Source organism: Sitophilus oryzae, unplaced genomic scaffold (assembly GCF_002938485.1).
Source record: "Sitophilus oryzae breed Bouriz unplaced genomic scaffold, Soryzae_2.0 scaffold_1181_pilon_pilon, whole genome shotgun sequence".
NCBI lineage: Eukaryota > Metazoa > Arthropoda > Insecta > Coleoptera > Curculionidae > Sitophilus > Sitophilus oryzae.
This window is the reverse complement of record NW_022145817.1, coordinates 1427264-1688197: the sequence shown is the minus strand read 5'-3', so window position 1 is coordinate 1688197 and position 260934 is coordinate 1427264. Positions and strand designations below refer to the sequence as shown.

Genomic DNA, 260934 nt, shown 5'->3' with positions numbered 1-260934 from the left:
ATTGACTTTACTTCAGAAATTATTTGGAAAAAATCGAAATAAAAATGGAACTTCTACACCCTGTATCTCCGAAACTAAGCATTTTTGAACATTCATTTATACGAACTTTTTTACTTATTTTTATCTGCAGAATATGCTGCCGAAGTTTCCGGAATACAGTTCGGACCACCCTGTATATTTTAATGAAGGTTGATAAATAGGAAATCCAGACCATAATATAATTCAATAGTTCTTATCCAGGACACCATGTATACTTTTTATTTAGTTATTTGTCGAGTGAATTTAAATAAATTTTTATTAATAGGTAAATATAGATATTCAATTTAGATTTTTTTAGTTACAAACTTTTTAGACTGTAGTGATATGTGCAATACACAATAGTTTTTTAATATGTTTAATATACGTAATCTAACCTCAATAATTTGTAGAATATTCATTTCTAATTGAGAGAGAAAATAGTAATGTAATATAACTAACTAAAAAAACTAACCCCATTATTATGTTTTCTCTGACTGTCTATTAAATATGCCATTGTATTTTGTTATTCAGATTTTATATTTTTCTGTATTATATGTATAAATTGGTCTTTCTCTTCATTTCTAATAATTACGTTCTAGAATAGATCATCTAAATTTTTCGATTGTTTTAGCAACTAGGTTTACTGATTTCCGTCATCTACATTTGACATCAGAAATGCGCTGGTTATCCGGTGATGATATACATAGAAACCGTCTCTGGGCCGACTCGTGTGAAAGCTCCCATAAGATTCTATGTACTTCATTAGCAAGCAAATGTGCAACTGCTGTAAATGTGCAAAAATTCAGGTGATTTCCTATTTCAAAAATAAACTGTTATTTACATATTAAATTTTTATTAAATTTTTCGATTTGGTGTTTCCCTACAAAGTTGTTTGGTTTCTCATATAGAACCTATATACCGGGTGCGTCTCAAAAGTGGCTCACCCCTATAACTTTTTTATTTTTTCAGATAAAATAATGAGATTTGTTATATTAGTATATGACATAAATTACGATTGATTGACGTATTCAGTTTTCGGTCACTTCCTGTTTCACCGGAAATGACTACAACTTTTGATTTTTAAATGGCACCCTCGGTATTTTTTGACTTTATTTGAAAGAATATAACACTCTGAGTAGAATGACATATCATATGTCAACTTTTGACATTTTCGCATATGGTTTATTTGAAATTATAATTTGCAGTTCGTAACGAAAATTTGACTCGAAATACCAAGTGTGTGGTATCAAATTATTCGTAAAAAAATGCTTTTTCCGAATATGCAATGAGCCACCCGTGTTCCATTTGAAAAAATTGAGATATGATTAAAAATACGATTTGAGCATTTTCTAACTGGCCAGGACAAAATACTAAAAACATTAGACAATCAAATCTATTTTTCCAAGGCTCCTTGATTAACAATTAGTGTTTTTAACATAGTCATGGCACTCTAGATTGAATTTTAAAATACGATTTTTTATTAAGCGAGAATGTCAAAAGTTGACACATATGTCATTCTATTCAGAATCTCATTTTCTAGCGAATAAAGTAAAAAAATACCGAGGGTGCCATTTAAAAATCAAGTTGTAGTCATTTCCGGTGAAACACAGAAGTGACAAAAACAATTGAATGCGTCAATCAATTTTTTGAATCAATCCTAATTTATGTCATATACTAACATACCAAATCTCATTTTTTTATCTGAAGAAATAAAAAAAGTTATAGGGGTGAGCCACTTTTGAGACGCACCCGGTATACTGTTCGGTATTAATGAAATTGCATTTTTAGCTGGAAGATGGAATTGTTATTCGGGTATGTCGTGTGACTGTGATTTCAGTTCATCTCGTATAAATAACTTAGTAGTGTAACGCCAAAATTTTATGTGGAAATTCATGTTTTTCTTTGCTCTTATTCATAGAGCCTGTCTGTATATCTAGAGATATCTATTATTTTCTAAATTTTGTATTTGTCCCCAATATTTTCCTATATACAGGGTGTTCCTTAATGGCATGCTATTATTTAAGGAGGGGATTCTTGGACCTATTCTAAGAAAAAAACTTCATATGAATATATGTCCTAAACATCTTAACTTTTTAGATACAGGGTGGTAAAATTTTCTCATTTTTTTTTAAATATCACTGATGGTATATTTGATACAAGTCTTCCATGCATCAAAATGTTTATTTTGATATACAAAAAAATTGTTTCATTTCTTAATTTCCTTCCAGACGATGCAGAAATGATTTCCGCATTCTGCAAATGATTGCAACAGTCGCCGCATCATATTTTCAGCGATTTGATCCTGAAATAAGATCTGTAATAAAATCATAGTTATTATAAAAAGGTTTTTTTTTAGAAAAAATTACGACCTTGTATCTCAGAAATTAAGATGTTTAGGATTCATGCATTCATATGAAGTTTTGCTCTCCTTAAATATTAGCATGCCAGAACACCCTGTATTTTTCGTTAAAAAGTCGTTAATTTAGAAACAAAATAACCCCTCTTCTTTCAATTTGGTTTCGCCTTAGGGGGTCCATCATTTTGAGAGGTTTTTCAGTACAGACTTTTACCACAGATTAGGTATCCTATAAGTATACAGATAAAAATCTTGTCTCTAATTCGTGGTACGAAAATTGTTTTTTATGACGATGTGCAAACGAGTAAAATTTCCTGTGCGCAAAAATAAACTCGCGTAAAATAACAATAAACAACGTAATAGAGAGATATCGCTAAACCGAATAATGGACGTTAATAAGGCCAGGAGTTATTTCCTTTACGTGAGGTGGTATTAACTCTCTTCATTTATAGTTATCGGATCGAAAAGAATTCTGTTCGCGTCGCGTCCACTATTTAAACTTAACCTAACTTTGAATTAAAAACTTTGAAATTGTTTTGTTTACTATGTATTTTAAAACTAAAGGGCTAAAGTGCTTATTTCCAGTGCTTTATTGTTCAACGTCTGCCAGTGGGTTTACGGCAACAAATTCTCTTAGAAGGGCTAAGTCGTCATCTGCTGTAAACCTAAACATCTTTATAGGTTCTTTAATATTGGAAGAGGTGGAATCCATATTTTTGGCCATATTTATTTAATTAAAACTAATCCCAGCTACTTAAATATCAAATTACCTAATAAAACTAAATTAATAATTCAAAACTATTCAAATATAACCTGAAATAAAAGATCTCGTCGGCCGGGCCCCTGTTGTCAAATACCCGCACATGCCCATTTAAGCAATTTTTAAACGTTATTTAGAAATAGCGCTTGGTTGGATCCGCAAATTACGTCAGACGGTAACGTTATTAGCGGGTGTTGCGTTAAAAATTGACTCGCGCATATCGTAACCATGATATGGTACGCGTAAATACTGCATGACGCTATTCGGTTTTCCGATATCTCTCTAATAACATGCTAATAACTGTGCCGGTCAGGCGCTGTGCACAATTTTAGAGGCCATAAGTGGGCGTGCTATGTGCGCAAACTAGTAACCTAACTAGTGCCCGATTCCGAAAATTGGAACCACGTAAAACAATAAAGAAAAAACAAAGTTTATAATCTGTATAATCTGTGCTTTTACACTATTTTTTGCACGAAAAAAATTAAATGATATTTGACAAGACCCTATGTCTCTCCACGTGAGATTTAGAGAGATTCAGCTTGACCAATATCATTGAGCTCGACTTCTTGATTCCCTCACTTAATTTATGGATGCCCCATTAATTGTAACAATATTATTTTAATTTAAAAACGTAAGAATTTAACGGTTTTGATCGAAAAGGAAATGTAATTATTTATTGTAAATATATATTTTTAGCGTGTTCTTTATCTGCCTTCATTTTTAATCTAATTGTACAAATAAAGAAGTGATTCCTATATTTAAATTTGGTTTAAAATTTTTTAATATACACAGGGTGTTTCAAAAATTATGTGCCATCTCTCGTGGAGACTCCTCATGTAAAAATAACTTTTACTTTTCATATCAACATAGGTCCGATTCTGCTTTGTTTCGTAGCTATAAGGGGTTAAAATCTTCATTTTTTTTCGATTTATTATAATTTTCTTCCAATGGCTTTTAGTGATTCGAATGAAATTTTGAGGGTGAAAGTTACTATATGTGTTACATATTTTAGTATTAAAAAGTTTCAACAGATTCACCAGGGTCGTGCATATGGGTTATCACAAAAAAAAACATGTGCGCCACCGACTTTTTTCTTTTGATAGCAAAATTATATAGGCAGTTTAATGCCAATTAAAAATTATTTCTTGATATTTTGTCGATTTCGATCTTCTTGATGAGATAAACGTAATTTTATTAATCACAATTAATAAAATTAAAATAAAAATGAAATTAATAGATAATTTATTTTCCCCCAATTTATTACTAAATATTATTACTATTGGCTCAACCTACAGCAAATTCAAATAAAAATATAATGGTATTTAAGATAATTATTAGTAGATAAGTTTTAATATCCTGTAACTTTAAAACTATGCATTTGCATACCCATGTTAATAGGAACTTTTTTTCATATTTTTTGATTTACTATTTAACACTTTCGCAAGTTAATGATATTAAAAATTCGCTATAGGTCGCTATTAGACTTGGATCAAGGTAAATTAATAAAGTGGCATTTAACTCATTAAGGAGGCCGAAATGGACAAAGTATCAAGAGATAACTTTTAATCGCTATTAAACGGCTTAAGCCTAGTTCATGCACTTGCGAATTGCGTCCTGTTTGCGTTCTGATTGGCTACCTTCAAGGAAGACCTTGAAAGCGACTAATTGCAAGGCAAAAAGAACGCATTTCGCAATTCGTAAATCGCATTTCGCAAGTGTATGAACTGGGCTTTACACTATTCTGCTAACGTCTACTAGTCAGTGGCGTACATGCTAAAGGCTTTAGCTAAAGGCCATGCTACAATATGGTTTATCTATGGTTTACCCATAGATAAAAGAAAATAATCTACTATTAAGATAGATATGAAACTTAATAGTAAAATTTTGGGTCAAAGCGCCCCTCCGTGTTTTTAGTGGAGACTACGTTTAACCCAGCGCCTTCGCCTTTTCTGCTGTAAATGTTTTTTATGTTTATATTTGAATTCAAAGGATTTATTTTTAAAGTTACACTGATATATTAGTATATTAGAGTAACTTTAATAAAACATAAGAATATATATATATATATATTTTACAATTTATTTTACAGAGTTTCATGTAAATGATCGTAAGTCGACTGGCTATCTAATGAATAGACCGAGATTTATAGATTTTGAAGCGTACGAAGAAAAATCAAACAACGAATACATACCACATATTTTTCTTTTATCTAAGATACATACCTTATCGTCTTTTGGAAACACGTACATTTTTGCAGTTTTGTTAGTTTCTTTGCAAGATGCAACACAACAAGAAAACACCATTTTTACAGTTAATAAATAATAAAACTATTTCTGACTATGATATTTAAAATTTAGATAGATACAAAATTAAAAAACAAACGAGTATTTGCAAACGCAGGCCCATAATTCAATAAAAATCAAAATTTTTCCTGCGAAAATCAGGCTTTTTTCACTGAAAAGGTATTTTTTGATTTATCAGCAGTCATTGTCAAGTTGACAATATACAGGGTGTTTTCGAATTAGTCTAAAAAAACTATGGTGTGATTCCTCATGTGTTCTTAAAACAATTTTTATATAACCATTAGGTCTAAAGTACTTCCTTTCTGATCTACAGGGTGTTAAAAATTAAAAAAATCGATTTTTTGCTTAACATAAATGGTACACCACTGCTTTTTAAAGGAAATATATTTTTTTTCTTGGCAGGCCATCCTTTTTCAACAAAATTAGTCTTTTGAGTTTTTCTTGTTCATCAAAGGGTTGTCGAGAAAAAAAAAAATATACTTATTAAGAGCCCGCCTTAATTCGTTTTCTAACGATTTTTTATTTTTTAGATTAATTAGGAAGCACCCTGTATATGCATATCACAGGCAACCAAATAAACTAGTAACCTCTAAAAATTATTTTTCCTACCACTAGCGACATACCGTGTTTTTAGTGTGTACTAAATTATTTTGTCAAAATTTCACCATATAAGTTTCCAGGCAATGGGTTTACCATAGAATGCCCTAGTTAAGCACTGTTGTAGCAAGCGTCCCAATAATCCTATTATAATTAGGATCTAAAAAGTTCATATGAATGAATATAGGAAATTTTTCTAATATTCTAAGCAAGTTAAAAAAATTACGTCAATTTAAAACAAACTTTTACTGAGCAAAAATAAAATTGGGGAATATCATCACAATAAAATAGTAAACATTATTTCTTGTATTTTTCTAGTACTTCTAGCAGTTGGTCTGCTTCTTCTGCAGATTTAACTTTAATAAGCAGCGGTACTGGTGGTGGTTTAACGTCGGGAGTCGGAACGGCAACCAGCATTACATTCTGTTTGCCCATTCTTTGGGTGGGTACGTTTTTAGAGAGTATAAAATTTAATAACAGGTTTCCTAAAGTGGTTTCCGCTCTAACTATAAGCTAAAAAATGATAATAAAAAATAGATATTATAATGTGTATAATGTGTGATATACCTACCTGAACTTTCTCACTATTCTCAATAGGCTTTAAAAACAAATTTCCTATACCTCTGTCACTATACTCTTTACCCTTTTTAACAAAAACCTTGCATCTAGTTGTATATAGAGAATCTTTTTCTATTACTGGCTGAATTTCCACTTTTGGGGGTTCATTTTCTTCGTCATCCTCATTGTTATCTTTATTTTGGTTGGATTTCTCTAAAAAAAGCAATTATTGTTATAAAATTATAATAGTAAATTAATAGCCCAGAATATCTTAACTATACAGAAACAACATGGTTTTTTTATGTTTAAGTAATATGCTATGAAAAACAAAAAAACTATTACTAACATATCCATTATTAATAGTATATTTTATACTAACCCTGTTGATTGTTAACATTGCTAAAACTAAATCCTGTGGATGCAGGCGGTGGCAAATCATTTGATTTAGGATTTCCAAATGAAAATGTTGGAATTGAACTTGTATTTGAAGTAGCTGTATTAATATAATTAAAAACATTTTATGTAATTAAAACTATATCAAACAATATATAATTTAAGTTACTTACTCAAAGATGGAAATGGTTTGATTGCGGTAGAATCATTGTTAGGTTTGACTGTACCCGAGTCATTATTAGTTAGTCCTAGTCCAAGACCAAATGTGGGCTTTGGAGCACTTGAACTTGTAGGTATACCAAACTTAAATGTTGGAACTGTACTTGAGTCTTTATCAGTACTTTTTTCTGTTGTACTATCGGGAATTGCAATATTATTCTTAGCAGGAGATGGAGTAAAATTAAATGTTGGAATTGTCTGTTTATCAGGCTTATTCGCCTCTTTGTTATCTTCCTTTTCAATTTCATCTAAATATTTTTCATAGTCTTTAAATATTGGTTGAAGACTGACTAATGGATTTTCAGTAACTTTCATTGAAATCCATTTCGAAACACTTTCATTCAAGCCTTTTAACTTAGAACAGAACTTTTCTGATTTGTTTGAAATTGTTGAAGAGCTAGGAACTATGGGGTTGATTGGATTTGTACTATTTGCAGTTGATCCAAAGATATTTGAACTACCACCTAATGCAGTTGGAGCACCGAATATACTACTAGAGTTCCCTTTAGGATTCAAATTAAAAAGCCCACCTTCTTTAGATGCTTTAGAATCAATTCCATTTGTTTTAGGGCTACTGTCAGATTTAGATGTACCTGATAAAAAGGAAAAATCTCCACCTAAAGGCTTGTTTGTAAAGCCTGTAAAACTAGCAAATGCACTCTTTTTCTCATCACCTTCTGCCTAAAATCAATAAGAAATTATAAGATTGATGTAAAACGTTTGTTATAAACCTAATGTGGGATGTAATATATTAAATTAGCATCGCAAACTAACCCGAATAGGATTACGTCTTTTAGCGGTTTTTATAATTCTCTTTTTCAGAATGTCGTTGGTTGCTTTTTGGAACGTTCCTTGAACTTCTACATCGTCTTCTTCATCCCAATTATCTTGACTTAGTTCAGTCGATGCACCTCTTTTCCCCGCCATATAAAATTTATGGTTTTTATCTACTGAAAAGTGTTTAAAAAGATCGTCGCCGTGTAGGTTAGGTTATATTATCGCCAAAAATTATAAAAAACCGTTAGTTTTTTGTGCACCTGTGTTTAAATAAATACATTGGTAAATAATAAACATGTAAATAGTAAGTAAAACAGAAAAAAATTATACTATAACGCCGCAATTCCAATTTAACAATATTATAAAACACTGTAAAATACCCAGCTCTCAGTGTTTAGGTGTTTGCAGCGCTGCCAGATTGATTCGAGAAAAATTCCTGAGATTGGTCGTCAAAAATCATGAGAAATCGTGAGTCAAAAACGCCAGTTTAAAGGAATATATGGGAATAATAGCAAAATATATACAGGGTGAGTCTTAAATAAGTGCAAATATTTTTAGGGGTATCTATATTATAGTATATTTTGACTCCAGAATAACGTCTGCGTTTTTCCGCGAAAAAAAATTGAAAATTTAGAGTTGTTGAAAATTTTAGTTAAGAAACATAATATCGTGATAATATGGCGACATAGGTAATAGAAAGAACACACAGAAAAGTTCCACTGATTCTCAAAATTTAAGAAAAGAATATATATTTCTTAAATTTTCAAAGGTAAATAACTCGGTTATTTTAGACTTATTTTAATAAATAATAAGAATATGTCTTAGAACATTTAATAAGCTCATGAATGGGAACTTCAACCCTCGTAAAATGTAAAAAATCGTGACATCCTGCGCAAGTATTGTGAGATCCTGAAAGTTGATACAAAATCGTGAAATCTCGCGATAAATCGTGAGATCTGGCAGCTCCGGATGTTTTAGTGTTTGGAACCACAGAACATTTTGGAACTCTTTTAAATAATCTTGCCATAGAGTAATGAATGTAATGAATCTTTATAACACGGCATCAAGGATGAGTAGTAAAAAACATTCACCTGTAAAAAAGTACATTTCTTCAGGCGGTCGGATGTTCTTATTTAAAAAAAAAACTCTCCTTTAAAAAAAACTCCAGACGTTAGTTCAAGTATTCAAGGGATAGAAGTATGGAGGAAAAGTTTTTTTAGCCTCCATAGATAGAAGCAAGATAGAAGTACTGTCATATATGGCGGGAAAATATAGATTTCTTTTTAATGATTCACTAGTGCGTCTATTAGATGGTGCCTTTACATAAAAAATGTTGGTAATATTTTTTCATAGATGGTGCCGCGACTAATTTTTATTTTAATTTTTTATTGGCCCATGACTGTTATTTGCTAGTTGCATACCTATCTCCATCCCAAAGCTCCATATATTTGATCATTTGATCAAATCCTGATCCTATCTCATTTAAATTCAAAGGTCGGGTTTAAATAAAATCTTGTTGTATATTTTTGAAATGCATTTATTTAATTCATTATAATTTTATATTATAGATAAACGTAATGTAGCTTTTCCTGTAATAAGTTTTAAATTTGTTATTTATATTAGTATGCTAATAAAGTATATTAACATATTTTTTCCATACAAATTTTTATATTTGTATTTTTTCGTATTATGTGCAATCGTCGTCTGTTGGTATATACTGTTCTACCAGGCTGTAAAAATCGTCATAGGGGCAGAATTCGTCGCAACCAGATAAGGAAAAGGAAACTGGATCATCTTCTTCATAGAATTGGTAGAATAACTGAAAAAATACAGATAATTTTTATAATATGCAATTGTTTAAAGTTTATTTATTTATTTACAGTTGACAGTTGATAGTATACAGTACACCTCTTAAGCTTCAGTCGAGTAAAACATCGACTTGCCGTACAAATATTTATAAAAATGGTTTTCACATAGGTATACATAATACGGGGTGGTCCGAATTGTAATCGGGAAAATTTCGGGACACCATATTCTGCAGATAAAAATAAGTAAAAAAGTTATCGAAGTTTTCCGAATACAATTTGGACAACTCTCCATATTATTTTTTTAGATTATATCTAAAATTATACCGTATGATCGAAAAAAAACGGCGTCAGCGATGACTATGAAATGAAGATCGTTGGCATTTCATATGTAAATTTATATGGGAAATGTCATAGATATCAGTCATTTCCCAGCCAACTGGACGCCGTTTTTTTTCGATCATGCGGTACTACCGAGCATACTACCTAATAATACGACCAAAAAGATTTTTGATCAAGTGTGCTTTGGCCGATGACAGAAAAACAAACTTATAGAGAAATTACGGAAATTACATTTGAATATTTTATTGTTACTGTCAAAGTGTGAGCCAGCTAAATGATAAATATTTTTGATTATACGGTATATTTTACCTTTATTCCATATACACCGTCAATGAGATGGAGTTCGAAGAGCACGTACGATCCGTATGGAGGGGCCATATGGATTTCAACACCCAGTGTTAGTAACATGTTTGCGACGTTCATTTCATGGGCGGAATATATAAACATTTTTCTGGTCGAAGGATCTATGGATCCGTTAATTTTTTCTTCGGTATCCGAGAGAATTTTTTTCAATAGATTACCTAAAAATTATAAAAACAACTAATATTTATTTATTCTATATTTAAACGTATTTGTATTCAATAAATAGTATGATATGAAGATGAAGGTAGGTAAAGTTTTATTCTTTATTATTTTGTTGCTCCCAGGGTGCATCCACAGCATCCTAGAAAAAGCGGAACGGCGCGACGCGGCGCGGCGTATCGGCGTAACGACCTTGAATCGATTTTCAGCCATTCTATTGGCTGAAATTTTTCGAAAATTCATCTGTCAACAATTTCAGCCAATAAACTTTCTGGAAATCGATACATGGTCGTTACGCCGCGCCGTTCCGCTTTTTCTAGGTTGGTATGGATGCACTCTCAAGTGCAACGATCGGTTACGATACCAATCGAGAGTCTAAACTGATGGTTTTGTGTAAGAATTTAATTTTAAAAGTTTCAACTTTACACACAAGCCCAAAATTTGTATCCATAGGCCAAGACCCCAGGCAAAATCTTCTTGTATACAGGGAATACAAGGTGCTACAAATTCGGGGTCCGAGAATTGGTATGTCGATAACCGTAATAGATACGAACATGTTTAAATTGGGGCAAAGTTGCGCTTTGGATGTTCACCAAGATGCCATCAAAAAAGTTTTAAAAATTTCAAGGATTGCTGAGTTTTTTGGAAAAAACGGATTTTTTTGAAAATCAGTAACACGATAACTCAAAAACCGTTGAACCGATCTTAACCAAATTTGGCACAAAAATACTGTGGCACCCGAGAATCTGGCCATTAGTTTTTGGTGGGGGTGGGGGTTGGTAAGGGGGTATGGGAGGGCGTTAAAAATATTAAAAAATCGTAACTCCAAAATTTCAGTAGCTAGCGAAACGCGGTTTTCAAATTAAGATTAGGAATAATATTTGCAACAAAATTTGTAATAACATCAAAATCAGTGAAAGTCGCAGTCTTCGAGATATTAACATATTTCAGTATGGGTGGCTATACGTGCCTCCCGGCTCCAATTTTTTTTTTCTTGTCGTTACTTTTTAGAAAATCAAAAAACAAAGGGTTACCACCCTCCCTATTGCATAAATTTATTTTCACTTTTACAAAGTAAAATTAACTAAAAAATATGTTTGGCCCCTTTTTCCGCTACTCGTATTTTTGTTCATTTATTAAAAAATATTTACCTGCTACAATTTTTCGCAGGGCTGTTGTATTGGTATATACGTAATAGAGGTCCATGGTGGCCGATAGCAAAGGATCAGGATAGATGAGAGATGTCCATTCCTCCAATTCATAACCAACATCTTCCTATAAATAAAATAACAATAATATGAAACAAACTGCCAGCAATTCTTTTAAATATCTACAACTATTCGTTACTTACTTGGGCAAATAATCCAAAATACAATGAAAAAGCTGTCGTTAAACTCCCGGTTTGGTTTGTGTAAGTTTTGATATTAGTAAACAGGTCTTCGTATCTCGTTTCTAAGTATTCTGTCATCCAATCGCTGTCCATTACTTCGTTGTACAGAGTTTTGAAGTTTGAACAAACACTTTGGCCTTCCAGTAACTATAAAATAATAGTAAAAACTAGGTATTATAATATTTTGTTGGTTCATATCATTTTTTTTCTCAATCCGTTCATTTAACACAGAAATTTAACAAAAGTAATTCCACATATGTGAGGCTATAGCCAGAGCTATAGCTCTCGGCTTATAACTAATAACATTGCTTCAAGTTCAAAATAGTTAAATATGACGAATAGTTACCTTATCTGAACTGTAGTAATTGTAGGGAATGGGTAGCCAAAACAAATTAGACCAAATTTGACTTCCTCTAGCTGGATACAAACCTGCCAACATTAGTTCGGCAGACATTTTCGTTCTATTAACGTTGGTACTTCTGACGTCCAAATAATTGATGTTCCAAGTTGAGTTTAGGAAATCGTCGAATCTTTTACGTAGTTCGCCCCCCATTTTGAACTCTGTCAGTTTACCGGCCTATAGGTTAAATAGCAATAAAATTAAATATAATAATAAATACGCTCACCCTGTATGGTAGCGTTTCGGTACCGCTCCATATCAGATTTTCTATTTGAGATTTTGAGTATATAATTTTTTTGTTACTTATTAATAAACATTAAAAATATAATAACATAAAATAATGGGTTTTACAGGCAGCTTAAGAATACCACAGCTTATTCCAGAACCAGCTAGTCATATGTCTATTCTCGTACACATGCTAGCAGTCAAAGCACTGGTCTTGATCTTTTTTTAAACTGATACTTCAATGGAGCTAATAGTTCACTTCCATGCAAATCGTAATTCGACAGGCTGACTATGAATAGGCTGTGATAATACTAAATAAAAATCGTTAGTTCAAGTTTGTTTCTAGTGACTGGTTAGAAATTAATCATTTTTACAGTAGAAGATCTAGGTGACATGAATTCTAGAGATTCTGATATTGACCTGTTTTAGACATATCATTTTACTGCAAATACATACATTTGTTAGTTGACCATATCCTTCTGGATAGTAACTTTCATCGTAGTAGGGGTTGCTGTCGTAGGTTCCCGATGTTGGGTTTCTGTTTCCATGCCTAAAAAGCTGTAGAAAAATGATATTACTTATATGAGTAGGAATATATTTTTTTATTTCTTGTGTGGTCCAAAATAAGAGGGTAACCAATGGAATCTCGGAAATCATAAAAGCTACGAAGAAGGTCAAATTACTAAAAGTTACACAACACTTCCAGATATTATATTCGAAAAAAAAAATTGTAAAATCATTTTTATTTTTTTTACGTGTATTTGAAAATATACAAATATCTTAGCCCAATAAATAATAGTGATGGCTAAAGTACCTTCTAAGAGCAGAACAAATGAAGGAAGAATTGTAACTAGACAGCTAAATTTAGTTGTTGAAGCAAAAAAATAAAAGATACTACTAAAATTAGAGTATATAAAACTACAATAGAAAGTATAGTGGCATATTTATGAGGTAGAGGTTCGGGAGACGACAATAAATAAAATAGATAAGTATGGCTTATAGTATATTGGAACCCTATAGAACATCAAAGAGGAAGACTAAGGGCAAGTTGGCGAGGTGGTGTAGAATCTGTAATGGGAGGCAAACATGTAAATGTGAAAAACAGACGAGATAGAAGGTGATGGAAACTAGGATGTGAACTATACAAAAAATCACTATATTAAAGACAGTATAACAATTGTTTCGATACACATCGCAGCGCCTTTGGTAAATATTAAAATATCGCATGATCGAAAAAAACGGGGTTTAGTTGGTTTGAAAATGATGATCGATGACATTGTCTATATAATTTAACATATAAAATGACAGCGATCTTCATTTCATAGCTACAGCAGACGTTGTTTTTTTTCGATCATATTGTACCGTGTGATCGAATATAAACGGTGTCCAGTTGCCTTGGAAATGACGCTGTGATAACGATCGATGGCATTGTCTATATAAGTTTACTTATAAAATGAAATTGATCTTCCCTTCATAGCCACCTCTGGCGCCGTTTTTTTTATCATACTGTACTTTATACAAAAGTATTTTAGTATTTGCAGAAATAACACATGTGTATCCAAATAATTTTTATACAGTCTTTAGTGAAAATGTTTTATACAGTATGTCCCGGATTGTCTTTACAAGAGGAAAAACTTTTTTATTATTGATATTTTGAGAAAAATGCATTCTTCATTAAAATTTTTGCTTGTTCTAAAACGGTTAATCCCGTTTATACTTCACAAAATTTGCATACCGTTTTAGAGAAAATAAAAAAAAAACATGAAAATATGTCCAAAAAAATCCTTTTTGGGTATTTCGCCACTGCACTGCAAGAAAATCTACAAAATAAAATAGTTGTTTTTTGTAAACACTTCTGCGTTAAACCTAAACCGACACTGCTTATCAGAAGTTATGTTTACAGTTATATAAATTTGCCTAACAAAGAAAAAATGCTTAACGTTTCGGAAAGTTAGTCTCTTTCCGTCGTCTGTGAAGTAGCGAAATACTCATAAAGGATTTTTTTGGAGAGATGAATTCGCCACATAGCTATAGACATTTTTTATGAAAATATGGTTGATTTTTTCATTTCAAGTCATAAAAATCAAAACGCGTTTCTATGGTAAAAAAAAATCAACCATATTTTCATGTTTTTTTTTAATTTTCTCTAAAACGGTATGGAAATTTTGAAAACTATAAACGGGATTAACCATTTTAGAACAAGCAAAACATTTTGCGAAGAATGGATTTTTCTCAAAATATCAATAATAAAAAAGTTTTTCCTCTTGTAAAGACAATCCGGGGACATACTGTATAATTCAATATTTTTGTTGTTATTTTATGTGACAGAAACTAATCGTTTACACTCAAAACTTACCACGTGGGCTAGTTGTAGAGTAGTTGTATTATAAGACACCCTAGGTGGCTTGGGTGGTGGAAAAGCCTCTACCAACAATCCCAACGAGACTAGACAAACTATGAAAGCAAAAACCCTGGAACTGAACATCTTGCTGAATGTTAAGGTCTCCCCAAAATTCGAGTTCTTTTATACCAACATTTTGATTATGGAATTTGATTGATTATTAACGGTAATAAAAGGACCAAATAAAATTTTATTGGATTTTGATCTGCACATTCCGGAAGGATTTAGTACACATTTTTGAAAACGTGATGTTTTTGAAATCCGCACGTGATCTCTATCACACTTAATAAAATATTTATTGCCTTACATATTTGGAATTACTCATAAAATTAGTTACAGAAAGTTAATCGATATTTATTAAGCAATATTTATTTTTAATACTGTCATAAAATCGTCAGTGGAACGTATTGGGCAGTCATAAAGCAGCTTTAATTTTTTTATTCATTAGCATACTATTTTCAATATATCGATTTGATATTAAATTTTAACCTAATAATATTGGTCAGCAAATTAACGTCAGATTTTTATTCATAAAATATCAAATTTCTCTATTTGTTACCCTGACGAAAAACGCATTTGAAAAATTGATAGTAAAATTTTCATCATTTGTATTTTAAACTGAATATATTTTAAATACGATGACAAACAAAATTTGGGCGAGTTTGAAACACTCTGTGAAATGGTTTAGATTTGATTTTTTTTGAGGTGGCTATCGGCATCGGCCCACTTCGACGTGTTCAAATCTATTGTGGTCCTCTTCGAATAAGTTTACCAAGGTAGACCTAGAGGTTACTCCAGTGATGACGAACCTATGACACGCGTGTCAGTGCTGATACGCGAGCTCATTTTTGGTGAGACGCAAAGATAAATATTTCATAATTCAAATATTTGTCTCTCATAACGGCCAGAGTTGGTTATTTAATAATAATATTATTACAATAGAACTTCACTAAAGGTTGATTCTCACTATACCTACCGTATCAGCTATTTTCCGTTTCCCCTTCCGTTAACATATAATATTATATGATGTAAATCCGTTCTGTTTCCCTTCCGTTCCATATCCTTTCCTTCCATACATTTTTTTGGCGGAAGGACTGCAGCGTATCGGAAACAGCGTTGTCAAGTTCTTACATTTGCACCAGCTCTGCTAACATTTTGCTGATATTTATTTATATTATTTCACTTCTTAATTAAATCTATGACGGAAAAACCAGAATGGTGGTCTGAAAACTTAAAAAAAAATTATAGAAGAAAAAAAGCGATCCTACCAGAAATGGCTTAGTACCCACAGCGACCACGACAGAGAAGAATATTTTAAGATTAAATTTCAAGATTAAATAGAATGGTTAAACGCGAAGTATCTAAAAGCAAAAACAAAATGTGGGAAACCAAATGTGAGAGAGTGGAAAGATATATTAGAGGTACAAGAGTGTCAGAAGCGTGGAAGACAATAAGGAACCTTAGAAGAGACGAAAAGCAAAACAGTAAACTAGAACTTATAAGCATGGAAAAGTGGGAAGACCATTACAAACAGTTACTGAGAGAAAACAGGACAGAATTCAAACTAGAAGTGCCAGATTTGAAAAACGCAAAAGATATAGATGTAAATGAAATAAGTGTAAACGAGATAAAGAAAGCATTGAAGAACTCAAAAAATGGAAAAGCTGCGGGGCAGGGAAACATTTTCATTGAGCTAATAAAGCAGGGACCCGATATATTATTGGAAATACTAGCTGATATCTTCAACAGATGCCTGATAAAAAACGAAAACATTCCTGAAGACTGGAACCTGGCGTACATCAGTTCTATCTTTAAGAAAGGAGACAAAAAAAGATGTAGCAACTACCGAGGCATTAGTTTAACAAGCTCAATGGGAAGGTTGTATGGCAGGATATTAAAAGAGAGAGTAGAAGAGAGCTTTGAAGAAATAGAAGAAAATTATTTGAAATCTTGGTTGAAGCAAATGTTAGTAAGACATATATCAATGCAATCTGGAATATGTACAAAAATCCAAAAAGTATGATTAGACAGGGGAAGTTCCTATCGGAATCCTTCCTGACATCTAAAGGACTTAGACAGGGGTGCAGTTTATCACCTACCTTATTTAAAATATATATCCAGGAGGCATTGAAAAACTGGAGAAGGAAGTGTAGAGCTATGGGAATAGAGATTGACAACCACTGTCAATTGACCTTGTTCTTTGCAGACGACCAAGTTATTGTTGCAGGTTGTGAGGAGGATGCCGACTATATGTTCAGGAAACTTGAGGAAGAATACGACAGATGGGGACTCAATATCAACCTCACAAAAACCGAATACCTGAAAGTAGGAGAATAACAAACTGAAGATCCTGAACTACACATACATGAAATTAAAAAGTGTAGCGAATATAAATATTTAGGAAGTATTATATCTGAAGAAGGGAACTCCAAGAAAGATATACATAGTAGAGTTCAACAAGGTAAGAAAGTAATCGGTCTTTTAAACCCTCTCCTGTGGTCAAATAAAACATCCATCCAAACAAAGATAAGGATTTACAAAGCAATGGTAGAGCCAATTTTAACATACGGTGCCGAATGCTGGCAATTTACAGCAAAAGAAAGAAGGATGGTCGAGTCAGTGAAGATGGACTTTCTCAGAAGAGCATGTCGCATATCAAGAATGGAACACATTAGAAATGAGGAGATCAGGCAAAGAACAAGGCGAATATATACCAGCACCGACAACATCGAATCGAGACAGCTACTATGGTATGGGCACGTAAAAAGAATGGGAGAGGAAAGATGGCCAAAAAGGGCAATGGAGTATCGTCCCCAAAGCAGAAGGAAAAGAGGAAGACCTACAACTACGTGGTTAGATAGAAGTATATGAGAGACAGAGCTATTAACCAGGAAGAATGGCAAAATCGAGCAATATGCAGGTCGAAATGCGGGATGCGGTAGAAGCTGTAGGACCCCCGCTTTAAATATAAATAATTAAATCTATTACATTTTTCGAAAGATACAAATTTTTAAAATAAAACTTTCGTTATGATATAAATTGTAAAATACAAAGTATGGAACTGATACGGAACGGAACCTTACGTATAGCGTCAATACAATAAAAATTCGGAACAGATATGGAATGGATATGGAATGGAAACGGAAGGTATAGTGAGAAACAACCTTATTCGGACACGGCGCCAAATCTGACACTCCAGTAGTTAGGCGTCTCTTAAAAACCGGACAATGTTGATAGTTATACGTTTTAATTCCGGATGCCAACAAAATTTAAAGGCAAATGAATGAAAGTCCGCATTTTTCTTGGACGGTGGACGATTAGATGCAGTATGTAGTCTTTTCTTTGTAGTACAGGAGTCAGGAGTATCGTACATTGTTAAAAAATAGAGCCAACTAAACGACTCTTGCTGAAGAAATGCCAGATTGGATTGCATTGACAAAGAAGGAAGGATACGTAACTTTTCTGTTCCATACATAATACTCCATTTTTTATGGAAGGAAAAAAAAGGAGAAAAGGAATTTGTTTCTGGGTTGACTGAAGAGAATAATAGGGGAGAGACAAATTGAGGAAAAAATACTAGGTAGGTATTAGAAACAAAGAAAACAAATGACGCTTTAAGTGAAACAGAGGATAACAATGTTGTATTGAAAATGAAACTTAACAATGCTGTAAATTTTTTATCAAAAAGTATTTACTGGGTAGAAGAAGACGACGTTTCTATGCAAGACTTTTTTTTGAAAGCAGTAAAAGAGAAGCCTGGTTGAGGCAGCAAAATCGACAAGTATGTAGGGCAGATAAAAATCGATTCATTTTTTTAAACCAATTAATTCAAATCAAGTGAACATTAATTTCATATTTGTTGAAATTTTTATGTAAGACTTTAAAGTGTATTAAGGTGAGTAGTTACTTAATACTTCACTTGGTAACTGTCATAAAACTGACGTTAATTGTAAAACTGGCATTGGCTTTATTCCAAGTCTTTTATCTATGGCTTTATTTCTTTGAAAAACAAGTTTAATCGGGTTTGGGTTGGTTTAATTGTGGCCAGCCGTAGCTCCAGCAGTAGTGTGTAGATGTGAGGAAAACACACCACAGTGGCAACAAATACCCTGATATTTAAAAAAAAATACAGTTCCTATTTAATGTTAAAATATAAGTATAGGGTTTACTCTTTGAGTTTGAAGTACTAGAAAAAAATAATGTTTATTTTTTTGTAAATATCAACGCCCAGTATTTTAAAAACGAAGCAATTATTCTCCTATATTGATCAATAATTGGAACAGAATCTCTCAATATTATCTGTGTTATCGATATCAATAAAATATTTGAGTCATAATTGAGAAGTTAATATAAAATAACATTTGAATTAAAATATGTTTCCATTTGCAAAATTCTTTTTAGTTGCAATGTCTGATATTATTTCATTTCTCTTTTTATTGTTAATGCTATAATTTTCTTTTGGTATAAACACCCTAAAGCTAGCATGTGTGGTAAGTACACACTTTACAACAAGTTGTTAATGTTCAACACATAATAACTTTTGGTAACACATAATAACTTCGCCTCCACTTTGAGTTAAGAGTTAATATTATATTTTATACTCTTCAAGTTTAACTGAAGGTTATTTCATACTTTCTTAACCCATTATAGATTTATGGGGCGAGGGAGGGGGGGGGTTAATTACAGCGATCGTGTAGATTTATTGTGTCTCCATTTATTGAGTTATAACTCAGGATAGTCTCAGGGCTTTGACAAAAATCAGTATCTAGGACGGTTTTACAGAGGTTAGTTTTCCATCCATTTTATAAATTATCTTGATAGTTTGCCTTTTATATTATTAAATATTTAAAACTATATACAGTATGTCCCCGGATTGTCTTTACAAGAGGAAAAACTTTTTTATTATTGATACTACATTTACTTATTTTTTTTAACTACATTTTCATATTCTTTTTTAATTTTCTCTAAAGCGGTATGGGTATTTGGAAAAGTATAAACGGGATTAACCATTTTAGAACAAGGAAATTTTTTATGAAGAATGCATTTTTGTCAAAATGTCATTAATAAAAAAGTTTTTCCACTTGTAAAGACAATCCGGGGACATACTGTAAATTTGAACTTCTAAACATTAATACAGTTGGAAACTATGGCGTTACAATAACAAAATAAAACAGTTAACTCTAACAACAATCTACCAGAACACAAATACTCTGCTGATGATGTTAACATAGTTACCAAAATGCACGTCCAGTGTTCAAGGTGGAGTGTTCTGGTATAAATTGTGAGGTGAACTAGTGTTTTATTTTGCCTTTCTAAGCCTTGATTTATATACATACAGGGTGTTTCAAGAAACGATTCTTCTTTGTTTCGTAGCTAAGGGGGGATGAAGTCGATTTTACGATTAGATATAGATATTTTTTACGATTTATTATAATTTTCTTCCAAGTGTTTTTAGCGATTGGAATGAAATTTTGAGGACAAAAGTTACTATAAGCACTATTCTGTGCTATAAGTGTTTAAAAAAAAACATATTTTAGTATTAAAAAAGCGTCGACAGATTCACCAGGGAAGTGTTTTGTATCACTGGAATATTTTTCTATATAAACTTGTGCACCACTGACTTTTATTCTCTTGTTAGCAAAATTGTGTGGGCTGTTTAATGTCAATTAAAATAACTTTTATCTCGATATTTTGTCAATTTTGATCTCCTTAAAAAAATATAAATTATTTATTTAATCCATTTTATTATTAAATTTTAGTAAAATTTATACCTGATGTATCCCATCAGGGTGTCTCATTTTAGTTGAAATCATACGGTATCTTCGTTATTCGCGAAGATAAAAGGGTGCGGTTTGCACAAACCTGTGCCATTTTTTTGTCAAACGGAAGATGCCGTAATCAAAATGTTCATAGCCTTCTTCGTTTTTTAGCTACAGGGTCTTATCGAAAATTTTGCAATTTGGGACAGCACCCGTATCTCCGTTATTATGGATGATATCAAGAAGGTAAAAACTGATTCTTGTAGAACTTTTTACGTAGAATACAGTGGCTAGTCTGTTTTTCTACGAAAAAAAAATATTTTTGAAAATATGAACTAAAGTTTTGTTTTTTCAAATGGAACACCCTGTATATTTATAAATCATATTATGCCTTGCTATGAGCTTCTCAAATATATATATCACTCTATATTTATTTTCACTATTTACTGCAATATTTAAAATATATCATTTTCTTATTAGTAGGCCTTGATAAATAACAAAATCAAAATTGTATTTACTAAAATAGACATACACATATTAAAATTTTATTTGGAATTAATTATATTTTACTTTTGAACTATTACCACTGAACCTCTGAATATATTTTTCTCCTTTTTATAACGGAATTTATTATAATGGGATGGGGTTTGCAAATATCTAAAAGCTTGCATTATTAAAGCATTTTCCAGGTGTTCGACATCGTATTAGTTGCCACGATATATTTCATATTTCAAAAATCCCCAAAATCAGAAATCGAGAGCGGACAAATCCGGGAATCAGGGAGGCCATCATATGGGTACATTGTTTCCAATTCATTGATTTGAGAAATAATCATTTAACAAAATTCTAATATTTTCGTTGTAAGTTAAGTTGTGAGAGGGAGCCCCATCTTGCTGAAAGTATATTTCACGTAAATTAGCTAAAGGGATATCTAAAAGTTCCGGTACGATAGATTCCAAGATTTACAAATAGCGGTAGAGATTTAAGTTTCCCTAATATACAAAGATTTAATTAGTGGCTCTCAAAATAAAACAAGAAACAGATAGCAGTATTACTTTTAAGAATTCTTTAGTTTCTTTTATTATCAATCATGGTCTACTAATAAATATATGATCTTTTAATATATTTTTTTAAATATTGCATTAAATAATGAAAATAAATATAGAGTGTTATATATTTTTGAGAAGCTTATGGCAAGCCAGATCATATAATTTATAAATATACAGGGAGTTCCATTTAAGAAAACATAACTTTAGTTCATATCTTTAAAAACATTATTTTTGTAGAATAACAAACTACGCCACTGTATTCTACGTAAAAAGTTCTACAATAAACAGTTTTCACCGTCTCAATGCCTTTAACAATAACAGAGATACAGGGGGTGTCCCAAATTGCAAAATTTTCAAAAAGAACCTGTAGCTCAGAAACGAAAAGGGCTATGAAAATTTTGTTTACGGCATCTTTCGTTTGACAAAAAAGTGGCACAGGTTTGTGCAAACCGCACCCTTTTATCTTCGCGAATAACGAAGATACCGTATGATTTCAACTAAAATGAACTTTCAACTCCCTGAACATCAGGTATAAATTTTACTAAAATTTAATAATAAAATAGATTAAATAAATAATTTATATTTTTTTAAGGAGATCAAAATCGACAAAATATCGAGATAAAAGTTATTTTAATTGACATTAAACAGCCCACACAATTTTGCTAACAAGAGAATAAAAGCCAGTGGTGCACAAGTTTATATAGAAAAATATTCCAGTGATACAAAACACTTCCCTGGTGAATCTGTCGACACTTTTTTAATACTATAATATGTAACACTTATAGCACAGAATAGTGCTTATAGTAACATCTTCACGAATAACGGAGATACCGTATGATTTCAACTAAAATGGGACACTCTGTTCAGTGCTAGCTACAGTATATTCAAGAAAAAAATTATGGTATTATATACATAAGAACTATTTTTTTTAAGTTTTAACACCCCCCTGTAATTTTAAAGCTATACATTTCCGTTTTTATAGGAACTTTTTTTAATTTTTTTCTTGATGAGAAATCAATTAAGTACTTACTTAGGTACTTAATATTTTTGCCAGTTAATGACATAAAAAAAGATTGCGCTATTAAACTTGAATTAAGGCAAATTAATATAATTGTGTTTATCTCATGAAGGAGACCGAAATCTACATAATATCAAGAGGCAACTTTTAATCGGCATTAAACGGCCTACACAACTGTGCTAACAAGGAAAAAAAGTCAATGGCGCACATGCTTTTTTTTTGAAAAATATTCCAGTGATAAATCATATGCCCGGGCGAATCTGTCGAAACTTTTTTAGCATTAAAATATATAGCACTTATAGTAACTTTAACGCTCAAATTTTCATTCCAATCACTAAAAGCATTTGGTAGAGAAAAAAATTAATACTTTAACCCTCTGTAGATACGAGTCAAAACACATGTTTTTTGAAACACTCTGTATAGATTGAAATTAGTTTTACCGACTAATTAATCTGAATCCTAAATTTAGGAAACCATATTTTTATCACAACTTGCTATTTTTGTGAGTATTTCAGAGTCAAAGACACGCTGTTAAATTAGAGAGCCAAACTGTCTAGGCCTTGTGAATGATGCACATATGTATGCGTGTATTTCTAAACGAATCCAAGAATAAATCCCGATTCAGTGTCATCCGAAGTCGCAAAACAGCCAAATTGCGAACGCTAAACACCTGCGGTCCTTGTCCAATGAGTTCCAAGTACGAGAGAATTAATTCTCTACAAAAAAAAATAATTAGTACAAATAAAAATAGACCTTAAGTAAGTATATTAATATTGTAGTGTTGTATGTGGTTACGTGGTAACATTATATACCGGGTGCATCACAAAAGTGGCTCACCCCTTTTTTATTTTTTTAGATGAAAAGACGAGATTTGGTATGTTAGAATATGACATAAATTAAATAACTACAACTTTTGATTTTGAAATGTCACTCTCAGTATTTTTTTACTTTATTCGATAGAAAATAACGCTCGAAATGACGAATTTTTTACGTAAAAAAGGTCTCTTGGTAAAAATCGCTACGAGTAACCGTTCTCATGATATTTGAAGTGGAAATTATGAATACAGTCAAAATTGACAAAAATTAAACATGTTGATTAAATAGTTATTTGACTGAAATGATAAATTTGGATTTTTTTTATTTTTTAATTATCAATTTTTCTATAAAAAAAGCTAGACAAAACAGTTTTTGTTGAAATTTTACACAAAAACATTTCCAAAATTATTTCCAATCTTTTTTTTCTATCTAATAACTATCTAGAGTCAACAGTTATAATTTTTCTCAATGATGACATTTATTTATTATTTCGATTTGAAATATCTTGAGAAATATTACGTGTAGCGCTTTTTACTAAGAGACTTTTTACGAAAAAAAAACGGCGGATATGTATATTATATTAATAAAGGTACGGATGAAAAGTTATTAATCTTTAAAACAGTTAATAAATATGTAAGTGACAAGTAGGAGTCATACTGACATCGAAATCAAATTTATTATGTCAAAAAAACACCCAGACACCAATTTTCATCCAAATATCAAGGTTAGTTCAGAAATTAATTGGGAAACATTGATTTAAAAATTAAACTTATACACTCTGTATCTCCTAAACGAAGTATTTTAGGACATACATTTATAAGACTTTTTTTACTTATTGTTATCTGCGGAATAATACAATTCAGAGCACCCTGTATACAGGGTGTTTTTTGGTGTCTCTTAATAACATGTTAACGTTTAAGGGGGTGATTCTGGACCTATTTAAAAAAATCATATGAATGTCAGCCCTAAACATTTCAACTTTTGAGATACAGGGTGGTAAAATTTTCTAAAATATCACTTTTTTTCATAACTCTGAGGTTATTATAATTATCTTTACGAAATTTCTACATGTCTTCTATGCATAAAACTGTTTTTTTGGAGTACAATTTTTTTTATTGTGTCTCTTAATTTCCATCCAGCCGATGCAAAAAAGATTTCTACACAACAGTCACTGCCTCAGATTTTTAGTGATTTGACCCTGTAGTAAAATGACTTTTATTTTTTTAACAAAAACTATGCTTCTGACGAAAAGAAATCAGGAAATGAAAATTGTTTAGAAATTAATGAGGATTTTGAACATAATTTTTATTCTAAAAGAAGTACCATTTTTTCCTTAAAAAATATTCAATTGAAAATCCAGGTATGGACGCCACTGGTAGAAACAATAAAATTGTTTGTACATCAACCAAATTTCTTAAACATATCTATAATAATATCGGAGTTTATCCATGGAAAAAAAATTCTTTAGAAAAATGTACCACCCTTTATCTCAAAAGTTGGGACGTTAAGGACACACAGTCATATGAAGTTTTTTCTTAGAATATGTTCAGGAATCATCCCCGTAAATATTACCATGTCATTAAAGAACACCCGTATGAATGTAGGTATTGTCAAAAATACTATGTTTTACTGTCCTACAGCTCTTTTAGGTTGACAAACATGTAGACTGCAAAAATTAGTTAGTTAGTTTTTCTTTTTTTTATATAGGGTGGCGCAGATTCAAATGCTCTTTCAAACTATATTAGGGTTTCCTATACCTATCTAGCTCAGATTTTTAATAAAGAGCAATTTTTCAATAAAATGACAGTAGCTATTTTCAAAATTGAAATTAGTTTATGGACTAATTTAAATTTATACCAGTTTACTTTTATTTAATTTACACCTACAATAATTTAACAAATAATATTTATTAAATAGCCATGGCACTCTAGATTGAAATTTAAAATACGATTTTTTTTCCGGCGAAAATATCAAAAGTTTACTATTTTCTATTGAATAAAGTAAAAATATACAGAGGGTGCCATTTAAAAATCAAAAGTTGTAGTTATTTTCGGCGAAACAGGTAGTGACCGAAACCAATTGAATATGTCAATCAATCCTAATTTATGTCATATACTAACATACCAAATCTCGTTTTTTTATCTCAAAAAAATAAAAAAGTTATAGGGGTGAGCCACTTTTGAGACGCACCCGGTATCTATAAATTAAAACCATACTACCAGCTCTGCGAAATAGGACAAGTAGTTTTTCAAACGAACGCTTATCAGGAAGATTCCTATTTGGATATCTTTGAGCATAAGCCCTTGAAACCAAGAAGCAATTTTCCGCACAATATAAAATCATCATTAGTAACATATCCATTCGTTCTGCCAGCAGATACTGCTTTATATTTCTTAATAAAATAATGAATACTTACTCATTAACCTATTGTGGGTAAATTTAAGTAACCTAACCTAACCTAACTGTTATTAATCAAAATAATAATGTCCATAAACTAATGTCGATTTTGAAGATAGTTACTGTTACTAGAAAATTGTCATGGCGACACCAGACACCAGACATTTATTTAAAAATCGCTTTTTATTCAAAATCTGAGCTAGATAAGTATAGGAAACCCTAATATAGTTGGAAAGAGCATTTGAATCTGCTTCGATTTATTTAAAAAATACGGGGTGTTGCCTTTGAAATAACGAAGTTTTTATATAAAATAAACTATTAAAATAGATCAGAAATTCTTGGCACCCCTGTATAAATTTAAGGAAGCAATAACATTTTTCAGAAAGTTTATTTCTCTATATACCTTTAAACTCAGCACAAAAATTAATTCTGAAAAGTAAAGTACAGGGTGGTAATAATCTATTCTATTGTAGCATGCATATTTAAATATCTTTAAGTAGGTATCTCAAAACCAAAGATTTTAAACATATTTTTTCCTTATAGTAAATGCTTTTTTTTGGGCCCAAGAACCCAAAAATTAAATAAAATAATTAACACTAATTTTTAATCAAGGAGCCTTGGAAAATAGATTTGATCGTCTAACGTTTTTAGTGTCTTGTCCGGACCGGTTAAAAGATGCCTAAATCGCGTATTTTTAATCATATCTCAATTTTTTCAAATGGGACGAGGGTCATTAGCATATTTGGAAAAAACATTTTTTTACGAATAATTTGATACCACATACTTGATATTTGAGTTATCTTTGCATTATGAATCGCATGTTATAATTTCAAATAAACCATATGTGCAAATGTCAAAAGGTGACATATGATATGTCATTCTATTCAGAGTGTTTTTTCTATCGAATAAAGCAAAAAAATACCGAGGGTGCCATTTAAAAAACAGGAATTGACCGAAAACAATTGAATACGTGAATCAGTCCTAATTTATGTCATATACTAATATACCAAATCTCGTTTTTTAAACTGAAAAAGTAAAAAAGTTATAGGGGTGAGCCACTTTTGAGACGCACCCGGTATACAGCGTGACTTATATGTAAGATAACACACTAGTACCATAAATAACTATTTTTATTTTGCTTTAACATATTTGTCAAAATCCAGAAATCCCCTCTCTATATACCCATCGAACAAACGTTATGTTCACATGGTACCTCACCAACTTCCACATCGGTAGTACGGACCGGACATTAATATTCATACTCAGTCAGAATCGAATACTTAATTAGAATACTTAAGGTCAGAAACGGAAGTAGCAGCCGAAGTACCTAAGCCGCACCACCGACCGTATGTGGCTTTCCACACAAACCGATAGTCTTTTTTGACCGGTCGATGGTTACGAAACGTACCGTCGCCGTAGTAGCGTAAACATTCTGCGGTTTCCATCGTAGAAAACAATACAACGACGATTAAACACACTCGGTTAATCGATTAAAGCGAATTTCCGCGAATGCTTTTTATTTTCACGACGCGATAGAAAGTTATTTTGGCGGCAAAAAACTTCCCTCGTTTCCCGAGCGTCGTCCGGATGCTGGACGCGGTCGGTGTGCGCAATCGCGAGCGCGTCTCCGAAGCCGACTTTGATGTAATTTGAAAAGCGAATGGGCCGTTAGTCGCGTGTTGCGCGCTTTTGCGGGAGCTTTAAATCTAGCGGAAGTTGGGCAGCGCAAAGTTCTGTCTCGACGGACTTCTCGTCCGAGGTATTATGTGGCGAAAGTTCGTTTCCGTTTTTTCCAGTTTGGTTCTACTTTTGGGATAGATCGGCTTGGATATATATTTACACGCATGGCGGAACTTAAGGCGTTAGGGGTAAGTTTTAACCCTCTTCAAAATATACACGCGCGCGGATGTTATGATTTACGTATTCTCTGTATTCGTATTCGGCAGTTATGTTAATTATAGTTTTGTAATGTTCTGTATGTAATATATAATTTTAGCAAAGCAAACCTACAAAAATATTAAAGCTTTATTCGAAATTAGTGGTTGAAATTATACTTTATACTTAGGTTTACGATCATTCACAGAAAAATACAATTATAATCAATAGAAAACCCTAGCAACAGCTTGCGGCAGACAGTTGTATCCATAGAGAAAACCTAATAATTAGCTTATATAAAACAATAAACTCTTTTCATTTCTAACCATATTTTTTCTTGATGGATGGCGATCAAAGGCCAGGATCAGTGGCGGATACAGAGGGGGGGAGGCGGTCATTCAGAACATCAAAATTAGTGGTGGTAATTTTCAATTAGTAGAACAAGTTGAGTTGACAAACTCTCAAATTTTTCCATTGACGATAATTCAAAATTTGCGAATAATGTAATAAAAGAAAGAGTTTCTAAAACCTCTTTATTATTCACTCTGCAGGTATAGTAAATTTTAAAACAATTAGGTTGTTATTGTTAGCTACTAGAATTCTGATAAATATTATGTGTAAAAGCAATTAAGTAGAGTAATATGAAACTAAATGTTATGTTTATTTCATATACAGGGTGAGTTTCCTACGATGTTCTCTCGGAAACTACTGGAGATAGAGAGTCGGTTAAATGGGGAAAGAATTGCAGTTTGTGGGGTCATAAACATGCGCCTTTCAGATTTTTGAAAAAGTTTATGACTTACTAGATATTTTGAAAAAAACAAATTTCGGCTATTTTAAAAATTGTCCCTAATACCATTATAATCTATTTTAGAGAAAAAGTTTTCAGATAAAAGTTGTAGATAATCACATCCTTAATGAGATTGTGTCCTCCGTTTTTTTTCTAAAGCCTGTCATTTTTGACATATGACACAAACATATGTTTTTTTAAATGGAAACCATAGTTGGCGCCATTTTTTAAGCTTTTTAGCGATACAAGCTATAATATGTTTCTTTCGAAAAATTACTAAGTTATAGCCAATTCTTATAATTTTTAAACAATTTCACTTAGTTAGCCATGGAAACAAGTTCAATCGTCGTTGCTTTCAGAAATGTGAAACTGTCACATCCAAACTTTATGAGAATTAAGAGAGGCACTTGAAGAGGCGGTACGGGAGAAGTTTAATAAAGTCGACCGGCCGTAGTCAACCGTTCGTTCTATAGAAATTCATAAGTTCTTTTGTGACCCTTATTGTTAACCATACCGCCTAAAAAAATCTAAAATGGATAGGTCAGGTGATCGAGGAGGTCCATGCAATTGGTCCACCTCTTCCTATCCATGAGTTTGCATAATTATGATATAAATAATTTTTAACATTTCTTTTATTATTATGGGGAGTGTCATAATGAAAGTCATGTTGGAACCATTCTATTGAAGCGCAAGTATCTAAATTTAACTTTTTTAAAAAACGTAAGTAACGTTCACCGGTCAACGTATCCTCGAAAATGTATGGCCAAGAAAAGTTGAACCAATAATCCTACACACTTTTCTTCATTTTAAAAATTCATATTTACAATTTTTGTTTATTTTAATTTATAAAGTTTGGATGTGACAGTTTCACATTTCTGAGAGCAACGACGATTGAACTTGTTTCCATGGCTAACTAAGTGAAATTGTTTAAAAATTACAAGAATTGTCTATAATTCAGTAATTTTTCGAAAGAAACATATTATAGTTTATATCTCCAAAAAGCTTAAAAAATGGCGCTTTTTATGAAGTCATGGCCAACTATGGTTTCCATTTAAAAAAAAACATATGTTTGTGTCATATGTCAAAAATGACAGGCTTTAGAAAAAAACGGAGGACATAATCTCATTAAGAATGTGATTATCTACAACTTTTATCTGAAAACTTTTTGTCTAAAATAGATTATAATGGAATTAGGGACAATTTTTAAAATAGCCGTAAAATTTGTTTTTTTCAAAATATCTAGTAAGCCATAAACTTTTTCATAAATCTGAAAGGCGCATGTTTATGACCCCACAAAACTGCAATTCTTTCCCTATTTAACCGACTCTATATCTCCAGTAGTTTCCGTGATACCTATAGAGAACATCGTAGGAAACGCACCCTGTATTTACATAAAACATAAGATGATGAAAAAAGAAAAAAATATAAAACATAAATCTGTATATCCATTTCGTGGAACACTATAAAATCGAACATGTTGTGGACCAATGCTCATTTGATTAATTGACTAGCCTGTAAAATTAATGCGCTCGTCAAAATTTTTGAGTGATTGACGTTTATGTTTATTTTTTATTTACTTTAAAATAAAAAAAGGATTTTTCATCAAGATTAATTATTCATCTGTCGGGTTAAAAATATTAGGAAACTGAATAGGTTCAGAAAGATAATATGTGATAATTTTGAAAAAGACATAAGATGAAATGAAATAATCCAGTGAGAAATAACATTGGAATATGTTTAATTCCTAACGTCTAAGTTCAAAGTCTGTTTGATAGCAGAGTTTTTTGATTTTAAGGTAGGTACATAATTATAGTATGATCGAAAAACAGGCACCAAATTGGCTAGGAGATGAGGATCGACGACAACCTCCATATAATTTTACACATAAAATGACAGCGATCTTCATATTCAAACCATATTTGTCAATATTTTTTTTTATCGCATGGTGGATAGAAATGGTAATGATGTCCTTTACTGCTGAAAATTGAATATGGGTAAATGTTATGAATATTAAACAAAAGAAAATTAATTATACATATAATAAGCAGATATCATACCGTTTGATTTATAAAAAAAAAGTTTTTTACATTTCATGTTTCAGAACAAACAATGTCGAAACTAGCGATATACAGGGTGGTCCGAACTGTATTCCGGAAACTTCCGAAGCAGATTCTGCAGATGAAAATAAGTAAAAAATTTCGTATAAATATATGTCTTAAAATGCTTAGTTTCAGAGATACAGGGTGTAGAAGTTTCATTTTTATTTCGATTTTTTGCAAATAATTTCTGAAGTAACGTCAATATTTGGATGAAAATTGGTGTTTGGGAGTTTTTTGATATGAGAAATTTGATTTTGATGTCAATATGACTCCTACTACCGAGAAAAAAAATATACATCTCTGTGACTTTTCAAGCAAAAAATATCTCTTTGTAAAAATCGCTACGAGCAACCGTTCTCAAGATATTTAGAATGGAAATAGTCAATACATGTTATTATTACGAAAAATAAACACGTTGAGTAGGTAGTATTTCATTGAAATAATAAATTTGAGAAATTTTTATTTTTTTTAATTAATAACAATGTTAAAACAGTTTCTATTGACTTTTGGCACAAAAAAAATTTCAAATTTATGATTTCAGTCTAATAACTATTTAGTCGACATGTTTAATTTATGTCAATTATGATAGGTATTGATAATTTTGATTCCAAATATCTTGAAAACTATTACTCGTAGCGATTTTTACCAAGAGACCTTTTTTACATAAAAAACGTCATGAATGTATATTTTTTTACTCAGTAGTTTTATACAGGTACGGACATAAAGTTATTACTCTTCAGCCAGTTAAAAAATAAGTAGGTGGCGCCCTCTACTAGTAGGAGTCATATTGACATCAAAATCGAATTTTTCATGTCAAAAAACTTCCAGACACCGATTTTCAGCCAAATATTGACGTTACTTCAGAAATTATTTGGAAAAAGTTAAAATAAAAATGAAACTTCTACACCCTGTATCTCCGAAACCTAGCATTTTAGGACATACATTTATACGAGCTTTTTTACTTATTTTTATCTGCAGAATATGCTGCCGAAGTTTCCGGAATACAGTTCGGACCACCCTGTATAATACATATTTAATACATTAGGAAAGCATATCGGGAAGCATTAAGAGTTAACATCAAATATTTTCTTTAATACAACGATATAGAGTTAATCTCGGAGTTAATAAAACTTCTTGTAAGTGTTATTATACGATTAATTTACTCACTGTGGAAGCTCAAGTTGTGTATATCTATATATGCATGTGGGTTATGTAAAGGACAAATAGCTTAACATCATTTATTTATGACCCCCAGAATAAGTTGAAAACAGTTTAAATTTATTCGTTATAACTCATCATACAACCGAGGCATTCAGGCCACAAAAGCCGGTATCTCAGACGGTTTTCCATCTCCGATATCAGTCGTATCAATGTTTATCGCACGAATGGTTGTGGTCTCAGCGCACTCAGTAATCAATTTACTGAGTTGTTCATTGAGTAGATAGTGTCCTGTTAAAAACCCCGCGATAATCCAATGATTGTTCTTACTTAAATGAAGAAAAACCTTTGATCGTCTCAGACCTGAGAAATGTCTGCGAGTGACATAGACAATTGGAGCATTCACATTCCAGGTGGAGTCTTCCAGGTTCTTGAGTTCTACTTTAAGTTGGTTTCCACTTGGGAAGCGTAACTGTTCTGATCCATTTAGTGGAGCGTTTTTTAGCCAGATATATGTATATAAACGGGATTTGGTTTAAGTATTTAATACTCATTTCCAACTACAGCCTATTGCTGCCTTCCCGTTACCCTACGCCACACATCTCGATTTAGAGCGTCATCAGCTTCTAGGTTTCGAGCTTCCATTGCTTCCTTAACTGTTCTGTTCCAGGATTTTCTAGGTCTACCTCTCTTTCTTCTGCCCTGGGGAGCCCATTGAAAAACTTTTTTTGCTCACCTGTTCTCCGGCATACGCAGAACACGTCCAAACCACTTTAAGCTGGATTTTTCGATTCGATCTAGTACTGTTTCCTCCGATGCATTCATGATACGCCTGACCTCGATGTTTGTCTTTTTTTCATCCTAGATATACCTGCGCTTCTTCTAAGGTAGTCCATTTCAACAACTTGGATTTTGCGCTTCGTGTCTGCACTCAGAGTCCCAAGCTCTGAACCATAGCAAAGAACTGACTCCACCAATGGTCTTCCAAGTCTCTTTTTAGTTGTTGCAGACAAGTTTTTAGCTAGACCGTTTGCTTATTTATTACCTTCTATCCTTTGGTGGACTGGCAGTACTGGCACCCAGAATTTCTTTGCCTAATTTGTTCAGCTTCCCTAGTATAGGCATTCTGTGACCAACTTCGAATTGATGGGTACTGATTTGATCGCCTCTTAAGGCTGCTTGACTATACATATATACTAATATATAAAATCCTTAAGTGACTGACATACTGATTAATCACGATCCTGCTCAAACCACTCAACGTAAGAAGCTCAATTTTGGCATACAGGTTGATTTTAGAGTGTAGAGGTTCGATAAGAAGGGATTTTTCGAAATTCCAGTTCCAAGAGGGTGAAACCACCCCTCAAATATTACAATATTTTTTATTTAAAAAACGGTCAAGTTTCCGAAAAAACGCTTAAACACGTATGTTTTATTTTGTTTTTTACATATTTTAAGATTTTTTAAAAATGTATACAGGGTGTTTCGAAAAATCTGGTCATTGATTAATCACGATCCTGTTTAAAGCGCTTGACGTAAAAAGCTGATTTTTGGAAAACAGATTGACTTTAGGGTGTAGAGGTTAGATAAGAAGGGGTTTTTCGAAACTCGAATTCTAAGGGGGTGAACTATCCCTCAAATATTAAAATATTTTTTATTTAAAAACCGGTGAGTTTTTCGGAAAAACACGTATATTTTATTTAGTTGTTTTACATATTTTAAAATTTTTATAAATTTATACAGGGTGTTTCATAAAATATGACCATGGAGTAATCACGATTCTGCTTAAACTGCTTGACGTTTAAAGCTGATTTTTGGCAAACGGATTGACTGTGGGGTGTAGAGGTTCGATAAGGAGGAATTTCTCGAATCTCAAATTCCAGGGGGTGAAAACGCCCCTAAATATTACAATATTTGTTATTTAAAAACGGTTAGTCTTTCGGGGAAAACGTTTGGACAAGCATTATTTATTTGTTTTTTTACATATTTAGAAATTTTTAAAAAATCATACAGGGTGTTCCAAAAAGATGGGTAATTTCTAACCACGATTCTGCTTAAACTGCTTGACGTAAAAAACTTATTTTTGGCAAACGGATTTTTCGAAAGTCAAATTCCAAAGAGATGAAACTACCCCTCAAATATTACCAAGTTATATAATAATATCGCCATATTGTTTTTTCTCATGCTGACATAAATATGAGAAAATGTTATCCAGTTTGTATATTAATGGCAATTTTTGCTTTGCTTTATCATCACCATTACAAATGATTAATTTGACGCGAACGAAGTCGCTGGTACACGCTAGTAAACTATAAGATACAACCTCCTAACAAAAATTCCTGTATACGCCCCGTGTGGTAATCGTATACCGATTAAAATATTCAACAAAGTTAAATTCTTTTTCCAATTAGTATACCAAATTCCGGGCGAACCGTCCCTGATACATCCAAAAAATCCGGGTAAATCCAAACGTCTAAACAAGATTATGGTTTTAATCGTCAGTTGATGATACTAACATGATTAGCAAAACTTGCATCCACATTCCAAAATAAAGTGTTTTACTGTGTTGTATTGTGGTAAACTAAAACTAGTGTTCTTTGGTCGTCGTGTATTTTTAAATTTTTAACTAAAGTAAAACAAATTAGTGTATGAGAAATGTCCAGTAATGAGCACTGGATGAATGAACCCAAGCCAAAAAATATTTTAAACCTCTATTTTAAATACATAGTTGTTCCAAAAATATATCGATATGGCCAGATGTTATTGCCAAAGGTAATCTTTCCTAACGCTTTTAAAAACAATTTCTGGTATTGGTTGTACAGGGTGAGTCAACGATAGAGTAAAGTCCATTATCTCATTTGTTTCGAGCTTTACAAAAAAAATTAAATATAAAAGTTATAGGGAAGGTTAAGATACATATTTTAAAATTATTATAGAGTATACAAAGTATACAAACATATGTTTTTTTAAATGCAACACTATATTTTTTATTTTTAGATTCTGCGTAAAATTTTATAATTTTTTTGTATATAATGTTATATACCTAAAATTAATAGTTTTTGTAATATTTCAATTTGTTTAAACAAATGTTAAATTGCAGTGTGATAAAAAATTGTCAGTGGTACCATTGTTTCTGAAGTTAGAGTACCAAAATTTGGTAGGAGAGTTTTATAGAGATGAAAAAAAAGATATATGTAAAGATATTTTAGTTAAATGATACAGGGTGTTCAAAATATACTACTTAAAATTAAAAAATCTCTAATTTTTTAAATGGGACACCCTATATATTATCATTTTTTCTGGTAGATTTTAAAAAACTCTTTAACTTTTATTAAGTATGTCATATACCTATTTTTAATAGTTTGCGATTTATTCCAATTCTTTCTATTTTTACCCATATTTTTAATACATTTACCCTATAAAATCATAGTTGCCACGACAAAACAAACTATTTATTACTTATCTTTAACAAGTAGCTTAATAATTAGTTACAATTGTTGGTATTAGTCAAAATTAATTAACTTTACTCAAATAAACTAAAATCGCAGTCGTGAATTTCTTGGTGTACCTATTTCTATATTATGATAGATAACACTTGGATTATTCGTAGGGACGAATAGCCACAGATTAAAGTAATACTAGATTACCTAATAATAAATTGTTGAAGACTACTGATATAGGATTTTTTTTGGACATACAGTAAATATTTTTCTCGCAGTAATTCTGGTTCATAATTCATTTGGTAAAGCCAATATTACTACTGCCGCGAAACCGTCCTATTACACACTGAAGATGTTTTCTAGATAATCTACATCTATTATACTTATATTAATACTACTTAGTAAAGTACTATATAACATATTGTACTGAAATAAAAAATATGTTTTTCTTGGCTTGTTCGTGTAGATCAGTCACACTGACTATATAATTCATTTCAGGAAAATCTGTAACTATTATCTCTACCATTTATACTTATTACAACAAATTACTAAAATTCAAATTTTGTTCTTAACTTGCTTAAAAAACCGGAAACTTTTATAATTATTACTTTTTGTCATGGTAACTATGATGTTAGAGCGTAATTGTATTAAAAATATGGGTAAAAATAGAAAAAATTGGAATAAATCGCAAACTATTAAAAATAGCTATATGATATACTTAATAAAAGTTGAAGAGTTTTGTAGAATCTATCAGAAAAAATGATAATATATAGGATGTACCATTTAAAAAATTTGAAATTTCTTAATTTTATGTAGTTGAAATTCATAAATATATTTTGAACACCCTGTAGCATCTAACGAAAATATCTTTACATAGGTCTTTTTCTATGTCTCTATAAAATTCTTCTTCCAAATTTTAGTTGTCCAACTTCAGAAACAATGCCATCACTGACAATTTTTTACCACACTGCAATCTAACATTTGTTTAAACAAATTTAAATATTACTAAAACTATTAGTTTTAGGTATATAACATTATATATAAAAGTTATGGAATTTTATGCAGAATCTAAAAATAAAATAAAAAATAGGGTATTGCATTTAAAAAAACATATGTTATAGTCGCTACACTTTTTTGAAGCCCCCTGTATACTCTATAATAATTTTAAAATGTGTATCTTAACCGTCCCTATAACTTTTATATTTAATATTTTTTTGTAAACCTCGAAACAAATGAGATAATGGACTTTACTCTATTGTTGACTCACCCTGTACAATCATAAATAATAACGAATCGATTGAATATTATATATTGCAGACTTTATTGTTGGCAGTTTAATTTAAATAAAATATACAGTATGTCTCCGGATTGTCTTTACACGAGGAAAAACTTTTTTATTAATGACATTTTGAGAAAAAAGCATTATTCATAAAAATATTTACTTGTTCTAAAATGGTTAATTTGTTTGACGGTTGATTTTTTTTTGAAGTCTTATGCTTTGAAGTCTTTTTGAAAGGCTATGAATAGCATTTCGATTTCATTCTTTGATACATGATTAGTAAAACTAGCCATTTGTAATTTAAATAATTGTTTTACTGAATTGTGGTTGGCTCGTTTTACGTTTTACTCTAAAAGGTATTTTTTCTTTTCCCTAAAATAGGTAGGTGAAAATTTTAGTGAATTACCATGATTGAAAAATAAATATAATAAAAATTGACATATACAATAATTATACTAATATCGCATTCAGTTGGCATGGAAATGACGATCGATGGCATTCCCCATATATTTTACATATAAAATGACATTGATCTCCATTTAATAGCCTTCGCTGACGCCGTTTTTTCGATTATATTGTACTATATATCCAAGGAATGTTTCAGTATATTGCTGTTTATTCTTTATTATCAGGAAGAAAATGTGTAAGAATACTTTGTAGTCAGATGGTGTACTACTCTTTGTCTTTTATTTCGCGAGGTTTGAGCTTTTAAACATTTTTATTGCTTTTAAACAGGCTTGCAACCCATTTTATCTTCACCAATGCCGAAGTACAAAAAGCATCTATTATTAGGTACAAATATGTTTTACTATTTTAACAGCTAAAAGTAGAAATTAAGGTATAAACAGATTTTTTGCAGTAGAATATACTTTAGAATATAATCCAGAAAAAAGACGAAGAAAATGGAGTTTCATGGAGGGCATTCAAGAGCTGTTAAATATTAAAAATCGCTTCTTTCTACCTGAAGGGAGTAACAAATACAGACGACCAGTGAGGCATTCTTCATAAAATATTAAAATGTGTACACACCGCAAGTGAGTTCCATCTGGTGTAGTATAGATAACACGGCTCCTAAAATATACCCTAGTCACTCGAGTCAGTTCTCCGTCTCCGTATTCTTTCGCATGGGTCGTTTCGAATAAATGACGTACTATCAACGTCTTTTTGAATATATTGACTGCAAACTCTTTTCAAGTTTGACGTTGCAGATATCGATGCCGCTACAACGATTTTTCAAATATATTTATTACAGTAATTTCCTACTATAAATTCGATACAAATTAAACATTTAGTTACGTAATCGATGGCGCGATTTTTAAATTCATTGTTGCCAAACCATGGACATATTCGGCGCCGGGTTGACTAACTGGAATTTAAATTTCCCGCTGGGGATTTTGGTGGTAGGAGTTTTTGGTTTAAATGAATTATGTTTTGATACTTTAAGCTTAAAAATTTTCTACTACAGACTTTGCAATCGAACATTGTTCTTTTTAGAACCTCTTTTAGTGCGAAGTGTACCGGGTGTCCCACTAAGAATAGCTCTCGGCTGTATCTCGGAAAGTATTAGCCGTAGGAGCTGCGGGAAAAAATATTTATTACTAAAGAGGCTATGAGAAATTGCTGGAAATTATTTTCAAGTTTGTAGAACGACCACTAGGGGGCGCAAATGCAACAAAAAATAAGAAAATGGAGTTTTTACGCAATTTTGCTTAGATAAGGTGTACTATAAGTAATAGATTTATAATCTTTAGTAAATTTTGAATATTTTTTGTTAAAGCCATTTTCCTCTATCTACCAAAATAAAGTGGTGGGGGAAGGTTAGATCTGTTTTTATTTAAACATTAATAACTCTGGACTGGATGATCGGAATCCAACAAGCGAGGGTTCGTTTAAAAGAGCGTTTCTTACTCTATATTATACCACAAAAATAATAATAATAAGGTTTTGAACGTAGACGCTAGGGGGCGCTTTCTTACAATTTAACAAACATTGCGCGTTTTTTCAAAAAAATTAAATGCAATAGTATATGTAATTTGTAAACTGTAATGTAAATATTAATAACTCTGGACTGGATGATCGGAATCCAACAAGCGTGGGCTCCTTTAAAAGAGCATTTCTTACTCTATATTATACCATATAAACAATAATAATAAACTTTTGAACATAGACGCTAGGGGGCGTTGTCTTACAATTTAACAAACATTGCGCGATTTTTCAAAAAAATTAAATGCAATAGTATATGTAATTTTAGCTGATCGGAAAGAGTAGTAAGAGAAAGAAAGAGATCGGAAAGCTTAAAAAGTCCGCGAAAACCGCATTTTGATATCTTCTTTCAAACCGAAAATATTAGCAAAATTATAATAAATACCAAAAAATAAGCTCTTAATTATATTTATTATCAGTAGCCCTCTTGATTATGCCCATTCTAACAAAAAATAAGATAAAAACAGTTAGTTTATTTTAAAATCGACGAAATACCAGAATATCATATAATACCAGATGTATTAATATCTAATAGTTAAGATATTAATAACAGTGAACAAGAAACGATGATTCAGTGAAATCATGGTAGGCTTTGAAAAAAAGTTGCTTTTGATGTGATAGTATAAACGTCAAATTGTTATTAGATCAACATTTTGATAGCCTTAGCAGCGTTTTTTATTGCTTTTATTATTTGAAGTAGTTGAAGTTGTTGGCATTTTGAAAAAGCAATCAAAAGATAAAAAACGCTGCTCAGACTATCAAAATGTTGATCTAATAACAATTTGACGTTTATACTATTACGTCAAAAGCAACTTTTTTCCAAAGCCTAACTGAATCATCGTTTCTTGTCCACTGTTATTAATATCTTAATTATTAGATATTAATACTTCTGGTATTATGGTATTCTGGTATTTCGTCGATTTTAAAATAAACTAACTGTTTCTATCATATTTTTTGTTAGAATGGGCATAATCAAGAGGGTTACTGATACCGTGTTGTAAAAATAAGGTAATTAAAGGCTTATTTTTTGGTATTTATTATAATTATATATTATATTATTTGTTAATATCTTCGGTTTGAAAGAAGATATCAAGATGCGGTTTTCGCTGACTTTTTAAGCTTTTACTACTCTTTACGATCAGATAAAATTACATACACTATTGCATTTTATTTTTTTGAATAAAACGCGCAATGTTTGTTAAATTGTAAGACAACGCCCCCTTGTGTCTACGTTCAAAAGCTTATTATTATTGTTTATACGGTATAATATAGAGTAAGAAATGCTCTTTTAAATGAGCCCCCTTCCGATCATCCAGTCCAGAGTTATTAATTTTCAAATAAAAACAGATCTAACCTTCCCCCACCACTTTATTTTGGTAGATAGGGGAAAATGGCTCTAATAAAAAATATTCAAAATTTACTGAAGATTATGAAGCTGTTACTTATAGTACACCTTATCTAGGCAAAATTGTGTAAAAACTCCATTTTCTTATTTTTTGTTGCAGTTGCGCCCCCTAGCGGTCGTCCTACAAACTTGAAAATAATTTCTAGCAATTTCTCATAGCCTCTTTAGTTATAAATATTTTTTTCCGCAGCTCCTACGGCTAATACTTTCCGAGATACAGCCGAGAGCTATTCTTAGTGGGACACCCTGTACAAGATAGATTAATAGCCGTTGCAAACAAAATTATCGCAACCTTATTAGAATATTTTGAACGGGAAAGCGGTAGTAATGGCCCTTTATGTCCCTTAAGTGCTGTTAAAGAGGTGAGTTTTGTTGATGTAAATATAATAACTGTTTATACAGGGTGAGTTTTCTACGATGTTCTCTATGGGTGTCTCGGAAACTACTGGAGATAGAGAGTCGGTTAAATTGGGAAAGAATTGCAGTTTTGTGGAGCCATAAATATGCGCCTTTCAGATTTTTGAAAAAGTTCATGGCTTACTAGATATTTCGAAAAAAACAAATTTCGGCTATTTTAAAAATGTTCCCTAATTCCATTATAATTTATTTTTGACAAAAAGTTTTCATATAGAAGTTGGATATAATCACATCATCCTTAATGAGATTTACGACCCTACAAAACTGCAATTCTTTCCCAATTTAACGAACTCTCTATCTCCAGTAGTTTCCGAGATACCCATAGAGAAAATCGTAGAAAACTCACCCTGCATATTTATAATTAATTTATTTTTGTTTCCTAAAATATTTTGTCTAAAAGAAAATATGTAAAAATGGGCAACGCTGTGCCGGTCAAGCTTAATCACGTGACTAAAAGTTTATTTGGTTTGATTTATATCTATATATCACTCATAAATATGTAATATTAATTTGCTAATATAATTTCTCTTAGTTCCATACTGCCAAATGAAAACCAGAAGTAAAATATCTCAAACAACAAAAAAAAAGAGAAAATAAAAGAGAGACTAAAAAAACACGTTGCACTAAATCTGGCGTGTAAGCGTGCCGATGTATGACTTATCCCAAGGATATCTATCTCTTCTGTCTGGCCATGGTCTCGACTCGAGAGAAGTTTCATTCGGATTTCTCCAGGTCTATTTTTGGGATGGCATTGGTCCGTTTATTTCGCATGCAATTTAGTAGAAGAGCAAATGTATTACCAAAGAAATTTGAACATTCATCGAATAAAATTTCTTTGAAGATTTTCTTAATTTTATGTACTCGGTGGCAATTTCATTTTGCAAAAGGCACAGAATTAGGAGAGCCTCAAGAACATTCTGGCATGACTTGAGCTCAAAAATGAAACTTGCGGTGTACTGAGCAATAATAATCCCTATCATGTTATATGGAAGCGAAACATGGGTGAATACATGGGTGAAGTAGCGTAGATATATACGAACGCATTAAATAAGTTGCAACAGGGACACCTTAGACAACTGTTAAGAATCAAATGGTACCACCACGTCTCAAACGTATCGGTCCTTGAACAAGCTAGCTACAAGAGCGCTGAAGTCATGATTTCTTAAGTCCTGTTTAAGATAGGCTGGTTACATATGCAGAATGCAAGAAAACCGCCTACCGAAATCTCGTCTTTACGGTGAGCTAGACGGTAAGGGGAAGGTATAAGGATATTTTCCATGATAACTTAAAGGAGATAAGCATGCAGGATATAGAATAGAACGCAATGGAGAAGAATTGTTCACTGCAACTCAGTTAACAAAGACAACTCAAAGAGGCAACAAAGTAATGAGGAAGAGAGATAACATCACGTATCGGGACTTCTTAGTCACAGAGAAGCTCATGAAAGAAAACGCTTTGCGTAACTATCTTTTGATCGTCAGCGAGTTATTGCAATAATACGTACCCGGATCGTTTTTACAAGAGGAAAGCTTTTTTGTTATTAACACTTTTAGAAAAATGCATTGTTTTTAAACATTTTTGCTTGTTTTGAAACAGCTAATTCCATTTTTTACTTTCCCAAATTTTCTTACCGTTTTTGAGAAAAATATAAAATATGAAAATTTGTATGGTCCTTAGTAACTCTGGATCAGGGAAAACAGGATGTCTACTGGAGAAACAGACAGGGACACAATGTTTTGTCGTTTGGAATAGGTAAAAGAAGGAAAATTGCCATTTTTCAAATGTCCATATTTCAAATACCATTAGAAATAGACCCAGAGGATTTGTTATATCAAGTGTATTTGGAATTGGCAAAAGAATCCCAATATGCAGGGCGTTCCGTTTAAAAAAATCCGTCCCAGTGGCTAGCAGTTTTCTGAGACACCCTGTTTAAGTGACATATTTTTCCATACAGGGTGTCCCAGAAATAAGTGCAAGTATTTTAAGGAGTGGTAGATCTCGATAAAAGAAACATATTTTCTCTTTATTGTTTTTCAAATAAGTCCAAAATAACGGAATTATTTTACTTTGAAAATTTCCAAAAAAAGAACAATTATTTTTTGCTAAAATTTTGAGTTTGTAAATTTAATCTATTACCTATGTTGCTATATTATCAAGAAATTATGTTTTTAACTAAAAACTAACAAAATTTCCATACATTCCGAATTTTCAATTTTTTTTTCGCGAAACAAACCTCATAGGAGTGTTTCTGGGGTTGAACTATACTACTAGTTAAAATACTTGCACTTATATTTATATCTATGGATGCCTGACGCACTATTGCATGCAAGATCCTGTATATTCTTAATGAGAATATTTCATTAGATCAAAGACTTTTGTGTAATACTGCATCCAGTTTAATTAAGCCACCACTAGTTCCGTTCATTAACTACAGTAATTATTAAATTAAATCAAATACCGCGTTCAACATATTTCTACAGTATGTGCTCAATTAAATCAAACATAACTCTTCCACCAAATAATGCTTAAATATTACGTTTAATTAAATACCAGATAATCCGGCTACATTTGTACCGCCTAACAGTGAAGCTAAACAAAGTGAGATTTTTAGAAAGAAAGATAATCTAAGGTATATCTAATATACAGGGTGGTCCGAATCAAAGTAAAAGTTTTAGGACATACATTTATACGAACTTGTTTAGCTATTTTTATCTGCAGAATATGCTCCAGAAGTTTTCATTCCATTCGACCAATGTGTATAAGTCATGACCTATTCATGCGAAACCTGGACACTTAAAACGGACATTATAAGGACACTACAGGTCGCACAACGCTCAATGGAACGAAATATGCTGGGAATATCCAAGAAACCGTAAAAGAATGGAGTGGATACATAAAAGACTCAGGTAATAGATGTCATTCACAGAGTCAAATCCCAAAAATGGCAATGGGCAGTAGTCATGGCCGGAACAGCGATTTTTCAATAACAGGTACAAGCTGTTCCAGTTGCAAAAGATACCTGTTCCAAGAAACCTGTTCCAGTTCCAAACTGTTCCAAAACGAAAATTAATACCGTACTTGCGTCATTCTGATTCGGTTGCTATTTTTCTTTTTAAATTTATATAAAAGAATATTTTTTGCTTAAATAATGAGAACTACTGGGGATTTTTCTGTTTTCTCTAAATTTAATCTACTATCTATGTTGCTATATTACCAAGATATAATGTTTTTTAACTAAAAATTAAAAAAAAAACTATCAAATTTTCGAAAAATATAAACTTTTCAAACGCATGTTTTCCCGAAAAAAACTCATGAGAATCGAAATATACAACCCCTAAAAATATGTGCACTTATTTAAGATCCACCCTGTATAAGCACTAATGAATAAATATGGATTTATAATTTTGTTATATACTTAAAAAGTAAATTCTTGGAAGAGTTTAATTTTTTTAATATCTACTATATTTATAATACAAAACAATAACCGACTGTTCTTACAGTGTATTTTTCAAAAAAAACTATAATGCGATAATTATATTGCATTTGGCAACATCGCAAGCTTACCTATTTTGTTTCTGTTTACATTAAAAAAATAAAATATTTAAAAAAATTATTATAAATTTATAATAAGAATTTAGTTGAATTTTAATTAAATATTTTAAATAACGGCAACAGCCACACTTATTTTTTATGCCCCTGTATCCCGATAACAGATAACACCTGAACGGTCGCGTGCGCTAGACTTGGCTAGACTAGCGAAACCGATATACGACCTCGATTATCAACTCAAACCAGTTCTTTTTACTTAACTGTTTCAAACAGTTCCAAGCCCTAAACTGTTCCAGGGCGCAAACTGTTCCAAGTCTCAAACTGTTCCAAGTCCCACTGTTCAGGTTGGGACTTGAAACAGTTTAGGGCTTGGAACAGTTTAGCGCTTGGAACAGTTAGGGACTTGGAACAGTTAAGTAAAAAGAACTAGTTTCAGTTGAGAAACGAGGTAGTACAGTACATCTGCTGGATCTGTGTTTATGAAAGGAATGCGGACAAAAAACATTTAAATAAACAGCAATATATTTTATACGTCGATTTGACGAGTACGTCACCGCAAATCGCTCCGCCCACTCATTTTATTGGCTACTTGCAAATTTGTCGATTTTTTATTGATGGGACGCGTAATCTAATTTTTTACGAAAAACATCGAGAGAATATCGTTTCCCCTCTCACGGATACCCCGTAGCTACAGCACGGACAGGCGTACTGTATATCGCTTTAGCGACGCGGTCGCTTGGCGTTATATTATCGAGATTGAGTGCGAGTGCACTAATATAGTGCATAGATGTAAAAAAAACAAGGGTGGCGGTTTTCGCAGCGTTGCCGATATTTGATATATTTAATTAAAATTCAACTAAATTTTTATTATAAATTTTAAATAGGAAATCAATATTTAAAAATACAGAATGAAAAGAATATCTAATATTTACTATTTTATATATGTAAAATAGTAAAATACATATATAAAATAAAAACAACTTACATTCCTAGATAATAAAAACAAGCGGTTCCTTTGTCGGTATGTATACATTTTTTACGCCGAGTTTTTTAATGTAAACAGAATAGGCGAAGAGAATTTCTTACCATCAAAAAAACGTACTGGCAATGTTGCCAAATGCAATATAATATATAATTATCTAATTTTGAAAAATACACTATTAAGAATCTAGTATCACAAATATAGTAGATAACATAATTTAAACAATTCCAAGAATTTATTTCTTTAAGTATTTAATTTAAGTTGTAGTGTTTTGAAACAGCTGGAACAGTTGGAACTGGAACTGGTATAGGATAGCACATAAACCTGTTCCAAGCCAGTTCCAAAACAAACCTGTTTCGAAAATAACAGATCCTGTTCCAAAGCGTCATCACTAATGAGCAGGACACCTGGCGAGAAGAACGGACAATAGATGGACCACAAAAATTACAGCATGGTACCCACGAGGAATTAAGAGACCTAGAAGAAGACCGAACCTGAGATGGGATTATGATATTAGGAAATTAGCAGGGATAACTTGGGCTTGCATAGCCAACAATGGGTCCAACTAAAAAGAGAGTATCTAAACATGTGAGGGAGGCTACACCATAATTGGAAATGGTTGAATAAAGCTTTATTCAGAACCCCGCAATTAGTGGAATAAATTAGTGGTTTCAATTAGCCCAGAAGTTTGTTCCTAGCATTCAGAAGGTCAAAATTACTGTTAGTGTTTTTCAATTAGTAGAAAAAGTTAACAAACTTTTGATTTTTCCACTAATTATACTTCAAAATTTGCGAGGAATGTCATTTTGGCCTTTGATTATCATCCGTCAAGAGAAATTGTGGTTAAAAATTAAAAGATGTTTTTTGAGTTGATTGTTTTCTAAACTAAATATTAGTTTCTCTCTATGGATATAACTGACTACCGCAAGCTATTGCTAGGATATTCTATTAATTTTAATTGTGTTTTTTAGACATTGTGGTTGACAGACAGTTTGTTGAAATAAACGAATCGTAAGAGTCGATTCATTGTGTGAAATTGAATAGAGTGATAAAGAATCGTAATGTTCATCACTAATAGTAGATAATTAACTAATCAAATACCGGTTCGGCCTATTGGTATAACTTCCTGAATGAAATAAAACCTTCAAGTGTAGTCATCAAATCTGAAAAATGACAATATTGCAGGAAACTGCAGCTTGTGGCTTTATTTTTTCACTGCCATAGTGGTGTAAGTCAATTGTGCCTAAATAAAGTACTAAATGACGCCACTATGTCTATGCTGTGAAAAACAAATTAAACTTCCTTCCACTAAAAAGAATGCTTAAAAAATAAAACTCTGTATTATACATATATTCCAAAAATATCGTCGACTTTTATTGGAGTTTATTTAATTTACGATTAATTACGCTTTTAGCTCAGTCAGTTAGCGCGTACCGATTTAGCCTCGTGCCTTCACTCTCATCCAGCAAAGAAAATAGAAATATGACAGGAGGAGTAATGCCATTGGCGTAACCCGACGATGGTGTTGAGAAATAATCCACAAAATACATAACTTTTTTTCCCAATATTTAATAACAAAACTCCAGAAACAATTTTTTTAAATTAATCACTGCGACCGATCTATTGTGTGTTATTGAGTTATAAATTTCCGATGCACGTGATCAACTTGGAGTGACAAGCGACAGCGCTGCCAGATTGTGATGGATTTATGGGACGAATCTTAATGTAAAATTGGGAAACAATATATTTATTAGATCATTTTTTAAAGATTTTTACGTTTTATTTTTAATTTAATAATTAATATTTTAGCAATTGATTTATTTGTTTTATAGCTTATTTTACGTATTACATATTGGCAAAAACTACTCTATCATATAGTTTATTCTAAGCGTTATTATTGGTTATTTATTTATTTTTATTGATGTACCTACAACTTACACACCACAAGTGGTAATAAAGAGGGTAACATTAATGCACAAACTAATAATCACATAATTTACCAGTAACTTACTAAAAACTAACGTAGAAATAACATGAAAGTGGTGTAATGTACTGCTTACCAATCAAACTTATTTCTCTGATTGCAATCAAGGGTTATAAAGCACCTTTATTATCACTTCTCGTTCAAAATAGTTTATCAGGGAAGCTACAAGCTCTTTGCTTCGATTGTTTAAATGCTTCGGCATATCTTCAACACACAATTTCAAGAAATGCAATACATAAACTCGAAAATTTAGGTCTTAAAAGAACCATTTTTAAAAAAAGACTATGAAAATTGGCAAAAACGAGTATTACTCACAAAGATTCAACAACAACACAAATTATTAATAAGACATTATACAAAATAATGACTGACATTATGAAAATTGTCAAATAATAAACAACAACGTTGCTGACCACGGCGAAATGTGACCAACATAGCGATAATAAAATTCGGTGTAAACTAATTTTAAAATTAAACTTGCTGTCAACTTCCGCTACTTCCGGAAATGCCGCCATATTGAAAATATTTTTAATCGATATATCTCATTGTGAAACAATGATGTGCCAAAAATTTTCGATCTAGATTTTGTAGTTTATCTAAAAAGCTTGTTAAGTTGATCTAAAAACTTGTAATGCATGCTTAGCCTGGGACACCCTGTATATGATGACAAAAATACCGATTATAATAACAGGAAGTAATTTTGCAACGATGCCGATGCTTTACTAATGCTGCAAAATGGAATAAGGTTCTTTGTCATATTTCTCAGGTACGCCAATGAATAACAGTGTTCGGGCAACTAGATTTAATTTGTTTGTTATCGGGTGCAAACAATTTGGGTTATTTAAGAGTGGCACATGTTAGGGGGCGTAGAAGACATACTGTAGCAGCAAAAATAAACAGAAATACCGATGCAGATTTACATTGGTTGGTATATTGCTGCAAGGTTTACGTAGATGATGGTGATATCTATGTACACTGCACAGGTTTTATTCTGTTCTGAAATAAACAAATTTATAGGTATATTATTATACAGGGTGGTTTGAAAGATGAAAATAAGTAAAAAAGTTCGTATAAATGTCCTAAAATGCTTAGCTTCGGAGACACTGGTGTAGAAGTTTCATTTTTATTTCGAGTTTTTTCCGAAATAATTTCTGAAGTAACGTCAATATTTGGATTTAAATTGGTGTCTGGAAGTTTTTTGACATGAGAAATTTGGATTTTGATGTCAATATGACTCCTATTTGTAGGGGCGCCACCTACATGTGTTTTAACTGTTTTGAAGAGTAATAACTTTTTGTCCGTACCTGTATAAAACTACCGAGTGAAAAAATATACTTTTCCGTGATTTTCTACCTAAAAAATGTCTCCTAGTATAAATCGCTACGAGCAACGGTTTTCAAGATATTTAGAATGGAAATAGCCAATACATGTCATTATTGACAAAAAAAAAATAAACATGTTGAGTAGATATAGTTACCTATTTGACTGAAACAATAAATTCGGGAAATTTTTATTTTCTAAATTAGTCATAAATTTTGCGAAATGATGATGATAAAAAAGTTTCTGTTGAACTTTTCGCACAAAAATATTTCAAATGTATGATTGTCAATGATGACAGATATTGATAATTTCGATTCCAAATATCTAGAGAACCATCGTAGCGATTTTTACCAAGAGACCTTTTTTGCGTAAAAAACGTCCTAAATGTATATTTTTTCACTCTGTAGTTTTATACAGGTACGGACAATAAATTATTACTCTTGAGCGATCATTGATTGAAATTCATATACATATTATATTATTTAATTTTTGATATATTTTGACGCTAGTGATAACAGTTGATAAGTTGATAAGCATTGTTAATCGCTATATTCCTAACATCGATAGCCATTACAAAGACTACTGTGCCACTGTTTTTTCTCGATCGTACACTACATTAATTATTCTTCTTTCATCAGTTCAACAAAACGTCTATCAGGCATTTCAACAAAACGTCTATCTACATGTTCAATTTTATTATTAAGCAAAATTATTACAAGTCTGTCCAACGACAAAATCCTTGACAGTGATAGTTAGTTTATTTTATTTTACAAAGAAATGTTGGTACAATTGGAACGCATAATTAATATATTTAAATTTTGAGTGACAAGTGATTACTTCAAAATATTGTGAAAAAAAACTGTATAAAACTGAAAAATCTAATCTTGGTTAATTAACTTTAATCTTAATTTTTTCTGCTAGTACTTAAATGTATTATTTACCTATCGTGTGATGTTATTTTACAGGTACTCCAGTTTTTGGTACCATATACAAGATGGTATACAACTTTATTTGTGGCTAATACAACTCTCTGGCCATAGTGTCTGGCAAACTGTGTTTCTGGCGGTCTCTGGGCACCGAATATTAACTGTAAATTATGGTTTGGGTCAACACTTAATTTTCTCTCGAGTTTTCCTCCACTTAATTTTAAAAAACACGAAACACAAGTAACAACACCGTCCAAAATGCAAAATGCAAAATATTTATCATTTCTATTTGATATAATTTGACACAAAATTATGACCTATAATTTGGTAAGAGATTGACAATGAAGTATTTACTGATAAACCCATCAATAGTTAACTTAAAAAATATTAGAAACTTTGTTTAGTGAAATAAATAGATTGGTATGGAAGTCATCTGCTTTTTCTGTCACCGTCTGCGTCTGTCGAAATCTTACCTGAGAAAAAAACAGAGTATATACCTGTACAAGAACTAATAAAATTTTATTCGAGAAAATATATTAAGAAAGTTATAATATATTTTTCAGAAAATTGCAACTTTCTCAATACTCTCATCCAACTTGCTTCGCTATTTTTCTACATCTAGACGCATCCGTCAAGTCTGACGTCTTCGAAATTAAATTTTCGTAAAACTTACCAACCAAGAATAGATTTCTCTACCCTATAAAAGTTCCAGGATGACATATGGTCGGTTTTAAGCCGGTGACAAGGTATCACACCCATATCATGTAACGTTTTGGGTTGATGAAACCGACAGAAGACAAACACCGAAAATAATTAATATTAATTTAAAAGAAAACGGATGTTTTTCAACTCTTGATTCTTTTCTCAATTAACAAAAAATAATTTTGATTTACTGTTTTACACATTTCATTTTAATTATACACTATGTCCCCGGATTGTCTTTACAAAACATTTTTATTATTGATTGGTTGCAGTTAACCCCGTTTATACGTTTCGAAATTTCTATACCGTTTTAGAGAAAAACAACATGAAAATGTAAAAAAAATGCTTTTATTGTCAAAAAATTTTACAATTTGTAGACAAAGGTAAAGTAAACAAACAAGGTACACAAACAAACAAATAAAAGATAATACAAAACATTATACAAATAATATTGTCAGTTTTATTGTTTAAAATAAACATTTATAAATGTTTACAATGTCAAAGAGTAAAAAAAATAAAAATAATATTCAAAAATATTTAGTTAGTTTATAGTAAATATCAATGACCTCTAAATAAATTTATTTCGGTGTCATTTGTAAATATAGCAATAGCAAACATTAGACCAGTGTTTACAAGATCAAATTCGATTATCAAAATATAATTCATTTACGGCGTAGAAAGCCTTGTCTAGTAAATAAGAGTTCAATGCTTTGCGAAATGAAGATATTGATGTTATGGATTTGATTTCAAATGGCAGGTGATTGTGCATTTTTTTCGAGTTGTATAATATTGAACTTTTAACTAACTCTGAGCGTGGGGTAGGTAGATAAAGATCTTGCTCCGCGTTCCTGAGTGGATAAGTGTGAGATGGCCTTTCTTCAGAAGCTGTTACATGTTTACGTATTAAGCAAACGGATTCAAATATAAATAAGGAAAGAAGAGTTAATATTTTTAATTTTTTAAAAAAGTCCTGGCAATGAGTTTTGCTGTTTAGTCCCAGTGAATATCGAACGGCTCTCTTCTGGAGCTTGAAAATGAGGTCAAATTGAGTCGCACAACACGTACCCCAGAATGGAAAGGCATACCTGAGGTGCGACTCAAAAAGTGCATAATAAACAGTTCTAGCCACTAACAAGTTAAGCTCCTTAGAAACAGATCTTAATGCAAAACAAGCAGAACTCAATTTTTCGACAAAGCTTCGATATGCATGTCCCATTTCAGAGAATTGTCTACAACAAGCCCTAAGAATTTTACAGATTTTACGACGTCAATGGTGGTGTTGTAAAGTACAAAAGGCTGCAGCGAGTTTTTATACGACAAAGCTTTAGTTTCATAAATGTTGAGACTCAGGAGGTTCGAATCGCACCAAGATTTAATGGTGATTAAGTCATTTGATATAATCCTATGAAGTGCCGTGACGTCCTTGTTGCTCCAAGTGAAGCTAGTGTCGTCCACAAAAAGACATATTTTGCCACTGATGTTTATCTTAGCAATGTCGTTAATAAAAAGAAGAAACAAAATAGGGCCTAGTACTGAGCCTTGTGGTACTCCACATTCTATTGGCTTGCTAGAAGACAACGTGGTATCCACCCTCACAAGTTGACTTCTGTTGGTCAGATACGACTTAAACCATTCGAGAGATGTTCCCCTGAACCCATAGTGCTGCAGTTTATTAATTAGGATCTTATGATTTACATAGTCGAACGCCTTAGAAAAATCGTAGTTGAATTTTTTCTAAATTAGTGGAATAAATTAGTGGTTTCAATTAGTGTAGAAGTTTGTTCCTTTAATTTAAATGTAAATATTCAGAACGTCAAAATTTGCAAGAAATGTCACTTTGACCTTTGATTATCATCCGTCAAGAGAAATTGTGTTTAAAAGTTTGTTGGCTTCCAACCGGATTTACTGTCGGTTAGTAAATCACTTGTTTTCTGTTCCATCTTAAATTGAAAACTGGCAGAATGGTTTGCAAAATTTTCTCCTATCATTTATCCGACGCATGCGTATTACCGTTATAACCACGCCATAACTAATAAAATAATAGCAAATTTGATTATACTCGTATCTGTTTGAATAATTTAAACATGCTGTTCAACTAATTAAAGACTTGTGAATAGATGTCATAATTAAATCGCAATGAGTGAGGAAGAGTATAGATTAGTGACGTGTCGTCCATGGAAAGTAGTGATGAGGAGGATTTAGAATTGCTACTAGATGAGCACAGAATTAATAATGAAAATTGTTTAGGTAAAATCGACATTTTTGCACATAAATTTATCTGATATTTTATTGTGTTAATATTTTCAGAGGAAACCGTGCCTCAATATGCCAATGAAGTATTCTTTGAACATTTTAGGCTTACAAGACAAAGTGCTAATCACGTAGCTGAAAGGTTTGAAACAAGCCAGCATTTTAATAGCCAAGTTGGCCAATATGGCAATATTCATGCTTTGCATCAATAAAATATAAAATAATCATTTGCTGAAATTGGTATTTTCTTTAAAGATAATTACCTTGTTCAGCCATTTTCCTCGTTCTTTCAGAGACAACAACCTTGTTTACTCAATGTTGCCTTAGACGAATTTTAGGTTATGTTATTCTATTTAAAATTGACACTTGACAGGTAAAATATTAAGCAGGTGTTCCAAACGTAGTTTCAAATTGGTCAGAAAACAATTCATTTTGCAGACATGCGCACTGGACAAGATTTGCAAATTGTTGCAAATCTGTTTATGATTAATGGTTGGAACGAATCTCATGAGTTTATATGAACAATTTCACATGGGTCGCGTATGCTCCGTCCGAATGATTTCGTCCGATGGCTATCTTGAAAAAACACACGGATGAACAGCGCGGTCGCTCCCCTCCGTCTTAAAGCGCTGTTATTCACAAAGTTATTGCACATAGTGTCTTAAAATTAGGACTGAATAAGAAGCCAAATACTGAATTTTATAATAAACTGAGTTTACGAGTTAAAGTTGATATATTTCTATACAGTTTTTTCTAAAAACAAAAAAGAAAATAGGGCTAAAAATAAAAAATATAACACTTTAAATTTGACGTAAACATTTTCCGTTGCTTTTTTTTTGTATCTGAGTGTACCTTCAGGTCATAATTCCTAGCCATCGAAGCAATTGGTTGTGAGAAACAAATAAAATTGTTACGGCTCTCTAAATCTGAACTGTGCGTCACTCGTTCGCCTACCTCCACCGTATATTTTCTCAAGAAAACTCATTTCCTCGATCGGGTAGCTTCGATGGTCTGCGACCGATTTATTTGCCGTAGTATAATCTTTCATTTTCCGGAAATGTATCCGTCAGCCGTCCTATTTTATCTCGGAAGTCGGATGGGCTGGTTGCAGACGTTTGTGTTTCCTGTGTTTTACTTTGGAGGGTTCGAACACTTGTCAATATAGATATTTTTTGTTTATTCTATTACGTGTCAAATCTGCACGCACAAAAATTGTTTAGTAGAGTCCAATACAGCTCAATACAGAAGCTAACATTTTATTGTCAAGAACAAGTTCAAAGAATATCTTATAGACCGAGAGCGGGCTACATAATAAACCTTATCATCGTTACATGGCTAATTTTTTGTGTGAAGTATCCTTTTGTGTATCCATTGTGAAATATTCATGTCTGCCAGCGCGATCCCGGGGCTTAAAGCGGGGGCGGCCAATCGAAAGGGTGAAATTTTGACACGAAAAATATTATAAGGTACACGAGTTATAATTGCCAAATAGCTTTTATTTATTATTAGGAAACGTGTAAAATTGTTGACAGACATTTTTCTCGTGGCTGAAATGCCGGCAAAGAACGCGAAAGAGGTATAGAATTTTGACAAAAGAAAATCATCGCATACATGTATGTCGGTTGGTGGAATGTCATGTTTATTGTTAATTAATTTAAAAAGCCGTATGCAAAAGGGCAGACAAAAAATCGTTATTGAAATAATAAAAAATTATATTTATAATATAATCGTATATTATATGATTTATCTATACTTAAATGGATGAGGCGGCCAGCGTTCCCTGAATAAAGCGCTAGAGTAATATCGCGCTTTTGATAACTGTCTGCAGCTGATTGAGCCACGATCTTTTTGTCTGCCCTTTTGCATACGGCTTTTAAAATAAATAAATATGACATTTCACCAATCGGCATGCAAATATGCCATAATTTTTTTCATTCTTTAAATTTCATATTTTGATAATTTTTAAAATTTCATGCCTCTTTCGCGTTGTCTGCCAACAATTTTCCACGTTTCCACATTCCTAATATATGCTGAATATATGCGAATATAGCTGAGTGTAATGGATATTCTCCTTCACTAGTTGATAAATTAATTAGAAAACGTAGGTATAGGTTAATGATTTCTGAAAATTCGACTTTTCAAGTGGAGAAAGATACGTCTAAATATTTTTCGATACCGTTTGATAGAGAGTTATCCCGTGGTCTAAAAGGAATTTTGAAGAATGTAAATTATAAACTTGTGTATAGTGCTAATAATAAATTACAACAATTATTAGGTAATCCAAAGGATAAAACACCTCCACTGGAAAGGTCGGGTATTTATGAAATTTCTTGTAAAGATTGTAATCAGAAATATGTTGGGCAAACTAGAAAATCAATATTAACTAGATTTAAAGAACATTTAGCTCAGATAAGATATGGTAAACCGGATAAATCTTGCGTTGCCGAACATATTGTTCATAAAGACCATTGTATAGATCTTAATAATTTAAAATTAATTAAACAAGTCCCAAATTACAGGCAATTAGATGCATATGAAAGCATCAGAATTAATAAATGTAAAGACAGTATGAACAGAGACAACGGTCCAATTCCTTCAAGTTCTTTGTTCCTACTACTCTAGTGGCGGAAATTTAACTGTTACGCTCAGTGGGCTCTGACTCGGTTGGCTAGATTTTGCCACGCCCACTCGGTACCCACTGGGCGAGTATATAAACACTCAACTTGTAGATTGTACTTTAGTTTATAATCATCTGCTGATGATGCTAACATGGTTAGCGAAACGCGCGTCCAGTGTAAAAGTAAAAGTGTTTTGGTGTATTGTGGTGATTTAGTGTTTTTATTTTGCTGTGTAACACCAAAGGTTCCAACCCTCAACTGTAATCTATCTAATAGTATAAAATTTCAAAATGGCGGCCATAAGAAAACAAAAACTTGACTGTTGTGCGAAAAGGGCGAAATCTAGAAGGCTTAGACATTTTCTGAAAACGGCATTTAATTGGCCGAGGTCAAAAATATAAAACTACCTACTCACGTTGCAATAGATACAACAGTTCTGAAGATATTCTCATTTAAAATAAACGTATTATTTTCATTTTTTTGACATAAATCCGAAAATAATCTCTTGATACCGGGGTTCTCTTCAAACTTCTAGTGTTTGTCAAACTTCTAATTACGCAACTTTTGTCCCATTTAACCGAATTCGTATCTCTCGTACTTTCTGGGATGCCAATGTTGAGCATATGAGCATCGAAATTGTCACCACCCTATATACCTACTTAATATAGCTTTAAAGTTTCATATATCTATTAGGATTTCATTAATACGCCTAAATGGTTTCTTCGCAAATTTGAACATCGTGATGTAAATCTACTTCGAAGTCGATAACAAGCACCATTAAACAGGAGCTAGATGGAACGACACTCAGGTAATTGCTGTTTAATCATGCTTACTTTACGAAATTTCTTGTGATTGAATAATAACTACGCCACAGAATGCCTAAAATGCATAAAAGATATTAAAGTTACAATATAGAGATACAAATTTTTGGTGAATTAATGTTTTATTTTGCTGTTGTAACACCAAAAAAGGTCCCAACCTCTATTTTCTGTAATGTTCAACAAGTACAATGCTTTAAAGTGTCAAGAACTTAAGTAATTACCAAGTGGTGAACCAGAGTACGCAAACCGACGAATAGCGACAGAAACCGTCGGCTCTTTTGATGTGGTGGGACCAAATTTTCTTTCTCTTTCTTTTGACGTGTTTGACCTTAGACAAGGAAAGAGAGGGGACAGGTAACACGGCAGCTGAAAGTGAGGCCATTTGTCACCACGCGAAATTCTCCAATGGCGTAGCATCAGCAATTAGCTTGTACCTAGACGATAAACAATATTTATTAAAACGTTAACTAATATATCGTTTTTTTATTATTTATATTAATGCATATACAATTTTGTATTTTATAGTCTCACCTTTATAATATTAGAATATCTAAGCCGATAATGCAAAATTTATTTAACAGTCACAGTGAACTGATCATCAAGACAATTATTTATTTGTTAACGTCTGTATAATGTATAATTAAATAAAAAATAATGTAAATATATAAGTTTTAAACGTGTAATTTTATTTATTCATTTCTAAATTTTTATTAATTACTCATTGAAACTATTATTACACACCTAAACTAGCAAATTTTTTAAAAGGACATTTAAAAAAATATTGTAACAAGTAGCCCACCACAAGTTTGTCCACCTCCAGCAAATCTTGGCAGGTAAATTTAAGTTTTATGTAACAACTATACATATAGATTTTTTATAACCCAAATTTTTCATGTTTTTTTATAGTTCACAATTATTATTTCACATATTTGATAACAATACTTTATACATTTTTATTACATGTAAAATATATAAAAAAATGTTTATTGCAGAAATTGTATTTCTCTGATTATAACACCCTACGCCACTGGAGAAATCTTGTCTGAGTAGCATTATTTATAGTTTCAAACATTAATTATAATATAGGATATTGAAAATACTACTTGGAATTAATAAAAATAGTGGATGATTTCCTCGCATCCTGATTCCATTAATAAAAATAGTGGATGCTTTGGATGTGGTACAAGACATATTAGAAGCGTTTTACATATTTTTACTGCTATAATGAAAAAAATGTACATTTTATGACTATATAGCACAAGTTGTGTATCAACTTTTACCTGTAAAATGTAATTAAGGTCATTTTTTTCTCGCTTCAGCCTTTGCAGCCATACGCCGAACATCTCACCATACTAAACAACACAGTTTATAAATTTAAAACAAAACAATATTCACAAAAAACATAAAAATTCGCTTGGTGTCACCTCGAAATCTTGTCACCAAAGTATGGCCGCCGATCAAATTTTGGCCTCAAAAATTTTTCACTGGAGAATATGCGTGTTAGCTGTCCCCTCTCTTTCCTTGTCTAAGTGTTTGACAGATAGACTATCTAAATAACTGGTCAAATTATGAAGCGGTCCTATATAAACATGGTATACACCGCACATAATTTGAAGTGGAATTAATTATAAAGTTTTATACATATTTTTTTTTGTTTTGTTTAATCCCTATTTCTAAATTTGAATGTATAAAATATCTTACGGCTAATAAATAATTAAAAAAATGATGCGTTGCCTGAGGCATACTTGAAATAGAGTATATAGAGATTATTTGATAAATGGCAACAGTGGCAACTTCGCTTCTTCATATGACAGATAGACTATCTATTTCCATATACGTATTACTTTTTACAAATATACTCAGCCTAATCTCCAAAAAGTGAAGCCCAAACAGTGAAAGAACAATATGGAATTCTGCATAAGTCTATTTCACCCGGATATTCATTTAACTGAGCATGCCTCACCTGAAGAAGTTTTCATTGGTCGATGTTTTTAAAGGGAAGTGGTTGACTGACATTTCCCCTAACCTTCAATTTTATTTATATTTTTATTATTTATAACACATTATCATGGAGTTGGGAACTATTGAATCGTGAAATAAAATCAAAAATTCACGTTAAAAAGTTTAAGCCAGACCAGATGGTCTTGCCACTATGATGCTGTCAAAGCCTTAAAAAATAATTATGATGACATTATGAAAATTTTCGAAAGTTTCACCGAAAATGATGTTGAGAAAGTTGATTTCCGGAAAGAGGCACGAAATTTATTCAATAAAATGGCGAAACTCGAGGCTGCAATTTTGATTATATTTTGTTAATAATAAAAATACAGAGCCCTGGTTTAGACATTTGTAAAGGCAACAAGTTAATTGTGTCATTAAAAGACTTTTAGAACAACATACGACACCAATCAGATCAAAAGCTAAAGGAATACGAAGAGAAAGCTAAAAAATTAAGTACTAGTGTGGGAATAGACTACAATGACATAAACAAGAGACGCATTACTCCAAAATGTGCAGATAAGTCTACAGGTGAATTCTCAGTATACGGCGCAGAAAGATTTAAAAGAGACACGTTAAACGTTGCGTTGGATAAGCTGATTATGGATTTAAATAAAAGGAGCCAAGTCTATATGAGACTTATAGCAACAAATTCAAATTTTTAATGGATTTGCAAGACAAAAATATCAAAAACATAGATTTAGAAATTGCTCGTCATATTATTGAATACTATCCCCATGACGTAGACGAGCATTTAGTGAATGAGTGCATTCAATTAAAATCGTACTTACTCCAATCTAAGCCAGAGTCTTACACCTCTTGCAGTGACATTTTATGTTCATGTATGAAAATAAACTTATTGACGTGTTCCCTAACTGCTATACCATTTTAAAGATTTTTTAAACACGCCAATCACTAGCTGTGAAGCAGAACGCTCCTTTTCCAAGATGTCCTATGTAAAAAATAAATATAGGACAACAATATCAAACCATCGACTAAATAATTTATCACTTCTTTCCATAAATTGTGATCTAACAAAAGACTTGCAATGTGATGACCAAATAACTATCAATTTCTGTGACTGCAACCTATCAATTTCTTTTACTAATTCATAATAAATAAATAAAATTGTTTTATTTTTTTTTATTCTTATTATAATATCACTCTATTTCGGTTTCTCTCTCACCCAAAGGTTGCCTGGAAGAGATTGCTACCACAGCAATAAGGTCGCCTTTTGTACAACTAATACTTGCGTAGATTTAAGTAACATTTATGTTTTTTTTGTGTAATAAAGAATATATAATAATAATATATCATTATAGAAACAGTTTTTTGACATGGCTATTAGTTGAGCACTTAGGTAGGCCTCTAAGTAGTTTCAGCCCAGGGCCCCACAAATTCACGATCCGCCCCTGTTCATATCAAATAAACTTTTAGTCACGTGATTAAGCTTGACCGAGCGTTGCCAACTTTTACATATTTTCTTTTATTCAAAATATTTTAGGAAACAAAAATAAACTAAGTAATTATAAATATATAAACAGTTATTATTTACATCAACAAAACTCACCTTAACAGCACTTAAGGGACATAAAGGACCATTCCTACCGCTTTCCCGTTCAAAATATTCTAATAATGTTGCGATGAGTTTTTTAGGGCTATTAAGGTACCTTAAAGTATCACATCACAATTCATTTAAACCAAAAATTTGTAATACAAAACTGAGGTATCAAAATGATTGACAATGTCAGGAAATAAATAAATAAATATAGCAACTTGACACTTTTTATAACAGAGCTACCACCTGAATCCCCAGCGCGAAATTTAAATTCCAGGTAGTCAGCCCGGTGCCCAATATGTTCATTGTTGGGCAACAACTAATTTAAAAATCGCGCCCTCGATTACGTAACTAAAAGTTTAATTGGTATCGAATAAAGGAAAGGTGGATTTGAAACTAATAGAAATTATACGAATATCTTATACCGGTTTGATAAGCATATTGTAGAAAAGTTCCCCTCATCTTTAACATCATCACGATCTCATAAATTATTTATGACAATAAACCATTGTTCAATCATAACATACTAATTACTTGTTGACCGCAATCAATTAAAACTATGAATTGCGAATAATGATAAATAATAATAAAATTAGTATACTCGTTTTTGTTTTTCATAAATCAGTTTCAATTTGGAGAATATTCTACGTTTATAGTAAAAACTATCTTTCATTGTATAGCAAAACAAATCATAACCTTCATAAGCGCTATTACACAGATGAAAAATTGCACCAATTTTCATTATTTGCCCATTAAAGTAATATATAATTAAGTAATTTGTACGGAACATAGAGATGTTTTAAGTAGCAAATTGTTTAATATGTTTGCGTGTATTTATGATAAAAATATGTGTTTATTTAATTTTTGTTGCTTTTTAATTTCGATGTTGTATTTATTATACAAGATATATTTTTTTATGTAACTAAGAAATTATATACAGTATATCTCCGGATTGTCTTTGCAAGACGAAAAACTTTTTTATTATTGACATTTTGGGAAAAATGAATTTTTCATTAAAATCTTTGCTTGTTCTAAAATGGTTAATCCCGTGTATATGTTTTCAAATTTAAATTCAATCAAATTTTCATACCGTTTTAGAGAAAATTCAGAAAAAAACATGAAAATATGCAGCATCAAAACATGACAGCAACTTTTGATTTTTAAATGGCTCCCTCGGTATATTTCTATTTTATTCGATCGAAAATGACACTCTGAATAGAATGACATATCATATCATATATTATCAACTTTTGACATTTTTGCATAATATGGTTTATTTGAAATTGTAATATGTGGTTCATAACAACAATTTGACTCGAAATACGAAGTGTGTGATATCAAAGCATTCGTAAAAAAATGCTTTTGAGTGAAATATGCTAATGAGCCACCTTTGTTCCATTTGAAATAATTGAGATATTATTAAAAATACGATATGTTCATCTGTTAACTGGCCAGGATAAGGCACGAAAAACATTTAGACGATCAAATCTATTTTTCCAAGATCCTCCTTAGAAAAATAGTCTCTTGATTAAAAATTAGTGTTTTCAACACAGTCAAAAATGTGAAAAGTTGACATATGATATGTCATTCTACTCAGAGTGTCATTTTCTATCGAAAGTAGAAATATACCGAGGGTGCCATTTAAATATCACAAGTTGTAGTCATTTCCGGTGAAACAGGAAATGACCAAAATCAAATGAATAAGCCAATCAATCCAAATTTACGTCATATACTAACTAGTATATTTATATTAGACCCAAAAAAAGCCGAATAGAAGAAAAAAATTGTAAAGTTTTGATATATTGAGATTAGACGCACCAAAAGGAGACTTTTCAAAATCAAAAGAGTTCTTAACTTTAAAGTGTTCACCCCAAAAAACCACCCTCAATACGCCCTTCGATGGCTTTTCGTTTTTTTCTCAGAACCACAAAAAAATGTATACTTACCGAAAATATTCCTTATAAAATTTGCTACAAAAAAGGTTCTATTCACTATTTATATTTATCCAATGCATTTCGAGTAATAACCGTTTGAAAAATGGAGTACAAAAAAATATAGGTCGCCTTTCAAATTATAGTCTCCCAAGGTATTTTAACGTGCTAAATATACACGCAACAGATATAATACTGTATTATATAAACAAAAATATTGCCTATTCCACTAAACTAACATTCATACTTTCATCTACATATTATCATCGTCTATAGTTTCTAGAATGTGCTCATTCGAACAACTTTGCCCACGACAGGTTCCGCACATAGTTGTACATTTCCTGCCGGCTTTAATGCAACTGCATCGTTTTACACAATCTTGTTTGCAGTTGCACGTTATTAATGACATAATTGAAGCAGGGGTGGGCGATTCTGTTGTATATAAACGTGACAGGGTGTTGTTGATTTTCTTCCAGCCCTACTGGTCGGGTTTTATAGGTTGTTCTTACCATATTTGTACTTGAAGATATGTTCTCCGTGAATGTTATCTAGCTGCAGCAGATGTGGGAGGCAATTTTGATAAAAGTACCGTGCTGTTTGCTTGACCAACTAACTTATTGAAACAAGCGTATCTTTGCTCACCAAGGCTTCCTTCAGATGATTGAAGTTTGTATAGTTTCAGTATAAACGTCTCTCCAGCTTTTTCAATTTCTTCAGGTGTTGACTTTGCGTAGTTAAAAATATCGACGATACTATCAAGGTCTTTTTCTTTATTAAATATTTGTATGTGTTGTTGTTTTCCTTTTCCAAAAAATCCTGATGTTGTATCACGCTCGCTAATAGCGTGAATAAATAAAATTGATTTTTTTAAATATACGTATAGTACAATTCTTTTAAAAGTTCCTCAATATGGCCGACCTAGTTAGGAAAATTGGTAATTTTTTTTTAATGAAAAATAAGTTGGCTTTAGCGAATTAAGAAATTGTTAGTCTTTGGTTAACAATAACATTTTTCAGGATTGTCAAGTTGACGTTAAAGTTAGGTTATTAGGTGGTAGTCAAAAATAAAACATAGATTATTGAAATTATTTAATAAGAATAAAGGTATTTTACAGCAGATTCGAAGAGATTTTACTTAAAGGTATTTTATAAACTTTCTCAGTGAGAATATTAACTCCCCTGTTTCTTATATTTCAGTTAAAGGGACGTAAGAACTATAGGAAGTGAATTTTTGTTTTCATGTTTTGACGATATCTGAGAGTTCCTAGAATTATCAAGATTATTGAATAATTATAGCTGTTTAATAAGTGAAATTAATAGAAGACTTGGAAATAGGATGATTCGTTTCATGTTATAGTTTATAGATTACCTCATTTCTCTTAATTTGTTTTTATTTCAGTACAGTTAATCACAAATTGAATTGATGTGTGCAAAAACAGCTAAGTATATATTTTCAAACATCTTATTTAAATAGTTTTTTATATATACTGTTAAACTGTTTCAACTACAAAGTCTTTAGCAAAAAGTTATAAGGTAATAAATTTTGTAGATATAATTTATGAAAATTTATATATAAAGTTTAGAACACAATCCTCTGAGGGAAAAAGACATACTCAAAAACTCATTAAATATACTTTATTAAAAATAACAACATACAAAAACAGCCATGCAAACTGTAATAATCAGAACATTATCCACATACCTTTATTAAATATGTTATGACACTCCTGTCAAGAGAAAGCCAGAAATGTTTGTTTAAATATTAACTTATTTTAAATTGCCAGAAACACATCAGAATATGTCACAACCACAACTATAGGTTTGGAATCAGTACTAAATTTTATACCTAGTAAGTAATGTGTGAACTAACAAGTATAGGATAAAAAAGAATTATTAATATAGGGTGTACTATACAATGTCCTGCTTATTTATGAAATTACTTTTTCCTTTCAAATGCGAGGAATACCAGTAAAATAAAACATAATTTTTGATTTGGTTTGGTGTTTGATATTCTAACTACATCTATTACAAACCTTAAGTGCTTTTAGTGAGTAACTGTATTTTTTATTATTCTTTGTGCATCCTGTAAAGTAAAAAATATATATATTTCAAGAAATATATAAAAACAATGCAATAGATATTAGCATATCTTTCAACAGATTCATAAAAACTACTTACAATTATTGTACATTATATATTTCAAGTGTTATTTGATCTTTGGTCCCATTACCAACATTACCTTATTTAAGTCTTCTCTACTAACTCAACTTTTTAAACCTGTTTTAAACCTTCTTTATATTTTAAAATTGATTTACAACAATCTGTAATGCCCGCGCTGTTTCCTGAAATATAAGTTTTAATCTATTTATTATCATATACATATTACAAACCTGAAAATTACTGATACGAGGAAACTTCTCAAAATAATTAGAGAGCTTTTTACAAACATCTGGACTAATTTATTTTCACGAATTTGTGGACGAGTCAACATTTTCTAATACGTTTTTAAGCGTTTTACACATTTTGAATATCTTCCAGCCTATTCCTCAGTTCTTGATCGGTGAAAAGATTATTTATAACTTATAACTATATAATTAGTACTGCAGGCTGCACAAAGAACAAAATCAAGTAGAAATTGTGAATAAAATCTCAAAAAATAATGAAAATATTTAGAAAAAGGAACCGTAAACGTCAGTGTCTGTCAATGTCAGCCAAGTGTCAGAGTTCAATTGGATTTACCACAGATTATCAATTTGAACGATTTGAACTACAGTCGATTCCAGTCTAGAGATTTTCGTTTTTTAAGCCTCCCATACTGAAGTCCGCCATATTGGGAAGTTTTAAATGAATACAAGTATATAATACTGGATGATTGCAAGTCTCTCGAATTATACATTCGTTGTTTCACATTACCTATGTCTTGCTTCTTTCAGAAAAAGAATGTCTTTTTCATCGGGGGAAAGTGCTGCTAATAAAACAACAAGATCGGCATCTTGTCCAACGACTAGAACTTGTTCATTTTTCTCAGATATTTTGATGGCAGTACAAATAATTTGAACATCAGCAAACAAGATTGTGTAAAAAGATGCAGTTGCATTAAAGCCGGTATGAAATGTACAACTATGTGCGGAACCTGTCGTGGGCAAAGTTGTTCGAATACTGAGCACATTCTAGAAACTATAGACGATGACAATATGTAGTTTAAAGTATGAATGTTAGTTTAGTGGAATAGGCAATGTTTTTGTTTATATTATACAGTATTTATATCTGTTGCGTGTATATTTAGCACGTTAAAATACCTGGGGAGTCTATAATTTGAAAGGCGACCTGTATTTTTTTGTACCCATTTTTCAAACGGTTATTGCTCGAAATGCATTGGATTAATATAAATAATGAATAGAACGTTTTTTGTAGAAAATTTTATAAGGAATATTTTTGACAAGAATAAAATTTTCTGTGCGACTAATGGTTTTCGAGAAAAACCACCGCAGTGCCTGTTGGGGGTGGTTTTTGGGGGTGAAGCTCACACTTTACAGTTAGGAACTCTTTTGATTTTAAAAAGTCTCTTTTTAGTACGTATAACCTCAACATATCAAAACTTTATATTTTTTTTTTCTAAATATGCTAATATCAACGCACTAAACATACCAAATCTCGTTTTTTTATCTGAAAAATAAAAAAAGTAATAAGGGTGAGCCATTTTAGAGATGCACCCGGTGTTAAATATTTGTTACTAAATAGGTTTACCGTTAGAATATTTTTTTCTGTTAATTAGAATATAAAATGACATATATGGGTTTTAAAATAAATGAAAATGAAATATCAAACAAACATTCCACAGATATAGACAGTAGGTATTATATGTAGTTGAAAGTTATGCTAGTGTTCTTTACACATCGTGACACAAAAGCAATATTCAAATTTATATCATACAAAAGCCGCTTTATCCATTGTGGCAAAAATTCAGAGCCAGAAAAACTTTCTTCCATACAATAGTGCGATTGTATGTTTCTCTTATTTGCCACGACGCGCGACGATGGCTTGACGTTCGGATTTTTATTGTACGAAAAAGGGGATTCTCGATAATAAATCAAACTCAAACTGCAATATACGGATCCCTGTAATTGTCGCTTGAGTGTAATACAAACACAAAAGGGTGTATGCTAGGGCTCCGAAAATAGCCACAATGGAAAATGTCACCTTTTTTTCTACCGACAGGTTCATTTTTAATTTGATACAGGATGTTAATGAATGAAAGCCAAAAATAGGAAGGTATTTGTTTTGTTTTTGAAAAGTTTCTGTGTAAAATATTATTTGACAAGCGTTAGCGATCTCATAATGCAAAATTGCCTTGCTGAGCGTCAATAGCGAGCATAACGATATTAAAAATTCAACAAAACGTACAAAAACAAAAAAAGGGCATGTTAGGGATCTGAAACAATAGAAAATGCACCCCATTTTTTTCCTACATACGTGTTCACATTTTAATTTAGTTAGGTACTATTTTAAGTGAAACGAAAAAAAAATAGGGTTTTGTATTGAAATGAACGGTATTCTTTATTTTTAGACATAGTACTTTGTTAAACATTTTGATATTAATTATTATACGCTTGGTGTATTTTAGTTGATTTAAAAAATTCCGACCGCAGCGCTCGATGTGGCAGAAATCAAAAGTTTTCTACTGTATTTTACGCAGGGTTGTTAAACTACACGTAGTAATTAACAAACTACATTTACGTAATCAAGGGCAAAAGAAAATAGGCAAAAGACTGTTATTTTTTATATACGAGTACTGTTTATTTTTAAAGATATACCTACCTATATTATATTCTCCTGGAGAATGTCTATGGAGAATTTCTCCATAAGTATTTATAGTTTATTTTGTGTTCAATGTTACTTTATATTTCATAAAAAATACACATTTGTTAAAAAAATTATTTTTTTCTGATGTTGTCTAACTTATACAAATATAATATAACTTCATACTTGATAAGAACTTGGCTTGATTTTTGTTTAAAATCTAAATTGTTTATGTTTTACTATATTTTTGTAGGTAGTTTTTAATGTAGTTTTTGTGTAGTTTTTGAAGGTAGTTTTTAAAATTTTAAAACGTAGTTAATACAAAAAACTACGCGTAGTTTTTGGCGTAGTTTGTTGCTTCATAAACTACTTAACAACCCTGATTTTACGTAGTTTCGATTCTGATCGTATTAAAATCATATTAAAATCCTGGCTTTGTCATAATATTTAAGTATTTTAGTTAGCAGTGCAATTATCGAAAGAATAAAATACTCGGATACCAGGTCTGTGTGATGTATCGCTGTTTCGGGTAGTAAAAACTAAGTGAAAAAGATCTCCAACTGGGCGTCCTTTTGTGTTGTGACAATTTCAAATGTTAATAAAATCGTCGAAAGAATGTTAACACGTAACGAAGTGCGTAATTACGTGGTTGTAGGGTCAATAACATTCAATAACTCAAGTTTCCCGGATAGTTAACTCTCCCGAAAAAATATTATATATTTATAGCTTAACAACTTCTCACACTGATTTGATCAAAAGCAAAAATGGATTCAAGCAGCTCGACGAAACAAGTGAGTAAACAAAGTGACCAAACATAATAAAAAAAATAAATATTCAGAAATATGAAATATACACTTAATTTTCGCTCGATTCTTCCTTCACTTAACTTAAAAAACACAAACACATATGATGCTAATAGCTTTTAACAGCAGTTTTAAATCATCAGCAGATGATTAAAAACTCTGTATCAACTGCTAATGATGCTAACATTGTTAGCGAAACGCGCGTCCAGTGTAAAAGTAAAAGTGTTTTGGTGTATTGTGGTGATTTAGTGTTTTATTTTGCTGTGTAACATCAAAGGTTCCAATCTCCAACTGTATTCACACGTAATAACACGAACAAAATGCAAAAGCAATGCGCAAATGTTTAGATTTTCCAGACCGCAAGATATTTGACATAATATGACAAAAATTATAACCTATAATTTGGCCAGAGTTTAAAAAGGCTCAAAAATTTTAAGTTCATGCGCATCTGCGTCCGTCGTTCATCGTTTCGTCACTCCAATTATGTTGAATATAATCTGTTGTTTTTGAAATAAACCAATAAGACTGGTTAAAAGCAACAAGAGACGTCACATGACGGATTTATCCATAGTTAACTTAAGAAATATTAGAAACTTTTTTTAGTGAAATAAATGGATTGGTATGGACGTCATCGGCCACTTTTCTGTCATCGTCTGTCGAAATCTTACCTGAGTTGTTAAACAGAGTATACCTCGATTATAATGAAAATAGTTTTATTAAAAAATAATGCTTGAATTTCTAATTTAATAGTGTAGAGATTCATCAATCTTTTAGTAACAATGCCTAACAAAGTTACTGTACTCTAATGTCTTGGATATTGGATTTATGTATTAAAATTGATGATAGATAACCCTCATTATGCAGCCATTAGTTGTATTTCAGTAGATCGTAATTTGACATTTATTTGGCGCATAATATCTCAGGACAGTAAAGAACGATGAAGCTAAACGTTTCTAATAATAAGCAAAATAATAAGTAATGTTTTATCAGAATTAAATTTAATATTACTTTAGATTTATATGTGATATTATTTTTGCAAAATTACAAAGAATCTGAATATGAATCAAGACATTCAAGTGAATCAAGACTTTCAAGTACAACGAGTTAGGGAAAAATTTCGACACACAAAATATGACAGAAAGGACAATTTGCAAACCTGTGAATCATTAAAATTACAGATACATATTATATCTCTAGATAATCCTCGATACAGATCATGTGCAGCAGTAAAAATTAGGGTGATCCAATTAGAAAAAAAATTGTGTGCGCACTATGTGTTCATATTTGAAGTGAAACTTCTTACTAACAGCTATTAAATTGAAGGATTTGAAGGACATGTTTGAAAAAGTGTAGTTTGAAATGTTGAGAAAAATAAATATAAATTTAAAAAAATAAATAATTATTATAAATTAAATATTAATAAATAATTCACTTTCACAAAATTTGTATTAAAATGCCCGTCTGTTCGTTTGAGAACTCTATTTGGGTACCTTTATCCACCTACCAAGTTTGGTTCCAATCGACCTATAATTAAGAAAAATACTGATAATTTCGTCCATTTAGAGGCATCGCATGGGTTCGAAACGTCGAGAGCGCTATCCTGTAGCCCGTCTCCAATTATTCCGAAATCGACCCACATGTTGCTTCAATATTAGATCCTTAGTACCACCCTGATGAAGATGTAAACAAAACGTCGTATCCAATTTGTAGGGTGGGACCGTATGCACCGTCGCGCACATAGCCTACACACCAAATATGGACGACACACCAACTTTTGACGTTTCTTACGTCAAAACTAACGTCACGATGACACGTATCGTAAACGGTCAAGTTGGCCTTTTGTTGTTGTTGTTGTTAAATCGGACGATTTTTTCTAAGCCTTAAGTGTCTTTCCAATTTTTTCTCTCGCCTGTCGTGTCGCGTGTTGTCTCGCGTGTCGTGTCACGGCCCCGAATTGTTACTCCCAGCGCGCGTAAAGAAGCTCCACTTAAAAAAAAATGTTCTATGTGAACCTCATGATAGTATGTAGTACATAAAAAAATTGGCGCCGGGAGGCACGTATAGCCGCCCATACTAAAATATGTTAATAAAAAGTTTAAGTAACCTTAAAGTTTAAGTTTTTCCTTATTTCGTAATATGTTGTAGTCCTGAAAGTGCACTTCACAAAACCGTTTCGTTTTTGAGATTTACACTTTTTGTTCCAGAGAAATTCGTTGTTAAATATTTCGGAAAAGTGAAAAAAATATTTCTTTTGTATATTTTCTCAAATAACTCAAGATCTGTTCCAGATATCGAAAAACGGTTTGCGGCAGTCAATTCTACGTAAAATGAACTATCAGTAAGCATATTTTAGTTGAAATCGGAGACATTTTGGTTTATGACAAAATCGACAGGGGGGTGCCGAGGAATTTTTTTGAAAATTTCACACCTCTACTTTTCAACCAATAACATGCTTTAATGTTGACTAGTTACCATGGCAACTGAAAAAATTTCCGGAAATTTTTTCGAGGCGCCACGAAACTTTAGTGGAAATTTTTTGACAGTTGAAAAGGTAAACATAAGATCTACAATCATAATGTGAATGAACTACAATGTCTATATATTGAAATATTACCCATTTGAGTTTTAGCATTTGATGTAACTAAGGTTGGAAATATTTTTTATTTAAGGAAATATGTTAGATATACCTACATATGAATTTCTTCGAAATTGCCATGTTCTAAAAAATATAGTTCTGCCGCCTTTATTTAACTAAAGCTGGTATTTTTCTATTTAACGAAATATGATGGATATACACTTGATTTTGATTTTCGGGTGTTATCTGGTTTTATATTTTCAATTTCTTCTTTAATGACTTGGTTTACTTTTCCAAATCGCGACATTTCGTGGTTTACTTTTTCCAAATCGCGACATTTCGTTATACACTTCTTACTCTACGTACAGACGTTTTAAAACTAGTAATAGCTTAATGACAGAATCGCAAACAAAAATGACAAAACACATAATATGTCAAAAACATCAATACCTTGGCCAACTTAACAAATTGAAATTATTTTAAAATGTCATGTTGGATTAATATTTTTTTTTTCAAATTTAGGTGTGAAATTTTCTTACCGAATACCACGCAAGCTTAAATTATTCCTGGAAATTTTCTTTCGGGCACGAATATTTTAGGAAAATAATTTAAGCTCTTGTGATATTATAAGTGAAAAAATTTTGAAAAATTGTTTTTGCTTGTTTCGTAATATCCTTGTTTATATATTAATAGTTAGTCAATGAGCCTGTATAAGTCGATGCTGCCAACTGGTGGCAGAAATTAAAACGTAAAAAGGGGCGGAGACTATTGAATTTGGCAAAGAAGTAGGGACTAGGAATTCTTCGAATTTAATTCTCGGTAAAGAATAAAAATATCTTATCTGATTCGAACCGAATTTATACCTCAAAGCGTTATTTACATTTTTATTTTGGACATGGATTTATATTTATTTTGATTTTCATAGCCACTTGTTGGATACTAAAGTATTATATTAGGTATATAAATATTTTATTTTTAGATGGATAATTAAAGAATATAATATGAAACTATACCTACCTACGTCTGTAACTTTGTAAAAAGTGTGGCGAATTTAACATAATGTTTTTTTTACATGTAACATCCTATTTTATTTTAGATTCTGCGTAAAATTCTATTACTTTTTTTACGTATATTTCTTGAATAATGGTGTAACCTAAAACTAGTTTTGTAATATTTCAATTTGTTGATGAAGAAAAAATATTAGATATTTATATGTAGATATTTAAGGTAGAGCTACAGGGTGTTTAATATATGTTTTTGAAATTCGACTACGTATTTAAAATAGAAAAATATCTGCAGATTCTTTCAATGACGCAGCCTATACTGAGTGTTTTTTCAAAAGCGATTCACCTCCTATAACTTTTTATTTTTTCAGATAAAAAAATTAAATTCAGGGTTTACCAAATTCGGAATGTTAGTAGGTAAGTATATGACATAAATCGAGATTGATTCGTATTCCGTTAGTTTCGGTCACTTCCTGTTTCACCGGAAATGTATACGAGTACAACATTTGATTTTTAAATGGTACCCTCGGTATTTTTTATACTTTATTTGATAGAAAATGACATTCTGAATAGAATGACATATATCATATGTCAACTTTTGACATTTTCAATTAAAAAAAATAGCATTTTAAAATTCAATCTAGTGTCATGGCTGTGTTAAAACCATTAATTTTTAATCAAGGAGCTTCGGAAAAATTGATTTGATCGTCTAATATTTTTTGTCTTTTCCTTTTTGGTACCTGGTAAATAGGTAATTTGGTACCACACACTTCGTATATCGAGTCAAACTGTCGTTACCTTTACGACCGGTTACATGTTGTTTTTTATCATGGCACTCTAGATTGTAATTTAAAATACAATTTTTTAAGTAAATATGTCAAAAGTTGACATTAAATTATTCTATTCACAATGCCATATTCTGTCAAATAAAGTAAAAAAATACCGACGGTACCATTTAAAAACCAAGTTGTAGTCATTTCCGGTGAAACAAGAAATAACCGAAACTAATTGAATACGTCAATCAAGCCACTTTTGAAAAACACCCGGTATATTATATTTTTTTCTGATAGATTTTACAAAATTCTTCAATTTCTATTAATAATGTCATATAACTATATAAATTACTTTAATGCTTAATAATAAATAATTTTTGTTTTGTCATGGCAAAACTTGTTATAGTGTAAATGAAGTAAAAGAAGGATAAAAATTGAAAAACTCAGAACAAATTGCAAGCTGTATAGAGTATAGATGTACTTAATATACTTTCTTAACAAATGTTGAAAGGTTTTGTAAAAGCACTAGAAAAAATAATAATATATAGGATCAGCCAAAAAAATCTGTTTGAACACAGTGTAGTATCTAACTCCAAGTATTTTTACATATATCTTTTTCTTCACCTCTGTAAAACACTCCTACCAAATTTGGGTAGCCCAATTTCGGAAACAACTGACAATTATGTAACATAGGAATAATTTTTTTTGCAAATACTAACGTTATTTATAAAAAAAAGTTATAGAATTTTAGGCAGAATCGAAAATAAAATAAAAGTTATAAATTTTTTTGAAGCACCCATTTTACTCAAAAATAATATTTGAACTGTGTCTCTTAAGATTCTCTATACCCTTTTTTTTGAATTCCCAAAACAAACGAGATAAGTAACTTTATTTATTTCCTGATATCTCATTTTATAATATTTCGGAAGAATCAATCAGGTATCTTATTTTTATAATTATTAGAAATAAATCGGATTTAAAGGATAAGGGATATGTAAGTGTATACCATACGATAAAAAAAACGGCGTCAGAGGTGGCTTGGAAATGAATATCGATGTCATATATTTGTACGTAAACAAATAGACGCCGTTTTTTTTCGCTCATACCGTATAAGAAAACAAATTTAATAAAACAAACGCATTTATTAATATATGTATATAGATTTACATGGTATGAAAAATTCGCATTATATCTCTGAAGGTCCTACCATGGTCCCACCAATGGTTGGTTAAAGTGGCGAGTACGACCACTTAGCAGTCACACCTATAATAATTTAATAAAATATGAATATAATAAACAAACTTATTTCTTTTAGATTTTTTAAAAGCGAGTTATATGTGTTAAGTGGTTTTTGATTATTTTAGACTAAATTTTTTAGACATATGATTATTTTAGACCAAATTGTCTGCCCACTCAAACGTCTTTCAAAATTATAATGTAGGAAATTCTTAATATGTTTTAATTGGGAATACTTTTAGAAAGTTTCATTTTCACCAAACAAAACTACGTATGTATAATAAATTGCAGTATAATGAACTATAATGCATGATATATACTGGTGGCGTCAAAACTAGATGTTGGGTTTTTCTCGATTATTTCAAAGAGAACTCCACATTTTATGACATAAACGTAGTTTTTTCCAACTTTGTTTTGAAAAATAATTTTTAAATCCAAATAATCGATATTTATACAGTAATGTCCTCTTTTGGAATACATAATTATTTTCAGCTGCAGCGATAAAATAAATAATATTTACTGATACGCTAAGTAAAAAAATAATTAGGAAATTATTTTAGACATCTAATTCTTAATTTTTGTCGCTGATAAATATGTAGATACATCACTTTTAACGACAAACCTACTAATAAAAATTGCGAAAAACAAATCATGTTTATTCTCAAAGAGACAATTATTGAGAACAATCCAATAACTATTAATCTGGGATATAGATCTTAACAAAACAAAAGTTGGATAAAAGATTTGTTGATTTATGATATAAAATACAGTGTTCCATTTGAAATAGCAAAGAAAAATATAATATATAGTTTTGACTCATCCTGTATATAATACAAAAAAAATAATATAAAGAAAATTTAATCATATAAATAATTTAGGAATTTAGCATATTTTTATATAATTATATGAAGAGAACATTACCTTAAATTAGTTCCAGTAAAAAACTTCCATATTACTTATTTTTAACTTAGAAAGGGCTTTAAATATATATTTTATTATATAAACAAAAAAATTTAATCCAAAAATGGTCAAAATGAACTCTATACGATTACGACATTATAGTATTTTCTGGAATGACAATTTTTTGACAAATTCACCAAGAAAAAATAAAAAATATAGCTTTTCTTTTGACAAACTATACAACTCTAAAGTAAATATGTATTTAAATCTACGAATCATCCTGTATATCTATAAAAATACCTCCCTGTCAAATTTACGCTACTTTTGCATGCAAGCATACCTATTTTACAAAAATATGATTTGAGTGAAAATATAAAATAGGAAATCTGATATGAAGCTTTATCTAAACACAGGGTTGAGTGTAGATAAACAATATTTTACGTTATTAATTAAGAAAAATTATAAAATACACAATATATCTGACAGTTCCAAAAAAGCAAAGTAAGAAATGAAACATAATTTATAGCATAAAATCAGTATTTTTTAAATTTTTAAGTCAACTGGCCATTATCGTTTAATCTATCTATCAATCTATCAAATTTAATGTTTATTATTAAACTTATCTCAGACTCTCTATGAGGTAAAAACTCTAAGATAAAAACTCTAAAAACCAAGAGTGATTTAAAACAAATTTATATGAATTTAGAAATAAATATGAACAGTATTTACTCACCTGTAATACAGATGCTTTTGTTTAATTAAATATGTTTCAAAATATTATCCAGCAGGTACAAAATACACATTACACATCACGTAAACACAACACATAAAACTCATAAAATAATAGTTTGTAATCCAAATATTCAAAAATACTGTTTCGTTTCTTCGCGAGGGACGAAAAAATTTATTTTTTTAATTATTTAGATATGCATTAAGGTATATTTCAACTCAAAAGCTTATAAATAATTATTTTTTTAAGACATAACCTAAACGAACCGAAATCAGAAGTCGAGAAAGATAAACAAAACTGGCGAATTTAGAAACGAATATGACTTTTTTTCCTTTTTTCTTGTCACAGTTGAAACAAACAAGGATAAAGCTATTTTCGTAAAACATGCGTGAAACGTGCTAATAAGTAGCCCAATAGATGTGACCTCACACCCTTCCATTTTTGAACGATGGGCGGGTTTAACGGATTCCCCTCAAAGAAAATCGTAGGGGAATACAAAAATGCAGAGCGGGCAAGGCGCCATCTACAAGACAGGATTTTACTAAGCCCTCATTGTATATCTATTTATACATAATCAAGGGTAATATGTTGTAGTCCTGAAAATGCACTTTACAAAACCGTTTCGTTTTTGAGATTTACACTTTTTGTTCCAGAGAAATTCGTTGTTAAATATTGCCGAAAACAGAAAAAAATATTTCTTTTGTACATCTTCTCAAATAACCCAAGATCTGTTACAGATATTGAAAAACGCTTTGCGGCAGTCAATTCTAAGTAAAATGAACTATCAGTAAGCATATTTTAGTTGAAATGGGAGACATTTTGGTTTTTGACAAAATCGACTGGGGGGTGCCGAGGAATTTTTTCAAAAAATTTTGAAAAATTGTTTTTCCTTATTTTGTAATATGTTGTAGTCCTGAAAGTGTACTTTACAAAACCGTTTCGTTTTTGAGATTTACACTTTTTATTCCAGAGAAATTCGTTGTTAAATATTTCGGAAAAGTGAACATTTTTTTTCTTTTCTACATTTTCTCAAATAACCCAAGATCTGTTACTTTAGGTAGGCAGATCTTTTAGTTTCAAAGTAAAGGCATTTTTCCAATTTTTTTAAACAACATTTTATTTTTTATCTCAAAAACTGCGACTTTTACTGATTTTGATGTTATTAGAAATTTTGTTGCAAATATTATTCCTAATCTTAAATTGAAAACCGCGTTTCGCTAGGTACTGTAATTTTGGAGTTACGATTTTTTAAAATTTTTAACCCCCTCCCATACCCCCTTACCAACTCCCCACCCCCACCAAAAACTAATGGCCAGATTGTCGGGTGCCACAGTATTTTTGTGCCAAATTTGGTTAAAATCGGTTTAGCGGTTTTTGAGTTATCGTGTTAAGCTGAATTTACATTTACGAGTTCTCGGATCCGAGTTTTGTTATGACTTGGATTGTTCCTGTTTACACTCTATACTAATAGTTAGTTCTCAGATTTCATACTTTTAAGATGGCTGCCTCTAAAAAAAGCGAGCGGCAGTAGCTTTAATAATATTAATGCTGTTAAAAAAGAAGCAATTTAACACGAATAAAATTAGTAGGTTTAGAAATATTTTGGTAAAACCACATTTGCAAGTGCGAAACTCATTTGGCATTGTCGGCTAAAAAGATTCACTTTATTTAGGAAAAGGAGAAGTTAAATAGACTTTGATATTATTTGAGAAATTGTTATTCCTTGATTGAATAGTTCCTACATAAATTATTGTGATACTTGATGCAACTATTTTAGTCTAATATCTAATAACAAAATTGAAAAGTCTATGAAGTCTATAAATACATATTTCGTTATTAGGTTCTGCATTGTTATGGAAAAACATAATTATACTGGCAGCCTTTCTTATTTCTGATTTAGCTGTAATTAGGAGAATAGCTTCATCAATCTTGGAATTTATTAATAACGTTAACAAAATATCCAATCTTCGACGCCTAACGAAAATTAATCGTTTTTGTATTATTTTGAAAATTCATAACAATCTTAACGAGAATTTATTCTTGTTCAACATTAATTTGAAATTTCCAAGATGTAAGACATGTTATGAATGCTTTAAAGATGAATTTTATTATTTTTTTATATAAAAAATAACTTTTTGTTCTAAACTAGCTGACCCGGCTAACTTCGTATTGCCCTGACAGGGAAGTGAAGTTTTTTTTGTAGGGAAAAATCTGCAAACCAGAGACTGTATGTGGTACTGTCGGGGTGGTTGAGGTACCTTACCGACTAAAAGACCTCCACAAGCCGCTTTGAATATCTCCCCGAGGAACTACCTTTCGGCATTACTTCTCGAGAAGGCGGTTTTACTGCGATGTTTTAGTTACTTCGTCTAGCTTCTTTCTTTTTTGCATCTATTAGTGTCTCCATAAAAGTGTGAACACTATTCCAATTTTCTGGGGATCGATCGGAAATCTTAATTTTTAGGACTCTTAGTTTTTCGTATAGAACTCTTCGTTCAGCTGTCCATCGGTTACATTCCAAAAGGGTATGCTCCACCGTATCAGCATCGGAGTCGCCATAGAGACATCTCGGGCTATCAGCTAACTTTATTTTATGTAGGTAATACCTGAAACAACCGTGGTCAGAAAGGAATTGACTCATGGCATAGCTCATTTCTCCATATTCTCTATTTATCCAACACTCTAGGTTCTTTATAAGTATTCTAGTCCATTTACCTTTCCCATTTCTGTTTTGACTCCATCTTTTACACCATATTTCCAGAACTCTTTTATTTTTCTTTCTTCTATTTATTTCTACTTTCTTCCGCTGTTCTTCCTGAATGTTCTTGCCTTTCCATTCTTTCTTCTGTACTCATTACTATGTCTATCGGGGCCATTGAGCTCAGAACTTGTGCAGCCTCCGCAGATTTTGTCCGACGACATACTCTTAAGGCCAATCTTCGTTGCACTGCAAGAAGTTTCTCTCTATGACTCCGAACCTTGCAGGTTTCTCCCCAAATTTCGGATCCACTCAAAATTGTAGATGCTTGTACAGCAGCTATAGCACTCGGGGTTTCGTTTGATCCAAGGTAGTCCAGTTTGGCATAGGGGAGTGAAGTGCAGTGAAAAATTCTTGTAGTACGGATCACTGATTGACCGATTGATCTGGAATGATTTAGGCCAATCGATTTTACTTTTGTTGTCATTTGTTTTCTGTATTTTTTTTACATTTTGATTCAAGTCATCATAATTTTTTTTTAAATCTCGCTTTGTGCGTTTGGTATTGAGGAGTATAACCGGGTTTTATTTACTAAGGTTATTAATCCTTTACTAAATATCTTCTAATTATATGACAGGTGCCCAGAATAGCTGCCTTTTGTGCAATTCCTACTAATGAGTTCTTTAGATTCAGCGTTTGTAAGTTGTTCATAAATCTTCTTTCAATGAGTCCGTTGCACGATATGATGAACGGTAATATTTGAACTTTCTTCAGTTTGTACATGCGTTTTAATTCGTAGCTTAAGACGGGTTCTCACTTGTCAATTTCGCTGACGCAGTCTGACTGATTCATTATCAATGAAAAATAAAAAACAACGATTGTATTCACACGTTTCATGTTTTGCTACATTCAGTATTCAGTTGGTCCAAACATTTTAACGTGGTGATTACGTAGACATGAAAATGGTCAAACAAAATTGAAACCAGGTGTTCGCGAAGTTTGTTTACAATATTAGCAAATGACACCGATTCCTATTAGAACATCGAAGTTAAGCGACGTAAGGCGATACTAGTGGATGGACGGGTGACCGGTTCGAAACTCTGTATCGTGCTGTTGTCCAAAAAAAGGCAAAAGTGTAAAATCTATCTAGACACACACTGCTCAACCACGCCGGTTCCATGCCGGATGAGATCGGATATCTCGTGAGTAAGAGCGTAACCACCGTAGTAACAAGGCCGGACAGCTGTGACGTAAAAATCTCGTGACGTCACCAACTGGAGGCTCAACTCTATTTAGCAGCATTGATAATTACCCGATATAAGTTCAAATTGTGGATCTTTGTTCACTCACCAGATATATTTCGAAGTTTTAAAATGTCTTTTTCCGTGTTTTTAAAAATATTATAGTATATAAAAATAGTTTTAATAGAATACGGAAAAAATCATATCAGTCAATAAATGTTTATCTCTTACTTTTTATCAATCAAATTTAATAAAGGAATATTTTAAGTTCACAATAGTGTAGAATATGAGAAAAAAAAAATAGATGAATGATAGAACGCTTCATGAGAGGTCTAAATAATAAGATGTGAATATTATATTTAAAGCTATATTTCTTCTGTTTTCTCAAATATATTTACATTGTATTCTAAAGCTCTTACTTATATTTTACCTCATCTCAAACCTTTCATATTTGAAAGTTACATAAACTACACCCTAAACTACATTAACTACATATAATGTAGTTTATGTGGTTTTTAAGAGAGTAACATGTAGTTTTTTGAATCCTGATAGTAATACTGATCAAATTATTAGTTATGCTTGTTATTTACTAAATTCTTTAAAATGCGATTAAAATAATAAAAAATTTCTAACTTTTATCTGTGATCAATATTAAAGTTATTAACATGAGTTGAGTAACAGGTTGAGCTTGAAGTAATAAAATATTGTTTTAATAAGTAAAATATGAGGTATGTTTTACTAGAGAACTGGCAAACTGATCCTCTTGAAAGTAGGTTTTGAAAATATAGACAGTTAGCTGGGAGTCAGTACAGGATTTGTGTTCGACATTTATATGAAGGCGAAAAGAAACTTAAGATTCAGTCATTAATGTCCCTAAAAATAATTTAACATTTTCAGACAACACTGATATTGAAAAAAATTCACTTATAAAAAACCTTACTAAAGGCAGTCTTGGGTTTCCAAAAGATAAAATAACTAATATAGTTTTATTTGAATATATAATTTTTAACAAAGTTTTGCAAAGCCATTAGGAGTTTCTCAAAATTCACAATAAAAAAATATTTTTATCAACAATATCTTTGGATTACATTAAAAGTAATAACACCATTATTAAAATTTCCGCAATGTACTATTTATAATGCTAAGTTATTGTAAAAATTGTCATAAATTCTATTAGAAATACACGTCTGAAAAACTACTGTTGTTAAAAAATAATGATAGACTTGGAAAAGGAAATAAAAGAAACTTAGACACACTTACAGCATAAATAAATACAATGACGATGGATAATGTGAAATGGGTTATCAATCTGATGTTTTTAAAATTTTATATTTAATTATTATTTATTAAAAATTCGGTGCAATTAAAGTTTATATCCATTATATACGTATAAAGTGTATCAAATGCAATCAAAGTTTAGGCCTCCAGTTGATGACGTCACGAATAAGCTGTCCGGCCTTGTTATTACGGTGGTTACGGTAAGAGTCGATTTAGACACTTGCCAAGTTGGTAGGCCATTGACCATGATATGGCCGAGGATCGCGGTTCGGATTCCGCGTAAACAAAGTAGGTCCCCTCCAGATTCGCCCTGGCAGCAAAAAGGAGACGGTAACTGAAATCTTTACTTTTAATTCCATTTAAAGGTTGATTCTCACTATATCTTCCATATCAGCTCCCTTCCGTTTACATAAAATATTATATCATGTAAATGAATAGGATAATGCACACTATCCGCGTTCCGTTTCCCTTCCGTTCCATATCCTTTCCTTCCATACATTTTTTTGGCGGACGGACTGAAGCGTATCGGAAACAGCGTTGTCATGTTCTTAATTTGTACCAGCTCTGTTAAAATTTTGCTGATATTTATTTATTCTTTCACCTCTTAATTAAATCTATTACCTTTTTTTAAAGATACACATTTTTAAAATAAAACTTTCGTAATGATATAAATTGTACAATAAAAAGTATGGAACTGATAGGGAACGGAACGTATAGCGTCAATACAATAAAAAATACGGAACGGATATGGAATGGAGATGGAAGGTATAGTGAGAATCAACCTTAATGCATACACATGTTATGTAATATAATTCTCATTTGAGCTAAATAAGGAAGAGCTTTAGCACAGAATATCACAACAGGAAAATAAGCTATATGCTTTAGTTAATACTAGTTAAATAATGAGGAAACATTTACTTTACCTTTGATAACATTCTTTGTCACAAAACTTACAAACCAAAATAACATCAGTGCAGTGAGCTATTACCTAACACCTATCATCTCTGATTTCCCCCTCCCTAGTTCTGCGAGTAATATTTTAAAAATCAATAATTATTTATGTATATGTTATGGTTAAGGTCGGATGTCTATAGGCGGCTAATAGGCGGTTCATCTCAATAGTTAAACATGATTGGACTGACGGAACGACTGACGACGCATGACGGATGCATATAAACTCACCTTAATTCTGTTGACTGAACGTGTACTGGATTGTAGCTTTATTTATGGAGTATAAAAAATAGCATTATCCCAAAGACATTATAACAGATATCACATTAGACATTTTAACCCGATCAAACAATCGGAGGTTGACTACGTGCTGTAAAAACCAACTGAGATAGAGAAGGCGACATTGCCACATCTCAAATTTGCGCCTATCTACTCAGTTTGATTTGCAGAAAAGTTGACTTTAAAACCTTTACCGGATATCAATAAATCTCAATTTCTTAATTAAATTAATAGTGTATTTTTAAAGAAGCATGCGTAATAATATGTTATTAACCAGAGGATATATGCGTTACTATTAAAGGACATGTTTACTGTTTAATGTGCTGAAACGTCTAGAACTATTGGCAACGTCGCTGCTAGTCTTCCAGAATGAAATGAGCCGTCCGTCCCACCACCCCTCGCGACGGCCGTTGGTCCGTTATAGCGTACTACGTTTAGCTTGCGGTGTGTTTGAAGTCGGAATCAAGACGAAAGTGAACTTTCAGTGTTTTTCGGTGGTTTTTGTTTTTGTTTAACGTACTTTTCAATCTGCGAATTCAGTATGGTACGAGAGTGTCAAGTGTGTGGAAAAATAAACTCAAATTACCCGAATTTGTCTTTTCACAGGTGGGTATTGTTTTCGTCATTGTACATAGGCGTCCCGCAAGGGAGCCTCTCACAATCAAAATAATTTCTAATTATATTTGCAATTAATCTATTAAAACAAGAACGTAGTAGCCAGTAATTGGATTATAATTCGTCTCTCAATGACTACCTAACTGTTGTAGATCATAACAAATTTGAATATAAACGTTGCATTTGAAATTTTATTATAAGCCAGAAAGTGACATTTTTTTCTTAAAGTTGCGTAATTTCTGGTCATTATAAATATTCTAAAGGAATTTTGCTCAACAAATAAACAAAGGTGTTACCCGACCTTATTTACATTTTATTGCTTTATTATATCCCTTCGGCCATGTTTAGACAATTTTTTACCACTGTACAAATACCTATTCCTAGAGTTATTTGTACGGTGTGTTTACCTTTTTTTTTGGAATGGCACGAACTGTAAATAATTCTTAGGCTACTAGTTTTATACATACCTATATACAGAGTGACCCAGGCCTCCAAAAAAGCTTTTTACCTATTACTACTAGCTGCTCTTGCCATCTAGCACTCGCCATAGTAGTACGTTTTGTACTCAAATGCTATTTTCTGCTTTTATGCTTTTCGTTTGTCGGATTGAGCGTTACAGCAAAGTCGGCCTGACGATGGAGATAAATCTCCGAAACCGGTCGTCGAATGGCTGATCCCTTCAGTCTGATGAACTTAATGCAGAGAATAAGCATATATGTAGGGACTAGGCCTTAATAATTTTTTGCTTCTTGTATTTTGTTTATTTATACAAACCCTACCAAGCCTTGAGCTCCATTTACGGTAACGTAGATGAAGCAAACGTAATTCATTATTATGCGACAAAAATCCCATACTCTAGCACACAGGTTTGATACTTTTAATGAATCAATTTTCAATTTTCTCATTAAATATTGATTTTAGGTATAGGAAAAGTTACAACTATTACACAGTACTTCACAGGAAGCTATCGATTGCGAACTAACTCAATCGTTACTAGTTACTAATTTTGAAGTTCTTTTTAAGATCAAAAATGGTAAAACTAAAACCTAAACTATCATTTCAGTTTAAACGGGAAGTTCTAAACAATGTTGCCTATTCTAAACAAGAAAAATGTATTTATAAGTTTTATAACATCTCTAATTAAATTTGGACGAAAAGAATATTTCTGTTTGCTGTAGGTAATTTTCTGAGGGAAGATACGAAAATAAAAATGACTTTTTAAGTCAAAAAAATTCAAAAGGACAGGTGGCAACCCTAGGTATTTCTGGAATGGAAATTTAATGGCAAATCTACAACTTTAGTTTGAAAATATGTCCCGGCCACCTATGTTAAAAAAATGTCTAAAATGTGCTTTACCATTGCCTCCATATTCTGAAAAAAAATTGACAGAAAAGTCACCAACCACAAACCTAATATAGAACTGTTTCGGAAGCCTGAGTCGTCCTGTGAATATTCAAAAGTAACTGAAAGTTTAAATTGAAAATCGACGTTGGAGCGATTTTCGAAAACCACCTACTAACGTTTCAACATAGGTATATGTGGGATATTAATTATATTATTATATTAGACCTTATAACAAAACTCATCTGACGAAAAAGTGTTAATGTAGTATATTAATATGGAGTACAAATTTTACTAATTAATTTACTTTTACTTTACTAATTAAATGCTTTCCAAAAAACGATACGCCACTGGCCATTAGAACAATCGAAATGGGCCTAGTTGCCGGGGTCGGAAATTTTAGACTTCTCTGTCTCTTCTGTCCTTGTTTGACACATTGGAATGTTTGATACACTATCAACGAGTATTTATGAATGAGATGTTCGGTATCCATTATCCTGATTTCTAGTCTATTTAGTCTACAATTTTTAATTAAAATGGTAATTAGCTCTCTCTGAAACTTATTTTCTCAACTTAATTGGAGATCTATATTTTTCTTCATTTAGAAAAAGGTTTTATTGGATTGTTTTACGATTTTCCAGATAAATATCGTTCTAGAAATCCTCCCGGCAATTTGGACCGGATAATTACGACCAGATTCTCGAAATTTTTGAAACCATCTGTCTGTGCTTCGGTCTGGTCTATTAAAAGAGAGGCCTCCGATCGGAAACGTCCGATTTTAGATTTCCGGAACCGATTTTTAAAATAAAAAATGTCGCCCGTGTAAGTTTTTTTGAGATGCCTTATTTAAAAATACTCCTTTATATTTTTTGGCTTGGAGTTATGTGATATTGTTGCCAAATTCGACCAGCCGAAATCATATAGTATTTTTCGAAACAGACAGAGTAAAAATAGATAATATTTGCTAAAATTGTAGAGTAGATTTATATGTTTTGTTGTTCAACTATTAATACAAGATTAACATTTGAGACAACAATACAGGGTGGTCCGAAATGTATTCCGGAAACTTCGGCAGCATATTTAGCAAATAAAAATAAGTAAAAAACATCGTATAAATGTATGTCCTAAAATCTTAGTTTTAGAGATACAGGGTGTAGAAATTTCAGTTTTATTTAGATTTTTTTCCAAATAATTTCTGAACTAATGTCAATATTTGGATGAAAATTGGAGTTTTTTGACATGAGAAATTTGATTTTGATGTCAATATGACTCCTACTTGTAAAGGGCGCCTCCTACATATTTTTTAAATGGTTTGAAGAGTAATAACTTTTCGTCCGTACGAAAAAAAAAACATATTATACCTATATCGCTGAAAAGCTTAAAGAATGGCGCTTTTTATGAAGTCATGGCCAACTAGGACTTCCATTTAAAAAAAAAACATAATGTTTGTGTCATATGTCAAAAATGACAGGCTTTAGAAAAAAAAAACAGAAAACACAAACTCATTAGGTATGTAATTATCTACAACTTTTATCTGAAAACTTTTTGTCTAAAATACCATATGATCAAATAAAAACGGCGTCAGCGATGGCTACGAAATGACGATCGATGATATTTTCAATATAATTTTATATATAAAATGACAACGATCTTCATTTCATAGCCATCGTTGACGCCGTTTTTATTCGATCATACGGTAGATTATAATGGAATTAGAGACAAGTTTTAAAATAGCCAAAAATTGTGTTTTTCGAAATATCTAGTAAGCCTTGAACTTGTCCGAAAAATCCGAAAGGCGCATATTTATGACCCCACAAAACTGCAATTCTTTCCCCATTTAACCGACTCTCTATCTCCAGTAGTTTCCGAGATACCCATAGAGAACATCGTAGGAAACTATTATTTTTATTTGACTAGATTAATTTGATTAATAAGACTCGATTAATTTAATTTAAAATAAATTTGATCAGATTTTTTTTTCGTATATTCTACTACCAGAAAACCAAAATTATATGATAACGCACTTTTTGAAATATCTTGAAGGAATATATAGCGCGTATCAGCGTATCTATCACAATACTTAATAGAATTACTACAATTAGAAGAAAAACAAAAAGAAAAAATACCCAAATACCTTCACCTACTACTCATCTACAAAATAAACGAATATAATCTCTTATAAAAACACTACACAACTACTTCTTGTATTTTACACTGAAAAAATTATAAACTTACTAATTAATCAAACAAAAAGAAAAAATAACCAAATTATCCCTTCACCTACTACTTAACTACAAAATAAATAAACTATAAAAACACTACTAAACTATTTCTGGTATTCTACACTAAACATTATAATGAAACTTAATAAAATTAATCTAATTTTACACTACAACCACTACAACTATAAAGAAATAAGAACATTTTTTAAAACTAGAAGAAACAGAACTTCGATACGTGCGACCAGTATAGTAGACCAAGCGGACAAAGAATATAAAATACTTTAAAAATGTGCATTCAGAAAGAAAAAATATCTCGAAAATTATCTAAACAAACATTTTTTTTTCTTATCAGTGAAAAGCGTCGGCCTCGTCGGCTTTGCGGAATTTGTCGGGTATTTACAATGGTCGAATTGTATAATTACCAGCTTTTATAGCATATCTAATAAATAAAAAGTATCTGGTCAATTAGTAACCAATTGGCACGGTCCGAAAATTATCGACTTTTATTTTCTCTGTTTTTATTGGTCGCTTCAAAATTCAGAGTAACAAAAAATATTTTTCTGTAGTAAAAGACTGTGAAATACGCCCCGCCATCTGGTGTTTTACATCCATAAACGTCTTAGGTTGAGCTACTTTAAAAATTCATATACAAGGATATAACTTAGATAACTGAAACAGGTGTCTTTATATAAAAATTCAAATTAATAAAATCCTATCAACAGTTTTCCATAAACGTCCAGCCTACATCATTGTGAATCACCCTGTATAACCCTTCACGATTTCGAACGTGGACAGATATAGAGAGACAAACTGGTTGATATGTCGTAACAAAGAGGCACTTGACCTCCGAAGTACATCACAGAGATTAATCCTATTATGGGGACCATCTGCTGTCATTTCTTTAATTTAAAGAGTCTATACGGAGATTTAAACTAAACGGTAAATAAGGCCATTATCTAATTCCGCTTGATAGAAGAATGTGCGTAAATTTAGTCTCTTGAGCTTGTTATGTAAGTGTAATGCCACTGATTTGTTGTTCTATCTACTTGATTGTTTGAGTTGTATTTATTCAAAGTGTTATTTGAAATAGTTAGTCTTTATATTATATTAAATTGTTATTTGTATGTTGGTAAGCATAACACTAGAAAATGGCAAGATCTATTCTGTCAATTGTTACACTCGTACTTGCACTCAGGGTTGTTATATTTTTAGCTATTTTTATAGAAGACGATAAAATGGTATTTTATATACGATAATGCAGTTTTATCGTCGTGTATAAAACAATATTTTTTTCTATAGCGAGCTACGTTTTAAAAAATATTCAAAAATTATTATTTCAAGGAGTTTATTACGAGTGGAAAAAATATTGTGCTGGGTTGGCGTTAGTTTCTATGTAATTTGACAAATAAATAAGCTGTCTCTTTAGTTGTCAGTTTTGAGTCAGTATTTTTTAATTCTCTTTTGTGTCGATTGCTGATTGAATTGGAGCCAGAAATGGCTCAAAACCAAATAAGAATAAGTAAATTACCAACAGATATTCAGGCTGAGGCGACAAACGCCATATCCAAACTACTTCCATTTAAATCCCGAATAACTTAAAAAGTACTATTTTATCTACTATTTTTGATAGATAAAAGATAAAAAAATAACTTGTTTAAAATCAGTTATTTTAAACGTGCTTGAAAACACTAGAGTACTTACCTACTTGTTTTCAATATTTTTTTATAACTGTTTTAAGCATTTAAAATTTTGTTTTAAACATGTAAACATAAACAACTGTTTTGAACAATAAAAAGATAGGTACATGTTTTGTTTAAAAATAAAGAGAACGTGTTTTTTTTTCATCCGTGCTTGCGCCTTCGGTTATGAGTTATAATTGTTGAAGAATACAATAACCATTTCTAGAAACCAAACAAAATGTTCCAATAACTTTGCTCTTTTACACAGTTTAAAAAAAATAATTTTTAGTCAATATAAAAATAAATCACAACCTTCGTAAGGCCAATTGGTAGTAAGCGTCATTAAAAAATAAAGAAGAGGGCCAAGCAATGACGTGGCTTGACCTCGCCAAAACCATTATTGATTGTTATTCTCCAGCCGTCTTTGACGCCGTTTTTTTTTCGATCGTATGGTATTATACATTTTAAAAATTAAATTAATAGTAGGTAAAGGAGTTGTAATCAGAAATAGCCTCACATATAGCTAAAATTATCTAACTAGAGTATAATTTGATTTCAGTTTATAAAGTGTCGTACATATTATTCTTTGTGAAGAGCATGTTTTTTAAAAATTCTAAGTTTTATCTTTCTGACTGAATTAAAAAACCTGACTATAATTATTATAGCTAAACTAAATGAATAAAACCCACTTAAACCGTACTGGAATCATTCCATATGCTTATGAATAACTGATCTTTAACTAGAAATAGATATTGTTGATTATGGGAAGTACCAAGAAAATAATTGTTTTCAGAAAAAATTACCTACTATTGAAAGTTTTATTTTTATTGAGAATTTTCGTCGAAACGTATTTTGAAATTTAAATTATTTCAATGAATGCAACCACAGAAAGAAGCCAGTTTGATCAATCAAGTCAAATTATTTATCAATTAACGATTGTGGCCATTGATATTCTATTTAAGTAGTTGAGACATAGAGTAGTTAGACGTTGGGTCCCATTTTCCTGTGTTTTACAGGGTTTCTAATTATACAGGGTTGTTCACCACATGCGACACGGAGTATTGTAGCTAAACGGTTAGATTTTTACAAATTGTAAGTTTTGGGTTCGTTGAACGACTATTAGGGCTACAATTTAAAAATAATTTTACAAGATACACAGTGTCCCAAATAAGTAAAAAATATTATAGTTGTGTTTTTTTAAATGGAACACCCTGTATATTATCTTATTTTTAGATTCTACGATTGAAATAAAGATAAATTTTATTAAGGTTTATCACGCTTAAACCTTACCGTTTTTGAAATGTTTTCAGTTTTATGAAATTGCAGTAAAAATTTTAAGACTTCATTTCTCCAAGGGTATCGAAATTTTTAATACTCAATATTTACTGAAGTTTATTTATTGATCAGATATTGTTTTGCAATAATAAACAAAATTTCACAAAATTGAAAATATTTCAAAAACGGTAAGGTTTAAGTGTGATAAATATTAATCAAATTTACCTTTATTTCAATCGTAGAATCTAAAAATGGAATAATATATAGGGTGTTCCATTTAAAAAAATACAACTATAATATTTTTTACTTATTTGGGACACTCTGTATCTTGTAAAAGTATTTTTAAATTGTAGCTCTAATAGTCCTTCAACGAACCCAAAATTTACAATTTGTAAAAGTCTAATCGTTTAGCTACAATACTCCGTGTCGTATGTGGTGAACAACCCTGTATATTATGAGTAGATACAAAGATGCGGTTTTCAAATCACTTTGGTACTTTTTTATAAAAATGTTACTCATATTTTGGTGAAAATAAAATTTCGGGCCATTTTTTATGCTTTCACCTATTTCGGCTTCCAGTCTTTGGACATTTTTCTTCTCCAGAGATAGAATTGCTTCCAGAGGGCTCTTACGTCGATTACATTTCCGCTTACAATTTAATTAGGTAAAAATGTCAGTCGATCCATATAAGGGACCTGTGTAACGAAATTAAAGGGAAAAGCCGTTGATATTTGCTCTTGTCGGCCTTTCCCGAGCTTGAGCACATTAAATTGAGTGTGCTTCAAAGTATATAACTTTCTAGGTAACATATATTATGTTAGTTACCTAGAGACATATACTTTAAAGCACCTTTAACCTAATTAATCTTTGGAAGTATGTACTTCCAGCTTCCAGTAGAGGAGTATTAGGTTAGAATAGTGGTTGGTATATCTTCTAGTTTTTGTTTTACCCACGACAAAGATTGTCTAGTGTTTCAGGTATCTTTGATGTTCATCTACCTTGCAAACTTTAAAAATTATATTACATACATTTTTAAATGCTATTTGTTGAAATGAAGGATACTCTATTTTATTTTAGCGAGAAACAAATGTATGTATGAAACTTTTTAATGAACTCATTAAAATGAAACAGGATGTTCATTTTGAATGGTATAAATATTTCATAGACACTGTTCAAAACGGAGAATTCTTTATTTTAATTACCTACTTAAATTATTTCTTGTATAATCTGTATGTGGCAATTATTTTTTATTATTAAAAGTTACATTTCTCCTTTAGAAATATTTACTATACAGTATTATATTATGATTCTAAATCTACTACCTACTGTATAACTGTCGTATATACAGGATGGTCCGAATTGCGTTCGGGAAACTGCGGCAGTATATTCTGCTGACAAAATAAGATCCTCTGAATTTATGTCCAAAAATTCTTTGTTTCGGAGATACGCTGTGAAGAAGTTTCATTTATATTTCGATTTTTTCACACCCAAATCAAACCTACTTCTGAGCTATTTTGAGAAATTCGATTTCGATGTCAGTATGATTTCTACTTGTCTAGGGGATTGTAGAGACATTTTGAAGAGTAATAACTTTTCGTCCATACCTGTATTAAATATACTGAACGAAAAAATATAGATTTCCCGGATTTCTGTAAAAAACGTGTTTATTTTTTTAAAGTTTGATGCCCTCTAAAGCCGGGTTGTCACTGCGCGAAACTATTTCACCAAAAAATGTTTCGCGATTGTGTTTCGGACAACGAACATACGTTTCGTGCTCCAAGCGGAAACAAGTGGTGAGCCGCCAGTTTGCGCGAGACAATGATTCTTGGTCCATTTCTGGCGCGAAACACACGATGCATGTTCACCCTCTGAGAAACACGGAAGACGAAGCTCTTTTGATGCGCGAACGGAAACCGACTGACGCTAGCTCACTTCTAAACATATTCGCGAAACGAGTTTCGGGGTGAGTACGAAGTATACACGAAGCGAGGCTAGTTTCGCGATACAGTTTCGCGCAGTGACAACCCAGCTTAACGGACAAACGGAGCACTTTTGTATAGAGGTAAATTGTGTCCAATCAACTTATTTTGATTTCAAAAAGACGTGGTAGTTATACGTACACGGAATATTGGGACACCCTGTATACAGGGTGGTCCGAACTGTATTCCGGAAACTTCATATTCTGCAAATAAAAATAAGTAAAGAAGTTCGTATAAAAGTATGTCCTAAAATGCTTAGTTTTGGAGCTACAGGGTGTAGAAGTTTCATTTTTATTTCAATTTTTTCCAAATAATTTCGGAACTAACAACAATATTTGGATGAAAATTGTCGAAAAAATGATGATAAAACAATTTCTGTTGAACTTTTGGCACAAAAACATCTCAAATTTACGATTTCAGTCTAATAACTATTTAGTCAACATGCTTAATTTATGTCAATTATATGACAGGTATTGATAATTTCTATTCCAAATATCTCGAAAACCATTACTCGTAACGATTTTTACCAAGAGACCTTTTTTACTTAAAAAATGTTGTGTATGTATACTTTTTTACTCAGTAGTTTAATACAGGTACGGACGAAAAGTTATTACTCTTCAAACCAGTCAAAAAATATGTAGGAGGTGCCCTCTACAAGTAGGAGTCATACTGACATCAAAATCAAATTTCTCATGTCAAAAAACTCCCAGACACCAATTTTCATCCAAATATTGACGTTACTTCGGAAATTATTTGGAAAAAATCGAAATAAAAATGAAACTTCTACACCCTATATCTCCGAAACTGAGCACTTTATTTGTACGAACTTTTTTACTTATTTTTATCTACAGAATATGCCGCCGAAGTTTCCGGAATACAGTTCGGACCACCCTGTATAAACAAGTAGTTTAATTTTGGTCTCCCGTTTAATGCAAATATTCAGCAATTTTTTATTTTTTGTGTCATTAATTAAATATAAAAGATATCTCTCTAAATCTCTTCGGTGATCCTGAGAAGACTTAAAGAATAAAAAGTTCATTGATCGGTTACACAGAAGCTATAAAAAATGCTAAAACCTTTAATCGGAAGCACAAAAAATCCCACTCAAAGCGTCTCGGTTCTTTTGAAAAAAAGATCCTTAAGTCGACAAGATGCCCTAATATGGGTCAAGTGGGCTCTCGACCCTCAACATATTTTAGAGTTTGTCTTTTAATTTAGCTTTCTAAACTGATTTATTGTGTGGTTTTACGGCGTGAGAAATTTTTATACCGACATTTTTGCAGTAAAAAGACTATTTTTAAAGATATTTGTATACCGGGTGGTCCGAACTGTATTCCGGAAACGTCGGCCAGCATATTCTGCAGATAAAAATAAGTCTAAAGTGCTTAGTTTCGGAGATACATGGTGTAGAAATTTCATTTTTATTTCGATTTTTTCCAAATAATCTTTGAAGTAACGTCAATATTTGTACGAAAATTGGTGTCTGGGAGTTTTTTGACATGAGAAATTTGATTTTGATGTCAGTATGACTCTTATTTCTAGGGGGCGTCACCTGCATGTGCTTTAACTGTTTTGGAGAGTAATAACTTTTCGACCGTACCTGTATAAAACTACTGATTAAAAAAATATACATTTTCGTGACTTTTTACTTAAAAAATGTCTCTTGGTAAAAATCGCTACGAACAACCATTCTCAAGATATTTAGAATAGAAATAGTCAATACACGTCATTACTGACAAAACATAACACGATGAGTAGATAGTTTTATTTGACTGTGAAATAATAAATTAGGGAAATTTTTATTTTTTTTTAAATTAATCATAAATTTTTCTGCGAAAAAATGATGATAAAACAGTTCCTGTTGAACTTTTGGCACAAAAACATTTCAAATTTATGATATCAACCTAATAACTATTTAGTCATCATGTTTAATTTATGTCAATGATGACAGGTATTGATAATTTCGGTTCCAAATATCTCGAGAACCATTACCCGTAGCAATTTTTACCAAGATACTTTTTTACGTAAAAAACGTCGTAAATGTATATTTTTTTACTTAGTAGTTTTATACAGGCACGAACAAAAAGTTATTACTTTTCAAAACAGTTAAAAAGCGACAGGTGGCGCCCTCTCAGTAGGAGTCACATTGACATCGAAATCAAATTTCTCATGTTAAAAATCTCCCAGATACTAATTTTCGCCTAAATACCGAATTTAGTTCAGAAATTATTAGGAAAAAATCGAAATAAAAATGAAACTTCTACACCCTGAATCTCCGAAACTAAGCATTTTCGGACATACATTTATACGAACTTTTTTGCTTATTTTTATGTGCAGAATATGCTGCTGAAGTTTCCGGAATACACTTCATCATTTAGGAAAGGATTGATACCGGTTCGCTGTAAATTTAACGCATTTGTTCCATTTAAACCATTCTTTGACTTAATGACTTGTTCCCTGTGGTGATAGTGACAAGCATGGCTAAATCTAAATTTCGGAAAAAAATAACAGGGTACGGTAATTTTAGCCGACTCTACAATGTGAAAATGTTTTTCTATTGTCACGGTGGCACATCTGCCCGAACAAAACGCGCAGGCTAATAGATATTTTTGGGCCTGTCTGTTAATGAACCGTTCCAAGGAAGATTTTTTACTTTGAACTTGAAACCAAATAGCCTAATTACTTTGGTTAAAATTTGACGAAAGAATGAAAAAAAAGAGAGGCGAAAGTTTTGACGCAGTTTCTATTTGACAAGTAAATGACAAAAATACAGTCTTGTCCATATACAGGGTGTTTCAAAAAACATGTGCCATGTCTCGTGGGGAGATTCCTCACTTAAAAATAAGATTTATTTTTCATATCTACATATGTGTTAAAATCTTAATAATCTTTCGATTTATTATAATTTATTTACAAGTACTCTTAGTGATTCTAATGAAATTTTGTGGGTAAAAGTTACTATAATTGCTACATATTGTAATGCTAAAAAAGTGCAGATAAATTCATCAGGGACGTGCATATGGGTTATCACTGGAATATTTATAAAAAAACATGTGCGCCACTGACTTTTTTGTTTTGGTACCAAAATTGTGTAGGTCGTTTAATGCCAATTAAAAGTTATGTCTTGATATTTTGTCGAATTCGGCCTCTTTGATGAGATAAACCCAATTTTATTAATCACAATTGATAAAATTAAAATAAAAATAAAATTAATAAATAGTATATTTTACCTAATTTATTATTAAATATTATTACTATTAGTCCAACCTACAGCAAATTCAAATAAAAATATAATGGTATTTAAGATAATTATAAAAAACCTAATTTTAAAAAGCTTTAATATCCTATAGGGGAGATTGCCCCAGCGCCGGACAGTTCCCAGTACCGGACACTTTTGATTTTCTGGTTTCCATATGAATTGGCTGTAACTCCCTATTAAAATCAGTTAAAACGTTATATGCACGTAACATATTTCGCGCCATTTCCATGTATTTCATGTCGTTGTCGAGATATTTGTGATTAAGTGTTTATGTGGGTGTTTTCAAGTGATTCGACTAAACTTTAGGCCCCTTATAATACGTAAAGGTGAGTTTAGTAGTTCACTAATAACTTATATAACAACTTACATTATTGGGGACTATAACCACATGCGCAAACGGACGAAATTATTTCTAGGTTATGTTCAATGCGTATTTTATCTTTCGCTGACATTTCCCCAGTATCGGACACCTGTACATTGCCCAGTACCGGACAAAAAATAATTGATCGTGATAGGCAGATTATAGCCGTCATTATTACTATTATTTGTTGTTTCAGGCATATTAATCATGCCAAATAAACAAAAGGGAAAATGGGATGAAACGAGCATGAAAAAGGCTGTGGACCATGTACTGTCAGGGAAATATAGCATTAGAGAGGCAGCGTTCCACTTCTCGGTTCCTAAAAGTTCTTTAGGAGACAGGGTCACGACTCTCCGAAAAGGAAATACCGTTAAAATGACACCTACATTAGGAAGATTTGAAAATACATTTAATATTGACTTAGAAAATGAACTAGTGGGACACCTTAAGGATTTGGATAATCGTTTTTTACCAGTCAACAAAAAGGAATTTTTAACGTTAGCATATGATCTCGCTGAGCATTTCAAATTACAGCATCAATTTAGTAAAACAAAAAAGACAGCAGGAAATAAATTTTATCGTGGGTTTATTAACCGGCATCCAGAATTTTCGTTGCGTTCTGCCCAATCAACTAGCCTTCAGAGAGCGCAAGGATTTAACAAGAAACAAGTTGAGGCCTTTTTTGAGAAGCTGGGGAACCTGATGGAGAAATATTCGTTTTCCCCAAAGTAGGATTTTTTAACTGCGATGAAACCGGCGTATCTGTGGTACATTCTAACGCACTAAAAGTTTTGTCATTAAAGGGGAAAAAACAGGTCAGCAAACTAACATCTGGCGAAAGAGGGAAAAATATAACAGTAATGCTTTTTATCAATGCTGCAGGAGACCAATTTATACCACCTTTATTTGTTTTTCCAAGGGAAAGAATGGATGTTAAACTTACGAAAGATGCACCGGTTGGAAGCATTTTTGTCGCTCATCCAAGTGGATGGATAACTGTCCAAGGATTTTTAAAATGGTTAAATGCATTCGTGGATCGAGTTAATCCGACTGACGAAAACCCAATTCTTTTAATATTGGACGGCCATAGCACACATAAAGATCTGCAAGTTATTTTATATGCAAAAGAACACCACGTTCACATGCTAAGTTTGCCCCCTCACACGACACACAAACTGCAGCCTTTGGACAGAGCTATTATGAAACCGTTTAAAGGTGCATTAAATGCAGCATGTGAGGTCTGGATGAGCAAATACGGAAGACTAGGCTTAAAAATAACTGTCAAAGAAATCAGTGGTTTAGTTGGAACTGCATTTTCAAAATTTTGTAGAATGGAATTGGCGCAATCTGCGTTTCAATGTACAGGGATATATCCCTTAAACAAAAATATCTTTACAGAACTAGATTTTCTTCCTGCTTCAAACACTACAAAAATATTAGAAGCCGACAATCAAGAGAACCATGAACCTAAAAACAATTCACTAACCCCGTCTACTAGCTTAGACTCCGGATCTCTAAACCAGACTTCGTTTGACAAAATAGTTCCCTCCATTTCCACAAGTAAATCAACGGAACTGCTAACTTCTTCTTCTGTTGGTTTTACCGTAAGTTTGAAGCCCCGATCTCCTAATAAAGAAACAAATATTTCATCTTCAATCATTGATGGGTCGATTCCCTCCATACCTGAAGTTTACAATGAAAAAAGTGGAAAAAAAGTGGAAATCTCCACATTTACCGACAAAACAATGAACTTCTTTCAGTCAGTCGACGATGAGGCAATTCCTTCCACATCTACAGTCTTCCAAAATGCCATCAGTCAGATTTCTCCAGTTACTGATGATCTACAGAGAAAAATAATATCAAGGAAAAGGAAAGGAGAAAAAAAGCGAAATATTAACTTCTACACCATATAAAAAATGCTTGAAGACAAAGCAGAAGTAAAACAGCAGGTCGAGTTAAAAAACACAAGTATATAACAAAACAGAGTCGAAGAAATAATAAAAAACACAAAATCAATACCAAATCTGAAAAGTTTCTATCTGTTAAACGAAAGCTAATAGACGAAGCTGAAGAAAAGAAAACAGACGAAAAGGCTTCTAACAAAACCGAGTGCATCATTTGCGGTGAAACTTTTGAGGAGGACTGGGTCCAATGTTCAAGATGTGATGGGTGGGCTCATGTAGAGTGTGCTGATAATCATAATATCCTTTACTTTGTTTGTGACCATTGCATACAATAACTTATTAAGAAGTATGAATTAGTAAGAGTAGTATTATTTCTTGTAATCTCTCCGTTTATCTGTTCTAATAAAAGCTTTGTAAATTTATTTATCTGGTTTAATATTCAAAATATATATTGTCCGGTACTGGGAACAGTTTTTTTTACAAAGTGATTAGCAATACTGCGGTAAATTTATAATTTCACTGTCTATTTGAATTCATATCGGTTTAAATTTACTACCATATATTAATTAGGTTTTCTTCTACCAATGGCAGTCTAAATTTTTGTAATAGACTTTTTTTTCAAAAAAATAGAAGGGAAAGAGCTTAGGTGTCCGGCACTGGGGCAATCTCCCCTAAGTCTAAAACTATGCATTTCCATACCCATGTTTATAGAAACTTTTTTTCATATTTTTTGATGAGGAATCAATGAGTACTTTTTTTAAAGGTTGCTATTTATTAGACTTGGATCAAAGCAAATTAATAAAATTGCGTTTATCTCATCAAGGAGGCCGAAATCGACAAAATATGGAGACAACTTTTACAGACTTACAGACATATATATACTGGCATTTTCCATTCTAAATATCTTGAGAACGGTTGCTCGTAGCGATTTTTACCAAGAGACATTTTTTACGTAAAAATGACGGAAATTTTATTTTTTCACTTAGTAGGTTTATACAGGAACGTACGAAAAGTTATTACTCTTCAAAACAGCTAAAGATATGTAGATGGCACCTCCTACAAGTAGGAGTCATATTGGTATCGAAATCAAATTTCTCATGTTATAAGAAACACCAATTTTTATCCAAATATGGCATATACTTCAGAACTTATTTGGAAAAAAATAAAAATGAAACTTCTACACCCTGTATCTCCAAAACGAAGCATTTTAGAACGTAAATTTATACGAACTTTTTTAGTTATTTTTATTTGCAAAATATTCTATCGAAGTTTCCCGAATAATAATTTGGTCCACTCTGTATAGCTGATACATTTGTAGGAAATAAAGAGTTAAATAACATTGTTGTTAACTGAATATCTTGTTTGGCAGGAAAAATACCATTTAGGAGTCATTTATAGCTCGTCACGAAATCACACAAAAAGTTTGTTCACCCAAAAGACGGAAAAACAGCTTTTTGGCGTCTTAGTGTCATCCGACTGCTCTATAATTGTTATTATAGTCTACTTTGAATGTAATCGTAATCATGATGTGTATATCCTTAAGAACAGAGAAGTCAATTAGCTATTGTTGGTACCGCAATCGCACTATTTAATGAGAATAATACCACAGATTATACACTACGGCCATTTCCGGTCGTTTATATAGTATCACCGCATTAAAAACCGAAAATAGATGGAATTGATTTGAGCAGAAAACGTAAAAATAACTTTTGCGTTACAGAGATCTTTTAGAAAAAAATTATGGAAACTGGTCTATCTGTATTATTTAAATAGATAAACCAATGTAAGGTTGTATGGTTTGAGACTACGATATTTACAGGGACGTAAGCACAGACCAACTATAGTACATACCTAGTATAGTTTTATTTCAGTGCATTTATTGTATTTTTAATATTTTTTTTTATAATAGGGCTGAAAAAAATATTTTTTTAAGTGAAACTTCTTTACCCGCGCTGGGAGTAAAAATTCAATGACAGCTGTGAGATGGCCGTGACGCACGAGTTTCAACTGTACATCAAACGACCTGAACAGGTCGTTTGATGTACAGTTGAACCATTCTCTGAGATTTCGAAGCCACGACATCCGTCTTCTTCCTATGCTTCTCTTCCCTATTATTTTACCCTGGATAATTAGTTGTAGAAGCGTGTATCTTGTACCTCTCATTACGTGGCCCATATATTGGAGTTTTCTGATTTTCACCTCTTGGGACAATTCTAGATCTTTTGAGACTCTTCGTAAGACTTCTTCATTGGTAATTCTGTCAACGTATGATATCCGGAGTACCCTTCTGTAAAGCCACATCTCGAAGGCATCTATCTTTTTAAGCATTTGTTTTGTTAGAGTGGCACCTTCTATACCATAGAGCATTATTGTAAATATGTAGCATCTTAGCATTCGTATTTTAAGGTGGTTACTTAAAGTTTTGCAACAAAAGAATTGCTTCATTTTAATAAAGGTGTTACGTGCTATTTCAATTCTCGTTTTTAATTCTGATGAGTAATCATTGTCGTCGTTGATCAGGGTTCCGAGATATTTATATTTATAAACTCGCTCTATTATCTGATGGTTTACGATCAGTTGAGTATTTTGATTTGGTGTTTTGATAAATATCATGAATTTTGTTTTATTAAGGTTCATATTCAAGCCATAATGGATACTTGTTTCATACATTTTTTGGACCATTCGTTGCAGGTCATGTATACTTTCTGCTAGTATTACGGTATCATCTGCGTATCGTATATTGTTTATAGGAAGTTCGTTTACTACTACTCCAGCTGCTTCATTGTGTAATGCCTCCCTCATGATGACTTTCGAGTACATATTAAACAATAGCGGGGAAAGTATACATCCCTGTCGTACACCACGTTTGATGTTGCTGTTTTTCGTGTATTTATTGTCTATCTTGATGTTTGCTGTTTGGTCGTAATATAGGTTTTCAATAATTCTGGCATCTGTGGTATCTACTTGCTTTTCTCTCAGAATTTTGATAAGTTGTTCAAAAACGTGGGGCTATCCGCCCGACGAAGTTAGGTTCAGAATTTGTTCTCTTCTTAAATTTCTGCATTTTCATAAAAGTGTGTATTTTGGGTGGTATTTCATAAAATTTGCAGGCTATTGAGGAAACAGAAAATGTACAGATGATAGTAATAAATTAAAAGTAACATTTATATAAAAACAGCAATGTATGTTAAGCTTCATTGAGAACCTCCCAATTAGTGGACTAAATTAGTGGTTTCAATTACACTTTATACTTTTTAGTTTACTATCATTCACAATGTCTAAAAAATACAATTAAAATTAATAAAATATCCTAGCAACAGCTTGGGGTAGTCTGTTGTATTCATAGAGAAAGCATAATATTTAGCTTACTTTGAATAAGAAAACTAAGGAAGGAGCGTAATGCTATCCATGTATTCATTCATGGTGGGCGGAAAAAGGACTCTAGGGTGGGGATCCTTGACAGTTCTGTTGATTCATTTGAATTTGATTTGAAATTTTGTGGATTTGTCAGTCTTTACGGAGCTTATTTTATGTTATTTATTATTTATTCTACTACTGATAGTTGTATAAAGGTAGTAAATCTAGATGGAAATTGTGGCAGAACTTAAATTAACAACGACACTATCGCGATTTATCGAAAAAGACTCTCAAATAGTTGGTTGTGTAGCGTGCGGTAAATCTCGGCAAAAATCGAGTGAAATAATGGAACAACTTTTCGCTAGTAAGTGACTATATAATATACATACATGATACATGTAGTAAACTGATCATTTATGAAATTCACTTAAATTAACTAATTATATATTTTTTCTTGCATTTTTGCTTTTATTTACTACTTGTCAAAGATTAGATGTCAAAGAATTTAGATACGTCAATTTGACTTACCTGCTTCAGTAGCGTATCGGATGTTTATGGTTATAAATAATTATTATAACTTATCTATTTTTATTAGAATTTTATATTTTTATAACAATTTTAATAACTACCAACATTTATTCACAACGTAAAATAAAAAAAAATATATATTGAGTCTACCCCACGTCTACCCTACATCATAGTTTTACATTTTTTAAATAAAATTAGAACGGCACTGATAAACCGGAATTTAAGTCGGCCATATTTGAGGCCGCGGTGTACCTAAGATTTTTGATATGCTCCTTCCTTAGTTTTCTTATTCAAAGTTAGCTTATAAAACAATAACCTTTTGATTTCTAACCAAAATTTTTCTTGACGAGTGATAATCAAAGGCCAAATTGACATTCCTCGCAAATTCTGAAGTATAATAATTAGTGGAAAAGTCAAAAGTTTGTTAACTTTTTCCTCTAATTGAAAATTACTGCCACTAATTATGACGTTCTGAATGCTTATATTAAAATTAGATGAACAAACTTCTACGACTAATTGAAACTACTAATTTATTCCACTGATTTCGAGGTTCTGAATGAAGCTTTACAGTTTCAAACATGTCCTCCAATTTAATAGCTGTTAGTAAGAAGTTACTAACAAGATGTTCCATTTAAAATAATTATCCCGATCCATATTTTTTGAGCCACCCTGTAGAAGTTAAAATGTTTTCCAGAAGTACATCCTAGTACATACTTTAGATTTACACTAGATATACAAAATTCTTAAGTTTTTAATTATAGGAGCTACCGAAGGAGGTACACTAGGCTCGACGCACTATTGTCGGACGCTGTATAGATTGCTACTTTTTACATTATTACTCTAAAGGAAAGTGGTTAGGTAACGATTTGGTTATCACCCGGTATACCCAACCCAAAACATGCAGCCCTAAGCCGAAGAAACGAAATACGAAATGTCACAACTGCTTAGAACGAGTTTCGTTCGTGTCACGGTCCCCGTCAACGTTAATTTTACTGCCATTCGCACGCCATAGCCCGCGACCGTTTTTGAACTTTGTTTATTTATAAAACTCAATATGCCTTCAAATTTTACGACCTGTACGTGCTTCTTTTGTCACGTGGTGAAATTATGCAACAATCCTTTTTTTTTCTTTCTTAGAGATTTGTTTGTTTCGCGGTTAAATTTCGTTCGCACCATTTAACTCAGAGCGAGAATTAAAGTGGAGATGAGCAACAAATCGCAAACTGAATCGCAACCTGCGATTTGTTTTATTTGCCAGTTTGAATTTAGGCAACCGATATTACACTTGAGATGAACCGCTAAACATATTTCTTTAAATTCAAAACATCATTTTTAAGACACTCTGTATACATAAATAAAATTATTGATTTTTTAAATACTGTTCGTAAACTAGGGAGAAGGAAATCAGATCAGCAATTTAAAGATATTATTTTTAACTTTTTTATTGTGAATTTGAAATCTTAGTGTACGATCTAATAATATGCATAATATTAATCGTAGTTATTATAAATAAATCAACTTCTACAAACTAGTTTCTCATGCTCTACATGTTCGGAAGGGTTACCACTCTACCTATTGCACAAATTTATTATTCGTTCAATTCTATTTATAGCGCTTAACATATCTTCTTATATTTCCGAATGCATTTTGTACTCTTTAATGTAAATGTTGAAAAATATTAATTTCACTTTTACAAATGACGTCAAGTAATGCGCCCCGTCCCGCTCCTTGGCGACAGGTCCAGAAAGCTCGCCGGCCATGATACTGCTCTACCATTTCCAATCCATCTTCCGGGGAAATGATTTGATTGTTTATATTATATTATACGAGGATGGTCTGAAAAGTTTCCGACCTCAACGTGAAGACGGCAGCACTCGTAGATAAAAGCTAGTGAATTTTCATTGTTCATCTGTTGACAGTTATTCACCAAAGTTTCAGCCATTTTGGATTCGCAGTTGTTATGTAACAGTCGTTTGAGTGAGTTGATGTCAGTGTTTTTGTGAAAATGGACAAAATCGAGTATCGAGCTGTCATTAAATTTCTGGTTTTGAAAGGCAATACGCCTACACAAATTAAACATGAGTTGGATTCTGTGTATGGGGACTCTGCACCATCATTTACCACAGTGAAATTTTGGGCAGCTGAATTTAAACTTGGCCTAAGAGCTTTGGAGACGATGACCGTTCGGGACGACCAAAAACTGCAACTACCGACGATAACATCGCCAAAGTTCACCAAATGGTGTTAGACGACAGCCGAATTAAAGTGAGAGAGATAGCAGAGGCTATGAACATCAAAAGAACGTGTTTGTCACATATTAAATCAAGATTTAGGCATGAGAAAGCTGTCCGCGCGTTGGGTGCCGCGTTTGCTCACGTTAGACCAAAAGCGTATTTGTATGAACATTTCCAACACTATGTTGGCGCAGTTTAGGCGCAATAAATCCGAGTTTTGGCGTCGATTAATTACTGTAGATGAAACTTGGATACACCACTACATACCAGAAACAAAAATACAGTCCAAACAGTGGACGGCAAAGGGAGAACCGGCTCCAAAGAATAGCAAAAACTGTTATTTCGGCTGGGAAAGTGTTGGCGACTGTTTTTTGGGATAGTCATGGAGTTATTTTAACTGATTATCTTCAAAAAGGAAAAACCATCACAGGAGCATACTACGCATTATTACTTGACAAGCTAAAAGCAGAACTTACGGAAAACGGCCACATTTACAGAAAATGAAAATCCTGTTTCACCAAGATAGCGCACCGCCTCACACCTCAGCGATTGCCATGGGGAAAATCCACGAATTACGGTTTGAACTGGTTCACCATCCGCCTTACTCACCAGATCTAGCCCCTAGCGACTTCTTTTTGTTCCCTCATTTAAAAATTGCGCTCGGAGGACAGAGATTTTCGTCAAATGAAGAGGCAATCACCTTCGTGAACCACTATTTTGCAAAGAAAAACGCCGAGTACTATTTGGACGAGTTACAGAGATGGGAGCATCGCTGGGAAAAGTGTGTAGAGTTACAAGGGGACTATGTTGAAAAATAAAAATAAATATTCAGGAAAAATGTCTTGTATCTTTATTAGGTCGGAAACTTTTCAGACCACCCTCGTATTTATATTATTTATTTTTTATTGCATTTGATTTTCCGTATTCAATGTTTTACCCCTCGTTATTATTAAGTTTGAAGGCTTATAAATATTGTAAGGATGTGTGAATAGATTAAATATTAAAAAAAAAACAGAGTCGGATTCGTTTAAATAAATTGTGTTTAAATGCCCGAAACAAAAACAATATTAAGTGTGGCATATCATTGTACTCAGGAGACCCAGTTCTTTCAAAAGCTGAAATAAAAAATGCAGGTCCGTATTTAAAAAAATTAAGTTGACCTCTGTATCTCACAAATTATGAGCTAATTTGTAAATATAAAAATGCCATCAAATAGCCCTAATAAAGTGGCTATGAAAATGTGTAATTAGTTTTTTGATTTTCTAAAAAGTAACGACAGGAAAAAACAAAACTGGTTTTTCAAAAAATCCTTTTTTTTTCCAAAAAACTTTTTTGATGGCATATTGGTGAACATCTCAGAGCGCAACTTTGCCCCAATTTAACCATGTTTGTATCCATTACGGTTACCGAGATACCAATGCTCGTACCTCGAATTTGTAGCACCCTGTATACCCAAATTTCAATATACCGAGTTTTTGCACATCACTGACCACGATAGATCTGTAAAGATCGCAATGGAACTAGCCGATACTTACCCTAAAAATTTAATATAATCTGTTTAAATTTCCTTAGATCGCTCTATATTAGAAAATAACCAAACTTTTACACCTGGTGGATAGCAGTCATTTATATCCGATTAATATACGCAGTATTCCAGTTAATTGGTTTTTCCCGAAATTAGTTCAAAGAAAGTCTGACCAAATGCAGCGCCACCGCTAAAAGATTATTTTGATTATCTTTCCTCCATCCAGACTATTTTAATGTAAATATTTTATTCATTAGAGAGTAAATTACGTTGGATAAATGTAAAATCGATAAAAAATTGTTTATTTTCGTACATTAGTTTGAATTGGCCGGAGGTCAGACTGGAAATAACAATAAAACTGAAAAGTTGGCGCTGTTTCTTATCAACTGAGTTGCCAATTATTTTTAATCTAGTCTAAACCCATAGAATATTATAATAGTGATTAATAATCATTAAGATCTATATGTATAATTCTTACATTATTTATACATTCTAGTTTGTTATTGCTTTAAAATTGTATACAGGATGATTCATGGCCATGGTAGTTTAAACGTTAATCGGTAATAAGATTTTTAGTGAAACTTCTTTACGCACGTTGGGGGTAAAAGTTCAAGGCCGTGACACCCGGCCTTGAATGACGGCCGTGACGCACGAGCTAGCGAGAAGAAAAGTTGTAATGGCAGTGTTGCCACAGCTACCCCATTATGGGGTAGATCTGCACCTTTAAAAAACAATTTAACCTCGCTTTCTCGTGATAATCTATCCCGATGAAAAATAAGCTTGTGGTAACACTGGGTAACGATCATATACCAGGTATAAGGGTGTCCCAGGCTGAGCGTGCATTCGAAGGTTCTAGAGAACTGCAATATCTAGATTGGAGATTTTTTGCATATCATTGTTTTATAACGAGATCTATCGATTAATTTTCAATATGCCGGTACTTCCGGAAATACCGGAAGTTGACAGCAACTCTCCTATTTTAAACGGGTGCTCCATTTTTTATTACATGCTTAAATTCTCTGTAAAATTTTATGATTTTTGATATTAAACACTCTATGTATATCTAACATTAACCGTTTTTGAGAAGAAAAAAAAATAAAATTTTTGGACCAAAAAAACTGCCTGCCAAAGATATGTGTATAACCTAAACGTCAAATTTAGTGATTACCACAGCCACTGTACCATAAAGAGAAGACATGTGGCTGTCTATTTCAAAAATGAAATTGATCGAATGTTATATAATAATGACCGTAGCTGTCATGGAATTGAGCCATTAAAAATTATCATAAATCATTGTTTTCGAATGGAAACCCACTTTTTTATTTCACTAGTGAAAGGGCTTTTCAATTCGTTACTTTTTAACTATACATGTTCCTTTACCTAAAATAAATTGTTTTTAAGTTATTTAAGATTTAGTTTTAAAGCGTATATTTTTCTTGATTTTAATCAGTAGCCTATGACTTTAAACGTCCAGTGATGTAGGTAAAACAATAGATCTGGCCATGTCATATTGTGACACTTTGTAGCAGTATATTATTGATCAGAGCTAACTTTGCTCTGTTTTTAACAGAGCTTACAGTTACAGAGTGAAAAATAGAGCCAACTTTGCTCTGTTTTTTTTCGATCGTATATCGGGATATTATTAATAATATAAACTATTACCCAGATAGCACATTTACGTTCTTTTCATATGCGAAGCAAGTGACTTTAGAGAACAACAATGTTCTATTCACATTCCTTTTTTTCATTGGGAATATATATGGCACATGAATAGCAAAGATTACGTTCCACCCTATTCAAGTGATATAGAAGTGCGTTTCACATTCCAAGATATATTCTATGAACGTGAATTATATGTTCGTAAAAGAATGTATTTAAAAATAATATTCCAATTATATGATATTCATGTTTTTAATATTCTATATTTATGCTTTTCATATGTTTTTCATATTTTTTTATTATCTACAGAGGCAAAATAAAACACTAATTTACCACAATACACCAAAACACTTTACTTTTGCACAGGACGCGCGTTTCGCTAACCATGTTAGCATCATCAGCAGATGGTCAAAATTTAAGTTTTAATCATCTGCTGATGACGCTAAGATGATTAACCAAACAAGCGTCCAGTTCAAAAGTAAAGTGTTTTGGTATATTGTGGTGAATTAGTGTTTTAATTTGCTGTTGTAACACCAAAGATTCCAACCCTCAACTCTGTATCTACTGGGTGTCCTGTATAAGGATGCCCTGTATCAATATCCTATAAACTATAGATATAGATACAATTTTTTTCATATTTAGCAATTTTTTTATCTCTTAAAATCTATAGGATACCTATACAGTACATTCATATCTGGAACACACTACAAACAATTTGCTGAAATTAAATAATTTGGTGTGTAATAATCAAAAATTAACTAATAAATAGAACGGTTAAAAATAATAGGTAAGGATAAAGACGAACTTGAGTAATATATGTTTATTAATTAAAAATATTTTAATATAACGATATACATTGATATTATCTTCTATGTCTATGTTTCTATATTCTCTTGTCTACCCTTCTGAAATAATATCAGCAGAATTATACTGTTCAAATAATTTGCACAACTTACCTTGGTATTTTTTAATCTTTCTTTTGTTTTACAAGCCATTTTTAATTATATTGATAATTTCGGTTTCTTTTGACTCTTGAAATTGACCTTTCATGGAGTCTAAAATATATGTTATTACAGTCTTTGCAACACCAAATATCTTTAAGTTCAAATACCTAAAATTGCTTTTGGCCACTAACTTACCATTTCAAACTTCTCTTCTGTTTGGCCCCATCCCAAGAATATTTTTGTGCAATTTCATTGCCCAGAACCTTATAAAATTTTCCTTGTACTTTGTGCTACTCCTGAACCACCAAGTGTAGATAATTCTCGAACCTAATAATTCTAAAAAATACCTTTCTCTTAAAAAATACACAATAAATGATTATAGAAGAGCCTACATAAATACCTATATAAATACTATATTGTAAGAAATTTCGGCACTGGAACTACACTTATCAGAACAGAAATCTTCAATGATACTACCAGAGATACTACTACTTTGATGATGTACAGAGGATAATAAAAAATCACTTTGGTCTGAATCCAGTTTAATGTACAATATTGAAGTCATATTTGCGTAACATTGACTTAATAAGATTTTGGCTCCTTTTTTTTTGGTTGAATTTTAAAATATTTTTTAGTATAACCTATTTTTTTTCGAGGTCTCATGGTTTTAAATTCACTCACCTTAAAATAGATACTGAAAACACAAACATAACAAGACTATTTTACCGATTCTATCCTTAAAATAATTATTTGCATCACTTACCTTTACGTTATCTCAGTGTTTTAATTATTAAAATAGTTTAGATGAAGCACGTTTACGTTTATAGTTCACTTGTTGTTTTTTTATTAGGTTATGTTATGGATGTACGATTCGAATCGATTTCAGTCGAAGATCGATCTTTTTACCCAAAAATCGATTAAAATCTATCGAGTTTTATCAAACTATCTTTTGGTATAATCGATCTTTTATTTCATAATGGAAGATCGTTTTTATCTATACAGTTTTACAGGTTTATTTATTTGTTAGAATAAGAAACACTGTATTTTTGCTTGAATATTTGTTTACAGGGCATCTATATAGACTAATATATAAAATCCCTAATTATTTAATACACAAAAACTTAATAGTAACTGATAGTAAGAAAATATACAAATATAATGTATTGTATTCATTTTTCATTTCGAAATCATTTTTATTCTCCTGTATTTTTATTCAGATATTGATATGTTTAGAACGTGAATAGCAGATACTTAAAATTTATTGTAAACCATAATTTAAGAAGACATTCTAAGGTCATGCTGATAACATACCTTTAAATCACATTCGTAGTAGAATGTACTATTCATATGCCATACTTATTAAAAAAAGAATATACTTATAAGAACTTAGGAGGAATATTCTTAGAATGTAAATGTTCCTTTTGTGCTATCTGGGTTAGATATCACTAAAGAGCGAAAATACGAGATATATTTTTATAAAAACACTTTTTATTTAAACTCTTCAGCAGGCAGTATTTATAATATAGGAAATTCAAATAATTCGTTTTCTGACAGATGGAAATAAATTGTCTGACTGTTTGAGACTTAATGTCAAAGCAAGCTAGATAAAATAAAGAAAATTATACGTTTTCAAACTAAATCTTAAATAACTTAAAAACGATTTATTTTAGGTATAGGAACATGTATACTCAAATAGTAATGAATTGGAAAACCTTTGTACTAGTGAAATAAAAAAAGTGGGTTTCCATTTGAAAAAAATAATTTATGATATAGATATGATCACTCAATTCCATGACAGCTACCGCCATTATTATATGACATTTGAACAATTTAATTTTTGAAATAGACAGCTCTTTATGTCACAGTGGCTGTGGTAATCACTAAATTTGACTTTTAGGATATACAATTTTTTTTGACAGGTAGTTTTTTTCGTCCAAACATTTTAAATATTTTTTTCTCAAAACGGTTAATGTTAGATATAGAGTGTTTAATATCAAAATTCATAAAATTTTACAGAGAATTTAAGTATGTAATAAAAATGGGGGCACCCATTTAAAATAAGATAGTTGCTGTCAACTTCCGGTATTTCCGGAAGTGCCGCCATATTTAAAATATTTTTATTCGATAGATTTCATAGTAAAACAATGATGTGCAAAAAATCTCCGATATAGATATTGTCGTTCGCTATTGTGGTTCTTCTAAAGCAGGCTCAGCCTGGCATACCCTGTACCCAACTTTTATTTATCTATTCGTTGGGTACCAATCGCCCATCACTAATTATGATAACACTCTTCTGATCTTTAGGTTAAATTCATCAGTCCTATCTTTTTCAAAAAGTCTATTTGGAGAATAAATATAGTGTAGCTTAATAGAACTCGCTTTTTTTTCCAATAAACAAAATGCGGATATAAGTCGTAAAAACGCAATTTTTCTGTCTTTCAATCTATCAAAAATCAAAATAAAAAAATCAAAAATAAGATGTATTTCCCGAAATTATGAACCAAACACCTGAATTATAAATGAAACCCAGTATTACTATTATAATTTGTTTATTATTTCAGCTTAGTTGAAGACGAAAAACAGGATGCCTAGTGGTAGATTATCTTTTTTTTAATTCTCCGTATTGGCTTTCTGTTATTATGTATGGTACTTCTTAGTTTTCCGTTTAGTACATGGTACATCCGTTTTTAAAGGGAAACGCAAGTACGTTAATGGGATTTTGTTTATGTTTGTTTTACGGTACCCTTGCTGGTTTTAATTATAGTCGAATTTGTATATCTTTAGTACAAAAAAAGTCATGAAAATATACGTCATAAATAATTAGCTAATTTTATTTTCTAATAGCATGAATAAATACACTAAGTGAAATTGAAAATGCAACATCCAAACTAACTTCTAGTAATTTGATAAAAACTTTTATTATATTCAATCATGTAGAGGGTATTCCAATAAGAGGTTTCAGATGTTGATAACGAATAAAATAAAAGTTTCATAAAATACCTAAAAGTTATTTATGGCGGTGCGTAGCTGGACAGTGTATGTACAATTATACGTGGATACACAATACCTGCTAAATGGCCACCAGGACTTCTCTGGCAGCACACAATTTTTTTCTTGAAATTTTCCATTTCTGCTGAATACATTTCTGGAGTTATGTTACGAATTATTCTCCTAATTTCTTCTTTCAATTGTTCAATGATTTGCGGATTGTTTTAGAAGCAGATGAAAACGAACAAGCTGTTACAGTAAACGGAGAACTATACCGAACGATGATTGATGTGTTCTTTTATGGGATCAAATAATGGATATGGATATAGAGAATATGTGGTTCTAACAAGATAGTGAGAATACTACGCAGAATAGCTGGAAAGACGCTTCTGGACAGGGAGAGAAATGAAAGCGTAAGAAGAGCGTGCAAGGTGGAAAATGTAAATGAGTGGGTACTCAGCAGAAAGGAAGAATGGAACGACCATATCAGCAGAATGGACAACAGAAGGATAGTGAGAGTTGCACGCGACAAATCATCTCTAGGTCGCAGAAGCTAGTCAGTCTAGACCGGTAGAGACCGGTAGTCTGACCGGTAGAGACGACGAAACCAAACAGGCGATTCTCCTAGTATGAAGAAAGAAGAAGAAGAACAAGAACAAGATAGTTGGACATGTCATAGAGGTGAAACATTAAATTTATTGAGTACAAAGTTTGGTGAGAGGCTTATCTCCAGGAATGAGAACGTAAATTGGCCACCAAAATCATGCGACTTGATGCCGCTATATTATTTTTTGTGGGACTATGTAGAAAACAAAGCTTACGAAAACAATCTGCAAATCATTCAACAAATGAAAGAAGAAATTAGGCGAATAATTAGTCACATAGCTATAACAGTACTCCAGAACTATGTTGAGCAGTAATGGAAAATTTCAACAAAAGAATTGTATGCTGCCAGAGAAGTCGATTGAGCTGCCAAATATTGTGTTCCACGTATAATTGTACACTGTCCAGCTACGCACTGGCATAAATAACTTTTAGGTATGTTATGAACCTTAAATTTCATTCGTTATCAACATCCGAAGCCCTTTATTGGAATACCCATTATTTTCACCCTGTTAAAATTTCTAAGGCATTTCGAGCAGTACTTTTTGTTATTGATATTTTGGCATATATGGACTTAAAACTAAGAACATGCTAAAAAAACTAACAAAAAAACGTTTGTCTTGTAAAAAAAATATGATGACTGCTGTCAGTGTCGTCAGCTAAATTAAGAGATTTCAAAAAATCTCTTTCTATTTTAATATCCGTAAGAGATGGTCTGTTCAGACATCCAGTAAAGCGTCTTTTGGGAAATTAACAAAATGACAGCTCACCTGATGAGGGGTGGTTCCCAAAAGCTTTACTAAGAAAATCGATTAAGGAAGTTGTTTCACATCCAACAATTTATACCAGGTGCGCCTCCTCAAAAGTGGCTCACCCCTAGAACTTTTTTATTTTTTTTTCAGATAAACAAACGAGAAAGAGATTTTGGTGTGTTAGTATATAACATAAATTAGGTTTGATTGACATATTCAATTGTTTTCGCTCACTTCCTGTTTCACTCGAAATGACAACTTTTAATTTTTAAATGTCATTCTCGGTATTTTTTACCTTATTCACAAATCAAAAGTTGTAGTAGTTTCCGGTGAAACAGGAAGCGACCGGAAAGAATTGAATACGTCGATCAATTCTCATTTATGTCGTATACTAACATACCAAAACTCGTTTTTTTATCTGAAAAGATAAAAAAGTTATAGGGGTGAGCCACTTTTGAGACGCACCCAGTAATATATTTCTCTATAGTTTTGTGGCTTTGTTCTAAAATATAATTTAAATGACAAGATGTTTGCAAGACAATAGCTTGATTTGAAAATCAAATTACTGCATTTTAAAGGAAGTATGCTTGAAATGCAAGTTCACCAATTTGAATATTTATAGCCTCGTAACGTGGAATAATGCTTTATTTAAGAAAAATATCTTGTGTTGCTCTAATTTATTAAAAGAGTACGAAAACTAAGTGGCATAATGTTTAATAATAATACATAATATTTTAGATATACCCCGCTGGCAAGCAAACCTTTAAAGCTAGTTTTAAAAACTAAGTATTTATTACATAACTACTTACAAATTAAGTATTTATTACATAACTACTTAATTTGACGCTAGATTCCATAGGCTTGGGAAAATACAGGAAAATACTCGCCTTCTGTCTTTATTCAGTATATCTTATTTTACTAAGCGTGTTGAGCGTACTCTTCGTACACATAAAAACCGGCACCCATGACCAGAAATGCCGACCCTTAGTAGTTTGTTTTTATATGTGTAAATGGATGAATTATTATGTAAAAATAGCAGTGGGTAAAATAATATCGAATTTAATTTTTGTATGTCGATGTGTATTTTTTTTCAAATTTTGTTAACATGAATAATATTTATAAAATAAGTATTTAACAATATGAAATATATACAGAAAGTGGTGTTTTCATAGTACGATGAACAAGACCAGGATTAGCGATTGATTTGCAAAACCAAAACAATAACTGACCGGTGCGCGGTGCAAGACTTTCGCAAGACAAAGACCAAGCATGCAAAATGCTTGCGGTCTTCCCCCCTATTGTATAAAATTTTAAAGAAAGAAATGCTGATCCAATATAATATTCACTTTCAAATACTGCACTTTTTTTACAAAAATTCAAGAATCTTAAGCAAGGCTAATACCATGACTGGATCCTGCAAGACCAAGATTATGACCATTCTATCGCTTTCCGTTTTTAAGATAAACCAATTAAAATAATTAAACATTTTTACCCAACATTTATATAATCAGGTTATTTTTAATCGCATTTCTTCTGAAACACCCTGTATAGCGCATCCCTTCTGCGAGTGTCCGGAAGTATATTTATGGAAAACTTCAAGTTTCCATTTGTCCTCATCTAATATTATGGAAATGGGAAGTCGAAACAATAGGACTAACTGTTACGTTATTAAACGACTTTGTCGTATTATCGTGTCTCCAAGTTTGAATAAGCCTCACCATTAAATTTATTACTTTATTGTGTGTAACGAATGTTTCGTATCTGTTCGTTTTAATTACGCTGGAGATATTAACAAGTTTGGTTGCATTGTAACCGATTAGATTCATTGTAACAAATTAAATAAAGTGATCTTTTTTAGTGTATTTTAGTTAAATGTGTATCAGAGTACGTCCATAGTGCACCAGCTTCCAGTTTCTAGCTTTATCGCGGCAGACTATACCACGTATAGTATGCGCGTGACCATAGTGCGCTAATAAGCTAGCTTCAACCGGCTTAAACTGCTTTTACCCGATCTTACCGGAATGAAATATTGTTTCTTTTTGACGTTTGACCGTTTCACCTGCAACCCACAACCCAAGTTACTTCTTTTGAAACCAATTAAACTCTCTCGCTCCCCCAAACTTAATCTACCCTGCTCTGGTCATTTATAAGCTTTCAATAAAGGTTATGCTTTGCACAATCCAAACTATTTACTTTTATGTAATTATTAAGAATTAATCGATTTTAATCATAACCATCTTGTCTACCTCGATATATTTTGAAAATTGCAGCATTTTAAACTGGTTTCAATTTTGTTGTAAATATACTTCAACGGTTCTTTTCCCATGCAGAAATATTCGTAAAATTTTTAAGGGTGAGCTGTGAGTTGTGGATATAAGGTATGATATTTACCAAATTCAAAGTGGAACTGATTAATTTCATGTACGCGAGTTTTTTTGTATCAGTTTGATGTAATTATTAATATAATAATAGCTCCCGTATATGTATAGCGTTTAACCACAGATTATACAGATTATAAACTTTGTTTTTTCTTTATTGTTTTTCGTGGTTCCAAATTTCGGAATCGGGCACTAGTTAGGTTACTAGTTTGCGCACATAGCACGCCCACTTATGGCCTCTAAAATTGTGCACAGCGCCTGACCGGCACAGTTATTAGAGAGATATCGGAAAACCGAATAGCATCATGCAGTATTTACGCGTACCTTATCATGGTTACGATATGCGCGAGTCAATTTTTAACGCAACACCCGCTAATAACGTTACCGCCTGACGTAATTTGCGGATCAATTACACCAAGCGCTGTTTCTAAATAACGTTTAAACATTGCTTAAATGAGCATGTGCGGGTATTTGACAACCGGGGCCGGCCGGCGAGATCTTTTATTTTAGGTTATGTTTGAATTGTTTTGAATTATTACTTTAGTTTTATTAGGTAATTTGATATTTAAGTAGCTGGGATTAGTTTTAATTAAATAAATATGGCCCAAAATATGGATTCCACCTCTTCCAATATTAAAGAACCTGCAGATGACGACTTAGCCCTTCTAAGAGAATTTGATGCTTGTTGCCCTAAACCCACTGGCAGACCTTGAACAATAAAGAACTGGAAATAAGCATTTTAGCCCTTTAGTTTTAAAATACCTAGTAAACAAAACAATTTCAAAGTTTTAAATTCAAAGTTAGGTTAAGTTTAAATAGCGGACGCGACGCGAACAGAAATTCTTTCCGATCCGATAACTATAAATGAAGAGAGTTAATACCACATACCACCTCACGTAAAGGAAATAACATCTGGCCTTATTAACGTCCATGCACGCTATTCGGTTTAGCGATATCTCTCTATTACGCTGTTTATTGTTATTTTACGCGAGTTTATTTTTGCGCACAGGAAATTTTACTCGTTTGCACATCCTCATTAAAATCAATTTTCGTACCACGAATTAGGGACAAGATTTTTATCTGTATACTTATAGGATACTTAATCTGTGGTTTAATGCCTTGGGAGCAAGGTACAGCTTGCCATGCTAGAGCCGTTCGGTATACAAGGAAGGTAATGTGGCTAGCACTACGCTTCAACCGCCTATTATTACCTCAGAATTGTGAATCCCAAGTACTCATTTAAGGCTGAGTCGAACTAGGTATCCAAATTATTTTTATTTTATTAAAAATAGTCGGCTGATGAACTGCCGGCTGTATAGGATTCTAACCCACATATGAACATTAGCTAACACACTAGCTAATAAAAAGACATAATAGATCCCCACTGGATGCCAAATCACATTCCCGCTTCCTGCAAGCGGTTGTTGATGGCCATTACCTGCTTCAGTGGCGCAGATTCACAAAGTGATAAGACCTGCCGATATATAAACCGGCTACGGAAAAGCGGAAAGCCGGTGCACTATGGACTTTTAATTAGACTATGGACAAATACTTCATTCGGAATATCAAAGTAGATTGTCGATTGAATGAGAGAGGGGCAGTTAATCACCACGACCATATACATATGTCTATTGTTTCCCCCTTTTCTTCCAATGCTAAGGGAAAACTGCAAATGGAGATTCCGGGAAAATCCAGAGAAAATGGGGAAATTCCAGAGAAAATGGGGAAACACCAGAACACCTCATCACTGAGTGCGCTGAGACGACAAATATTCGTACTACAACCAAACATCCGTCCAGATTAGCCCTGGCAGCAAAAAGGAGACGTTAACTGAAATTTTTACTTTTACTTTACAACCAAACATAATCGTGCCATAAACTTTGGTACAACTGATATTGGAGATGGAGAACTCTGCAAAACCGCCTCAGATACTGGCTTTTGTCAAAGCCCTGAGACTCTATGATAAGTTATAACTCAAGAAAGGGGGACACAACAGATCTGTAAGGTCGCGGTGATTAACCCTCTTAACATTCTTCGAGTTCCTTAGATCGTTGGTTAGTGGAATCTCAATAAAGTTAGTGGAATAAATTAGTAGTTTCACTTACTCTAATTTAAATGTAATTGTAATTCAGAGCACTGAAATTAGTGGTAATATTTTTCAATTCTTAGAAAAAGTTAACAAACTTTTAACCTATTTCACTAATTATTATTTATATCACTAATGTGTAGGTGCGCGTAATGTAATTTTGGTTTTGGATTATCATCTGTCAAGAGAAACTGTTGTTAGAATAAATAGTTTATTATTTTATAAGCTAATTATTAGCTTTCTTTATGGATACAACGGATAATTTTCTGATTTCAAACATAGATTCTATTTGTCTATATTTGCTTCAACTGTTTGTTTTGGTTTAATTAGTGCAAACGCTACCACACAAAATGCACAGTATGCCTGTTACTGCTAAGGTACACTCTGCATTTTGTATGTTGTATTGATTAAACTAAAATTATTCATAACCTAAAATATACAGGGTGTACTATTAAGAAAGTGTAGTTATAAATCTTTCTTAATTTTATGATAGCCTATGTTTTTTAGCCGACCATACCAATAGGTATGGTAGACTATTAAGTCGGCCAAATTTTTTTTTAATTTCACTCAAAATGAGTTGTTTGGGTCATAAATGACCTAAATACAAAATATTTTCATGGTGTCTGTCTGTCTGTCCATCTGTAACACGATAACTGAAAAACCTCTAAACCGATTTTAACCAAATTTGGCACAAAAATACTGTGGCACCCGAGAATCTGGCCATTAGTTTTTGGTGGGGGTGGGGAGTTGTTAAGGGGGTATGGGAGGGGGTTAAAATTTTAAAAAAATTGTAACTCCAAAATTACAGTAGCTAGCGAAACGCCGTTTTCAATTTAAGATTAGGAATAATATTTGCAACAAAATTTGTAAAACATCGAAATAAGCCAAGTTTTTGAGATAAAAAAGAATTGAAAAAATTCCTTTACTTTGAAACTAAAAGAAGTGCCTACCAACTTTTTATTAACATATTTTTTAGTATGGGCGGCTATACGTGCCTCCGCCTCCCGACGCCAATTTTTTTTTATTTCACTTTCTTTCACTCGGTTCAAAGGCAAAAACATTGCAACTCTTACATTTAAGTTTTTTTACTACCTCCAATAGGTAGATAAGCCTGCACTAAATATCTCTGAAATCAAATTAAACCAAACCAAATCTCTATGAAGTAAGGTTGGAAATAAAATGTATTTAATAAATAAAAGTATATACAGGGTGAGTCTTAAATAAGTGCAAATATTTTCAGGGTTGGTAGATCTCGATAAAGGAAACTTATTTTCTCTTTACCGTTTTTCAAATAAGTCCAAATTTTGAGTTTAAAATTTGTGTTTTCTTTATTGTAAATTTAATCTACTACCATATTGCCATATTATCAAGAAAATATATGTTTTAACTAAAAACTATGTTCATCCTCCGAGGAGTGGACATTTACCTCCTATGAGGGTATACACCCTTCCACGGTGGGGGTTTAGCCCTCCGTGCCCTTTCCACTTGAGGTGGAGGCTGGAGGATATGTCTCCATTTTCTCCACCGCTTTAACTTGGTCTCTCTTTAGACCAGGTACCGGTGTTGTCCCGTAGTAATATGCGATTTTCGTGATTTTTGCATACGGTATGTTCTAACCACTGTAAGTAAAAAGCACTGCACGGGCATATTGGGTATTTTTGCTTATTTTATAGTAATGACTTGCCAGAGTACAAAGTGGGTCAAACATTACTTTAATATGCACACAACATTGTCATTTTCAAAAAAAAAAAATAAAAAGCAACTTGAAAATAATAGAATTAAATCAAAAATTGAAAATCAATCAATAGATCATTAGAAAAATGTTAATAATACTTAAATATTAAAAATATTAAAGAAAAAACAAAATTATGAATAAAATACGTACAATGATTATTCTTTGTTTATAAAAGTGTTTTTTAAACTATTAAGTACAGGTATAAATAGTTTTAATAAGATTATTAATATGTATAATAGGATCAATGGTAAATATCCTATATAAAATTAAAAAAAATCGCTAGTTTTCATATATTCAACCCTGTTACAAAGTAACTAACCCTTAGTCAAATGTTTCGGAAAATCTAAGGCGTTAAAGTTTTAACAGAATTAATTATTCATTTTGAATTAGTTTGTGTCCAGTGGGTCTCGTTGGGTCTCGGTGTCAGACCATTATCGTCATACAAATGGCTAGTTTAGAGCTACATAATCCAATTCGGTATGTTTATTTAGATGAGCTTGCGATCTTATCGCAATTAATATATTAGTTGTTTTAATGTTAAATTTAAATTTGCCATTTTCAAAATATACAGGGTGAGCCTTAAATAAGTGCGATTAATTAAACGATTGTAAGGTTTTTTTGCGAACATTTTTTTTTCAAGATTTAGAATTTTTTTTAGTCAGAAGAGGATGGGAAATACCCTGTCACAACAGGAAGATGTTGTGATGTACTTATGATGAGTTATAGACTGTATGATGAGCTATATAACTTAAGAAAGGGAGACACAATAGATTATTAGGTTCGCGGTGATAGTCCCCTCCCCCTCTTACTCATTTTATATTCTACATAGCTAGTACATATTTTTTTTTGTAATAGTATATTATTCAACGAGCATATTAATGGTGGCTGTTATTCACGCGGATGAAGTTTATAACACGAGCCGCAGGCGAGTGTCATAGGTCATCCAAGTGAATAAGAGCCATTATATGCGAGTAGAATACTATACTTTATCCAAGACTATAAAAAAATAGATAATATTAATATAAGTTTTTAATTTTAAAAAACAACTTTTGAAATTCCCCACAGGTTAATGCAAAAAATAACATTGAAAACTTCAAATTTTTAAATCGAATTTTAGAGTAGAAAATGAGGGAATTTTAACATTGTTTCTTCGTAGTGGTGTTTAATAATTTGTTTACATGTCGAGATATAACATGAGAGACTTATTAAAAAGGAAAAAATGTAAAATAAAAACTAAATAAAAATCTTAGCTTCAATCTATTGAGGTGTTCATTGAGGAGCCAGTGTCCAATTCACAGAATATACTAACGAAAAAGAAGCCCTAGTTCCTTGTAATAAATCGGTTCCATTTTCGTAACGCCATCTCTCGACATTTACATCACATAATATGTCTTAAAAATAAAATTACAAAAGGAATTAAATAATCTGAAAATCTACAGAGTTTATTGATAAGAAAGTTAGGCTATGCAAATTGATATATTAAGTATAACCTCTTTGGTATAACATTGTTAAACAAACATTAACAAATCATAACATATCAGATCATAGAACTAAAAAAAGTACTATTACATAAAAACAGGTGATACAATACTTCAAAATTAATTTTAACATAATATCAAAACCGAAAAATCAAACTGCAAACACCACACTTATCACAACAGAAATTAACACACACTTCCGCGGCAAATGTCCAAGAAAGACTGATCATTCTGATTGGTCCTGGTCCGGTCGTAGCTCACGTCGTATTGTCGGTATGGAAAATCCCTGTTCAAAAATTTTGACGATCAGCGCCATCATCCGTTATAATTGGCAAACTTTTGCTGGAACCATTTTTAATATTTCACTTACCTACCTCCCTGGTCCAATTAAAAACCCCGTAACAATGTTAAAATTGTTCTAACTTAAATAAAGGGAATTCTTTGGGTTTTTTTCGGTCATCTATATATACAGGGTGGCCCATCGAAAACGTTCCGCAAGGCATAACGGCCAGGGTAATTTTTTTTCAGAAAATTCAAAAACACGTCAATTTTGTTTGTGAGGGGGACAACTTTTGCCCCAAAAATGATTGCAAAATCTCCAACCCTCTAAGCGGGGGTGTCATCCCCCAATTTTTTTCAAATGGGAAGGGGGTGTGAGTGTTCAAGTGGTACCGCAATGAACAGGGCTTTCTATTCTCTATACTTTTCGGCTTCGTTTTTGAAAATCGGTGGAGTTATTGAGAAAATATGAAGGATTGAAATTTGAGAAGTTTATTTAAATATTTATCAGCGTAAATGATAAGGATAAATTCCTTCGACCAATTTGCCGTTTTTTCTTATTATTTCTAGATGTTTACGCATTTTTTCACTTGCCACAAGGTGCGGCAATTGCTAGATAGCTGTTCTGTGACTTATGCGTTGAAGTTCTTCTCAATATTGTTAAATTTTTTAACAATTATTATGGTATACTCACTTGCAGAAAAAGTGGAAAGAATCCAACTTTATTTTAAAAATTATTAAATGTGGCAATCGGGTTGCGCATATATTCAATGAACGCTATTCTGACAACCACCTTTATGGCAAAATTGTTCGCGAGTTAGTAGCAAAATTTCGCGAAACTGGTTCCGTTATGAATAAAAAGAGGCAGAGGGAAAATCCTGTAGTAAATGAAGCTATGGAGGTATTCGTATTGGGCCAAGTTGCCATGGATAGTACGCTGAGTACAAGAAAATTAGCCAATGAGACCGGCGCGGCGTGAATCGTACAAGTGTCCAAAGGATATTAAAAAAAACGCAAGTTCCACCCGTACAAAATTCAGTTGGTACAAGAACTCAACGAAGACGATTTTGATCGTCGCTTGCAATTATAAATAAAACTATGAGTAAACGAGTGGCGAATGATAATAATTTCTTATTTAATGTGTGTTTTTTGGATGAGTGTACTTTCTTTTTGGACGGTGTAGTTAATCGGCACAACTGTCGGTACTGGGCTGAAGACAACCCTTTGGAAATTCTATTGTAGGTCAGTTTTGACGATATTGAGAAGAACTTCAACGCACAAGTCACAGAACAGCTATCTAGCAACTACCGCACCTGATCGTTCAACCTTGTGGCAAGTGAAAAAATACGTAAACATCTAGAAATAATAAGAATAAACCTCAAATTGGTCGAAGGAATTTATCCTTATCATTTATTCTGATAAATGTTTAAATAAACTTTTCAAATTTTAATCCTTCACATTTCCTCAATGACTCGACCGATTTTCAAAAACGAGGCGGGGAAATATAGAGAATAGAAAGCTCTTTTCATTGCGGCGCCACTTGACCCCCCCTCTCATTTGAAAAAAGTTGGGGGATGACACCCCCGCTCAGAGGGTTGAAGATTTCGCAATCATTTTTGGGACAAAAGTTGTTCCCCTCACAAACAAAATTGACGTGTTTTTGGATTTTTTGAAAAAAATAATACCCTGGCCGTTATGCCTTGCGGAACGTTTTCGATGGGCCACCCTGTATATTCAATAACGGTAACCAGGGATATTCTGCTGTTCTTGACGTTCTGAATGTTTGCAGCATAGAGACGTTATATAAGATTAAAATAGTACGTAAGCTCAACCGTTTCGCGCACTAAATGTTCATGAGGAACGATTTTAAACAAAGACCAAATACTCTTTTCCGCTTTTATCGCATTGTTTGTTTAAAATGGCGCCAGGAGGACGACAGTTTTTCCGAAATAGGTCGTGCGTTAAATTGGATTATATTGAAATAAATCAGTCTCTATTTATGTTTAACTTGAATTGCCATTAAAAGTAATTGGAAAACATTTCACGTATACGAGTACAAATCATAGCCTAGTAATTTCATCGGTTAATTATTTGTTTAATAGAAAATATCGAAATTTTAATAGTATTCTTATTGAAATACTTATCCCATCAAAAACATTGTACCCTGTAGAACCTGCAACCTAGCATAACGACAGAAATTGAAAAACAAGAAATATGTTCATTTTGTTATATTTTCTGTACCAACCCAAGTTTTGTCTTCGTTACTCAAGCACTGTTTTAGTTCGGCGAGACAAAACAAACTAGAAAAAGGAAAAGTTTTCTTATCATAAACCACAAGAACAGAGACAAATATTTCCGGAGTTTATTTAACTTTGGTGTTTGGTTCTACGTGTTTTATTTAAGAAACTTCAAAAGTTTCTTTTGAATTTGTTTCTTTTTTCAGTTTTTTTTTATGTTGACAAGGCGAGCCACGAGATAGGAATAAGACTTTGAATACATTTTTTCTTTCATTAAAATATATTTTTTTTTGTTTCCTGTTTTAGATTTATATATTATATTATATATGTAAAGATATAATTTTATTTTATAAAATAAATTTGTGTGAAAAAAATGTGTATGCACTATGTGCGCATATTTGAAGTGAAACTTCTTACTAACAGCTATTAAATTGAAGAATTTGAAAAACATGTTTGAAAAAGTGTAGTTTGAAATGTTGAAAATGTAGTAAATTAAAAATATTTTTTTACGTGTAGCAAATAGGTTTTTACACATAAAAAATATTTTTTGGGTGTAACAAATAGTTTTTTACGCGTAAAAATACTTTTTTACGTGTAACAAATAGTTTCGTACGTGTAACAAATAGTTTTTTACACGTAATAATTTGATTCACTTTCACAAAATTTGTTTTAAAATATCAATATTTTTTATTAACACGTAGACTAGAGGTGGGCAAAGATTGAACGAGTCGTTCATTTAACGAGTATTAAAAACGAATCGTGAGATTCGATTCATTGCTTGCAATCCGGTTCGTTCAATTGTATCGTGGCCAGAACGGATCCAGAACATTTGATCGATGAGCTGTAAAAAAGAATCGTGAGAATTGAATCGGATCACAATGCAATCGTGCGTTCAAAGAGTCGTGAGAATTGATTCATTGCTTATAATACGGTTCGTTCAATTGAATCGTGGCCAGCACGGATCCATGAGATTTGAACGATGAGCCGTAAAAAAGAATCGTGAGAATTGAATCGGATCACAATGCGATCGTGCGTTCAAAGAATCGTGAGAATTGATTCATTGCTTACAATACGGTTCATTCGATTCAATCGTAGCCAGCACGGATCCATAAGATTTGAACGATATGAGCCGTAAAAAAGAATCGTGAGAATTGAATCGGATCACAATGCGATCGTGCGTTCAAAGAGTCGTGAGAATTGATTCATTGCTTACAATACGGTTCGTTCAATTGAATCGTGGCCACGACGGATCCAGAACATTTGAACGATGAGCCGTAAAAAAGAATCCTGAGAATTGAATCGGATAACAATGTGATCGTTCGTTTCTACGGCGCGGCGGTGATATATAGTGGTATAGTGCCAGTTACGATTCTTGTTTTTATGAAACGTAAATTGTGCATGTGGTTCATTCAAATGAACGAATCGTAGGAGTCGATTCAATATGAAAAATTGAATCATGTGATTCGATTCACTAAAAAGAATCGTAATGCCCATCACTAATGTAGACTACTCACAAATACACGTCGCGTCACGCCGTAGGCTGTCCTTACCACTTTTTCGATCGTTACCACTAGCTGCCAGTTTTACACCCAGCGCCATTTTTTTACTATTTTACTATTGTGGTCAAATAGAACCCGCTATAATTAGGTAAAGTTACTTGTTTTCATGGTATGAAAGGCATGAAATGTTATATTTTGTACCGACATTCACATTTTTCTAAAACAGAAGAGGGTATTATGTGAAGTAAATTAATTTTAAGCCAACTTTTGTACGAGATTTTGTATGAATATTAATTAGAGGGTATATTTTAATTTAGCTGGTTTTGAAGTAGAGTTTTGGAGTAACGCAGGCTCATAACTTTTCAAATGTTATACAAAAGTTTGTATCATATATTTCCTGTATTCGGTTTTTACTTTTAGTTCATTTATGTTTTGTTGAATAACATATTGACATTAATACATAAAATATGAGTGTGACTTTAATATTGAAAATATTGTTTTAAATTTTAAACCTATATTATCAAAGAATAGCTGGATCATCTGCTTGAAGTTAGGAAATGTTTGTGTTTATTATTCTTTAAAATTGATGTTTTTATAAAAAAATGCATATATTTAATTTATTTGCCTATATTAAAAAGCCAGAAAATAATACTTGAAAGTTTTATAAGTTTTTACTAATTTAAGACAGATTGACCATCTGCTTTAGTCTCTCAAAATTACCACCTTGCTAGTACTTCCTGTTCTCACGATAGTATCCCCAACTAACAGTGCGAATTTATAGCTCTACAGCGTGAGTCATAAATAAGTGTAAATATTTTCGGGGTTGGTAGATCTCGATAAAACAAATATACTTTCTCTTTACCCTTTTTCAGTTATTAAGTCCAAAATAACCTTACTTTACTTTGAAAAATTGAACCCCTGGATTTTTTCTGGGTTTTCTTTTTTTGTAAATTTAATTTACTGTCTATGTATGTTGCCATAATATCGCGAAAGAAACTCAAAAATTATACAGTGTATTTTAAAAAGAACTTAGGAATTTTGTTCAAGTGCATAATAATATCTAAGTATGTATTATGGCCGTTTTAGGAGAATATTTTAATGTCAACAAGGTGGCTCACAAAAGTGTGATCGGATCGGGATGACTTTTTAAATTGGAACACCCCTATACAGGGTGATTCACGGCTATGGTACGTGGAGAACCGGTAGTAGTATTTTTTTAAGAAAAATGTTTGTTATTAAATTGCTCAAATCATTGTTATTTTAAATTCAAGCTTATGTATATTATTTAAAAAATCGAAGCACAATCAAAAATTGCTTTTCAACGTATCATGTTTCTATATTTAAACCTTCTGGTTTCTTTAGTAAAGCCTTTTAAAAAATAATCATTCTGTTGTAGTTATTTCTATTACATAGTTTAAAGAAAATAGTTACCATGACAAATATCTAAACTTTATGTGGACCGATTACAATTTACTTGCTAAATTTCTGTAATTATCATGGTAACAAAATTCTTGAAATGAAAGTATAATAATAGAATCATTATTATTTTTTGACTGCCTCTATTTAAAATACAGGAAGGCTTAGGTATAGGAATATGAAATATCATTGAAAAATATACATAGGTTAAATTTTAAATAACGAAGATTTGGGCAATTTTATAAGAAACGGAAATAAAAAATTATTTTATTGTTTTCCCTGTGCAATATCCAATGAATTTATTTAGACAGATCAAATATGTCGACTTTCGTTAATGTTATAACACAAATTTTAACTTTTAAAATGTGCAATTCATGATTTTACCAATACTTATTTAAGATCATGTTCTTGTCAATTTTACACATATTTTATTTAATATTTCAAAAAATAATCGGGTATAGGAAATAATTATAATATTTTATTTCCAGGTGATGAAACATGTTTCCACACCCTGTCTACTCCTGGTCACCGTCATAGCTTCATCGGTTCTTGCCTCGATTTGCCCAGAAAAACAGTACCTTAACGCGGAACTACAAGTATGCACGAATTGTTCCAACTGCACCCACGGTACGGTAGTGTTGAAACCGTGCGAGATGCACAAAGACACTATTTGCGGTCCGATTAGTGCGCTGAGTGAATTATTCACTGGCAATAGCGGAAATCCGCACAGACACCACAACGACAGACATCGACACCACGAGAAGCACCGGAAGGAAGATAAGAAGAGGTAAGTCAATATTTGCGCTAGCAGATGTCGCCACAAATAACATATCGCCAGTCTTTGTAGAATCATATATAAATAAATCCTGTTCGTTTTTTCGTTAAAAAATTTCTTTAAACGTTTCATGTGTTGAATACACTTTATTGGGTTATTCTACAGGGGTTTTTCAAGTAACTTTATATATTTAAAGAAGATAGTTTTTATTATTGACCTATTATAAGATCAGATTGAGGAATTAAGCAAGCACCAGTGCATTACTTTTATAAATTTATGTTACGTATCTTTTAGATAATTTTCTTACTCTGCTTAATTTTTTTTAGAATACTTTTTATTAAATTTTACACACATGAACCTACCCAAGTAGCATAGGAAGGAGAAAAAACCATTGACCACGGAAAATTAACCACTATTTGGTTGAATTTTACTTATATTTAACTTAACAAATTTCTTGTAGGGAATAAAGTGCGAGAAATCTAAAAATGAAGTCGTAAACTAGTTAATCCCAACTAACATTTTTTGTTTTATAATGGTAATGGTTACGTTTCGATAACCTACTTAATAAAACCTAAGAGCCTATCAATTGTTCCCGAAACGTTTTCGTTACCCTTATAACACCCCTATAACACTTAAATGGAGAATCTTATAAAGGTAACGGTGACCGAATTTTAGTACCTTATAAAACCTTTAACGTGACCTTTACTCTCCATTTATTGGTAACTAAGAGGTTGTCTTTACCTTTATAAAGCATAAATAAGTTTTATAGCGGCAAGGAATACATTTTCGTTACCTCTTTAAAACCTTTATATTCTTTATAGTGTTTATAAACACCAAAATAAAAAAAGCCCCTTTTAAGTTCATCTCTTTCTACAACGTTTGTTTGCAATATATTCTATTTCAAGTCCTTGTCATTATTATTCTGCTTGTAGTTTAAAGTTGACAGCAATGGATTTTCACTTTGATGAAAATGGCGTGTTATAATAATTATCATAACAACTTAAATACTCTGTAAGAAATCTATGAGGACTAAATTTTATTGGCACGGAAAATTTATCGAGTAATATTAACATTTTACCCTTCTTAAAACTAAAGCGCCCCCGTTTAGTCAACTCAAATATAATTTATTTTGTGAAAACCAAAAAATTAAATTTAAGTCTCATGATTTGTTTTTTTTTGCAAATAAACTGCGCAACATTTCTTAAGCCCATGCTTTTGAAAAAATACGTCTTAAAGCTTCGGTAATATTGCTTAAAATGCAATATTCTTCTTTTTTGTGTAAGTACAACAACACAAATATAAAATGGCCGCCTTATAAAAGGACGTCATGTTCGCCATTTCGCCTTTTAAAAACCTCTAGTTTTATATGGGCCTTTAAGTAATCATCAACACTTTAAAAACTCTTATAACACTTCCCTAGGTGTCATGGGAATTTTGCTCTTCCAATAAAACCTGAGGTGCTTTTGTGATACTTAATAGTTTTATAAGTTACCAAAAAGATTTTTATAGAAACTTGACCATTGACTATAACCCCACTTTTTGTTTCGGGCGCTTTGGCTTTTGCAAAACAATTTTTTAATCAAAATAATTAAAACAAAACCCTTCAATACACTTCAAAATTGTCCAAACCACAGAAGATGGAAAATCAACACCGTCTTTGAATCTATACATTCTTCCAAAGGTCCTTTGCCCCTTCCTTCATCGGTGGCAGTCGATTCAGTCGAAGTATTTGGCAATATATCTTCTTGAGGAACGTCTGAGTTTTGGTAATTTTTAGTAGTTGTGGGTGGTGTGCTTCCCAAAATATTTTTACGGGTTTTAACGCACTTTCTATAAAAACTGCTACTGTATTTAATTTTTTCCAACTTTTTCTTTCCTCTTCCATCTTTGATTTACAAAAGCAAAACAGGAACATAAAACATAACCTAACCTTAAAAATATAGCGCCCCCTATTCTACACATGAAAGGAGTTGCTACTGAGCCTATAAGTTTTTTAAAATCTTTAGGTTTTGTAGTAGCTGTAGAATGTTTATTAGGTGCCTTAGGATTTATAAGAGTTTTACGAAGTAAGCTATAAAACTCCAAGAGTAAAAGTTTTATAATAAGGTTTTTAAGAACGCTATAAAACCCTTTTAAAAAAACCATAAGTAACCAATACCAAAAGTTTTATAAATAAGGTAACGAAAACATTTTGGATGCAATATTATAAAACTTCAAGTATTTTGGTATTTTTTCGAGGTGTTACAAAACTTTTAACACCAATAGTGTTCTTATAAGACTTTAAACACTCTTATAAATGTTAAGGTTCCTTATAGACCTCTTATAAATATCCGTTACCTTTTAATAAAACTTTAGGCTCCGAAAAATGTTACTTGGGAATAATAACCTAAAATAATGCCTTTGAAAAGTAGCAACGTTGGAGTTAGCTGGCATTATTAAAATCTAGTTACTGATAACCTATTGCGGGCATTAAGACTACAGGGACTTAAACAAGGGTCAAATGTTACTTTGTTATAACCTCAAATTTGTCTCGGAGGTCGAAGGCATTGTTTGGTTTTCACGTTAGGTTAAAATTTAGTTGTTAATAACTTTAAATCAAACCTTATTTGGAGGAGTTAAAATTAGGTTGAAAATTTAATTTATTTCGACCTCATAAGTCGCTATTATGCTTCAAAGGTAAAAGTAACTTAGTTTTTTGACTTGGAAGAAAGTCAGACATACGCCGGGTTAAAAATTACCCTTTTTAATTTCCTCGGGGTGATTTCCGTTTAAAATAGTTTTCGAGGGATTATTACGTCATAGCACATTACCTTGTTCCCATTGGTGGGGAACGAAAGAATATTCAATGCATTTCTTTTTTATTACCGACACAATCTTAAACGTGTCCATTATGTGCAATAAAAACAAAAAGTCCTCTATAATAACACACTTTTTAACTTGCACCTCGAAGGAAAAATACCTTCAGCAAGAAATCTTCACCTTGAAGGTTATTAATTTGAAGAAATCTTAACCTCATAAAAAGAAAGCGGACTTTAAGGTTTTAAAATTATGAAAAACCACAACTTTATAGACGAATAGTTAAAAACACCATTAGCGGCCATTTCCTTATCCAATTTGTTTTCAAAAAATATTTTTTGTGGTATTGTTCTAAACTATTGAGAAAAATAAACAGACGTTTATGAATAATACTACCTACCACAAGTTAAATTAACTAATTAAGAACTTTAAAAGTGTACCAAGGAAGTTAGCTGAAAAAAAGTTAGGTTAGAACCTTGAAAGTAACGATTTATTCTAAAATTAATTGTTGAAAATACATAAAATTTTAATGGTGCATAATTTTTTAGTGCCATCATATTTACATCGCACAGAAAAATCTTCTCCGCAGACATAATTATCTTGCGAATCCAGTAATCCACTTTTACCAATAACTTATTTACATTTACTAGGAAGTGCATATAATAATATGTAGGTATTTCATCCATATTGAATTAATGTTCAAACGGCCATGCCAGTTATTACACTTTTTTGTCTTCCAGGTTCATTATTGGAAATTTCATTTACATACACATATTAAAAAGAAAAATACTTTACCATATTCTTTCTCTTTCTTTCCCATGTTAAAATGTAGGTAGTATAAATTAGGACAATTTTTAGTAAAATTCACCTCTATTTTACAATGTTATGACCTCAGGTCGGTTATTTTTGACTTCATAGCCCATATTTCATACAAGACATTATAACCTGTTAACCTGTTTTTAACTTCCAAATTACTTTAGTTTTATTCCCCACTTTGGGAATTTTGACGTCAATTCTTGGAAATTTCGACCAATTTCCAGTTGGTCAATAATAGTCCAGGGTACTTTTAACTTCAAATGTTTGTTGGGTAGCAAAACAGATTACTGTAAATAGACGCCCATTTAAAGTAATTTAACACCCACCTTTTCGGATGATTTATTGTCATAAATCAAAAGTAATCTTCATACCCAAAATAGGCAAAACTGACTGGACAAATCCCAAGTCATTTAGGCCTATTAGTCTCACATCGTTCATACTAAAAACGCTGGAAAAAGTAGTTGACAACCATATTGGAGAAAATCATCTAGAGGTTAAACCACTGCATGATAGTCAGCATGCATATAGAACGGGCAGATCCACAGAAACTGCTCTGTACCAATTAACGGAGCTAATACAGACAAGTCTGGATAGCAAAGAAACAGCAATTTGTGCCTTCTTGGATATTGCGGGGGCGTTTGACAATATACCACATAAGGTGGTCAGGCGATCTCTAGAAACAAGAGGGGTGAACAGAACTATTATTCGCTGGTTTTGGGAAATGCTGTCAACACGAACAGCAGAGGCTCAGATGGGCACCAAAACTGTAGCTGTTAAAACAACGCAAGGAACTCCACAAGGTGGAGTAACCTCCCCTTTGCTGTGGAGCTTGGTGGTGGATGAACTACTAGATGAATTAACTCTAGCGGGAATACACTGCATTGGGTATGCAGATGACATAGTCATGATCGCTCGGGGGAAACATGAAGGCACCTTGTGTGATATTATCCAAAGAGGACTCCGTATCACTGAGAGATGGTGTAGGACTGTCGGGCTGAGTATCAACTCAGACAAAACCGCGATAGTGCCATTCACCAGAAGGCGAAGTCTGAAAAACTTGAAAAGAATCCAACTAGATGGAAAGGAAATACTGCCAACACAGGAAGTTAAATACCTGGGAATAACCCTGGACAGTAAACTCCTGTGGAACAGGCATATTAAGAACACTACCAGCAAAGCCATAAAGGCTCTCATGATATGCAGAAGACTGGCCGGAAATAGATGGGGCTGCTCCCCTAACATTTTGCGCTGGATGTATACCATGATAGTAAGACCCATGATTACTTATGGAGCAGTTGCCTGGTTCACAAAACTAGAGCAACGGACGGCAAGGCTAAACTTGTGCAAAGTCCAGAGACTAGCATGCGTTTGTATCACAGGAGCCATGAAAACCTGTCCAACAGCAGCAATGGAGGTCATTCTAGATCTAACACCACTGCACATTGTCATTGGTAGAGATGCCCATGCGACAATGATTAGAATGGTCACTAACGGAATTAGAACTGGGAGAATTGTCAGATCAGGGGCTTGGAACACCCTCAAAAAGGAAATACCACTCCTGAAACTCCCAGTGGACGATATGCCAAGAACGTACAACTTTGAGAAAATCTCAATGTAGTATTGAACAATAAAAATGATTGGAAGAGCGAAACGCTTGCCCAGCAGTTGAAAGACCATACCATAACTTGTATACTGATGCTTTCAAAACCAATACGGGAACAGGGATCGGAGTATTTGGGCCGAGAGCTAAATACTCCGAACCAATGGGCACTTACCCTAGTATCCTACAGGCAGAAATCTACGCTATCGAAAGATGCGTACAACTTATATTAGATAGGAACTATCGGAAACAAGAAATAGCCATCTTGTCTGATAATAATCAAGCAGCGTAAAAGCGATCAACTCAGTATCAATCAATTCGAAATTGGCCAAAGAATGCATAGAGAAGCTGAATAAATTAGGCAAAGAAAACAAAGTCCTCCTACTCTGGGTGCCTGCTCACCAAGGGATAGAAGGCAATGAAAAAGCAAATGATCTAGCTAGAAAAGGAGCGAACACTCCACTAACTGGACCAGAACCGTTCTGCTTTCCAAGTGGTAATCAACTCAAGGCGGAACTCAAAAACTTGGAAGATTCCGTCCGCAACCTGGAGTGGGAATCTTGCAACGGTCTAAGACACTCGAAGAAGTTTCTGAGGGCTTATGATTAAGAAAAATCACAGATCTTCCTGGGTTTAAGTAAGAACAATCTTCGGATTGTCACGGGGTTTTTAACAGGACACTGTCTCCTCAATTAACACCTCAGTAGATTGAAACTAAGAAGAAACGGCGAATGCAGATTCTGTGGGGAAAATGAGGAAACACAGTACACCTCATCACTGAGTGCGCCGAGACGACAACCATTCGTGCCATGAATTTTGGTACGACTGATATTGGAGATGGAGAACTACCCTCTATAAAACCGTCCCAGATACTGGCTTTTGTCAAAGCCCTGGGACTGTATGATGAGTTATAACTCAAGAAAGGGGGACACAATAGATCTGTAAGGTCGCAGTGATTAACCCCCCTCCCACTCATTCTAATTCTAATTCTACTGTCATAAATAAGAGTAATTTTGTATAAACTTGTATAGGCCTATCATAATCTCCCTCTTGGGACTGCGCTCTAGTTGCGAGAACGTTATACAGCAATTACAAGAAATGCTAAACACATATACCTGGACATACGAGGCTTTGGGCATTAAGCTAAACATCAATAAAACTAAAATCATGTGTACTCCCCCGGAAAATAATAACAATGCTGTAAAAATCGGGTAATTTTAAATAAACAATAAACAGGGAAATGTGCATGCTAATATATTCTTTACTGGATTCTTACTGGCATAGCATGTTGGTGTAATAAATAATTTCGTGTACCGCAGTCAGTTTATTGACTTGACATATTGGTGAGAGAAATTAATAAGTAATCACAAAACTTCAATCTATTTCCGTATTCTGACGGAATTTTAAATTTTGTTTTCATTTTCGAGAAAATTTAGCCCAAACATAAGGAATCTTTTGTTGATGATTGATCATCAAAATCTTAAAAATAAAGAAGTTGTCTAAAAATGTCCTACAATACGGATATAGTATAATCCTTTATCTTTAATTTCCTTCTTAATTTGTGTAAAAATACCTAGCCAGTTTTACATAAAACGTTAAATGCCGAACGCTTATTTTGCTACTTTTTCGGACTATAGTGAAATGGACTCTTAACCAGATACATCAGTAAAGCTTTTCAATAACATTAAGCAACTTGATGACGTATGAATCAATTCGTACAATTTAGACAGTACAACCCATGACTTTCTTAATTATCTTATTGTATATTCGATTCGATTGGAATAACCCGACTGGTCGATTGGTTCGAGCGAAATGCCAACGAAAATGATAAAGTGGGTCAAACTCCAACCCAGTTGATGGTATGCCAGCGTGCGTATACCGGCTGCGGTGGTAATAGTAAAATATACGGGTTTGGTCTGTCGTGGTGTGCCATGCATATCAAGCGATAAAACGTACTAATGTGTGCGCGCGTATGAATTAAAAAAAGAAAAAGGCGGTAATAGTTGTGATTTGAATGAAGTGTTGCGTATCGGCCGAGGTATATGGGAAAAATGTAAGTCGTTGTAATAAATGTAAGATGTTTTTCAGTGACGGTGCTTTTGATTCTCTGCAGCTAAACCAAAATTGTTCTAATAAATATCAATTAAAGATTTTGGGATAATTTGAATAAATTCAAATAAAATATAATAAATACGGAGATATCGGATATTTTTTTAACCAAAAGTGGCTCTCCCTTATAATTTTTTAATTTCTTCAAATAAAAAAAAACGATATTTGGTGTTTATTAGTATATTATGACATAAATCGGGATATATTATCCTTTTCAATTACTTTCGGCCACTTCATATTTTATCGGACATGATAACAACTTTTATTTACAACCAGTGTAGTACATTACTGACTTTTAAAAAATTTGAAAGTGTCAAATTATCTACATTTCTTCCCTCTTCCATTTCTCTCACTCATTTCCTTCACTCATTTACTTGAGCAAAATATTCTTGTAATATCTTTATTAAATACTTATCTAACATCAACAAAAATAAACAAGAAGATTAACAATAATAATTGAAGATTTTAATACATTTATTTGTTGAAGGTAAAAATGCTAGACTTGTTTGGCTTAAAACCTACATTCTGGCTTTAAAAAAAAACGACGAGTTTGTGATATTTTGATATGTCAGTCTTTTCCTTTAATTCTAGCATTGTCCGTATCATGCTGTAAGTAGCCCAAAGAGTAGATGGCTTTTTCTGTTTTGCCATGTCGTTAAAATATGCCATCAAGACTGTCTCTGAAGCAATATTCTTAGCATTTCTTTCGGCACACCATTTTTCGTATACTTTCAAGGCTATTTCATATCGCCCCCTACTTTTCTCTGGAAGTAAACTGGCTTCTGTTCTTTTTGCAGCTTCTGTAAGTTCTGGTGGAGTACCAATATTAAAGTAGTCTTCATTATCAGAACTTTCCGACAACATTCCGGCTTTCTATGTTATATAAATTCGAAAAAGCAAACGAGAAATTCAAAACTGTCACTTAGTTGTTTGTTTTGCTGTTGAAGGTTTGCACCATAACAACCACTGGTACCGGTAACTATTAATTATCGGACCTTTTTAAGAAAATTAATTTTATTTTTCAGAAACTATTTGAGACAGAGTTTACCAAAAATGCTTTTTATATCTACTAGTGGGTAAATGAATTTGTAGATATATTACGACTTTTCTTGGAACTTTAGTTTCGGAGATATTAATTTAATCGGACCTTTTTAAGAAAATTAATTTTATTTTTCAGAAACTATTTAAGACAAAGTTTACCAAAAATGCTTTTTATATCTACTAGTGGGTAAATGAATTTGTAGATATATTACGACTTTTCTTGGAACTTCAGTTTCGGAGATATAAATTTAATCGGACCTTTTTAAGAATAATAACTATTTTTTTATTAATGATGTGGTTGTAAATAAAATAGTTAACAAACCTCGGAGGACAGTTTTCATTATTGTCTCGAGATTTAGTTAATCTCTCGACAGTAATAAAACATTTTCGGTATGTAATATACTATTGAATTTTACATGGTACCTTCGGTTTTTTCTTAGTTTGTATGATAGAAAATGACATTCTGAATAGAATGACGAAAAAAATATTTTTTTAATTTCAATTTAGAGTACCATGGATGTATTAAAACCATTAATTTTTAATCAAGGAGCTTTGGAAAAATTGATTTGATCGTCTAATGTTATTCGTGTCTTTTTCTGGTTTGTTAGTAGATGTCCAAATCGTGTGATGTCCAAATCGTGTGATGCCCAATCGGTTCTAAAGAATAGTATACAGCCTAGAAGGTTAATCGCTGATTGCAAGCGTATGAGATCATATAAATCGCCATGAGCATTTAAAGGTGATAAACATCTTACCACACAAATTCTGATGACATGTACTGAATGCTGGCCTTATTATTTGTCTAGAATGTTATGATTTGTTTATGTAAGTTATGTATCAATACAACCGATATTACTTAATCAATTCACACGTACGCATGTAGAATGTAGTTAGAATTGTTAAAATATCTTTACAGCGATTAGTGTATATTGTACGATGCTTATACAAGAAGTTTCAAAAAACATGTGTAATTTCTCGTGGGATGATTCAAAATCACGTAAAAATAAGATTTATTTTTCATATCAACATAGTTCCGATTCTGCTTGGTTTCGTAACTACAGGGTCTTAATATTTTTCTCTGATTTATTATAATTTTCTTCCAAGTACTTTTAGAGATTTGAATGAAATTTTGAGGCTAAAAGTACTAGTACTATAAGTGCTAATTTTAATACTAAAAAGTGTCGATAAATTTATCAGGGACGTGCATATGGGTTACCACTGGAATATTAAAAAAAACATGTGCGCCACTGACTTTTTTTGATACCAAAATTGTGTAGGCCGTTTAATGCCAATTAAAAGTTATCTCTTGATATTTTGTCGAATTCGTCCTCCTTGATGAGATAAATACAATTTGATTAATCACAATTAATAAAATTAAAATAAAAGTAATAAATTATATATTTTACCTAATTTATTATTAAGTAGTATTAGTATTAGTCATTATTACTATTAATCCAATCTACAACTATTTCAAATAAAAATAATGGTATTTAACATAATTACAAAAACCAAGCTAATTTTATAAAGTTTTAACATTTTGTAATTCTAAAATTATGCATTTCCACACCTAAGTTTCTAGGAACTTTTTTTCATTTTTTTTGACGAGGAATCAATGTGTACTTATTTAAAACTTTCTCAAGATAATGCTATTAATAGTTTTGAAAAGTTGTTATTAGACTTGGACCAAGAATCTACATACATATATAAAATGCTAATGTTTATCTGTGTCGTCTCTATTGAAGTAACGACTTGCTCTAGAAAGTTGCTTTTTTTACTAAAAGATAGCTAATTGGCTCTTCTTAAAACTCTCGTCGCCGGATTTTTTGTTTTTCATTTAATTAAACAAAAAATAAAAAGTATTTTTTTCCTGATGTCGTCGTGGCGGATGCGCCAGGCTTCAACTAGTAATTAATAAAGTTGCGTTTATCTCATCAAGGAGACCGAAATCGAAAAAATATCAATTGACAATCCTATAATCATCGAAATAGTGTAAGCATTAAACTGTTTACACTATCAGTGTATATCAGTCAGTGGCGTACATGCTTTTTTTAGAAAAATATTCCAGTGTTAACCCATATGCACGAACTTGGTGAATATGTCGACATTTTTTAAACTTTAAAATATGTCACATTTATAGTAACTTTTATCCTAAGGACTTGGAAGAAAAGTACAACAATAAATCGAAGAAATATTAAGACTTTAATACCCTGTAACTACAGAACAAAGCAGAATCGGACCTATGTTGATATGTAATATAAATCTTATTTTTAGGAGAGGAATCTCCCCACCGAGAGATGGCACATGTTTTTTGACACACTGTATACAGGGTGCTACAAATTCGAGGTACGAGCATTGGTAACTCGGTAACCGTAATAGATACGAACATGGTTAAATTGGGGCAAAGTTGCGCTTTGGGATGTTCACAAAGGTGTCATTAAAAAAGTTTTAAAAATTTCAAAGATTGCTGAGTTTTTTGGAAAAAACGGATATTTTTGAAAATCAATTTTATTTTCTCCTGTCGATACTTTTTAGAAAATCAAAAAACTAATTGCACATTCTCATAGCCACTTTATTAGGGCTATCTGATAGTGTTTTTAGATTTTCAAATCAGCTGATAATTTGTGAGATACAGAGGCAAACTTAATTTTTTTAAATACGGGCCTGCATTGTTTATTTCAGATTTTGAAAGAAGTCGCTCTCTCGAGTACAATGATATGCCACACTTATTTTTTTTGTTTTGGAAATTAGGACACAATTTATTTAAACAAATTTCAAGTCTGGCTCTGATTTTTTTTTAATATTTGATATATTCATCGTTACAATATTGATAAGCTTTCAAACTTAACAGTGACGTAGGTTGGATACGGAAAATCAAATGCAATAAAATAATAAATAAAATGAAATATAAACATAATATAAATTAAATGTAATATAAACAATCAACTCATTTCCCCGGAAGATGGATTGGAAATGGTAGAGCAGTATAATGGCCAGCAAGGTACCTGGACCGTCTGATGACGTCAAGTAATTCGACAGGTCCAAATTTTAACAAAAAAGTAAAATCAACACATCTCGGCAGTTACAATAAACGGTACAAAATGCATTCGAAAGTATAAGAAGATCTATTCAAAAGCTATAAATAAAATTGAACGAAAAATAAATTTGTGCAATAGGGAGACTGGTAACCCTTTCGAACATGTAGACTATGTAAAGCATTAGAAACTAGTTTGTAGAAGTTAATTTATTCATAATAACTACAATTAATATTATGCAAATTATTAGATTGTACACTGAGAATTTCAAATTCACAATAAGAAAAGTTAAAAATAATATCTTTAAATTGCCGATCTGGATATTATTTATTTGAATCTTTCAATTGGCTCAATTTTTCCTTATTCAATGTTAATTAGCACTGATCAATATTGTTGCGATAAATATAATCAGATTAAATAATTTAAAAAACAGAGTCGGACTTGAATTTTTTTTAAATTATAATTAAATAATTTTGTTGCTGTTAAGGTACCCAAAACAAAAAAAAGTATAAAGTGTGGCATATCATTGTACTCAGGAGACTGAGTTCTTTCAAAATCCGAAATAAAAAATGCAGGTCCGTATTTAAAAAAATTAACTTGGCCTCTGTATCTCACAAATTATCAGCTAATTTGAAAATCTAAAAATACTATCAGATAGCCCTAATAAAGTGGCTATGAGAATGTGCAATTAGTTTTTTGATTTTCTAAAAAGTAACGACAGGAAAAAATAAAATTAGTTTTCAAAAAAATCCGTTTTTTCCAAAAAACTCAGCAATCCTTGAAATTTTTAAAACTTTTTTGATGGCATCTTGGTGAACAGCCCAAGACGCAACTTTGCCTAATTTAACCATCTTCGTATCTATTACGGTTTTTGAGATACCAATGCTCGTACCTCGAATTTCAAACGTGATCCGCCGTATGCTGGGTCCAAAGTCCACACACCAGTAATACACTGGGAAACACGTGCGTGAAGCGGCTTTGATACCTGCCGCCGGCACAAGTGACGGAACTTATATTTTATTTAGTAAACTTTGACTGAACTAAGCCATATTGAATCGGTATAGATTTTCTCTCTGTGCAGAAGAGGTAATTACCATTAAAGCAAAAACTGTTGAAACATCTGCTTACTTAGGATATAGTAGATTGATGTAAGGCACGATGAAAGGCATAACAGTACCAGTCATTAAATAATAAAATTAATGACCATGTGTTACGCTCATACCTTTGTATATCTATCTAAATCTAGCAACTTTTTATGTTGGCTGTAATGCTAGAGGCTGAAAAATACATTTAAACTTAATTCAAGAATTGGAAAAAGGTAATTTATCGATGTAAATAATCACATGGAAGCTTGTAACTCTGCAATTGCCCCGTTTTATACTATTGTAATTTTGTGCCGATTATATAAATTTTGTCACTGATTCCATTTTATAGGAAAGGGTTCGCTTCCAAGTTTCCTCGCAATCCTCTATTTTCTATTCCGCGTTTTATACAGGTACGGACAAAAATGTATCACTCTTACGTAAGTTGTGTATCGATACAACCGATATTACTTAATCAATTCACACGTACACATGTAAAATGCAGTTAGTTGTGCCATGTCTCGAAAAAATAGTAATGAAAATAAAACTTCTACACACTGTATCTCCGAAACGAAGCATTTTAGGATATACATTTGTACGAACTTTTTTTACTTAATTTTATATGTAGAATATGCTGCCGAAGTTTCCTAAATTTAATTCGGACGACCCTGTATATTATAAACTAAAAAATTTCACCATTCATATTATACATATACATATTTCTTTAAAGTTTGATTTCCATTAAATTATTTGAAAATCTATTTATTTAAAGATTTTCTATGTAGAAAGCGCTTCTTGTGAAAATCTATATTCAGAAGTGCAAGACTTTGAAGTCTTGCTGCGAGACCAAGACTGTACCCTATAATTATATGTCATTAATTATAATGATTATTATTAGCACTACAATATGTATTCTTTTAGGTATGAAGATGAGCTGAGGTCCCGTGCTGTAGCTTCGGTAGCTTTGGAAGTGTCCAGTTCCGAGGCTCCATTTTCCAGTACTGAAACGCTGGTCTGGGATTGGCAGGCTATAGCGCTGACATCAGCAGTGTTCGCTGTTATCCTGTTTTTTCTCGTAGTGACCATGTATTCGTTACACCAGGCCAGGCAGTGGCGAAGATTGAAGGAAAATTTTGAAGCTGGTAAGTACCTTCAAGAATATTTAATGTATTTTATTCATATATTATTATGTAAAAAATCAACAACTTGATATCTGACGAACACCCACGAGGTTTTATAAAAGCCGGCACTCCTGCTGTCTAGAACCAATATCTAAAAGAAATAGACGAATAGATCGAGAAAAAGGACTATTTTGACAGACGATACCCAACTATTTATAGGGGAAATATTTAAAATTTCGTCGAACAGACGATATTTTACGGCAATTTATTTTAAGGATTTTTTTTCTATAATCTAGAGAAAATCAAATAAAATGTTATAAAATAGTTCTATGTTCGTGAAGACGTTGACGTTGTATATTGACAGGCAAAACTATCGTGCTAGGACATTTTATTACAAAAATCTGTATACAATAGACCATCAGATCCGCAGTGGGTGGTCTTTTGTGAGGAAACTGCCTGAATTCGAAATATAAAGCGCATACAGACTTCTGGATTATAAGATTTTTCGTTTATATAAATTGTTTTATGAATTTTCATTTAAATATTTATAAAACCTGTTTAATTGAATATATAGCGAATTACAGTTAACCATAATAAACAATTTTTTTATTATAGAAATTATATGCCACAATTTGTGTAAAGATCTTTTGGCATAGTTTATAATTTTGCTGTTATTTGACGATTTTTACAGCGCTTAACGGCGTTTTCAGACGGAGCGGAGCGTCCGCGACGGACCGTCCACGACTTCGAGCAAGTACCATGAGTTTATATGAACGATTTCACATGGGTCGCGTATGCTCCGTCCGAATGAGCTATATTGAAAAAAACATCCGCGCGGACGCTCTGCGCGTACGGTCCGTTCCACCTGAAAGCGTTGTAAAGCGGAGCGTCCGCGACGGACCATCCGCGACTTCGAGCAATTATATGAACAATTTCACATAGGTCGCGTATGCTCCGTTCGGATGAGCTATATTGAAAAAACATCATACGGTCCGCTCCATCTGAAAATGCTGTTATTTAAGGTTATTTATAAAAATAGTTGTCAACAGTTACTTCTAATGAAATAACAGACATGTGTTACAATATGTGATACTAATAGTTGAAATTGCGATTGAATTAATTTCGGGAGACGATAATACAATTTTATCGTCGTGTATAAAACAATATTTTTTTCCATAGCGAGTTACGTTTTAAAAGGTATTCAGAAATTATTATTTCAAGGAATTTATTACTAGTAGAAAATATTATATTGTACTTACTGTGTTGGCGTTGATGTCTATGTAATTTGACAAATAAATAAAGCTGTCTCTTTAGTTGTCAGTTTTGAGTCAATATTTTTTAATTCTCTTACGTTGTCGAGAAATAAGTAAATTACCAACAGATATTCAGGCTGAGGCGAAAAACGCCATATCCAAACTACTTCCATTTAAATCCCGAATAAATCATGAAAAGGAATACTAAAATTTTCAAAAATGGAAGCAATTAAAAATCGTGCGACAAGAAATAAAGTTTTTAACCTATTCTCGCTGTTAAAGTATCATTATTTAATCTACCCTTGCTGTTAAAGTACTATATTATCTACTATTTTTGATAGATATAAAGCAATTTTAACAGTAGCTATGGAAAAAAATCATTATTTAAAAGATAATTATAATTAATGAAGAATAAATCTGTTACCAACTTCCCAAGTTGAGCACAGCCATACCACCGTACATAAAACTCGTTGGAAGTCTGATCCCATCTTTTCATGATATTTTGACGACGTTTCGTGCACTACGAAACCCCATCATCAATGAATCAAATAAAAAAATCGTCCGATTTAAATGAAATATGGTATGTCGATGAACGGACCAAGGCCAACTTGACCGTGTATCGTGTATGACACGTGTCACTGTGACAGTTAGTTTTGACGCAAGAATTTTGTATTTCTGATTCTGTGTGTTCTGTATACACTCGTATTTTTCATAAATATTAATAAACTTGACAACCAATCCAACATCACTTGAATGTCAAAAGTTAAACAATAATCAACTGAGACTTAATTCAACTCACCTGAACAATTGACATGATTTATCACGAGTTTAGACTGTCATATTGCAATCATGTGAATTAAATTGACTTGACAAGACTCGTGTAAATGCGCCTTTATAATTAAATCGTTTGCAGGCAGATTTTAACGCACATACATATTAGCTTTTATTTTTCCAAAACTTTATACAAAATTAAATATTAGTTATATAAAATGTTTTGTATTAAGTATACACATAATACGAGTAAGTTACTGCTAATGCAACATAATCTATTATTATATTTATGTCTGTTACGACGTGACTTCGGGAATTTAATTTTCTAGCCACATCTAACACGGGTTTTAGGGTAACTCTACGTGAGGAAATTCACTTTCGGTAAGCGAATATTTCCCAAAATTTACATAATGTTGTTTTTATCTGTATACATTGCGGAATATTTAAATGGTCGAGCATGAAAAAGGATCAAAAATTAAATATCATAAATTTATATGTATGTAAATTTTCCCTTTTTTGGGTGTAATGTTTGGGCATCTTAAAACCTTAATTTAAATACATTAAATTATATACCGTACGATCGAAGAAAATATGCCAATGACGGCTAGTGGGTGCCAATCGATGATAATTTTGGCGATATCAAGCCCTAGAAATCACTGACTTGGCGCGTACTCGCTCGTAAAAAAGTTTATGAGGATTTGGAAATTTAACTTACCTCTAAATTATTATTATAGGCAACTGTCACTGTTAGGCATCCTTTCCTTGGACAGACTATAATTCATATAGTCACGTGATTAAGCTTGACCGGCAGAGCGTTGCCCACTTTTACATATTTTCTATATATATATATATATATATATATATATATATATATATATATATATATATATATATATATATAAATTCGGGTCAGAACGTCTTACGACGTTGTCCGATGCCTAACTTCCACCCTGTGCGATTTTCCCATCGATCTTCGGTCAGATTTTTCTCGCTCATCGACCTTCTTATTCCTTCCATCCATGTTTTCTTGGGACGTCCTCTCTTTCGTTTACCAGGTGGTATCCAATGAATGACTTGTTTTGGAATTCTTTCATTGTGCATTCTCGTACCATATTAATTGTTTTTGTTCTATATCATTTACTATTGTTCCTTCTACTCCCATCTGTTGTCTAATGTCTTCATTTCTGATCTTATCCTCCGTGAAATTCTCATTGCTCTTCTAATCGCGTCCATTTCTGTTGTCTCTAATTTCCTTTTATTCCTTTCAGTGAGTCGCCATGTTTCACATCCATAGAGTAATATGCTTTTAACTAGTGTCTCGTATATATTATATTTCCTGTTTTTTGTAATTTCAGTGCTCCATAGTGCTCCATACTCTGTTGTTTATTTCTCTATCGTCCGTTCCATCTCCTGTAAATATCGATCCCAGGTACCTGTAATCTTCACATGCCCTAATTTCCATATTTTCATATTTTTTATTACATATTTTCTTCTAATCGAAATATTTTAGGAAACAAAAATAAATTAATTATAACTATATAAACAGTTATTATTTACATCAACAAATCTCGCCTCCTTAAGGGACATAAAGGGCCATTACTAGGGTTAAATTTTACATTGGTGAAACATCTAGACCATTAAATGTTAGAATTAAAGAACATAAAGATTATTTAAGAAAGGGAGATTTTCACAAATCTAAAGGTGCGTATTCACTATCCGAACGAACGAACGAATGTTCATTCGTTCGTTCGGTAGTAGTATGGACGGGACCGGATTTTAGAACCAAACAAAAACACCTTAACCCATTCGTTTGCGAACGCCTTTGACGTACCGACTCGAAACGGATGGCCGAGCGAACGAACAAACGAACGACCGCATGCGTTCGGTCCACCGTCCAAATATACCGAATTCCATTCGTTCGCTCGATCGTTCGTTCGTTCGTTCGGATAAAGGTGCGTATTCATTATCCGAACGAACGAACGAACGAATGAAAGTGCGGTATATTTAGACGGGGACCGAACGCATGCGGCCGTTCGTTCGTTCGTTCGCTCGACCATCCGTTTCGAGTCGGTACATCAAAGGCGTTCACCAAGAAATGCGTCCGGTCTATGGTCCGGTCTTCTCGTGCGTCTATCGTACGGTCCCCGTCCATACCACTAGCGAACATTCGTTCGTTCGTTCGGATAATGAATACGCACTTTAAGATTTGTTAGCATTCATGGGACACAGGGCACGGAATAAATTTTAATAACGCCAAAATTATAATGAAAGAAGCGATAGCCTCTAAAAGAAAAATAAAAGAGGCTTTTTTAATTCAATCTAATAAAAATAAATGTATTGCTCATGTATCTGTAGATGTTAGTAATGTATGGCAATCGCTTCTTTGATTTTAAAGAACATAACATAAATAAACATAACAGACGTAAAATGTAAAAATAATCATACAGAAAGTTTGGGCTTTTTGGTTTTACCTTATTAAGTAATTGTTATCAGGTAGTAATTGTTAATTTTTAAGTTTAACTTAATATAATGTCATTTTAACAGAACGTCAACGGTTTCTTGTAGACGTATCTGTTTTAAAACGTAAAGTGTTCTCGAATAGTTCAATTTGAACATTTTAAATAGTTTTTTTCTTTATTCTTTATATTTTTTTGCTTCCGACGACGAAAAGAGAAAATTTTCCGAAACGTTAAGCATTTTTTTCTTTGTTAGGCAAATTTTTATAACTGTAAACACAACTTCTGACAAGCAGCGTCCGTTTAGGTTTAACGCAGTGTTTACAAAAAATAACTATTTCATTTTGTAGATTTTTCTTGCAGTGCAGTGGCGAAATACCCATAAAGGATTTTTTTGGATAGATGAATCCGCCACATAGGTAGAGACATTTTTTATTACTAGGGTTGCCAACTTTCAAAATAAAAATAGAGGACAAGAGGGTAAAAAAGAGGCACAGGTGAAACATTTTTTGAAACCTCGCTTAAATGTCTAGAATTTACCAAATTAATTTATGTCAACGGTATGCGATTGATGGTTTTTCTTACATTCTTTAACAATATTTTTACTGAAAACTTGTTAAAATAAAACAAATTTTCAACAAAACATGAGCCAACAGTAAGTAAACATAAAATAGTTTCGCTTCCACAAATATTTCTTCGACTTATTTTCTATACAAACGAGTGGGAGTAGCGAAAGACACAAATTAACAATTTTTTAAAGCATTGCGGCGATACACAAACATTTTTTTAGATTTTGAGTTTGGTATGTAAAAAAGAAAACTTTTTCAATACGCGAGAGAAAAGAGGACAAAAAGAGGACAGTTGGCAACCCTAGCCATTACTACCGCTTTCCCGTTCAACATATTCTATCTAGCAATGAGCTTAATAGCAACGACTATTAAGTTATCTTGACACTTCGCACTAATAGTGGTTCTAAAAAGGACAATGTTCAACTGCAAGGTCTGCTAGTAAACATTTTTAAGTTTAAAGTATTAAAACATAATTCATTTAAACCAAAAACTCGCCATACAAAACTAAAGTGTCAAAACGAATGACAATTACAGGAAATAATTAAATAGATGCGACAACTTGACATTTTGTTATAGCAGAGCTACCACCTGAATTCCCAGCGGCAAATTTAAATTCCAGTTAGTCAGCCTAGCGCCGAATATGTCCATGGTTGGCAACAATGAATTAAAAAATCGCGCCCTCGATTACGTAACTAAAAGTTTAATTTGGTATCGCGCTTATATACTGCCCCTATTGTGTTTGTAAGAAGAATTAAAGATATGCTATTAAACTTTGGCCATAGTTTGTCTTAGCATATAATTACATTTAAAAGTGGACTTATTTTTCTGTCATTTTTGAATCTTCTCTGTCGAACTCGTCTCTTCATTCTTCACTCAGATTTTCTTTGTGTAATTTTTATAATTTTTCGAGGAAATACTGTTTTTATCTTATTTAAGCGTTTCTTATTGAAAGAAAACATTCTTCGGAGTATTGTTCTCCGTCGGAAAGTAGCATTTGTCTAAATTAGAGGCATCTCGCCGAGCGCGATATTTCTGGCATGTGTCCCATCAGTTTTTGCTCGTACACACGCCACAGAGACAATTTTACGCTTGATTTATTACCTTAAATGCCAGAACTGCCTAGTCGAGTAATTGTTTTTTTAAGGCACATTATATTGTAATTTAATAAGACATAACGTTGCAGACGGATAACTGATTTGTTACCAACTACTTGTCTCGACGTAGGACTTGTTTCCAACTGATGGTTTTGAACATTGGTTTGAAGAATAATTTCCATTGAAATCGATAAAATAAAATCGATATTTTAAACTATAATAATCATCTAAAGTGATTGTCTAGAAAAATTAATAATTCAAGAAAAATAATATTAATTATGGTAGACAGTATTGAAACTAAAAGAATTTCGGACTTCCATTGTCTGCTTTATTTATTTTTGTTTAACACAACGTTTCGGTTACAAGTAGTAGCGGAATCGCAATTAGTGGAATAAATTAGGTTTTAGTTTACGATCATTCACAATGTCTAAAAATCACAATACTAGCTTTGTTCGGGTTCTTGTTATTACCGATTCTGAACCGTCCTAGAATTCTGCAGCGCATGCGCAAATGAAATAATGTCTTCATATTTCCTTCTGCGCATACGCATCACAGTTCTAGGACGGTTCAGAATCGGTAATAAGAGAAACCCGAAGTAAGCTTAAAATTAATAAAATATCCTAGCAACAGCTTGCGGTAGTCTGTATCAACAGAGAAAGCATAATATTTAGATTATAAAACAATAAACTTTTAGGGTGTATTCCGTTGCTTACCTTGGTTATGGTTTTATGTACCTTTTCTATAGGTTTCCTGAAAGTTTTCTTATTACGGAACACGGTTCCTGAAAAATTCAGTTATAACTGTCACCAAACTAACCAGCGCGAGAAGGCTGGTTTTTCTTGTTTTGTTTGTCAATCAATGTCATTTAGGTGACAGAAATCAAGCAAATATTGGAAGTTCGGGTGAAATTCTCATTTAATTTCTAAAGTTTGTAATAATATTTTGTATTTACATCCAAAAGCAATGGAGGTAGGCAATAAAGGTAAATAAATTTCATTAACTAAATAGAATGCCTTTTTAGGACCATTTAAACTTATCATGCAGCCATTGTTTCTTAAAGTCAGGAAGATTAAAAGAAAACATGAAAACATAACAACATAAGTAATCGTGAATGTTTTGTAAGCTACTAAATTGATTAGATTTGTTTATTTATTATTGATCTATTTTAATATTCGACCTGCAAATCTTCACTTGAGCTGTCTAATGAATTTAACAGTTTATTAATAAAGTACTTTTCAATATTAAACTCCATTGAAAAGAAGAAGCAAACGTAAAAGCAGGGAACAGGTACATTAAAAATGCATAAAAGATACATTTTATAATAGAGATAATATTGAAATTTAGAAAAAGTCAACATTTGACGTTTCCAGTATTTTACCAAACCGTTCCGTATTAAACCGCAAGGATACTATAGAGATAAGGATAGTTCGATTCCTATCTTCCTGCACTGTCAGTTTTTTTACGTCATCTACTGACCGAGTTGAAGTTGGCGCTAAAGATTTTAGACAGTGACAGTTATTTTTGCATTTGACGGACGAGCGCACAGTGCGTTGGAAGATAAATTTAGCGGGACAAAAGCGTTTGGTTAGAAATAAGCCAAAAAATGTGTACTGATAAGAATAAATAGTAGACATTCCAATTGATACAAAAATGAATGAATATTCTTTGTATTTCGATACATTTTTATCAACCAAATTTGGTCGTTTTCTGCTCAGCAAGGCAGAGATCATACGAAAACAAAATATTTACAAGTGCTTATACATTTTATTACAAAGCCAAATTATGTTGAAGATTGCCATAGGTATGTACTTTTCTACTGTACGTATGTTATTTGTTAAAATCCTTCGTGCCTTTGTTCTGCAGATATCAAACTTTCACTTTTTTTTCAAATATCGATATATTGAATGATGTAGATCTTTAGAGTTACCAATAGTTACCAACACAGGTAGTCACAGTCACAGGGAGTTCAAGCTTAACAGGTGAATGCTCAAAAAGATTCATTTCAATCGGATGAAAAGCCTAAATTTTTCTTGACAGTTGATAATCAAAGGCCAAAATGACAGTTTGTTAACTTTTCGACTAATTGAAAATTACTACCATTAATTATGAGGTTCTGAATGCTTACATTAAAAATAGGTGAACAAACTTCTACGCTAATTGAAAATACTAATTTATTCCACTAATTGCGAGGTTCTGAATGAAGCTTGACAGTTATCAAGTGTAAACTTGTAGGTACTTATAATTTTATATATAAACTTATATGTAACGACATAATTTTCGTCTCTATCATCTTCAATTAAAGCAACTATCGCCTGTACACCAGAAAACTGGCATAACTCATTACCGGTTTTACAAGAGAAAAAAGTTAAAGTTAAAAAGTTTTTCCTTAAGTTTCTGCAGATGGTTTAAATTTTTTCTATATGTTATAATTTGTAAAACATGGAACATTTTTAGGTTTCACCAATTACATTTATGATAAAAATACATATTCATTGGACTGATTTTATATCAAAATTGATAAAAGTGACTTTTCTGAGTTGTGTGCATAGACAAACAAATAAAAAGAGACTGGCAAATTAAATGGCAAAGAGAGGGACAACGTTCCCGTAGCGCAACTCAGAACGCAAAATTTGGTTCAATTTATGTTGATCTGCGCATTGCGTCTATTGGGCCCACTATCTTAGTCTAATATAACAAGAGAGAAAGAAGCAGTCATATAAAACGTAATTTCTAAATAGAAATTAGAACAATCGCCTTTCGTCGTCATGACAACCAAGATGACAACATCATGACAATTATTCCTCATGTTTATGTATCTTAATTTTTCTTTTGGTGATTTACTTTTTTTTTCTAAACTCTCCATTTTATTGACTTATGGATATGGATAGGGAACAAATTCCTTTGTTTCAGATAGGTATTTATATTTTATTACTTATAATTTTAAGTTATACCCTTGTTTATAGTTATACTATTCGTTATTCGTATCATCTATATTTTATATGTATTGGTACCCCCTTTCTCTGATAGCCTTCTGATAGATATTTTAAAGACACCTGGTAAAATAAAAGTAAGTATGTTATATTTATCAACGTATTATATTTTATGTAGTCAACTTTATTATTTGTTATTATATTCTCAAACTGTGTTAAAGGGACACCTATCAGGTACCTATGTACAGGGTGGGTCAAATGGAAACACCCTTTTCTATAGGAGATAGACAAAAACTAATATCGGTATCTGGGGCTCAATTTTTGTCAAAAACATGATGGTGAAAACCGCATATCTATATCTGTTACCGTTTCGGAGTTACGGGATGTTTTCCAAAAATATGCATTTTTAACAAATTGCTGTAACTTTTTTGTTATGGAAAATTTTGTATTTTTATGAAAACATTTCCAAGGCACCTTTTTACGTAGAATTTAATGGTTTAAGTATAATTTTTTTAAAATTAATAATTTAAGAATTATCAAGAGAAAATTTGATTTTTTATATGGGACACCCTGTATATTTTTAATTTATTGAAAAGAATTTAAAATTACCTTTCCAAAAATATAAAACACTTGATATTTTGCTCGATTCGTCTTCGAGATATAGAGTATATAAAAATTCGCCCGCTTTAAATAAGTAGGCTTTGAACGGCACCGGCTGTAATGCAAAAAAATTCTAGCTGTGAGCATCAATTAAAACGAAAATAATATTTGCTATGAGAGATGCAGAATTTTATAATAATTTAAATATATATTTAACCAACATCAACACATTTAAACTATATCTAATAACAATAAAAATAAACCAAGACATGAGATTTTGCTACAGGTGTTTGCTACGACATATCGACCGTCTTCTGTTATGGACAGACGGGGCAGTTTTTGAACATTTTTCGCGGAATTTATTAACTTAGTAGGGGTGAAAGATACTCTCTCATAACTGCTAAGTATTTCTAATTATTGTCTAGATTATACGGAAGAATAAGGAACCTTTATTTTTCCGCAAATATATCCATAGGATTAGATCCATGGGCACTAAGTCAAGCGGCCTCGACGGCCAATGGCTGGGATCTTGGTTAGCTATTAAATTATTCTTGAACTTGGCTGCAAAAATTTGCTGATAACTTCAGCGTTCAGAGGCGGTGCGTGGTCTTACTGGAAAAATATGTTTTCGAGTTCCATTAGAAGCAGATCATCAATAAGGGATCCAAAGCCTACTAGTTAAAAGGGGCAAACTTTTAAAAATTCTATATTTCGAAGGGGATTATAACAAAATATCAAGTGTGCTATATTGTTGGAAAGGTAATTTTAAATTCTTTTCAGTTAATTAAAAATATAGAGGGTGTTCCAAATAAAAATTCAATTTTTCTGTTGATAACTCTTAAATTATTAATTTTAAAAAAATTATACTTAAATCATTAAATTCTACGTAAAAAGGTGCTTTGGAAATGTTTTCATAAAAATACAAAATTTTCCATAGCAAAAAAGTTACAGCGATTTGCTAAAAATGTACATTTTTGAAAAACACCCCGTAACTCCGAAACGGTAACAGATATTAATGTGCGGTTTTCACCATCATCTTTTTGATGAAAATTGAGCTCCAGACACCGATATTAGTTTTCGTCTATCTCCTATAGAAAATGGTGTTTCCATTTAAAAGCGTCGAAGTTGACCCACCCTGTACATATCCAAATTGTTATGTTAAAATAATTTCTTTTTAACTGCTGCATTTAAAATTCGTAGGTGGGTGGAATAAACACTGTTATTTTTGTTATTATATAAAACTTTTGTTTTATTTATTTTCATGTATAAATAAATATGTTTATAAAACAGTACAATTTTTGCTTTTTTATAATTTCCCTTATAATAGTAGTATTCTTTCGTTCTGAACGAACTGAAAATTTTCACTTAAACTGATTTATTCACTATACCACGTAAAGCGAATAAATCAGTTTAAACGAAAATTTTCAGTTCGTTTAGAACGAAAGAATACTAGACTAATGCTAAAATCTGGCTAGTTTAAATTTCCCGCCAGCCAGAATGTGCGATAATGTCTTACGTGACGTTTTATACCTATCTCTTTCTTTTTCACATCAAGCACACATAATAAAGTAAGACAGCAATAAAGACGTACGTCCTGCCATGGTCCTGCCAATTGGTTTCAAAATTGTTATTCTGAGTTGCGCTACGGGAACGCGGTCCCACTCTTTACCATGGGATTTGCCAGTCTCTTTTTATTTATTTGTCTATGGTTGTGTGTCACTTTTCTTGTGTACAGGCGCTATAGCGGATACAACGTTTGGATTTAAAATCATCTCTAATTGACACCAGGCAATAATAATAATATGATTTTTCAATAACATTGACATTACATACATTATAAATACTATTTCATGTCAGTTTAGTGGGACCCAAAGCAAGGCCAAGGTTTTAATGTAAAAATTATGAAAAAATGTTAGTCTTTTTTAATAGCGAATATTTCCAACAAATATACATACATACATACTGCCATTACTCGCTGAGGAGTATTTGACACGCATCAGAAGATGGTCACGCAAGACGTTTTCTTTCATGAGCTTTTCTGTGACTGAAAAGCCCGATACGTGATTTTATCTGCCAACCGCACTCCGGACAAAATCTCATTGCTTTGTTGCCTCTTTAGTTTTTATTGTCGCGGTTAACTGAGTTTACAGTTCTTCTCCATTGAGTTCTATTATGAGCTACTTATGCACTCATTCTGCATGTTAATCCCCTTTAGATTTTCGTGGCCCTATTAACCAGCCCATTTTAAGCGGGATTTTGTAACCATGACTTCAATACTCTCGCAGTTAGCTTTTTCAAGGACCGATACGTTTGAGACGCATGATTCGGAACCATCGGATTCTTAAGAAAATTAACAAACATAAAGCTATTGAGGTGATCCAAAAACTAATAAGTGATAAAATATGTACCTAGATGATAAAATTATTTTAGTTGCTTTGCTTTGTTAACATATTCTATAGAGTGTTTTTCAAATTTTTACCAAAATATCAACATTTCGTTTTCCCTCGTATAATTGACAGACGGTAACTTTCATTTTTACTTTAGAAAGAGACACTAAAAAGTCAAATAATTTATCTACAAATTGCTCAAAAAATCATCAAAATCGGCCCACTAGAACAAAATATATTAAACTTTAAAATACATCAAAATTTTAAGGTGCCGGTTTTTCTTGCTAACGAGGTAGTACGATAATACGAAAATTGAGGTTTTCTATGCTATAATTCGATGAAAGGATTGACACGAGGTGAGGGTGCTCTTCTTAAATAATAAATTACATTGAATAAATTATTGCCGATAAAAGTTGCGACATACTCCTCTCTTTCAGAGCTGCTCTACGTTGTGTTTATGACGACTACGGCGACGAAAGCCAGATGTGAAAAATATGAATGATTGTTTACAAGTGAGTCGCGTGTTGTTTAAATCTATAAACCGGAAATGAAGTTCTTATGGCCGTTTCGTACGGTAGGCAAAGGAAATAATATGAGCGACGTTGCCGTGTTTAGCACTTAAAGAGAAGTGATCCTAATGGTAAGGCAAAGCAATCACCACGGTCTCTCTCTCCTTTACTAGGCAATATTTTTATATAAAATTTACTTTGGAAGAGTAAAGATGGTTTAGTGTAAAGAAGTTTCAGAATAAACTTACTTTAGTTACATTATTTATACTACATACACACATGGCCAAAATTATTGCATATATCGTTTAAAAATATGCGGAAAGGAATTTAAAGATTTTTTATATATACAGTGTGTCCACAGATTGACTCCCAAAGAGGAAAAACTTTTTTATTCGTGGGTTTATGAAAAAAAGTTATTCTTCATAAAAACTCCTGCTTCAGCTTAAACGACCAACGGGCATATTATTTTTACAAATGTATATACCGAGTGTTAAAAAGTTTAAAAAATATGGAAAACGCTAAGAACAAAGTACTTGTATATGTAAAAATACGATGAAAAGTTATTAATAAAAGTTCTAAGGATTGAAAAACTACACGTTACCAAATTTTATCTCACTACCTAAATGTACAGGGATTGGTAAAAGATTCCTCTCCATATAAAATACCATTTACTCTAAATTAACTTATTTTTTTAATAACACCTGCTACAACCTGCCTTTATTATCTATTATTTGTTTGCAACAATATTTTTTATTTCTCATTCGTTTTCTAAAAAAAAAGGTTAATAATTCATTTAGTTTATTTTATAGCCTACATTGGTTAATTTAAAAAGGGAAGTAATGAAATTGCGTAAAGGTAAACAAGGATTTAAAAATAGTTATTCAAAAAAAAATTAAGTTCATTTAGAATAAAGTATATTTTATATGGGGAGGAATCTTTTACCAATCCCTGTACATTTAGGTAGTGAGATAAAATTTGGTAACGTGGTGTAGTTTTTCAATCCCTAGAACTTTTATTAATAACTTTTCATCGTATTTTTACATATACAAGTACTTTGTTTTAAGTGTTTTCCATATTTTTTAAACTTTTTAACACTCGGTATATCTCATTTGTAAAAATAATATGCCTGTTGGTCGTTTAAACTCAAGCAGGAGTTTTTATGAAGAATAACTTTTTTTCATAAATTCACGAATAAAAAAGTTTTCCCTCTTTGGGAGTCAATCCGTGGACACACTGTATATATAGCTTTGATAAGCTGTAATAAACATTTTTTTTTTGTTAAAATGGATATGGTAAACAATGTTTATCGTTCAGATCCAATATTATTACAAATTCTTGCACATTTCGATTTATGGTCTCTTGGGTTTCAGAAGAAAATTGACCATTGTTTTGGCCTTAAAATACCTAGAAACATTATTTCACAGTTTAACTCAGAATAGTACCACTGTCTCAACAGGGCTATCGGCAAGTTGCAATAGCTGAAATTGTAGGAGTTAAACAAAGCGATGTTTCGCGAATATTAATATTAAATATTAATATTCACTATATTGAATATTAAAAAAGAGACAAACGAGGTTACAGACCGGCCTGGAAGAGGTAGAAAGAGAGTTACTACTGCTGTGCAAAACCGTCAAATATCCCTAATTGCACGACGCAATCCCCTGCTTTCTAGTATTGCTATTAAAAATGAGTAAGCTCGCCTTGAAGGAGTAAATGTTTTAAGAAAGACCATAGCGAAAACTCCATGACAGAGGATTACATTTAAGGAGGCCTCTACGTGTTCCGAAGGTTAATTTACAGCACAAAATTACGCGACTATAATGGGCTGAGGAGATGAGAGCAAATGGACCTAATTGGAATTTCGTCATGTTTAGTGATGAAACAAGAATAGGCCTAGTGTCAGACTCGCGAAGAACTTTCGTCTGGAGAGCATCTGGAGGACGAGCACGATTGAATGCAGCTCAACCCCGTGTCCCGTTTCAAGGGGGAAGCATTATGGTATGGGCAGGTATAATGCACGAAGCTCGAACTCCTCTTGTTTTTATTGATGGCACAATGACAGGTGCCTCATATCTTAGAGCCTATTGTGCGTCCATTTCGAGGGACAGTGGCGAATGAATTTGTTTACATGGACGATAATGCTCCTCCCCATCACACTTTAGCGGTTCGCGAATTTTGTGAGGAAGAGGGTATAAGAAAACTGTGGTAGCCACCGATGTCTCCAGATATGAATGTGATCGAGCATGCTTGTAACATGCTAAAACGCCATATTGCCAAAAGGAATGATGCCCCCCCCGTACCTTAAATGAATTGAAAATTGCTGCGCGCGAAACATGGAAAGCCATTCCTCAACATCTTCTGCACAACTTAATTGAGAGCGTGCCACGTCGTCTCACAGCTTGCATTGAGGCTCGAGGAGGCAATACAGACTATTAGTTGTGAGGAATGATTAAAATTGTTGTCAATATTTTTTGTTTAAAATAAAATTTGTTTTTGTTGATTTTCACTCATTATTATATTATATACTTAGATCTTTAATTATATATTAGTTAGTCGTGTAGTAAGCCAATATGTCCAAAAATATAAAAAGAATCATATTAGGTCCAAAATAAAATAAAAATATCGTTATATGCAATAATTTTGGCTATGTGTGTATTGCTCTGCCTTCAAAAATATGATAATAAGTTTATTGGCTTCAAGTGAGCTTTGTAGTGGAATCTAACTATACCGGGTGGTGAATTGTTGTTGAAAACAGGAAATCCCATGCAAATTTTGAACTGTCCAAATATTGGCTTCCCTATTAATTTTACAAATAATTTCTAAATCTAAATATTTTTTTTAGTGAATACTCTAAAAATATGAAAGTTATAGTATATTAAAAGAAACACAAAATAATGGTGTAGATATTTGTACAAGGTAAGACTAAGTATGTCATGTACCTATTTTTAATAGTTTGCGATTTATTCCAATTTTTTCTATTTTTACCCATATTTTTAATACAATTACCCTATAAAATCATAGTTGCCATAACAAAACAAACTATTTATTACTTAACAAGTTTATTTATTTTTTAACAAGTAGCTTAATAATTAGTTACAATTGCTGGTATTAGTTAAAATTAATTATTTTTACTCAAATAAACTAAAATCGCAGTCGTGAATTTCTTGGTATATTTCTATATTGTGAAAGATGACACTTGGATTTACCGTCAGGGCGAATATCCCCAGATTAGGGTAATACTAGATTACCTAATTGTTGAAGACTACTGATATAGAAATTTTCTTCGACATACAGTAAAGTTTTTTTTCTCGTAGTAATTCTGGTTTATGTTTCATTTGGTAAAGCCAATACTACTACTGCCGCAAAACCGTCCCATTACACACTGAAGATGTTTTCTAGATAATCTACATCTATTCTTATACTACTTAGCAAAGTACTATATAATATATAGTACTGAACCAAAAAATATATTTTTTTGGCTTGTTCGTGTGTATATCAGTCACATTGACTAATTAATTTCAGGAAAATCTGTAACTATTATCTCTACAATTTATATTTATTACAACAAATTAAACTAAAATTCAAATTTTGATCTTAACTTGCTTAACAGACAAGAAATTTTGATAATTATTACTTTTTGTCATGGTAACTATGATGTTATTGTATTAAATTATTATTATTATTGAGGTAATTGTATTAAAAATAAGGGTAAAAATAGGAAAAATATGAATAAATCGCAAACTATTAAAAATAGGTATATGACATACTTAATAAAAGTTGAAGAGTTTTGTAAAATCTATTAGAAAAAGTGATAATATATAGGGTGTACCATTTAAAAAATTTGAAATTTCTTAATTTCAAATAGTTGAAATTCATAAATATAGTTTGTACACCCTGTAGCATCTAACTAAAATATCTTTACATAGGTGTTTTTCTGTATCTCTATAAAATTATCCTACCAAATTTTAGTTCTCCAACTTCAGAAACAATCATCGCTGACAATTTTTTATCACACTGCAATCTAACATTTGTTTAAACAAATTTAAATATTACAAAAACTATTAATTTTAGGTATAAAACATTATGTATAAAAAAGTTATGGAATTTTACGCAGAATCTAAAAATAAAATAAAAAATAGGGTGTTCCATTTAAAAAAAACATATGTTATATTTGCCGCACTTTTTTGAAGCACCCTGTATACTCTATAATACTTTTAAAATGTCTATCTTAACCGTCCCTGTAACTTTTATATTTAATATTTTTTTGTAAACCTCGAAACAAATGAGATAATGGACTTTACTCTATCGTTGACTCACCCTGTACAAAATAATATTATCGGACATTCTATTATGTTGAGCTCTAAATAAAAATCCCTTATTTCAGATATGTCGTGAGAAACTACTTAAAACTATTCGTCATCTAAAAATTTGTCAGTATAATTAAAACTTTTAGCAAACTTGTAACAAAACGCTTAAAACTTTAAATTCTTTACGACACCGTCCATTACGTCATACGCCTAAAATTTAAACGCTATTTTATATTCAGTATACGAAAATTTAAGCGTGGAAGATATATTTTAAATAGTGACATTAAAATTTAATCAGCTCCGTGGCTAGTTGAAGCACATTTTATATTCGTATATTTAGTGACCTGAACATAGTAAATTCCATGTAAATTTAAAAAAATGATGAGTAAGTTTTCTCCATTTAATTTTACAGAAAAATGTATTTGAAACTCCTTAAAATGAAGGAAATTTTTCATTTTCAATAGCTTTTACCTATTGCTTTTAGAGTTATAAAAGATAAAAATACAGCTCATACCAAATAAACTTTTAGTCACGTGATTAAGGTTGATCGGCACAGCGTTGCTCACTTTTATACTATATTTTCTTTTAATCAAAATATTTTAGAAAACAAAAATAAATTAATTATAAATATATAAACCGTTATTATTTACATCAACAAAACTCACCTTCTTAACAGCACTTAAGGGACATAAAGGGCCATGATATCAAATATACAGGGTTGTTCACCACATACGACACGGAATATTGTTTTGGGTTCCTTGAAGGACTATTAGAGCTACAATTTAAAAATATTTTTACAAGACACAGAGTGTCCCAAATAAATAAAAAATATCAAAGTTGTATTTTTTCAAATGGAACACCCCGTATATTCTTACATTTTGATTAAGTTTTACCCCATTTTAATCTTACAATTTTTGAAATATTTAGGTTTTTGTCAAAATACAGTAATAATTTTAATGCTTCATTTCCAAAACCAAAAACCTTCTTTTAAAACCAAATATTGTACTGAAGTATTTCTATTTACTAAATTTTGTGTTGAAATAATAAAAATTATACTACCTTATACAGAGTGTCTATAAACATATTTTAAATAATTACTAGCTTTAAACAGCAATAACTTGTTTAATTTAAATGGAACACCCTGTATATTTTAGGCGAATCAGATGCACAATTTACTTGTCTATCAAATTGTATTACACCATTTTTTACCCAGCCCTTCAATTTTTCGTAGAAAATGATTTACATACTTAATTATAATTAAGTTAATAAATTATTCTAAATAAGTGTGGATTTGAATCAGAAATTAATATAATAATAAGTTATGAAAATGAACGTCTCTGTTGTTATAAATAAGCATTCATCAAAAAGTTAAATAACTTTTCTTTAGGTTTTACTTTTTACCACACTGTCTAATACACATACAAAATTCAGTTTTTTAGTATTTGGAGCAATTATTATTAATGAACGCAAACAGTCAATTAATATAATTTGAATACTGGAATCATATTAATTGGTCCTCTTTAACAAATATTTAAACAGTTTTTTAATTTTTTTAATGAAATAAACGAACTGTATGGACAATATTATTATCTGTACTATTTAAAAATTTGTTACATCTTTAAAAATAATCTAAAATGTCAATATTCCATGGATATATTGATAAATGAAATCTAAATTATAAAAAAATACATTTTCTACGAAAAATTGAAGGTATAGGTAAAAAATGGTATAAGGTAGTATAATTTTTATTATTGCAGCACAAAATTTAGTAAATAGAAATACTTCAGTACAATATTTGGTTTTAAAAGAAGGTTTTGGTTTTGGAAATGAAGCATTAAAATTATTACTGTATTTTGACAAAAACCTAAATATTTCAAAAACTGTAAGATTAAAATACGGTAAATCTTAATCAAATTTACCTTTATTTTAATCGGAGAAACTAAAAATGTAATAATATACAGGGTGTTCCATTTAAAAAATACAACTTTGATATTTTTATTTTTACTCTGTATCTTGTAAAAATATTTTTAAATTGTAGCTCTAATGGTCCTTCAAAGAACCCAAAACTTACAATTTGCAAAAATCTTATCGTTTAGCTACAATACTCCGTGTCGTATGTGGTACCAACCGTATCGTACCAAACCAAAACAACCCTGTATACGAAATTAATTAAAAAATTAATCCGGTCCTGAATAACAAATATGCCACCTTCAAATTCATTTTTTAGTGTCAAATTGAGTATTTTATCCAAAAATAATTTAAAAAAAAAATTTAAATCATTCTTTTAATGATTGACTTTATACGTGCCAAAAATAATTTGTAAATATGAGTTACACAAATGATGCAAAAGTCATTTTTAATTATTTTAGTAGAAAGTGCTAATGACGTTAAAATAAACTGATTTACTCACCCCCTTATAGTAAAAAATATGAATACATATAACAAAAAACTTGAAAAAAACCTTTTAGTAAATGAATACCAAGAACTTTTTAGATCGCCCCATTATACAAAGTGATTTAAAAGCATGCAAATGCAGTTTCGTATTTTGTTATTTTTAAATCGATGTATATACAGTTCAGAGAGCTGAAAGCAAGATTTAAACTCAACATTTTAGAGTAATATTTATTGTACGGATTATGTTAAAAGGGGCTTCTACGGAACAAAGTCTATAAATTATCTATGTAGGTATTAACGTGTATTATGAAATGCATGTTTAGTTGCAAACATTTAATTAGCATCTATGTGTTTGTAATTTTACGTGTATTTGTATGTGTTAATCTAAAATATAAAATTAACAACGCATTTTTCAGCTAATCTGACAAATGGAACAGAAATTCTATTCCATTTTTCAGAACATAAAAAATTTGCTAGTTATGTTCTTCTTTTTGTATAAAGTAAGTGAAAATATTATACAGGGTGGTTCTTTCATTTTCCATAATTTATATTGAACAGGGTGTTCATTTTTCGTATGTTTTGCAGGGTTGTTCGTTTACGAGTAGAGATACAAAGACGCGGTTTTCACATCACTTTTCTACTTTATGTAAACGTTGAAAAAGTAATAAATTCAAAATTAATAAATAATTTGATCCACTTTCACAAAATTTCTATTATAACGGTCTATCCGTTTGTCCATTTGAGGACGCCATTCGGGTACCTTTATGCACGTGCCGAGTTTGGTTCCAATCGACCCATAATTAAGAAAAATCCTGAAGATTTCGTTCTTTTAGAGCCATCATCGGTTCGAAACGCTGAGAGCGAAATTTCGTCGAGAGCAAAAAAGAATTTACATTTTCAATTAAAAATACAATTGTCTATAAAAACATAACATAAAAAATATAAGTATGTAGTTAAAACATTGAGCGAGGTTATACTTTTTTAATTAATAAAATAACATATTTATAAACTTCAATCATTGCTAATAAACGTTATAGGAACTTCAAAAGAAGAACTTCTGAAGAAAGAACAATAAGAGATAGCATTATCACTTATTTAGAAGAGTTTGATTTCGATTGCTAGAAAGTATAAATGGACTTTCTCATGTAACAAAAAATATTATTTTAATTATTATTGTTACCGACTTCCCAAAGTACCGAAAGAACCGGGAATTAATAATTTCAAGTAACGGGATTTCCCAGTTCTTTTGTGACGTCAAAGAACCGGGAATTTCCGGTACTTTCGGTACTGGGATTTCTGTATATATAGATTGAGAAGGTAGCCTTTATGTAAAAATTCTACTATCGCTTTATACAGGGTGGTCCGAACTGTATTCCGGAAACTTCGTCATTATATTCTGCAGATAAAAATAAGTAAAAAAGTTCGTATAAATGTATGTCCTAAAATGCTTAGTTTCGGAGATACAGGGTGTTGAAGTTTCATTTTTATTTCGATTTTTTTCAAATAATTTATGAAATAACGTCAATATTTGGATGAAAATTGATATCTGGGAGTTTTTTGACATGAGAAATGGTGGCGCCATATATGTGGTTCATATATTTTAACTGTTTTGAAGAGTAATAACTTTTCCATCCGTACCTGTATAAAACTACTGAGTTAAAAAATATACATTTACGACGTTTTTTACGTAAAAAATGTCTCTTGGTAAAAATCACTACGAGTATTGGTTTTCGAGATATTTGGAATCGAAATTATCAATACCTGTCATCATTCACATAAATTAATCATGTTGACTAAATAGTTATTAGACTGAGATCATAAATTTGAAAGTTTTTGTGTCAATAGTTCAACAGAAACTGTTTTATCATCATTTTTTTGCAGAAAAATTTATGATTAATTTAAAAAAATACAAATTTCACAAATTTATTTTTTCCAAAACAGTTAAAACATATGTAGGTGACGCCCTCTACCAGTAGGAGTCATATTGACATCAAAATCAAATTTATTATGTCAAAAAACTCCCAGATACCAATTTTCATCCAAATATTGACGTTACCTAATAAAAATTACACTTCTACACCCTGTATCTCCGAAACTAAGCATTTCAGGACATACGAATATATGAACTTTTTTATTTATTTTTATCAGTAAAATATGCTGCCGAAGTTTCCGGAATACAGTTCGGACCACCCTGTATATTTGATAGTATTTCTTACTACATTCTAATAGCAAAATAAAACACTAAATCACCACAATACACCAAAACACTTTTACTTTTACACTGGACGCGCGTTTTGCTGATGATGCTAACATGGTTAGAGAAACGCGCGTCCAGTGTAAAAGTAAAAGTGTTTAGGTGTATTGTGGTGATTTAGTGTTTTATTTTGCTGTGTAACATTAAAGGTTCCAACCCTCAACAGTAACGTTCTAATAAATAACACAACTCTGGAAATAGTAGAAGAATACATATATAGGGAAATTGGAATAATTTTCGTTGCACGTTATCAATGACACCAAGCGTCGTCTTATGGAGTTTGCTGGTGGTCGTATTATGATGTGCAACGAAAGTTATTTTAATTTCCCTACACAGCTTGGGATCTCTACTACCAGAAATCAACAGAAGAATTAAGTTAGCATGGAGTACTTATGAAAGAAACTCAATCATATTAAAATCTAGAATGCCACCTTATCTAAAGAAGAAAACATTCGACCAATGTGTACTACCAGTGATGGTCTATGCATGGGAAACCTGGACACTTAAAACGGACCTCATAAGGAAACTGCAGGTCGCACAACGCTCAATGGAACGAAATATGCTGGGAATAACCAAGAGAGACCGTAAAAGAATAGAGTGGGATAGGACAAAAGACCTAGGTAATATACAGGGTGAGTTTTCTACGATGTTCTCTATGGGTATCTCGGAACTGGAGATAGAGAGCCGGTTAAATGGGGAAAGAATTGCAGTTTTGTGGAATCATAAATATGCGCCTTTAAAATTTTTGAAAAAGTTCGTGGCTTACTAGATATTTCGAAAAAAAAAACAAATTTCGGTTATTTTAAAAATTGTCCCTAATTCCATTATAAGCTATTTTAGACAAAAAGTTTTCAGATAAAAGTTGCAGATAATCACATTCTTTATGAGACTGTATCCTTCGTTTTCTTCTATAGCCTGTCATTTTTGACATATGACACAAACATATGTTTTTTTAAATAGAAACCATAGTTGGCCATGACTTCATAAAAAGCGCCATTTTTAAGCTTTTCAGCGATATAAGCTATAATATGTTTTCTTCGAAAAATTACTGAGTCATAGCCAATTCTTATCATTTTTAAACAATTTGACTTAGTTAGCCATGGAAACAAGTTCAATCGTCGTTGCTCTCGAGTGGCGGTACTAGAGAAGTTTAATTAAGTCGACCGGTCCTTTTATGAGAATAGGTAGTAATTCAGTTTTAAAAAGATACAAATCAAAACAATGGCGGAACATTTTCTAAAATAACTTAAAATGTATGCAGTGATAGTGATATTATTTTTTTAAGTTTTAGTTTGTTCAATGTAAATTGTAAGGAACCGTTTAGTAATATATTGTGACTTTTTATAAGTTATAAATCATAACAGAATAAGAATACCATGCAATATAATTGAAATTAGTCAAAAAAATTAGAATTGGCTATAACTAAATTTAATTTCCTAACATGTCTTGAAAACCGTTCTCTAAAAAACGTAACATTTACCGGTCAACGTATCCTCGAAAATGTATGGTCAACAAAAGTTGAACCAATAATCCTACACGCTTTTCTTCATTTGAAAAATTCATATTTACAATTTTTGCTTATTTTAATTTACGAAGTTTGGATGTGACAGCTTCACATTTCTGAGAGCAAAGGTGATTAAACTTGTTTCCATGGCTAACTAAGTGAAATTATTTAAAAATGATAAGAATTGGATATAACTCAGTAATTTTTCGAAGAAAACATATTATAGCTTATATCGCTGAAAAGCTTAAAAAATGGCGCTTTTTATGAAGTCATGGCCAACTTTGGTTTCCATTTAAAAAAACATATGTTTGTGTCATATGTCAAAAATTACAGGCTTTAGAAGAAGACGGAGGGCACATTCTCATAAACGATATGATTATCTACAACTTTTATCTGAAAACTTTTTGTCTAAAATAGCTTATAATGGAATTAGGAACAATTTTTAAAATAGCCGAAATTTGTTTTTTTTTTCGAAATATCTAGTAAGCCATGAACTTTTTCAAACATCTGAAAGGCGCATATTTATGATCCCACAAAACTGCAATTCTTTCCCCATTTAACCGACTCTCTATCTCCAGTAGTCTCTCTATCTCCGAGATACCCATAGAGAACTCACGTAGGAAACTCACCCTGTATGTCATCCACAGAGTCAAATCCCTCAAGTGGCAATGGGCAGGACACCTGGCAAGAAGAACGGACAAGATCGACACAAAAATTAAAGCATGGTACGAGGAAATAAGAGACCTAGAAGAAGAACCTGAGATGGGACCATCCTATTAGGAAATTAGCAGGGATAACTTGGGCCCGCATAGCCAACAAAGACAACAATGGACCCAACTATAAAGAGAGTATCTAAATATGTGAGGGAGGCTACACCATAATTGGAAATGGTTGAATAAGGTGAGAATAATGATGATGATTTCTTACTACAATATGAAATTTACCATCCCTGTATATCAAACTTCAAATTAATATTGCCATAATTTATAGTTAACTCAAACTCAAACAAATTAAGCTACTTGTCGCTTTGTATCTTATTCGAGTAATTAAAGCAAAGCCGATGGAGTGTAGGTCTAAATTTAAATTTTATAGATAATTTGTATGCAAATATCATAAAGGATTTAGAGGTGCTTTGGGTGGCAAGTGTTCGCGCTATGAGGCATTTATTAAAGTTTTGTTGAACATTCTAAACTTGATTGAATGGGGTAGTAATTTATTTAATGATAAAGCTGTAGTCCGGGGATGAAAATATTCGCAAATTTATGGCATTTCATTAAAAACGTCGTTTCAATGTCCCTTTAAATAGAGTATCTTTAGAAGGCCATTATTTTTTTTATTTAAAAGTTGTTAGAGAAGATTTATTCTTCAGTACTTCCACTAAAGTTATTTTAATATATACAGGGTGTTATTCACTCAAATTTTTTTCCAATTACTTTTAGAAATTCCACTGAAATTTCGAGGGTAAAAGCGACATATTTTAATGCTAAAAAACTGTCGGCATATTCACCAATGACATATGCACGTCCTGAGTGAATGTGTCGACACTTTTTTAGTAATAAAATATGTCGCAATTACAATAGCTTTTACCTCCAAAATTTCGTACTAATCGCTAAAAGCACTTGGAAGAAAATTTTAACTTTAACCCCTCGTAACTACGAAACAAAGCAGAATAAAAAATAAACCTTATTTTTACGTGAGGAATCTGAAACACCCTGTACAGATATATCTTTATTAAACTTGATACTCGTTTTCCATTCATTAAAATGTCATTTCTGATGTGCAAATAATTTTATTTATATTTCCACCATTCGGCGCCCATACATGTTTTACATTGAATATTTTTCAAGAAAAAAATGATACGCTCCTGACCACTTAGAGTAAACATTATTTTCAAAATCTTCATTCATTTGTAATTAATGTTTTCGTCCAACGTCTAGTTTTTGCTTTGTTTTGATACAACAAAAAAGACTTGTACTTCAAAAAATTATTTTTTTCTACATAGAAGATGTGTATCAAATTTTGTTAAGTTATCTACAATAACATCAGGGTTATTATGAATAAAAGGTTTTTTTTAATAAAATTAATTGTTAATTTGTTTATTACTCGCGGCAAGAGCTTTATGGTTGAAATATGGCAATCTCGGCCCGTTCGTCGATGGCGACGCGACGGGATGAGTGCTCAATAGGCAGAGTTGCCATTCTGTTCCCCTATAAGTAACTGTCCAGTTAACAACCTGTATGTATTAGATTGATTATAACATGTATTAGATTGATTATAACATGTATTAGATTGATTATAACATATAGTCGATTTTTTACGCAATTAAAATATCACCTTTTATAACTTAATGAGGTATATATATTTATTATAAATTATTTTTTTTATAACACATAGGTACCTTCTTATCGCAAATGTTACAAACCAAACTGAGCACAGCGTTATACAATAACATAAATAACCAAGTGGCCATAAAAGTCGTACAAATTTGTGCCGCTTCTTACAAACTTGGTCTGTCTGTTAAGATGTCCTTCTTCCATTTTAGGAAAATGGATTAGGTATATCAATGGCGTTCCATCTGAGTTACGGCTTGTTAATATTAACGTTCTGTAAGCTTTGATGCAAACAATTTGTAAATAAGCACATCATATACAGTACCTACAGGCAAAAAAGTATAAAGCGGCAAGATATTGAATTTATTATATTAATCATTTTAATTGAATCAGCATTTCGTTCTTTAAAATTTTCTGCAATAGTCGGGAAAAAACTATTTGTAATAAAAGTTAAAATAATAATTTGGAACAAATAAGTAATTTCTTAATCATATACGTTAAAAACTTGCCACTTTAAGAAAACGTTCCACCAATGTGTACTACCAGTCATGACCTATGTATGCAATTCAATTTTTGAAAATTAAATCAGACTTAGAATTTTATTTTATTTGATAATTCATTGCCTACCACTTGCTAGCAATAATTACGTTTTAATTATTATACGAGTAAATTTTATTTAATCTATTGCTAATTTTACTGGATTTTTCTTTTTTTATGACTATATACAATTATTTTTCGTTGTTTTCACATGAAATCTGGGTAATGGTAATACAAAAATACTGTTTTACAACTCCCCGTTAAACAAAAATAAAGAATCGTTTTTACGTTGATTTGTGGTAGATTTCTCTAAATTTATTATCGTTAGAACGTTTATCAAATACACATGGTGAACCGATAAAAACAATTTATTTTATTATCGTGTGCAAAATAACTCGTTAACTACCTTGCATAAATTTAGTTTAGTTCTAGGTAAACATATTGTACCATCACATATTTAAACTATAGTATATACCGTGAAGTGGGGTGACTTTGCCCAATTCTGAATTTTAAATCGTGTTTATTTCAAAAATTGTTGTATTTTCTCAAATGCGCATGGTCTATGCTATAAGTGGTAATAAGGACAACACAACAATAATACGCTTTTTTGTTTATTAAACAAATATATATATAAAAAAAGTAAAAAACTGGAAGCAAAACCGATGGAATAATGAGTCTAAATTTAAGTTTTATAGATAATTTGTATGCAAATATCATAAAGGATTTAGAGGTGCTTTGGGTGGCAAGTGTTCGCGCTATGAGGCATTTATTAAAGTTTTGTTGAACATTCTAAACTTGATTGAATGGGGTAGTAATTTATTTAATGATAAAGCTGTAGTCTGGGGATGAAAATATTCGCAAATTTATGGCATTTCATTAAAAACGTCGTTTCAATGTCCCTTGAAATAGAGTATCTTTAGAAGGCCATTATTTTTTTTATTTAAAAATTGTTAGAGAAGATTTATTCTTCAGTACTTCCACTAAAGTTATTTTAATATATACAGGGTGTTCCTGTACCCTTAAATATTAGTTTGTCTAATCAAAAACTAATATCCTTGAAACTACTTAGAAAAACACTTTATATAAATTTATGTCTTAAACATCTTAGCTTTTGAGACATAGGGTGGTAAAATTTTCTGAAATAACACTTTTTTCATATTTACTCTGATACAGGGTGTTTCAAAAACATGTGCCATCTCTCGTGGGGAGATTCCTTACGTAAAAATAAGATTTATGTTTTATATCAACATAGGTCCGATTCTGCTTTGTTTTCTAGTTATAGGGGGCCAAAGTCTTCATTTTTTTCCATTTATGTATTTAAATTTTTTTCCAATTACTTTTAGAAATTCAACTGAAATTTCGAGGGTAAAAGCGACATATTTTAATGCTAAAAAACTGTCGGCATATTCACCAATGACATATGCACGTTCTTAGTGAATGTGTCGACACTTTTTTAGTAATAAAATATGTCGCAATTACAATAGCTTTTACCTCCAAAATTTCGTACTAATCGCTAAAAGCACTTGGAAGAAAATTTTAACTTTAACCCCTCGTAACTACGAAACAAAGCAGAATAAAAAATAAACCTTATTTGTACGTGAGGAATCTGAAACACCCTGTACAGATATATCTTTATTAAACTTGATACTCGTTTTCCATTCATTAAAATGTCATTTCTGATGTGCAAATAATTTTATTAATATTTCCACCATTCGGCGCCCACACATGTTTTACATTGAATATTTTTCAAGAAAAAATTGATACGCTCCTGACCACTTAGAGTAAACATTATTTTCAAAATCTTCATTCATTTGTAATTAATGTTTTCGTCCAACGTCTAGTTTTTGCTTTGTTTTGATACATCAAAAAAGACTTGTACTTCAAAAAATTATTTTTTTCTACATAGAACATGTGTATCAAATTTTGTGAAGTTATCTACAATAACATCAGGGTTATTATGAATAAAAGGTTTTTTTTTAATAAAATTAATTGTTAATTTGTTTATTACTCGCGGCAAGAGCTTTATGGTTGAAATATGGCAACCTCGCCCCTTCGTCGATAGGCGACGCGACGGGATGAGTGCTCAATAGGCAGAGTTGCCATTCTGTTCCCCTATAAGTAACTGTCCAGTTAACAACCTGTATGTATTAGATTGATTATAACATGTAGGTATGGCCTGTTGGGTATATGAATAGGTATAGTCGATTTTTTACGCAATTAAAATATCACCTTTTATAACTTAATGGGGTATATTGGTATAAAAGTTTATTATAAATTATTTTTTTTATAACACATAGGTACCTTCTTATCGTAAATGTTACAAGCCAAACTGAGCACAGCGTTATACAATAACATAAATAACCAAGTGGCCATAAAAGTCGTACAAATTTGTGCCGCTTCTTACAAACTTGGTCTGTCTGTTAAGATGTCCTTCTTCCATTTTAGGAAAATGGATTAGGTATATCAATGGCGTTCCATCTGAGTTACGGCTTGTTAATATTAACGTTCTTTAAGCTTTGATGCAAACAATTTGTAAATAAGCACATCATATACAGTACCTACAGGCAAAAAAGTATAAAGCGGCAAGATATTGAATTTATTATATTAATCATTTTAATTGAATCAGCATTTCGTTCTTTAAAATTTTCTGCAATAGTCGGGAAAAAACTATTTGTAATAAAAGTTAAAATAATAATTTGGAACAAATAAGTAATTTCTTAATCATATACGTTAAAAACTTGCCACTTTAAGAAAACGTTCCACCAATGTGTACTACCAGTCATGACCTATGTATGCAATTCAATTTTTGAAAATTAAATCAGACTTAGAATTTTATTTTATTTGATAATTCATTGCCTACCACTTGCTAGCAATAATTACGTTTTAATTATTATACGAGTAAATTTTATTTAATCTATTGCTAATTTTACTGGATTTTTCTTTTTTATGACTATATACAATTATTTTTCGTTGTTTTCACATGAAATCTGGGTAATGGTAATACAAAAATACTGTTTTACAACTCCCCGTTAAACAAAAAAATAAAGAATCGTTTTTACGTTGATTTGTGGTAGATTTCTCTAAATTTATTATCGTTAGAACGTTTATCAAATACACATGGTGAACCGATAAAACAATTTATTTTATTATCGTGTGCAAAATAACTCGTTAACTACCTTGCATAAATTTAGTTTAGTTCTAGGTAAACATATTGTACCATCACATATTTAAACTATAGTATATACCGTGAAGTGGGGTGACTTTGCCCAATTCTGAATTTTAAATCAATATGTAATGTTTATTTCAAAAATTGTTGTATTTTCTCAAATGCGCATGGTCTATGCTATAAGTGGTAATAAGAACAACACAACAATAATACGCTTTTTTGTTTATTAAACAAATATATATATATATATATATATATATATATATATATATATATATATATAGCATATATATATATATATATATATATATATATATATATATATATATATATATATATATATATATATATATATATATATATTTGTTTAATAGCATAACAAACTTAGGTTTTGCGCCTCCACGCTTCGGATTGAGACGCAAAAAATTCTTTAATTTAAAAAATCTCTTAATTATTCTAATGTTCTAACTTATATTTGGCGGCTTAACCGCCTTATAAGAGCCCTTGTGGTTGACTGGTCAGCGATGCTTTCACGGTGGAGTTATCAACACAAACCATGTTTAATGTAGTTTTTATGAAGGTATTTTTTGTACCACGTTAATGTCCTGAGGAAGGAATAAATAAATTCCGAAAGCTTGACAATTAACAAAGTGTATTAATTCTTTGTCAAACCCTTCCGACTGCAACCCCACTAAATCCCAGATTTTCTTTCTCACTAGTCAGTCGAGACTACTTTCTGCTTATATATATATATATGAAATGAACAAAATTCTTACAGCTTTAGTGTATATTAATAAATAATATTTTCTTGCCTTTAGCTGTGTATTTTTTCTAATTTCGAAAAATCGAAAGTAGAGAAAAAATAAAATATAGTAAAGAAAATTGTTTTTGCTTGTCAGTAAAAGGGAACCAAGCTCCACTCCCAAACCGGTTTCTGGGCCTACCCTTCATCAGGTGGGCTGTCAGGGCTGGTTCTCACCGATACGGCAAGCAAAACTTCTTCTATATCTAGACGATGTCGTAAAGTGTCGGTGAGATATTAGTGCATCTCCCGTCAAAGATGGTAAAGAGCGTTTTCGGCCTGCTCAAATATATGAATGAACAAAATTCTTACAGCTTTAGTGTATATTAATAAATAATATTTTTCTTGCCTTTAGCTGTATTTTTCTATTTTCGAAAATCGAAAGTAGAGAAAAAATAAAAAAATATAAAGTAAAGAAAAGTTTTGCTTGTCGTAAAGGGGAACCAAGCCCACTCCCACAACCGCTGGGCCTCTTTTCATCAGGTGGGCTGTCAGGGGGCTGGTTCTCACCGATACGGCAAGCAAAACTTCTTATATCTACAGACGATGTCGTAAAGTGTCGGTGAGATATTAGAAGAAGTTTTGCTTTCGGTGAGAACCAGCCCCTGACAGCCCACCTGATGAAGGGTAGGCCCAGAAACCGGTTGTGGGAGTGGAGCTTGGTTCCCCTTTACGACAAGCAAAACAATTTTCTTTTACTTTATATTTTTTTATTTTTTCTCTACTTTCGATTTTTCGAAATTAGAAAAAATACACAGCTAAAGGCAAGAAAATATTATTTATTAATATACACTAAAGCTGTAAGAATTTTGTTCATTTCATATATTTGAGCGGGCCGAAAACGCTCTTACCATCTTTTGACGGAGATGCACTAATATCTCACCGACACTTTACGACATCGTCTGTAGATATAGAGGAAGTTTTGCTTGCCGTATCGTGAGAACCAGCCCCTGGACAGCCCACCTGATGAAGGGTAGGCCCAGAAACCGGTTGTGGGAGTGGAGCTTGGTTCCCCCCTTTACGACAAGCAAAACAATTTTCTTTTTACTTTTTATTTTTTTTAAATTTTTTCTCTACTTTCGATTTTTCGAAATTAGAAAAAATACACAGCTAAAGGCAAGAAAATATTATTTATTAATATACACTAAAGCTGTAAGAATTTTGTTCATTTCATATATTTAAGCGGGCCGAAAAACGCTCTTTGCCATCTTTTGACGGGAGATGCATTAATATCTCACCGACAGTTTACGACATCGTCTGTTGATATAGAAGAAGTTTTGCTTGCCGTATCGGTGAGAACCAGCCCCTGGACAGCCCACCTGATGAAGGGTAGGCCCAGAAACCGGTTGTGGGAGTGGAGCTTGGTTCCCCCCTTTACGACAAGCAAAACAATTTTCTTTTTACTTTTTATTTTTTTTAAATTTTTTCTCTACTTTCGATTTTTCGAAATTAGAAAAAATACACAGCTAAAGGCAAGAAAATATTATTTATTAATATACACTAAAGCTGTAAGAATTTTGTTCATTTCATATATTTAAGCGGGCCGAAAAACGCTCTTTGCCATCTTTTGACGGGAGATGCATTAATATCTCACCGACAGTTTACGACATCGTCTGTTGATATAGAAGAAGTTTTGCTTGCCGTATCGGTGAGAACCAGCCCCTGGACAGCCCACCTGATGAAGGGTAGGCCCAGAAACCGGTTGTGGGAGTGGAGCTTGGTTCCCCCCTTTACGACAAGCAAAACAATTTTCTTTTTACTTTTTATTTTTTTTAAATTTTTTCTCTACTTTCGATTTTTCGAAATTAGAAAAAATACACAGCTAAAGGCAAGAAAATATTATTTATTAATATACACTAAAGCTGTAAGAATTTTGTTCATTTCATATATTTAAGCGGGCCGAAAAACGCTCTTTGCCATCTTTTGACGGGAGATGCATTAATATCTCACCGACAGTTTACGACATCGTCTGTTGATATAGAAGAAGTTTTGCTTGCCGTATCGGTGAGAACCAGCCCCTGGACAGCCCACCTGATGAAGGGTAGGCCCAGAAACCGGTTGTGGGAGTGGAGCTTGGTTCCCCCCTTTACGACAAGCAAAACAATTTTCTTTTTACTTTTTATTTTTTTTAAATTTTTTCTCTACTTTCGATTTTTCGAAATTAGAAAAAATACACAGCTAAAGGCAAGAAAATATTATTTATTATATATATATATATATATATATATATATATATATATATATATATATATATATATATATATATATATATATATATATATATATATATATATATATATAGTAAAAAAACTGATGGGCAAAGTTAGTTGCTTATATGGGGTGTCTTTGCCCTCTTCCTTATTCTTATTGATAGACCAAAGCCACCCCATTTAAAATCATAATTACGTAAAATATGCGTCATCACCCTCAATATTATAACGAACTTCTGCATAATACTTATCTCAATATAGCGTGGTTAACTATTGCAGCCACGTAGAAGTTTGAAGCGCACAAAATAGGCTTTAAAAACAGATTTGGCTTCACAGTACTGTAAAAGCTACATCGCAACTGACGGCAAGCGTTTAGCGACGTTCCGAGACGTGGGGCGCCTCCACCCATAATTTACCGATAACACATAACGCGTTGTTTTCAAGTAGTGGCTACGGCTACGTCTAACATATTTTCGGACGGAATTTGGAAAAGTCACCCCAAGAGGTAAAGTCGCCCCATTTCACGGTAACGAATATTATGAGCTTCAAAAAAGTTTATAACGTGCAGAGAATCCTATGAAAGCAATCTGTATAAAGATCTTTAGTTATGGTTTTATATTTATATTGAATTTTTCCTCTTGGGGTTGAGCCCAAGGGGGGCCTAGGGCTTTTGTTTTTTTAAAAATGAAAAATAATTTTAAAAACACATTTTTTGAATAAAACGTTTACATGAATTTCTCTATCAATAAATTTCATAGACTTGCTTATCAAACCGTGTTCCCGTAGATTACTTAAATACCTACAAATTTTCTAAAAGAATAAAAATTAACACATTTTTTGAACACAACAAAATAATATTACCTAAACAAAACTAGAAAACGTTATTTTTACTGCATCACAAGCAAATAAAAATTAATACGTAGCCAAGAGTCATAATTCGGGATTTCTCTGGGGGATGCCCAGCAGTACCTGGGGGGGCCCGGCACCCCCGGGTACCCCTGTAGTTAATGACCTTGAGTTTATAACTTCAAAATATAAAATTGCATTTCTTAGCTCTATGGTTTTATCTCGAATATAAACCTTTTAGTGTCATTCTTAAAACTGCTAAATAGCTAAATTGAAGACGCATTATTACTTTTATGAGTACTTAAAATTTCATTTTGGCAGTTGAAAATGTTTAGATCAGTTTGATTTGAGAATTTATGGTTTCCTAGAAAAGTTTGTAAACCATTATCTATTCAAACGCCATAAAAATAACAATAAAATAGAGCATTTAGATAGAACACAAATCGGTGGTATTATTCCATAATTAATATATACCGGGTGCGTCTCAAAAGTGGCTCACTCCTATAACTTTTTTATTTTTTCACATAAAAAAAACTAGATTTGGTAAGTTAGTATACGACATAAATTAGGATTGATTGACGCATTCAATTGTTTTCGGCCACTTCGTGTTTCACCGGAAATAACTACATCTTTTGATTTTTAAATGGCACCCTCGGTATGTTTTGACTTTATTTGATAGAAAATGACACTCTGAATAGAATGACATGTCATATGTAAACTTTTGACATTTTCTGTTAAAGCAAAATTGTATTTTAAATGTCAGTCTAGAGTGCCATGGCTGTGTTAAAAACACTAATTTTTAATCAAGGAGCTTTGGAAAAATAAATTTGATCGTCTAATGTTTTTAATGTTTTGTCCTGGCCGGTTAAAAGATGTTCAAATAGTATTTTAAATTTTTTCAAATGGAACGAGAGTGGCTCATTGGCATATTTGGAAAAAGCATTTTTTACGAATAATTTGATACCACACACTTGGTATTTGGTATTTCGAGTCAAATTGTCGTTATGAACCGCAATTTAAAATAAACCCTATTCGAAAATGTCAAAAGTTGACATATGATAGGCCATTCTATTCAGAGTGTTATTTTCTATCGAATATAGTAACAAAATTCTGAGGGTGCTATTTAAAAATCAAAAGTTGTAGTCATTTCCGGTGAAACAGGAAGTACCCGAAAACAATTGAATACGTTAATCAATCTTAATTTATGTCATATATTAACATACCAAATCTCGTTCTGTAATCTGAAAAAATAAAAAAAATTACAGGGGTGAGCCATATGTTATAGTTATTTTCTGTTTTTAAAAATATAATACACATGCTTGCAAACGAATAAAAATCAAGGGAATGTGTGATATATTTTTGAAATCAGAGAAATATGTGCTATCCAATAACACTTCTAATGTACAAAGTGCACCATGTATGACGTATGACAAGAAAAATAAACTTACGAGAATTTACTAAAAACATACTTTACTTTTATTTATAGGTATGTAGAAGTTAAATCACTTAATTTCAATATTGAAATATGCACTTTCGTGGCAACTATCCAACATATTTAAAATATTTAAGTATTTTTTTATTAACTAAACCATTATAAACACCAACTTATCATGTACACCTGTTTTCCGGTTCCTTGGAAATAATAAATTCTTTGTAAATATTTAGACGGATCAATTAAACAAAAATACTTCGTACGTCATTTATCTTATGGAATAAAATCGACAATAAAACGGCATCGATTTGAAGCCAAGACAAACACTGTTAATGTTCTGGATATGGGGCCATGATGTAGACAATAAAGACCAGTTTTGTTTTTACTTTAAGCATGGGGAATCTCTCTCTTCAGTCCTTCACTCCACGTGAGAGTATGGTGACATCATGTGTTGATTCCCCTCACTTCCTCGGACCAATGTGAAGCTTCGGGGAGATTGTGGCCCACTAGGGTTTTGACTTTGGTCTACCCACCTCTTAGGTGACCTTCCACGTGATCGTCTTCCCTCCACCATCAGTCTCTCAATTGAGGTGCCACTCCTGGCAATATGGCCAAAATATCGGAGGATTGACTGATTTAATCTGGTAACCAGACGTGTCTCAATTTTTAGTTCCTCTATAATAGAAATGTTTGTTCGATGAGCCGTCCATGGTATTCGCAGCAGCCGTCGATATACCCACATCTCCAAGGCATTTATTCTTTGCTTATCACTTTCCTTTAGTGTCCATGTTTCGGAGCCATACATGGAGCTATGAGGAATATGAGGGAGTTCGCAATGCGCAATTTAGTTCTTCGTGTGGTTGCTGAAGTCTTCCATATCTTAGTCAGCTTTGTTGTTGCATTCCTCGCCATTGCCACTCTGCGCCTTATTTCAGCCTCGCATCCTCCAGAGTTTGCTATCATGGAACCTAAATCGTTGAACTGGCTCACAACCTCGTATCCAGCCACGGTTCGGACATCAGGTTGGTTATTGCGGAGGCGGTCAACAACAATGCAGCATGGGGAATACTGATATATAAATAATAATATTGTTATAGAAGAATCTCTGTACCTTTATGGCGAGTTCTTTTCTTGAACTCACCATAAAGTATATAACTCTTTTTATTAGAATAACTCTTTTTTTTCATCACTACAAAATACACTCAGATGCAAAAAAACGCAACGGGGAAATTTTTGGTCAAATTTAAGGTGATATATTTTTGTTATTTTTAGCCCTATTTACATGAATTTCTTAGCAAGCTGTAAATAATTATATCACCTTTCATTCGTAAACTCAGTTTTTAATAAACTTTAGTATTTGGCATATTGGCACACCTAACTAACAAACCCAACCAAAACACCCTGTTCAATAATTTCGTGAATTTTCCAGACAGAACCATGTCAGTGAGCATTTTGCTTTTTGGATCATGTCAATATATGCATTGATTAATTTTTAAGAGCGAAATAAGCTTCCCACCAATAATTTGCAATTTTTTCAATTATCATTTCTTTTTTTAAGTTATTTTTCAATGTGACAAGGCGGCTTGGGTGATTATTTTGAACTACACACACCGGAAAAGTCTAGGGATATTACAATTTTATCCAGCCATCGTCAGTAATTTTATTATTTGCATTTCTGGTATAATAAAATTAAAATAAACAAATAGTTTACAGGACGTATTGGAAATAAAAATGCGAAATTTACCGAGTTTTTCAAATTTACCTTGATTTTTATTGAACTCAAAAAAATATACACATTTTTTTTTATTATAAACTGCGAATTAAAAAAAAAAGATAAAACCATTTTTACTTAATAAAGGGTATGTCCTCCTCTACTGTTCATAACAGCCCTACATCGTCCCTCCATGCTCCTGATCAGGTTGTCGATCTCTTCCTGAGGTACAGCCTGCCACGCTGCATTCACAGCCCGAACCAGATCCCTACGAGTTTCACGAGGCATACCCATTCTCAAAATTCTTCTTTGGACCGCGTCCCATACGTGCTCGATGGGGTTGAGGTCTGGAGATTATGCCGGCCAGGGTAAGATGTTTAATTGATGAGCATTGATAAACTCACTTACCACTCTGGCTGTATGAGGCCGTGCATTGTCATGCATGAGAATGAAGTTTCTCCCAAAATCATTGGCATATGGTAACACGACAGGCTTAAGAATTAAATCACGATATGTGATTCCTTTTAGAAACCTTTCAAGAAAAACGAGATTGGTTTTTCAGCCTAACTGGACTCCTCCCCAGACCATAACTGTTCCACCTTGATAAGGGTGCACTTCCTGAACATGATCCAACCGAATAAGATTTCCCGGTTCTCTCCATACCCTAAGCCTTCTCGAATCCGGATGAATTCCAAAGCGTGACTCATCCGTGAAGAGAACATTGACCCATTGTTTATTCGACCACTGAACATGATCTTGAGCCCACAAATATCGTACCTCTCGATTTCCTCTCGTTACGGGTTGAGCTCTCCAGGGGCGTCTGCTTCTTAAGTTGACCTCTCTTAATCTATTGCGAACACTGTCAGGACTAACGGTTATATTATGTGTTTCCTGGAGTATTAAACTAAGCTCTGGTGCTATAAGAGTCGGTCGGCGTCGAGCATTTAATTGTAAAAAATGATCTTGCTGAGGGGTAGTAATGCGATGTCGCCTTGTGTGCCTTTCAGCAACATCACCACTTTCACGGTAGCGTGCACTTAATCGCGATATTACACTTTGCGTTGTATTTAATGCTCTAGCTACGTCGATTTGGCGCATTCCAGCTGCGAGCATACCCATGGCCCTTAGCATTTCGTCTCTGTTAAGATGTCTACGCTCCATAATGTCGTTTAATACTAAACAGAGTTATTTGAATGAATTCTGGCCAGTTATCATACAAACATAGCCAGTACAGGTTAAATTCGAACAATTGATGCTAGGTGCTTTTTATACATTTGACAAAAAATGCAAAAACACTTCTGCAAATATCCCAAATTTAGAAATAACTAGTGTGACTACTTCGTTTCAATCGAAGTAGAAAGAATCGGCCTACAAATATGTGGTTGTTTATTCAAAACATTTATTTTTAACTCTAATAAAATGATATCCCTAGATTTTTCCGGTGTGTGTATATACTAGGTAACCACTTTTACCTCACCTTAACCCCGCAGCATATCGTTGGGCGTTGACGCGGTGATAGAATGTTAAATTTTAAGGCTTATGTCTGGGTAAAACAAATCGGGAACAAACTCTATCTTTTTATTTTTAACTCTATTCACATGCTAGGTACTATGTACCCATCATGTTCGACGTTTGGTAAATGCTTGGCAGGAGGGTTAGAGGTCGCGAAGCAGTGCCAATTTTATTAAATGTCTTCGCTTGGTCTTTAAAGAAGAATGGGAAAATATAACGCAATTGATATATGCAGCTTCAATGACAGTATGAATGGACATATACATAGTACATAGGCAGTTATAGCAGCCAAGAGCGGCAATAAAAAAGTAAATAAAGAGTATATTTTCTAATTTTTTTTTTGTTTGTATACTTGAGTATTACAGATTTTTTCTTTAATATCGTTAGTTCGGTTATCGTTATTAATGTTTAATAAAACCCGGACTTTATCGTTAGTCTTTAAGGTTTTTTTTTAATTTGGTATAGAGTATCCAATGCAATGTAATATGACATTACGACAATAGTCATCAAAACCATCTCGTCATATTAAAAAATTATATCATAAGGTAATGATAATTAAAAAAAATGCAAATTCATCGTTATCAGTTCATTTCGCTCTTAAAAATTAACCAAAGCATGTATTGTTCTTTGACTTTGAAATTGTTGCACAGGGTGTTTTAAAGTTACGGTAAAAAAAACAACCCCTCGATTAACCCTGCATAATATGCCAAATACTGAAGTTTATAAAAAATTGATAATTAGATATTGAACCAGAAAACTGCCTAAGCAATATAAGTAAAATAGCTTTATCGTTGTTTTTATTGCTCTGAGCTTTAAATATTCCACTGTACAACGCAGAAGTTCAATTTGGAATGCTGTAGGTCGTCTTGTCTACTCGAGTTCTGTTCTCGACGGAAAACGATCTGTTGATGGTTATATTATGGAAAATAGGTTAATTTTCTCGAATTGTCGGTTAGGAAAAATTGCACCGCTTCTAATTTACTTGCCTGATGGCGTTTTAACGAAGCTTCGTTTCCCTCTCTTATTTCAGTTCATTATCATTCTTTCATTATAAGTAATTTGGATTCGTATTCTTATTTTATTTTCTTTACTTTCTTTTTATTGAATACATGACTGATGTATTGTACCAAATTCTCATTAGTTGTATTTTTTAACAAATTAAATGCAAGTTAATTTAGGTTAGGATGATAGACAAGGGTATAATGTTGTTCAATGTACCTATTATATACATACCTATTATAGTCTGTCCAACGAGTAGATCCTTGACAGTGATAGATGTGTCTATCATTTTAATTTCAAAGTAGTTTATTTTATTTTACAAAGAAATAAGTTGGTAGAACTGGAACGCATAGCAGGAAATTTATTTAAAATTTGCTTCACAAGTGATTACTTTAAAATATTGTGAAAAAAACTGTATAAAAGTGAAAAAATGTAATGGAGTTATTTTATTTAATAAAAATGGTATATGTGTTAATACAAAACAAACAAGAACAAGACACTACATACCAAAAAAAATATAAAAAAGATAACTATTTCTTATTTTCAAGCTTTATGAAACTTCCCGCATTTATGATTATATTTATCGATATAACTTATGTACAAATACAAATTTGTAATATTCCACAGGAATAAATAAAACAACATAAATAAAACAAACTATTTTATTAATAATAACACTTACCAAATTTTATACCTTAAAGGTTGATTAATTAATTAACTTTAGATAATCTTAATTTTTTTAAACCAGTACCTTTTGACATTATTTTTCTGCAGTACTAAAATCCATTGTTTACCTATCGTGTGATGTCGATATTTTACAGCTACTCCAGTTTTTAGTATGTGTTTAGTATGGTCCTTCTACCATATTCGAGATGCACTTATCTACGACGAGATGGTATTCGAACTTTATTGATGGTAACTTTATTGGTGTATAAGACTTTCTGCCTGGACAGCGAGTATTAACCATAAACTGTGCTCTGGGTCTACAGTTAATTTTCGCTCGATTTTTCCTCCACTTGACTTCAAAAGACACAAAACACACGTAATAACACGAATCAAAATGCATCACCTTCCAAAACGCAGGGTATTTGACAAAAGTTGACACAAAATTATAACCTATAATTTGGCAAAACTTTGACAAGCGTCAAAAATCTAAAGGCGAGTTCATACGCATCGGCGCGGCGTCCCTTTGTCGTTCATCGTTCCGTCAAACCAATAAAATTGAAATAAGATCTGTCATTTTTAAAATAAACCAATAAAACTGGTTAAAAACAACAAGAGACGACGCATGACGGATTTATATTTAAACCCATCCATAGTTAACTTAAAAATTATTAGAAACTTTTTTTAGCAAAATAAATAGATTGGTATGGGACGTCATCTGCTTTTCTTCTGTCATTGTCTGTCGAAATCTTACCTGAGAAAAAAAAAACAGAGTATAGTTATTTTTTGTTATGTTTTATAGGGATTTGCAATTTTTAAAATATAAAGTTTTTTTTGTCAAATTAGTTAAGTTGCTTTTATGTGAATTTTAAGTTACCTGTTTTTTTTTTCTTCTCTTGTGTTTATTTGTGTTCAGGTTTTTTCAATTTTCTCATTACTGATTACTTAATAAGTTGATATTACTCTGTAATTTTTGCAAACATAAAACAATAAAATTATACAAGTCTCTGTCGACTTTTACATGCTTCCCTCTAACTTAAGCAGTTCATAAGTATGGAATCGAGTACGCACAGTTCGCATCAATATGTATGCCTTTTACGAGTGTAAGCAGAGGAACACTTCCGACAAACACCAATTAGTATTCAACTGTGACGTTTAGATGGCCTCGCCGACAAAAAGGAAGTGTTGATGTTGTGCCGCCATTTTTCCAATCTTTAAAAATAAGAATTCGCAGCCATAGCGATTGAATTTAATAAATCCGAATTTACTACAATGAAATCGGACAGATTCCCAGTAAAATAAAAAATTACCATGAGGTAATTTTTTTTTTTGTTTTTTTATTGAATCCGTATAGTATACATATATAGGGTGATTCACGGCCATAGTACGTTAGACGTTTATGGAGAACTGGAGATGGATTTCTTGTTTAAAAATTTCGATTTTTGCATAAAGGCGCTTGTTCCATCTATCTAAATTATTTTCTCATTACAGTGTTGCCGCTTCATATTAAAAGTGATAGCATCTTTAAAATTTACCCTTCATTTTCATAAAGTGTGAAATATGTCAAAATCTTAAGATTTTAGGTATATGCTTCTTTAATAAAACTCACCTTTATTTTTTTCCTAGAATCTGAAAATCAATTAATATATAGAGTTCCATTAGAAAAAAAACAGAACTTTGATGTGTAACTTTTTTTGGGGACACCCTGTATAATTCTATATATTTTTATAAAATGCTTTCAGTTAACCTACATATGCTGCCAAAATTTCATTTCGATATAAACAGTTCTTCTTGGAGCTTCTGCGACGTATGAGAGGCGTCACCCTGTATACAGGGTGGTCCGAACTGTATTCCGGAAACTTCGGCAGCATATTCTGCAGATAAAAATAAGCAAAAAAGTTCATATAAATGTATGCCCTTAAATGCTTAGTTTCGGAGATACAGGGTGTTACAAGTTTCATTTTTATATCGTTTTTTTTTTCAAATAATTTCTGAAGTAACGTCAATATTTGGATGAAAATTGGTGTCTGGAAGTTTTCTGATATGAAAAATTTGATTTTGATGTCAATATGACTTCTACTTGTAGAGGGCGCCACCTACATATTTTTTAACTGGTTTGAAAAGTAATAACTTTTCGGCCGTACCTGTATAAAACTACTGAGTAAAAAATATACATTTACGTAGTTTTCTACGTAAAAAATGTCTCTTGGTAAAAATCGCTACGAGTAATGGTTCTTGAGATATTTGGAATCCTAATTATCAATACCTATCATAACTGACATAAATTAAACAGGTCGACTAAATAGTTATTAGACTGTAATCATAAATTTGAAATGTTTGTGTGTCAAAAGTTTAACAGAAACTGTTTTCTCATCATTTTTTGTCAGAAAAGTTTTTGATTAATTCAAAAAAAATAACAATTTCCCAAATCAATTAGTTCTGTGAAGTAACTATCTACTCAACGTGTTTATTTTTTGTCAATAATGACATGTATTGACTATTTTCATTCTAAATATCTCGAGAATGGTTGCTTGTAGCGATTTTTACCAAGAGACATTTTTTACATAAAACATCGTAAATATATATTTTTTACTCAGCAGTTTTATACAGGTTCGGACGAAACGTTATTACTCTTCAAAACAGTTAAAACACATGTAGGTGGAGCATGTAGATCTACAAGTAGGAGTCATATTGACATCAAAATCAAATTTCTTATGTCAAAAAACTCTCAGACACCAATTTTCATCCAAATATTGGCGTTAATTCATAAATTTGAAATAATTCATAAATTCGAAAAAATGGAAATAAAAATGAAACTTCTACACCCTGTATCTCCGAAACCAAGCATTTTAGGACATACATATTATTAGATTCTAAGAAGGTAAGTTGTCGTTAAAAGAGTGGCAAGTCTGAAGTGGCAATGGATAGGACATGTGGCAAGACAGGATCCAGACCGATGGCCCCAAAAAGTAATCCTATGGAGACCTAGGGGTCTCCAAGTAGGTAACAACAAGAAGTGTGGGCCGACCAAAAAAGAGATGGGTCGATGACGTCAGGGCAGTGGCGGGAAGACAATGGATAAGATTGGCTAGAGATCGCGTAGCATGGAAAAACCTAGAAGAGGCCTATCCTATATCCAACACTGGATGGAACCAGGTTGAGAAAGAAAGATATTATTAGGACATACATATTTATACGAACTTTTTTACTTATCTGCAGGATGTGCTGCCGAAGTTTTCTGAATACAGTTCGGACCACCCTGTATATGTATAGTGCTTTCATTATATTATGTCTCACTTTTGATATCTATATTTTTCTTTTCTATATTTTTTTTGGTTCTGGCTATAAGAAATTCATAAAAATATGAAATTGAAGTTATTCTAGGCGCGCTTTTTGGCATAATTACCAAAAATTGCGCTGTTAAATATCACAGTTATTGACATATTGAAATAAACTATGTATTTTTATATTCTTTTACTCTTTAGCGTTTTATACGAAAAAAAAATCTGAAAATGGGTATCATTTGTACAGGGTGAGTCAACGATAAAGTCTATTATCTCATTTGTTTCGAGATTTACAAAAAAATGTCAAACAGAAAAGTTATAGGGAAGGTTAATGTGCATGCATTTTGATGCATAGAAGACGTGTATTAAATTTTATAAAGTTATCTATATATCAGATAACATCAGATAATTATGAAAAAACGCATTTAAAAAATACCACCCTGTATCTCACAAGTTCATATGTTTATACTGATAATGTACAACATGCTGACATACATACTGATAATGTACAACACCCTGTATGTTATTAATAACCGCAGGTTACAACGAAAATTAATTTAAAGAAGATTGTGTTTTTAACACACACCGTGAAAATATCCATTTATTAATAGATTATAGTATAGACAAAGTATAGAGATCCAAATAAAATTGGAGAGGCCAATAAAAATATCCGTTCTCAAATTGCCCAGGTACCCGATTAAAAATATCAAACGGAAGTTGTGAGGCCATAATTCATTTTTATATTTTCTACCGGCTAGTCGTAGTTTCCCTTTTTTATTTTTAGATATGAAAATTCGAAAACGTTTGTATATTTTGCCAGTGATTTTTGATTTTTTAAATCATACACGATGTGTTTTTTTTACATTGAAAAATACATACAGATACGTATTTTTTCTTATATTTTCTGATAATGTGATTTTCTGATATCATCCCGTTTTGATTAATGCACTACAGATTATGGGTTGATTACGTATACCGGGTCCGTCTAAAAAGTGGCTCACCCCTTTAACTTTTTTATTTTTTTAGTTTTATCTGAAAACTTAAATTTTAAAAACACTATTTTTTTTATCAAGAAGCTTTGGAAAAGTAGATTTGATTGTCTAATGTATTGAGTGTCTTGTTCTGGCCGGTTAAAAAATGTTCAAATCGTATTTTTAATCATATCTCAACTTTTTTCAAATGGAATGAGGGTGGCTCATTAGCATATTTGCAAAAAAACTTTTTTTACGAGTAATTTAGTACCACACACTTGGTATTTCGAGTCAAATTGTCATTATTAACCGCATGTTATAATGTCAAATAAACCATATGCGAAAATGCCAAAAGTTGACATATGATGCGATATGTCATGCTATTCACAGTATCATTTTTTATCGAATAAATTAAAAAATATCGAGTGAAACGGAAAGTGACCGAAAACAACTGAATACGTCAATCAATTATAATTTATGTCATATACTAACATACCGAATCTCATTTTTTTATCTGAAAAAAAATAAAAAAGTTATAGGGGTGAGCCACTTTTGAGACGCACCCGGTATAAATAAAACAAAATCCAGTTAGTTACCCCATTTATACTCAAGAATAGCTAAACCGATTTTAATAACAAACTTCTGATTTGTTAGATTTTTCTCAGCCGCGAATAGCAGAATAATTAGTATAGAGGCTGTTTCATTAAAAAAAAAACGAAGAAAAATTAATTTATATTTTAGAATGTTTGGCGTAGAATTTTGAACATCCTGTATGATTTACGATTACCATATTTATAGTAAAGTATGTACGGACCATCTAAAGAGACAATACCTAATAGAGTTTTGATTTCAAGACAGTTCTTGTATGTTTAATATTTTTTTTAAGAAAGGCTGAAAAATATATATTTTTTATTTATTTATCAATATCTCTAAAACTATCGAAATATATTTACTCATATCTTCGGATTATCTAAAGTGGTGATCTGAAAGGAAGCTAAAAATGCAATAATATACAGGGTGTTTCAGTTACAAAAAAACATTCTGATCCTCTCACACTGTTTTGAGGCACTCTATACAAGTTAAAATATGTTCCTGAAATACATCCTAGCACATACTTTAGGTTTACACTTAGCAAAATTCCCAAGTTTTTTATTCTAGGAGCTACAGATGCCCGAAGCACTATTGCCGCATAGTAGTACCACAGAATATCTAGCTACGCAACAGAAAAATACTCGAAATGAAAGAGCTAAAATTGCACAAATAGAATACTAGATGGCGCGACAATATCATAATCAGAATATAATTAGAAATTTTGAACTTTCGGTTTTGGATCGACGGCTCGTGGACGGCCTTATAGCTCGGATAAATATGCACAGTTGCCAGATTCAAAAAGACTTAAATTGGCATCCCATTCTTTTTATTGTGTATAATACCAGTATGTGTTTCTTTCTATTCTTCTTTTCTTGTCAGATACACTTATATTAATTATTCCTTTGGCTATTAAAATAGTTTTAAGTATATTATTACAAAACATATACATTTTTTATATACACTACCTTATAATGTTAACTAAGAAAATACCTTTAATTACCTTTAAAATTAATAACATACAGGGCGATTGACAGTGATATTTATTAATGCAGGAACGTTAGTAATGAAATATAAGTTTAATAATAATGGAAATAATTTATTAAAATGCAGTACAAAAAATGTTAACTGACTAAAAATACTATAATAACAAATTTCTTCCGTTTGCCACGTTATTTATATAGACCTAGGTAGATTTTAAAAAGTGACACAGGTACAATTAATAATATATTAGTTGGGCATAAAAGTTGCTGTCACGGCATCGAACAATAAATTAAAATTCGTAAAATAAATTAAAATTATTAATTAAACAAATCTTTATAAAGAAACGCAAGTATACCAAATTTGGGCCCAATCGAACTCCAGGAAATAATATCATAATAGTGTACTATATTATGGTACCACTCGGTATGCTTTAAGGTACCGTAATATTGCAATGTCACCGAAGATCCGTAGTATACCAAATTTAAGAACAATCGAACGCCATGAAATGGTATCGTAATATGGTACTATATTAAGGTACCACTTTATATACATCATAGTTCAATCGGTACCACTTTATATACATCATAGTTCAATCATATTATAATGTAACCGAAGATACGTATATACCAAGTTTGAGCCCAATCGAACGCCAGGAAATGGTATCGTAATATGGTACTATATTAAGGTACCACTTTATATGCATCATAGTACCATCATATTACAATGTCACCGAAAATACGTAGTATCCCAAGTTTAAGCCCAATCGAATGCCATGTACGTAATATAGTACTATATTATGGTACCAGTTGATATGCTTCATGGTACCATAATAATGCAATGTCATCAAAAATACGCAAGTATATATCAAATATGAGCTCAATCGAACGCCAGGAAATGGTATTGAAATATGGTACTATATTAAGGTACCACTTTATATGCATTATAGTACCATCATATTACAATGTAACCGAAGATACGTAGTATAACAAGTTTAAGCCCAATCGAACGCCAGGAAATGGTATCGTAATATGGTACTATATTATGGTACCTCTTATTATGCTCCATGGTACCATAATATTACAATATCACCGAAGATACGTAGTATCCCAAATTTAAGCCCAATCGAATGCCATGTACATAATATGGTACTATATTATGGTACCAGATGATATGCATCATAGTACCATCATATTACAATGTCACCGAAAATACGTAGTATACCAAGTTTAAGCCCTATTGCCGCCATGTACCTAATATTGCTATATGGTACTATAGAAGGTACCACTTTATATGCTCCATGGTACCATGATATTACAATGTCACTGAAGATATAGTATACCAAGTTTAAGCCCAATCGAACGCCATGTATCGTAATATAGTACTATATTATGGTATCACTTGATATGCTTCTGAAAAAAATGGCGTCCAGTTGGCTGGAAAAGGACGATCGATGACATTTCCCATATAAATTTACATATAAAATGACAGCGATATTCATTTCATAGCTATCGCTAACGCCGTTTTTTCCCGATTGTACGATATGAACTTGGTAACACAATCGAACGTCAGGAAGCGGTATCATAATAGTAGAACAATACTTATTATATTGTCGCCGAATTACAATGAAACAGCTCTGATCTATTTTAATATGTTTAAATGATGTAGCAAATTTGAAGGTAGGCTTTATCAGGAAGTATTACGATATGAATTACAATAATGGCAACACTGCACAAAATTCTTTTAAATTTTGTTTGTAGAAAACTGCTTTCTTTTAAATTTATTGCCCTCTATTATGTAGTAGTGAAACTACCACATCAAAATATCTGATTTGGAGACAGGCTTTTAAAGCCTGTCTCCTTTTGCTACCTACAATTTTATACATGTAACGAGGCTTCTGTAGCGTAGCTAGATATTCTGTGGTAGTACCCAAAGACATTATAAGTAGTACCCCTATATAGTAAAATATTTTATGGTATATGTTGAGTTTGATAGATTCGCGAAAATAATTTCTTTTTTTAGGACCTGGCCAAAGTGCAGCAATTTAATATGTGCTGTTGTAAGGAGAATAAAAGCCTTTATTTAGCTTTTGTTTAAATTGTATTGATCACACGGAAATAGTTCGGATACGGGCCTATTATCAAGCTAGTAACAATAGTTACAAATAACAAATAGGTTACAGTTGACGATAAAGTATTGGAATGCCATTTCATTAGTTAAGAGATTACGACGAAAACATTTCTTCACAGAAAAAAGAACTTTTCAATCCTAAATTAGAAATACTACTAAGATTTCTTTTAAGTTTTTAAGAAAGTATTTCTTTGTGTTTTGTTTTATTGTAATATTGTTATTTAAATATTTAACTTGTGGATGTACTTTTAACTCTTGGGTGATTGAGCTCTTCACTCCAAAATATATCGATCTGGTCATCGAAACTGCCTGATCTGGATTTTAAGGTGTAAGACAGTAATGAAAACAGTGTGAGACAGTCTAATGAAAAATGAAATATATTAAAAAGAGATAAAAGTTTTTACATATCTTCAATTTCGGCATCGCCTGATTTTGTATCAAAATTAAAAACTGCATAAGGAGGCGTTTATGAAAAATGTTGCATCTAGGGTTGGAACTTTATTGTTAACAATTAGTTACTCATTTTACTACAGCTGTAATAGATTATATTTAGCTTAGATATATTATCTTCATTTCAGTAGTAGGTATACACATTTTGCTACACACGTAAAAACCGGCAATACTGTATGCCGTTTTTTATTTTGTCTCATGTCTGTCAACAACCTTATTTATCTCTGTCGCATGCATTAAAATATAGGCCACGGAGATGAAGTGCCCAGGATGGTGTAAACTATGACTTTGCTAAATCAGCAATTTCTTTAAAATGATCTCTGAGTCCAAACAAACACCTGAGCGTTGGACAATTTCTGGCCATATATGACCAATATCCTTTTTTTTTCTATAACAAGGGTCCGTCCTCTGCCGGAAACACTGCGACCTGTGAGGCCTATTGTATTTGTCCCCTTTCTATATCTGCACCCATTCTCCTATCCCTGTGCCCTGCACTAACTTATGCAGGTCTTTGATAGGATGGGAGCATAGTTCCTCCGGTTCTAGCTTAGCTTTCCCAAATTAAAAATGTCGCTTGCGATCCAGAGTCTCGCAGTGACGTATTATGTGCTCCGCTGTTTCAGGATTTTTATCGCAAAATCTGCAGCAAAGACTTCCTTGATACAGGTTGAGCTTGTTCAGCAGTTCAACATTAGCAGTTCTTTTGCGGTTTTAGAGCTAGGTCCTTGGATAAAGGCCTTGTTGTGCCTGTGCCCCTGTCTGTTTCTCCAATGGATATTCTGCTTTTCGCTGAGACCAATATTCTCTTTGGTGTTACACACCAAAATAAAACACTAAATCATCACAATACACCAAAACACTTTTACTTTTACACTCGACGCGCGTTTCGCTAACCATGTTAGCAAAATTTTATTTGGTATGAACTACAGTACGCCTGTCCGTTCTGTAGCTACGGGGTATCCATGAGAGGGGAAACGATATTCTCTCGATGTTTTTCGTAAAAAATTAGACGGGACGCGTCGTTCTCGCAATAAAATGAGTGGGCGGAGCGATTTACGGTGACGTACTCGTCAAGTCGACGTATAAAATATATTGCTGTTTATTTAAATGTTTTTTGTCCGCATTCCTTTCATAGACACAGATCCAGCAGATGTACTGTACAGTACGTCTGTCCGATCTGTAGCTACGGGGTATCCGTGAGAGGGGAAACGATATTCTCTCCATGTTTTTCGTAAAAAATTAGACGACGCGTCCGATCAATAAAAATTCGACAAATTTGCAAGTAGCCAATAAAATGAGTGGGCGGAGCGATTTGCGGTGACGTACTCGTCAAGTCGACATATAAAATATATTGTTGTTTATTTAAATGTTTTTTGTCCGCATTCCTTTCATAGACACAGATCCAGCAGACGTACTGTATATAGATATTCCTGTTTCTCATTATATGTTATAACTGGACAACTCGTCGATTTGTTTACATTACCGAGTTACATACATATAAACTTTTCCCATTTAATATGGTATTTTTAAAACCGCTTATATGCGAACAGCGTAAAATAAATCACTTGTATCAAATATGCAAACGCGTATAAGCAAAATCTGGTATAAACTGATAGACTCATGCAGTAGCGAAAATACATTTAGAGGTCGAAAATTGTCATATTTCCATCTCTCTCATAGTCCGCCTTCGTTTGATGACGTATGAGATTTTTACGTCAGAGCTCCATCAGCCTTTTCTTGTTCTCGATGATAACGAAATGGGCATATAAGAGGGAAAACTTTTAATAAGTTTAACTGTTAACTCATCGACTTAAATCAAGAAAAAAGTTTAAAACTATTCTAGTTAGAGTTATAGATTTAACACTTGTTATGCCTCAAAAATGTTTGATTCATATTGAAATCAGTGAAACATGACCAGTCTAGCGGTCTATCTATAAACCGACTAGAAACTGAAACTGTTTATTGTGTTAATAGCTTACAGAATACCCATAGAATTAAACACTCTGATGATCACGTACTTTAGATATGCGGCTAGGAGCAAATTATGCATCTGTTACCTTGTAGTTGATTGCTATAGTTAATAATTGGCCTATAGAGTTAGCTTAGATTGGTGATTTGTCAGTTCCCTGTGTGAATACAAATTAGTGTTTATTGTAACGTATATCCTCTAAGAACTTTTCATCATATTAGAACAATTTGACATATTTTGGTATTATATAATTGTGCTAGTTTATTAATATTTTTTAAATATTATTTTTCTTAGTATAGAGTCTTAAATAACTGCTAATATTTTTAGGAGTAGTGAGTAGTATATTTCGACCAGAGAAAATACGAGTATGAGGTTTATTTTCGCGAAAAAAACAATTCCGAAAATTTGGAATTTTTTGAAAAAAAATTTGGAAATTTTTTTAGTTTTTAGTTAAAAACATAATTTTTTGATAATATGGGTAGTATTAAATTTACAAGAATGAAAATCCAGAAAAGATTCAGTGGTTCTCAAAATTTAAGTAAAAAACATACTTCTTTGGAAATTTTCAAAATAAAATAACTCGGTTATTTTTGACTCTTTTGAAAAACGGTTAAGAGAACATATGTTTCCTTTATCGAGATCTTCCAGAAAATCCTTACACTTATTTAAGACTCACCCTGTGTAATATAAATTGCAATTTAGTGACTATCATCTAAAAAACTAAAAATAATTTCATCTAAAAAACTAAAAATAATTTCGCAATAATAATTATTGTTTCAATTTTTTTTACTGTAAGAAAAAATCAATAAAATTTGGTTTTTATTTAACATTAATCTTCAGATTTTGTGAGAATGGTTTGAGAATGAATAAAGTTTGATTCTCACTATACCTTCCCTATCAGCTCCCTTCCGTTTACATAAAATATTATATCATGTAAATGAATAGGAAAATGCCACTATACGTTCCGTTTCCCTTCCGTTCCATATCCCTTCCATACATTTTTTTCGCGGACGGACTGGAGCGTACCGGAAACAGTGTTGTCATGTTCTTATATTTGTGCCAGCTCTATTAAAATTTGGTGATATTTATTTCACCTCTTAATTAAATCTATAACCTTTTTCAAAAGATACAAATTTTTAAAATAAAACTTTCGTAATGATATAAATTGTACAATAAAAAGTATGGAACTGATGCGGAAGGGAAGCTTACGTATAGCGTCAATACAATAAAAATACGGAACGAATATGGAATGGAAAGGGAAGGTATAGTGAGAATCAACCTTAATTGGTTTTCTAATCAATAAATGGACAGATGAAAATGGATGGAAATTTTTAGACAATTTTCATTTCACCAACAAAACTTTACCAGAGCAGTTATATTTAAAACTCTATCTTTTTTAAACGGTTTTATTTAGCTCGACCCGTACGGTATTTATTTATTTGTTTGGTTCAAAATTAGAAATTGAAATTTAAGTACCTTCCTGTTGTCAGATTGATCTGAAATTTGGTACACACCTTTAGTTCCGAGTAATATCAATAACATTGTAAATCTAAGATGGCCGCCGGTACAAAATGGCGGATTTCATATTTTTCTACAACCCCCTCAATATGGGTATCAAATGAAAGGGCTACACTAGTAGAATACTGTGATTATGACAAAATTTAAAATCCAAGATGGACGTCGTTACAAAATGGCGTATTAGGTGAGGGCATGAGTAGTCGTGTCCAGAACAGTTGTGTCCAAGATTGTGTGACGTTAGAAGGACAGATAAAAAAAAATAGGTGATTAGATGTACCTACGTAGTTAGCGGTAGCTTTACCATCCAAGTTAAGGTAATAGGTTAAAACGTGCTGAGGACTGTATGGCATTAGGGTGGCTAAAAATGTAATGTCGCAAGCGTTTTCCCCTCAAGATTGGGCGCCTCTTGTTGTATATTATAGCCTTGCCCCTCTACTGGACCTCTGGGGGATCGACCGTTAAAATGTCCATTACTCGTGGGAACAACATGGAAACAATAAATAAAAAAACAAACAAAAATAAAAAATCGGTAAAAAAACTTTTAAGTTAAACGGTTTTATCTTATGTGCACTGAAAACTAGAAAATAATAATAACAATTAGGTATTTTGAACTTCTAGTTCAGAAATATTTTAGTACTAGGCAGAATAGCTTTTAGGCATATTAGACTAAAATAAAAACGTGGGGCCCCTCTGAAATCCTACCTATGGCAAAGCATATCTTTATACTTTGGTAGATCATGAGCTCGGCGTTCGCTGGTGAAGCCGCCACGGCTGGTTATTGATTGTCAAAATCTCCAGTTACGATTATAGTAAGTCGATGCAATCCACACTTAGTATAGAAGAAAGTATTACAGCAATAGTTAATGGGCCCCACGTTTTTATTTTAGTCTAATATGCCTAAAAGCTATTCTGCCTAGTACTAAAATATTTCTGAACTAGAAGTTCAAAATACCTAATTGTTATTATTATTTTCTAGTTTTCAGTGTACATAAGATAAAACCGTTTAACTTAAAAGTTTTTTTACCGATTTTTTATTTGATTAGAACAATATGAAATGTAGGAAACCTTTTAGAATACCTCCTAAATATGGAATTTCTTCATTTAAAAGCTATTTATATCGAATGCGTAAATAATTTATATCATTCGACGCGTTATTTCCCTTCCTTGGGTCACGATTTTCGGCTCTTATCGAAAATTTAGAAAACACTTTGGGACATTTTAAATATTCATAGGTAAAGTTAGGGACTCTGACGTTGAATTGGAGATAAAGGGAAGGGTGGGAAATTATTTTATATCATTATGGTAACGGATTTCTTAAAATAACTTTGATTCAGGCGCTGGTTTCATTTTGGTTAAATACTTTAAGCTTATAATTTCTAGGTAATTTTTACTCATCACCATCATTATTATTATTTCCAGGTTATTAAATTATTTCCAATTATGGTGTAGCCTCCCTCACATATTTAGATAGCCTCTTTGTAGTTAGTCCCATTGCCCATTGTTGTTTATTGATGGTTATGCGAGCCCAAGTTATCCCTATTCCTAAAATCGTGGTGCCATCTCAGGTTTGCCTTTTTTCTAGGTCTCTTAATTCCTCATGGGTACCATGCTGTAATTTTTGTGGTCCATCTGTAGTCCGTCCTTCTAGCCAGGTGTCCTGCCCATTGAGGGAATGTCATCGATGTACATTTCGAAGCCAACTGGACGTCATTTTTTTCGATTATGCGGTATATCTTCTTCTATCTGCGGTGTTTAGTATATTATATACTATTTATTATGATTACTAAATCGGAATTAAAATATGGCCCTAAAAATATCAAACTGGTATTAAGAAGACTGGTTTTAATAAATAGTATTTATTTTAATTGGTTTTAATAATAGTAGATATTGGATCACTCAGTGAGTGATCCCTTCCTAACAAATACAGGAGTTAGGCAGGGATATGTCTTAGCGCCTCGATCTCCTATTCTCGCGCTCTCCTTTACAGTGGACAGCAAACTGCAGGAGACAAGATTGGACATTAGATACAGATACTGCGGCGCCGGCGCCGGTGCCGGCGCGGCGGTCTGTTGAACATAAAAAAGACTCAGGGCAAAAACACGTAGAAAATTCATCACAAACTTCAATACACTGATGACTGCGCTCTAGTTGCAAACACGTTACAACAATTACAAGAAATGTTGAACACATATACCTGGGTAGACGAGGCCTTAAGTTAAACATCGACAAAACCAAAATCATGTGCACTCCCCCGGAAGATCACAACAATGCTATAAAAATCGGAGAAGAACTATTGGAGTATGTGGCAGTTTGATTTTGGAAAAGGCCAATATTGACTCTGAAATTCAGCACAGGATTAGCAGCGCCTCAAGAGCATTCTGGAAATTAAAAGACAGGGCTTTCTACAATCTTGAGTACAAAAACTAAACTTGCCGTATACCGAGCCATTATAATCCCCACCATATTATATGGGAGCGAAACCTGGGTGACGTACCGCCGACACACAAACGCATTAAACATGTTGCAACAGAGACACCTTAGACAACTCTTAGCCCACGGCCACACAGAAAGCGTTTGTAGCGTTTTGCGTTTTTTGCGTCTCAAGCGCTTTTTGCGGTTTTACCGTTTTAAGCGCTTTTTTCGATTTGTTCCATTAAAAACACCCTAAAGACGCGACAGGTCTGCAGTTTCTATCAATATATCAATTAGTAATGTCGCAAGCTCGTGTATTCCCGGCCCGTCCAACAATCAATCCTGTGAGAATGAGCTAGGCGAGATCGGCGCCGTTAGCGTTGAAGAGACGAAGATAAAAGATGCTGGGATTGAATTGTGGACGGGCCGGGGCATATATTTGGAGACAAACACAATCTACTGCTAGTGCCAGGGGTGTGTGTAAAAATAATAATTATTTTTTGCCATTTATTTTACGAATTTTAGTTTATTTGTATAGTTTTTGTATGTTGTAGTTTTAGTACTTGTTATAATTATAATATAATATAATAAATAATTATAATTATATAATAGAATAGTAAATATTTCTAGTTGCTAATGCAATTTTAGGACATGATTTATGAAACATTTTGGAGTGAAACTTCTTTACGCGCGCTGGTAGTAAAAATTCTAGGCCGTGACATACGAGCTAGTGAGACGGCCTTGACACACGAGCTCGTTGTAACGAAACGTCTTAACGCCTTAGAAATACGTAGTGACGCGACGTGTATTTGTGGAGCAGTCCACGTGTTTATCAAAAATATTGATATTTTAATACAAATTTTGTAAAAGTGAATCAAATTATTACGTGTAAAAAAAACATTTGTTATACGTAAAAAACTATTTTTATTATTTTACGCCAATAAAACTGTTACACGTAAAAAACTATTTTTTACGCGTATAAAACTATTTGTTACGTGTAAAAATATATTTGTTACACGTAAAAAACTCTTTTTTTACGCGCCAAAAACTTATTGTTTCTGGTAGAAAAACCTTTCTTACGCCAAAAAAAATTACCTGTAAAAAAGTATTTTTTACACTTAAAAAACTAATTTTTACGCTTCAAAAACTTATTGTTTCTGGTAAAAAAACTTTTTTACCAAAAAAAAATATTTTTTATGTGTAAAAAACTATTTGTTACACGTAAATATCTATTTGTTACACGGAAAAAACTATTTTTTTACGCGTCAAAAACTTATTGTTTCTTGTAAAAAATATTTTTTACGCAAAAAAAATATTTTTTACGTGTAAAAAACTATTTGTTATACGTAAAAAAATAATTTTCACGTGTCAAAAACTTATTCTTTCTGATAAAAAACAACTTTTTTGCAGAAAAAAAATATTTTTTACGTTTAAAAAACTAGTTGTTACGCGTAAAAAACTATTTTTTACGCGTCAAAAGCTATTTGTTTCTGTTAAAAAACTTTTTTACGCAGAAAAAAAAAACACTTTTTACGCAGAAAAATCTATTTTTTACATGTAAGAAAATATTCCTTTAATTTATTACTTTTTCAACATTTCAAACTACATTTCCTTCAAATTTTTGAATTTAATAGAATCTTCCTAAACAGTAGATGTTCTCTATAAAAATATTTTTAAATAATATCCTAAAATGAAAAAAAATGCATACTATTTAATTCGTTTTATTGTATTATTAAATATTACGTCCGCCTATGACGTTGTCTCATAGAAAACGCTAAAGATGCTACAGAAAACAAATTGATTTGTTTTCATTTGCGTTTCTTGCGAGACACGCCGAACGCTAGACGCTTTTTGTGGGGCCACTCCTATATAATCCTGTTATTTTGTTTTAGACGCAAAAAAACGCTTCACGCTATAAACGCAAAAAACGCTTTCTGTGTGGCCGTGCACTTAAGAATTCGGTGGTTCCATTATGTCTAAAACGTATCAGTCCTTGAAAAAGCTAATTGCGAGGATATTGAAGTCATGTTTATCAAAATCCTGCTTAAGATGGGCTGGTCACGTATGCAGAATGCAAGCCAAACCAAACCAAACCAAACCAAACCGCATAACAATATCTCTGCTTTACGGTGAGCTTGTAGACGGTAAGAGGAGGCCGGGTGGACAACTGAAAATGTACAAGGACATTTTCCACAAAAACTTAAAGGGGATTAACATGCAGAACGAGTGGGAAGAAGCACCTCACTATCGAACTCAATGGAGAAGAATTGTAAACTTAGTTAACACCGATAACCAAAAAGTAAAGTGGCAACAGCGCAATGAGATTTTTGAATGTCTGGAGTGCGGTAGACAGATAACAATACGTATCGGGCTTTTTAGTCACAAAAAAACTCATGAAAGAAAACGCCTTGCGTGACCATCTTCTGATGCGTGTCGAATACTCGTCAGCGAGTAATGGCAGTAGTAGTAGTATATGAATTGCATTGATAATTTAATATTATTGGTAAAACAATCAATCCAATTACGCCAGTGTCATAAAGTATTGAAAAACAAATGATAGAACTGTATATTTCTTTTTCTGATCCCTTAAGTAATTGTCCCACTAAATTATCGCCGGTAGTGCTAGTTACGATTCTTGTTTTTATGAAACGTAAATGGTGCATGTGGTTGGTTCAAATGAACGAATCGTAGGAGTCGATTCAATATTAGAAAATGAATCGTGTGATTCGATTCACTTAAAAGAATCGTAACACATTACTAAACCGAAGTTCAAAAATGGCTCTGCGTTTCTTTTGCAAAACAATATATCTTCATTAAACCGGAAACCGGATTAAATTTGCCCGTAAAAATCTTTTCCCAATTTAATAATGCCCACCGGGACCGGATTTCTCCGGGAGCGATAACAAAATTGTCTCGTGTTGAGACAATAAATTCTCCTTCGTTTAAACAAAATGAAAAGAAAAATAGAAAGATAACACCGGAGATAAAGCCGATGGCTGTCTCATAAAATAACATTTTAAGCACGAAAGTTCAAAGTCGGGGCGGAAGAAAATACTTAATAAATTTTATTTTCAATTTAATTTAGCTTGTTTTATATCTGGCATTTTTTCTCTAATTAAAATCATTTTATTTCTAAATAAAAATAAAGTTTTCTTTTTTCCTAACTTCAACTTTAATTAAATTAGCTTTTAATCATCGCGACATTAGAGGTATATTGTGCGTTCCCCTTTATTGAGTTATAGTAAGTCATAACTCATTACACAGTCTCAAGGCTTTGACAAAAGCCAGTATCTGAGGCGACTCCACAGAGCGCTCCATCTTCGACATCAGCCGTACCGTAAAGTTTATCACACAACAACGGTTATCGTCTCGGCGCACTCAGTGATAAGGCATGGTACAAAGAATACAAGGTATGATATTGCGCAAGTTGGTTGCTACGTCACAGGTGATAACAGGCGCTATTGGTCAGCACGCCTCGCGCGCCAGTTCAAATCGTCAAGATATTGTTATAAACCTGTTTTTTTTGTTTATATACCCGCATTGAATTATCGCTAAGCAAGTTACTGTGGAGCAGTGCATAAGGAGTCGGGCTAGGAAGCGAGAGACCGGAGTTCGAATCTCGGCCGGGACATAACTTTTTATTTATTTTTTAAATACGGTTGTATTCCATAGTTTATTTTTGTAGTATAAAAAAAAGAACTATTTATTCTGTTATTTTTTAATCTCCGGTATTAATATAAATTGATTGTTGGTACAATACCTCATTTAATATAAAATAATATTCTACTTTTTGAAATGTATCGGGCCCTAATTGTACCTAAAAGTAAAATATATTTTTAGTGATATACCATATTGTAAACTATTTAATATTTCAGTCACTTAAAAAATTAATTTGCATTGAATAATTGCCTACCATTAAAGGAAATTTGAGCTATATAATCCTTGATGGGTATCTTCCTCTAAATTTTGGGTTTCGTTCAACCGATTTATTCTTAAAACCTGAAACATCTACATATAAAAAGAAGCACAGGTCACTAATTATAATAAACTTCACCCTTGGAATTACTTCCACTAATTATAATAAACTTCAGCCTTGGAATTACTTCTATCACAATTACAATACATTCATCTGCATTGCCATTTTCTACTGTTCGATGGGAAACAATAAACTTTCCAACATTTTTTAAATGATGTAACAATTCCTCTTGTGGTTACTTTTCCATAGATATCTTCATCTCTGTCCTCATGTGAATTCAGAGACAATGAACATGAAAATTATTTACCATAAACATCGCAAACTAAAAACCTAATAAACAATTTTATACCGAATATAGAAATAAATTTAGTATTCTTACCTATTATCGTCCAAATCCATGTTAATAGATAATTATTATTTTTAAATATATTTTTGGAACTGCCGGTTTTAGTAATTATTAAATTAAACGAACTAAAAAGTCTTAAAAATAAACAATTCTTAACCATAACCCCAAAAAATACAGATCTCCTGTCAACTTTCTTTATTTTTTTATTTATTCATTATTTTCCTCGTGACGTCACAGGTGGTATGCGCGAACTGAACGAAATTGGAGCCGCTATCGATCATACCTTGTATTCTTTGTACCATGGTGATAAGGTGTTCTGGTTTTCCCCTTTTTCCCCACAGAATCTTCTTAGCTTCAATCTACTGAGGTGATCGTTGAGGAGAGTGTCCTTGGAAAAGCCTGTCAGGGGTCCGGGGCGGCGAAGCTAAATGTGGCCCCCGGTCTGTTTAGATAATGATACACTTCTAATGCACATTTTGTAAAAATTGAATGACGTATGTATAATGGTTGACAAAGTTCAAGTATTTATACAGGGTGTCCCAGGCTGAGCCTGCGTTAGAAGTTTCTAGAGAACTACAATATTTAGATACGAGATTTTGTGCATATCATTGTGTCACAATCTATCGATTAAAAATATTTTAAATATGGCGGCACTTTCGGACGTACCGGAAGTTGACAACAACTTTCTTATTTTAAATTGGTGACCCCATTTTTTATTATATACTTAAATTCTCTGTAAAATTTTATGAATTTTGATATGTGTCCTCTTGGAAAAGCCTGTCAGGGGTCCGGGGCGGCGAAGCTAAATGTGGCCCCCGGTCTGTTTAGATAATGATACACTTCTAATGCACATTTTGTAAAAATTGAATGACGTATGTATAATGGTTGACAAAGTTCAAGTATTTATACAGGGTGTCCCAGGCTGAGCCTGCGTTAGAAGTTTCTAGAGAACTACAATATTTAGATACGAGATTTTGTGCATATCATTGTGTCACAATCTATCGATTAAAAATATTTTCAATATGGCGGCACTTTCGGACGTACCGGAAGTTGACAACAACTTTCTTATTTTAAATTGGTGACCCCATTTTTTATTATATACTTAAATTCTCTGTAAAATTTTATGAATTTTGATATTAAACACTCTATACTCTATACCTAACGTTAACCGTTTTTGAGAAAAAAAAATATTTATAATTTTTGGAGGCAAAAAACTGCCTGTCAAAAATATGTATATAGCCTAAACGTCAAATTTAGTGAGCCACAGCCACTGTACCATAAAGAGAAGACATGTGGCTATCTATGTCATAAATTAGATTGTCCGAATATCATATAATAATGGCCGCAGCTGTCATGGAATTGAGCGATTAAAAAATTATCATAAATCATTTTTTTTTCAATTGGAAATCCACTTTTTTTATTTCACTCCTGAAAAGGCTTTCGTTACTTTCGTTTTTAAAATTTGTTACTTTTTGACTATACATGTTCCTGTACCTAAAATAAATTGTTTTTAAGTTATTTAAGATTTAGCTTTAAAGCGTATATTTTTCTTGATTTTAACCAGTAGCCTATGACAGTATATTATCGATCATCATTTCCAAGCTAACTTTACGCTGTTTTTTTTTCAATCGTACGGTATATTATTAAAATATCAACTATTAGATATCACTAAAGAACGAAGATATATTTATATAAATACACTTTTTAAACTTTTAAGGCAGCAGTAGTTATAATATAGGAAATTCAAATAATTCATTTTCTGACAGATGGAAATAAATTGTCTGTTTACTGTTTGACACTTAATGTCAAAGGAAGCTAGATAAAATCAAGAAAAATATACGTTTTCAAACTAAATCTTAAATATCTTAAAAACTATTTATTTTAGGTATAGGAATATGTCTAGTTAAAACGTAACGAATTGAAAAACCTTTTCGAAATAAAAAATAATGCAAAATATGCCTTCTAGGTAGGGTTCCCAACCGTCCCGGTTTGGCCGGGATTAACCAGGAATCAGAAAGTGTGTCCCGGCGAAAGTTTTGCCTTGGCCGGGAACTGGAAACTAAAAAAATGTGTACTACACACATAATTTATTTTATTTTCTAATATTTAATGTTTTGTTTCAATTATTTAAAAGCTAAAAAATAATTGTCCCGGAATCGCCGATGCTCAAGTTGGGAACCCTACTTCTAGGGCGTCATTTTTAACCCAAAAGCCTAATATTTAACCCAATTTACAGATTTAAGGGGGGGGCCCATGGGCCCCCCTCTGTATCCGTCACTGCTCTTTGTTTTGTATCTTTTTTGGAGACAACGTAGATTTCTAAGTAGTTTAAAATTGATAGATATACCTAGAGACGGAGACGCTCCAAAAATTTCAATGGAATACAAATCGTCGATTTTCTTTCTATAATATGAGAGGCAACACCCTGTATATGCTGAGGTATAAACAAATGCTGATTTATGAATGGCAAGTCTATATTAAGGTACTTTACAAAAATATCAAAAGGTAATTTATGGTTTTTTTTAAATATTAGCGATATAATACTATAATTTTTAGTATCTTTTAATAAAGTTTTTGCACAGCGAATAAATAAACAAATAAAGTTCAGGAAACGTTTTCAGTGTATATTGGTGGTTATAAAACAGTTTTAATACCTATAAAAAGTCTTGAAGGGAATGAGTAAATAAACATATTTAGTTAAACTTTTAAAAAATTAGTTATTAAATTTGAAGGTATACATAATCTAATCGCTTTAAGAAAACTTAATATCCAAAGAACGAGAACCAAGGACATTCTGTCTATTAATCCGGAGCTAATTCTGTGTACCTGTTCATACAGGTAGAGATGGCTATATTATATCGAAGTTTTAAAATTATCTATATACAGAGTAAGTCTTAAATAAGTGCAAATATTTATTCATAAGAACATAAAAAGTTGAGATGAAAGGGATGGAAGAGATGAAAAAATAAGAAACAGATAATAATTATGGATTTATATACAGATGGAGAGAACATTGTAGTGGTAGGAATATATGTTGTGGTGAGAAAATTGTAAGTCTAATAAGCAGTCCAAAATAAATCCAACTTAGTAGTCTTGGTCTTATTCTTTTAGCAAGGCTGTTGTAAGTCTTGCATTAGTATTATTTTACAATTTTTTTAAATTTTACAATGCATATTAAATCACCATTGCTTCCTTTAAAATTTTATACAAATGTCACACCCTCTGCCTGTGATACATGGCCACACACAGTAGAGGGTGCCTTGTATGACAGACAGGGTAGTCCCATGATACAAAGAAAACAAAGATATGATATTGCGCAGGTTTGGTCACTACGTCACAGGTGCTAACTGCACCATTGATCGGCAAGCTTCGCGCGCCAATTTGAAATCGTCAAACTGATGACACATAATAATGTGAAAATTACTTAAGCTCAATGATTTGACATAACTTTTGAGGTTATGTCCTAATTCTTCCCTATTTTAGTTCGTTTTTATTAGTGGCAATTGAACAATATGGATATTTGTTTGTATGGCGTATGATGTCACAGGTGGTATCCGCAAATTGAACATAATAATAATAATTGAATATAATATATATTTTCTTCGGCCACACACCCGCTTTACCCGACCCCTGAGAGCGACCCGAAAATACAGCGTAATCGGCTCTTAGGTTAAAGAAAAACGATTGCTTTCTCTCTTGATTTTAATCAAGGATGCGCCAGTGCACGTGAGATAAAGGTTGTTTAAACGATCACGCTTGGTGGCACTTTCTTAGTTGGGTCGTACATCCATAATAAATTTATAATTGACTATACCGACCTGGTCATTTATTACTGTGTATAGGATTTTAACGTGTAAGACAGAGAATAATATAAATGACCGGTTGACAGACAGAGAGACAGCATCAAAAGGGGCCGGTGCGACCGATACAGTGTTGCCGGTATTTACGGGTGTGGGCAAGGTAAAGCATAAGTATGGTAGGAGTACGCATTGAGAGGGGCGGTGCTTTATGTTAAGGTTCGTATTCACTATCCGAAAGAATAAAGGAATGAAATTCGGTATATTTGGACAGCAAACCGAATGCATGCGGCCGTTCGCCATTCGGTTCGCTCAATCATCCGTTTCCAGTCGGTATATCAGAGACGTTCGCAGACGAATGAGAATTATAGAACCGCGCGAATAAGACTGGACGTTCGCTCGTTGGATAGTAGCATTCGTTCGTTCGGATAGTGAATACGCACCTTTATGTAGATGAAAAGGTGGGGAAAGGAAATAGATCTACTCTAAGGAATCTATTTCTATACCTCTAATGGAATCTATCTACTCCAACGACAACAGTGATGAGTGAAAATAAGATGTAAAAGTTTGCCGTGGTGCGAAAAGTGGTTTAAGGATTGAAATAAAAAAAGTGTACAGTTTATATCCAAGATTATATTAGAACATAGCGGTATATTTTGATATAACGTAATGATTCGATATATCGATATGTTTATTCTTTTTGCCATCTTTACATCCAGGTCTTTATTTTGGTCTGGCTTAAAAACGGGCTCGTCCAAATATTTACACGCCAATTTCTGCCAGATGCTCTCTCTAGACTTTATTCTCGGCTACTGACCGGATAAGCTATCCAGAATTTATCCAGTTTGTTGTTTTCTTTTTTACAAAAATACATTCGAACTTTATTTTTAGCATCTTCAAAATTACGTCTCGGTAAAAGCCAATTGAAAGAGGTTAATTAAATATAAACAATAGCTGTAACTACTTCGACTAAACTTTTGCATATTGAAGGGTATTGGGGTTTAAAACTAAGAAGCAAGAATTTGATTCATTGAATATTTATGAGAATTGTTAACAAAAGTCAGCTTACAGAAGCTGCATCTTATGTTAAACTTTATAGAGAAATCAATAATAGTTGGCACGTCATCACTGAAACAATTAACCAAAAAAAAAAAAATCATCAGAATCTCGTATTTAGTGGTATAAATGACTGGTGTCAATTACACTTTATACTTTTTAGTTTACGATCATTTACAATGTCCAAAAAACATAATTAAAATTAATAGAATATCCTAGCAATACAAGGACATGTAACGCCCATATACGGGCTGCAGCAGAATTTGTGACCTTAGACGCCATTTCTTTGGAAACAAGGAATGAGGTCATCAGCTGATCATCAGCCACAATTTTAGCGATTTTTAATAGTTGGTTGTGTTAGTTAACTTTCTATAAACTCTATTACAATGGTAATTTGTTCAGCTTTAAAGTGTAAAAGACACAATGATAAGAAAGAGCCAGAAGTTACGTTTTATAATTAGTGGAAAAGTCACAAGTTTGTTAACTTTTTCCACTAATTGAAGATTACTACCACTAATTTTAACCTTCTGAATGCTTACATTCAAATTATAGGAACAAACTTCTGCGCTAATTGAAGCCTCTATTTTATTCTACTAATTGCGAGGTTCTGAAGGAAGCTTTAATGTTGGTAGTCATGGCAAATATGGTTTTTCGTTTTACCGCTGACAATAATATTGTATATATTTTCCGTAGAGTATTTGTAGAGTTTCCTGCGTTAAACCGGTGTAGCACTTCTTCATGTTGGTAACACGCATTAATTATTGTTTGAATCTTTGTTCACTGATTGTCAATAACTGTTCGGATTTCTCACACTGAAATATGCACTTTTTTATGTTCACTTTTAGTTTCCATCCTGGCGTTGATAGTCCTGCAAAAAGAAAAATGTGTTTTTATTTTCAAAATTATTTCAATATAAAATAATTTACATAAAATATATAAAATATATAAAAAATATATAAAAAAAACCCGTTCCTGAAAAAACAAATGCTGAAAAAAGTTAATATTGTAACGTTGTTGTTAATGTTGTAATATTGTGTTAAGTATTGTGTGAAAATTACTATTAACCAAAACTTTTGCTTTGATATTAGTACTTATTTGCACAATTACACATTGGGATATGTGGGATGGGGATATTTAGGTAGGGGTACTGGACTAGATAGTATATTTTTTTACAACATGGGATACGTAGGATGGAGATACGTATTGGAGTAAATGGTAAACTTTTTAACTCTAAATTTTGACGCTATCTTGTATATATTTCTAGGATTTATTCAAAAATCATATTTTGACATCAAAATTGTAATCTCCACCCCAAAAAAACTATAAAAAGACGTATCGCACTTGTTATAGTTATTATCTTTTTATTAAAATGACGTCATTGTGCAGCGCGGGCTCGGCGCGCCGCGCCTTTTATGTTATTTTCGGGCTGTTTGTCGGCGTCGCTATACTTTTTTAACATTGAATAACTTGCTGTACCTCCATTTTGATCTGGAAGTCGGGATCCTTATCCATAAAAACATATAAATCGATGTACGACACGTTAATATTGAACAAATATAAAAACCAACCCCTTAAAAACACCCCCACTCCTCCAAAACGCCCCCAAAAATATTTTTGACTAAAAATTTAAATTCAAAAGGCTTAAAAACCCTAAAATCCATGTGCTACATGCCCATATTGTTAAAAAAATTAATTTTTGTATTTTTTGCAGACATTTTTGGGCGCCATCTTGAATTTCTCAAAATGCTCAAGGGTGACAGAGTGGCATCAATTGGATTCTTAAAATAGACCTACTTAGTGACCTAAACCGCAAAAAAAGACTCACCGTACCTTACTTCCAGCTTTTTCATCTGGCTTGCAGACTATAAGGGACATGTTTAAACATAGTGGTCTAAACTTTGGCGATAAGTTAACTAAAGATGACAGTTAATTTTGACACTTGATATATGTCAACAGGCGCCTACTATGTTTCTATAGCAAAATATATACCGTATGATCGAGAAAAAATGGCGTCAACGATGGCTATGAAATGAAGATCGCTGTCATTTTATATGTAAATTTATATGGGAAATGTCATTGATCGTCATTTCCCAGCCAACTGGACGCCGTTTTTTTTCGATCATACGGTATATAATATATTTTACTTCTATGCTATTTTATTTTTTTCTTGTAGTGTTCTTTATTCGTTTCTCAAAAACGGTATTCTCAATCGGTATTAGAATTAACGTACAGTTTTTTAACAAGTAAGTTTACAACAGGGTAGTAAAGTTTATACGTAATAAAACTGTTCACAGAAGAAATTCTAAAATACAGCCCTGTCAGCAACATGCATCCTTAGATCTATTTTGGGTGGAAAGGACTTGATATAGTTTTATGTTCGAAATGGTGCAGATATTCTGTGGCAACTACGTACACCGACGCCAGTGTTTACCTTTGGCTTTTGGCCAATAGTAGGCGTCGAGTCGTTGCAAAAACATCAATTTCACGTACTACAGATCCATTATTTGTTTACTAATAATTGAGATTGTAGGTTATATCCGTCCCATGCCATGTCCTACTTCTTAGAGCGGTTTATATTAAAATTAACTAGTTTACTACATACATTTTTCATATGCAGGGTGTTTTAAAACACATGTGCATCTCCTCGTGGGGATATTCCTCAAGTAAAAATAAGACTGATTTTTTATATTAACATACGTTCGATTCCGATTTGTTTCTTTCACTCGAGGTTAAAATCTTCATTTATTTTCGATATATTATAATTTTCTTCCAAGTGCTTTTGGATTGCAAGCGACATTTTCTATTTGGGAAAGGAAGTCTAGGACCGTATGAACTATGCTTCCATATCCTTTCAAGGACCAGCTTGTACAAGCTGGTGTATTCTGGTGGGTGATTCTGCAGATAAAAATAAAACAAAGTTCCTATGAACATATTTACTAAAATGCTTCCTGAAGTAGTTACAGCCCTCTAAAGGTTAAATAACAATAATAATACACAGGGTGGTCCGAACTGTATTCCGGAAATTTTGGCAGCATATTCTGCGGATAAAATTAAGTAAAAAAGTTCATATAAATGTATGTCCTAAAATGCTTAGTTTCGAAGATACAGGGTGTAGAATTTTCATTTTTATTTCGATTTTTTCCAAATAATTTATGAAGTAACGTCACTATTTGGACAAAAATTGGCGTCTGGGAGTTTTTTGACATGAGAAATTTGATTTTGATGTCAACATGACGCCTATTTGTAGGGGGCGACACCTACATGTGTTTTAACTGTTTTGAAGAGTTATAACTTTTCGTCCGTACCTGTATAAAACTACTGAGTAAAAATATACATTTCCGTTACTTTTTACGCAAAAAATGTCTCTTGGTAAAAATCGCTACGAGCAACCGTTCTCAAGATATTTACAACGGAAATAGTCAATACATGTCACTATTGACAAAAAATAAATCCGTTGAGTAGATAATTTATTTGACTGAACTAATAAATTTGTGAAATTTTTATTTTTTTAAATTAATCATAAATTTTTCTGAGAAAAAATGATGATAAAACAGTTTCTGTTGAACTTTTGGCACAAAAACATTTCAAATTTATGATTTCAGTCTAATAACTATTTAGTCAACATGTTTAATTTATGTCAATGATGACCGGTATTGATAATTTCGATTCCAAATATCTCGAGAACCATTACTCGTAACGATTTTTACTAAGAGGCCTTTTTTACGCAAAAAACGTCGTAAATGTATATTTTTTTACCTAGTAATTTTATACAGGTACGGACAAAAGGTTATTACTCTTCAAACCAGTTAAAATACATGTAGGTAGCGCCCTAAAAATAATATAAAATGCAAACTTCTACACCCTGTGTCTACATTTATACGAACTTTTTTACTTATTTTTATCTGCAGAATATGCTGAAGTTTATACGGACCACAGGAATAAACAGTTCGGATCACCCTGTATATTTTCTTTATTTTTAAGAACTTGGTAAACTATACTTCCAGAAATTTGGTACTCTTACACACAATGCCAAAGTGAATGGCGATTGTGAAAAATTCCGTAACAGCCCTGAAAGGGTACCTACTTTTTATTAGGGTAGAGGTACAAATTATATAAAAAGCTAGAACTTTTTTACGTAAAACAGGTACTCTTCGTTTAGTTCGAAAAGGTGAACGGTTTTCAAGATAATATTGATATGATAAAATTAAAATCATTCATTTCACTAATACTAAAATCGATGCATCGTAATCTTTAAACGCAAATATCTTGAAAACCGTTCACTGTTTCGAACTAAACGAAGAGCACCATTTACCAATACATGTCATTATTGAGAAAAAATAAACATGTTGAGTAGATAGGTATATGACTGAAATGATAAATTTGGAAACTTTTTTTTTAAATTAATCGTAAATTTTTCTTCGGAAAAATGATGATAAAACAGTTTCTGTTGAACCCTTGGCACAAAAACATTTCAAATTTATAATTTCAGTCTAGTAACTACAGAGCTGCAACAAGTCAGTTTTAAAAAGACTATAGTCTTAAGTCATGTCTAAAATCAAAATGATTTAAGTCTTAAGTCAGTTTCAACATAAAGTTCGAATGACTTAAGTCATTTTCTTTCAAGTCAAGTCATTTTTGTAAAGATTTAAATCTTATAAAAGACTTTCATAAAAGACATAAAAGATTTAAACATTTTAAAAGATTTAAGTCTTTTGTAAATGACTTAAGTCATTAAAAAAAGATTTAAATCTTTTTTAAAGACTTAAATCTTTTCCACAAAGATTTAAATCTTTTTTTATTTCGGAATAAAGATTTAAGTCACAAGTCATTTTGAAAATGACTTAAACTCAGGTCATTAAAAAAAGAATTAAATCTTTTTTAAAGATATAAATCTTTTCCAAAAAGACTTAAATCTTGTTCTAATGACTTAAATCTTTTTCTATTTCGGAATAAAGACTTAAGTGACAATTCATTTTGAAAATGACTTAAACTTTAAGTCTTAAGTCAACTTTAGAAATATGACTTAAAATCAAATTATTTTTAAGTCATTAAAATGATTTAAGCCAAAAAAAGACTTAAGTTTTCTGTGAGCTTGCAGCTCTGAGTAACTATTTCGAGTCAATATGTTTAATTTATGTCAATAATGTCAGGTATTGATAACTTCTATTCCAAATATCTCGAAAATCAATACTCGTAGCGATTTTTACCAAGAGACTTTTTTCACGTAAAAAACATCGTAAATTTATATTTTTTTGACTCAGTAGTTTTATACAGGTACAGACGAAAAGTTATTACTCTTCAAACCAGTTCGAAAATATGTGGGTGCCGCCTCGTACAAGTAGGAGTCATATTGACATTAAAATCAAATTTCTTATGTCAAAATACTCCCAGACACCAATTTTCATCCAAATATTGAAATTACTTCAGAAATTACTTGTAAAAAATCGAAATAAAAATGAAACTTCGACACCCTGTATCGCCGAAATTAAACATTTTGGGACATGCATTTATACGAACTTTTTTACTTGTTATTATTTGCAGAATATTATGCCGAAGTTTCTGGAATACAGTTCCGACCACCCTGTATATATGAGACTGGATGCAGATATAGAAAGAAAAAACTTAAAAAAGAAAAAATAAGATATCCCAATTAAAAAGCTGTGGTCGAGGGCAAAGACATACACCCTCGATCATAGAAGGTTTATTTATTTTACAGGGTACATAAAAGCATTTTCATAGATGAAAATGAACAAGGGATCTTTTAGGCTAAACTAAAAAATGATGTTTTTGTAAAATTGCTATGCAATTTTAGGTTTTACATGTGTGCTTGCAAACAAATGTCGTACGGTTATAAATAATGTTTAATTATTTATGGTAAGGCATTTGCAGTGTCGCAAAAGCTGCAGACGTAAAAAAAGATATTGATGTATTGCTTTAGGAGAATGAGGTCGTAATTTTGAATCAAGGATATGCATTTATTGAGAAAAGAGCAATAAAATGAGAACAAAAGAAATCAAAAGTGAATCAGACAGAGTAACAGGAATAATAAAACGAAAATATTATTTATTCATTTATGTTTTACAATTACTTTGTATACAGTATATGTCCCCGGATTGTCTTTACAAGAGGAAAAACTTTTTATTTCCTTAGCAACTGTTAACATTGCCTTATATCTATCAAAAATAGTAGATAAAATAGTACTTTAACCGCAGGGTAGATTAAATGATACTTTAACAGCGAGGATAGGTTAAAAACTTTATTTTTCTTCTCGCACGTTTTTTAATTGCTTCCATTTTTGAATATTTTTGTATTCCTTTTCATAAGTTATTCGGGATTTAAATGGAAGTAGTTTGGATATGGCGTTTGTCGTCTCAGCCTGAATATCTGTTGGTAATTTACTTATTTCGTTTTGAGCCATTTCTGGCTCCAATTGAATCAGCAAACGACACGAAAGAGAATTAAAAAATATTGACTCAAAACTGACTGTAAAGAGACAGCTTTATTTATTTGTCAAAGTACATAGAAACCAACGCCAACCCAGCACAATATTTTTTCTACTCGTAATAAATTCCTTGAAATAATATTAATAATTTTAAAACGTAACTCGCTATTGAAAAAATATTGTTTTATACACGAGGTTATAAAATATAAAAATTAGATTCATATGCATCCAATATTGCACCATTGACTTCCCTTGCGTACACAACTTGCGTACCATTCTAGATACAGGTGGTTCCTAGCCCTACCTGCATCTATTTGGTCCAGGTTCTCTACGAGATTGGTATGGTATAGTTCCTAATCGGTTCTTTTTGGCTTCCTTCGAGTTTCCGTTTGGAATATGATTCCTCCTAATTTGAACTCGATGATTCTGTGATCTGATAGGGAAGGTTCCGTTGATCCCCTCCAATCTTTCACGTAACTAGTTACACTAGCACTCCCGATTGTTAAATCTAATACTTCCGCCCGCGTTTTTGTCACAAACGTGGGAGTGTTCCCTATATTGAGAACTTCAAGATTGAATGCTAAGAGGAATTCTAGTAAACACTCACCTCTAGTGTTAGTATTGGTGCTTCCCCATACCTCATTGTGCGTATTGGAGTCACATCCCAATAGCAGAGGTAGTCGCCGTTGGCTGCAGAATCGCGCGAGCTCCACTACTTCCGGAGGCGGTGTCTGCCCATCACCCGGAAAGTATGCAGAGGCAATCACGATATTTTTGCTACAATCCTCGATATTTAGTTGAACCATGATTGGAACAAGATCTCGGGTTGTAAATTCTGAAACACATTTGTAGTTAATTTTGTTTCTTATAAGAATACAAGCTCGGGGAAATTCCTGCTTGTTATCCCCCCACTGGAATTTCATTCAATTGCATTATCTGCTCGTGAATTAATCTTTGCGGTCGACGATAAAAATATCATTTTACCCCCTTGTATAAAAAATAACTATTTTTATTGACATTTTGAGAAAGATGCATTCTTCATTAAAATTTTTGCTTGTACTAAAATGGTTAATCCCGTTTATATTGTTCCAAATTTCCATACGGTTTTAGAAAAAATGTCTAAAAAGTCTTAAAAATCAAAACGCGTTTCTATGGTAATGTAATTTCATTTTCATTCTTTGATAGATTGTTATTGATAGAATTTTAATTAAAGCCATGTTTTTTGCTGTTTTAAAATGTTAAAGAAGCACAAAATATATTTAGGTCAATGCAAAGAACGGGTGATAATACCTATGGAAAAATGTGATACTTTAACAACGGCAAAAAATACGACTTTTAATCAGATTTAATAATAACCATCTATGAAAGAATGAAATCTAAATAATATTACCATAGAAACGCCTTTTGATTTTTAGGACTTCAAAAATTTCAATCACATCTTCATGTATATTTTTAATTTTCTCTAAAACGGTATGGAAATTTGGAAAACTATATACGGGATTAACCATTTTAGAACCAGCAAACATTTTAATGAAGAATGCAATGTTCTCAAAATGTCAATAATAAAAAACTTTTTCTTCTTGTAAAGCCAATCCGAGGACATACTGTATATAGGGTGGTCCGAACTGTATTCCGGAAACTTCGACCGCATATTCTGCCGATAAAAATAAGTAAAAAAGTTCGTATAAATGTATGTCCTAAAATGCTTAGTTTCGGAGATACAGGGTGTAGAAGTTTCATTTTTATTTCGATTTTTTCCAAATAATTTCTGGAGTAACGTCAATATTTGGATGAAAATTGGTGTCTAGAAGTTTTTTGACATGAGAAATTTGATTTTGATGTCAAAATGGCTCCTATTTGTAGAGGGCGCCACCTACATGTGTTTTAACTGTTTTGAAGAGTAATAACTTTTTGTCCGTACCTGTATAGAACTACTGACTGAAAAAATATATATTTCCATGACTTTCCACGTAAAAAATATCTCTTGGTAAAAATCGCTACGAGCAACTGTTCTCAAGATTATTTAATTGATTAAATAGATTTAAAATTGAAATAGTCAATACATGTCTTTATTGACAAAAAATAAGCACACGTTGAGTATAGTTATTTGACTGAAATAATAAATTTTTAATTTTTTAAATTAATCATACAATTTTTTGCGAAAAATTGATGATTTAACAGTTTCTGTTGAATTTTTGGCACAAAAATTGTCAAATTTATGATTTCAGTCTAATAACTATTTAGTCAACATATTGAATTTATGTCAATGATGACAGGTATTGATAATTTTGATTCCAAATATCTCGAGAACCATTACTCGTAACGATTTTTACCAAGAGACCCTTTTTATGTAAAAAAAGTCGTAAATGGATATTTTTTTACTCAGTAGTTTTATACAGGAACGGACTAAAAGTTATTACTCTTCAAACCAGTTAAAAAATATGTAGTGCGCGCCCTCTACAAGTAGGAGTCCTATTGACATCAAAATCAAATTTCTCATGTCAAAAAACTTCCAGGCACCAATTTTCATCCAAATATTGAAGTTACTTCAGATATTATTTAGAAAAAATCGAAATAAAAATGAAACTTCTACACCCTGTATCTCCGAAACTAAATATTTTGGGACATACATTTATACGAACCGTTTTACTTATTTTTATCCGCAGAATATGCTGTCGAAGTTTCCGGAATACAATTCGGACCACCCTGTATAAGATTAAATTTCGTTTTTTAAAATTATATGGAGAATGTCATTTCCAAGCCAACTGGACGCAGTTTTGTTTCAATTATATGGTACTTTTTTCAATGTTTATTTAATTCTATCAGTGCCGAATTTTAATGAACTGTTCAATCTAAAAATAAACTTTACACCTACATGACATTTTACACATTTTAAATTATTTGATAATTCGCATTTTGTTTACCCAGTTTGAACTGTTAATTGACAACTAATTAATCCACCGTCGATGTGTATGTTTATGTAACAGTTTTACATACGTATTATTGAATTGAAATGGTTTGACGTAAACGCCGGATCATGTTCAAATTGAAAATTTCAATTTTAAACATCCTTAATGCGTTTTCACCGCGAATATGTAACTAAATTGTATACATTTTACAAAACTAAGTTTACATAGATGATTAAACCTACCTTTCTGACTGGAGGTAGCAACAGATTTTGTTTAAATATTTAATATTTAATTAAAACTTTCTTTGTGGAGCTTAACATAGGTCATAACCAACATGAGATACAGGCCAGAGACATCGATTTGTGACGTCACCGCAATAGTCGGGCTTTTGTATTGTGCCATATGGTACTGCATATAGTTTTTGCATAAATAATAGTATTTATTGATAGTTTTGCAAGATATAAATATGAAAAATATTATACACAAAGGTATTAAAAAATAACATTAACTTTTTATCGCGTTAAGGTAATTGAATAGTATTAAAATTTAGATCTAAAACACGAATATTAATATGAAATAAACAACAGCATAAGATGAACAGAATAAAATCCAGATAATAAAAAGCATGTCCTAAAATTGCGTTAGCGAGTATTTAGCAGCAAGTAATAATATACCTTGTGATAAAGTTTCCAAATATTAAAAAATTTGAAAACTATACTTTATCGACAAGTTAAGAAAATGTATTGTATATGATAAGGGCAGAATACATTTTAAAGTTTAATTAAAAATAATTGTAAAAATTGGCCTAACATATTTAAAAAATGTGGATATCAGGTAGAATTAACTATTATCATTAAGTAATTGGTAGTTCGATGTTCAAGTAACCATTTCCATAAATCGTAAATAAAAAGATAAATATATTTTTTTTTATATAAAATACTGAAATAAAGTACAATTCATTTCATTTCTTTAACATATATTGCCATTGCATAACAATAATAATTTTCAATATTTATTTCATCCCGAATTTCCAAATCTTGTTTTCTTTCATCGGAATGTTTTCTCTTTATGGGAACATGCACAGTCATATAAGAGAGTTGATTTGGAAAAATTGTAGGCACAGCATCTTCTGTAGGTTTTGGACGTGACTTAGTTACAGTTAATATTGTTGGGAAAGAGAATGTAGACAGATCCTGAGTACTTATAATTGCTGCTACAAGGCACAGGCACAGGACAATGTCGCGGCATTTTTTATTTCACAAAGTAAAAATAAAGAAACGACAACTGTTTTACCTAAAAATAAACGTCACTTACGTTGGTTTAACACCATACACTAACACTAACGCCTATTAATTATGTTTTTATATAAATTCCCCAACTTCATCCTAGCCCGGACACACAGCCGGCATCGCCGGTGGTACTATAATTTTTACCGAAAGTATGGTTTTTTTCGCGGGTACGATGTTATGAATCGGATCTAGATAGTTCACTATTCACTCAAAATTATGTAAGTATAATTTTATTAGCATAGAAACGCGTAAAAAACACAGATTTGTTGCGAAACTAATGAAAACAATTGGTTTGTTTACGACTACTAATTCTCGACCACTTCGGTAGAACTGTCAAAACAGTCAGGCCTTGAATATGATGAATATGATTTTAGAAATTAAATATTTAAGCTTTATTCAGAACCTCGGAATTAGTGGAATAAATTAGTGGTTTCAATTACACTTCATACTTTTTAGTTTACGATCATTCACAATGTCTAAAAAACACAATCAACTTAATAGAATATCCTAGCAACATCTTGCGGTAATCAGTTGTATCCATAGAGAAAGCCTAATATTTAGTAGCCTAGGTATTTCTAACCACATTTTCTCTTGACGAATGATAATCAAAGGCCAAAATGACATTCCTCGCAAATTTCGAAGTATAATTAATGGAAAATTTAAAAGTTTGGTAACTTTTTCCACCAATTGAAAATTCCTATCACTAATTTTGACGTTCTGAATGCTTACATTCAAATTAGAGGAACAAACTACGCTAATGGAAACCACTAATTGCGAGGTTCTGAATGAAGCTTTGTAGTAGAAGCCAGAAATCAGTAAATATTTTCAATAATTGCTAGTAAAAGCTCACATTCACTGATTTGCTGACTCTACGCCAGTAAAAGTTCAACAACTAATTCTGAAACAAACTTTTGCTAGAGCAAAATAAAACACTAACTCACCGCAATACACCAAAACACATTACTTTTGCACTCGACGCGCGTTTCGCTAACCATGTTAGCATTATCAACAGATGATTAAAACTGTTTGTTGTTAGCTTTAATCATCTGCTGATGATACTAACATGGTTATAACGCTCGTCCAGTGTAAAAGTAAAGTGTTTTGGTGTATTTTGGTGAATTAGTGTTTTATTTTGCTGTTGTAGCACCAAAGGTTCCAACCCTCAACTGTAACAAACTTTCACACTAGTAGGTAAATGTTAACATTCACTGGAGCTTACTAGTGCTAATATTCAAATGGACATTTGCTTTGCTATTTGAATCTTCTAGCAGCTGCCTGTATCTGACTATCCATAAATTCGATCGAAAAAAGACGATCAAATCTATTTTTGCAAGGCTTCTTGATTAAAAATTAATGTTTTTAGCACATTCATGGCACTCTAGATTGAAATTACAAATACAATGTTTTTAGGCGATTATGTAAAAAGTTGACATATGTGTCATTCTATTCAGAGTGTCATTTTCTATCGAATAAAGTAAAAAAATACCAAAGGTGCTATTAATGATAATGAAACGTTTTAGTTGTTAGTTGTTAGCTTTGAATACGTGAATCGATCATAATTTATGTCACATACTAACATAACAAATCTCGTTCTTTTATCTGAAAAAAATAAAAAAAAGTTATAGGGGTGAGCCACTTTTGGGACGCACCCGGTATACATTTATATTGTTATACAGCCCCCCTCAGTTCTAACCTTCAAAACTAAACCCAATAGAGTATAATGTATTCCTATAAAAATATCAAAGAATAGTCAATATTCTCAGTAAAAAGCAAATCTCATTTCCCGAAATTGACCGGTTGCACACAGACATACATACTTACATACGTACTTGACACTCTTTGAATTTTTATGTGCGGTCAACATTGAAGATTTCTTTGAAATGCATATCTAGTTTTTCCAATCTAATCTTTCAATTTTTATATACCTACATTGGAATATATTATTCTTTATTTCTTTTAAATACAACAATACCATGTGATCAAAGAGAAACGACGTGGAAGTATACAGGGTGGTACAAATTCGAGGTACGAGCATTGGTTTCTCGGAAACCGTAATATATACGAAGATGGTTAAAGTTGCGCCTTGGGCTGTTCACCAAGATGCCATCAAAAAAGTTTTAAAAACATTTTCCGTTTTTTTTGTATAAAACGGATTTTTTTGAAAACAAATTTTATTTTTTCCTGTCGTTACTTTTTAGAAAATCAAAAAACTAATTCCACTTTCTCATAGCCACTTTATTAGGACTATCTGATAGTATTTTTAGATTTTGAAATTAGCTGATAATTTGTGAGATACAGAGGCCAACTTAATTTTTTTAAATACGGACCTGCATTTTTTATTTCAGATTTTGTAAGAACTCTGTCTCCTGAGTACAATGATATGCCACACTTTTATACTTTTTTTTTGTTTTGGGTACCTTAACAGCAACAAAACTATTTAATTATTATTTAAAAAAAAATCAAGTCCGACCCTGTTTTTTAAATTATTTAATCTGATTATATTCATCGCAACAGTATTGATAAGGGGCAATGAACATTGAATAAGGAAAATTGAGCCAATTGAAAGATTCATTATTTATTTGAATCCAGATCAGCAATTTAAAGATATTATTTTTAACTTTTCTTATTGTGAATTTGAAATTCTCAGTGTACGATCTAATAATTTGCATAATATTAATCGTAGTTATTATGAATAAATTAACTTCTACAAACTAGTTCTAATGCTTTACATAGTCTACATGTTCGAAAGGGTTACCACCCTACCTATTGCACAAATTTATTTTTCGTTCAATTTTATTTATAGCTTTTGAATAGATCTTCTTATACTTTCGAATGCATTTTGTACTCTTTATTGTAACTGCCGAGATGTGTTGATTTCACGTTTTTTCTAAAATTTGGACCTGTCGAATTACTTGACGTCATGAGACGGTCCAGGTACCTCGCTGGCCATTATACTCATAGACTTAAAATAAAATATAGACTACACTATTTACATCTCAACGCGGACAAACAACCTTTTTTGTACACATGTTTACTTCTGGGTACAGTCGACCGAGCCTTCCTCATCCAGCCTATGTTGTCACGTCTTTAATATTATCAATATTTTTTTTTCTTGTTATACACATATATTGAGATATTACTACTACAGTTTAATAAAGTAGGTTTTAATATTCCATAGATGTATTAAATAGTCCTTATACTACTAAATTATAAGTCGGATACTGTTTAATAAGGATAAGTTCTTTACAATATGACAACACCGATTAGAGGCGAGGGAGCCTATTCATTCATTTATTACCTTGTAGTACGTGTCGCACGTGTGCGGTAAAGCTTTGTTGCCGCTATCTCCCCGGCTGTATTAACCATAGACTTAAAATAAAATATAGACTACACTATTTACATCTCAACGCGGACAAACAACCTTTTTTGTACACATGTTTACTTCTGGGTACAGTCGACCGAGCCTTCCTCATCCAGCCTATGTTGTCACGTCTTTAATATTATCAATATTTTTTTTTCTTGTTATACACATATTGAGATATTAATACTACAGTTTAATAAAGTAGGTTTTAATATTCCATAGATGTATTAAATAGTCCTTATACTACTAAATTATAAGTCGGATACTGTTTAATAAGGATAAGTTCTTTACAATATGACAACACCGATTAGAGGCGAGGGAGCCTATTCATTCATTTATTACCTTGTAGTACGTGTCGCACGTGTGCGGTAAAGCTTTGTTGCCGCTATCTCCCCGGCTGTATTAACGCATTTTTCTTAGCTTGTAGTCCTTAAGTGTTTATTTTATTGACTTTTTCTGTTCAAAAACTATAAAATATGGTTCGCCAGTGCCAAATTTGCAAGAAATTTGACTTAAATAATCCATTTAAGTCTTGAAACGACTTTTGACCGGTAGGCAACTCTCAATTTACCCATTGGCAGTCAGTGGCGTTGTTGTAGAAAGGCGCTTATTTAGATAATATTTTAGTAAAATGTAAAATCTGAAATTTTTCTTTTACATTACATTATTTACTTACTTACATTGTAACAAAATCATAATTATAACCCTGTTAATAATTAATAATGTTTTTATTAAAAATATATTCCGGTTTATTCTAAAATTATCTTCAGAATCTAAAATAACATACAAGAATTTTAAAATGATATTACATTATGAAACAATATTTTTTAATATACCGGGTCGTCTCAAAAGTGGCTCAACCCTATAACTTTTTTATTTTTCAGATAAAAAACAGATTTGTATGTTAGTAGGTATATGACATAAATTAGGATTTATTGACGTATTCAATTGTTTTGGTCTCTTCCTGTTTCACCGAAATTATTACATCTTTTGATTTTTAAAGGCACCCGCGGTATATTGCTACTTTATTCGATAAAAATGACACTCTGAATAGAATGACATATCATATGTCAACTTTTGACATTGTCGCTTAAAAACATATCCTATTTTAAATTTCAATCCGGTTTTTTCAATCCACTAAGTTTTAATCAAGGAGCCTTGGAAAAATAGTTTTGATCGTCTAATAGGTTTCGTGTCTTGTCTAGGCCGGTTAAAAGATGTACAAATCGTATTTTTAATCATACATATGTCAATTTTTCAAATGGAACAAGGGTGACTCATTAGCATATTTGGAAAAAGCATTTTTTATGAATATATTGATACCACACACTTGGTATTTCGAGTCAAATTGTCGTTATGAACCGCGTGTTACAATTACAATTAAACCATATGCGAAAATGTCAAAAGTTGACATATGATATTTCATTCTATTCATAGTGTCATTTTCTATCGAATAAAGTAGAAATATACCGAGGATGCCGTTTAAAAATTAAAAGTTATAGTCATTTCCGGTGAAACAGGAAGTGACCAAAAACAATTGAATGCGTCAATCAATCCTAATTTATTTCATATACTAACATACTAAATCTTGTTTTTTTATTTGAAAATATAAAAAAATTATGGGGATGAGCCACTTGAGACGCACCCGGTATAATAAAGACAGTACCGAGTTAAATAAATGTAGTTTTTATTTTATCCACTTCCTATCACCTTCCTTGCTTTAATGGAACAGATTTATGTTTTCTCTAATTTACATAATAAGACATCACTTAACCAGAAAAAAATTACAACAATCATATTTTTTTTCTCTCCCTGTCGCCGATTCTATTATATCTGTGGAATAGATCCTGTTTTGATTAATATTAGGGGTTGTAAATGTTTGACTAAAATTAATAATTTATTATTAATTTCAAAAATTACCTAATTTCGATTATAAAATTTCTTCTATAACGTGTATTTTATTATTTTTATCCTTTTTGGACTCTAAATTGTTTTTTTCTAAACTTTTATTTAAAAAACCTGTCCTAAATCTTAATAAAATATAAAAAAGTTTAAATACGATATATTTTTAATTTAATTATAGCTTCATTAAAATAAAGAAATTACGCGGCTATGATACGGAGAGTTAGGTGTACTTGAAAAACGAAAGACAGTGTTGTGTTTCTCGGCAGAGTCGTCAGGGAACGACCGTTACGACAGAGACAACCTATCTATCGCTCGTGTCGCACTCGTTATAACCTAAAACAATAACACAACAATAACAAGACAGTGTCTGACCGCATGTTCCAGCTATTTGTGAATGAGATGCTCAGTCTATATTTTATTTTAAGTCTATGATTATACTGCTCTACCATTTCCAATCCATTTTCCGGGGAAATGATTTGATTGTTTATATTACATTTTATTTATATTATTTTTTATTATTTTATTGCATTTGATTTCCCGTATTCAACCCACGTCACTGTTAAGTTTGAAAGCTTATCAATATTGTAACGATGAATATATTAAATATTAAAAAAAAAACAGAGCCCGACTTGAAATTAGTTTAAATAAATTGTATCCAAATTTCCAAAACAAAAAAAAAATATTAAGTGTGGCATATCATTGTACTCAGGAGAGCGAGTTCTTTCAAAATCTGAAATAAAAAATGCAGGTCCGTATTTAAAAAAATTAAGTTGACCTATGTATCTCACAAATTATCAGCTGATTTGAAAATCTAAAAATACTATCAGATAGCCCTAATAAAGTGGCTATGAGAATGTGCAATTAGTTTTTTGATTTTCTAAAAAGTATCGACAGGAAAAAATAAAATTGATTTTCAAAAATATCCGTTTTTTGCAAAAAACTCAGCAATCCTTGAAATTTTTAAAACTTTTTTGATAGCATCTTGTGTGAACATCCCAAACGGCAACTTTGCCCCTATTTAACCATGTTCGTATCTATTACGGTTACCGAGTTACCAATGCTCGTACCTTGAATTTGTAGCACCCTTATACTATTTCATAAATAAAAACTTAAAAGTACAAAAAAACTTAACTTACATAATACTATAGTACAAACATAAAATGTTCTATGTTCTATTTTTTACATAAAGAGATATTTCCGTGTGATAGATTGAAGTATAAAAAGTTATATACAAAAGTTGTTTAGATTTTAAAATAGAATTTAAAACTGTCGAATTTTCCTTGCAATCCCAAGAGTGCCTGAAGCAAATTTTATTTGGATTGTCTAAAACGTCACTAAGGAAGTTATTTTGGTAATAGTTAACTATATCTATTCGAAAATTATTGAAACTGTCAGACTATATTTCAAAATATTCAAATTGTTTAAAGGATGCCAGTTTTAATTATGACGCTAACGGAATTCTCTGGTGATTTACCAGAATAATTGACAGTGCCGATATTTCAACTGATAAAAATATTGAATTTTAGGGCTATTAAGTGCTCTATTTGCAGCTAGGTTCAATTGTATTTTGTAAATAAATATTCATGAAGCAAAACATTTATCATTGATTAAAATTTTAGCCAAAAAATGTCATGTTCGTTTCTCCCCTTATGACCCGTAGCTACAGAACGGATAGACGTACTCATAGATAAAGGAAATAAATTTAGATTGATTGTTTTGATAATTATATTGGGTAGCGACCATTGTACGCGATCTGGCGCTGTTATAGCGGTTGCTAAGAACAACCGCCAAATAATAACAGGAATAATTTCCTCTTGTCAAAGTCAGAATCTTCAAAAATTATAAAATCATTTCAAAATTTAAACCGGCCTCATTGAAAAAAAATACCCCAAAATATTTAAAGCGTCCATTTTCAAAGTAATTATTGCTATCTTGTGAGTTCGATTTAAATTTTACTCCAATGTTTCATAGGAATTTCACATACATGTCCTTATATAAAATAAAGTTTCTTGTATGCAATACCCTGTATTTTATTTATAAAATTAAAAGAAAATAATAATAAATTTGAATAAATAATATTTGGCGACATAATTCCGGAAAAAGCCGAACCGATCCGAAATTATCAAAAGCTTTGGGTCGCGACCATTGCAAGAATAGCGCCAAATAGTGTTTACATTGTCCTTATGGGCACTTTCCAATCTAAACTTGTTTCATTTATCTATGGACGTACTGTACAACTTTTACATCAGAATTAATTCTAATTTCAATTAAATTTTGTATTTATTTCTCTACAATATCATAAACATTTTTTCCTTGCATTTAGAATTTTTTGCATTTAATCATGCTTTTTAACTTTAAACACAATATGTAATCTATTTTCTATTTCTAAGTTTGCGACAAATAAATATTTTCTTAGATCTTGTTTATTTTATCGTCCTTGAACCAAAAATTACAGGAATTACTAGAATTAGATTTGCAATACACTAGACCGAGCTCAAAGTAAAAATAGACCTTTTATTTCGCCAAACATCATCTGAAATCGACAATTGCGATTAAAAACACTTTACGATTGAACGCTTCACCGGGCGCTAAATTTAGAAAAAATACCAACCATGGAAAATCTGTAAAATTGCTTTGGAACTATAAAACTATTTAGATTGGCTTTTTTATGAGATTGTGTAAAACTTACTTTTTTCTTTGTTATATTGGCTTTGTATCGCTTCAACATTCAACAGTTTTAGTTTTGTCCGAAACACAGTTCTATTAGTATTACTTTCATTATTACATGTTACTATTAGTATACTACTTTCGTACCAAACACGATCACTATTAAATAACTAATAATAATTCAGTGGAAGAACTTAAAGCGTGAGACTCAAAAAGCTGGAAGACTCCATCTCTAACCTGGAATGGGAATCCTCCAACGGTCTAAGACACTCGAAGAAATTTCTCAGGACTTACGACCGAGAAAAATCAAGGATTTTCCTTGATTTAAATAAGAACAATCTTCTGGTTGTCACAAGGTTTTTTAACAGGACATTTACTCTCCTTAATGAACACCTCAGTATGGGGAAACACCAGAGCATATCATTACTGAGTGTTCTGAGACGACAACCATTCGTGCCATAAACTCTGGTACGACTGATATCGGAGATGAAGAACTAACCTCTGTAAAATCATCTCAGATACTGGCTTTTGTCAAAGCTCTGAAACTGTGTGATGAGTTATAACTTAGTAGTAGTCCCTTCAACAATCCTTTTTTTTTGAGAGGGGTAAAATATCTTCTAAAGACCTTACCAACCTACCTGGTGTTCTGGTGGTCGGCGTGTGTCGGATTCGAATTTCATGGAGTTCGCCTACCGACTAAACACTCCCCCTCCTCCGTTTCCTACACCTCTTATTACGGAACTGCTCTCGCATTACTTCATAAAAGGGTTGTCTAGTAATCACTCGTCCCTAATCTTCTCTTCCAAGATATTTTTAACCACACTATATGCTCGGCTCCAGCCCTCAGGTGACTCCATTAACTCATCCATCATGCTTCGGGCGTTGAAAGTTTTGCCGGTTTTATTCATAAAAGCTAATCGATAATCTTCCCATCTCGGACACTCAAACATTGTATGGTCTCGATCGTCAGGCTGATTCCAGTATTTGCACTTATCAGATTCTCTCTTGCGAAACTTGAATAAGTAGGCATTGAAACATCCGTGACCGGTGAGTGCCTGCGTAAGAAAGTAGTCCGGTTCTCCATGGGTCCTCTCTGTCCATCTTCTCAGGTCCGGGATTAGTTTCCTCAACTGCTCTCCTTTTACTCCATTCTCCCATCTGATTTGTCACTGCCTCATAACCTCATTCTCTAACTCTAGACTTCCTTGTCCTGCGTATCTCTTGGCTCTCTCTTTGATTTTTAGGTCAACCGGCGGGATGCCCGCCAATACTCCGGCCGCTAGTTCCGATACTGTCCTGTAAGCACTACAAATGCGTAGATTTACTTGCCTTTGCATTGAAGCGAACTTTTACGTAAGCTTTCTGTTTTCGGTGACTGTGTGCCAGATTGGTGCACTGTAGAGCATCTGTGAATGTATGACCGATGCCAGTATTCTTCTCTTTGAGGCTCTGGGACCCCCGATATTCGGCATTATGCCGTTTAACGCGTTTAAAGTTTTTCCAGCCTTTTCCAAAGTTCTACTAGTATGCTCTGCAAAAGTGAGTTTTGTATCTAGCCAAATACCGAGGTACTTGATGGAATTTTTGGGTCGTACAATAACTCCCTGAATTTTGAATTCGACTGGCGTCATCTTCCTTTTCCTGGTGAGGAGTATTGCTTCTGTCTTCTCAGGAGCCAATGTTAAGCCATTTGTCTGCATCCAGTTGGACACCCTTATTAGAGCGGTGTTTGCTTTGTCCATCAGTATCTGTTCTTGTTCTGCCGTTACAAAGACGGCAATATCATCAGCAAACCCGATCAGTTTGACATCATCTGGCATATCTGTTTTCAGCAGACCATCGTATATTAAATTCCACAGAGTAGGTCCCAGTACAGACCCTTGGGGCACACCGCTGTTTATGGTCTGAGTAGTAGTCACACCTTCAGCCTCTATAATGATTTCTCTTTCTGACAGATATGAAGCTATCATGTTCAACAATCATAACCCTTCAACAATTCTATCACTCATAATTTCCACAAATCTAATCATTTGGCTAAAATACTCCGTGTCGCATAGTGTGAACAACCGTGTATATTTTTTAACTGCTTGCTAATGTAGGTATATTGCCTAATTAGGCAATTTTTCTACTAAAAATTAAATATGACGAAAGAAATCTTGTTAGTTAGTGGCCAAAGTTAGGGGTCGTCATTTTCTTGACAACTTCTTGATCTTGCCTTGATCGTGTCTTGATTTCAAGACAAGAAATGATTTTTGGTTTTCAAGACAAGACAAGAAATTACTTCTCAAGATCAAGATTTCTTGACAAAGAAATCAAGAAAAATCTTGGAATTTCTTGAAGATATAAAATAAAAAAGAAATACTCATTTACTTAGGTATTTGTATATTATATGAATATCCATTAATTGATGGATAAAACAATTATTAAGCAAAGAATATTTGTATGAAGCGGCACTTTGTCGGATGTCCAAAGTTAACGTAAGTACGTCCAAAGTCAGATGTCCAAAGTTGGCATACTGTGGGCCAAATTAAATTGGAACCTTTTTTAATGTCTAATAATTTTTTAATTTTTAAATGTTTTTTTTTTATAATTTTTTGGATATGTTATGGCCTACGATATTAGAATAAAAAAAACTTTGCAAAGAGGGTCTACTTCAGTGGCATACAGACTTTTTGAATTAACGTAAAACTTTTAAAATAAAAAAAAATAATACATGTTAATGTGCGCCACTGAAGTAGAGTAGTCTCTATCATTGTTGTTTTGACTGTTTTTATCTGTAGTAATATTATCACCGTCACTATACTGTCAAAGTCACTAATTAAACTTCTACGTCCAGGTGTCTGAGGTGGTAGGTATTCTGAACCAGATTCAATTACGCATGGCACAGATTTGCTGCTCAACGAACCATCACAATCACTCATTTTAATGTTAGATAATAATAATAATAATTAACAAAATTATGTAAATCTGATGATTTTGGCTACAGTAGTATAATGAGTCCAAAGTTTTTGAATTTTTTGAAAATTAGATGCCTGACCCTCGATTTTACGCATAAAGCATAAACATCACATTAACCAATCTCACCGCGACTTTTAAACAGGGGGTTCCCCTTTAATAAACGAATTTTAAACGGGGGTTCCCCTTTTGTCAAGATATCAAGATATTTCAAGATTTCTTGAATCAAGACAAGAAATCAACTCTCAAGAAATCGTCAAGACAAGATGTTTTTTTAATTCTTGAAAATATTTTAAGACAAGACAAGAAATTGCTTGTCAAGACAAGATTTCTTGTCTTGCCGATCCCTAGCCAAAGTTAATAGTATAAGAAATATCTCACAAGTAAGTTGGTTTAGTTGGTAGAAATCATCCATGCAATTAGGAAATACTTGTGGAAATACTGTATTTAGTATTATAAATATATAAGCCGCCATCTTGAGTTCTTAGAAAAATCAAATTTGGGACTGACACTAAAATTATCTAAGTCAGACTAATAGTTCTAAAACAAAGGCAAATGTCCATACTCGATCTACTATGAGGCGGTCTGTGCGAAAAAACTCAGCGTTTGTGGGGGCCTTTAGGGATGAAAGGTAAAAAAATTAAATATAGTTTCTGTAACTATGTTTTCTACTGTTGATTTAGAATTTATACAGGATGTTTTATTAATGAATTGCCATCGACTTTTCCTTAAAATGTGTTCTCGAAATGGTTCGGAGAAATTTGATTATTGCAGTCATCATAATTAATAATTATGACGTAGTTTGTAAATATTCAAAGAACGCTATAAATTATATCGATATTGAAATTAGCCGTTTTCCATATCATTTAGGCGATGTGCATGCTTCACATAATAACTGACAACGATTTGAACAAGCTATTTGCGTCTTATTAAAAGTTATTTACGAAAACAATAGAAGGCATTAAAAATAACACAGAAATTACGGAACAGTTTAATTGTATTATTGTTAGACTTATTTTCGTTCTCTATAAATAGCTGTTCGAATTTATCGTCGGTATACCGGGTATGTCTCAAAAGTGGCTCACCTCTATAACTTTTTTATTTTTTCAGATAAAAAAACGAGATCTGGTATATTAATATATGACATAAATTTGGATTTATTGACGTATTCAACTTTTGATTTTTAAATGGCACTCTCGGTATTTTGTTACATTATTCAATTGAAAATGATACTCCAAAAAGAATGACATATCATATGTCGACTTTTGACATTTCCGAATATGGTTTATTTGAAATTGCAACATGCGATTCATAATGACAATTTGACTCGAAATACCAAGTGTGTGGTACCAAATTACTGGTAAAAAATGGGTTTTCCAAATATGCTAATGAGCCACCCTCGTTTCATTTGAAAAAATTGAGATATTATTAAAAATACGATTTGGGCATCTTTTAACCGATCAGGACAATCCCAATGTAATAACGTAATATGTTGTATCCGCCACACTTTTGGTGTTAAGAAAACATAACATGTTTTTTAAATGCGACACCCTATGTTTTATTTTATTCATTGCATCTGTAACTTTCTTGAATGTAATGTTACGTAATTAAAATTAATAGTTTTTGTAATGTGTCAATTTGTTTAAACACATGTTAGATTTCAGTATGGTAAAAAATTGCCAGTGATTTCATTATTTCTGAAGTATCTTAAGGCTAAAATTTAGGTAGGAACTAAAGGTAGTATCTTACTTACTAAAATTTGGTAGGAGAGTTTTATAGAGATGTATTAAAAATATATGTGTAAAGATATTTTAGCTAGATGCTACAGGGTGTTCAAACTATATTTATGAATTTCAACTACTTAAAATTAATAAATCTCAATTTTTTTAAATGGCACACATTTTTCTTATAGATTTTACAAGACTCTTTAACTTTTATTAAGTATGTCATATACCTATTTTAAATAGTTTGTGTCTTAACCTTCCCTATTACTTTTGTATTTAATATTTCTTTGTAAACCTCGAAACAAATGAGATAATGGATTTTACTCTATTGTTGGCACACCCTGTACAAGTTATTACGAGACACAATCTACCTATATGAAATTAAGGTTACTGTAAGTTGGTGAACTGTAATTGCTGACAGGCTGGCGTCATTTGCGCACTTCTTTGAAGTTTATAACTACTTTAAATTTATTGGAAAGTAACAAGCTGGAGCATTGAGCGAAGAAGTCAGTCTGTTATTGTAATATCCGGTAGTTTTAATTGGCACCGGTTCTTTGTGTTCGTCTCCTCACTCCTACTCTTAATACGGCATCGGCATATCGATAGAAATAATTAATCTTGTGCAGTCAGTCATTAATTAATTTTATTGCCGTTCATTATAAGGAACGTACAGTTATTTATTATTATACGTACTTTGTTATATAACAAATAGTATAAAATTAAAGAAAAAAAGCTTTATTTTTTTATTTTAAATAGTTTTTGATAATTACAAGTGATAGATACAACTTCTAGTTAAAAAATAATACCCTGTATAAAGTAGACCCTGTATACTTAAATTTATTACTCGCCAATAGACATTCAAAAATCCTATAACTTTTATATTTAACTTTTTTAGGTACCTAGTCAAAAAATTAATAGAAAATGTCTCGCTCTCGTCCCGCTCTTGTCTCGATCTTGTCTTGCTCTCGTCTCGCGCTCGGCTCGTCAGGTCTGAACACACCATTAAGACATTATAGAATAGAAATTATCAGCAATTCCGTAATAGAAGATTGGCCAAAATACTTAATTTCTCTTCACTATTATTAGGTGGTACGAAGTTAGCCGAGTCGGCGTCAATATTAAATAAAATCTGGATCTGAATAAACTTTATATCAATTATTACGGCCATCAAAAGATTTAAGTGATGTTAAGTATTATTTTCAATCATTTAATTAAAGCTCACTGGCAGATCCTCAAACGTACTGAATGAACTAAAAGACTGTATATATTCAAAATATTTATATCTTCTCTATGAACTACTTAAAAAGTTGACAAATGGGAATTAATGGAAGCTTTTAAGCGTAACCTTTCATCTGCTTCGTTCCTTTCATCTCTTTAAAACTAGCTGCATGCATCTATTTCACGTTTAAAAACTTTTTATTTCGGAAAAGTATAGGTGATAATTTTATGGAAAAAAATTATGCTATTCGTAATAAAGTTACATCAATCAAAATCGTCATAACAATATTACGAACTATAGAAAATCGCAGAAAAATAGAAAAAGAGCTATTTGTATCAGTAGAAAAATAACCAACAAACGTGCACAAATACGTATAGTACATGAGCTGAAGATCCTAAAAGGGATTTACACGAGGGTCGCGTCGCGGTCGTGGGGACCCACTGGACCTCTTTTACTGGTGGGGAAAGCATGTGCAGGGTTTAAAAAATGAAAAAAAATGTCACATAGAAATAGTTGTGCGTTTTTGACTTGATAAGGCTAAAAACATAGTGTGGTGACGAGGAGAGCGGCGAGCAAGCAGCGCGATATCGCGTCGATCGAGCCTCGAGGTGCTAAAACATAGTAGAGCGGCGAGGAATAGCGAGGTACTTGCAATTTTATTAGTTTCATTTATTATTTAAAATGTTAACAGCAGCTAAAATTCTGGACAGTAATGTCGCAAACATTTGTTTTATTCGAAACCAACAAACGAAAAGATGTAGTGAACATGAAATTTGCAAAACCCGGAGAGATAACTTATCTAAAATATACCGGTTATGGTGATTACTATCTTTTTGTCCAATCAAAACTCTCTTACAAACACTAAATCTATTAATTTTTGGAAATCCATCGTTTTCTACAGCGCGACAAAGCAGGTCAGTCAAGTTTGTCCCCCGTATTAGAGGAAGTTCAAAAATAAATATACCACTATTTTGCACACATTTTGCACATCATAAATGATATTTTGCACACTTACCTAAGAGAAACCAGGGCCGTTTTTAAACGGGGGGCAAACTTGACCGTTCCCCCCCATTTGTTAAGAAATTGATTTATTTCTATGTACCTCGATTCGGCTAATTTTGCACAATTTTGCACACCTGTTTTTGAATTTTGCACACCCTTCTGACGAAAGTTATAAGCGGTTGAAAATTTGAAATTTCCCCCCCATCTGTGACTAAATTGAATTTAGTTTATATCAAACGAATCGGCTAATTTTGCACAATTTTGCACACCTGTTTTTGAATTTTGCACACCATTCTGATTAAAGTTATGAAGGTTTGAAAATTTGCAATTACCCCCCCATCTGTCACGAAATTGAATTTTGTGTATATCAGACGAATCGGCTAATTTTGCACAATTTTGCACACCTGTTTTTGAATTTTGCACACCATCCTGATTAAAGTTATGAAGGTTTGAAAATTTGCAATTTCCCCCTCATCTGTCATGAATTTTGTGTATATCAAACGAATCGACTAGTTTTGCACAATTTTGTACAGCTATTTTCGAATTTTGCACACTCTCATGACAAAAGTTATAAGAGTTTGAATATTTGAAATTTGTCCCATTGTGTGTGAAATGTCCCACTTAAAAATACATAAGTATGAGTTATATTTCGAAAATGATAGATCTCAGCGACGTGAAAAGCTGCACGGAACTTAGATTTCACCTTTTCGATAATTTATAGCTTGCATAGAAGAACATTTATGAAACTAAAAATTCTACACACAGATTTGTCCTAGCCTCTTACTTCCTGAAATACCTGGCAAATTTGAAAATTTTGCATTTTTCGACAACCCTCATATCTCGGTTAGTATCCTATAACTTATCGAAAAGGTGAAGTCTGGGTTCCGTACAGTTTTCCAAGTCGCGTCGCTGAGATCTGTCATTTTCAAATATGACTCATACTTATGTTTTTTAAATGAGACAATTCACACACAATGGGACAAATTTCAAATATTTAAATCCTTATAACTTTTGTCAGGAGAGTGTGCAAAATTCCAAAGTAGCTGTGCAAAATTGTGCAAAATTAGCCGATTCGTTTGATATAAACAAAAGTCAATTTCGTAGCAGATTGGGGGGGAAATTGCAAACTTTCAAAACCTCATAACTTTCGTCAGAAAGGTGTGCAAAATTCTAAAATAGGTGTGCAAAATTGTGCAAAATTAGCCGATGCGTTCGATATAAATAAAATTCAATTTCTTAGCAGATGGGGGGGAAATTGCAAATTTTCAAATCCTCATAACTTTCGTCAGGAAGGTGTGCAAAATTCTAAAATAGGTGTGCAAAATTGTGCAAAATTAGCCGATTCGTTTGATATAAACGAAATTCAATATCGTAGCAGATGGGGGGGAAATTGCAAATTTTCAAACCCGCATAACTTTAGTCAGGAGAATGTGCAAAATTCAAAAACAGGTGTGCAAAATTGTGCAAAATTAGCCCATTCGTTTGATATAAACAAAATTAAATTTAGTCACAGATGGGGGGGAAATTTCAAATTTTCAACCCCTTATAACTTTCGTCAGGAGGTTGTGCAAAATTTAAAAATAGGTGTGAAATTTGTGCAAAATTAGCCGAATCGATGTACATAGAAATAAATCAATTTCGTAACAAATGGGGGGGAACGGTCAAGTTTGCCCCCCGTTTAAAAAACGGCTCTAGTTTCTCTTAGGTAAGTGTGCAAAATATCATTTATGGTGTGCAAAATAGTGGTATATCTCTATTTGAATTTCCTCTAGTACGAGGGGCAAACTTGACCGACCTCGACAAAGCGACGAAAACAAAATAATTTGAATCGATCTCGCCGCTCGATCTAACCGCTCGAGCAGATCGCTTTACTATGTTCAAGCGTACTTGTCTCCACAGGTTTGTTTTGGACGCGACGCGCGACGTCGCGCTGCTTGCTCGCCGCTCTTCTCGTCGCTCCACTATGTTCTCAGCCTAAATCGGGTTTGGAGAAAACCCGTACATAATCAATTTTTTTAAATGGGGAATTACTTAAAAAATTTAAGTAATTTAGTAATTTTATCTTTTTTTAAATTGGAAGTAAACGTGGGAGCCAAAATTTCACAAAGAATGTCAGAAGAGAGGCTTCCAAAACAGATACTCAGGGGTAGATTACGCATGAGCTCGAAACTGGAAAGTGAACAAAATGGCTCGAGGAATGTGGACAGATTGAAGAGAAATGAATGAGAACATTCCTTCACTAACCTGATATACAGACCGCTGAAGGAACAGGACCTGGAGTATTTGGGGAAAGATCAAGGGTAAGCTTATCGTTTTCCTTGGGTAAACACTCAACCGTATTCCAGACAGAAATCTTCGCCATTCTACAATGTACGAGAGAAAACAATAGTAGATCTTATTCAGGTAAGGTCATCAATATATGCTCAGACAGTCAGGCGGCACTTGGGGCGCTTATGAGCCCAAAGGTATCGTCGAGACTCGTCTGGGAATGCCTAGGTGAACTGGGAGCTCTGGCACAAAGGAACAGAATTAAATTATCCTGGGTGCCGGGCCACAGCGGCATCCAAGGCAACGAAAAAGCCAATGAGCTAGCTAGGCAAGGATCATCGGCATCCTATCTTGGTCCAGAGCCAGTACTGGGAATACCCAAATGTATGGCCCGTAGCACTAAAACTCTGGATCAGGGAAAAGCAGAATGTCCACTGGAGACATAGACAGGGGCACAGGCACAGCAAGGCTTTTATCAAAGGACCTAGCTCTAAAACCGGAAAAGAACTGCTAATGCTTAGCAGGAATAAAGTGCGGATTACAACAGGCCTCTTGAGAGGACACATCGCTATCAAGTGTTACTTGAACAAGCTCAACCTGTGTCAAGGAAGTCTTTGCGATAAAGATCGTGAAACAGCGGAGAACATAATATGTCATTCCGAGGTTCTGGATCGCAAGCGACACTTTGTATTTGTGAAAGCTAGGCTAGAACCGGAGGAGCTATGGTCCAATCCTATCAAGGACCTGCATAAGTTAGTCCAGGGCACAGGGATAGGAGAATGGGTGCAGATATAGAAAGTGGACAAACACAATAGGCCTCACAAGTCCCAGTATTTCCGGGGGAGGACGACCCCTTGTTATGAAAAAAAAGAGCTGGAAAGAAAGAATAGACCAGGAGCTAAAAGAACGAGAGAACTCCATGACGACCTCTGGCGACTGGCGAGCAATGGCAACTGGGCATCGGAAGACGCCGAAGAACGTTTTAAAACCGATTGATATATAAATTACTTAAATAATAATATTTCACTGGATTTATAAAACAACTTTAGTTTATTTCAGAGAGAGAACATTAATATAATCAGTTTAATGATCACGGATTTATTTTTTAAGAACATTTCATTCTTCGAAGATAACAGTTCATCCAAAATGAAAATTTACATTTAAGTCAGGTATAACGCATACACGTAATAGCAAAAATTTATGTGTACACAACATGTTTATGTATGTATGTATGTCCTTCCAAATTCGCATTGCATAAATCACGAAACTTGGCATCTGTTTATCAACAAAAAAAATCACACATATTCTGTTTTGTATTCTTTCGAGTGATGTATAAAAAGAAGAATTTAAATTATTTAGAATAAAATTCATCCATTTAATGAATAATGAAATTTCGAGATGTTTAATTTTTTTCTTCTTTTATGGGCTAACCAAAATTCAAATTTGACATGTGTGAGACTTACTAGAAGCATACACTACGAGTAGAAGTACCTTTAGAATTTTGGTGATCAGTAAGTCACTGTCGGAATTAAAGAACTTTGACAAGACTTAGAATTTTGGCAATATAGCCAGTTATACAGGGTGAGTCTTAAATAAGTGTAAATATTTCTAGAGGTGGTATATTTCCACCCCAGAACACGTTTATGACTTTTTTTTTCGCTAAAAAAGATGTTGAGAATCGTGCATTTTCTTTTAAATTTTCCTGTATATTTTAGAAAGCTTTTTAGAACTACCTGTTCATCGCAAAGATTTCCACTGTATAATTTCTTAATCTCTGATGTTACCATGGTTACGACATTAAAAATGATATAAATACAGAAAAAAATCAGGTTCTTTAATTTTTTTTAAATAAATATATATTTTTTTAATTTACTTTAACTTAAATAACTCGGTTATTTTGGACTTATTTGAAAAACGATAAAGAGAAAATATATTTCTTTTATCAAGATCTACCGGCCCTGAAAATATTTGCACTTATTTAAGACTCACATTTAGGACACCCTGTATATACAGGGTGTCCCAGAAATAAGTGCAAGTATTTTAAATGGTAGTATAGTTCAACCCCAAAAACACGCCTATAGGTTTTTTTTCGCGAAAAAAAAATTTTGAAAATTCAGAATTTTTTGAAAAATATTTTGAATTTTTTTTTAGTTTTTATTTAAAAAAAATAATTTCTTGATAATATGATAACGTAGGTAGTAGATTAAATTTACAAGAAAGAAAATCCAGAAAAGATCCAGTGGTTCTCAAAATTTTAGCAAATTTTTTTGGAAATTTTCAAAGTAAAATAACTCCGTTATTTTGGACTTATTTGAAAAACGATAAAGAAGAAACATGTATCTTTTATCGAGATCTACCACCCCTTAAAATACTTGCACTTATTTCTGAGACACCCCGTATATTCGATCTGCCTAAATCAGCCGAATAACCTATAAACTAAACTTCAGATTTCAATATGCCGAATTTATGATTTAACCAATGCTTATTCTAGATCAAGTTTTTATCAATTTTACGTGTGTTTTATTTTTTATCTCGAAAACTATTAGAGATTGGTATAGGAGGGTATAGGTTAGTATAATAGAAATATTTTGAGATACGGAAGTAGTTTCGAAAAATATAATATACCGGGTGCTCCATTGCACTAAAACTCACTTTTAGTATAAAGGGGCAACACTAATGCTGAAAATAATTTACGACAGATGGAGCAGGTGACTTAACGCAAAAAATCCAAATTTTCAAAAAAATCCTGTTCTCCATAAACGTCTAACGTGCCATGGTCGTGAATCACCCTGTATGGGACGTGTATTCAAATGTAGTTTACTAGAAAAGCTTATTGTTTCTAGAAAAAGAAAAAAAAATAATACGAATCTCACTGTTCTACCTACTACTAAATTTGCGTTTCGCCATATTTTGTAATTGCCGAGCAAACCATATAAACGTGATTCAATTATAATTGTGTAATTTTCATTAACCGCAACGTACATGTTCTGGCTTTTCAATGATGCGGAGAACGAATTGAATAGCGTTTTCGTAAATTGGTCGCTTTCAAACTCAATTCAATTTCGCCACTGCACTGCAAGAAAATCTACAAAATAAAATAGTTATTTTTTGTAAACACTTCTGCGTTAAACCTAAACGGACACTGCTTGTCAGAAGTTATGTTTACAGTTATACAAATTTGCCTAACAAAGAAAAAAATGCTTAACGTTTCGGAAAGTTTATCTCTTTCCGTCGTCGGAAGCAAAAAAAATACAAAGAATAAAGAAAAAAACTATTTAAAATATGTAAATTGAACTATTCGAGAACATTTTTTACTTTTTTAAAACAGATACGTCTACAAGAAACCGTTGACTTTCTATTAAAATATGATTAAAATGACATTATATATCAAGTTAAACTTCAAAATTAACAATTACTACCTGATAACAACTACTTAATAAGGTAAAACCAAAAAGCCCCAAACTTTCTGTATAATTATTTTTAAATTTTACGTTACGTATGTTTATTTATGTTATGTTCTTTAAAATCAAAGAAGCGATTGCCATACATTACTAACATCCACAGATGCATGAGCAATACATTTATTTTTATTAGATTGAATTAAAAAATTATTATTATGATTTATTTATTATTATTTTTCTTTGTTAGGCATATTTGTATAACTGTAAACATAACTTCTGAAAAGCAGTGTCCGTTTAGGTTTAACGCAGAAGTGTTTACAAAAAATAACTATTTTATTTTGTAGATTTTCTTGCAGTGCAGTGGCGTAATCCGAAATACCCATAAAGGATTTTTTTTGAAAATTTCCAAAAATAATGATTTTTTATTTGCTCAAATTCAATCAAAAAAGAACCACTGGATCTTTTTTGGATTTTCTTTCTTGGAAATTTAATCTACTATCTATGTTGCCCAAAGACATTATAAAGATAGACCGAACATCTCATTCATAAATACTCGTTGGTAGTGTATCAAACATTCCAATGTGTCAAACAAGGACAGAAGAGATAGAGAAGTCTAAAATTTCCGACCCCGGCAACTAGGCGCATTTGGATTGTTCTAATGGCCAGTGACGTATCGTTTTTTGGAACAAATTTAATTAGTAAAGTAAAAGTAAATTAATTAGTAAAATTTTTACTCCATATTAATATACTACATTAACACTTTTTCGTCAGATGAGTTTTGTTATAAGGTCTAATGTAATAATATAATTAATATCCCACATATACCTATGTTGAAACGTTTGTAGGTGGTTTTCGAAAATCGCTCCAACGTCGATTTTCAATTTAAACTTTCAGTTACTTCTATATAAACTTTCAGTTACTTTTGAAGATTTACAGGGTGACTCGGGCTTCCGAAACAGTTCTATATTAGGTTTGTGGTTGGTGACTTTTCTTTCAATTTTTTTTTCAGAATATGGAGGCAATGGTAAAGCACATTTTAGACATTTTGGTAAAGATAGGTGGCCGGAACATATTTTCAAACTAAAGTTGTAGATTTGCCATTAAATTTCCATTCCAGAAATACCTAGAGTTGCCACCTGTCCTTTTTTGAAAAGGACAGTCCTTTTTTGGAATAACTTGTCCTTTTGACTTTTTTTGACTTAAAAAGTCATTTTTATTTTCGTATTTTCCCTGAGAAAATTACCTACAGCAAACAGAAATATTCTTTTCGTCCAAATTTAATTAGAAATGTTATAAAACTTATAAATAGATTTTTCTTGTTTAGAATAGGCAACATTATTTAGAACTTCCCGTTTAATCTGAAATGATAGTTTAGGTTTTAGTTTTACCTTTTTTGATCTTAAAAAGAACTTCAAAATTAGTAATTAGTAACGATTTAGTTAGTTCGCAATCAATAGCTTCCTGTGAAGTACTGTGTAATAGTTGTTTAATATTGTATTATTAATAACTTCCTATACCTAAAATCAATATTAAATGAGAAAATTGTTTTTTTGAAAATATAAGACAAGATTTGACTCTTTCGGTCTTCTTCTTGTATTATGATGGGTCTGATACGAGGCAATTACCTTTTAGTATCTCAATAGAAGGCATTTATCATTAAAAGTATCAAATCTGTGTGCTACAGTATGGGATTTCTGTCGCATAATAATGAATATTACGTTTGCTTCATCTACGTTACCGTAGATGGAGCTCAAGGCTTGGTACGGTTTGTATAAATAAACAAAATACAAGAAGCAAACATTTATTAAGGCCTAACCCCTACATATATGCTTATTCTCTGCATTAAGTTCATCAGACTGAAGGAAACAGCCATTCGATGACCGGTTTCGGAGATTTATCTCCATCGTCAGGCCGACTTTGCTGTAACCCTCAATCCGACAAACGAAAAGCAGAAAATAGCATTTGAGTACAAAAGGTACTACTATGGCGAGTGCTACATGGCGAGAGCGGCTAGTAGTAATAGGTAAAAAGCTTTTTTGGAAGCCTGGGTCACTCTGTATATAAGTATGTATAAAACTAGTAGCCTAAGAATTATTTACAGTTCGTTCCATTCTAAAAAAAAAGTAAACACACCGTACAAATAACTCTAGGAAGAGGTATTTGTACGGTGGTAAATCTCTGTTGTACCATACTGAATTCGCAGATTCAAAAGTACGTTAAACAAAAACAAAAACCACCGAAAAACACTGAAAAGTTCACTTTCGTCTTGATTCCGACTTCAAACACACCGCAAGCTAAACGTAGTACGCTATAACGAAACCAATGGCCGTCGCGAGGGGCGGTGGGGCGGACGGCTCATTTCATTCTGGAAAACTAGCAGCGACGTTGCCAATAGTTCTAGACGTTTCAGCACATTAAACAGTAAATATGTCTTTTAATAGTAACGCATATATCCTCTGGTTAATAACATATTATTACGCATGCTTCTTTAAAAATAAACTATTAATTTTATTAAGAAATTGAGATTTATTGATATTCGGTGAAGGTTTTAAAGTCACCTTTTCTGCAAATCAAACTGAGTAGGTAGGCGCAAATTTGAGATGTGGCAATGTCGCCTTCTCTATCTCAGTTGGTTTTTACAGTACGTAGTCAACCTCCCATTGTTTGATCGGGTTAAAATGTCTAATGTGATATCTGTTCTTACTAAATCTATGATGTTGCCATATTATCAAGAAATTATGTTTTTTAACTAAAAACTAAAAAAAATCCAAAATTTTTTTTCGAAAATTTCACACCTCTACTTTTCAACCAATAACATGCTTTAATGTTGACTAGTTACCATGGCAACTGAAAAAATTTCCGGAAATTTTTTCGAGGCGCCACGAAACTTTAGTGGAAATTTTTTGACAGTTGAAAAGGTAAACATAAGATCTACAATCATAATGTGAATGAACTACAATGTCTATATATGAAATATTACCCATTTGAGTTTTAGCATTTGATGTAACTAAGGTTGGTAATATTTTTTATTTAAGGAAATATGTTAGATATACCTACATATGAATTTCTTCGAAATTGCCATGTTCTAAAAAATATAGTTCTGCCGCCTTTATTTAACTAAAGCTGGTATTTTTCTATTTAACGAAATATGATGGATATATCTATATGATTTTTTTAGAATTTATTTCATGTTGAATTATCTTCAATGCCAAATCTTTAATGATATCGACTAATATAGCAAAATAATAACGAAACACATTTAGTAATTATAGGTTTTATTAATATTAAAAACACAATTATTGTAAATGTTTGTAGGCTGGCTTGAATTGGTGGTTTGAATCTGGGTATTTTCTGTTTTATTTTGCATTGTGCTCTGATCATGATTGAACTGGCTAGTACTTGATGAAATGCTCCTCATGGATTCAATCATCTGTTGATGATGTTCAGCGTCCAACTGTAAGTAAGGTTTGATCGACTGACTATTACTATGTCCAGTAATTTTAATGAGCTGTTGTTCACCAACTCCTTTCTTGGCCAAATTCGAAACAGCTGTTGCTCTTGCAGAATGATTGGTTATTTTAACTTTTTTAGTGTCAATTCCTATATCTGAAGCTGCTGATTTAAACCATGAAGATACAATGTTCTTACCAACTGGGCTATTCTTGTACCATCCTTTCGAATTGGGTTGATTCCAGTATGGGTTTGGTGTTAAGAATAGTCTGTCGGTTTGAATAAGATTTCCCCTTTTTTCCATCAACTTTCTAAACAAGCGAACCGGACACATTTGTGGATTTTCGAAATTTCTAATCAACCATTTACTATCCGACAGTTTTTTAGAACCACCTTGTGTGGTTTTAGAGAAAATTGGATTATATTCTATCCGACCTTTTGGGTTTCCGAAATTATCAGTTTCTTCTTTGAAGTATTGGATACAAGCAGAATGTCCTTCCCCTCCTCTCCATGCCAGCTCATGTGAAACTATGTGAAAAAATTTACGCTGCAACCCATCTGGAGTATTTTCATCCCACATTTCAATAATTTTTTTGTATTCGTCACTGGTTAAGGCTGAAGCACTCACTTTTCTTTTTGCTGAATCTCTCTGTAGTATTTTGCGCTTAGCATCGCGTGCAGCTCTGGCGGTCACAAATTCCACATCAGAAAACGGATTAAATTTTATTTTATATTTTTCGTAATAAATTTCTTGCAACTGCTTAGCAGTAGAGTTCCACATCACTTTGACCACACTTTCCTTATAATCTTCAAAATTTTTCTTTTTCATATTAAATGCGTAGTCCTCCAGTATAGTAGCCAGCTGTACTACACTCATACACTCATGAATATTATACGACTTTTCATCACAAAATTCAACAAACTGTTTCCATACACTTGATTTTGATTTTCGGGTGTTATCTGGTTTTATATTTTCAATTTCTTCTTTAATGACTTGTTGGTTTACTTTTCCAAATCGCGACATTTCGCTATACACTTCTTACTCTACGTACAGACGTTTTAAAACTAGTAATAGCTTAATGACAGAATCGCAAACAAAAATGACAAAACACATAATATGTCAAAAACATCAATACCTTGGCCAACTTAACAAATTGAAATTATTTTAAAATGTCATGTTGGATTAATATTTTTTTTTTCAAATTTAGGTGTGAAATTTTCTTACCGAATACCACGCAAGCTTAAATTATTCCTGGAAATTTTCTTTCGGGCACGAATATTTTAGGAAAATTATCCCTCGTCTTCGACTCGGGATAATTTTCAAAATATTCGTGCCCTCAAAAAAATTTCCGAAAATAATTTAAGTTCTTGTGATATTATAAGTGAAAACTTCCGAATTTTCAGAATTTTTTTTCGCGAAAAAACCCTCATAGGAGTGTTTCTGGGGTTGAACTATACTACCAGTTAAAATACTTGCACTTATTTCTGGGACACCTTGTAAGTATATTTTTCAACCTTCCTTAAAAAATTATTACAAATACAAGAACTGCCCTGAAATCAAAACTATATTAGGTATTTACTTTAAATGGTCTATACTTACTTTGCTATAAATATCGTAATCTTAAATCATACAGGGTGTTCAAAATTCTACGCCAAACTTTCTAGAGTATAAAATAATTTTTCTTTGTTTTTTTTAAATGGAACACCCTGTTTATTATTTTTATTTGATGGAGAGTTAAAAAATGAACACATTTCTTGTATTGAAAGTATTTAAAATTTTTAGTGGTTTCACAGATACGCGCAGTATTTCATGACTCTTCCAACGGTAAAATACGATAGAAAAATCATTGGGTGGCTTTGATAAAAATTTACTGTGGAAAATGCCATATGAAATATAAAACCGCGAATATCTGCAAAACCGTTGAAAATTTTGAAATACTCTAAATATACGAAATGTTCGTTTTTTAATTCTCTATTTATTGAGGAAATAATATACAGTGTGTTCCATTTAAAAGAAATGAAGAAAAATTATTTTATTTTAGAAAGTTTAGCGTAGAATTTTGAACATCCTGTATGATTTTACCATTATCATATTTATAGCAAAGTTCGTTTATTAAGAAAACACATACGAACTACACACCTCTAACAAAGCCTCTAATTTAATGTATAGTCTGTTCAACGACAAGATTCTTGACAGTGATAGATGTGTCTGTCATTTTAATTTCAAAGTATAGTTTATTTTATTTTACAAAGAAATAAGTTGGTACAACTGGAACGCATAGCAGGATATTAATATATTTAAAATTTGACTGATTATTGATTACTTCAAAATATTGTAAAAAAAAACTGTATAAAACTGAAAATGTGTGATGTCGATATTTTGTAGCTACACCAGTAGTATGTTTAGTACGATCCTAGTAGCATATACGAGATGCACTTATCTACGACGAGATGGTATACAAACTTTATTAATGGTAACTTTATTGGTGTATAACACTGTCTGCCTGGGTAGCGAGTATTAACTGTGCTCTGGGTCTATAGTTAATTTTCCCTCGATTTTTTTTTTCTCCACTTGACTTCAAAAGACACAAAACACACGTACTCACACGAATCAAAATGCATTATCTGCCATAACCATAGATAAAAGAAAATAATCTTCTATTAAGATAGATATGAAACTTAATAGTAAAATTTTCGGTCAAAGCGCCCCTCCGTGTTCTTAGTAGAGACTACGTTTAACCCAGCGCCTTCGCCTTTTCTGCTGTAAATATTTTTTATCTTTATATTTGACTTCAAAGGATTTAGTTTTAAAGTTACTCTGATATATTAGTATATCAGAGTAACTTTAATAAAACATAAGAATATATATATTTTACAGTTTATTAAATATAAATTTTGACTACAAGGTAGAAAGTAAATCACAATATTTGACAAAACTTATAAGTATACCATTTTTACAGTTAATAAATAATAAAACTATTTCTGACTATGATATTTAAAATTTAGAGAGATAGAATATTAAAAAACATACCGGTATTTGCAGACGCAGGCCAAAATTCAATAAAAACCAAAATTTTTCCTGCGAAAATCGGGCTTTTTTTACAGAAAAGGTATCTTTTGATGTATCAACAATCATTGTCAAGTTGACAATATACAGGGTTTTTTTCTAATTAGTCTAAAAAAATTGTGGTGTGATTCCTCATGTCTTCTTAAAACAATTTTTATATAACCATTGGGTCTAAAGTACTTCCTTTCTGATCTACAGGGTGTTAAAAATTAAAAAAAAATCGATATTTTGCTTAACATAAATGGTACACTACTGCTTTTTTAAAGAAAATATATTTTTTTCTTGACTGGCCATCCATTTTCAACAAAATTGATTTTTTGAGTTTTTCTTGTTCATCAAACGGTTGCCGAGAAAAAAATAAATATACTTATTAAGAGCCCACCTTAAGCCGTTTTCTAACGATTTTTTATTTTTTAGATTTATTAGGAAACACCCTGTATATGCATATCACAAGCAACCAAATAAACTAGTAACCTCTAAAAATTATGTTTCCTACCACTAGCGACGTACCGTGTTTTTAGTGAGTACTAAATTATTTTATCAAAATTTCACCATATAAGTTTCCAGGCAATGGCCATAACGCAGATATTTGACATAAGTTGACACAAAATTATAACCTCTATAATTTGGCATGACTTTAACAAACCTCAAAAATCTAAAGGCGAGTTCATACGCATCAGCGTCCGTTTGTCGTTCATCGTTCCGTCAGATCAATAAAATTGTAACATGATCTATCAATTTTGAAATAAACCAATAAAACTGGTTAAAAACAACAAGAGACGACGCATGACGGATTTATATTTAAACCCATCCATAGTTAACTTAAAAAATATTAGAATTTTTTTTAGTAAAATAAATAGATTGGTATAGGATGTCATCTGCTTTTCTTCTGTCATCGTCTGTCGAAGTCGAAATCCATCGAAATCTTACCTGAGCAAAAAGAGAGTATAGCCTCAGTGCGGACGTTATAAAAAAATATTTAATTTTGCATTATTAAAAGTGTACTTTTTTTCCAGACGTAGAGGAACTGTCCGCTCGACTGTCGCTGATGGCCGCCACCTCCACCGAAAAGTGCGAACTGCTGGACGGGCACCACGGCTTCGGCGGTACCACGCCGCCTGTCGATTCCAGTTACCTCAGCAGCAGATGTGTTTACTTGGAACAACTGCTCAGCGGTAAGTCTAAACAATGTCAGCAAAAAACCGGCCGCGTTCGGTTAACATGTGTTGCCGAAGAGCCGAAGGAACGGAAGAGAATGTAGGGGATGGTGGAGAGTATTGCCACGTCGCACAGCGGGGTATTTGACACAGATAGTTGATCGAAATTTTTTTATGTAGACCTTATATAAATTATTGCTATTTTCAATTAAAGAGGAAATAATATGAACAAAATAAAGGATAATTCGTCGATTCTAAAAAAAGAAAGAAAAACCACTGTTCCAGTGTTTCCACCGTCAATGCCACTAATACCAGTAGTAATATCGCAACTAATACCGTATGATCGAAAAAAAACGGCGTCCAGTTGGCTGGGAAATGAACATCAATGACATTTCCCATATAAATTTACATATAAAATGACAGCGATCTTCATTCCATAGCCATCGCTGACGCCGTTTTTTCTCGATCATACGGTACTACTAATGCTACGACTGATCCGCGAGCAATGCCCATACCACTAAAATCGCTACTAATGCCAAATTGTGCTATACTGCTAATGGCACTAATGCGATCGCTTTGTACACAACAATGCCATCGCGGTTTACACCTCGCATTAGTATATCACTGATTGGCAAATTAGAGGAAACCAAGAATGTTTTTCTCATTTTATCAGCAAAGTCGCAAAAAGTCGAAGTATTTTATTTTACTAAGTAAAACGTATATAGACAATATGCTGAATTCTTCGAAATGCACAACTAAATCTCTAAGTATAATAAAATTTTCACAAATTTAATCAAATTTTCTGAACGCCTAACTTTTAGTTGCAAAAAAAATCGTTAGTATAGAGAATATCAAAATAAATAATACGTTTTTGCAGAATAAATACCTGCAGCTTGCTGAGCCATTTTCAATCAAAACAATAATATAAACGTAAAAAGAGCACAAGAACAACAACAATTTATAATTTTAAACATAAAATTTAGCCATTTACCTCTTATCTGTGAGAAGTAAGAACTTTGACGTTTCGTTGAAACAAATGAATGCAACTAAACACACCCATAGCAACGCCATTCGTGGCATACATGATTTAACTTATCATTTATCTTTTTTTGGGAAATCTTAAATCTTTGCTTTTTTGAATTTCGATCACCTTTTTCATGCTAATACCCCACCGTGCGTCGTTTTTGGGGACGGGAATTTTTCTTTAATATGATTCATAATTTTATTCCAAAATTAAGTTAATATTAAAATAAAAAATGCCTACTCTAATCGGGAGTAATACAATTTTTAAATGGAAACTTATAATTTCATCAAACTAAAATTTTTAATTTAAAATAAAGATATTTCTTGAGAAAATGAAATACTGCATTTGAATTTACGGACATTTATAATTTTTTAATTTTTGGAGTGAAATGAGAATATGCACTCTAAATTCAAGCAGATGAATTTGAAGATATTCGTTTAGGCTTGGTGCATTCTCCGCCGGTGCTGCCAGCATCGGAGAATATCGCAAACAAGTGATATACAGGGTGTCCCAGGCTTAGCGTGCATTAGAAGTTTCTGGAGAACTACAATATCTAGATCGGAGATTTTTTGCACATCCTTGTTGCACAACGAGATCAATCCATTAAAAATATTTTCAATATGGCGGCACTTCCGGAAATACCGGAAGTTGACAGTAAATTTCTTATTTTAAATGGGTGCCCCCATTTTTTATTACAAACTTTAATTCTCTGTAAAATTCTATGAATATTGATGTTGAACACTCTATACCTCATTACCAAATTACTCGTAAAAAAATGCTTTTTCCAAATATCCTAATGAGCCACTGTTGTTTCATTTGAAAATATTGAGATATTACTATAAACACGATTTAGACATCTTTTAACCGGCTAGTACAAGACACGACAAACATTAGATGATCAAATCTATTTTTCCAAGGCTCCTTGATTAAAAATTAGTGTTTTCAACACAGCCATGCACACTCTAGATCGAAATTTAAAATACGATTTTTTTGTAAGCGAAAATGTCAAAAGTTGACATATGATATGTCATTCTATCCAGAGTGTCATTTTCTATCGAAAAATATACAGAGGGTGCCATTTAAAAATCAAAAGTTGTAGTCATTTCCTGTGTATGTTTATACCGTATGATCGAAAAAAAATGGCGTCCAGTTGGCTGGGAAATGACGATCGATGACATTTCCCATATAAATTTACATATAAAATGACAGCGATCTTCACTTCATAGCCATTGTTGACGCCGTTTTTTCTCGATCATACGGTAGAATCATATCATATTTTGTTTTATTTTTATCTGTAGAATTGATTATTTTTTATACCTTCCATAATAAAAATGTAAATGTTATTATGACTGAAACTGAAACTACCTCAACAGTTCTTTATTAAAATAGAGCTGGGAAAATAGAAAAAAAAACTGTTCCTAACTTTAGTAAAAACTCATCTCGGTCTACCGGAAGTTGACCGAAAAGTGTCACGGCCTAAAGTGAAACTGAGTTATTTTCGAATGAGTAATTACGTAGCAGCGAATGCTTCCTGCATCGGAAGGACCAATTTGAAATTTTACCGGTATTTTCGTCGATGTTCGTCGCATTTTTATCGACCAGCCGAAAACAAGCCGCCAGGTGCCAAATATAATACGAAAAAGGATTTAAATGCAAGCGATTCGCTTCAAGAGCATCCACAATAAAAATGATTTAATAGTTTTCTGAAAATAATTCTCTGGAAGAAATCAAGTAAAAATCGTCGCATGTCTATGTGCGCATATTTGAAGTGAAAATTCTTACTAACAGCTATTAAATGGGAGAATTTAAAGGCCATATTTGAAAAAGTGACATATAATGCTGTTTTAATATCAATATTATTTTCAATTTAATTATTTCTGTAATCTGTACAGGGTGGGTCAAATTCGACGCTTTTAAATGGAAACACCCTTTTCTATAGGAGATAGACAAAAACTAATATCGGTGTCTGGAGCTTAATTTTTGTCAAAAACATGATGGTGAAAACCGCATATCGATATCTGTTACCATTTCGGAGTTACGGGGTGTTTTTCAAAAATATGCATTTTTAACAAATCGCTGTAACTTTTTTGCTATGAAAAATTTTGTTTTTTATGAAAACATTTCCAAAGCACCTTTTTACGTAGAATTTAATGGTTTAAGTATATTTTTTTTTAAATTAATAATTTAAGAATTATCAACAGAAAATTTGATTTATTGAATTTGACCCTGTATATTTTTAATTTATTGAAAAAAAATTAAAATTAGCTTTCCAAAAATATAACACACTTGATATTTTGCTCAATTCCTCTTCGAGATATAGAGTATATAAAAATTCGCCCTCTTGAAATAAGTAGGCTTTGAACGGCACCGGCTGTAATGCAAAAAAATTCTAGCTGTGAGCATCAATTAAAACGAAAATAATATTTGCTATGAGAGATGCAGAATTTTATAACAATTTAAAATATATTTAACCAACATCAACACATTTAAACTATATCTAATAACAATAAAAATAAATAGCAAACCAAGACATGAGATTTTGCTACAGGTATTTGACATATCGACCGTCTTCTGTTATGGACAGACGGGTCAATTTTTGAACATTTCTCGCGGAATTCATTAACTCGGTGGGGGTGAAAGATACCCCCTCATAACTGCTAAGTATTTTTAATTATTGTCTAGATTATATGGAAGAATAAGGAACCTTCATTCTTCCGCAAATATATGCATAGGATTAGATCCATGGGCACTAAGTTAGGCGGCCTCGACGGCCAATGGCTGGGATCTTGGTTAGCTATTCAATTATTCTTGAAATTGGCTGCAAAAATTTGCTGATAACTTCAGCGTTCAGAGGCGGTGCGTCATCTTACTGGAAATATAATGTTTTCGAGTTCCATTAAGGGCATATCATCAATGAGGGGTCCAAAGCCTACTAGTTAAAAGTGGCGAACTTTTAAAAATTCTGTATTTTGAAGGGGATTATAACAAAATATCAAGTGTGCTATATTTTTGGAAAGGTGATTTTTAATTCTTTTCAGTTAATTAAAAATATAGAGGGTGTCCCAAATAAAAAATCAATTTGTCTGTTGATAACTCTTAAATTATTAATTTTAAAAAAATTATACTTAAACAATTAAATTCTACGTAAAAAGGTGCTTTGGAAATGTTTTCATAGAAATACAAAATTTTTCATAGCAAAAAAGTTACAGCGATTTGTTAAAAATGCACATTTTTGAAAAACACCCCGTAACTCCGAAACGGTAACAGATATCGATATGCGGTTTTCACCATCATGTTTTTGACAAAAATTGAGCTCCAGACACCGATATTAGTTTTTGTCTATCTCCTATAGAAAAGGGTGTTTCCATTTAAAAGCGTCGAATTTGACCCACCCTGTACATTTTCTGTTTCCTCAATATCCTGCAAATTTTGTGGAATACCGCCCAAAATAAACACTTTTATGCAAATGCCTAATAATGTTAATGCTTAAATTTATTTAAGAAGGGAAAAATTTTGAATCTAACCAACAATTCGTATTTATAGTGGTTCACAGTAATTTTGTTAAATTATACGAATATTCTCGTTGATTATTGGTTTGAAATAAATATGACAGTGTCCTCCAATGAAAATGCGTGTTACTAACCCTCATAATTCTAATTCTAAGCTGGCAACTAAGCTAGATGCTTTACCTAGACCGTTATTCAGAAGTTACAAACCTATCGATGAAAATATGCATAAAAATTTAATTCATAGCACACAGACGATTGATAGATACACAGGTACAGTCTCAAATTTATTATAAGTAGTGATTTACTTAGCCGCGTATGGCACAGTTTGTTACCCAGAACGACTTAAATTATTTTACAAATGGGGTAGCTGTGGCAGCACTGGCCTTACCACTTTTCCTGACGCTAGCTCGTGTGTCACGTCTTCAAAAAATGGTTCTAAACATTCTCTCCAATAAAGTGGTCAGAATTAATAGGGGAATAGGTGAGGACTCAAAAAAATAGGGACAAATTTTTGAAGTGAAACTTTCTTACGCTCTCTGGGTGTAAAAGTTCAAGGCCGTGACACACGAGAGGAAAAGTGGTAACATACAGCCTACGGGTTCGAAAAAATCGTTTTTAATAAATAATATATACCGGATGCGTCTCAAAAGTGGCGCACTTCTATAACTCGTTTATTTTTTCAGATAAAAATCCGAAATTTGGTATGTTAGTATCATAGTTTAAGGAAAAGAGTAGTTGCACTCTCGCAAATATTTTCTGCCAGTTTTTGCAAGTTGTCGAATATCGGCAGGTTGCAAAGCGTTTCAGTTGAATTCCGTCCGTCGAGGTGCGAGGTTCGAGCGTTGCGTTCCAGCACAGAGACGGATTGATAAAAAATGAGTGCATTACTGTGTGCTGCTATTAATTGTAGTAATAATTAAAAAAATTGTTCTTTGAGTTTTTTTAGATTTCCATCGGATATAAATCGGCAAGCTGATAGTAATTATCAATTAACATTTAATTATATTTGGTTATTTTAGAAGCTGATATGTAATTAATTAAATGTTATTATTTTTTTAGCATGTGGGCAGATTTTAAAAATAGTTTTTTAGATATACAGGTTGTCTCAAATATGCGCATGAAAATATTTTTTGGTCGGGGGATTTGCCATAAAATTTTCATTCCAATAATAGTTTACGAGATAATTTATATAGATTTATTTTTGAAACAATTTTAGAGTAAATATTTTGTACATCTAAAGTCCCCGAAAATTATTCATATTTTTTAATTGAAAGAATTTTATAATAGCATAATCTCTTATAAATTTAGTGGACTGTATTTTTTTATGTTTTTTTATTTATTTTTTCTTATAAGTGGTCGTAATATAACAATATTCAAAATATTATAGACAAAATATTGAGTTTTATTCACATGTTTCAAGGTTTCTAAAAGGGGCGTATCCTAAAATATTTTGTTATATACAGGTTGTCACAAAAAAGTTATGGTAAAGTTAGTTTTATTTTTTTAAAATTATTTTACATCATTCTATATACATTATTCTATTTCGCACTCATTTTACCGTTGAAAGAGGATTATTTCAGCGGATAGCATAGCTGCTGTGTTGGAGCCTCATTTATTACGCACTCATTTCTGGGACACCCTGTATAGGGTATTTTTTATGGCGTCACCAAAATCGGAATACTTAAAATGGTATATCTCAATTTTTTTAAATGCCACATTCTGTATATTATTTTTCTGTCAGATGCAGAATTAAAAAGAGAACATTTTTTTTATTTAAAGGGTTTCTAAATTTTTAACGGTTTCGCAGATATTCGCAGTATTATATTACATATGGCTCTTTAAACAGTAAATTTTTATCAAAGCCACCTAATATGATCTCTGTCTGATATTTTTTTATAGTTGGAAATCCCATATGTAATGAAATACAGAAAATATTTGCAAAACGGCTAAAAATTTAAGAACACTTTAAATACAAAAAATGTCTACCTTTTAATTCTACATCTGAAAGAAAAATAATATACAAGGTGTTGCATTTAAAAAAAATGAGATACTATATTTTAAATATTACGATTTTGGTGACGCCTTAAAAAATATCCTGTATACGATAAAGTAAATTTTTCTACACGAATTTATTCTGGTATCCTTCGTGTTTAAGACTTTATAGCTAAGTATTAATAAAGTTATATTCACTCTAGTTTTTTACCACCTTTCGTATATAATGTTTTTAACCAAAGTTTTAGTAAATAAAAAATAGAATGGCCACACCGCAGTGTGCTTTAAATAAAGACGGTGTACTATATGCAGAATTTTATGCCGAATCCACTTATGTACAGAAAATTAAACTTGTTTTAAATCAAAAAAAAGTTGTAGAAAATCTCTGAAATAGATAATAATATAAAAATATGTCATTATATATTTTTTCCGCATTTCTTCCAACCAGAAGATTTTCAGAAGAATTTTTACCTACGCGAAATGTGAAAATATTCTGTTTTCAAGCAAGTTTTTACTCGATAATCAATTTTTTTATTTTATTTTATTGTGAACTCATATTTTCCTAAATACATATCTGTGAAACTATGGCGAGTGCCACGACTATACTTTGCCTAGTTAATAGACCACGACTATACAGCTACGTCAGTGGTCACGGGAGGCGAGAACAAGATCATATAAAGTGGCAGAAAAAGAAGAAAGGATTTGACAAGGAGTAAAACTACTAGTTTTCTTATGCTATGTTAGTATATGACATAAATATAGTAGAATTGATTAACGTATTCAATTATTTTTGATCATTTCCTGTTTCACCGGAAATGACTACAACTTTTAATTTTTAAATAACACCCTCTGTATTTTTATACTTTATACGATAGAAAATGATCCTCTGAATAAAATGTCATATCATATGTCAACTTTTGACATTTTCGCATATGGTTTATTTGAAATTGTAACATGCGGTTCATAACGACAATTTTACTCGAAATACCAGTGTGTGATACCAAATTATTCGTAAAAAAATGAACGAACCACCCTGGTTCCATTTGCAGAAAATGAGATATGATTAAAAATACGATTTGGGTATCTTTAAACCGGCCAGGACAAGACACGAAAAAACATTAGACGATCAAATCTATTCTTCTAAGGCCCCTTGATTAAAAATTAGTGTTTTTAAAACAGCCATGGCACTCTGGATTGAAATTTAAAATACGATTTTTTTAAGCAAGAATGTCAAAAGTTGACATATGATTGATCTATTCAGAGTGTCACTTTTTATTGAATAAAGTAAAAATATACCGAGGATGCCGTTTAAAAACCAAAAGTTATAGTGATTTCAGGTGAAACAGGAAGTGACCAATAACAATTTATTACATCAATCAATCCTAATTTATGTCAAATACTAACACACCAAATCTGTTTGCCACTTTTGAGACGCGCCCGGTATATAAAATATAGAGAAAAAATTGGCGCCGGGAGGCACGTATAGCCGCCCATACTAAAATATGTTAATAAAAAGTTGGTAGGCAGTTCTTTTAGTTTCAAAGTAAAGGAATTTTTCCAATTTTGGTCCGCGGTTATTTCCCCTATCCGCCACCTGGGGTCGCGTCCGATTGAGTTTGGAGTTCTCCACACGGATTTTCTCAAAAACGGACTACGAAAACACGGAATATCTCAAAAACTGCGACTTTGACTGATTTTGATGTTATTACAAATTTTGTTTGCAAATATTATTCCCAATCTTAAATTGAAAACCGCGTTTCGCTAGCTAGCTACTGTAATTTTGGAGTTACGATTTTTAAAATTTTTAACCTCCTCCCATACACCCTTATTAACCCCCCACCCCCACCAAAAACTAATGGCCAGATTCTCGGGTGCCACAGTATTTTTGTGCCAAATTTAGTTAAAATCGGTTTAGCGGTTTTTGAATTATCGTGTTACAGACGGATAGACAGACAGAGAGATACCATGAAAATATTTTGTTTTAGGTCATTTATGACCCAAATAACTCATTTTGAGTGAAATTAAAAAAACTTTTTTTAACACAATTGACACCAACTGTCAAATCGATTGGTCTCAATGTCGCAATCATTCGGTCAATCAGTGATCCGTACCACAAGATAACAAAAAAAAACAAAAAAACTCACACTTCTCTTTACTTCGTTGTTAGGAGGTACGAAGTTAGTCGGGTCAGCTAGTTGTGGAGAAAGTTGAAAAAAAAAGAGAAAATACCACCCAGAGCAAACAGCAAACACGTGGTCCGACCAAAAGCGAAATCTTTTCAACAAAGGATGTAATAAAACCCATAACTCGTACAACCAGTAGTTCTATAATTTTGAATCAATTAAGCGTACGTGATTTAATTAATATTTTTCCTATATTGTTTACTTAATGGTGTTTTAAGTCTATTAGGAATCGGGGCACGTAGATCGAAATATTCGTTACGATCTGGAAGAGGATTCTCAATCTTGAGCCAGTACCGTGTCGTATTTGTCTATACATCTATTTACTTCCGGAACTACCAAATCTAATTATTGTAAGTTATTTATACGGAGCAACAATTATTGAAGTAGTTGTCAATTCTGATGATGCTCGTTTGGTTGGTAATAAAGATAAAATTATAAAATAAATATATAAGACAAATCAAAACGAGATGTGGAATAAATGGATTTAATCACAAGGTTTTATAATTAAATTATTAATCAAGTTTATTAAAAAATATAGGTAAAGTTAAGTGCTCGTAATAAACATTGATAAAAAAAACTCATATTAAGTTAGCATCATCTAGTTTTATTCAGGAAAAAAATGTTCGTTAGAGGGTATCCAATATTCAATAATACCTAAAGTAATCGCAAAACAATTTCCGATGCACGTGATCAACTTTGAGTGACAATAAGCGATGGCGACAGTGCTGCCAGATTGTGATGGATTTATGAGATGAATCTTAATGTAAAATTGGGAAGCAATATACTTATATTATTTTTAATTTAATAATTAATATTTTAGTAATTAATTTACTTATCATTAACACTCACAGAAGAAATATTTAAATTTAAGGCAGCAGCTATTCGCTACAAATCGAAATAAGTAGAAATAATTTTGAAAGTGCTATAATGGTGCTTACAAATCAAATTTATTTCTTTGACTGCAGTTAAGGCTAATAAAGGACCTATTGTCACGTTCTAGTTCAAAATAGTATATCAGGAAAGTTACAAGCTCTTTGATTCTACTGTTTAAATGCTTCCGCATATTCACAACACACAGTTTCAAGAAATGCAAATGCAAAAAAAAAATACAAAAACTCTAAAACTTAGTTCTTAAAAGAACTGTTTGTGGTTAAAAGTATAATTTAAAAAAATAGAGTATGAAAATCGGCAAATACCGAAAATTACTCCCAAAGATTCAACGACAATACGATATTATATAAAATAATGATTGACATTAATGATAATTGTTAAATAATAAACGACAACGTTGCTGATTGCGGCACAATGTGACCATGCAATATGGCGATAATAAAAATCGCTTTAAACTAATTTTTGCAGCTTTAATCTAAATAAAATATCTGTTACAAACATTTCGTCCCATTGCTGCCAAAATTCACTAACTTACTTTTTATTACTTCCGAGAAAAATGCGTCTAAAGATTAATTGCATTGCATAAAGATGTTATAGTTAGTAACTATTCGGTATTAAAATAAAACATAAATAGCCAGAAATCGTAGTTAATGACTTTTGCAATCGATTATCCGCTTCAAAACATAGTTAGTGATTGAATTTGGTTGTTCGAAAAAATGTTAGTTACTGACTTTTGGCAGCAATAGGACGATTTGCTCTATAAAATAAAATGAAGAGCTGCTCGGTATCTTAAATTGTACAACAAATTTAATCATTTTGCCAAAATTTCATTTAATCAGATTTATAGGCTTTAGTCAATTAGTATATGATTATAATTTCGATGTGATTGATGACGTGCATCGGAAAATGTTTTGCGATTACAGTATACATTTAAGGGTATTCAATAAACATGTGCCATTTCTCGTCGGGAGATTCCAGTGATAACCCATATGCACGTCCCTGTAGAATATGTCGACATTTTTAGTATTAAATCTGTCGCACTTATAGTAACTTTTACCATTAAAATTTCATTCCAATCGCTAAAAGCACTTGGATGAAAAGTCACAATAAATCGAAAAAAATTCTTCAACTCAACCCCCTGTAGCTATGAAACAAAGCAGAATCGGACGTATGTTGATATAAAAAATAAATCTTATTTTAATATGAAAAAATGTATTAAGAAAAAATAAATCTTCCCCACGAGAAATGGCACATGTTCTTTGGAACACCCTGTATTTATAAATTTTAAAGTCATGTAAATTGTACGTTTATATGGGCTCATCTTATTGTTTCATCTTCGTTTGTTACTTCCTAGTTAACAGTATTTTGAAATCGCTCAATTATACAGGGTGAGTTAAATAAGAGCAATATTTTCTAGGCTTTTCGCGATAAAAGAAACATATTTTATCTTCGCCTTTTTTCAAAGATGTTCAAAATATCCGAGATACTTTACGTTGAAAAATTAAAAAATATTGATTTTTCGCTGAAGTTTTGAGTTTTTTTGAATCTACTACGTATGCTGCCATATTATTGAAGATATTAATGTTTAGGCGTGTTTCTGGGATCGACTCACCCTGTATATCTCCGATATTTAATAAATAATTATACGGTACTCAAGACTGCGATTCTGTATTGATTAAAAGTTATACTAACATATCAAATCTCGTTTTTTTACCTGAGAAAATACAAAAATTATAAGGATGAGCCACTTTTGAGAAACACCCGGTATGTATAATTTTTAAGGCCTTCAGGTTCATTGCGTTTTCCCACATCGATTTTATAGTACATTTTTTTTATTTTGAAAAAAAGTCATAAAACTATGATATGAGATTTTAGTCTGGATGAATCTCCTTTTAGTAACAGTATCCATCGTAATATTATATAATCAGCGTACCGTATCAAAACATCATCTGCTCTGCTGTCTTCTACCATATGGCATATGGTAATATTTTTTGTAACTGATTTTAATCTAACCTTATGCTTCGAAAAATAATTAAATCAATCTGCTTTTCCGCTAAAAAAGGTTTAAAGAAAAACAACTTTTAAAAAATAATATTTCTAGGTATGTTATATTTTATTTAATATGAGATTTAATTTGGAATTTATGTAGCTGAAGGTTTTATTATTAAAAGTTAATGAAACTTTTCGCTGAAAAGTAACCGCAGCAAAATTTCAGCAAAGTTATTGCTGAAATTAGATTTTCGCATAAACTGTCGATACAGCTAGTAGAAAAAAAGCTAAAAATTGCTCTAAATCTCTCTTCAATATCTTTTAAACATTTTCCTGGCTAGAAGTTAATTTAAGTTCCTTCGTTCTTCTTCGATAAACTTTTCTCATCTTTATTTTCATTCTAAAAGAGAAGTATTGCCTTGTAAAATTAATTTACATTACTTTTTACTTGTTTTCAGAAATTTTAACGACTGCTTAAGCTTGATTTTCATGCATCCGTTGTCTGACGATTCGATGACCCGAAATTAATTTTATTGGTTGAATTTAAAGACTTCGATTGGTTAGAAAATTACGTAGTTTTTAAATTTATTGCATTTTCATGCGTCCGTTCATCGGTTATACGATTTACTTGTGATTGGTGTCATTTTATATTTTCATTTCCATAACGATTTCGCTGTGTTACTTATAGCACAGAATATCTAGCTACGCAACAGAAGCCTCGTTACATGTATAAAATTGTAGGTAGCAAAAGGAGACAGGCTTTAAAAGCCTGTCTCCAAATCAGATATTTTGATGTGGTAGTTTCGCTACTACATAATAGAGGGCAATAAATTTAAAAGAAAACAGTTTTCTACAAACAAAATTTAAAAGAATTTTGTGCAGTGTTGCCATTATTGTAATTCATATCGTAATACTTCCTGATAAAGCCTACCTTCAAATTTGCTACATCATTTAAACATATTAAAATAGATCAGAGCTGTTTTTTTCAGTTTGCCATGTTAGTTGGAATTAAATCTTATGAGCTAAATTACAATCACTTCCTGACGTTTGATTGTATAATTGAATCCTGAATTTTCATTGTAATTCGGCGACAATATAATAAGTATTGTTCTACTATTATTATAGTTCTACCACTTCCTGACGTTCGATTGTGTTCATACCAAGTTCATATCGTATAATCGGGAAAAAACGGCGTTAGCGATAGCTATGAAATGAATATCGCTGTCATTTTATATGTAAATTTATATGGGAAATGCCATCGATCGTCCTTTTCCAGCCAACTGGACGCCGTTTTTTTCAGAAGCATATCAAGTGATACCATAATATAGTACTATATTACGATACATGGCGTTCGATTGGGCTTAAACTTGGTATACTATATCTTCAGTGACATTGTAATATCATGGTACCATGAAGCATATAAAGTGGTACCTTCTATAGTACCATATTTGATGACATAGCAATATTAGGTACATGGCGGCAGTAGGGCTTAAACTTGGTATACTACGTATTTTCGGTGACATTGTAATATGATGGTACTATGATGCATATCATCTGGTACTATAATATAGTACCATATTATGTACATGGCGTTCGATTGGGCTTAAATTTGGGATACTACGTATCTTCGGTGATATTGTAATATTATGGTACCATGGAGCATAATAAGAGGTACCATAATATAGTACCATATTACGATACCATTTCCTGGCGTTCGATTGGGCTTAAACTTGTTATACTACGTATCTTCGGTTACATTGTAATATGATGGTACTATGATGCATATAAAGTGGTACCTTAATATAGTACCATATTTCAATACCATTTCCTGGCGTTCGTTTGAGGTCATATTTGATATATACTTGCGTATTTTTGATGACATTGCATTATTATGGTACCATGAAGCATATCAACTGGTACCATAATATAGTACTATATTACGTACATGGCGTTCGACTGGCTTAAACTTGGGATACTACGTATTTTCAGTGACATTGTAATATGATGGTACTATGATGTATATAAAGTGGTACCTTAATTGTGCCTTAATATAGTACCATATATACGATACCACTTCATGGCGTTCGATTGTTCTTAAATTTTGTATACTACGGATCTTCGGTGACATTGCAATATTATGGTACCTTAAAGCATATCGAGTGGTACTATAATATAGTACACTATTATGATATCATTTCCTGGAGTTCGATTGGGCCCAAATTTGGTATACTTGCGTTTCTTTATAAAGATTTGTTTAATTAATAATTTAAATTTATTTTACGAATTTTAATTTATTGTTCGATGTCGTGATAGCAACTTTTATGCCGAACTAATATATTATTAATTGTACCTGTGTCACTTTTTAAAATCTACATAGGTCTATATAAATAAGGTGGCAAACGGAAGAAATTTGTTATTATAGTATTTTTTAGTCAGTTAACATTTTTTGTACTGCATTTTAATAAATTATTTCCATTATTATTAAACTTATATTTCATTACTAACGTTCCAGCATTAATAAATATCACTATCAATCGCCCTGTATATTATTAATTTTAAAGGTAATTAAAGGTATTTTCTTAGTTAACATTATAAGGTAGTGTATATTAAAAATGTATATGTTTTGTAATAATATACTTAAAACTATTTTAATAGCCAAAGGAATAATTAATATAAGTGTATCTGACAGGAAAAGAAGAATAGAAAGAAACACATACTGCATTATACACAATAAAAAGAATGGGATGCCAATTCAAGTCTTTTTGAATCTGGCAACTGTGCATATTTAGCCGAGCTATAAGGCCGTCGACGAGCCGTTGATCCAAAACCGAAAGTTCAAAATTTCTAATTATATTCTGATTATGATATTGTCGCGCCATCTAGTATTCTATTTGTGCAATTTTAGCTCTTTCATTTCGAGTATTTTTCTGTTGCGTAGCTAGATATTCTGTGCTTATAGTCTAGGAGCTAGCAACGTTTTCGAGAGAGAATTTTTAGAAAGTGGTTTCTTTAATATATCTTTTGCTATGCTCTCCTGAACAGAGTGCGCACCGTCTGGCTGCCAGTAGACGTTGCGTTTACTACTGCACATCATATCTGTATTCAACATTTGGTCACACGCGCATCACAAATTCGCCCTGTATCTCAGGAACTAGGACTAGGACAAACCTACGTGTAGTATGCGTATTCGTGGCATTCATAAAAGAGTAGCAAAGTAATATGAAGATCGCATCATTGTATACTCATAAACGAGAAATCCCATAAAACACACGAAAATGGGATACCCTTTACAGATGTGATGCGCAGTAGTGAATCGCAGTAGTCTACCGGCATCCAGATGGCCCGCACTTTAGTCAGGAGAGCACAGGAGAGCATAGCAAAAGATATACTAAAGAACCAGCTTTCTTAAAATTCTCATTTTCCCGACGGTGCTAATTATTCTTGTTCTATTATATTTTTATTAAGGTTAGATTACATTTGCCAAAAAAGTGTCAAAACGTCCGTTATCGTACGATCAATATTATCAATCTTTTATCTAAGGGTGGTCTGAAAAGTTTCCGACCTAACAAAGATACAAGACATTTTTTCTGAATATTTTTTTTTATTTTTCAACATAAGTCCCCTTGTAACTCTACACACTTTTCCCAGCGATGCTCCCATCTCTGTAACCCGTCCAAATAGTACTCGGCGTTTTTCTCTGCAAAATAGTGGTTCACGAAGGTGATTGCCTCTTCATTTGACGAAAATCTCCGTCCTCCGAGCGCAATTTTTAAATGAGGGAACAAAAAGAAGTCGCTAGGGGCTAGATCTGGTGAGTAAGGCGGATGGTCAAGCAGTTCAAACCGCAATTCGTGGATTTTCGCCATGGCAACCGCTGAGGTGTGAGACGGTGCGTTATCTTGGTGAAACAGGATTGTCTTTTTCTGTAAATGTAGCCGTTTTTCCGTAAGTTCTGCTTTTAGCTTGTCAAGTAATAATGCGTAGTATGCTCCTGTGATGGTTTTTCCTTTTTGAAGATAATCAATTAAAATAATTCCATGACTATCCCAAAAAATAGTCGCCATCACTTTCCCAGCCGAAATAACAGTTTTTGCTTTTTTTGGAGCCGGTTCTCCCTTTGCCGTTCACTGTTTGGACTGTATTATTGTTTCTGGTGTATAGTAGTGTATCCAAGTTTCATCTACAGTAATTAATCGACGCCAAAACTCGGATTTATTGCGCCTAAACTGCGCCAACATAGCGTTGGAAATATTCATACGAACACGCTTTTGGTCTAACGTGAGCAAACGCGGCACCCAACGCGCGGACAGCTTTCTCATGCCTAAATCTTGATTTAATATGTGACAAACACGTTCTTTTGATATGTTCATAACCTCTGCTATCTCTCTCACTTTAATTCGGCGGTCGTCTAGCACCATTTGGTGAACTTTGGCGATGTTATCGTCGGTAGTTGCAGTTTTTGGACGTCCCAAACGTTCATCGTCTCCCAAGCTCTTACGGTTACGTTTAAATTCAGGTGCACAAAATTTCAGTGTGGTAAATGATGGTGCAGTAAATGACTCCCCATACACAGAATCCAACTCATGTCTAATTTGTGTAGGCGTATTGCCTTTCAAAACCAGATATTTAATGACTGATACTCGATTTTGTCCATTTTCACAAAAACACTGACATCAACTCACTCAAACGATTCTTACATAACAACTGCGCATCCAAAATGGCTGAAATTTTGGTGAATAACTGTCAACAGATGAACAATGAAAATTCACTAGCGTTTATCTACGAGTGCTGCCATCTTCACGTTGAGGTCGGAAAATTTTCAGACCATCCTGGTGGATACAAAAATTTACGGATAAAGAGCGTCGCGAAAACGCTATTGTCTTATTTTTACGATAAATCCACGAGATATGGCACATGTTTTTTTGAAACACTCTATATTTAATTCAACTCTTTCCTTAGTCTTTTTATTCAAAGGATTGTTTCTCATTTAGACATTGTTTTTTACCTCTACTTATATATCTTATTTGTTCTTTTCAGTTCGCCAAGAAGACGAGAAAAACAGGATCAGTAAACCGAGGGGAAACGTTTACATTGAAGAAAACAAACCAAAAAAATAAAGAAAAACTTGGAGGATCTTTAGGACCAATATAGGTTCATATCCAGACCACTGTTAGATGTTTGTACTGCAGCTATTTAGAAACAAATGGATGTAGGATACATGTTCCGGACCATGGACATAGTCATCTCCCGCGCCCACGGCCAGTACCTCGATTTATTTTTGGAACTCAATTTTCGACGTTTCGAAAATTCTATTGTTTTCGAAAATAAAAAATAAATTGCGAAACGGCGACGAGAATCGACGAAATCAGTCGTCAAAACATATCATTATGTAATAAGAGTTTCGTACTACTAGCCTATTAATAGCATTTTTTGATGCGCCTATTTATTTTGAATCCTGTAAGGGCCTTCACAGACGCTCAGTTATTTAGCACACTATGCTGTGAAGGCCACTTTGTTCAATTTAACTTGGGCAGTAGGCAGTAGTGCCGTACACAGGGTCGGACTGGCCATATAGTCAGGGTGGCGATTGCCAGCCTTCTCGGGTCCCCTATCTTAGAACCTACAATTAAAATAGTTCATTATTTAGTCTTAAATACAATGACAAAATAAATTGTAATAAACGTGTTTTGCGTCTAAAATGATATACTAGGAATCACGTTGTAGCTTTATTTCTATCACAAGACGCCCAAAATACTTATAAATGCTTTATTTTATACGAAAATAGTTAGTGATGGGAAAAAACGATTAATTTCAATAATCGAGTACTCGAGTTTCAAGCGATTGCAATAACCGAGTGATCGTTCGAGCGAAATATCACTCGTATTTAAAAATACGGTTTTCCACCCGTCGCTTGTTGTAAGTACTCGTTAACTCCAAGCGCCAAGCAGTAAGTTACCTGCGCAGGGCACATATTCTTTCGGTGATGAACAGCAAGTAGCAAGCGGTGAGCGATTCGCTTGATCGCTTGATTTAGTTTATTTCAAAGCATTGTCGATGTAGGTCCTAAAATTTTGTCCCTTACGGCGTCGTATAAATTTGCCACCTGCAATGTATGTAGAAAATTCGCTCGGCTTTTTATCGAGTATGTTACATTAAAATCGGATTTCAATTTATTTTATTCTAGGATCGCTTGCGTTCGTCGCTTGGTACACGTCACTTGCATGGCTCATTAATAATCGAGCAATGTCGGTTATTTCAATAATCGCGTTTTAGTTATCCCATCGCTAGAAAATAGCGAACAAGTGTGGTTTTAATTCTCACAATTTCTCTCAGAATATTCAAATTGTACTCGTTGAAATTTAATGAATATCTTTATTACAAATTGTAGCACTACTAACTATATTTTTTTGACAATCAGGTTTGCACAGGTGCGGTCTGTGCGATAAATCTGACCGTCTGTGATAGCCTTAAACCTCATAGACGGTTTTTTTGAACAGTAAAAAAAACAGGCACAAGGATATATCCATCTAATCAATAGTGGTTCGTTGCTTAAAACTAAGCCTGGAAGTGATATGGACACAATGGATCCAAAATTATTTACGGACTCTAGAAAAATATAAATACTTATTCAGACGGTTTGGAGAATAGATTTATAGTCTCGGATCCAAACTAACCATTAAACCATTAATCGTAATTTTGACTCATTTTCAATGTAAACCAATAACATTTGAATAACATCAACGGCAGACGACGCAGGATGTGGATACATGTATACCCACATTTTAAGACTTATTTATAATTGCTAGTAGTACGGAACTTGTCATATACATCTAGCTTAAACCTATATCCGGAAATATTTTCTTCCTATGTAAAATAAACTACAACTATGCATGTTTTAACAAATATTTCCCAAATCGTTTAGAAATACTGAAATACTGACTTTAGAACAGTAGATTTTACTATTAGAGAAAAATGCCGTTTAACAGCTATATTTAGACAACTTAAGAAATATTTTTAACTGTACAGTTTACAATTATGACTATTTATTTTTCTCCCATTTTTTTAATGACACTGTTAGATAAAACTACTGACGTTTAACCAGAGTGATAATTTGGATAGTATAGAAATGGCGCATATCTTTTAAGCTCCATCTAGACATAACGTTTTATGCGTTATACCATACTTCTTACCTATCAGTCAAAACGTTTGTACACGAAAAAACTGATTTTTTATTCGAACTTGATAGTCGGAAGACCAGTTAACGTAAGCCGTGACGTAGCTAGGTAACCAAGGGCCCTGGGGCAAATTATAAAATGGGGCCCCACTGCTATGTATACTGATTAGGTTTACAATTAATGCTTGGTGTAGGTTTAGCTAATAAAACGAAATAGAGAAGATTTAAGGGTTTATTATACAGGGTGTCCCAGAAATAAATGCAAGTATTTTAAGGTAGATCTCGATAAAAGAAACATATTTTTTCTTTACCGTTTTTCAAATAAGTCCAAAATAACGGAGTTATTTTACTTTTAAAATTAAAAAAAAATGATTTTTTGCTAAAATTTTGAGAACCACTGGATCTTTTCTGGATTTTCTTTCATGTAAATTTAATCTAATATTTATGTTGCAATATTATCAAGAAATTATGTTTTTAACTAAAAACTAAAAAAAATTCCAAAAATTTTTTCAAAAAATATCGAATTTTCCAAAAAAAAAATCGCGAAAAGAACCTCATAGGAGTGTCTCTGGGATTGAACTTTACTACTATATTTCTGGGACACCCTGTATAAAGGTCGGGCCTACCAACTGACTAAATAACAATTATATTTACAATTTTTTCCTAGCTTTAGTTTTTGCAAAAGTATCAATGACTTCGTTTAAATCCAGGCTTGATGCGGTTTTATTTTTAATTGCTATTAGCGATAAATGTCGGATTTGAATTTGGCCCATATTATTTCTTAAATAATTTTTTATTTTTTTTAATTTGCTAAATGACCTTTCAGCTGCTGCAGAAGTGACAGAAATTGTAAAGAATAATAGCAACGCTGTAAATACGTCCGTTAGGTCGCATTATAGCACTCCATATTTGCTCATTATTTCCTTACATAATTGGTGAACAGTCCATGCTTGAGTTAGTTGAGGTAAAACTAGGTGGTAAATATTAGTAAATTGAAGTGAAAAACTAGGGCCTATTATATCTGAATATTTTCTTTGGAAATCGTCACACTTTTGTAATAAAGTTGCTTCATAATAAAAATGTTGGTGTTAGAAAATCGAATATGTATATGACAGACTGCACTCATACCAATAAAACGTGTATCTAATTGAGATATTATTGTGTGTACATTATTGAAAATCCCAATTTTAAATATTTTTCTCGGTTTGGAAATCGGTGAGGAAATCTATAGATTTGACACGATTTATTGCGGACATCAATATGAGTGGTAAAATCAAATAAAATTGAACCACTATATTAACCAGTACAAAAAAGTTTATTGACATTGGCTTACTTACTCCTGATAAAGCATTAATTTTATTAACCGTTCTCGAAAAAAAAATGTCAACTCGAATTCACAATAAAACGCACATCGATGAATAATAAAACGCACATATCACTATCCGTCACATTGACAACACTGCCAACCAACAGAAAGAATTTAGGGGAATTCCCTAGACATAACTTTTTGAATTTCTCTCAACTGAGTTGTCATGATTAAAGTGGGGTTGCAACCTGTCATATTTATTTTGAAAATGGGAGAAATTTCCAAAAGTTCAGTTCGATCAAGATTTCTGGTAAGGATTCGAGGGCCCCCTGAGCTTGAGGGCCCCGGGGCACTGCCCCGCCTAGCCCCTAGGTAGCTACGCCACTGAACGTAAGGTAAAACGTTATGTCTAGGCGTGTCTTTAGAATCACCCTTTAGAGGGTAGCCACCACAACTTTTAGTTCTCTACTTTCTCATTACAGTATTATAGGTAAATCTTAAGTTGTAGGCGATTTTTTTAGACATCTGTGATTAGCCACTGCTACTTTTCAAATCATCCTGTATAATTACAATACATCAGTGGCGGTTAGGGCTAAATGGTATAGAGGGGTACGCGTCCACCCAATCGTCAAGATAAATTGAAAGAGAGAAATATACAGGACGTTTCATAAATATTTGCAATCTCTTGTAGGGAGATTCCTCACGTAAAGATAAGATTTATTTTTATATGAACAACGGTCAGATTCTGCTTTGTTTCGTAGCTTACAGGGTTAAAATTTTTCTTTTCGTTATATTATAATTTTCTTTTATTAAATAATTTCATGCTAAAAAAAGTCTCATCAGATTCACTACGGATATGCATATGGGCTATCATTGGAATAATTTTCAAAAAAAAAAGACACGTGCGCCACTGACTTTTTTTCTCTTGTCCCCAAAAATGTGTAGGCCGTTTAATTACGATTAAAAGTTATATCTTGATATTTTGTCAATTTAGATCTCCTTGATGAGATAAAAGCACTTTTAATATTTGTTTTTAAATCTTCACCAAAGATATCGAAATCGACAAAATATCAAGAGACAACTTTTAATCAGCATTAAACGATCCGCGTCGACCATTTAAGAGACAAAATGTCAGTCACGTAGAAGTTTCTTTTTAGAAAATTATTCCAGGGCAGCGGCGTGCGGTGACAATTATAGGCGGGGAAGCGAATCGGTAAAAAAACCTATTTCGAGACATTACTTTTACATTTTCTTAAAAAACTTACCTTTGAAAACTCCGAGGCCAATTCCATTGTTCGATTAAAATTTTATCGAAAATTGTTAAACAAATAAAAACACATAAAGTTATAATAGTTAAAATACGATATTTTAAATTAATTTTCTAAAGCACTTGACGCGCGATAGGCACCTATCTGTATTTGAGGTCTATTCGTCTATCAGCCATTGCAAATTTGTCTATAACATCATCATAAAATTTTGGATATAATTTATTATAATATTACCAACCTATAAAATCGCAAGCGATAAATTAAAAGTCGAGGAAGGCGGCCGAAAGATCGCTGCCGTGGCTAGCAACTGTGCGCGATTTTCCGGCTTAAATTTGTCGTTTGCGTTCGAGGTCAATAACACCTACATGAAGGAGGGATAGGCGACCGGCGACGATTCCCAGGCGCGCATCCATGCAGTAAAAGGCTAATTAAATTTACTAGATACGTTTATGTAAGGTTTCAAATAAATAATTTTAACAAATTAAATTAAGCTTTTGTTATAAAATAACAGTATTATTAACGTTTAACTATTTTATTTTTTTCATCTTTAAAAAGTTTAGGGAAGCGGTGCTTCCCCCGCTTCCATGGACCGCACACCGCTGTTCCAGGGATAGCCCATATGCACGTCCCTGATCAATCTGTCGACATTATTTATTAATATTAAAATATGTAGCAGTTTTACCAGAGTTTTATCAGAGTATACTTTTACCATGACATTACATCACCCTCACTCACAAGGCGATTGGTAGGAAATTATAATAAGCCGACTATAATAGAAAGACTTTAAAGAAGACTCCTGTCGCTACGAAACCAAAGAGAATCAGACCTATGTTGACATAAAAAATCTTATTTTTACTTGAGGAATCTGCCCACGAGAGATATATTTCACGTTTTTTGAAATACCCT

At 32.2% G+C, this 260934-nt stretch overlaps 3 protein-coding genes across 3 annotated transcripts; 1 reads left to right on the top strand and 2 right to left on the bottom strand.

Annotated features, from left to right (window-relative positions):
* Positions 1-6261: 6261 nt before the first annotated feature.
* Positions 6262-8411, bottom strand: LOC115891462 (nuclear pore complex protein Nup50). The gene is made up of 5 exons (XM_030911914.1): positions 7979-8411; positions 7159-7885; positions 6972-7085; positions 6606-6805; positions 6262-6547 (listed from the first exon to the last, which is right to left on the bottom strand). The coding sequence occupies exons 1-5, from the start codon at positions 8129-8131 to the stop codon at positions 6332-6334; spliced, it is 1410 nt and encodes a 469-aa protein (XP_030767774.1). The 5' UTR covers positions 8132-8411; the 3' UTR covers positions 6262-6331.
* A 1257-nt stretch (positions 8412-9668) lies between these two features.
* LOC115891414 (venom acid phosphatase Acph-1-like) lies at positions 9669-15150 on the bottom strand. Its single transcript, XM_030911857.1, has 7 exons — positions 15022-15150; positions 13122-13223; positions 12387-12617; positions 12002-12187; positions 11802-11925; positions 10438-10649; positions 9669-9800 (listed from the first exon to the last, which is right to left on the bottom strand). Exons 1-7 carry the CDS (start codon positions 15148-15150, stop codon positions 9669-9671), a joined length of 1116 nt encoding a protein of 371 aa, XP_030767717.1.
* Positions 15151-27726: 12576 nt separating this feature from the next.
* Positions 27727-256183, top strand: LOC115891461 (tumor necrosis factor receptor superfamily member wengen). Its single transcript, XM_030911913.1, has 5 exons — positions 27727-27973; positions 123279-123577; positions 136963-137183; positions 238552-238710; positions 255318-256183. Exons 1-5 carry the CDS (start codon positions 27950-27952, stop codon positions 255395-255397), a joined length of 783 nt encoding a protein of 260 aa, XP_030767773.1. The 5' UTR covers positions 27727-27949; the 3' UTR covers positions 255398-256183.
* Positions 256184-260934: the final 4751 nt, after the last annotated feature.

Bases quoted from the DNA above. Each gene is read 5' to 3' on its own strand.
- LOC115891462 (XM_030911914.1), bottom strand. From the start codon at position 8,131: ATGGCGGGGAAAAGAGGTGCATCGACTGAACTAAGTCAAGATAATTGG. The intron at 7,886-7,978 runs GTTAGTTTGCGA...TATTGATTTTAG, and splicing joins AAAGACGTAATCCTATTCGG to GCAGAAGGTGATGAGAAAAA. The intron at 6,806-6,971 runs GTTAGTATAAAA...TGCTTTTTTTAG, and splicing joins CAATGTTAACAATCAACAGG to AGAAATCCAACCAAAATAAA.
- LOC115891414 (XM_030911857.1), bottom strand. From the start codon at position 15,150: ATGTTCAGTTCCAGGGTTTTTGCTTTCATAGTTTGTCTAGTCTCGTTG. The intron at 11,926-12,001 runs GTAAGTAACGAA...TTTTATTTATAG, and splicing joins ATTTTGGATTATTTGCCCAA to GAAGATGTTGGTTATGAATT. The intron at 10,650-11,801 runs GTAAATATTTTT...TATAATTTTTAG, and splicing joins CCTGCGAAAAATTGTAGCAG to GTAATCTATTGAAAAAAATT.
- LOC115891461 (XM_030911913.1), top strand. From the start codon at position 27,950: ATGGCGGAACTTAAGGCGTTAGGG. The intron at 27,974-123,278 runs GTAAGTTTTAAC...TTTTATTTCCAG, and splicing joins CGGAACTTAAGGCGTTAGGG to GTGATGAAACATGTTTCCAC. The intron at 123,578-136,962 runs GTAAGTCAATAT...GTATTCTTTTAG, and splicing joins CGGAAGGAAGATAAGAAGAG to GTATGAAGATGAGCTGAGGT.